Source organism: Takifugu rubripes, chromosome 21 (genome assembly GCF_901000725.2).
Source record: "Takifugu rubripes chromosome 21, fTakRub1.2, whole genome shotgun sequence".
NCBI classification, from domain to species: Eukaryota; Metazoa; Chordata; class Actinopteri; order Tetraodontiformes; family Tetraodontidae; genus Takifugu; species Takifugu rubripes.
The window spans coordinates 4,067,182-4,304,018 of record NC_042305.1 but is presented as its reverse complement, the minus strand read 5'-3'; the positions used below and the strand labels follow the sequence as shown (position 1 = coordinate 4,304,018).

At 42.2% G+C, this 236,837-nt stretch overlaps 8 protein-coding genes and 2 long non-coding RNA genes across 30 annotated transcripts in view; 3 read left to right on the top strand and 7 right to left on the bottom strand.

Annotated features, from left to right (window-relative positions):
* Positions 1 to 13,911: 13,911 nt before the first annotated feature.
* ep400 (E1A binding protein p400) lies at positions 13,912 to 41,946 on the bottom strand. 7 transcript variants are annotated; one of them, XM_029829418.1, is made up of 54 exons: positions 41,770 to 41,946; positions 39,590 to 40,939; positions 38,785 to 38,889; positions 38,611 to 38,695; positions 38,239 to 38,358; positions 36,237 to 36,628; positions 35,852 to 36,148; positions 35,520 to 35,705; positions 35,017 to 35,157; positions 34,864 to 34,936; positions 34,675 to 34,706; positions 34,542 to 34,599; positions 34,319 to 34,408; positions 33,566 to 33,679; positions 33,285 to 33,493; positions 33,034 to 33,211; positions 32,818 to 32,954; positions 32,548 to 32,717; positions 32,230 to 32,404; positions 31,993 to 32,129; positions 31,622 to 31,808; positions 31,276 to 31,445; positions 31,004 to 31,176; positions 28,705 to 28,953; positions 26,677 to 26,841; positions 25,820 to 25,969; positions 25,596 to 25,666; positions 25,200 to 25,489; positions 24,841 to 25,043; positions 24,269 to 24,438; positions 23,611 to 23,807; positions 23,386 to 23,497; positions 22,941 to 23,249; positions 22,782 to 22,856; positions 22,575 to 22,703; positions 22,443 to 22,487; positions 22,176 to 22,329; positions 21,797 to 22,032; positions 21,500 to 21,673; positions 21,378 to 21,425; positions 21,157 to 21,293; positions 20,904 to 20,960; positions 20,738 to 20,816; positions 20,428 to 20,604; positions 19,492 to 19,537; positions 19,307 to 19,413; positions 18,960 to 19,158; positions 18,054 to 18,202; positions 17,630 to 17,872; positions 16,815 to 16,989; positions 16,550 to 16,680; positions 16,310 to 16,474; positions 16,156 to 16,233; positions 13,912 to 14,185 (listed from the first exon to the last, which is right to left on the bottom strand). In XM_029829418.1, the coding sequence occupies exons 2-54, from the start codon at positions 40,904 to 40,906 to the stop codon at positions 14,165 to 14,167; spliced, it is 9,087 nt and encodes a 3,028-aa protein (XP_029685278.1). In that variant the 5' UTR covers positions 40,907 to 40,939; positions 41,770 to 41,946; the 3' UTR covers positions 13,912 to 14,164. The 7 variants fall into 7 exon arrangements, with proteins under 7 accessions (XP_029685278.1, XP_029685273.1, XP_029685276.1 ...); XM_029829413.1 differs by lacking the exon at positions 13,912 to 14,185 and adding an exon at positions 14,889 to 15,691; XM_029829416.1 differs by lacking the exon at positions 13,912 to 14,185 and adding an exon at positions 14,889 to 15,661.
* Positions 41,947 to 46,316: 4,370 nt separating this feature from the next.
* ulk1a (unc-51 like autophagy activating kinase 1a) lies at positions 46,317 to 63,049 on the bottom strand. Of its 3 annotated transcripts, none has more exons than XM_011615216.2 (27): positions 62,617 to 63,049; positions 62,435 to 62,527; positions 62,313 to 62,354; positions 61,363 to 61,395; positions 61,186 to 61,222; positions 55,910 to 56,083; positions 55,709 to 55,782; positions 55,528 to 55,629; positions 54,450 to 54,508; positions 53,414 to 53,496; positions 53,278 to 53,328; positions 53,103 to 53,182; positions 52,169 to 52,289; positions 52,026 to 52,086; positions 51,752 to 51,823; positions 51,532 to 51,636; positions 51,378 to 51,451; positions 51,081 to 51,181; positions 50,863 to 50,969; positions 50,325 to 50,434; positions 49,817 to 49,930; positions 49,365 to 49,489; positions 49,107 to 49,282; positions 48,580 to 48,698; positions 48,346 to 48,503; positions 48,132 to 48,267; positions 46,317 to 47,099 (listed from the first exon to the last, which is right to left on the bottom strand). In XM_011615216.2, the coding sequence occupies exons 1-27, from the start codon at positions 62,704 to 62,706 to the stop codon at positions 47,056 to 47,058; spliced, it is 2,541 nt and encodes an 846-aa protein (XP_011613518.2). In that variant the 5' UTR covers positions 62,707 to 63,049; the 3' UTR covers positions 46,317 to 47,055. The 3 variants fall into 3 exon arrangements, with proteins under 3 accessions (XP_011613518.2, XP_011613519.2, XP_003974558.3); XM_011615217.2 differs by having other exon boundaries at positions 49,107 to 49,279; XM_003974509.3 differs by having other exon boundaries at positions 50,863 to 50,966.
* A 453-nt stretch (positions 63,050 to 63,502) lies between these two features.
* Positions 63,503 to 88,694, bottom strand: adgrd1 (adhesion G protein-coupled receptor D1). 2 transcript variants are annotated; one of them, XM_029829786.1, is made up of 26 exons: positions 88,300 to 88,694; positions 88,172 to 88,208; positions 87,637 to 87,750; positions 87,156 to 87,254; positions 86,261 to 86,383; positions 86,011 to 86,187; positions 84,751 to 85,011; positions 83,700 to 83,767; positions 82,811 to 82,954; positions 82,677 to 82,727; positions 81,600 to 81,723; positions 81,248 to 81,355; positions 79,914 to 79,989; positions 78,712 to 78,853; positions 70,405 to 70,478; positions 70,160 to 70,283; positions 68,315 to 68,418; positions 68,129 to 68,240; positions 67,897 to 68,050; positions 66,295 to 66,361; positions 66,025 to 66,091; positions 65,847 to 65,938; positions 65,640 to 65,766; positions 65,521 to 65,562; positions 65,313 to 65,405; positions 63,503 to 65,239 (listed from the first exon to the last, which is right to left on the bottom strand). In XM_029829786.1, exons 1-26 carry the CDS (start codon positions 88,351 to 88,353, stop codon positions 65,144 to 65,146), a joined length of 2,730 nt encoding a protein of 909 aa, XP_029685646.1. In that variant the 5' UTR covers positions 88,354 to 88,694; the 3' UTR covers positions 63,503 to 65,143. The 2 variants fall into 2 exon arrangements, with proteins under 2 accessions (XP_029685646.1, XP_011613517.2); XM_011615215.2 differs by lacking the exon at positions 87,156 to 87,254.
* stx2b (syntaxin 2b) lies at positions 87,717 to 97,199 on the top strand. 4 transcript variants are annotated; one of them, XM_029829787.1, is made up of 12 exons: positions 87,717 to 87,769; positions 90,120 to 90,208; positions 90,279 to 90,356; positions 90,463 to 90,562; positions 92,546 to 92,620; positions 92,695 to 92,768; positions 92,942 to 93,050; positions 94,689 to 94,762; positions 94,848 to 94,985; positions 95,229 to 95,339; positions 95,426 to 95,524; positions 96,362 to 97,199. In XM_029829787.1, exons 2-11 carry the CDS (start codon positions 90,179 to 90,181, stop codon positions 95,519 to 95,521), a joined length of 885 nt encoding a protein of 294 aa, XP_029685647.1. In that variant the 5' UTR covers positions 87,717 to 87,769; positions 90,120 to 90,178; the 3' UTR covers positions 95,522 to 95,524; positions 96,362 to 97,199. The 4 variants fall into 4 exon arrangements, with proteins under 4 accessions (XP_029685647.1, XP_029685648.1, XP_003974556.1 ...); XM_029829788.1 differs by lacking the exon at positions 87,717 to 87,769 and adding an exon at positions 88,656 to 88,674; XM_003974507.3 differs by lacking the exon at positions 87,717 to 87,769 and having other exon boundaries at positions 89,724 to 90,208.
* A 7,433-nt stretch (positions 97,200 to 104,632) lies between these two features.
* Positions 104,633 to 163,501, top strand: rimbp2b (RIMS binding protein 2b). 9 transcript variants are annotated; one of them, XR_003886589.1, is made up of 26 exons: positions 104,633 to 104,702; positions 116,080 to 116,214; positions 130,927 to 131,010; positions 136,352 to 136,444; positions 139,505 to 139,621; positions 140,741 to 140,845; positions 142,784 to 142,834; positions 143,005 to 143,025; positions 145,483 to 145,687; positions 146,020 to 146,168; positions 147,439 to 147,518; positions 147,659 to 147,768; positions 148,104 to 148,976; positions 150,239 to 150,390; positions 150,787 to 151,446; positions 151,566 to 151,715; positions 152,383 to 152,559; positions 154,050 to 154,802; positions 156,973 to 157,081; positions 157,490 to 157,615; positions 160,239 to 160,420; positions 160,595 to 160,763; positions 161,070 to 161,132; positions 161,541 to 162,094; positions 162,543 to 162,614; positions 162,984 to 163,040. XR_003886589.1 is itself a non-coding variant. In XM_029829481.1 (26 exons), exons 1-26 carry the CDS (start codon positions 104,634 to 104,636, stop codon positions 163,140 to 163,142), a joined length of 4,965 nt encoding a protein of 1,654 aa, XP_029685341.1. In that variant the 5' UTR covers position 104,633; the 3' UTR covers positions 163,143 to 163,501. The 9 variants fall into 9 exon arrangements, 8 of the variants coding, with proteins under 8 accessions (XP_029685341.1, XP_029685340.1, XP_029685342.1 ...); XM_029829481.1 differs by having other exon boundaries at positions 152,386 to 152,559; positions 161,541 to 161,644; positions 162,984 to 163,501; XM_029829480.1 differs by having other exon boundaries at positions 161,541 to 161,644; positions 162,984 to 163,501.
* A 4,918-nt stretch (positions 163,502 to 168,419) lies between these two features.
* Positions 168,420 to 181,860, bottom strand: piwil1 (piwi-like RNA-mediated gene silencing 1). The gene is made up of 21 exons (XM_003974464.3): positions 181,740 to 181,860; positions 181,163 to 181,256; positions 179,781 to 179,883; positions 178,902 to 179,030; positions 178,600 to 178,811; positions 178,347 to 178,468; positions 178,186 to 178,266; positions 177,486 to 177,683; positions 176,844 to 176,952; positions 176,533 to 176,659; positions 176,054 to 176,171; positions 175,174 to 175,288; positions 174,875 to 175,062; positions 173,079 to 173,151; positions 171,477 to 171,677; positions 171,288 to 171,391; positions 171,139 to 171,209; positions 170,906 to 171,059; positions 169,157 to 169,282; positions 168,926 to 169,073; positions 168,420 to 168,844 (listed from the first exon to the last, which is right to left on the bottom strand). Exons 2-21 carry the CDS (start codon positions 181,229 to 181,231, stop codon positions 168,728 to 168,730), a joined length of 2,565 nt encoding a protein of 854 aa, XP_003974513.1. The 5' UTR covers positions 181,232 to 181,256; positions 181,740 to 181,860; the 3' UTR covers positions 168,420 to 168,727.
* A 5,071-nt stretch (positions 181,861 to 186,931) lies between these two features.
* On the bottom strand, positions 186,932 to 188,686 carry LOC115247593 (uncharacterized). Its single transcript, XR_003886640.1, has 3 exons — positions 188,157 to 188,686; positions 187,591 to 187,784; positions 186,932 to 187,050 (listed from the first exon to the last, which is right to left on the bottom strand). It is a non-coding gene; the product is annotated as an uncharacterized lncRNA (long non-coding RNA).
* An 11,982-nt stretch (positions 188,687 to 200,668) lies between these two features.
* Positions 200,669 to 204,567, bottom strand: fzd10 (frizzled class receptor 10). The gene has a single exon (XM_003974506.3). It carries the CDS (start codon positions 203,665 to 203,667, stop codon positions 201,916 to 201,918), a length of 1,752 nt encoding a protein of 583 aa, XP_003974555.1. The 5' UTR covers positions 203,668 to 204,567; the 3' UTR covers positions 200,669 to 201,915.
* A 4,836-nt stretch (positions 204,568 to 209,403) lies between these two features.
* LOC115247637 (uncharacterized) lies at positions 209,404 to 210,406 on the bottom strand. Its single transcript, XR_003886691.1, has 2 exons — positions 210,311 to 210,406; positions 209,404 to 209,667 (listed from the first exon to the last, which is right to left on the bottom strand). It is a non-coding gene; the product is annotated as an uncharacterized lncRNA (long non-coding RNA).
* Positions 210,407 to 231,838: 21,432 nt separating this feature from the next.
* LOC101075702 (transmembrane protein 132D) overlaps positions 231,839 to 236,837 on the top strand; it is a 27,641-nt gene continuing 22,642 nt past the window's right edge. The window contains exon 1 of the mRNA XM_011615209.2: positions 231,839 to 232,726. Coding sequence (XP_011613511.2) covers positions 232,654 to 232,726 — 73 coding nt within the window. The 5' untranslated portion in view covers positions 231,839 to 232,653. The remainder of the gene's footprint in view (positions 232,727 to 236,837) is intronic.

Here is a 236,837-nt window from a genome sequence, read left to right as displayed (position 1 = left end):
TGGCTCTATTGCATTTTCCTTGTTGTACCAGTGAGACTATTTCTCTTGTTCTCAAATGAAGGACTGTCTGACCTCCACTGACGAATTAGTCTTTGGGCCATGAATAAAGGAAAAGTTCCTGCCCTTCCTTAAAATCCAGACAGAGCGCTCCAATTGGGAAGAACCCCATAGACAGAAATGTGTGGGGAAGGTAGTGTTCTTGTTGTTCTGCAGATATGTGAGACCTCCAATGAACATGTGCAGAAATGTACATACTAAAGTAGCTGGACCTTGCTAACAGCTCAGACACACCCAACTAACTTCCGGACAGATTTCTTCCAGTTTGGAACTGGATGGTTGGAGCGGGTGCACCACTTTAATCAGTGATTCGCAAATGGTGGGTCGCAACCCAAAATCGGGCCGTGGCCCAGTTTGTGTGGGTCATGAATCTTTACACTTAAATAGGCGACGGTACAGAGCTAGATCTTGTGCTTTTCCACTGGTTCCTACTCAGCGTGACTGGACTCAACATGGTACACTTTGGACACTTTCCCACTAGGAACCACGACTGAGTGAATCCTTTTTTTTCTTCCGACTTAGCCAGTGTTCCAAGCATTCCAATCCAGACCACCATGTTTGTGCTGAACTGTTACTGCTCCGTTTGGCCTGAGGACGGACATCACTGATGGGTCAGGAGGGCCACCCGTTTCAGAGAACTCAAACCTGCCATTTAAAAAAAAAAAACCCAACAGCGACTGTGTATATCCCAGAAGTGTTCTGTATGTTCTTGGTGCTACAGGCTGAATATTACTACTGTTGAAATATCTCTGGTTCAAACTGCACCATCTTTTAATTAAATGACTTTCAGAGGTTGATAATCTTTAATGTTGATCGTGGTTCTAGAAGTCAGACCAGTTTAGAACCACGGAACTGAATAATAATACATTCTACACAACACTGCCAGAACATCTGAGGCAGTTTAACAATGAGGTCACGTAACTGTGCCAGTTTTGTTTTGTCTCATGAGTGTGGCCTAATACCCTGCATGTGGAAATTTTGCCTTTTTCCCTAGGATCAAGGCCAAGCACATCATTACAATTTTTTTTTGTTTCATGGGGAAATCTGCTTCATCTTGCAAACAAAGTTTTGGATGTAAGAATTTGTAAAACTGTGTTTTTAGGAATATTGTGTTTCGGCTGCAGCACTTCGAATGACATACCGGTAAATGTTCCTTTGAGGGGAAAAAAACAGACCATTATGACCGAATTCGGAATGATGTATCAGATTGGCAGAAATAGCTGTTTCCCAACACTGGAGTGAATGAGTTCTATTTGTTCATGGCAAAGTGTTTCCTGAACTGAAAGCAGATTTTCTCTATTGTGTGCTACCCAGAGGCTGCAAGTCCTAAATGTTAACTTGTTTACTGTCACATAACAGTGTGTAAATTTGGGCAAGCCTAAACTCCCAGGCTAAACCTCCAGGAACGCTTTCTTAATTCCAGGAACAGATATGTTCCACACAGAAGAGGATTTTAAGCACACTAAGTCTGTTAACATGCATTTAGTCATAAATGGAGACTTTTAAAAATAGTTGAAAAGAAACGAGGTAGGTCTTTTCTTTTTCAATCACCCTGACAACCAGATAGATTGTTATTTAAATGAAATCAAATTAATTTAGACCCCACAATCAGAAACATTGTTCCCTCCGAGGGGTTTACATTTTGACACCCAGCAGTTTACGCCTGTATAAAATTCAGATAGGGGCAAGTAAAGAACAATAATTGGAGATGATGGATCGTGAATATTCAAAAGTGTTAGGTAAGCCTGCACATATCAGGTCTAAACATGCTAAAGCAAATTGGATATGATCTGTACACACTAAAGAAAACAAAGAACAAGGACCTTAATTTGAGAACCACTGTCTGTGATAGCTCATGGAGCTAGCATTGCTTAAAACCTTTACCTTTCACGAAGCGGTTGTGCCGAATGACATCTAGCAACTTTTCAACTTACTGATGAGAATCCAGATGAATCCGTGTTGGGAAAAACTGGCAATACCTTTTAACAATATACTTTAATACTGTGTCATTAGTGTGGCTTTGTGCATCTACTCAGGATACTATCATACTATTAGCTGGGAAGGGTTGAGGTGGTGTGATGACTCTCACAGTTGTGTAATAATCTATCATTCCTGCAGTACTGGAGCTTCTCATCCTGAGCAGGGAGGATGGGTAAGATCCATGATAGTAAATCAATAAGTAACCAACCGTGCTTACTTATTATCCAGCGGCCTGTTAACTCTGTCGTTGTCCCAGCGCTAATGCCAGTTTCTACAAATGGAATTATTGTTCCCTGTGTTTGGCACACTCGTAATATTATCTATTTAAACCAGATGGAACTGGGATGCGATGATGCTCTTTAATAAATATCCCAAGAGCCTTTGAGCTGATAACTGAGTGGGTTTGGCTGCAGGTTAGTTAATTTAAGAGAAAACATCAACGACATCGGCACCGTGAAGAAGGATGATGAATATTACCTCCATATTGTTCATTTACCATCTCGTGTTTGTGTTCTAAAGCAGATTTTGACATTGATAATGATGGGTGCCCAATCAGGGAACAATAATGTGCCCATTCTGCAGCGCTTCCTATCCAGGGGTCAGGGGTGCCGGTGGATCAACACACAGGATATGACCTTTCACTTGCAGCTCCTCACGGCGTTTGTCTCGGCGAGCCGCCATTCAGCTCTGATAATAGCCCTTTAATTAATGATGTTCTTTGGAGGTGGCATAAGGCATCCCTGGAAGAGCTGGTTAACACTTTCCACATGTTCATCTTTACATATCAAAGGCAAGTTTTCTCGTTCTTTGACTTCCCCGAGTTGACAAATACCAATTTTTGAAGGATTTGAAGAAAGATGAATGCTGGCAAAATGTCAAAGCTTTGCTTTTTATAATGCTGCCGTATTATCTCTGCCTCCTCTCTGCTAGTTATCAATCACAAATTTACATTTGTTTGCCGCGATTCCCTGTGGATGAACAGAAAGATGGCAGATAAAGGTTGGTTGAAGCTGGATTCATATTGAGTGATATTAAAGAGATGTAAAGGCCACCGTTGTCACTGTAGAAGGATTTATGGACATGTGTGTGTGTGTGTGTGTGTGTGTGTGTGTGTGTGTGTGTTTGTGACGCCACCCATCTACCAAGTCCTTTCATTTCAATGACTTAGGTTTAAAGATTATTTATTAACTTCTTTTATGCCTCTTTGGTGGAAAAATATCCCTGAAATAACTCCACTCAATCATGTACATCACACTAGAAGCTTTAAAACATTGGGTGAATCATCTACTGATTCCTATTTCAATCTGAACACGTAAAAAATGTGAAATCTGCTTAAATATCCTGATATTTACAGCGGCTAGAAAGTTGTGGAGCCCATTATTTTATAAGTCAATTAAAATCTGAGCTTCCAATTGTGTCAGTGTTGTCGTGTGATGTACCGGGTATGATTTATAACACCAGTAATAACACCTTACAGCAGTATGCATTCCATGTAAATAGCAAATAAAGAAATAAGAATTATACACCAAATTGCGCAGCATGTTACTAATTTTAGAAACATATTGAATTGAATTTTTCCTACCTCTGTTAATGTGAGTTTTTGGGATCATTACTGTCTGATCACGTCATCAATAACTCTGTCTGGGAACAATTGATATGTAACGTTGATTCATGAAACATTTATTTCTACATGAACGAGCACAATTTAATGTCTGACAGTCTTTATAGCTGAAGATAATTCACAGCATTTACATAATTATGGGTTTTACATCAAACTTAACTAGTTTTCTAATAACGCTGTGAATGTGTGACCACCTGATCCTCAGGTCGTACCTCCTCTCTACACCTCCCTGATCCTGGGTCAGTTTTCCCTGCTGTCTCTCTACTTGCCTGTTGGCTGCAGAACATCAGCAGCTTTCTGCTCCAAGGCCTGGTTTCCAGCTGATGTTTGTGGTCAAGCAGAGGATCTGAAGGAACAACGAAGACCCGGGTTCATTTGGGGACTTTCTGAAGAACTGCAGCAGATGTTTTATCACTTTGGAATGAGTGGGTTGACAAGTTTACATTCCTTTTTTTACTGCCAGGTGAAGATCAGACTAGACTTAACTCTTTAATCCTTGATGGAGAACACAAGTGTGGCCTCATGATATGATAGAAATCTAGAAAGGCAGAATCCCCAGCAGATAAAATCATCTGCTAAATCCCTACATTTGATATAAACCTTCTTCACTCTTAATTTTGCTGTGAAAGAACGCTGCAGTGTTTGGTGTCACAATGATGACTTTAAATAAAAACTCAGTTAATCTGCAGTGCAAGCTTGCACTTTTCTGCATTAACAGTCACACATAACACATAACAAAAAGCCCAGCCAGAGTCACACACCCACACACACACACACACTCGTAACAACAAGATTGCGAGCGATATTCCATAAAAGACGCTAAAAGCACCATATTCTCCTCAATCTATTCTCATAGTGGAATGATGGTGAAGCCACTGCATCCACATTGTCATTGTTAAACAGAGTCCATTAACCTGAAGGGGCTAGAGATAATTAGCCAGTTTAAGTCTCCAGAATATTCTTTTATATGTTCAACCTATTTTGCCAGAATTCTGGAACTCCTGACTGCTTATTAGGAAGGGAAAAAAATCATATATGATTTTAGTTCATCAAAATAAATAAAGCATCAAAATAGATTATATAGGTTTGAAATCACAACAAAAGTAGGAGGAAGAAAACCTGGATCAACACCTACACAGAGAACAACAAGAACCTGCTAACTGTGCTGAGATGCCTCAGTAAGAATACTGAGAACTCTAATAAGTCACAGTAGTTGGTCTCCCCTCCCCCGCCTTCCTCACTTCCAGACCCTTCCAGCATTTCAAACCAGTGAGGCCCCCAGCCAGATACCGGATTCCACTACCTCATGACATAGCAGGACTGTGTATGTGTGTGTGTGTGTGTGTGTGTGTGTGTGTGTGTGTGTGTGTGTGTGTGTGTGATTAATGTGTCTTGTCCAAATCCTGAGGGAGTATGGAACCCCCTCCTCACTCCTCCTGCCAATCCTCCCCCACTCCCCCAACAAAGCTGTGTAAAAATGCTTATGAGAGGTTTGGGGGTGGTTCCCCTGAGAGGCAAATGGAATTAAGGAGGCAACGCGAGTCGCTGAAACTATGTCGTAGCTGCTCAGCTGACAGTAGAGCACACACCCAAGCCAGAGTGCACAAATCTGTATGTTTTTCCTGCTCGTGGCTGGAAAAACATGTACGTGTGTGTGTGTGTGTGTGTGTGTGTGTGTGTGTGTGTGTGTGTGTGTGTGTGTGTGCAAATGTGTTTCACACAAAGACTTCCTGATTCACAGATTTTCCAGTCGGGACCAAACCTTTCCAGACCATAGAATTTACTTTATAGAATCTGAATCTGTAAGATAAGTATTATTCATACATGTGCTGACTTAGGCAATAAGAGGTCCAACACACACACACACACACACGCACACACACACACACACACTCACACGCAGCATAACATGATAAGCGAATTTTCTAGTACTGATCTCACACATTTATTCTGGTCGGTCTACTTGCAGGCAGGAATCCACTGGGTCATCTCATGTTGCATTTCCACACTTCCACTTGTGCCGTGTGAGACTTAAGTAGGTTAGAGGCAGGCATGCACACTCCACTTTTGTCTCCATGCCCTCCAGGCAGTAAACGATTCTGTCAGAGAGGTTGCTGCTCGTTATCGACTTGCTCACAGACTGAAAGCAGCCTCTGACTCTGCCACACAGCAGCCATGAGTGATCATGGGCGTTATGGATCTGCTATAAATCTGAGCATGCACCATGCTCTAACCTCAAAGGGCACCTCCAGTGAAATGGCTTCATTGATTTGGGTGCAGAATGTGAAACACAAGAACCCACAGTCATCTGTCATTAACACCTGGGATAAGCATTAGCTGATCTAAGATGCAGCACACTAGCCCTCAGAACACGCGTTCATATTTTTAGCCATGTGTATCCAGATGTTTTCTGGAAAATTCTGGTGAGAAAATAAGTGCAGTCCCTTTAATCACCATTTGATGCTGGATGTTGTGGCAGAAGCTATAATTTACAATAGTGTCATTATAGCAGGAGTAAAGCTGGGTACAGCGGTGCTCACGAAATATGCTCTTGTTTAACCAGATTTATTTTATATATGTGTAAACAAATTACTGGTATTTTATCCTTACAATTATGATATAATTTTAATAGTCCACACCTACATAAAGAACATTAAAGAAGCAGTTAGTCTAATGAAACCTGTGCCGCTGATACTTATCCAAAGCACTTGTTTTACAGTGAGGTTAAAATGTGCAGGTCTCATATTTTCTGTTATGACTTAGTAAAGGTTTAAAACTCCTGTCATAATTATGATATACAGCTGAAAATGAAAAGGATTGGCGTTCTTGGGGCCCCACCCTGGAGCCAGGCATGGCGTTGGGGCTTGCAGGAGAGCACCTGGTGGCTGGGTCTTTGCCCACAGGACATGGCTAGTCTCAGCCCTAGATGGTGATATAGGCCCACCTTCCAGTAGGCTCACCACCCACAGGAAGGTCCATAAGCGACCAGTGCAATGTGGTTTGTGTGAGTCGTGGCCGGGGGCCTCAATGATCCAATCCTCAGACCAAAACTCTGACTATAGGGACATGGAATGTAAACTTGCTTAGGGGGAAGGAGCCTGAGCTTGTGTGGGAGGTTAAAAGATACTGGTTAAGAGATAGTCAGGCTCGCCTCGAAACACAGCATGGGCTCTGGTACCTCCACCACTCTGGAGTTGTCCAGTGTGAGTGACAGCAGGCTGGTGTGGGCTTAACTATAGCTCCCCAGCTCAGCTCCAAAGACACCTTAAATGTGGAAGTTTACCCTGGTGAGTGAGGGGGTCGTTTCCCTGCACCTTCGGGTAGGGGACAGGTCTCTTGCTGTTGTTTGTGTCTACGGGGTGCTAGTCACAGTTTGTCCTTAAAAAACACCATGTTCAAGCATTAGGGTGTCCATCCGTGCACATGGTACAAGGATCGACTTTGTTGTCATTTCACCTGATCTCCAACGTCCTGGACACTCAGGTAAAGAGATGGGATAAGTTATCAACAGACCACCAGAGACTTGGGCATACTTGGCATACCCAAATGTATTGTGAGGGTCTGTTGGGAACAGAGTCCGATTGAACAATGTTGACAGGCAGCGGCAGGCCGCAATTCCACCAATACGCCTCTCATTGAGGAAGTGGAGGTTGTGGACGCTGAGGTGGAATGTCCATCACGCAAGTCAATGAGAGAGTTAGCAAGTTGTGGGGCTGTCTTGGGTAACACACCTTTGCAGCATTCCATGATGGTCAGGGACGGTGCCTCTGCAGAGGTTATCTGGGGTGATGGTACCTCTTTTTAAAAAGGGGAACCAGAGAGTGTCTTCAAACTTACAGGGAGATAGCACCTCTCAGCCTCCCCAGGAATGTCTATGCCAAGAGGAGAATTGGGCCAAAGGTTGCACCCCAGATCCAGGAGGAAAAATGTGGTTTTCTTCCCTGGTGTGGAACTTTAGACCAACTCTACACACTCTACACAGGGTACTTAAGGGTTCATGGGAGTTTTTCCAACCAGTCAACATGTGTTTTGTGGACATGGAACATTCACCCTGGTCCCTCTTGTGGTGGGGTGCGCCACAAATATGGGTCCTGGGCCCTCGGCTAAGGGCTGGTCGGTCTTTGTTTGACCGGAGTAAGAGCTTGGTTCTCATTGCCAGCAGTAACTCAGACATGTTTCCAGTGCATGTTGGACTCTGGCAGGGCTGGCTTCTGTTCTGTTCATAACTTTTAGAGACAGAATTTTTTAGGTGTAGCCTGGGGCCAGGGGAGTCCAGCTTGGGAACCATGGCATCTCATCGCTGCTTTATCCAGATGTTGTCCTGTCAGCTTCATCAAGCCAGGATCTTCAGCATGTACCTGAGCGGTTTGCAGCTGAGTGTGAAGCAGCTGATTCTCAACTGGAAAAGCGTGGCTTACCCTCTATGGGTTGTTGGGAAGTTCCTGCCTCAAGAGGAGGAGTTCAAGTATCTCAGGGTTTTATATAGTGAGGGAAAAAATGGAGCGTGATGGCAAAAATCCACTGGACTCCGATCAGTTGCAGCTCAACTCCGGCATGGCAGCATTATCAGTCTAGTCGCTGTGTCACATCTCAGGTGTCCGAAACAAAAATGCCAAAATGCCAAATGCTGGAGCATAATGCAAGAATTCCACATGGAGCAAATCACGCAGGACAGGAAGTCATGCTTGGACAAAAAAATAAAACATTGCATGTATTTTCAAATAGTCTGTGTTCACGGCAGATTTATCACAGAAAAACTTCATGATCGACTGGAAGAGACCGGATCAAAAGTTTTATTCAGCAGGAGTCGAATTCCTTTTACTCCTCTGGATGGAGACAAGGGTTTTGGTCTTCTTTTTCGTCACTGTTAGCTGCTATTTTGCATGATTTGGATGGAGCTGGTGGGTGATGACGGATGGCACAACACGAAGTGGAGTCGTTCTGGATCCAGTGGAATTACAGCGTGAGATTGAAAGGTTGATTGGGGCAGCCTCCTCTGTTAGAGAGGTGGGTCGAAAAGCAAAGCTCTCGATTTTAACGGTCAATCTACGCTTCCATCCTCACCTATGGTCATGAATTTTGGGTAGTAACGTATACATGCAGCCAAAATTGCTTTTATTGGCAGGGTGGCTGAGCGCTCCCTTAGAGACAAGGGTGAAACGTTCACTCGGAGGGAGCTTGGAGCAGTGTTGCTCCTCAGAGAGGAGTCAGTTGAGGTGGCTCAGGCACCTGTTCGCAGATGTCCCCTTGACACCTCACTAGGAAGGTTTTCCAGACTTGTCCCACCAGGAGGAGGTCCCGAGGAAGACACAGGACATGAGATTATGTATTTTGTCTGGCCTGGTATCACCTCCGAATCCTCCCGGAAGAGCTGGAGGAAATATCTGGGGGTGAGGGAAGTCTGGGCATCTCACCTCCGTGACCTGGCCCCAGATAAGTAAATCAAGATGAGACAAAGCATCTCGAGAGTAGCTAAAACATGGCAACTGCTGGTGGAGCTCAAAGTAGACCACAGCTAGCTTGAAACAGTTATGACCACCGACTAAGCTCCAGCTGCAACAGTGCCTTGGAGGAGCAAGCTACAATTCGTGGATGCGAGAAGAGGAGAAGCACAGGCACAGTAATAACATCTGCTGCAGGCTGGAGGGGATCCCGTAGGCCGTGTGTTTTACATGTTGGAAATGTGCACTGTTTGTAGTGCTAAAAGATTCCATAGAGCGCCACCTGCTGGAGGGAGTGCAGCTGCAAACCTTCAAAAAGGAGAAAAAAGTAATAGTTGTTTCTCATGATTTGGCTTGGCCAGAATCTATCCTACAGGGAGAGGTTAGAGGACTGTCATGGTGTCTTAGTTTAAAAGAATATTTGCAGTTTCTGTGACATTAAACACTCATGGCAACACTCAAGCTGGACTGTAACTGGTTGTATCTTTTGTTATTTAAGTAATTATGGTAGGGGTGGTGTTGTGGGACTGAGATTTAAGGAGAAATGGGAGCAGACTCCGATAATCCAAGTGTTGAATGTGATGTGACAGTGAATCTTAGTAGCTTTCATCAAAGTCTTCTACTTCCTCTTCTGGGTGGAACAATCAATCACATTATGGTGAAACCTGTTTAGATGGAACGCAAAGCTCCTCACACTGCTCCTCTCTTCGCAAGGTCTTCTAACTCCCACTGTGAGCTCAACTTAACATGGGAATGTATCAACTGAAAAATGTCCGTCTTCTTCCAACACTAACACAGAATCCTCATTTGCTTTACATCTGGAATTGTGCTCAGTTGTAAATATACATGATTTAATTTTATGAACCTGCTAACAGATGACATTCTTCTGTCTGGGCCATTTCAGCACAGATGAAATATGAAGGTGATGTCGTCACCAGGGAATCAGCCATAACTATTCAATAACAAATTCACATCCTCCTTTTGAATGGGACATTTATATAGTTGTTTAGCAGTTCATCCATTCTAATCTAAAAATACAATTTTTGTCCGTCGAACAGCCCTAAGTGTCAAAATTGAATCATAAAGGCGCGTGAATATGACATTCAGCCGATTTTTGTCCGGCTGGAAGTCCACAGGTTGGTTTGCTGCAGAGCTCTGATTTTACTGTTAAACCTCCAGTGACAAGAAAAAGAATGGCAGGAATCATATGAAATGATGATGCTCTGAATGTATATGTTCATCTACACATCTGTGTATCTTCTAGCGTGTGTTCTTTTTAAAAAAAAGGAGAGACACCTATTCTCACTTCAGTTGCAGTGAATATTATATATTATAATATATTATAATATAAGCACAGGGAATTTACTAGACATTCACGGCCCTATGAGGATGACACAGACTGTTCAGAACGTGTTCCGACTCCTCCTTCAGAGCTCATTATCAATGTAAATGAAAAAAAGAACCCATTAACATGAAGGGTGCCTTTATATGGGCAGATATTGTGCAGATGCAACTGTCATGCAATCATCTAAATCCTTAACATGTCAAACTCTGGTGACGCCAAAGCACCTTCTCACTTTCTCTGCACCAGACCTTTAGATACACCTTTAATTAGAGACTAAAGGGCGGTGGGGGTGTGTGTGCAGAGCTGGGAGTGCAGGAGGCAGCAGGAGATTCAAAGCAGGCCAATAAATAACATCCTAGTGAGACAGCGACTGCCTCCTCCTCCTCCTCCACAGACACCATCCCCCCACCCATGGGCCCCTTGATTAGTGGCTTCAGAGAGGGGTGTGGGTGGCTGGAGGCCCCTGGCTGCACAATACTACTCTCATACAGGAGCCTCACTCACCTCCTGCCTCCATTTGTTGGACATTCATCTTTCAACATGTGTGTGGGTTTGTTTAGGGGGAGGTGCCTGACTGCAGAGATGGAAGAGGGTGGGTGGGACATGTATCCATCCCCCATTAAATACCAGTCCTATATTCTGTCCCTCCCATTCCCGTGAAACCAATGGTTGGCTGGTATAAACATTAACCCAGGTTTATGTTTACCAAGGGTTTTTTGTTTTTTTAAATCCCCCCAATAAAATTATTTTCAGCCCATCCCTCACCCACATGACAACAACATTAAACATAACTCCCCTAATCAGTATATACACACACAGCTCAACATGATGCAACACTGTTTGTTACAATCATTATTAGCCGTGGCATTATTGTTATCATTATCATTATAATTACTATTATTGCTGTTGTTGGATGTATATATGTAATCAATCCAAAATCTTATTTTATCTTCTATACCAGGGCCCGCATGCGCTCTTTAGCGCCCTCCTAGTGGCTCCCTGGAGCGTTTTCAAAGTATGGAAATGGAAAAAGATGGTGTGACTATATTTTTGTTTCAGTATAATTTCTGAAGGAGGAAAAACATGACAAACATTCTTAAAGTTTTCCAATGCTGAGAATGTGTAATAAATATTTAGTATCAAAATCTCATTATAATGGAAGTTAAACTTAGTGGTCACGTGATGCCTCATTCTCTCGAGGATGAGCTGCAGGGAAAATAAACATTTAATTATGAATGCTCATTATGTATTTGTAGCCTACTTGTCATTTTGAAAGTAGGCTCATATAGCTAATACAGACATTTACAGCATGTGTTGCCTTCATAATAAGACTTTTCATTTTCTGCAGCTCCAGACAGATTTGTTTTTTATTTTTTTGGTCTAATGTGGCTCTTTCAACATTTTGGGTTGCCTATACCTGTTCTGAACGTACTAAATAATTAGGCAACCAACTGCTTTTACAGTTGAAAGAGTGCACTTTAAAAAAACAAACAAACAAACAAACATGTGCTTTAATTTTCAACTCTTTGTGGCTTTTTTTTGTTTCAAAAGTGTCTTGCAGAAGGAGGGCAGGCTTGACAGTGAAACAATGATGACAGTGGGACTACGGGCCCTCTCTTATAGCACCGGGGTCCCTGGGGACGCCCCCCAGTTTGCAATAACCAGTTTAGTTTGAACACGACTGCAGCCCAGATGATATAAAAGTAAGTGTGCATGCAGCAATCTGTGTAGGATAACAACCCCCCACATACACACACATGTATGATGCATGCATACACAGGTACAAACACACACATGCACCTGCCTGCCTGCCGCCTACCCAGACGAGATGCTTGTTTGGAAGATGAAGCTCACCAGAGGGAGGTGGGCTGACAGAAAGTCAGCCTGGGGAGGCAGCAGGGTCTGCAGGACTGAGTGAAGGTATGTTCCCCAACTGCAACATGACACTTCCCATCAGCACACAGCGGGAAGTGGAGCGTGACAGCTCCCGTGCCAAGTCAGCCCAGACCCCAAGACCAGGCAGAGCAGTTCCAGCTGACATCATGCTGCTGCTCAGTGACATCACGGAGCTGTGGGCCTGTTCTGTTCGCACCTCAGGAGGACCAGCACAGCTATTTCGGGTTATTTCATCAGTACAAGAGAACATTCTCCATATCAGCTCACATTTCAGTAAGGCTGTGTAAGTATGTCTTTGTGTGTGTCTCAATTGAAATAAAATGGAACTTAACCTTACTTGGCTAAATTTTCTCATAAAACATGAACCAACAGAAATTTGTACCTGCTGTTCTGAAGGATTCATTGTTTTTATTGGTTAGGGTGTGAATTGCTTTATTATTGTGCACAAGTTCAGCCTCTTGGCCAGTTCTCCCTTACAAAAGATCTAATCTAAAGGAACAACCTGGTAAAATAAAAGATAAACCAATAAACTGAGATAATAGAGCCTAATCTGATGTGCAGCCTCAAACTTATTGTTTTTTGCTGTCATTGATCAGAATCTTGTTATGACCATAGTTTGATTTGGTCATTTTTCAAATATTTGAACAATTTACACCATCACTGAATTAAAGACCACAACCTCTCCTGTTATATAACAGAGGAGTATATTGGACCTGAATGGAAATCTGGTGTTTCCAGGGATGATGGTGGGGGTTTGTGGTTTCTGATAGGTCGTGATTACTTCACCAATGAACAAAAACGCCTCTCTTATTTTCATTTAACGAAACAGAAACGGGACCGCTGCACTGCGGTCTGTACCACATCAACCATTGTTCCAACAGCCCTGTGAGTTGCACTAAAGGGGTCGCGGTGGGTTGCCATGGCAACCTTTCAGTATGGATGGCCAGTTCCTTTTCCAATAGCAGTGATCATCTCTGTCATTAGCGGGCGACCTTGGGGGCTGCGTGAGCGGTACCTGATGTGGAACCCGTGGAGGGAAGGATAGTACCGACCTTTACATTCTGTCTGTTACCCAGAATCCTCCCCCGTCTTCACCCTGCCCCCACCCTTGCTCCTTCCTGCCCACCCCCCACCCCACCCCCCATGTGTTGGTGTCGCTGGCGTCGTCATATGAAGAACATGTAAAGGCTGAATATACAAAAAGATTGAAAAAGAAAGATAGGACAATGTGTGTGTGTGTGTGTGTGTGTGTGTGTGCAGTTTTTAAATTTCCAAAATCAGGGAAAAATCCATAAAACACTGAAATCTGACATTCAAGTCAGAAAACAGAATTGAATTTAAAAGATTTTGGAAGCTGGAATTTCAGAATTCCAGTTTGTGTCCCAATCCTGGTCAATACAGCTGTCTTAGCTTCAAATCCCTCAGTAGAAGGAAAATCCATCTGTTTCTCCGATTATAGGATGTGATGTGCAGAAAATTAAGGTCTTAAAATAAATATGGGGTAGTAAAAACACAATGTTGGCCAGTGACCGGTAGCTAAAATACTAAAGTACAGCTCGTTAAATATGCTTTGATAGTTGCGGTAAAGACGTAAAGGTATTTATTTACATGTTGTGTTCTAACAGGGACGAGTGTGTTTCAATCAGCTGAACACATGAATGCCAGATGGATGGATGGATGATGGAGGGAGAGTCACACAATAACATCTATCACACAGCCACATTTACAAACGTGTGAGGACTCGTGATGGGATGAATTAAAGCGAACGTGGCTCATGTACTCCTCGTATGCCACGATGACAGCTGCTCCTCCTCCAGCTTCATGTTACACACTCAGTCGATCTGCCTATAAAGACGACAGATGGAAGATGGAAAAACAAGAAAAGGTCAAAGTAAAACGGTCGAAAATAACGTATGAACATATACAGGATTTTTACAGGTTAATTATATGCCTGCATGTTTATAGTATATGAAGGACAGACTTGGATGACATAGCCGTTATGCAAGTGATTGAGAGCAAGAGTCTCATATTGACAAAATGTAGCATGATTAAATAATTTAAACATGCAAAACACATGCATACTATTATAGATATGTATAAATGGGATCTTTAAACTGCAGATAGGTTTGACCTCTGTCGTCTGCCTCTTCACATTAGCTCGACAGTGTCAGGCCAGAACTTTAGGTGGAGCCTCATGCTGGTTGTAAAACCGATCCCACAGCGCCCCCTGTGGACAAACATGGACCCGACTCCTGCTGCTGGTTTTATTGGGAGAAGTGATGATCGTAATGATTAAATTAACCCGTATGACCAGTTTCAGAAACAGATCCGACATTTATAATCTTACAAACCATTAGACATATAAATAACTAAAACTCTGCTATGCTCACTGAAGCAGAAGTGTGGATTTATTTTTTGAAAAAAGTCTAATATTGGTGTTGATGATCATCCTGATAACCACATAATTAATTTAACGTTTAATTTCGTCATTAGACACATCTGCCGTGCAGCTAATGTAAATGTCGTGAGAAAAAGAGGAAAAGATGCATCGGTGTATAAAAACAAACACTTTATTACAATTAGGCTGAAAAAATGAAAACACAACTACTTTACAAGTACAAATGCTTTTGATATTTACATTTTTTAACATCAATAAAAAGACAATTATGAGAAACAAAATACTAAAGTACATGTTTACAGTGTGTTTCTGTAATAATAAAAAAAAGACTAAAGGAACGTGCATTATTCTCCATTCAGAAGTTATAGACAAAAGACATAATAGACTAATTATGGATACATTTATTTGAATGGACAGCACATTAACCTACACGAGCATCTAGAACCATCACATTGAAGGCGTGTCTGTCCTGCCTGAGCTGTATCTGCAGGGAAACTAACAATGTGGTCATTTCAGAAACATTTTACACATTCAACAATACAAAAGTGAACTAACTCCATCGACTAAAGGGTGGGACCACAGTCGCATCATCAGCTCTGACGAGGGACGTCCATCAGAACACTGTCTCCACGGAGAACTCAGCTGCTCCCCCCGCTGGGCTTGACGGCGGTTTTTGCCTTGATGCTACTCTGGCGAGGTTGACCCTTGGTGGTCTGCTGCGGCTGGGTGGGCTGCTGAACCGGGGACTCGGTGGCAGACGATGGGGCGTTCTGCTGGGCGGGGCTGTGGGGAGGAGGAGTCTGGATCTGAGGTGACGTGGCTGCTGTCACCACCTGCTGCTGGAGGATCTTCTGCTGGACCACCTGCGCGGTCGCCGTCCCGGTGGGAATCATCTGTACCTGAGCGGGAGCCGCCGTGGTCGCCTGAGTCAGAGTCACAGTCTGAGCCTGGATCTTCAGAGAGACGCAGCGCAAGTTTCATTAGCTAAAGTCCACTGATGAACAGAATCAACCGCAGTATCGCCACTATGGTCAGAGCCCAACACAAGGTGTCATTTTCCCTCCTTATATACAGGTGCATCACAATAAATCAGACTATCAATTAAAAAGTTGATCTATTTTGTTATTTAATTTACATGATTAATGCTTCCAGCTAATGAACACTTGGACTTTTGTAGCTCAGAAGATTAGAATACTTGGGACAAGAACAAAATAGAGCACTCAACAGATCACAGCATCACCATAAAGCTGCTCAACAGTAGGCAGCATGAAGAGCCTTAAAGAGTAATGTGATGTAGGACTTGTTCTATTGGACCCATCTTACAAAAGTCTGGACAACAAACTTCGGTGCTGAAGAGAATGAAAAGTTTTGCACTTTTCTCCTCTGCAGCAGAGGCTACCACAGCGTTCCGTCCTACCTGTTGCGGCGAAGACACGATCTGCTGGATGTTGGCCACGGTCGGCTGCTGCTGAACTATTTGGGGGATCTTTGCCACCTGGTAATGGAGAAAAACATAAAAAGCTCATCACTCACCACTGACTTGTGTACAAATATCATCTCTGGGCACAGACCTGGATTTGTTGGGCACCAGTGGGTTTCTGGGACTGAGCGATGGATGCGGTGGTGAAAAACTGGGTCTTGATCCCTGGTTGGAGTTGAGTGGTGGCTGCATAGGTCACCTTCTGCTGCTGCTGTGCCGGCTGAGCTGCCTGCACTGTCACCTGTTGGGTTCCGATCTGAAAAAGACACTTCTGTTAATATTGATGCACTTGTTTTTAAAACAGGAACCAGAGTCTAAAGGTCTGCCTCACCTTTTGCTGAACTGTTGCCTGTCCCTGCTGTGGCTGTCCTGCTTTCTGTTGGGCCGCCTGCTGCTGTTTCTTAATCTGAAGTAGCTGCTGGACCTGCATCTGGGGGAAGGACGAAGTCAGGACCGGCCCACCTGAAAGATGGAAAAACAGCAGCTGTAGCCAAGGACTTTGAAAAAGAGCAAACAACAATTATCTTTTGAATACAGCCACTTTTATCATCACACAGATGATGGATGGAGTTTACGTATGCGTCCCTGTACCACACCTGTTTTCTGGGCCTGACCAATGGCCACGCTGATGCCTGCAACAGTGACGGGCAGGGTGGTAACTCCAGCAGAGGAGACCACAGCTGGGACTGAGACCACTGGAGGCTTGGTGAGGGTCACTTGGGCCGTTTGCCCTGCCTGGGCCTGAATCTGGCCCTGAGTGGGCACCCGGGTCTGTTACAGGAAACACAAAAATAGTACTTAGATTACTTAAGACACTACTTCTCCAAGAACTTTACATAGAAACTGATACAAACGTTAATCTAGCGTTACATATTCTGATGTGTTCCAATTTTTTATTTAGACCCTTTTCTCTATTTTTGCTCTTTGCTAAACATCAAAATGATGCATGCAGCGCATCAGCAGTAAAAACACACTTTCTTGATCACATTTGAGATGTTTCTACACCTCGAGTTGTGAATTCATCAAGCTGGACGTGGTTTAGAAAGAGGCCAAGCTCTTTAGAAAAGGTCTCACAGCTGACACGAGCAGAGTCAAACTCAAGCCACAGATTTAGAGGCGGTGACACAAATGTTTCGACTGTGCCTCAGGTTCCCACACACACATCAGCAACCAAGGAAAAGGTCTTGGTAAGAGACGTGACCGGGAACGAAATGGCAACTGTGGCTGGACACTCACTCATTCACTCACTGCAGAGCTGCACTAATCTGGGCTACATGGCAGAGAGAAGCTTCCAGGAAACGTTGCTCATCTGCCCAATACCGCCTGTGCAGCGGTGCCTGGTCACACCACACAGAACTCAGTTTTTCTACAGAGATTCTACAGTTTAAACTGTACAGAACAGGGGATTTACCAGTCTGGCCACCTGCAGGTTGGTGACAGTGGTGCCAGTCAGAACAGCTCCGGATCTGGGTGCTGCCACGGCCGTTAGCTGGGGGTTAGCTTGTGTAGCCGGTGCAGACTGCACCTGTGTGGCGGGCTGAGTCCCTGCAACCTGCTGATTCTGGACAGCTGCTGCTGCAACTGCTGCAGCAACCTGTTGCTGCTGCTGTTGCTGCTGAAGCTGCAGCTTATGTTTGTGCATCTTTAGGAGCTCCTGTAAATATACACAATACAAAAGAAACACATTCAGTTGGTATTGTCATAAAGAATGATCTAGCGCTAACGTAAAGAGCCGCGAGATCATTTTCATCTCCGAGGAGCTTCTACTTTTGAAAGCAGTAAATAATTAACCTGCATCAACTGAGGTTAACCAAAATGGGGAGGAGCTCTTGTACCTGTGGTTTTCCTACAGCTTTGATTTGTGGAGAGGTGGCCTGTTGTTGCTGCTGCTGCTGCTGTTGATGCTGCTGCAGCTGCTGCTGCCGGAGCATCTGCAGGTGGGCAGGTGTCAGAGGTTTCCCTTGCGGAATCTGCATACCTGCCGCTGGATGGAGGACAGGAAATTCAATGAAATCTCGTGTGAAAAAAGGCCACACCATAGTTTTTAGAAACGTTGAACGCCCAGGGTGATGTCCGCCTCGTGCTCGATGTCAACCAGGCTCCTGGTCCTGTTGCTCTACTAGATTGAGGCCGCATTCTGTTTATTTAAAGTTGGATCTTAGCGTCCATTCTTCAAAATGTTTTACCTCCTTAATAATTCATTTTCCATTCTCAAAGATCATAGTTTTGCTATTCATGTCCATTATGTGTTGCTGGGTTGTATTGCTATTTATATTTGGCTTTAAAGATACATTTTATCTCTTACTAGTTATGTGCTGGAGCTGTTGTTTTCATGCAGAACTATTTGTTGGCAGTAGTTTGTAAGGAAAATTCTTACTCTATTATGAATAAATAATTTTATTTGGGACCATCGTGTGGTGTCATAATAAAGGCTTCTGGTTTTCATACCACACCATATTATCTCATTCTATACGGCAAAGCACTAGTAAAAGGTGACTATACCAGTTGTAGTATCTAAAATGTTATTAAGCATCATATAACTAGATTTTAGTCATCAAAAAGTAGAAATTGCCAAAACCTTTAAGTCAAAATTCATTTTTTCCATTCCGACAGTGAACATTCCTGTGTTGTGGACACAATTGGCACTGAACTTCTGCCCCGGTATTTACAACGGGGGCAACTTTAGGAGCAGCTAAAAATATTCAGAATTTAAAATTTAGCACTTTTAATGACAAAGTTACCTGGTGTGACCTGAGTGACCATTGGCCGCGTCTGTGACTGAACTGGGCTCAGAGTGGTAGAAACCACTGCGGATGCTGTTACTGGTGTAACCGCTCGTACCCCTTGCCCTGCTGCTATGGCAACCACTTCGGCGGGGGCAGCAGCCGTCACGGCCCTTTGCTGTGCATGAACGACCTGGGCTCCGGTTGCACTTGCAGGCTAGACAAAATAGTAAAACCGTGAGCAGAATTCATGGCGATCACTCCGTCCATAAGCTGCAGCGTCTGCCAGAACATTACATTTCACCCAGTTAATGAGTAAAAGAGCCACTGAGTCAGATCAGGGATGATAAATGGCCATGACTCACAGACAGGGTGCCTGGTATGACTGGAGATGCCAGGCGTTTGTTAGCCTGGAAAGGACTTGGAGGAACTCCAGCTACTGTGTTCACGATCACATTCCCCCCGACGGTGGCTGAAAGACACAAAGAGAAACAAATTAACAACGGGGACAGAAACAGACCAGTCCTGCCAGCCATGTGTGCAAACTTACCAGCCTGGATGGTTGTACCCACGGTGGCATTTTTTATAGCACCAGCCTGTAAAAGATGAAACAACTCAATATAAAATGGTGCTCCCTATGTGTGTTGCAGTGCTTATTCTACTGTTTTGTCTTGTTTTTATGCCGTGTTAAAAGAGCAATAAGACCAAACATCATATATAGCAGCACGACCTTTATACAGTCGAAAGGGCAAAATAGGAGACTGATTTTAAACTCTATTGGTCCGGACGCTTCCCCTGAGCTACTTCTACCTGGAACAACAGACAAAACAAGCGATGTGGAAAGTGGATGGCAGTTGGCTTGGGGGACTTCGCTGTGAAACAAAGGGCAACTCAAAACCCTGACAGGCTACACCATCTTCAGGGCATCCTGTGATATTGCGAGTGATGAGCCACCCCGGTGAAGTGGTCCTGGTGCACCAACAGTAAGTGTAAGTGACAGGTTGATCTATGAAGCATTCGCTGCAGATCCCGAAAATAATGGAAAAACAAATGGACAAATACATATAAGATTAAAGTTTGACTTTTTGCAAGCACTTAAGAGAAAGACGCTCGCACGTGCAGCCTTCAATTGTACTCGGAAAATCCTTCAAATCGGACGGAATTTGAGATTCTGACTGGAGTACAATCAAACGCAGCAGTATGACGATGGTACTTGATGGCAAAACACAGCCACCAAGCACGGTGGGAGGGGGGTCGAAGAAGATGTCAAACACCTATATCTACTTCCTTGTAGAACAGGAATTTCTTATTACCACGGTGAAACCCAAGTGTGTCTGTATGTTGTGCCACCACCAACAACTCTGGAACGGCACCACAACACCAAACAGTCCAAAGTCCATTCTGCAAAGTCCATGAGTCACTCGGACTCAGAAAAAAGTTCCCATGTGCTTGAACTGTGGGTAAAGATGTGTAAACACTGTCTCACCAGAACTGCTGTGTTGGACACAGTGGCAGATCCAGCCCCAGCTGCTGCCTGAGGGACCTGAGCCTGAGCCTGGCCAGCAGCTGGAGCCTGCGCCTGGCCGGGGGCAGCCTGAACCTGTGGCGCACCACCCTGCTGCTGCTGGGCCAACTGCTGTGCTTTCTGCTGCTCTGCAAGAGCCTGGAAATAAAACAATGCACGAAATTCTCATTACAAAAGAGGTCGATTAGAAAGTAGCATCGGGAGGTTCCATTTAACATAACATTCCTGTTTGCCAAAGCTTACGGAAGTATTTCATTACAATGACATTCACCTTTTTCTCCTTGGCGATCCTTTCAGCCCGCTGAGAAGCCACCTGAATGGGGGGCAGGGGCTTGTCATAGTTGATCCCACTGAAATATTAAAATGAGAAGCAATGAGACCGTTGTGTCATTTCCAGATTTCACCTTTTTTGCTGACATGGATAACAACTACTGCACCTTTCTGCTAAAACTGAAGCATGTTTGGGATTCTTTTGGAAAGGATTCATGCCGAGCCTGTGAATGAATTTAAAAAGACGTTTGTTTGTTCCCAGTCATCATTCAACAACAACATTACAACCTTAAATTAGATTCATGCAGCTTAACAGATATTGTGTCAATCACAAATGGAAAATCCACAAAACAAAAACATTTTTATCAAATGATTGGCTCATTAACAACATGAATTTCCTGTTAACGTTTTAGCACATACAGTGGCTTGTTTGGTGGACTCCTCTTGCTGGCAATGATCTTCATGAGCTCAAATCGGTTGTTGTAGAGCTGAATTGTCATGGCATTGTCATCTTGTGTGTAGATCTGACAGGTCCTCAGAGGGCGACTGTTCTTAGACTAAATATGGACAGATCACAGTAGAAAGTGAGACCAGGAACTCACGAGTGTGTTTATTACGTTAAAATCGAGAGGGTTTATTACCTTGTAAATGCTCTTAGTTTTTTTCTTGGGATTGGCTTCATACACCAACTGAACAAAAAGAGACAGTATTAAACAAAATTCAGCACATTTATAAGAAATAAGATCGACTGTGTCATTGTTACCTTTCCCTCTTCTCTGGGAATGATCACATTTTCATAGCGGTTGCGACACTGTTTGGGCGAGCGGTAAATACGGCTGCAGGAGTTGACAACATCGCTCACTAGATCCCAGTTAGGAGTATGTGCAGGAGACACAATAGCCAGATTCAGAGGTAACTCCAGCAGCTGCTTCACAGCCTGTAAAATGTACAGCACAATGCTGAGACACACAACTTACATAAAGTTGTTTCAGTGCGTCAATTAAAGGTCTAAGCGATTATTTTTAACTGCAACCACTTATTAACAGATGAGAGTCAGTACCTGAAGTAGAGCCCAGTCCTCACTAATGAGCCACTCTGGGTTGTCCTGGCTAGCCTCCATGGCAGGTTTAACCAGTGAGGGCAAGGGTTTAGCAAAGGGCGCCTGCTGCTTCAGGGAGAAGTTCTTCTTCTGATCTTTTCCTTCTCTACGAACTTTCAACATGCTGGCTTTTTCGAAGAGGGAGCGTGGAGGAATAACCGACTCTCCATGGCCCTTCTTCTTCTTTCTGGCTGCTGCTGCGAACAAAAATACAATATTAAAAAAATGATCTATCTGGCTTTTCTTCTTCATAAAATCTACATATATGATAGGATTGCATTGAAATATCCTTTAAGATGTTATTGCGATTCATTTATATTAGAGAAAAATCTCGTTTTACCCGAAGGATCCATTTTCAGTCGCTTGTGCTCTTTGCGGATGTAGACAGGAGGCAGTTTGGACTCTGGAATGGGTGTGGTGTCGTACATCAGCATCATCACGGAGTCAATGTAAATGTCGTTGTCGTCCTGTGGGGGAGTGGGAGGAGTCCATACCTGTGTTGCAAAAATACAAGCCAGAATGCAATAAAGAAGATGATAAGAACCGGGAATACAAAGCTAGCAAGGAAAAGGTTGCACATGAGAGAGCATCAGGTCAAGTGACTTACAGGCATGATCTCTGTGTGACCATCCTCTCCTTCAAAGACATACTCCTGTATAAGTGTACACAGAATTAGCGTCCACAAAAGAAAGAGTAACCAGCTGTTATTTGACCTGCAGAGATTGCAGTAGTCACTCGCCATGTTGTAAGCATCCTCTCTGGTATAAGTGAAAAGTTCTTCATCTCTGTGCATGAACTGGTCGTCGTCCTCCTTCAGCTTTTGCAACTGTTGCAGCTCCCAGCCCCGCTTTGAGCATTCAAGCCGCTCCTGTTAAAAGGGTCAAACTCTTTAACACATCTGGACCATAACCAAAGAAAATAATCATTTGTGTATTTAACTCGATACCTTCAGGGCAGTTTCATCATCACTGACATGGAGGTATTCCAGGTAATGCAAGGCATATCTTTCAATTGGTGTGAGCTGTTGGGTAATAAGTTCAGGTTCATCTTTACCACAGGCGCATTCTGTTTATTTTCAAAAATTGAGAAAATAAAATAAAGCTACCTGTTCCATAACTGTATTCAGCTCCTCTTTATAAGCCGGTTCTTCTTTATCTTGACCATGTGTCTCCTCATCCCCTTCTGCCAACTCACTGCCTGTTATCTCCTCCTCTTCTCCTTTCTCCACCTCCTGCTGCTGCAGCTGTTTGTCCTCTTGGGAATCCAGGTTTATGCTGTGCAGAGCCTGGATGTAGGGGCGAGCAATTCTAGGAGAGATAGCTTCAGACGATGAAGGTTCTTGGTGCAACACAACAAATTCCTCCACTTTCTCCCCCGAGCCTGCTTCCACTTCAAACAGGTCCTGGATGGTTCGCTGGAAAAACACATCAACAATAAGATCCATGGTACAAAACTGGAAAATTTACTGATATATACTGTATGTGTAACAGATTCAAATTATAAACCATAACAGATTCGAGCAAGTCACAATATTAATTAATTCATTGTACCTGTGTCAGGAAAGCCAAGGTGTAGTCAGTGCCCTGAGCAGCTACTTCTCTGATTAAGTCCTTTGTGCCATTTTTTAGGAGCTTTTCTTCGACAGAGTTTCCACTTTCCAACCTGGATAACCCAAGAAATTATTTTTATAAAACTTAAAACCTCCTCCAGAATTGTATCTCTGATAGGTTAAGAACAGCAGCAACTTTAACATTTGTCTACATGGACAACATTACCTGTATATGTGGATGTCTTTGGAACGCCCTATTCTGTCACACCATTCCTGTGTACGTGCATCCATGCTGGGATTGAGGTCCGTGTCGTAGAAAACGATTGTATCTGCGTCAAACACTGTTCCAAACGTAGAGCAGCATCTGTTGGTCAGAATGCTGCAAAACACCTTCCTGTTCCTGTTAAACTTCTGCATACTCTCCTGTAGGAAACATACATAAAAATACACATGATTACCAACTTTAATAAAAATGCATTTCTTCACCTAGAACTCAATCCAATGACAATAAAATATTAAAAATACAAATGGAAAATATTTACAAACATCTTTGCATAGAATTTTATGCCCTAGAGGTGCCTAAAAACTCCAATTTCTTGACTGAGACATGCGATTATGTGAAAGAAGCTAAAATGTTTATCTACTCCATTGTCCTGAGGTACAACATGCTAACATTATTTGATTTTTGTTTTATTTTTAAATTTATTTTAGCCTTAAAGCACTCCTCTAGATCATAAAATGTTAGACCAATATTGACATTGTATTTCCACCAAGCTATGAGATTTGCTGTTTGCCTCCTTTCTCTGTGTTCAGAAAGATATGGAAGGTGTACACTTTTTAAGGTACTTTTGGGGTGGGGGAGCCTATTTGGAAGGGGATCATACCTGTCGTTCTTGAGGGGTAAAACCTTCATCAACACGAACATAAGAGAGCTTCCTGTGATCTAGAAAGGCCTCTAGAATGTCCAGCATCTTCACCATCTGGGTAAAGATGAGCACCCGGCGGCCATCTGATTTCAGCTTCTGCAGCAGGATAGCAAGGGCCTCAAGCTTACCTTTGAAAAAGAAAGGAAAACAGTGTTGATATGTTGTACTTGTACTTACTTAAGTATCTGGTATATATAGAATATATTTATGAATCACTTGCATTAAAGAACAAGGAAAAGGGTCCTGCTAACCTGCTTATTTAAATGATATTTGTTCTTTAAATTACCAGTAATTTTAATAAAGCCTGTCTATTCTCTATGACAAAATGAACTGAAGAAGCCTTCTAGATAGAAGGCGAAACATCTTCAAGAGAAGAAACCCAGTCCAGTTGACATAGAAAACTACCTTGCATAATAGCAATAATAATACTAATAACAATAGTAACACTACTACTGCTAATAACCTGTTGGTCTTTCAACTTTTTTGCTCATTACGTTTGCAATAGAAGAACAAATGATTGGTTAACTAACCAGAATCCATCTGCATTTGCTGCAGGTCAGGAAAATGAAAGAAATGCCTGGACGCTAAGTGGGCAACCTCAACAATGTTGGGAACAAAGAATTCCTGGAGACGATGGTGGAAAGACTTCCGTTCAAGGCTGTATGGAACTGGTGGGTTGGCTGCATACAGCTGAGAAGGTGGAGCAACAGCGGGAGGTACGACACATACTAGCCTGGAGAGGGGAAATAAATTTAACATGGAAAAATCTGGAACTGGCTCTAAGTAGTGCTGTTGATATTGACCATATTTGAAAATAGTTTGTGCTTTTATTTAGTTTAGCGAGAAAGATATATTAGATAGATAAATGATAGACTAATGCGCTAGATACCTTTTTGTAAGGTTTTTTGCACCCACAAGGCAGTCCTCTGTAGAGTGTAGAATGGACTGCAGAACAGAGGTGGAAGCCATGCAGGTTTGCTGAGCACTGAGGCAGCTCTCTCTGCCCACCCACCTCCAGCTACCGCCTGTCAGGCCTGCGTGTGAGCCTTCAGTGTTCAGAGTGCAAAACTGAAGCAAGTCTGCACCGTATAATACACTGCGGCTACAGTGTCGCTCATTTGCTTCAAAGAGGCGGGTCAAACGATTCTTCAGCTGCTGGGTCTTTTCTTCTGAAGACTCCTGAACATCATAGGGAGGAAATGTTTAAACAAATATATTCATCAAAGTCTCTACAACCAAATTGTGAGTCAGTCAATTACAAACACGATTCATCTAATATACTGACCTGAAAAATGGTATTAGCTGTGGTTGAGAGCTTTGTTGTACTTGATGTAGCATTTGTAGTGAAACTCATTGCTTTAAAAAAGAAGTGGGAAAAAAAACAAATAAAACAGAATCACAACTGATGTGAATGTCAACGATCATACAGGATATGCCCTCTGATGGGAGACGGGAAAATAACTGCCAAGATTAATGGAGACAATAACATGTTGACATTGCCTAAGTCACCTTGTTGGGTGGTTGGCAGCACAGGCTGAGGCGCACTTGTTGCCGAAGGGTTGGAAGCAGGAACAGCTTGTGGCACTGTTTGCATTACCATGGATCCCTGTGGCCTGATGATCTGCTGTCCTGGAGCCGATACGATCTGTAGAACATTGCCTAAATCCACCATAAATGCAACAAATATTTCAGTTAAAAATGACATTTTAATCTTAACGCCTATACCTCATCAATTGCATGCTAGGTCTCTGAATGTAATCAAAGCTCTCTGCCTCACATCGCTTATACAGTTCATTATGTCCAGAGAACAAATTTAACAAGCGATTCATACTTTAGAATTTATAACAGCAGATTATATGGTGTAATTACAATATGATAGATAAATGACATTCTTAGTCTTGAGATACGTTATTCAAGGAAAATGCAGATACTAAATTTAAAGGTCATATTTTCCAACTTCAAAACGTGTTTAACGTTTTTATTTATCAAAAACACATCTGCTCTTCTGTTTATAGTGTTATAAAAGGTATAATATGTTGAGATTATGCCAACTATGGACACTGTCAGAGCTGCAGGAGAAAAGATGAAATGTTGCAATCTGAACCACAAAAGGTAACAGGGAAGAAATTTGGACAGGCTTGATATTCCTACTAGTTTTGTATGATTTCATAAGAAATGAATGGTTCTAAAATGATGCTGTATAAGAGAATAAATGAATTTTGCTCTAAAAATAAGTAATACAATCTATACTAGACTGTTTTTTCCCCTCATTCAACATCACATAAAGCGGTCATATGGAAAAAATAAACAGTGTACTAACCATTAAAACATGTGTGTTACAATTAAATGCACACTACAACATGTACCTTGGAGATGCAAGGGCTGTCCAGTTGTCAGCTGGCGCAGCTGGCTCGGGGACAAAGTGAACTTGTTGCCCTGAAACTGCAGCGTAACAGGAGTCTCTGGCTGGGAGATACGATTATGACTACCAGCTATGTTAGCCAGCTGGGCGATCTTCACCACATCTCCACCTTTAATAGGAAAGAACATTTTTCAATATTCCAAGGTGACTGAAGCACAGAGCATTTGTCAGTTAGTCAAAGGGTGAAAAGTAAGAACATGCAGAACCAGGGTGGATTAATCAGAGGAACGAGCAAAGTCGCCCTCTGCAAATGAACCAAAGCAGCTCCAATAAATCCTTTAGGTGAAATATAAATCTATACAGGTAGTTTCTCAGCTGAAATAGACCAATTAAAGCTGTGGACATTTAAAATCTTTGAGCTCTTTCCCATACTTTAACTGCTCTTGATTGCCAAAGACCACATTCATTTTTTATTACATCATTTCTTCTTAGAACGACCATCCATAGATTCATGAACTTTGAGAGTTGTGCAATAACAAAATCTTATATTAGCCCAATATATTAAATTAGCCCAATTTTCACCAACATTTCCAGGAACTTTTAGTTCCAAATATTTATCTGTGTGGTTTGCATTGCATTGGCTGATGACATATGTGGAGGTGGTCACTACAACCTTTGTAGTCTTTTAGATTTTTATAATCTCACTTAAGATCATGTTGTTTGAACTTTCACAAATGTTCAGCGTGCGCCCTACATTCAGCTCCGACAGTTTGTCACCAACTATTAAATAGACTAGGTTGTTTATTAAAATTTCTTAAGTGGCAAATATGCTCAGAAGAGCCTGCATTCATTGCGCAATCCACCCACTACTCATAGCAACTCGTCTGTGGCTCAATTTTGTAAATGATCAATACACAAAGACACAGCGGTGAATTAAGGCCACATTCAATTAAAAATATATAAAAATCTGGTTAGTAAATTGGTAAGATTACTATCATTGAGATGTAAGCTACTCAGACTATGGGGTATTTCGCGACCGGGTATAAAATGACAGCAGATATGACTTGATATGACAAGATATGACAAAGTCATATGACTTGATATGACAAAGTCAAGATATGACCTTGACTTTGAGAATTACTGATTACTGGTGATGTGTTCTGCCACTCATTTCTTCAGCAAACAGCCTCTCTCCTCAATCATTCTAGGCACTCTTAGAACGGGGTACTCTTTCCAGAGAAGGTTTGGGGTTGGTGGGGAGTCTTTTTTTTTAAGGTATTTTTGCTGAAAAACATGGCTAGGTTTGTCAAAATCCCAGGTAGATGCTAAAAGTTCCTGCGGTGGAAAAGGGGCTATTAAGCTGGCAATTCCATCCCCCCAAATATATACTTTCTGGGTTAGAGTATTTGTAATCTTTACTTAAACAAACCCAGAAGGTTTCAGCGGTTAATTAAAAATTAAAACACAAAACCTACCAGCGCAACTTCATATACTTATTCTTATAATACTGAAATAGTTCTTTCGCTGTGTATGGTGGAAAAGGCTTGGCAACTTGTGGGACCGCTTCCACATGCTTTGCAGTAAATAGATTGAACTTATAAGAGTAGCAACAAAAAAAGCAACCAAAGCTATGGGATTTCCTTTGAAGCTGGACCGATAAAGAATATTAGTAAATTGGGGGGGAAAAATATTACAAGTGAAGGAGAGCATAAACATTTCAAAAGTTAAACAGTGTTGTGATATGTGGTATATCAGAGGTGGGTGTTCATAGTGTACATGCAGGTTTGGAGAAAGAAACTGGAGAATGGAGAGGCTGTGGAGAAGCTGCTGATATGGCTATTTATTGATTTGACACTCAAAGTGACCAAATATGAAAACAAGCAATGTTCTTTTTATGAATTAACTATTCCATTAATGTTTTTTGTTGCAGAAGACACATATCAGCAGTGACCCATGTACATGCCTCTCAAAAGCAGTGTATTCTGTTGTGCCATAAGGGGAGGGGAGATGCTCAAAAGGGGAGGCCACTTACTAGGCAACCTTGCCTGGGCCTGGGATGTAAGAACCAGCCTCTGTGACAATAAGCTGGGCTGGATGGCATGGTTGGGAGCAAGAGCAGGCCTGGGGACCTGTGCTACCCCAGGCTGACTGATGGGAGCTACAGGTCCCATAACTGTGCCCAGGGACAAAGAGGCAGCCCCTAGCACATGCTGCCCAAAGCCACTGTTCCCAGAAGAGACAGCAGTAGTAGTCTGGGCTCTCTGAGCAGCTGTTCCAACCACTGTAAAGCACAAGGCAATGGGGGTATGGGACTGGATGTTAGGGGTTACCCAGTATTTAAATAATAAGTAGGTTCACACAGTCTTTGCCACACATTCATTCTGCAGTGGTGGGCTAACACAAGAAGCAGTCTGGATTGCATTTAGATTAATTATAAATGTTAGCTTTGTAAATATTTTGAAGATTGCACAATATTGTCACCGTGCTTACATGAATGACCACAATAAGTTTTACAGTGTTAAAATTTTTAACAAAAGTATGGAAATATAGACACGTTCACAATCAAGAGGGTCATTTTTCTTATTAGTTTTGTACAACTGAAGCAGATAACTTGTCTCCAGTTGTTGTCAGGCGTTTAATTTAGCATTTGTCTATTGATATTGTCAATATGAAAAGACATAAATTAAGAAAAAGAGGTCATTATTAGATGTCCATGTAGGTTCTCATTTATCCAGGTCATGGTTATCCAAAGCCGATGTCAGTGAGCATCTGCACTCGATTACTACATTTTGCCTCTTCTCCAGAAGGCTACTCCAGTTCTCAAATAGCTGGATGCCGAGCTTGAAAAGATAGCTCTTGAAAACCAGCACTCAAAACGTGCAAAACGAATAATGGGCCTTCATCAAGAAGTCCAAGAAACCAGACCCCAACCAGTGTTGAATGGAAATATAAGCGTCACAGTATTTTTATACCTGTCTGGAAAATCTGAAAAGTCAGGAGGATCCTTCAAAAACATAGAATTCAGTATACGTCAAACCCACCAACATAATCAGACAAAAAATGGTAAACCCATTCTATAGTCTATGCAATACAATGCCAAGATCAATGCAGTGACAGTACAACACTCCCCCCATCAACCATCCAAACGTTCACACCGTTCAGAGAATTTTGTGACCCTGCAGGCAAGGGGGAAGCCCCCAAGCAGAACTAGGTCAATGACCTAGCTAACGATTTTCAGCTGATCTCCCAGATCATTAGCATGCTACTGGGGGATGGGGGGGGATGGGAGGGCATCCTTTCAAGATCTGGCTACAATCATTTCAGAACTGGAGCCTTTTGGAGAAGAGGAGAAAATTCTTTAAGAGCTTTCATCAAGTCCATCAGTTTTGGACAGGACATTATTAGGACGGAAATTTGCCCAAATCACCAATTTAGAACATTCTTTCAAAAAAATATATAATTTCTAGTGATGAATAAAAAACTATATACATGGTAAATCAACATCTAGAAAGTTATAGAGCAGGTAGGAGCATCAGCGTCAAACAAAGGGGCATAAAATTTAGGATAAAGTGTAGAAGGCGGCCAGATTATTTTTTGAACAAACTGTAACTTATCTCCCAAGTTCTGAATTCAGACTTGTTGGACAGATGAAATCTTGATTCACACTATCACATCAAGCTAAAGAATGAGAGGAGGTGTTGAGATGGAATGTTGCAGTTCTTGATGTAACCAGTAAATTAAACAGGCTCATTAAAACTAACTGCTGATGTGCGAGCTGAAGCAGCTAGATCTATTCTGATCTGTGCAGTTAAGACATCCCAAAGGCCACATGACGCTGCCCCGTGGAGAACTACCGGTAAGTTATAAGATTGGCTTGGGGCAAGCTCCAGTGAAGTTTGACTGAGCTGGAAGCCACCGAGATGCCCCTAAATCTTTCAGAGGTATACTCACACACCCATACAAACCTGTGACAGCAAATAAAGAGAATGAGTGAATGAGGAAAGGTAAATATTGATCTCATTCAAACAAATTGCCTCATCAAAACATGCAGTATACAAGTAACAATATGGTGAAAGTGCTATAGCAATCGAAAGGAAGCAAAAGGGTCAGCCCACCACTGTGCATCTGTGTCAGTAACCTTTCAGATAAATTTAAAACGTATCACAGACATGAAGCAAAATATTTACAACATTCCAGTTTCTTCTATAGATTGTGACGTTAATTAAAATGCATGAGTGGTTAAATTTGTCTTTTTAAATTCAATGTTAGATGGTACCAAAACAAGTTGTTATTTCTTAACCTTTTATCACCTTATTCTATGACAATCTTACCATGAGAGGAAGCTGTAGTTGTTGCTACAGTCTTGCCCCGAGTCTGGCTTGTGGTTGACACTGAGGTGGTCCCTGTAGAGGGACAGCTGGCTGGAGGACCCTGGCCAACTGGGCTTGCGATAGCAGCCAGACGTCCCTCTGGCTTTGTCCCATACTGCACCGGCTGGAGTAATCTTCAAAGAAAAGAAAAAAAAATACATAATAACTTCCTGTCCTTTTTTCAGGCATCTCCATTGAACTTGATATGTAATACAAGACTTAATTTTACTAACTTCATGGGTTTTATTGGACATGGTTTGGGTGGTGGGGGAGGATCCGGAGCAGAGTAGATCTCTTCTATAAGCTGCCGGGTGACCTTTAGTTTGGGTACTGCAACATCAGTCTGATAGCGGGTCAGTCTGTTCTCATTGTTGATCAGATCAAATATGGATATGTTTGTAATCTAGAAAGACAATTAAAAAAGAAAAAAAACGGGAGAAGCAAACTGATATAAATCAATTAAGAATCTTTGTTGACATATGTGTGTATACTGTACTCATGGACGACAATACTTCAAACTACTTTCCAACCATCTATTAATACATCTATTTCCACTCCAAGACAACAAACTTTGTCAACCTTTTCATTTTCCTCCTGAAGAGCTCCCAGTACCAGTGATGGAACACTGTACTGCAGAGAGGGGCAGAAATAGGAGCTAAAGTTCTCTCTCGGTGCCACCAGCTCGGGATGGTTACACACTCGCTGTAACTGCATCAACACCCGAAGCACACTGACAAAATGACCCGTCTTCAAAGCCTCCTGGGCACTGGGACACCCAGAAAAAAACAAAAACATTATAAATAAAAACTGTATTTGAGCTTAAAACCATATTGCTCTTAAGATTTAAAGACTGATGTCACATTTGTACATTATTAGCATTTTATATGACCTAATTATCATCACGTACTGTCAAACACTACTTATACATCAGAAAACTGCAAACATCTTACCCTGGTTGAGTAAGGATATCTTCATAAAGGCTCTTCTGTCTGGCTGAAAGTCGGCATTTCAAGATGTGTTCATACTTTTTGGGCAACTGTTTTTCTACATCCCTTTTGGAGCGCCTCAGGATGAAAGGTTGAATCACCTACAGTTCAGAGTGACGTGATATCACAGTGGCTTTAGAATTGTACGTTCAGGTACTGCAGGCTTAAAAAGCAGTAAAAATCACTAGGCTTTGTACGAACCCTATGAAGGCGGATAACCAGCTTGTGGCAGTAGTCCTGGTTCTGGTCAGTACCTGCCTTAACTGGAAAGTCAGAGTATGGCTTGGTGATTCCAGGTAGAAGGAAGTGGATCATAGTCCACAGCTCTTTCAGAGTATTTTGTAGAGGAGAACTGATGAGGAGAATCCTTTGTTCACTAGGAAAAAAATATTTTACTTAAAAACAAGTGTCAGGCACAATATTGAAAAATCACTAAACTTAAAATAAAAATCATTTGATTTTCTTATGTGACATGGCTCTACCCTAAACGATTAATTGGAGTGGTTGCCAAGCCCTCACCTTTGAAGAGCAAAGATAGTCTCCCAGTGTGTCTGCATCATATTTTTGATGAGCTGCACCTCATCCAGGACCAGGTGTCTCCACCTCCTCCTCAGAAAATGGCACTGGTCTTTCATCAACAGCTTGTAGGATGTCAGGCATACATGGAAGCTATTGGCTTCCCTCCACCACTGTGGATGACCCATCACAATGTTATCGACCAAAAGGTTATATTGTGGGGGAAAACACTAATAGAACCAAAGCACAAGTAAAAATAAAGCATATTTTTACCATTCTCATAGATCTGCGCTCCCTTTTGTTACCAAGGTACAGAAGAATCTTTAGACCGGGACACCAACGCTTAAACTCTACCTCCCAACTGAGCAGCTTGCATGTCCTTACTACGATGAGATGGGGTCCCCAGATCCCTGTGGCCAAAACAAAGACAACTAAAAAAAAAACCCACAACCAATAAAATTGAGATACAAAATTCTGAAAGAAACGTACCCTCTTGGCCAGCCAGGTGGGCCATATAAGCAACAGTCTGTACAGTTTTACCGAGACCAGTTTCGTCTGCGAGGATCCCATTGAGGCTTTTCTTATACAGACTTAGTAGCCAGTCCACACCAATTTGCTGATACTCTCTCAGCGAGCCATGTAAAAGAAAAGGAGCTGGGCTGCGGGTCTAATGAGAGAAAAAAAAATCAATGCATACCTGTATGTATGTCTATAGCTACCTGTCCATCTGTCTGCCTTACCGAAGAAGTGGTCCTGAAGCTGCCCTTTGGTAGGATGAGCTCTGTTGCAGCAGCTACTTCTGCTATGTCTCTTCCAGGTTTCCCATTAGAAGAATCAGAAGAAGCCGATTTATCAGAACCACAGTACTGGTCCACATTCAAGAGGGAGTCAATCGCCACTGCCTCAGGAGGGGTGCCATCAGGATCCACTTCTCGAAAATTATGAATAACTGTTATTGCCATGTTACATTATTCAGTAATTAATACAGGAGTTAATCCACAATTTGGTTTGCCACACACACCTTCAGAATCATCCATGTCATCATCATCACTTTGAAAGCCAGTTTGAGGCCACTCAAACCCTTCTGCATAGGCACCAGCATATTGCTTCTTCAACGCATCTAAGGGGATCTCAGCTAAAGTCCAAACACAATGGAATATGTGTAAGAATTAAAGAAACACAAACAGGTACACGTACAGTATTTCTAATCAGCCAGTTGCACAACATAAATCCTGCATTTAAAAAGAGTGTTTGAGTTTAATGGGATATAAAGTAGGAGTTTCCCAACAGTAAAAATAAACACTATACATTACAGCATCTTTCAATCATAATGGAACACTATTCATAACGTAAAATACAAATAATAAGCTTATCTTTGGGTTTGATGTGTTAAATTCAGAGCAGAAAAAAAAATTGTTTAAACCAGTCATTACACTTAAAACATTTAAATGAATGTCACAAAAATTCACACGCCTATATTTTAAGGTGTCAACAACAATTCCGTTCATGTCTAAGTATTCGCAATAAGTGTTTGAATAGGGATGTTACCTGTGATATTTAAGGTTCACTTTACTGTTTGTGGGGAGAGGAGGAGGGGACTTTTGTATTTGTGTGAATTTTCTCGAGGTTACGTCAAACATTGTGGGAGAATTGTGAGTTTAAAATGCACCCAAACACACAGTAAGGAGCAGCAGCGAGCTGTCGGCTAATGAGCTGTGCACACATGCCAGCCATGTCTCACACTGAAACTGAAATTGAGGGATTAAAAATATACCATCTTTGGTAAGGTCAACCAGTTCTGCTTTGTAATCTGCTTCCCCCTCCATGTTCTCCTGTTCCTCTATAGTTCTCTCTTCATCTGCAACTGAAGAAAAATAAGACAATGTTAACAAAACTACAACAAACCAACAAAATAATAATAAGCAAGAAAAGTTTTGGGGCATTTCAATAATACATTTCAATATAAAGAGACAAACTCTTATGCTTCATACACATACCATCTTCATTGAAAAGAGAGGATCTGGCTTTTCGTTTTCTCGCTGAAGCCACAATCTCCTACAACAACAAAATTAGACATTTGAGTAAAATACCAAGGTACATTTGCACATCTAATTATTTGAATGAACCGACCTCAACTTTTGCTCCCGTAGACTGTCCAGATACTGCAAAAACAGATATGTTGTTGAAAATATACAGCTTTATATTTGAAACCAAAAAGTTTGACATTAAAACCGAGACAGAATTTCAGAATTCAGGTTGGTAAACCGTTAAATTTAAGAGGTGGAAAACAATTTCTCAAAGTTAAACTGTAAAACATACCTTTGGTCTTCTGTATGCAAAGCGATTTAAGCCTTTTCTCATATATTTCAAACTGAAGTTTAATTTCAACAACCTGATGGAAAAAGCACAAAAAAAAAAAAAGGTGATTAAAGAGGCAATTGTGCAGACATGATAAAAATCAACAGCACACACCTGCTCAATGTTTGACCAGAAGAATTCCACTTCTCGTGCAATTGTGCTGGCTATGTGACGAAGCTGAATTTCCTTCTCTTGCTTTGATCTCTCTTCACTCCTCTTCTGTTCTTGATGATAACGAGCACACGTGCGAACAAGCTGTTGCCGATAATTAGACATACGTTACATATGTTTTTCTTATGCTGAGATGTAATGACAAACTTTCCTGGTATACAATAGTGAATGGACTGTTTTTATTTGGGGACTCTTTTTACATCTTTAACCACTCAAACAAACTACAATTCTTCACATTTGCACTCACATATATACTCATGGGCGCCATCAGCTGAAGAACTAACCTATTACACACTCATACACTGAACGCAAAGCTTTGGGAGCAATTTGGGGTTCAACCTCTTGCTCAGCCAACACTTCAACGTGTATACCAGGGGGAGCATGATTGAACTAATGATTTTGGCTTCACTACAGCAACTACTATATATAGATATGTCCGCTCATACCTTCTTTGCAGCAGCTTCCTTCCATCTTCTTTCCTGAGCAAAGTCAGCCGCCATCCACTGCATCTCTTCCAAGAGGTAGTCCCAATGAGACTTGGGACGGGAAGCATCCACAAGTTTAGGGAGCCTACTAGCAGACCACTGGCCCTCCTTTCTTAGCTCCAAGATCCGTTGATGAACCTGACTCTCCTTGGAAAATGAACATAAAAAGTATATCACATAGCAATGACCACTTCTGAAGCAAAATAAAATCAGCCTAATTACCTATGGAGCTCAATTTTAAAAGGTAAAAAAAAAGCAGTAAAAAAAACAATAAATACTCTCAGAAAACTCACCAACTTTGCCTGCTCAATTTGTTTATCTTGACAACCTTCTTGGGTGGCCTGCACAGGTGTATTCTGACTAAAACCACAGGTTTTAATAGTGGATAAGCCATTGCTTCCTGTTAATTTGGACTGGGTGCTAGGGTTGATGTTGGATACAGGCCGGAGAGGACTTGTAACGAGGGGGGTTGGAACAGAATTGGAGACCGAGATAGGACCAGGGGTCATTGTGGTCATAGGTATCGAGTTGGTTACAATTCTTTGAACTGGAGGGTTTGACTCAGCAGTGGGGCGAGCAAGTGCCACTGTCTGTAAATAGAGAGAGAAAGACTCACTTTAAAATGTGAATGACAAACACTTAAAAATGGAAAATATTGACAATTTTAGAAAGACTGACCGCTTGTCCACTCTGTAGTATTGCTGGGGGCTGTTGCTGCTGAGGCTGCAACTGGAGATGAAGAGCTGGCTGCATCTGCTGCTGTAGCTGGGCCTGGATCTGTGAGTGTGGGTTTACTGTGGCAAGTACAGAACCACCTGCAGCAACCTTCACCTGGGCCTGGAGTTGGCCACCAGGCTGAGCTGTCTCTACTAACTGTGCCTGTTGTGAAAGTGTCATTGGTAGGCCCGCTATAGGGAGGACACCTTGGGGCATCCTGCCTGGCAACTGGGGAGGAGGAGTGTGTAGACTTGCAGCATTCTGTACTGGAGGTCCTTTGGATGGGTCATACTGCTGCTGGTTCTGCTTCTGTCCTGCAATCTGGACCGCCTGAGGAGTAGGCGGCATCCCGCCTGTATACATAGTAATCACATTATTGCATAACCAATGGGATTGTACAGAAAGCAGCAGAAGAGAGAGACAGAAAAATGAAGTTGTAATTCTTACCATGTGATTTGTAAATGCCTTTTGTCAGTACAAATGTTTTACATGGTATTAAATAGTAGGTTCCTCTTATTTATATTTACATTTGAGGGACCATCATTTAAAAAGTTATAGCAGTGGGGAAAATATGATAAAAATAAAAATGTTAACTTTTTATAGTTTCAGCTATCAGTGCTTCTCCGTACCCCAGCTTAATGTACTACTGAAGATGTACTATATGATGATACAGTAAAATACTGTACATTCTGATGACTGGAGCAGAAACTACGGTAATGAAAGTCATACAGCAATGGTTACAGAAGAAATGAAATCAATATGAGTATCTAGATGTCTCTCAAATAAAATTCTATTTTGACTAATGCAAACTTAAAACATTGCATTTCAAATGGTGAGAGAATGTGGTCAAAACATTTGAAATTAGATGTGCAAGAAGAGTTTAGTTCAGGAGAAATAGAAACAAAAAGAACAAAAGAACAGCTGAAAACAAATAGGCGGGGAAGAAAGGGGGAAGGAAAAAAACACAGACTGGACACTCACAAAGACGTATGTTTAACATGCATGAAGCGATGTCATTCTAGCAGTCACCAAGGCATCTGGATGCCTCACAGAAAGGCAAAGCACAAAAGTGAGCAAAGAGACACACATGGGGTTTTGCAGACAGTAGGCCTGAGCAGAGCTGTGCACACTAAAGCAGCGCCTGCCTTACCTCCCTGCACGGACACCACCTTGCCTAGACGGCACCTGACACACCCACACCAGCACAATCGCAAAAACCTGTGTCGTGAACGCAACTCCTCCTCATGATTCCCCTCCTAATTAGACTGAGGGAAAGAAGCCAGGTGAGAACAAAATGCCATGACGTAACACGGAAGGAAACCAACTAAAGGTGACCATGAGATAAATAAAGAAGTCACTATGATGAATTGAAGGCAGATGATCCATTCCGATGATGCATGGACAGAAAATCGAAGAAAGTGATGAGTAAAGGATGGCGCTGTTCAATGGAAATCAACTGTGGCTTGGATCCATGAAATGGGAAAACAAGCAAAACCTGTTGGAAAGTGAGATCCTTTCCTACAGGGGGTCCCACTTTCTGTGATCCACCTCCAAACTGCATGAGAATCCACCGTGACGACAAACTCTCCAAATAAGGATGATTGAGAGGGGGGAAAAACTCCAGAAAAACAAAGATGAATAAAAGATGTTTAAAAATGAAGGATAATCATGAAACATGGCATCTTCCCAGTAAGTGGCTATGCTTCTTCCGACTTGATTGTCTTCTTCCCCATTTATCCTGATTCCTGACAGAGCCGGTGTTGGCACAGCTAAGCCTGAACTTCCTCTGGACTACTGAGAATTCCAGCAGATGATGATCTGTTTGTTGATGCTGCTTCAAGTTTGTTTACAAGAAGATGAATGTTGCGATTCACTTTTTAAAGAAGTCTCCGTAGTGTGAGGAAGGGAATTCGTCCAGCAGCATCGAACAGAACACAGAAGGGCCTGGTAGTAGCGCTCCTACCTTGGGCAGTCGGCATAAGCTGCTGGAGTGGAACGCCAGGTGATCCTAAAGGAGCTACACCAGGATGCTGGAAAATCAGCCCATGGCGACCAACTTCAATCCGGGATCTTTTAGCCTGATCTGGGATTTAAAACACACAATACCCTCAAAACGCAAAACAAAAGAACTCGACACAGAGCAATGACCTTCTGAGACCTTACAGGTCACCTCTCCTTCCTTGGGTTAAGACTTCAACACAGAGCGCTAGTAGAAGAAGCCAAATATCTAAAAGCAGAAGCAATTAGAGGGGAAAAAGAAAACCAACAAAAAACAAAGCAAATGGGGAGGAAACAAAGCCACATAAGAGAGAGGAGTGCATGAGCCCTGCCATACCTGCTTGCACCATTGCCTGTTGCCGCTTAAAAGCATCCATGTCTCCAGGGTTTGTAATTGTGCCGACTGTTGCTCCTTGGTGCCCCTGAACCCCCCCAAAGGAGTGTCAAAAAGATCCCAGAGAGCGATGATGACAATGTACTAAATGGATAAGTCAAGTGTTGTCTCCATTACCTGAAACTGTTGGACAGAGAAAGCTGCAGAAACATTGGCAGGAAGCTGTGTTGCTATAGCAACTGGTGTCACTGCTTGCCCATCTTTTCCAGTAACAACCTTTACCTGAAGAGACACACATTTTAGACAGAGAAAATGAGGCGTTCAAGTCAGAATTTTGTAGTTTGCTTTGTTGTGGGGTGTTTTTTTTTTTACCTGTTTAGTTATATCTTTACTGAGCAACTATACTTGCTCGAGCCATTTCTAATAATAACTATAACTGCAAAAGTGCCAGTTAACATTAGACTTGTTACTAGTCATGGGAATCAATAAATATCTTTTGGACTTCCTTTACAACCACTGATAAACATCTTCAAACGGAATCCACCAGGACAAGAGTGGCTACTCTAATTAAAAGAAATTGGTTGAGATGGAAGTAATTCTGTATAAAGTCACAGGGATCTAGAGTGGCTTAAATAGTCCTTGCAAGGAAAGAACATTGCCTTTAAAAGTGACTATTTTAAAACGGTGCTAAAATGCATTTTAACATAATTTAAGATCCATTATAAAGATTTATCTGCAATCCGATGATTCAATCCAGTCAATTCCGGTGGAAGGTTTGCAACTTTGAAAATGTCTCTACCAAAGATAAAGCAGTCTATATATATATATAAATGTGCACATCTGACCATTTTCAACCAATCACCATCTTCAAAGTGTCAAAATATCACCACTGAGATAAAGAGTACACTGTATTGCTCTATTACTGCTTGATTGAATGTACATTTTTGTTACTAATCACACAAATGGAAGTCTGGTGTAATACCTCATCGTTAATGACCTCAGACTGCTCTTCTTCTTCCTCTTCCTCTTCCAAGTCCAAGTCATTCTGCCTCAAATAAGTATACAAGGGAGCACAAGGTTTTTTCTTGAAAGCTAAGTAGTCCATCATATTCCCCTGAAGGTGCTGTAGAAAGAAAAGCTCAATAAGATATTCTTTAAACACTTCTTTTAAGCTCTCCATCCTCTTGGTGTGATGCTCCAAGCACTGTTTCCTCAGTTGTGCAATCTCTGGGGATGAGGGGGCAATTTCCTCTAATTTCTTGGGTACTTGCTTTTTCACAGTGCCCAGAGAAATGCTGGTGGGTGTGAGAGGATTGTTGGAAATTCCTTGTGTTGGGTTGATAAGTGATGGGCTTGAGGGTGAAATTGAAGAGGGTATACTGAAAGATGACGTGGACGTGGATCCCACACCAGCAACCACACCTTGTGACGGCTTCTCAAATATCACTGGGCGTGCCAGTTGCCCTTGAATGATACTGCTGATTTGAGGAGGTAGGTTGGAGGTGGTAATGTGACCGGGGCTGCCCAGCGTGGGTAGGGCAGTGCCGCTGGCCACAGGACTCTGAGGTCCCAGGTGGTGAATAGTGCCCCCAGTCTGTGAGTGAGGCTGAGAGAGCCGACGTTCCCTCACCGACCCTGGCGTTCCTGGAGAGGCCAGCTGCACCTGACCCCCTGTGGCTGGTGAAATTTGGGCAAGTCCTGTACTTTCCTGGTAAACAAAATGGCCACTTGGCGATGGACTGCCCAAACTGATTTTGAACATGCCAGCATCAACAAATCTTGTTGGGCTTTGGCCACACACACCCAGTGTGGCAGCAGGTGCTCCTGGCCTTGCCACACCTTGCAGTGGGACGGGACTATGCTGAGTGGGGCTTTGAGGCTGTATGGGCTGGGGCACAGGTGAGGTGACTTGAATATACGAAGATGGAGCATGTTCAAACCTCCACTGAGGTGTATGCTGGAACCCGGGCGAGGCAGGGTTCTGGATTGGAAGCGGGGTCAGGGTAATCTGCTGGTTACCAGTCACCATCTGGCCCACATTTTGCAAAGTGATGTTCATGTTCTGGCCAGTGACTGGACTGCGGCTCATGATTATCTGGTAATTAGGTGACTGTGGGGCGGAAGGGCTGGCAGCTGAGGAGAACGTGGTCACAGGAGACTGGGGATGATTAACTGTCGTTTGTGGCTGAGTAGCTGCCATGGTGGTTTGTTGATGCTGCTCCTCTGTCTCTGAACCACTGACAGACTTGGATCTCTGAATCTGCCGTTGCATATTCTGAGATTCACTTCCATGGTGCATCGCGTGACGCTGTTATGAAGTTCAACCACCTATCTGGGAAAATCAAAAATGTAGCATATTACATTTGGTTTGTATTTCAACCATCTCTTTGCCTTCATTACAATAACACATGATTACACACCAAGATTGGAATGATTGCTTAATCATGTTTACATGATTATATCAGGTTGTTGAATTTACAACATGACATTTTTATCTTTACCAACACATTTTTAGTTTAATTTGACTGCACTAGACACACGTGTGTATGTGACATGTATACCATGATAGCACAAAAACCATGAGAATGTTCTCATGAATTACACTGACAAATATAAGTAAATAAAACGAACACGCAAAAGGATAAAGCAAAAAAAGCAAAAAAAGACAGCTGGCATATTAAATATTACGTTTTTTTACAGTGATATTGCCACTTTTATCGTGTAGCTTTATCGCGTTTCACTTCAACAAACTAGTTGCGTTGCACCAAAGCTACTGTATACTTCATATTTTACCGCCCATAGTAAACAAATACTCTATTTTTTAAAAGATCCAAAATTGATTTGCACAATCAATAATGCTAAACATTTTAACTGTCAATCTGTACGCCCTCCCCCTTATATTTACGCTAAACATTAACGATTGAGTTGCAATTTTTAGAATATTATGCAAAGCGAGTGGTATTGTAAAACACAAGGAATGCGAATTTGCAATATATTACAATGGAGCATCTTAAGACACTAGATTTACCATTACACAAATTCGAAAAATACTTTCTATAAGGTGCGTGCTAATCAACACAAACGATGTTAGCTTGTTATTGCTAGCAGGCCGGCTACCGAGGTGTAAATACTTTTTTAATCATCTGCATAGGGGTTACTTACAATGAATAGAGCTTCTCTAGAAGTGTCGTAAAGCGTACGTCATGTTTACAGTAATACAGATAATGTAACGGGCGTTATTACGCAAAGAAAAACACAAGAAAATTGCGATGAAGCTGTTGACTGTTTTTCAGCCAGTTTCATTCAGCAACATGGAGTCAACCGAATGCGTGAACCGGATGTCGACCATATTTCCGGAAGTAAAAAGACGACGTCTTTTCTTCTTCGTTTGGATCTGTCAACAGTTGGCGTGTATTCCGTTGCATTACTGCCACCCTCTGGTAAATAAATCGCACTGCTCGATGCTTATATCCATTTTTCTAGACCAGAACGGGTCCGAAACTCTTTCATCCCACCCAGCTCAAAATGTCCTTCTCATCCACCATTCCCAGTTTCATCACGAGCTTCCTTCCCTTACTATACTGTCTGCATATTAAAAGCACATGTTCTGTTGTTTCCAGTCCGCAACAATGCTCACACAGCCCACTTGGATGTTTCCCCACAACAGAGGTGTCAAACTCAAATACCCAGTGGGCCAAAATTCAAAACTGGGATAAAGTCACGGGCCAACATTGATATTTATTGAAAAATTCTTCCTCCAGCTACAACAGGGAACCTTTTGATATGGACCCAAATTAGTTTTGCTCAACAACTGAACATGGAACAAACAAAGCTTAACACAATACAATAAATAAGTTATTACTGCACACATGCAAATTCAAATTAAAAAAAAAATCGCTGGCATTCATTTTTTCTCTTTTTATTTTCAGCCTTCTGAATTAAATTTCAAAAGTAATCTTTTGCCATTGTAAGTAACTTTTCATCTCTTCTACTTTCTGGCGCCTTTGAGTCATTTCCAGGTGCTTGTGCTTGTCTTGGTGTTGTGTTTTATAGTGTCATCTGTTGTTGTTCCCCTTGTGATGCACATTGGCTCCACATATAAGACAGACAGGTCCGTCTTTTACGATATTCTACCTCCTACCTGTTCAGAAAGGTCTATTTTCTGCCTTTCTTTTTACCATTTTTCAGAGGGGGTAGTGCGGTGCCAGAATTAGCATGAGCATATAAGGTCGCTTTGACTACTTCCTCTCTCTTGGTGGTTGGCAAGCCACAAATTGGTGCATTACCACCACCAACTGACGTAGAGTGTGGATTTTAATACAGGAGAGCATTCTGGTATTTGTAGCATTAGCACATGCACTTTAAGAGATAATACCGGCGGGCCAGCTCTAATAGTCAATTGGTATTGCTTCACGGGCCAAATATAATCACATTGCGGGCCAAATTTGGCCCACGGGCCAGGGTTTGACACCTATGCCCCACAATATATAGCCTACTGTTTAAGTTGCTTTAAGTGCCCAATTCTTAAAGTTGTTATTATATCCTGCTCTTTTCTGTTATTTCCCCTTCTCCTTGGTGAGTTGATCCTTCTTTGTATTGAAAAAATATACCTCCCAAAACTCCCCTTTTGTGTCCTCTGCTTCTCACAACTCCCTGACAGAACCCCCTTTATAGGATGGTCATCTCTCTGACCTCTTAAATTAATCCAGTAGTTAGCAGCCAACTGTTTCCTCCTCAGATACAGTGGCATTTCCTTTGCCTCTACCCGGGGAGGACACTGGTGAGGTTTTGACTGCTCAGCACAGTCCAGGTACAAAGTGCTTGTGCCTGGATTATGTCGGGTGCAGTTAGTGCCGACTTTGCTGCTGATCCATAAACTGTGCTCCCATTGTCTATATATTTCATTGACATGAAATCAGCTCCCCATTGCTGCCCCACAAGGTGTCTCATTACGATCACCACTTTTTTTTTTTTTACATTTATTTACTACCTGCCTGATATATCCCCTCCAGCTCAGCCTCTGACCAAAGTAAATACCAAAGAAGTAGAAACTCTCAACCTTTTCTAACACACTCCCATACATCTTTAGATTGCTCTCTTTGTCTTTTAAGATGAGAACTTAAGCCCCTATTTTTCAACTTTATTTATTCCCTTCTGCATCCTCTTTGCAATATATCTGGAATATTTGAAAATATATCATTTGTCATTATTGAAAAAAGAGTCGCGCTAACCAAACTCCCCTGCGGTGTAACAATGACGGTTGGTCATCTACGTTAGTTTTGACGGCAGCTGGCGTCCATGAAGTTTCAATAGTACTATTCTGAGGTCTGTGTAGATCCCCACCGCCAGCGCCATAGACACCATCCACAAGCACCTTCTATTGGACAAGAATCTTCCAGAAAGAACAACCTTAACACCGGCCCAAATCTGCACCATACTGGACCTGTGTTTGAACACCACCTATTTCCAATACAGAGAAGGCTTCTACAGGCAGAAACATGGCTGTGCCATGGGCTCACCAGTATCCCCCATAGTTGCCAATATATACATGGAGAAGGTGGAATCCCAGGCCCTGACATCCTTCACAGGAACTGCGCCAAGCCACTGGTTCAGGTATGTGGATGACACCTGGGTCAAAATTCAAACACAAGAGTTGGAAGCGTTCTCCGATCACCTCAACACAACAGACCAGTATATAAAATTCACCCGGGAAGATACAAAAGGAAACAGTCTGGCCTTTCTGGACTGCGCAGTCAAGATCACTGAGGACAGAAATCTCAACATCGAAGTCTACAGAAAACCTACACATACCGACCAGTACCTTCAGTTTGACTCTCACCACCCACTGGAACACAAGTTGGGAGTGATCAGAACTCTCCAACACCGGGCCAGAGAAATACCCACCACATCCCAAGGCAGAAAGAAGGAACAGGACCACATTAAGACAGCTCTCAAAACATGTGGCTACCCAGACTGGGCCTTCACCAAAACCTCAAGAAAGCGAGACCCCAGCAAAGGAGAGGAGGAGAGAAACAAACGCCGCAGCGTTTCCATCCCCTACCTGTCCAGAGTCTCTGAGAAGTTTAGGGGGATCCTCCAGAAACACGACATACCGGTTCATTTCAAACCCAGCAACACTTTCAGACAGAGGTTAGTACACCCAACGGACAAGACACCAAGACCCAAACAAAGTAATGTTGTTTATGCTATACAGTGCCAGGAGAAATGCAAGGAACTGTACATTGGGGAAACCAAACAACCTCTCCACAGAAGAATGGCACAACACAGACGCGCCACCTCTTCGGGTCAAGATTCAGCAGTCCACTTACACTTAAAGGAGAGTGGGCACTCCTTTGAGGACAGCCAAGTAAGGGTACTGGCCAGAGAAGACTGCTGGTTTGAAAGGGGGGTCAAGGAAGCCATCCATGTTAAATTGAAAAAACCATCCTTAAACAGAGGTGATGGCCTGAGGCACTTCCTATCACCCACGTACAATGCAGTCCTCCACTCCTTCCAACAGCAAAACAAACATTCACACCATTCCAGGAGACCCAGTTACTCACCACCATGTGATCCAGCAGACAAAGGGGAGACGCCTCAACTGAAACTAGGTGTACAACCCTACCAACAACCCTGCTAACGACTCTCAGGTGACCACCCAGATCATTAGCATGCAAATGGTCCACAGGGGCTATATTTTCAAGCTCGGTCCCCAGCGATTTCAGAACTGAAGAAGCTTTCTGGATAGAAGGCGAAACGTCTTCAAGAGAAGAAACAGTCCAGTTGACAGAGAAAACTACCTTGGATATTCTGAGGTCGACATTTTGGGATGATTTAGTTCATTTAATCAAAATAGTTTTAAAAAAATACATGTATGGCAGAGAAATAAGGTCTCTGGTGGTGGAAAAACAAAACAAAAAAACAGCTGAAGGAATAAATGGGGACGGTGCAGTTAAACATCACTAGTCTGTGAGATGTTAAATCAATCACATCATTTTAAATATCATATATTCATGTACTGCTTTTGGGAGAGTTGTAATCAGAATCATTGTGTATTCTTTATCATATTGCTTAAAAGGGCGTTGGCTGCAAAAACGAAACTGTTTGAAATTGGGAGTCATGGACATCTGAGAGAAATCAGACCAAATATGGAAAAGAGGTTGAACACAAAGTATTGTATCCATGGAAGGTAGTGCAACTACCGGTAATACGATGGGTGTACGATGATCGGGACGCTTCCTTATGAATTGTGGCACAGTGTCAGCACATTCGCCTCACAGTAAGGTTCCTGCTTCCGTGTGGAGTTTGCATGTTCTCCCCGTCTCTGCGTGGGTTCTCTCTGGCTTTATCCCAGTCCAAAGACATACATGTGGGGTTAGGTAAATGGGTGACTTTGAATTGCCCTTGTGAATCCAAGCATGAACATTTTTGTCTCCCTCAATGTACGTTAGCTCTGCAACTGCTACTACTACTGCACTGGTGATTTGTCCGGGGTGATCCGCCTCTCAGCTGGGATAAATTGCCCCCAGACCCATTAGGGAAAAGTGGTGGAAGGTGGATGATGAATGGAAAGTGGCATCTGTACCTTTCTTTTGGAAATGACCAGGTGTGCTCAAACTTTTGCACTCTAGCGTATTTATTTCCAGTTGTGGGATCTGTAATGGTGATAATAGCATGATGCCACCCACCTCATGCCCAAAGCAGTCAGAGAAGTTTCAACATCACTTTATTTTATTACTCTCTTTAACAACTACATTTTCAAACTTTATCAGCAGTCATAAAAAATACAACATAATCCATGAATTCACACAAAGCTGTCTTAATGTTAATTTTAAATAATTGCAATAAACTAGGTACAAGGCAACTTCCCCTAAAAAAAACACACATTTACATCACATTCAATTCTCATATTACACTCACTGCAGATGACTTACTGAGATAAATTTATCTATGACTGTAAGACAATTATGCTGCACAAAGTCACAAAACACTGTACTTTCATTGCGCGTCCACCGAATTTAAAAATACAGGCACAATTTAACCAGTACTGCTACATCTTTGGTCATTGAAAACATTCCATTGGCAAGTAAACGTGCTGTTTACGCAATAAAAACACCTCAAATATATAAACAATTTAATAGTTGCGTTTCAAGTCTATTTGAAATCATTTATTCATACGGAATTTCTATGTGCAAAACTCCCGAACCTATATGTGTGCAGCAACAAAAGGAATAGGTGGAACAATTCATCTGCTAAACAAGGTGCTAAAGTCAGGTCAAGTATTTAAAGGGTTCATACAACAATCATATTTTGAAAGCCATGCCTATGTAGAAGGGCTTCTGTCTCTGCAGGCACTGACATGAATCGCTCATTTTCCTGGCAAGGTGCTTGTGTGCGCCAGTCCAGGTGATGCAACTGTTGTCTTGCAGAGCTCATGGATGGATTCTTTCAAGATTGTAGAGCAGACAGTCGTCGCTCGATGCACTGTTTACCTTTGAAAAGTAGAGAAATGAAAGAAGTGATTAGAAACAAATAAGGCACACGTGTTGTCAGCAATTGCTTACACATTCAGAAATACACACACACGCACATTAAATGGACTTTTGATTGGTGGTATTGGGGATGCGTCATAATAATCAAGCCCCAGGTACCAGGACACAGCACACGTGCTGTGGTGCGATGAGATCAAATGGGAACTTTTTGACCAACATTTTGTATTGCCCTAAACACACCATCATTCAGAAACATGTGGATGCTTTTCTTCAGCAGCAACAGGGGATTCAGCACTTTCTAAGACATGAACATGCTCTGATCTAAACCATTGCTCTGGCTTAGATCAGAGCATGTTCATTTCTGAGAAAGTCCAGACTTAAACCATTTGTGATAATAGGAAAATGCTGTTCACAAACAGCCTCCATTTAATTTGAATGACCTTGAGCTATTTTGCAAAGAAGAATGAGTAACGCTGTCAGTCTCCAGAAGTGCAACGCTGGTATTTCCATAAACTTACAGTTGGAATTGCAGTGAATGATGGTGTGACAAAGTATTGACTTAGGGTTGAATACGTATAAATTTCCACACTTTCACATGATTCCACTAAAATATTTTTACAAGTATAACCACAAGTTTGTGCTTGTAATGTGAAAAACAAATTCATGGGGCACAAATACTTTTGCAAAGCAACGCATTGATATTTCAACATCATTTGGTATGTTCTTCTACTATTATATTATTTATTGCACATTTATGTCTGTTTTTCATGTCTATTCCAGTTATGGATAAATAGGCATTTATTATTTCCTATATCTATACTGAGAATTGTTGGACCTGCATTTGTGTTTCACATCCTCAGTACAGTAAAAACAATAGTAAAAAAATGACAACTAAATTTCAGACAGGTTATGTAGCACCCGTTGCTTACAACAGAGGTGCTCACAGGCTTCTAAGTACCCTGAATGTTTTCATCTAAGAATCCATAATACTGACTTTACAATAGCATTTTCAACATAGCGCGGTTTACTTACATTTATCTATACTGTCGATGTCCTTTTGTTCCGTCACGATTCGATACAGGCCCTCCATCAGCAGCAGTGCTTTATGGTAGCGCTGCAGCGAAGCTGAACCGCAATGAAACATTTCATCCAACGCTGCAGACTGCACCTAAACACACCAAGGATGCCCATCAGAGCTGAGTGCGAGCGAGCTGCACAGCAGCAGAATTGTGGGATGTGCACTCACCATGTGCACAGTGTGGTTGTACAGAAGCTTTTCTGCTGTCAGCCCACTGAAGCGGTCTATAAGCTTCTGTTTGTCAAGCAAGAACGTCTGCAGCCGACGGTTGAGGGAGTGACACTGTGTTACACAGGTCTTGTAAGATTCGTTCAGCTTCCGGATCACTGCACTCAGGAAACACAGCACTCAACCAACGCAACTTTAGACATCTTACACACATTTACCAGTCAGCGTGCTCACCCTGTTTGACTATGTTAGACGGCAGAAGTTGGCCTTTGTTGATGTTCTCTTTAGCGGTGTGTAGTGCAGCGGACAGGAACTCTTCAGCCTTCATGTACAACACCAGCTGCTCTGCATAGCTGAAACATAAAAGAGTGGAGTCACTGAGGATCTGTGACAGACTTAGAATAATCAACTAAGCTGCCACCTTATCTCATGGAAAAACTGCAATTACACTTATAGTCACCTGGTCTCAGCTATGTTTCTTCAGTGTTGCTACAGGGACTGTGATGAGTAATGTGTTGTTGCAGGGTTTATCTGAGGTTTACAGTGAAAGGTGAAACCTTAACCTTTGCCTAATTGCTACATCAACCTTAAAACCAGGTCCTAATCCTCAAACACACTTTTGAAGACGCAGGGACCAGCCAAAAGGTCCTCACTTTGCTAGTAGAATGTGAATTTTGATACGCCATATGTAACAAACACAAAATCACAAGCACACACATCAGCCATTTAAAGATGCGGAGACCAGCCAAAAACCAGCTCACCTCCATTCTTTGCTCAGTTGGCTGATCTGATCGGTCACCAAGCTCTGCTCTGGAGAGGAAACATCAGCAGGGCTGGCAGCACCCAGCTTTGGTTCCTTAGAAGAAGCCAACTCCATGACACAATGGGCAAAAGCTAAGGTGAAATGCAGGTCTGTCAGAGTGTCTGTATGAGCCTGCTGCGGGAAGAAACAGGGAGATTCCACAGGTTATAAACCATGTGACATCTCCACCCAACAGTTCCACACACTGTGACTGTACCTCCATCAGTGTATCCACAGGGAGCTCCGGAGGGTGAAAGAACAGACCGCTATTTGGAGTCGCAGCCATGCTTTCACTGTCGCCGAGTCTCTGACTGAGGGGACTGCTCAAGAGCCAGGATGAGTCTGTAACAGGTACAGCCTCTGGGTCAGACCTTTTGTGGTAGTAGTTACATCCAAAACCCTTATGACAAACCAGGCTGCATGAATTTATAAGCTTAAATATAATTTGAAAAACTGTTTTGAGGTATATAACCTTCTCAAATAACTCTTATAAGCAAAGAAAAAGTAAAATGATGAGAAAATACAATCAATAATGTCAATAATGATGGTAAATAATGATTACAGCCTGAAAACATTGTCAAATACATTCTCATACCGTTTAAAAAAAGTATTTTTTTAAAGAAGACAGATCAAAATGAACTTGCTTAAGTATTTAGGGATAACACCTACTTGAGAGGAGGAATCTCTGAGGACTGGTTCCTCTGGATGGAGAACCCATTTTGAAGAATGCGCGAGGTGGACTGTCAAAATGCTGCACGTTCCGATGAAGACCAACAGATGGCGCTGTATGGAGGACGCGAGTTTAAATGGTCAATATTTGCCAAGTCTTCTAGAGCTTTTCAAAATTTCCAACATAATGTTTTAAAAACCTATTCCTTTAAACCGCCTGATTTTTTTCTCTCGGGAAAATTCTACATTTATCTGCTACTCTGAAGTAATAGGAAAGAAGAACAGCAGGTACACTGTAAATAACAACTGTTCAAATGTTGCTAACATTAAAATAACTTAAATAATGTTTTTTTGGCACTTCAAACAACCTGAGCTTATTAAAGAAAACATTTGCGATTTTATCTGTGAAAAGTGCTATACTTAATTACTTATAGGAATAAACCCAGACTGGTTTGTTGATGTTTGACTGTTGAAAAGAAATGAGGGAATTTATAATGAATGTTTTTACCATCTAGGCTTTTCTCACAGTTGAAGCTCCCATCACTTCTATTTTCAAGGAGTTGAGCTCCAAAAGCCCCCTTCAAGACCATGTCAGACAGCCTGCTAGTGCTCAGAGATCTGGGAATTAAACACAGACACAAACACAACACTGAGCTAACTGGCTTAAAAAAGTACTATGAAGATTAGATTGTATCAATATTTGTTATGTTAAGTTAACAGAAGGCAAACCAGCAATTATTGGAGCAGAAAACTCATTAGGAGATTCAGTGCTACTTGGAAAAAAGGAATATTTGATTACGAGATACCAATTTCTGATGTTTTTCTTTGTTTTAATGGGTTGAACAAGAATTCTGATTTCAAAGTAATACCTTGGTCTGCATATGTGTTTTTGGTCGAAATTATTTTAAAACTGCAGTTAATAAATCAGCAAACGGAACACAATACACACCACACACCGGTACTCTCTCTCCTACTTTAACGGTGAGTCTTACAGGGATCCCCAGCTGTAATATCAGTATTCAGAAATGACTTCCTGCTGCTCTGACCTTTTAAAAGGACCCTTCTTGTTAGCAGAGATTGTGCCCAGGTTGGACTGGTTTGCAGCCAGTGACTGCAGGTCTACAGCAGAGCTGGATCGGTCTGGATACACCTGCTGGAAATACAGCAGATTAAGTGCAGAGGTATTATTTTGTGGGGAAAATGTCTGAAAATATGAAGGTGTAATATTTACTGAGCGTTCCCCTCTGAATGCAGAGAGACTGACCTTGATGCTGGAGGCGTCTTGCATGTCTGGAGAGGGACCCAGAAGACCAGTTCTTGTGCCGAGAGGAAGAGCCTGCTCTGGCGTCTTTGGTGTGGTTGCCACTAGATTGTAAATAAGATAAACCCATTAGGAGAAACATTGTGGAAACCTGGGACTGTATCAGAAACAGAATGAAAGAATGAGACATTTGGATTTTGGAATCATTGTTTTCCCTTCATCTGTGGTGTATTAAGCAATCAAAGTGTCCAAAATTTCCCAAAGTTCAGACGGGAGTCAAAAGTCAGCTGGAAAACTAACCTGCTGGGGATAACTGCTGCGGTCGGGCACATTTAGTTGCTGCATTGGAAGATTTAACACAACAGACCGGGCCCCTGTAAAAACAGAGATAGACTGAGGTAGAGGGATGATTAACCATGATCTGACGCCAATGCGGTGGAGCAGCTTCATGTACCTGGTGCAGCCAACAGGCTGGAGGTTCTGTTTCAGACGTTGGTAGTTTTGGATCTGAGTGGGTACAGGAACGGGCACAGTTTGGCAGCTTGTGAAACCAACAGGCCTGGTGCATGGATGAGAGAAGAATGTGCAATTAGGTGGATTTTTTGAATTTCCAGTATACTTGTATTTCAAAAGGTAAGTGCACATCATCAAGTAGCCCAACCATTAATTCTTACCTGGCAGGTTTGCTAGAGGGTGGAGGTATTTTTCCTCTACTTTCTGAGCCTCTCTCTGCCAGCAGGGAGCATCTTAAAAAAAGATCCATTAAGTCTAACGCAAAGCTTAGGTTAAAATTTAACAGTATGGGTGCGACTATTTAAACTTTTTTTGCTTGTCCCGATGTTATTTTGTTACGTATCCTCAAGATTAGTAAAGATTATAGAGTTTTCATTATCTATAAGTATGTGTATACCAATTTCATTGAATGAATACCATAATAGAAATACTTACCCACTGTATATCACGCAGCTTTCTATAGGTGATGCAGCCACCCCCTCACATGTGTACTCACCTATAAATCAGAGAAATAAAACCAGTCAGATCGCTGGTGCTCTGATGGTCAATGCAACCAGTTAACTACAGAGAGAGCTTACTGGGAAACTGAGCTGGGACCATGACATATTCCTCCAGATCAGAGGGGGTATCCCTGCCGTTGTCACACACCATGTCTGCTTCCTCTTTCAGCTGAATTTGGTTTAATTCTCCATCAGAATGCTGGGAGAGAATCAATAAAAAATTAAAAACCCACACAGTATGCTGTGAATGTCATACCATCAGCTAACTAGATAATAAAAGCTCCTATGTTTTGTTTTATTTATTAGGCCCTTAATTTAAGATGTGTTTATCTATAGCTGATCTATATTTCAAGTACATGTCTTTACTGTTAAAAGCAGAATCACATCCCTATCAAACAAAACTCTTCTGATGAGGTCGCACCAAATTAATTACTGATGTGAGAGACACAGCCGTCTCTTGCTGCTGAGCAAGGTTACTCTAATACACTGAATTTGGTCTGCATGTGTTTGTCGAGCCTATTATCAACTCATATCTGAAACTGTCACAGCAGTATTAACTGCAAGGTAAATCAAAACTAAATCTGTTTTATTATTTCTCATGATTTGTTGCCAAAGGTGTTACTGGAACCAAATTCAAATCATGTAGTGTTTCATTTAAACCTTCCTCGTGGTAATTTTATCTGTCCGATGATATCCGAACATATTGTCGGATAAATATAGGGATTGTGATGCAAATATCAAGATGTTATTTTGAAAATTAAAAAAAAAATCCACAGTATATGTATGAAATATTGCATAAAATCACTTACTATATGGCAAACCTTTAGATTAGACTAGATGTGTAGATCTTATCATTGTGCAGATGACAAAAAGAGAAGCAGTAAAAGGTACCACAAATACAAATGAACCAGATTATGAAGAGTAGCTATACAGCATGCTATAGTAAGACTAGTGTTGTAATGCACATAGTATGCATGTGAGGTTGTGTACAGTAATATCAATGAATACCCACCTGGGGGGAGGCCAGATGGGATGTGGAGGAACTACAAGAGGAACTTGCTGAAGCTGAACTTGGGTAAGAGAGCGTAGGAGCTAAAGAGAAAGAAGAAATCTGTGAGTTAGGATCCGAGCAGCAGCACTGTCACTGAATCTGAGCTGCTCTGAACGCAGCGCGCTATCATCCCTACATTTCTTTGTGGTTGAACTTGTCTCCAAGAATGGATGGTGAAAAAACTCTTCTGTGAATGCAAAAAAGATTTAGAAGTCAGACTCGGAAACAAATCTGCTCATAAATTCTGTAAAACCAAAAGGAAAGAGGTTTACCGAAGCTGATCCGCTCTTGGTGGTTTCTCTGAAGCAGCCCCAACAGAAGGTCTTTTAGGTCATGAGACGTCTCCTTTGGGACACTGACACAGAATAAAAAGTTTCCCCTTGAGATTAACTGCTTTTATTTGTCAGCACAACAGACACACTAGTGCATTTTGTGTTGCACATTATGGACTGATTGAAAAAAGGTAGCGAGCCAAATAACTGAGACCCTCACAGGCTCTAGTTTGAGTTTTTAGGGATTTATTTGCCAGATTGCTGTTAATGTAAATAAAAACAGGCTGTAGAACACACAAATTATGCAGCGTAATGAGGTGCATTACTGAACTATAGTTCAGATAGTAATAATCTGAACCCTTAAGTGTGTTTGGATTTTTCTGCTGTTAAAGAACTAACACAGTGTGTAGACCACTTGGGTCTCATGAGCTCAGAGAGGGCTGTAAAGTTTGTGTTTTTAGTCTAATTTATGACTTTGGTGTCAAACCACAGGCCACCGTGGCACTCATTTGAACAGCGTGTGTTTACATCTCAACACCGCTATGTAGGCCACGTGGAAAATGATAGCAGTGCAGGCTGTTTGTTGACGGAGCGCTGCAGGTTATATATAGAGTGACAAGAACACAACAAAAATTGCTCTCTGCCTTATCACTCCAAAAGATAAGCACTGCTCAGAGCCAAAACAGACTGACAAAGTGGAAAACAACCTATGTGGCCATTTTTCCAAGTCCAAGTTCTCTGTGCAAAAGCTCAGCTGGCAGAGGCATGGGGGTTTCACATTACACACACAGTAATGTGAAGCACAAAAACACACCAGAAGAGGACAGCAGATTTAGCAACATGCTAAGTCCAAATCATCGCCACCACGTGTCTGAATTAACGAGCAGGAACTGCACACAGGTCCGTGTTTAATATGCTATTGACAAGCATCTCTAATGTGAGTCAATGACAAAGTTCCTGTAATTTCCACCCGAGCTGCCTGTCAGTCTTCCTGTGTGTGTTATATACGATGCGAGTCATCCAGAGGAGCACCTACCTGGGCAAGAGGGTCCTGTTGCTTTCATAAAAGAGACGAAGCTCCTGTGGGGTGCTTGCCTGTAAACACATATGGCAGACATGGGATATGCTACACGGGCGCACTTAAAGAACACAAGCAAACATCAAATACAATACGTGAAACAATTCATTTTTACAACAACAGCCATGGTGCAATTCCTATTTTACCTTTATTTTATATAATGCATTTGTATTTTTTATTTTACTGAATTAATCTTTTCCTGGTAATAGTTCTGTCTGTATTTAAAAGTATTTAAAATTTCCTGTATGCTCATATTTTGCCTGATGGGATTTTGGGTTGCCTGTTTTCTCTGTTACTGTTTATGAGTGTCACAGTAAATTTGAACCCTAATCCAGATTTTAAAGTATTATGTCATATAGTTGAGCCTGATGATGATGGTAGAGGTGAGACAACCTAAGTAAATATGAGCAGCAGCCAACCTAGCAGCGAGTGATGCCCTGACCTTTAGACTCGCCTAAACTCGTCGACCTGCTTAGCAGAAATATGAGGTGAACATCTCTGTCACTTTCAGAGAAAACCCTTTAAAGTCAACTTTAATACATTTGTAAACAATGTCAGCAGACACCAAGTACCATTTCTGTGTCGACATAACAGCACACATTGTGACAAGCTTCACATAGGAGCACATATGAGCAGCCAAGTGAAAGCAATACCTTGTGTTTTTGCAATGTTTACTTTGTATTTGCAGGAATGGCTGGCAGCCATTTCCATGTGCCCCCTCTCCCCCACCTGCAGCCTATAAACAGGGCCCCTTTCCAACAAACACAAAGTCTGGCAGATATCAGATATCAGAGGATTTTCTCCCCAGCAGGAAGTCGATTTTCATCATTGGGAAACAAGCTGTTTATAATGATTTCACATGCCCTATTTTCTTGATGGTTGAAACACTGAATTCAGACTGAATGTGATAGTTTGCAAAACTAAAGGATTTGTTATTTTTTTCATAATCAGACCACTAAAACCTTGACACTAGCTATACATTTTATGATGTCACAGCAGCACTAAATGTATCTATGTCCTTCTTGGAGTTACTCACTCGAAATGGAGCCTTTCCGGTCAAACACTGGTACACTATAGTGCCGATGCTCCATAGATCGGCCTTGGCGTCATAGTGCTGGGACATGATGACCTCAGGAGCCTGCGTGCAGACAAACACACCTCAGAGGCATAGTGACTGGAGGGAGCCTGCACAGGTCAGCAGAGGTGCTAATACAGACCATATACATGGGTGAGCCGCACATGGTGGCAGCCATCGTGTTTGTCTGGAGGTGACGTGCAAACCCAAAATCAGCTGGACAGACACAAGAGAGGCAATGTGTGCATGGTGGGATTTAATTGGAAATGTCACCATTCAATTGTGTTAATGTAGATAAAAATATGTAAATATAGCTGTATATGAATTGAGGAGCCGCTGTTACCTATTTTAATGCAGGTATTAATGGGACTGGACCTGCGCCCCACTGGATGGCAGAGCAGAATGTTCTGGGGTTTAAGGTCTCTGTGGAGGATACCTTTGATTCTAAGGACCTCCATGGCCTGAGCAATCTGCTGCAGGAATATGCGGATGGTGTCCTCACTCAACGTGCCCTTAGCTGCAAGACAAAATGACTGTAATAAGATAAGCTGAGGTATCAGAGCAATATACAGCAGACACTTATTACTGACCTGTTTAAACCATGCAAAAGGCTGTAACAAAGAGTTTAAAAACTCATATCACAGCCAAGCAATTGTTTTCGTTTCCTTCTTTTGCTATATGATTTCACTTACCGGTACTAAGATCTGATTCTCATGCGTGTCTCTTGAGCGACCTCACCAAAAAGATAACATCAGGTTTGCATGAAAAGCAACCCGATTTAAATATGGTGGATTATATAGTTTAGGCTCTGGATCCAGGAGTTCTTCTTTCACATTTGGGTACTTATGGTGTTTGACTTAAAATATTGTAAATATTCAAAGTGCCGGCACAAATCCAGATCCTGCACATGTGTTTTGTGGGGTCTCTAACAAAACATTAACTATGGACCCACATTTCTAACTGTCCTCTACCGCTTATCCGGGGTCGGGTCGCGGGGGCCGCAGCCTAAGAAGAGAAGCCCAGACTTCCCTCTCCCCAGCTACTTCTTCCAGCTCATCCGGGGGAATCCCCAGGTGTTCCCAGGCCAGCCGAGAGACATAGTCTCTCCAACGTGTCCAGGGTCTTCCCAGGGGTCTCCTACCGGAGGGACATGCCCTGAACACCTCACCAGGGAGGCGTCCAGGGGGCATCCTAACTAGCTGCCCAAGCCACCTCATCTGGCTCCTCTCAATGCGGAGGAGCAGTGGCTCTACTCCGAGCTCCTCCCGGATGGCAGAGCTTCTCACCCTATCTCTAAGGGAGAGCCCAGCCACCCTACGGAGGAAGCTCATTTCAGCCGCTTGTACCCGTGATCTTGTTCTTTCAGTCATGACCGAAAGCTCATGACCATAGGTGAGGGTAGGAACGAGGATCGACCAGTAAATCGAGAGCTTCGCCTTTTGGCTCAGCTCTCTCTTCACCACAACGGATCTGCCTGTCGAACATGCGGCCGCAAATCCGATGATACGACCACAAAATCAATCATCGATCTGCGGCCTAAAGCGTCCTGGTGCCAAGTGTACATGTGGACGGCTTTATGCCTGAACAAGGTGTTTGTTATGGACAATCTGAGACGAGCACAGAAGTCAATAACAAAACACCATTCGGGTTCAGATCAGGGGGGCCGTTCTTCCCAATCACACCTCTCCAGGTCACACTGTCATTGCCAACGTAAGCATTCAAGTCACCCAGGAGGACGAGGGAGCCCCCAGAAGGAGCACTCTCCAGCACTCCCTCTAAGGACTCCAAAAAGGGTGGATACGCTGAACTGCTGTTTGGGCCATAGGCAGGCCAGGATCCGTTCCCCCACTGAAGGCGAAGGGAGGCTACCCTCTCATCCACCGGGGTAAACTAAATATACAGGCACTAAGCTGGGGAGCAACGAGGATTGCCACTCCTGCCCGTTGCCTCTCACCATCGGCAACTCCAGAGTGGTAGAGAGTCCAACCCCTCTCGAGAAGACTGGTTCCAGAGCCCTTGCCGTGCGTCGAGGTGAGGCCAACTATATCTAGTCGGAACTTCTCAACCTTGCGCACCAACTCAGGCTCCTTTCCCACCAGAGAGGTGACATTCCATGTCCCTAGAGCCAGTTTATGCAGACGGGGATCAGACCGCCAAGGTCCCTGCCTCTGGCTGCTACCCAAAACACAATGCACCCTACCCCCTTGGCCCCTCCTGCAGGTGCTGAGTCCACGGGAAGAGGGTCCCATGTTGCCTCTTTGGGCTGTGCTCCATGGGCAGAGGTCCGGCCACCAGGCGCTCGCCAACGTGCCCCTCCCCCAGGCCTGATTCAAGGAGGGGGCCCCAGTGACCCGCATCCGGGCAAGGGAAACTTGGCACCAATGTTGTTTATCATCATTAGGGGGTCATGGGCTACGCTTTGTCTGATCCCTCACCTAGGACCTGTTTACCATGGGTGGCCCTACCAGGGGCATAAAGCCCCAGACAACGGAGCTCCTAGGATCATTGGGACAAGCAAACCCCTCCACCACGATAAGGTGGTAGCTCAGGAGGGGACATTTCTAACTGCTCTTGTGAAATTTTAATTTTAAAAGCCCAACAGTTATTGTAATTAAAAGGTCACTGATGGCTATAAGTTAATTACTTGATCAAAATAACATCAGCAAACATTTTCTCCATTGAGCAACAATTTAAGTTGCTGGTCTGAGGTCTAAATATTTAATAATAATAATATTTTTAACAAATCCTATTATATTCAAGTCATTAGTTGAGAAATTGCTTTACAAACAGTGTCAATAATATCCAAGGTAGTTTTCTCTGTCAACTGGACTGGGTTTCTTCTCTTGAAGACGTTTCGCCTTCTATCCAGAAGGCTTCTTCAGTTCTGAAATCGCTGGGGAGAGAGCTTGAGAATATATAGCCCCTGGACCATTTGCATGCTAATGATCTGGGTGGTCACCTGAGAGTCGTTAGCAGGGTCGTTGGTCGGGTCGTTGACCTAGTTTCTGTTGAGATGTCTCCCCTTTGTCTGCTGGGTCACATGGTGATGAGTCACTGGGTCTCTTGGAATGGTGTGAATGTTTGTTTTGCTGTTGGAAGGAGTGGAGGACTGCATTGTATGTGGGTGATAGGAAGTGCCTCAGGCCACCACCCCTGTTTAAGGATGGTTTCTCCAATTTAACATGGATAGCTTCCTTGACCCCCCTTTCGAACCAGCGGTCTTCTCTGGCCAGTATCCGTACTTGGCTGTCCTCGAAGGAGTGCCCACTCTCCTTTAAGTGTAAGTGGACTGCTGAATCCTGACCCGAAGAGGTGGCACGTCTGTGTTGTGCCATTCTTCTGTGTAGAGGTTGTTTGGTTTCCCCAATGTACAGTTCCTTGCATTTCTCCTGGCACTGTACAGCATAAACAACATTACTTTGTTTGGGTCTTGGTGTCTTGTCCTTTGGGTGTACTAACCTCTGTCTGAGGGTGTTGCTGGGTTTGAAATGAACCGGTATGTCGTGTTTCTGGAGGATCCTCCTAAACTTCTCCGAGACTCCAGACAGGTAGGGGATGGAAACGCTGCGGCGTTTGTTTCTCTCCTCCTCTCCTTTGCTGAGGTCTTGCTTTCTTGAGGTTTTGGTGAAGGCCCAGTCTGGGTAGCCACATGTTTTGAGAGCTGTCTTAATGTGGTTCTGTTCCTTCTTTCTGCCTTGGGATGTGGTGGGTATTTCCCTGGCCCGGTGTTGGAGAGTTCTGATCACTCCCAACTTGTGTTCCAGTGGGTGGTGAGAGTCAAACTGGAGGTACTGGTCGGTATGTGTAGGTTTTCTGTAGACTTCGATGGTGAGATTTCTGTCCTCAGTGATCTTGACTGCGCAGTCCAGAAAGGCCAGACTGTTTCCTTTTACCTCTTCCCGGGTGAATTTTACATGCTCGTCTGTTTTGTTGAGGTGATTGGAGAACGCTTCCAATTCTTGTATTTGGAACACAAGTTGGGAGTGATCAGAACTCTCCAACACCGGGCCAGGGAAATACCCACCACATCCCAAGGCAGAAAGAAGGAACAGAACCACATTAAGACAGCTCTCAAAACATGTGGCTACCCAGACTGGGCCTTCACCAAAACCTCAAGAAAGCAAGACCTCAGCAAAGGAGAGGAGGAGAGAAACAAACGCCGCAGCGTTTCCATCCCCTACCTGTCTGGAGTCTCGGAGAAGTTTAGGAGGATCCTCCAGAAACACGACATACCGGTTCATTTCAAACCCAGCAACACCCTCAGACAGAGGTTAGTACACCCAAAGGACAAGACACCAAGACCCAAACAAAGTAATGTTGTTTATGCTGTACAGTGCCAGGAGAAATGCAAGGAACTGTACATTGGGGAAACCAAACAACCTCTACACAGAAGAATGGCACAACACAGACGTGCCACCTCTTCGGGTCAGGATTCAGCAGTCCACTTACACTTAAAGGAGAGTGGGCACTCCTTCGAGGACAGCCAAGTACGGATACTGGCCAGAGAAGACCGCTGGTTCGAAAGGGGGGGTCAAGGAAGCTATCCATGTTAAATTGGAGAAACCATCCTTAAACAGGGGTGGTGGCCTGAGGCACTTCCTATCACCCACATACAATGCAGTCCTCCACTCCTTCCAACAGCAAAACAAACATTCACACCATTCCAAGAGACCCAGTGACTCATCACCATGTGACCCAGCAGACAAAGGGGAGACATCTCAACAGAAACTAGGTCAACGACCCGACCAACGACCCTGCTAACGACTCTCAGGTGACCACCCAGATCATTAGCATGCAAATGGTCCAGGGGCTATATATTCTCAAGCTCTCTCCCCAGCGATTTCAGAACTGAAGAAGCCTTCTGGATAGAAGGCGAAACGTCTTCAAGAGAAGAAACCCAGTCCAGTTGACAGAGAAAACTACCTTGGATACAATGACCTGGATGACTGAGAATTTACACAGACAGTGTCAATAATAATAATTGACAATTCGAAATTCAACACAATTATGATAAAGTGTCGGTAGCTACCCCCTTCTGACACTCCCTCATGATGTAATGGGGGACATGTTGGTGTGTCACTGGTTGAAAGGAGAATTTTTTTTTATGATGGGAGTTGGTTCTGAAATTGACCCACCGCTCTCATCGCACAGGTGGTATTTTTAACTTCAAAGTATTTTTTCCCCATCAGATGAAGAGGATAAGTGAGCAACAGATGTGGGAGGTCATGTGAGCCCTCCCTGATTGTTGTATCCCCTTGCAGCATTGCAGAAAATAAGATAATACGATGCTGGAGGAGTGACAGAGTTAGCTGAGTGCACCAGATAGAAGCACTGGTCTTCCCGAGGAATCAACTCAGCTGCCTTGTATTTTCCCCTTTTATTCATGTCGATGACCTCCTAAGCTGATATTAGAGGAAGACTTTGTCTGCAAGTATGGGTAAGCAGTTTCTAACTCTGGCGTACATATTAGAAAATAAAACCTTCGTGTTTTGACAATATTCTTTCAAAACAGTCTGAAAGGAAAAGACGGGCCTCCTGTTACTTGCCAGATAATAAAAACTATTTGTGATGTTTCTGATCTGATAGAAAGTTTCTTTTCAGCAGAGCCAGAAAACTTACTGTGAAGATATTCTGCCAGGTCGCCTCCATTGCAGTACTGAAAAAATAAGAAAAGTTAAATGAGCTTTGGCCTTGTAGAATCAGGCCAGAGGAAGGACAATTAAATACTTTCCATTTTACACATCACCACAAGCAAAATATATGGAAACATTTTTAATAGTTCTGCCTGCAACCTACCTCCATGACAAGATATACACATCCTCCAATTTCCTGTTGGCAAAAATATGCAAGAAAATTAGTAAGAATGCCCCTATTCAACCTTAACATTTAACCGTCTTAATTCCTTAATAAAAAAGATAAGGGATCGACACATTTACATGTAAGGACTGTGTCATCAACCCATCATTTTTGAACATCTATATCCTGGTAACACCAGGTCATTTCCTATAGACTGGCATAGCCAGAGTTTTTATTACTGTAATGGCACCCCTGACAGAGGAAGCTCACTTATCATATAGAAAATCATTTAATTTCAGTTTCTCTCTACTGTCACTGAAAGACTCAAAAACTGGTAAAGTACTACAACAACAGTGAGAAATGAATTGTAATTCCTGAAACAAGGCAGGCGAGTCTCATTGTTAGTGTAACATAGCAGAGGAAGGCCCCACTTTAAAACCTTAATAAATAGAATTTCATGACTATGTCAATGTCATTAAGTTCTGGTTCTTTGTTTTCGACAGAGGTAACATCTTGGCTCATTCGCTGCATATTCTGCAACTGCTGTGAGGTAAAACTCGTCTGACAAGCTAATGTTTACAACCGCACCCTGCCATCTGTCTGGCAAAGTCACAGACCAGCGCACACCTGTCGGACAGGTATCTGTAAGATGATAATGAAACCATAAAAGCCCTGAAACACAGGTGACGTTCAGTGCACCAATTATGCTTAAAAGTGTAAAGAAATTTGGAATTATCCATTAAAGTCAGAGGATTTCACATTTATTGTTTTAGCAATTTGATAGAACAGAAAATAAAAAGACATTACTTGTAATATGTGGTCAACACCTTGCAGCCAAATATGCACAACACAGCGATTACAAATACCTGTAACATGAGGCTGCAAGGTCTGCAGCATTGCAAAAGTGTGTATTCCATCGAGAAAGTGATAGGAACACGAAGTATGTTTACCTGGTAGTCAAGTAGTCTGACAATGTTCTCATGTTTGAGTTCCTAGAAAGAGTGGGTAGAAATTATGAAAGGGTGCACTGACAGATGGACACAGGGTGTGTGGCAGTTCTGAAACACAATACCTTCAGTATTTTAATTTCTTTACCAAGCAGAGCCTGTGATTTGGCCAAGTTTTTCTTGCTGATGCACTTTACAGCAACTTGCCAGTCACGTTTCTACAATTAAAAAAAAAAATCATAAACATGAGTATAAATAAACCAAGGAAGGATGACGGGATGTTGCCCGTCGCGGAGCTATGATTTACCTCTTTATGTCTGCCTTTGAACACAACTGCAAAGGCGCCGTGACCAATCAGATCCTTCCTGCTGAACTCAAACTTCCCGACTGACTCCATGATCAACAGAAGGAAAATAAACACTACACCTTCAAGAATATAAGCTTCTAAATAAAACAAAGATGTCCCACCACATTCCTTCGTCCACAGGAAATTCCATTTCACATGTAAAAAATGTTAGAAGGGTCATTTGATAAAGAAAATGGCAATGACGAAGTTCCTAAAAAGAATAATGCACGTAACCAGAATATTATCATGCTGCAGTTAAAGTCTGAGTTATTTCCCCAACTTCTTTGGCATCCGGAACGAGCTAGCTATCTAAACGGAGACTGTTTCGGACACAGGGTCAAATAATATTGTCCTCGTCCCACATACGGCAGCTTTTCGTAATACATTTTGCGCATGCGCAGAAGGTAAGCAGCTGTTTGACGACGGTGCCTTCAGGGACGCCTCGAAAATACAACACTTGTTTAGGTTTCCACCAAAATACAGTAGGAGAACCTTTTCAGCCATTTTATTTAGTTGCTATGAAGAGTTTCCTCAATGTATTTAGAATTGCTTTTAAATTATTTTGCACTATACATCTATCTATCTATCAGTACATACGTGTAGTTTTGGAACCAGTTAGTAAAATTGATTTACGGTAGTTGAAGAAATAGTGCAATATTTTTTAGGGTTTTTGTGAGAGAAAGCATGTATTTTAGACCCCTATTAGACTGTAACATATTTATATACACTTTATCAGGCTGCAATGTTTGTTTCCATTCATATAAAGGAATGATAATGAAATCAAATAAACAATAATCATTATAGAGGTCCTAATCATGCCAAAAATTGAATAACAAAAAGCAATCTGTTTTCTTGTCAGAAATATTTTATGATATAGATCAACACAAACATAGTACCTTGAAAAAACAGCTATCAATTATCTTTACAGGCAAATAAGTATTGATCAAATTAACCATTAGTTGGACATAAACAATGAAGTGAATTACAGTAAGTCCTGCTTTAAAAGACTTAATATAGATACAGTGTAAAATCAATGGCATTTTAAAACCGTTTATATCTTTCCATTCTCACAGTATGTTAAAAAAGCAATAACTCAAGGCCTGTTATTGTATAAACTATACCATACTGTACTGTACTGTACAAACAATGTATGAAAAAATTGAGTGAGACAAAAGTGAGACAGCTCAGCTCTCGTTTGTCGTTGAAAGTTCATCAAAATGCAGCTTAAGCTTTTAAAAACAGAGAAACGACAAACAGAATTTGACATAAGAATAGGTGATAAATGATAACATTTTGCAGCTGACCTGAGTCAGTCCCAAAATAAATAAATACCTAAATTTCCTGTGAACTACATGGGTTGGAATTTGCTGTGATCTGTCCCTATGATTGAAGCTGTTTTAACCAATTAAAATCTTCATGAATTTCATACAGATTAACAAGAAAAATATATTTTGATGTAGGTCACTTAGTAGGCACATAACAGCTGATAAAATATTTATGACAATGGGATGATGACATAAACAAACCTCTGTGTTTGAGGAAAATACTCTCCAGAAATTATTACAAAATATATTGTAGTGATTAAATTAATAAGCCACTGACATTTAAGTTAACTAGTAAGGTCAAATCATAAGTATTAAGCTGTGTTATCACGGGAAGATAAGCTTGTTGTCTTTATAACAGAATGATCTCTTTAGCTCAAGAGATTCTGGTGAGAATTAAAACAACATGTCATACATACCGTTTCGTTTTTGAATAAATTAATGATAAATGTTCTGTTGGTTTGATATTTGACACTAACTTTTTCATTTTCTAAGCCACACTGACGGTAGCTTCAAAAATACTCAACACAAAAGACAAGAAAAGAAAAAAAATTGCATTTTTCTGATAAATAAACTATTGAGGATTAGAAAATTGACCATAACATCCAGGGGGATTCTGCAATGTTACACTTCATCATTCCTCAGAAGACCCCCTTTTGTTTTTAGGAACCCACTAAAGCATCAGGTTGTCTTTGTCTTTAGAGAAAACCGCCCCAAATCAAAGTTTATTTTCCTGTAAGCTGTACTGACATTATATCTATCTAATTAATCTTTTTGGCTAAGTTATTGAGTTGTGGGGATATGAAACATCACAACCTTCTTTAAAATAGAAAATGTACGAGTTAGCTGATCGACTCTAACCATAATCTGCCTGGTTATTCCGAGCATGTTCCTCCTATCCTATCTGTTCCCTTAGCGAGATGCATCTCCAAATGCAGCAACTTACATCAAAAGTTAAAAAAAAATAAAAATCCAGAAATAAAAATGATTCAGTTGTGAGGTAAATTGTCCCTTTAAAGGTGTGGCTCTGTAATACTTCCTTTGGTATCATTTTCACTTGAATGCATCAGATATAGAGGAAGAGTTTCTGGCCAGTGTTTGGAATTCCACGATGACGGGAACCATAGTTCACCTTTCAGCCACAGCAGAAGAGGTGTTCTTCAGCTCTACACGGCGGAGAGGTCGATGCGATTAGCTGAGTTGGTGCTTTTGTCCCACGTGTTCATTTTAGTGGGGGTCCCGCCCTCCTTGTTGCCGTTCATCTGGAAATCAGGAAGGAAACTATGAGGGACAGTTTATTTCTACTTAGGTAACCTTTAGCTAATCAGCTCTTACAATGTCAGAGTTAAACGGTTTCACATTGATGTTCCGGATGGAGCTGCTGGTAAGAGTCCACACTTTGGTTTTGTGTTTGAAAGCAGCTCTAACCTTAAAAAAAAGGTGAAACAGCAACTGTTAAACAGGCAAACAATAGAAGGAAACCTTTGTCTGCTAGAATAAACACTCTACAACCCAAATATAAAAGTAGATTTTAGAGGAATACCTCAGAGTTTAGGAGGCAGTGAAACAAGAAGACAAAGAATCCCTGAAAAGGAAAACAGAAGGTTTGGTTTTAAGCTCTTTTGATTTTGCACGCAACTTTTCCTGCACATGAAGACCTACTTGTAATGAGTTGAATATAGCAAAAATATACAGGAACACCAAAGAGTGTGTGTTGACTGCAAGGATGCCAAAGATCCAGGAAATGCCAAGTATGGGCAGGAGGACCGCCACCGCCTTTGCCGTCAACCTTGACACAAATCAAGACAAAAGCACATTTACACTTTTCACTTTTAACAAAAACTTGGTGCCGTTCGGTAACAAACTCACTTGACTGTGTTGGTGTCTCCGTGAACCTTGTAGCTCTCTCCGCCGATCCGTGATATAATCCTGGTGACCGATATGAGGATGCCAATGTTCACCTGTAAATCAGTGAGAGGGTTAGAAAGACTCGTGACAGAGACTGTGGGAAACAATCTGAGATGCCAAATTCCTGCAAGATCCTCACCACAATGACAAACATGGCCGGTGCCACAAAGGCCCAGATGGCTCCATTCTTCAGTGACAGCCAGCAACTGAGACAGACAGAGAGAGAGAGAGAGAGAGAGAGAGAGAGAGAGAGAGAGAGAGAGAGAACAAGTTTGTTGTAAATGTAAAAGGACACATCTAACAGAGTTTTTCAACATAGCCTGAACGCAGGCGGTTAGCATTTCATCCACAGCTGATGTCATTCTTATGTAATACCTCTGAGCTTCGGCGCAGCCCAGGTCAAACTTACTTGTCCACTTCGCCATAGCTGTGCAGCGCTGATGTCATAGAGACCACACAAATCAGCAACGGAGAGCCTGCACATGAACACAGCACATGAGCTGATTGGTTAAAACCAGAGTTTATTGTTGCAGCTTGTAGAGTGTAGCTTGTTGGAAATGTTGGCTGTGATGTGATGTTGATGTTTACACAGCTTTTCCTGTTTTGGTACTTCTTCTTTTACTTTTGTTTAAGATAGTAATTTAAAAAAGTAATAATTAGCATTATAATGAGAATAAAAATAAGTCTAACTCCAAAATGTGACATTCAAGTGTAAATTTTCAAGCTGAAAGTCAGAATTTATCTTTCAGTCTCTCCTACAAATGTACCTCCATCATGCTATCATCTTTTTAAAGATGAAGCAAAACACTAAGAACTTTGTCTAAGACTGCAGAACAGACAGAATTAGGTCAAACTGGTTCAAATTCATATGGTATTTTAACATCCTGCAGCAGATCTGGGTCCCTACAAATATTGCAAAACCTCAGGTTTTTTAATATGTGTAAAACACATATTAAAAATAAGTGGTTTAATGTCACAGGAATAATTACCCTTTTTAATATCTTAAAGTTTTCAGCACATCTAATTACAAGGAGAGATTTTTTTGTGGCATTTTTAATAAAATAAGATTATTAACAGCTGTACTTGAACCTGTCAAAATGTCCAACATATAACTGGAAAATTGCCAGTAAAAATACTCTGTCCAGAAGAGAGGAAGTAATAAAAAAAATGATTTTTTTCTCCAGTAATGGCTTCAGCGTGTGAAGCAGATGCTGCATTCCTCTGCAGCCAATCCCAACACACTGATGTTCCAGATTGTTCTTATCTGTCATCAACCATGGAGATCAGGAGAGGATCAGCAGAGGATCAGCAGAGGATCAGTCATTACTGCACCGGACTGTAACTCACAACTGCTTTACTGAACTGGATCAGTCGTTTAAGCAGTTTCATAGCTTAGCAGGTGTGGGGTTGACAGGCATGCTTAAAGGCTGAAAGGCAGCTCGTTAAAAGAAAAATAATTGCATAAATGAATGTGACATAAATTAGGCTTATTTGATTGATTATGGGCACATTTGCACATTTTTAACCTCTGAGACAAAGACAAAACCACAAATTCTTATTCTTATTTTTATTGCTAGTAGTAAAAAAAGTAATGATTCTGCCTTTCAACCGAGATTTTTTATTACTATATTTGTGAGGACCCAGCTCTGCTGCTAGATGTAAAAACCACCACATGAATTTCAAACAGTTTGACCTAATTCTGACTGTTCTGCAGTCTTGGCCAAAGTTCTTAGTGTTCTGCTTTTTGGGTGTTCTTGTTGACCTTTTTGTCATGACAAAAGATAACAGAAGGAATAGGGGTTACATCTATAGACAGAGATAAGTTTGAACGATAAATTCTGACTTTCTGTTCAAAAAAATCTGAACTCAAATGTCACATTTCAGAAAGCAGGCCAGCCAGATGATGATGATGATGGTAATAATGATGATGATTATTGCTAGTAGTAGTCATTTCTGATTAAAACAAACAAAAAAGAATGATTTGGGACCAAAGACCTCCGCGCAGACTTACCCCAGCCAATACCGTAGTAATAGAAGTGCTTGCTTCCTTCAGAGCCAAACACCTTTACCACCATACTGTAGAGGTGGAGACCCTCCACCAACATCCAGGCGAAGGCGCTCAGGAAGAAGAAATGAAGCAGGATGGCCATGATCTTACAGGGAAGCTGATGGGACAACATTAATCAGTAAACATTACAACAACAACAGCATCGGCCAGATCTGCCTGTGTCAACTGTGCCCACCGTTCCGGGGTCAAAGCGCGCACTGATGAGCAGCAAGATCTCTGCCACCAGGATGGCGAAGGAGAGGTTGGCATGGATGTGGTATCTCTGGTTACGGATGGTGCTCACGGAGCTGAAGAGTGGCAGGAAAGCAGCATGTACCATCAACACTGTGCAATGAAATGAGGATGAGGTGAGGATACTCACGACAAGACAGCGAAGGTGACCAGAGTGATGGCGAGGCAGAAGATGGAGATGGAGCAGCCAACATAACCAATGGCTGTCAGTGCCACCTGGTGGCCGGTAGTGAGCTATGCAGACGGACACATGCACAGCAACGTTTGTTCAGCCTGTTTCATTCGATTCAAATGTCCCACATTGATTCATAACGAAGACCGCAGCGATATTAGTACAGTGTGAACTTGTTTTTACTCTTCAGAAAATTCCAGGGGGGTGGTGTCATTATTATAAAAGAACATGTAAATATAGATTTTTTTTAATCATAATTCCCACATTCACTGGCTTATCGTCACTTTAATTTACTAAAGGGGCTCATACACCTCACATACAGTTTATTAGTGTGATTTTTCAAAAATAATGGCCGGCTGTGAATTTTATGTCCACATGCCCATATATAGAATAATTCACCACTGGGTTTTATAGTTCACTGGCTTTCTGTTGGTTGCAACTGTCTGTAAACAGCATGAATTCTTTACCCGAAATATTTTCATTGATGTATTCTGAAAGGCAACATATGTATCTGATTGTCCTAAAACCTCCATGAAAGCTCTAAAATTCCTACACTGAACACGCTTCCCACCACTGTCAGCAAATTTGTACTTTGTCCTATAAACTAAACGATGACAGAGATGTTTATGTCTCTTCATATGTGCATGTTAGTGGGATAAAGCCTGTTTTCTTGGAGTTCAGGCTATTTTGAGGGTCTGGGCACCATTAACGGTCTTTACATCCACCTTGTCATTACCAAGGCGAAGGAGTCTCAGCCTACCAGAAAAAGGATACGTGGGTTTTCCCCTGCCCACTAATTAAAGACTGGGTACTGCAAAGTATAGCATCAAATACACTGGTACACCTTAAATACAGCAGCTCCTGTTTTCTACCCAAGCTTTCTATCCTGCAGAGCAGAGACACATATTGTTTGAATTCTTTGGCTACAACACAGACCAAGTTGCAATCATTTCAATCATGTTAAAAATAGAGAATATGTAGCATATGTAGAGAAACGGGAACGGTGTCGTTCATCTCCAGTTTTATCTGTGGTCCACTGGAACTGGACCACTGACCCAGAGGAACTCAGCTCAGTCTCGGTCTTCCCAAAATCTGTTGTACAAAACCACAAGTGACCGTATGGGTCTGTTCACAACTGAGTGTCCAGCGGTCACACTATGGTTTCCAGTTGGAGAGTTTCTGTGCGGTACACCGTTGCTTCCGGTTCAGTTATATTTCTGCAAATATACTTATTTCATATCAGCCTTTGGTGTATATAGAAGAGAGAACTCACTGGCCTGCTGTCAATTGTTTGTTTCAGCCTGTTTTTAACACAAGTCACACACACACACAGACACACATCTACAGCACGCAACAAACATCTTTGAAAGAACCTACTTTCTAATCTTATGCTGAAATTGTGAGGTGCATTAGATGTTTTGGAGCCACATGTGCTTAAATATTCTGTCCTCAGCCAGTATTACAGTCCATAGTGCAGCGAAGCCACTGCTGTTGTGCAACTCTCGACACAGAAAAGCTACCACAGTCGTGCAGGGTTTTAAAATTGGACAATAATTTGCAGCAGCTGGAACAAAATAAGCACATTTTCAAAGGTGTTTGTTTTTGAAGGAATATGTAATCACCGTGTTCACCAGCTGGTAGTTAACACCGTTTTTTTACAGGCCAGCACAAAACAATATCAACACTGTTTTGCACTTCCCTGAAGGTTTACTGGTGCAGAGCTGAAAACAACTGGCTGCCGGGATCCATTTAAACATGAACACTTGGGACAGCAAGTAACAAAAGTGCAGCCAAAACTCGTACCTTTAAAGGCACCACTTGCATGAGAATGGCGAAATTGGTAAGATGATTGCACAAGCACACAGAATACGTCATGTTTCCTTCAGAGCGTACGCAACCTTCATTGGACCAGATGCCGTCATTGGAGCTGAAAAGACACATTCGATCATTATATACGTATAAACGAGAGGGTGGGCAATCAATTGAAAAGAAATGTGAAATGATCAAACGTGCAATGGAGTGAGTGAGTATTTGAAATGGGAGCTTACCTGTAGTCCAGGAAGCCACAGTAGAGGAAGACCTTATTGCTCTGATTAAGTAATTGATCTTGTTGTTCTTTATTCTGAAATATGAAATATGGAAAAAAGGGAGGAGCCCTGAATCACCAGTGTGATACTGCCAAACATTTGAATTTAATTTCTATATGGTTAAACTTTATAAAAGGTCCCATTTTCCTCATATCATTGGTTACAATTCAGAAACACATTCGATTTTGCAAATCTCAAAATAACAATATATAAATAACAAAAAATAAATAAATAAAGCCTTGTTACATTTGGAGTTGGAATTTCCATCAGTGTTTCTTACACTGGATTCCGTAATCAACAAAAACCCTCACAGGAAATTCTTCTAGGAGTTCTGTGACCTTGACAAGGATTTTTTTCTTTGATTTGATGCAACATACAGATGCAGCACAGGTGAATAAATGACCGTGAAGGAAAACTTGAGCTCCAGACAAGTGAGTCCACACTGCAGGTCAGACCGGACACTCACTAACGGTGATCATTACACAAAGTGAGAAACCCTTCTGTCCTCCGGAATCTGATTGGATTAGAACTCACTTTTTCCATGTCTTTCTTCAGCATGTGCTTTGGAGTCTCCGGAGATGGTGAGCTAACCACTCCAGCCAAAGTGCTCTGCCTGCTTGGGCGTGCAGCGCACGGCTGCACACCTCTCCACGTTTCTTACAGCCTCGCGGACTGAAGGAGGATATGATTAGATGATCTGCAGCCTTTTTCCTTCAGGAAAATGTGAGAGCGAGTGAAGCTGACAGTCAGGCTCTCTGTTTCCTGGCCCAGAGGTGCAGTGATTCATATTACAGAGCGTGGCACAATCTTGCACATTTGTGTCTCTTTGAGACTAAATCACTGCTCTCATTCTGTCTCCCACACACACACACGCAGCTTATTCATCATTATTAGGGCCTAGGAGATAATAGATATACATAGAGTTCATTAATGCAGGTTGGATCCAAGTTCCAGGAGTGTGTTGCCATGTTGCCATACGCCCTCTTTGATGGGCAACACTGTGGCATTTTAGTGCTCCTCAGTGGGCTCCTCACTCACATTTCAAATTGGGTCTAAATGGAAGCAGATGGATGAGAGACAAGCTGTAATTTGCACACTACAAGGTTGTCCTTCACATGTTCACTTTGTTCTCTGCAATGACTGAACCACGAATGAAGGAAGCCTAATTATCCACATTAAACATAAAATGCAAACACCAGCCCCAGAGGAGAGAGGCCTTATTTGCACCAGACTTGCTCAGACATATGCATTATTATGCTATTGCCAGCAGTGAGATGTAAACCACTCAGGAAAGAACAGTTTTAAAGCTGCTCACTTTGTTTTTTATTTCTGCTCTTTTACAGATTTCTACAGTGTGGAGTAAGCCTTGACTTTAATATCAACTGATGAATCAGCCATTTTTTTTGTGATTTTCATTTTATGCTACTATTTTATGTACAAACTTATAACAATAGTGCCTAGAGAGAGCGGGAAAGATGTTTACAGTCAATGCTCCCTATTACTGGTTACTTCTATAGTTGTATAAATATCATTATCTTTGGTAAGATAATGAATAAAATCAAAATTCTTCTGAAATATTGTTGTAATTGACAACTAACTGTGCTCAGGACTGGAAGATGGGTCTCTGGACAGCAGATTAAGGATGTGCTTCCGCGACTTGTTGATTACTGTGCACGTTGGCTGATTGCGCAAAACACTCTGATGGCAAATGACATCACCGACACAAGATGGCAGCGCTGATGTTCTGGACACATTCTAGTCTCAATTCAGTCCAGTAAGAAAGAAGCGACACTTGATCCATCGTTTTATGGGAGTGAAAACAATTTAGGTTTTAATCAGGAAGCATCTGTAGTCACCTATGGTGTATTCTGATGACAACACACCCAAGAAAGCCACAATCAGTCATCATTAATAAAAGGTTTGCCATCTGTTGTGTGCATCCCTCTCAAGATCCTCCTGTTGCACTTTAATAACTGCTTTCAGACTGCTGCCTAAAATGATGGAGGATAAGAATAAATACTCATCTGCAATTCACAGCAGTCTTAGATGACACACAGTACCCAGTAATTTTTTAAAACTGCAAGCCTCTCTTTCCTCTCTGGTGACTTCAGGCCTCCCTTGAATGGCAGAGCTGGAAGCCTGAGACAAGCTGTGGTCGCGCGATCTTCAGCAGATGCTGACAGAGAAATCCACACACATCAGGAAACTCCATGCCAATTTAAATATTAACTCCTGACAGCCAGTTATTACAGCAGCAGCCTGAAGGAGAGTTGCGGAGGATTACTTGGCAGATAAAAAGCAGCACAAATCCTCCTTTACAGCCTTTATATATATATATATATACATCAACAATAACACAACAACTAAAGAAAGACAGCTAAAACTGGGACATTTGCAGTCCACATGGAGTCTCCACGAGTGGAGACGCTTTGTCCACAGCGATATCTAGAAGATAAAGGAATGGATTACAGTAGTACCTAAAGTATGATATTTAATTACTCTCTCAGGAGAATATTCTACATTTGCATAGATGTACAAGCATTATTATTAGCTATTTACTGGTCATTTAATCTCATTTTATATCCTACATTCTTAAAGTTTGATCAGTTGTTTGAGTTCAACTTTGACTTTGTGAGCAAGATTAATGCTCCAGAAAAGCTGAGTGAGCGAGGGACACACTCCTCCACGTCGCACCAAACACTGGCAGATCGCCATTAGCGTGCAGCCACGGGCGCAACGGAGCGGAGAGCTTGAAAAAGGGGCTCCGGCTGGGCTAAATTTAAAAAGCAGTGAAAGTGAAACGGCGGCATGAGCGAGTGACTGAGCAATCTTCCACTTTTCTATTCAAATTTCCCAAATAGTTGAGAGCCGAGAGAGCCAGAGCGTAACTCGTACACCGCTGCCAGCATTCGCTTCAGATGAATATTCGTCTGCCAGCAGCCCACATCACTGGAACTTTCACCATCATCTGCTGTTTCAGTGGAGTGGGACGTCTTCACCCTGAGAGTAAAAAAAGGCTTTCTGAGGTGCAGCCTGGTAGCATACACATTGCAGCGAAGAGGCCAGGCCCGCATTTCTTCGAAGGTAAACTAACTGCAGTTAAATTTAGGCAGGGAAGGAAATGCTTTGCTGCAGCATGTCTGGGAAAGACAATTCAGGGCAGGTTGCAGCTTTACTGCACCGGCTGACAGAGACCAAGCACAGCATGAGGAAAAGCTGCCCGTGGAGCCTCCTTCAAGTCGATACATTAAAGTATCACGCTGGGTCTCTGATGGAGTGCAGATGTTCTTACAGCGCTTTTCACTGAAGAGGTCAATGCTAAGTTGATCCGCATTCAGTGTGTGTAGTAACAATATGAGGCCATGCAGCAAAACACACTGGCCGTGGATGAGATCATGGCACCAGGGGAATGGAATAAGATGTGCAGCTGTGGTGTCCGCTCAAGCTCTGAGGCGGACACAGAAAACAGACAGATGCGTTGACAGGCGAGGCGTGAAGAAACCTGGGGACAATTAAGTCCCCACAATTGACAAAATGTCATTTGCAGACATTACTGTACTGGGGGACTACAAAAGCACAATTTTTTCCATTTTAGAACAAAACTCAAATGACTCCAGGAGATGTTGTTCATAAATACTTTATATGTGTTCAAGTCCCGCTGGACACTGTAAGCTTTCCCTTGTATTTGGCTTCATTTTGTGGAAACATAAATGAATTCATAAACTGCAACAGAGTTCTGATGGGGGCATATGTGGACTGAATTAGGAAAGCCATCTGAAGTAAACTACTTAAACTTGTAATGCTACAGTACCCAGCATAAATCTATGGAACAACCTCAGTGTTTATGGTAGCAGCATGCCTGGCAGGGTACGGCTCAGCCGCCCTTTTGTTCCATTTTCAAAGAAAATAAGATGTCCTCGGCAGCATCCTGCATACCCCCACCCTGGTTTATCCTTGCATCAAACATGTCATCCAAATCTCTAAACAACACTGGGAGTTATTGCTGCTGAAGTTCCTTAAAACAATCCAGAAAGTTGACCCCAAAGCTGGTGGTTGGCCAAAATGTTTAAAAGTTTAAAACATTTTGAGCAAAGATGATAGAAAGTCCTATTTTAACGATTAACGATGCCTTTTGCTTTTCAGCAAAGAAAAGTCCAGTCCAGCAGTATGACTGGACCTGGCACGAGGGAAGAAGGCGTTTCTGGAGAGTTTTCTTGAATTTTCCCGAATGAACAAATCTCTAAACCAACGGAGCTACATGATGCATAACCATCTGACTATATTATACTGATACAGTATCTTCACAGCTGTCTTGTTTCCACAGCGTCCAAGTTCAGGAACCAGGTCTTCCTAAAAAATCACTATAGTTAAACTAAACTGAATTTTAAGACTGTCCTGTCATACCTAATGAGCTTCTGTTCTGCACCGCAGCCTCCGAAAAGATCATCAAGCTGCTTTAATGCCAGTTTTTGGCCAGTATCAGTGTGGTCCTCAAACTGAAATGTAACCAACATACATTTTGATAAATAAAAAAGGGGTGATATTTCTCATTGGCTTTTTTCTGCAACGCTGGATCCCCACAGATCTTACAGGGCTGAGCAGCTCCCGGCGCAATTTGAAAAGATTGTGCGATCTGTTGCTTTAAGCGCCGTTGTGTTGAGAATGTGGTCAGCTGTGGTGGTCGCGAGCTTGGAGGGGAGCTCGATGGGAGGAGCTGAAAAGAGAGACGCTAACTATTTTTGCACGAACGGAATAACAATAGCCAGACCTCCATCTGTGATTGATCATCGTTCTGGCCAACCCCGCCTGTGTGTGTCCGCCTGTTGGCATATGAGTGGGTGTGGGACTCTAAGCAAGGAAAACACAGGAGAGCTGTTGCCCTCAGCAGCAACACTGGGTGTGTGCTGTGAGTTATAAAAAGACTGCTCATAAAGAGTGATTACTATTGTGGCAGAAAGGACTGATACAGCACAGAGATTAGGGTCTCAAAGAGCGAATCAGAAAGTGTTACACAACCTTTGTTTATTGTTAGCCCTGCTGAACAATTCGCTCAAGCTTTTACAGTCATTTAGGAAGTGGGACCCAAACAACAGTTGAGAATTCATGTGAAAAAAAAAAAGCCACCCGTCCTTTGTATCACCAGTGCCCTCCTCGTTTCCCACCCATGCAGCTCTTTCCCATGCTCTTCCGAGATTAGCAGACACAACAAGCCTCTTTCCTAAGGGTGATTGTGATTGATTGATTCATTAAGTCTGTTGGTTTAAGCTAAAAACCTTAAAAACTTGAAATTATTGGCCAAAGCCTTTAGACTTGAAACACAAACAACTTGAGGACTTTCATCAACTCCTATTTTCACTGCAGTGTCCACCCAGATATGACGCAATTCCATAACATGAGGAAAAACTCTGGCTAATTTCAACAATGAATTGCTATAACAACATCAAATAATGAGAATAATTATATTATTTCTTTCTATTTATGTAAGCACAGTGTTGCCATAGTAATGTGTATTTTTGTCACATTTTTTTTGTTTGTTTTTCTATTCCATCCAGAATGTGGCATCTGTCTGTCTGAATCAATCTGAATTTAGCATTTACAAAGATGCTTTTCATCAATTCAGGGAAGTCCTACATCCATTTTTTTTTTACTTGATTTAATTGAAGCCATGTATGACCGCAGAACTTCCATGTTAATTTGATGCGAACTAAATAATAAGAGTGAATCAGCCCTGCACAGATTATGCTGGCTTCACAAATCATTTTACAAGTTTTTACCATTGGTGCACACAACTTTCACACATTAAAGGTGACGCAAAAGCTTCAAACTTTCCAGCAGCATTTTGTCAGAAAGTTCACATTTTAGTGAACCTACAGCTCTTGCTTTATCCAGCTTTCAGTCTTTATACAACACTTTTAATAGACTCAAATCCTCTAAAAACTGTATTTAGCAGCACTGAACTTAAGAAATGATGATGCTGATGGAATAGCTCTGTCTAGGAACTGAGGTGAGGAGTCTCATATTTCCTTTTTCTATTGTTTAACTCAAGACTCTGCGGACCTCCTACTGTTCTGTTCTTCTATTCTCCATTCACAACTCTAAATCCGAGCTAAATAACCACAGCCAGCATCCGATCAACACCTGATGCGAGCGGTGTGAGAAGCATGCACAATCTTTGTGGTCATGGACCTGCAGGAACAGCAGAGACCCTTGAAATAAACCTTTCTGATGTCAGCTATGGCCTTTTTTTTGTCTTGCGGCTTCAAAAAGGCTGTTTTTAAAAAAAAAGAATTAATAATGAAAAAGGAATTAAACTAAAAAAAAGTGGAAGAAAGAACTTGCATCCAGAAAATAACTAATAAATGCCGTACTTGTTGTACCGGAGAGACATTTAATTGACATTCCTCAACGGAAGGGTTATTTTGAAGCCTCAGGTGCTGCAGCGGGGCCTCTTTGTGCTGTTCTTTCCCCTGGTAGTGCAACATGCTTTGGTGGCTCTCTACTCCGATTGAGTTTGTTGGGAATGACCTCAACAAGCGGTTTCAGTCAGCATCAATCAAGGCGGTAAGGTCACTCACACAATCACATGACCTCCACAGACTCTTCGCTGCGCCACACAACGTTCCATCAGTCCATCATACAAAGCATTTAATCACAGTAGGTGTCCGATAGTGAAAATGGATGACACATGGGATGGAGGTGTGACTGTGACTGAGTGTGACTGTTTGGACAGTGCATGGGATGGCACACAGACCCTGCTGTAACCATGACAGCAGGAAAAAGACAGAAAACAGACACCCCCCCCCCCACCCCCCCACCTCCAACATTTAAATGAAGTCACAGCCGGCTTGTCTGCTCTCTGAGGAAAGTCACAAATCACCTACAATGAACCAGTGCCATTCCAGGACATCTTTGAAATTTAACTTGAGCAGACAGTACAGAGCAACATAAACAGTAATGGGAAAGGTCTTCCACATCGTCATGGGGGAGGTGCGTGTTCAGCCTTACAGCAAAGAAGGTGATAAGTATGCAGCAGCTGCCAAACACGTTATAAACTCCAAAAATAGGCACTTTATGACTTGATCCAGTTACGGCTTTAGAAAAACATTTAGAAAACCATTTCTCTCGGCGCGGCCGCAGAGCCAAAAGCAGCTCTTAAATATAAATCATCATCTGACACATGTGGCCAAAGTGAAGTTGAAAAGTGCTGTTCCACTGTGCTCCAAGCAGGATGTGCATGTTTGAATAAGAGCTTATTTACAATGGCAGAGGTGAAAGAATTTACAGAAAGATGATTTATTCTTACATCAGAGGTGAAGTCAATCAGAATAAAATAGAAACTCTTAGCTGAATAGACAAGAATGCTGGTGAGCATCTCTCATGTGGTGCGTGTTTAAACAAACAACAGGCCCCAAGTCAGGGGATGGCTGCATCAACACTTGTGAGTGTTTACTGTGAGGACACACGTGACGAAATCCAGTGAACGTGCAATAAAAGTGCCTTTTCCTGTTTCAGGATCGACCAAATAGACTCAGATTTCTTGCCCTTTTATACACTCTGTTTCTTGATATTATTATTACTATTGACAGTTTTTAAAAAAGCAGCCATACATAATCAATAAATAAATTGGAAAAAATACGAATAGACCTTTCTGAGTGAATCTCAATTTAGTGCCCAGATAAAGCTAAATGGGATCTCTGAATTATTATAAAAAACACATAAAACATTATGCCAATCATTTCCCGAATGTACAATGTATTTGGTAGGATCCAAAATAAACTTGATGTCAACATCTTTCACACGAATGTGATGGGGCACTTCTATGACCTCACAGGGGAACAAGGTAAAGCCGGGCACATTTTTCACTTAATTTCCATAATGAGTTTCGTCTGCACTTCGAGTGGAAAACTGGCTTACAAGAAAGTTACTGAGCCGACAGTTGGTTTTGTTTCTGGTGGCCACATGTGCCATAAGGCTAACCAAAGCAAGCTGCTGCATGAGGCTCTGTGCGAGACAGAGGCTCATCTTACATAAGATGGTGCCAAAAATAGAGCTAATGGAGTTCAATAATGGGGTTGTGTTACCATGGTGGCACTCAAACTGTGGACCTCTGTCTTCTGATAAGGTAGGTGTCCCACACCCAACAATCACAACTGGGAGCAGGAAGAGCGCTTACATTTCCCGGAATGCCTCACTCACAAAAAGCAAATAACCTCAAAAAAGCATGAGTCAAAGGAAAGGAAAGTGGGACATTTCGTGGGTAAGTCTTACCAGCATGTGGGTGAGGACAATTTTGATTAGCGGTCCTCCGAGGAGGTTGCTTGACAAGGCTGGTGAGGGCTCCACCTTCAGAGAGATAAGACAACTTGCTACCTGGATCTTATGGTCCTTGAAGTCTGCAGCTTCATTAATTCTGACAGAAAAGAGACAGAAATATGAGGGAAACCCTCTCCAACTGTACATTTCAGTCATTATCTAAATTGTCCTTCAATGCAAATCATCACACTAACTGACAGGATCACATTAACATAGTTTCAAGGCTCTGATACGCAACTGGGATGAAAGCATCGCATCTCCGTCATTGTGCAGGGAAAGCTGGCAAAAACAATCATCAAATGCATATTTCCTATTTTCTGCTCAAATAAAATAAAGTTGTCATCAGGGTTTGCTGACCTACACCACAGGATACATTTGGTTCCAGTGATCAGACATGTAACAAGATGTAGCACTTATAGCAGGGAGTTTTAGTCAGTGGAGGCTGAGCTGTGAGACAAGCGATAAGCCCCAAGACAGATAAGACTCTGGCTTCAGGCTCAAGGCTCCAGCCCCTGGCTGTTCCCAGCTTCAGGAAGTGTCTCAAATGGATGTGTCACCGCACAGGAAGTACAAACAGGCACAAGATTACCCTGATTTTTTTTTTCTATTTTGAAATTATCTTTGATTACTAGAAAAAAAAAAGCAACAACGTTTCAGGCCCTCTTCCAAAGCCAAATACACATGAAGAAAGCTGAGTCTGTAATAAACATCTCTGTATGAATGTTAAATAGCTGTCAGAAGCATTTCTGTCCCAAGCTACTGTGGGTTCTTTTTTCTAACTGGGCTAAGACGTGAATGAATATCTATCCATGATCAGCATTGTCATAATTCATGATTAAAAGAATAAATAACTACATATGATTAGATGTCATAATGTAGTTTAAGAAATAATGTTTTTGAATCCTGGTTGTATTTTACGGGGAGCTTGTTTGTTGAATTGGTTGCACTGTTCTGTGTCCAATATTTGCATGCTAGATGAAGACTAGCAGCTTAAAGGAAATAGCCACTTGACTTCCAGGTCACTCTTTTAATCAGATACGTTAGATCTACTAGATTGCTCATGAGATCAAATGCCTGGATGATACTAGGAAAGAAAGGACTTGAGTTTGTCTGGATAGGAACAGCGTGCAGAGCAATGCTTTATTTTGTTCTCTTACCTCGTCTTGACTGGGCTTATCTGTTTGTAGTAGCTGTGCATGTTATGGTAGAACAGGCCAACGATGGTGGTTTGAGCTGTGGGGAAATAGACACCGTATTTGAACATGAACAGCATGGGTGGAGGCTTGGGAATGTAATACATGGCTGTTAAAATCCTCAAAATGACTGAAATCTAATTAGCACTCTCTCGCAGCCATACACTGGCAGCAGTAAGCTAATGGATCAGCCACAAAGTCACAAAAAGGTGAGAGGGAGAGAAAGGGTCAGGTAGATGCCAAGAAGTCCTGGGACAACAGGAGGTCAAGTAGACTCCCCTCCCCTCCTTCCCCTTAATCTGACATATCATCCAGCCTGGTCCCACCTCAGCACGGCAAGATAAACAATGAAATTGGAGGAAATCCTTAATGGACTTGTTCCTCCGATCAAAGACCCCCTCCGCCCTGTCACTGCTGATTTTGTCTACAAAAGCTTGTGAATGTCAACTCCGCAGTGTATGCTGGGGAAGTTTGAACTTTCCACAAAGTACTTTGAACCAAATGGCTCCACGGGGTGTCCCAAGAGAATTACAAGAGATTAATGAAAAACTGGTGCAGGTGGAAGTGCAACTTCTCTTTTGGGGGAGTTTAGTACAGACAGAATCTCAGATAACTTGGTCCTCGCTGGTAACGTATTCCCCGACCGACCTCCTTTATTGGGTTAGCCTGGGTTTTGTTTTTAGAGCTGCCTTTATTCCTCATAATCAGTTCAACAAGGTGCTGAAACATTCCTCACAGATTTCCTTCCATATTAGGACCTTTCACATCAGTCTAACGACTCCAGAATTCTTAGAAGTATTTGCTGTAGGTGAAGACTTCAAGGTGTTCTCGCTCTGCAGGCACTAGCAGCAGTAGTGATTGGATGGACATCACTTTGACTGATTTAGCTGAACACGAACAAGTTCCATGCTGGAACGATAAACATCTCCTGGTCAATGTCACCGAATATACGACTCCATTTTTTTTCAGAGATTGAGTAAAACAGAGTGCTGTCTTTCACAGGCATGTGTTCTTCTTAAATAACAAGGTAGCTGCCAACAGTAAAGTCATAGCTGGATTTCTATGGCACACACACAGTCAAGCAAAGGTGTTCACGGCGCTCCTCTCCTACGCTGTGTTAGTGCCCTCATGCTTGAGCATAATAAATTTTCTTCCAATAACAAGAGCCGCCCAGCCAGACAATTTTGCCTTGGCAGACTCAGAGCACAACTTATGTGCACTCAGACAATCGACCTCAAGAAGCTACTGCTTTTAATTCAAAGAGTCCTCTCAGTAATAACTCAAGGAGCGTCACTTACACTTCATTGCGAGGGCCTCTCCAGGCACAGAGATGTAGTTCTTGCCCTCTGTGGGGAAGCGGTAATGCGGCAGGTTGTATTTCTGTGGGAATTTCATCAGTGAGTAATCTGTGGAGGAGGTCAAAGGTCACGAATAAGAGCTAACCATGAAATGAACAAGCAAGAGAAACAAGGCCAGAGACCTGCGGATAGATAGAAAGACACAGGCGGAGAAACAAAACAATGCATAAGGAGGGTTGGATCATCTGACCTACCTTTGTCCTCTGAATGAGAAAAAGATGGACCTCGGCGTGTTTTTCTATTCTACACACAAACGACCAACAGTGAGTGAGTCACCTCATGAAGAGCTGACCTGCAACGAAAGATGTTCCGCCCAAGGAGATGAGCGAGTCGGGGCTGGGCTCCAGGTTCCTCACCATGTGTTCCATCACTATGTCCACAGTCGCAATCAGACCACTGGCCACCACTGTGGACTTCTGCTCAACACAAACGCAATCAAGCTTCAGGCTGCGTCTCAGTTTAGAACCAGCAATTGGGGTGGCATTGTGCAAGTGTGTTGACGTGCAACAGCACTGTGCAAGAGCAACTGATTACATCAAACCCGAACATTCCAGTTATCAAATGTCCAGTTATTTGTCGAATATCACGATGGCAAATTAACCTTTTGAATATTTGAAAATAATATAGATGTCAAGTTAATGAAACAATTATAGCGGAAACGCAACAAGACAGCGTTAGCTTGAAACTAAACCTGGACGCTTCCTAAACTGGATGTTTGTTACACATTAAATCAACTTTGTATTTGTAAGTTCAGGAATGTTTCATTTATCTTCCTTTTATATTTTTCTAATTCATCTTCCCCAAATGCATCATATTTGTATCCCAGTACTATCAAGATAATAAAATTGATATCAATAAAATGATACAACTTGATTAACAGTCCATAAATTAAGAGTAATTTGTCACGACGGACAGTGAATTTGAGCTGAACGTTTACCATGATTAACGGCTCGGTTAGCTTCTCCACTGTGGGAGTTAAAGAGGGTTGCGTTTATCTACTGTTCACATTCTGCATCCTGATACTTGAACATCTGTTTCAGCTCGTGCTTTCAAAAACACATGTTTGTTCTGCAATTGCACACCCGGTCAGAACGTCTTTCTTCTGGTAACATTGTATTTGTATCAAAGAGATTAGTGGGATCAGACTGTACTTTTACGTTCAATGCAGAAAGAAACGGTCATTTCCACTGCGTCTGATGGAGCACATCAGTCCTGTGTGGGCACACTGTCTCCCTGGAACTGCTTGTACTTGTTGTACACAACTTGGAGCTGTGTCAAAATCTCATGGATCTCGTAAGCGTCAGGCCAATTGCATATTTTGCATTGTGTCATATTTGGGGTTGCTCAAGAGCAGCAGGAACTCATTTACCTCCGGCAAGACTGGAGAGGACATTGCTTCTTCCACACTTCTGAGAAAAACCTGGGTACAAGGAAACGGGCAACGTGAGTCTGTTGTTTCGCCTACTTTCCTTCCTGTGTGTGTTTTAAACTCTGCTCCAAGACCTGTGTGAGATTGTCGGCATTGTTGTAAGAAATGGTCTTGTTGGGCAGCTCCGTCAAGAAGCCAAACACCGATCGAGGGTTCTGGAAGCTCAGGCCCTCCTCGGGCTGACTGTGGACACCAGGAGGACTCATCTCTGTGGACCTCTGCACAAACATCACATCATATAGCAGATGGTGCTGCGTGTCAGATGGCTACGAGCTCCAGAATAAACAGGGAGTTTAGTCAAACACGCTCGATCACGCCTACTTCATTTACTACCCCAAAACTCCCAAAAAGTGGTAAAACAAACATTATATCACTATCTGCTATGACCTCATATCAAACTTAAATTTAATTGGATTCTTATAAATCATCGCCCCTGAGGTTTTCAGGTCAATAAAGTTTATACTCGGACAGAGATAATCCACACAAAGACTAAATAAAGCTTTAAATGATTTAAATACTGAATATAATAGGAATAAAGGCGTTCAACACTTATTGACTCTATATGACAAAGTAGTTGAATAAATACCATTAATAATCAGGCTAAATCTTACTAATTATATCATTTTTAAAAAGGCAAAAGTGCCTCAATGGCAAAGTATTACCAGACATAAATATATTACTAGGCTTTGTTTTAGATTGATGAGTCAAAAGTAGAATATTTGGAAAACATAAATCTAGTTCTCACTCTGATTGTCCAGATAACCTGACATCAATAATTGAACAATAGTTTCTGCTCTCTATACAAAAGGTCTTCAAGAATTTTAGTTTTGGTGAAATAAAGCTCAAATTAAGATGGAATATCCAAGTAAAGATCCTATATCCTATAAGGAAGGTTCATGGACTTTTAGAAATCATATGTGGTGACAAAAAAGTGGATTTATGGTGACCTTTTTGGTGACTTACAAATGTCGGAGTCGTTGACGTGACTTCATTTGAGACTGCAGCCGTCGTGGTGGAATACACCGTCTGGCCTAGAGAAAGTACAATAAAAGATAATAAATTAGAGGCGGCATATATAAAATAGTTTATAGAGGTTTTAATCTTTTGTTTGGAATTCGAGAAGCATCCCTGTCACTTTTTTGGGTCCCCCATAGAAGTCGTGACGCGGTTGTAATGTCACTGGATTTTATCAACACACAGTCTGGAGTTTACGAGGTTGGTCCATGCCAAGTCACGGAGGCAGACGGATTATAAGCTGCACAGGAACTGGGACAATAAGCCACATACCAGTCTGCCACTGTCTTCTGTGCAATGCTAAGATTCATTTTATGCCTTTGTTGTCATTTCATAAAAACAGCACTAACTAGCTACCAGAAAATGTCCATAAATGGACAGACATCAGAGGTATCAGTCTGAAGCATCCCTCATCTTGCGTAACCATAACAGTAAGGCCCCCTTGCATCTGGTGACAGTCTGTGGAATATGTTGCTTTTAGGTAATGACTTAAGAGAAGAAATCAAGGCAGACATCACCAGCTGATGATCTATACATTATTATCTATGTCAAAGACACAGTGAAGGAAACTAATGTGTCTCGCAAAGATCTAATAATACATAAGTTGAACCAGGCCTCTCAGACTACTAATTTGAGTTTTCAGTTTTTCATACAAAGTATTGTCCTCCAGAATTTGACCTGCTCCCGTCCATCTATGGCTTTTTACTGTCCGAATGGAGTAAACAGTGAGAACCGAAGCAGTCAAGAGTCTGCCTGTTGCAACATGTCACATTAAATCAAAGTGATCTGGCCCCTGTGACCCCCGCATGCATCTACGCTTATAAGGCAGAACTATGTGGACATCGCACTTACATCACCAAAACGTTTCATGAAAGAATTTGCAGTTTTAAGATCCCGCTGTTACTCGCGGCTACTCTACACAGGTTGAAGATGCTGTGGAACGTTGTTTTTAGAAGTTTTTCCTCACAGCAAGAATTATGGGGGGGTGTTGTTCTTGTACCTGTGGCTGCACTGTAGTACAGGAAGATCTCCTTGGGAGAAAGAGCCCGTTCCCAAATGACGAACTCATCAAAGGCCCCCGTCACATAATGACCGTACGCCTTGTTGTTGCCTGTCCCAATGAGAAGGTCGGGGTAAGGGTCACCGTAGATCTCAGAGCCGTTGCTGCCGGTGGCGTCCCCAGTGGTGAAGGTTCCATTGATATAGACCTTCAGACCATCAGCTTTAGTCCACGTGAAGAGAATATGAGTCCAGTAGGGCCCTGAATGAGGGGAGATACACTGGTCATCCACTATATAACATATTACATTATAACCCCTGAGAGCCATCCCAACATATTTCCCAAGACATTAAACTTTCTGATGACCTTGTACCCCACACAAATGAAATGAGCGTCTGTCTTGACAGGTAAGAACTCTGCTCGGATCTTGGACCCTTGAGTCATGCACAAGGGCTTCTCAGTTGCATTTGATTCGGGAGAATATTAGCCCCACACCAACGTGAACAAATCCAGCTGCAGGACTAGGAACAGTTTTGATTTTTCATCTTTGTGTGGGATTAATAGAAGGGACTTTTTCTGCATGTTTGCAGTAATTCCATCAATCCGCAAACAAACTTTGTACAATGGAAACAAACTAGTTCAGTAGTAATACTGTCGAATTTAGTAGGTGTGATGTGTTCACTGTCACACTTTAGCGCATAATGAAATACATGATAACAATCAAAAACTGGCTGGGTAAATCACTAATTAAAGCTGATTGTGTAAGTTGGACAGAAACAAGAAGGCATTCTTTTTGATCTAATCATGTTTAAAATGACTAAAACAAAAACATTTTAAGTGGTGGGGGAAAAAATAAGTCATAATGCATACATTTCAATCTAAAAGGTGTGACTTCAATCCCAGAAGACAACACTGTAACTGTGAACGCACAACTGCCAGAAGAGCAAAAACATGCATATCACATTATAGAATCTAAACCATATGTGTTATTGGATATGGACTCATTTGTTACTCAATGTGCTCCCTCCCCTGAAGATTTTGCTCACACACCAGAGAGGATGTTGTGATCATGGAGACATGTCACCTTCAGGTCACACATGGGATATTAATGGCTTGGAGTGTGTAACATTGTGCTCGATTCAAATGGCATTTCCTCATGTACGTGTCAAAAATTGATGGGGGGAAAAAGGTATGAAAGCAGTTTAAGAAGAAAAGACTGCTGTAGAAGTATCCCATTTGATGTGGATGAAATGATGAAACCTGGAACTTTGATGTTGGCCTTCCATCTGTGGTTGTTGCCTCGAGTATAAAACTCCACGTATCCTCTGGAGGGAGTGGTGTAGACAGAGAAGCCGTTGGAGATGACCTTCCTCCCAGAAGCTACGGCAAAACGAGACTCCATCTCGTTGTTTTTCCAAAAGAAGGAGAAGGTAATTCCTGAGGAGGAAGGGACTGTCACTCACAAAGAGATGGAAAATCATTATCATCTGCATAACAACAGCTCTCTCACCCTCAGGACCACACAAGGTCGGGTCGCTGATGCAGGAGTTCTGGTAGTTTCCAAAGTGAAGAAAGGTTCCACCGTTATATCCATCAAGATATATACCCTTGCTAACCATTCCTTCAACAATATCTACAGACACACACACACACACACACACAAGCTTTAATTTACATGAGAAAACCAGTGGTGTGGAAGTCAGAGTGTATAAAGGCGTAAACAAAAAAGGTTATTCATGATTTCTCATGACGCCAAGCTGAGAAACACCATCTTCACAGAGACTTGGAGCCTTTCTGAGCTCGGCTACAGTACAACCGTGCAGTTGTTTGGCAGAAAGCTCCAGGAATTTTAATTTTAAGTGTTTGGTGGGCTAAAAGTCTTCCCTTGCAGCAGAGCCAGATTAAGTAATGCTGGATTTATATATTTAAGGGAAAACATTTCTTTGACTTTGTCCCTTAAATGATGAATGTAATTATGTAAATTCACAACTTAACGACATGCTCGCAGTTCTTGGTCTGTCCTTTTACTCTAGCTGTTACTTAAAATTCACTCCCCTACGTGTCAGACGTGTACATTTGATTCAATGCATGTTTGTGATGTCCCAGAAAAAGCCAACTCTTAGCAACATTGACATTCTATTTGTTCTAACAGCATGGCAATTACTTAAAAAGTATAAATTATATGGTCTTTGTCTCATTTCAGCAATTCATGGATTTTAAAGTGACATCACTCTCAAATATGAGTTCTTTATGCTTTTATCACAGTCATAGTAATGAATACAGCATCAACACAAACACAGTGAGTAGTCGAGTGTATTGATAAGACGCCTTCAGCTGCGACCCACTCGACTCAAACTGTTTGTACAACAGCAAGAGCAGAAGCCGGGCAGAGACTGAATGCTCACCTACTGTCGCAGAAATGTTAGTGTAGGCAGAGTCATTGGTATACACATAGGAAGAGTTATGGGAGGAAGGGAGCACAGTGTGGTTGTGGATTCTGACAGCTGGACAACAGACAGTGGAGAAAAAACAAGAGTGATTCACACCTATGTGGACACATAACAGAGGACACGGTGAAAGGAAGACAACAAGAGGGACGTGGTCTGCAGGTATGAGACAGAATGATGCTGAGCTGAGCGCACGGTTCATGCCCGAGTGACTCCGCACATCAAGTCACGTCTATACCTGATCCCCCTTCAACTCATAAAAAAACATTTACAGTGTTGTTCTCATCTTTCAAAATGCTTCACAGTGTAGATCTTTTGCATATAAAACAGCATTAATGCTCAAAACGCATAAATAGCGATCATAGATCATGCAGCAGGCAGGCAGACATGTAAGTGGTGCATGCCCAAGAGTACGCGGGCTGCCTGTGTGTGCACATACTTATGGTGCCGTTAACATAACCTGGTCTGTTTCCAATCTGTTCCCACAGTTCGTGGATTCCGTCCACCACATCCAGAGGCCAATAATGTGAGGCCGTGCCCAAGACCTGCAGACCTGGATGGAGAGTTTGCGGGTAAGCACGCATCCAGAAGGGGATTTCCCCCCAAAGCTTCTCAAAATTAGCACACAAGTTTTCTTATTTGAAGGAGATCCACTTTAATGGTAATGAATATTATCAAACATTAATGACATCACTGAACACTCAATAAATAGTAACCTGATTTCTTAATCTTTGCTCATTGTCTTGCCTATTTTCCAGCCTGAACGAACTAAGAGTTCTTCATGTCACGAAATGCAAAAAAGATCCTGGAATATAAACTAATTCTGATATTTCAAAACTTGGAACCACCAGGTAGTGAAAGATTCAGTGTCCACTTAGTGGTAAAATGTCTGCCAACAAACGTTTTTGATAGCTTTAATCCAAGCGTGTCAAACCTAAACCAGTATGGAAAAAAAAACATTCAGTCAGGACTACCTGGATGTTTTGCAGATTGCACCACTTCTGAATAAACCTGTATGGGGAAAAAAATCGAATATGCACATAAAGGCTGTGAAATGATAATGTCACATGCTCTTGGGTCAAATATGTTCCAATAATCTTACCTTAATACACGAGACAAAAACTGTGAAAATGTAAATCTGCAGTGAAAATTCCATAACTTTTGGAAGATCTACCCTATGATTTTTTTTTTCTTTTAAAGGCTCTTAGGTTCTCAAACAAATCCAGAAGGAGACGATCATGGTTCTCTTGTACAACGTGGAAACTTTTGAATCTTAGTCCATGTGTCCAAAACATGTAGATAAACACTGAAGCGAGGCGTTAATGTCCTGGCACGGGACAGACAAGCTTCACAACTGGTTTTCTCATGATAAATGACTTATGATTCCACGCACAGTTCGGTGATCTCAGTTCCTGCACTGATCGTTCCTCGAGTTCCTGCGCCAGCATCTACAAACTGTGAGGACGAGGGCAGCCGGGTAGGGGAGGACTGGTCTGCTGGGCTGGACGTGTGATGTCATGTTTTGAATGTTCAGAGGAGAGGTGTTTGTGGAGCTGTGCGTAACTGCTAATACGCGGGCGCAATTTGGTAATTGCGCGAACCTTTGCGCAGTCAGAGCTCGCCGTAGTTGAGGCTATTTGCTTATTTGGGTAAAAGCACCATAGGAAAGTGTTCTAATGTTACATTGGGTTACATGTTATTACATAAAGACAATTCATGTTCTCGCATCAATAGATTTAATGACACTGCATTACAATTTAGTTACAATAGGATTCACTCAAATTGTGGATTATTAGGGTTCGCGAAACTCTGCCCAGCCGTTCTTGTTCTTTCTTGAAAAAAATCAAGTACGATTTTCTCCTGTATGTTTCTACTTCATCTATTTTTAATAAAAGGCCCTTGCCTAAAAAAAAAATCAAGATAAATTAAATGTCAAGAGTATTAATATGGACAAGCTGCCCTTGAACTAAATTAAACTAAATTCGCATCTGTACTTTCACTCAAGTAGCCCGCATGTTTTGACTACTTTTAAAAAAGATTATTAACTAAAAGCCACGTATTTTCCTGCACTTTTACTGAACACAGGCGTCGCTGCGTGCTGAGGTTGGTGGTTCTATAACAGGGTCAACAGCGCCCTAATGTGGCGGAACTATTGACACTTCTTTTTGATTCCACTTCTGCAAAAGGAGTCGCTCATTTGGCTCCCAAGTTATTCCACGTCAGACGTTTTTCTATAGATGACATTATTATCGATATTACGAATTATTGTTCAAAAACATACAACTATTAGCCAAAGAAATATCCACCTCCAAATTCGAAGCAATGACATTTCTATTTTATATATTTTCTTTTACCTGTATTTTTGCTGACAGTTAACCATCTTACATTGAGCTGTGGCGAATTTGTTTTAGATTATTTTGTCACCCCGATGATAAAGTATTAAATAATTAAGCTTTTGTATTAGACAATTTGTCTCTGTACTTCAAAGAGCCGGCTCATCCGATTGCCCCATCTCTGTATTATTTATTCATCCTTCAACTTTATTGTCAAACTGAAATGGAGCGTTTTAAAATGTCGATAATCAGGCCAAACGAGGCGTAAAAGCTTTTCTTTTAAGCGGGATGGTATTTCCACAAGAGGATCATATTTTATTTTATCACAATGCTGCGGGGTCGAATGAAAGTAACGCTGGACTAGTTTTTGCCCCCTGGGGCGGAGGAATAGGGAGAGGTGGCAGAGGTGAGAGGAAAGGCGTATCCGGCAGTCATCACTGGAGCTGAAACTTCACCGGAGACTTTTGTCAAAATTCATGATTTTCTTATCTAGTCGTTGGTAGAATATGAAAATTTAGACCTGCTTGTTTATATTTATGAATTGATCTCTGTCTAATATGGTGGTCGTTGTACACATGAGGACCTCCAGGATGATCCAGCGGATGTTTTACTAGAGTTACCGGGACAGGAGGCGATCTGATCGGTGTAATGAAGGATCGACTGGCTGAACTGGCCACGGTAAGTGTCTAAAATCTCAACGCACAAATGGATCTAAACATTAGAGACACACGATTTATTTTCTGCACAGACTAGAACACAAGTGGAGGAGGATGACTCCGTCCCACTGGACTGTCCCGATGGCTTCATGGAGAGCTTCTTCAGAAGGGTACGCTTCAGATGTAGCCTATACATTCACTGTTTTGTGTGTGTGTGTGTGTGTGTGTGTGTGTGTGTAAGTCTGTGAATGCTAATGATGAGCTGGTCTTTGACAGGTGGAAGAGGTTCGTGGTCTCATTGACAAAATATCCCACCAAGTTGATGAAGTGAAGAAGATCCACAGTATGATCCTTTCTGCACCCAACACAAACAACAGTAAGTGTGTGTGCGCGCGCATGTGTGTGTGTGTCGGATTGTGTGTCGAGATAACTTTACCAACAGATGGCGTTTTGACACAACTTGTTATTTTTTTTAAATTTCTTGACCACTGCATCCCTGTCAGGGTCACGGCGAGGCTGCTGGGGCCGATCCCAGCTGCATATGGGCGAAGGCAGGTTCCCCCCCTGAGAGAGTTGTTATTCATCGCAGGGCCCTATGTGAGCACGGTACCTTGCTCAAAGGGGTGTCAGTCTATATTCATAATATTCTATTTTGTAGCAGTTATAGTGCTAAACATCCACAGTAATGCAAACTATATACAGAAGATGCTCTCAGTGGAGTAAAGAACAAGGACTGCCTGTGACTTTAATGACAACCTTAAGAATAGCCTTATCACATTATTAGAGTCAATTAGTAGTCAGTTAAAGCAACTCTTAGTTTTAAACACATTAAATCTGGCCATATGAGGTTGAACATATCAGAGTTCCCTCAGAAACTGCTTCTGTTACATCATCCTTTTATTATATTTGGATTCATAATTATGGATTCTACCTACTGAAAGGACAGTTTTATTACAGAAGATGCCTGTTTTTATACTGTCACCCCCTGAGAAGGGAGATAGTCAGTCAGAGGAATCTCGTCCTTGGTCTAATTCACAGATCAGGACCCTCAAAAAGAAAGTTCAAAAATTACAAAGGAAGTGGTTTTCTCCCAAAATAGAATAGTAACCCATCCTGACACACTTAACGAGGGGCATTTTGCCCTTTATTAGCAGCTCTGTTCTTCCCCATATTATCTGTTCTTTAGCAACAGGTTATGAAACCCTGGTTTACAAAAACACAGCAATCGGACCATGATTGATCAAGCACCACTTGATCCAGCTACGTTAGCAAACTGTAGGCCTACATCTAAACTTCCGTTATCTTTAAAGTTCTTCAGAGGGTCGTGGAGATTCAACTACAGTATGTGACCACCTACTGAGGATCAGTATGGTTAAGATGTTTCAGTCAGGTTTCAGAGGTCATCACAGCACAGAAACAGCATGTGTTAAAGTTACTATGATAGCGTCAGATTGGACTGGCTTCTATACTGGGTCTGCTGGACCTCAGTACTGGCTTTGCAAAAGATTATCAGGGCCTTCTGCCATGGTTTAGAGAACAGACTGCTTTAGATCATATTTATCAGAAAAATTAGAAGGGCAGAAATAGAGGTGTGGGTCCTGGAATTCCACCTGGCTTTGTACTTGGACCAATCTTTTTCACCTTGACGCTTCCTTTATAAAACTGTATTCAGCAGCTTGGAATAATTTCCCTTGCTAGGCTGAGGACACTATTTATCCATGAAACCTGTCTTTATGCTTTAACAGAACACCTAGAAAAATCACCTCAATTAAGAGGACTGAAAATGGGAGTCACTGGGTTTGTTCTAAACTCGTCAGGAGGAGAGAACGTCGGCCCTCCGGGTGGCATTTCTTTAGCCTCTTGTTTGACTATAATAATCGTGGAGTCACCAATGATCCTCATCTGTCCTATAACTCCCATATAAAAATGCTCTCTTTTGGTCTGTGCAATGCATTCTGGGAAAATATGTTAAATGGGTTGTTGTCAAGCTTAGAAGAAGAAGAACGGTGATCAGCATTTAATGCTTAAAGCAGCAATGGTAAAAACAAAAAAGGTAGAGGTGATAAGAACAGGTACATTTTATTTCATTGTTACATGATTTGACTAAAAAGTTACAAAGTGTGCCAAAATACACCAGCTGAAGAACATCGTTAGTAATGTGATTTTTTTTAGGGCAGTAACAAAAATAGTGAAATTATCTGCTCCATTTTGCCTCAGTTGGCACCGATTTGACCAATTTTGTGTCTCATTCACAAATCCCAACTACTCTCTGATATACTTTCTTTAGCCATTTCCTGCCTTTGCCTCATTTGTAATGTTCAGTGTCACTCTGAAGATTTATCCATGTGTTTTTTTGAAGGCACAAAGGAGCGGCTGGACACCCTGACCAGCGATATCAAAGGGAATGCCAACGTGGTTCGGACCAAACTGAAATGTGAGTCAACCCACCCTGATGTGATACATTTATACTGTATATTCTTGCAGTATAACATAAAAGTGTCCCTGCAGCCATGGAACAAAGTATGCCCAGAGATGATGCTGTCAGCAGAGCCTCAGTGGACTTCAGGATCCAGAAAACTCAGGTCAGAATCAGCCCAGAATCAGGAAATGCCTGTGTCACATTTAACATGAAGCGGATGTTTAACGACGGAAACGAACCCTGTTGATCAGATTTTTGCTCAGTGGTATGCCTGCCTTTGTTGTTTGCTTCTGTATGCTAACACCTTTGACTTCTGCTTCTGTCTTTTTTTCCCAGCACACAGTTCTGTCCAGGAAGTTTGTTGATGTCATGACGCAGTACAATGAGACTCAAGTGTCCTTTCGGGAAAGAAGCAAAGGAAGGATCCAGCGACAACTGGAGATCAGTGAGTGACCAATAAGAGACCCTGAGATCAGAGAGACTGCGAGAGCAGGAAAAAGGTCTTTGACAGTCCAAACATGCTGCACATTTTTCTTCATAGGCTTTGGATTTGATAGCAAATTAATCCTTTGGCAAAAATTCAACCTTAAAGTTCCAGGAAACAGACCACACCGGTTTCCTGTCTGCCTCTGTCTGACTGTTGACCTCCAGACATGGGCTGCAGGATTATTAGAATTTTCTGGAAGGCTTCTGTTCAGAAAAAGTCCATCAGAGGTGTTTTTGTGTTTTGCTTTGTATTCCACTGCAAAGACAGCCTGTATCAGGTGTGTTTGCATGATCCACGTATGAGTAACAATAGAGAATAGAAAAAAAAAAAAGCTGGTGTCCCAGAGTCCCTGCGGCTGGCCTTAATGAGAGGCTCCAGTTCAGGTGGAGGAGCCTGATATTGGAGACGGCTGGCTGTGTTTCTATCACCACGGAAACGGGCTACGCAACAGCAGTTCATCTGCCTTAGCTGTGAACCCCGACCTCTGCTGCTGCACCAGGAAATGGCATTAAGGAAGAATGAAGAGTCTTAATAGCATTTCCATATGTTAGAATGATTAGGATTTGTGTGTTTGCGTATCTGTGTGTTGCTGTGTGCGACTCTCAGAGGAGCCAAGAGGTAATATACAGTCAGGGTCTCGCGGGAAGCTGTTGCACAACAGCAGAAAACCTTTCTCAGATCCTCTTCTTCCTCAAACTCCTCTAAATCAAACCCATCTGATTAAAGCAAAAGAAGTCAAAAAAGGAAGTATATACGGCCATCCATCAACATAATTTAAATTAGCAGCCCGCTGGTACAGCTTTAATGCTAGGAAAACACTTAGCTTTTAATCTATTTACGGTAATAACAAATCTTTGTGGTCAACTACAACAGAGCTTATACAGCCTTTGTTAGTTTGCTCAGCAGTATATTTCTGACTTCCTGGGGGAACTTTGGCCTCCTGGTTACCCAGAGTGATTGTTTATCTGTTAAACCTGTAGTCAGGGTTCTTAACTGGGATTTAGCGCAGGAGTTTGCACAGCACTGTCAGACAAAGGTGTCATACTGGGATTAATAACACAACAGTATAGAGTGAGAGGGCTCAGCGTGGATATTTACTATCGTTGTTGACATAAATGAAAGACTGGAGCTTCAACTGTGTACAGGGAAAGCCCAGTCCACCGGCCCCGCTTTAATGCCAGCTCAAAGCAGAAGTGTGAGGAGAGATGATAGCATGAACTCACTTGTATGTGTGTGCAGTGCAGGAAGTGCCATGCTTTCACCAGGCTTGTGTAGGCATTGTGCTAAAGCTCAAAATACTCTCAGTGGTTCAGTCTTTTGGTAAATCAGACATTTTGTTCTGGATGTTGATGGTGTTATGCGCCCAGAATAACCAATCCCCTCACTGTTTCCCACCAGTTAGTGCTGCATAATCATCACTCAGTCACCTTACAGATACTCATCTACTGATGTTTCATGTAACATTAAAGCAAGCATAAGGATCCTCTTGCTCTCAAACTGTCTTAAAATATATATTGTGTATACATGTTGAGCTTTTTTTGTGATATGATGATGACAGCTTAATCATTTTGGATTGTCTGTTATTTATTGTTTTAGCTGGGAGAGTGACCACAAACGAGGAACTAGAGGACATGTTAGAGAGTGGGAATCCATCCCTTTTCACGTCTGACGTAAGGCCTCAGGTTTTACCTGCTGCTGCCACCTAGTGGTAGAGGGGAAGCACGTCACACTGAGCTGCAACCTTTCTCCTTTCAGATTATTTCAGATTCTCAGATCACACGTCAGGCCCTGAACGAGATAGAGTCAAGGCACCAGGACATCATCCGCCTGGAGTCAAGCATCCGGGAGCTCCACGCTATGTTCATGGACATGGCAATGCTAGTAGAAACTCAGGTAGCCTCTGAATTTCATATTTAACATCTACGCTGTATCAGCTCCTGTAAATTGAAACCAATTCTATTCTGGCAAAATCAACACACATCATCACTTTTAGTTTGCCTACATATTTTTGCCTGTTTCCTCTTGTGATTTTGTTCTACTTAAGTGTTCTATTGGGTTCCTTTCGTATGTGTCATTGTCAGTACTAAGTAAAGACTGTACACACAAAAACACTCAGCCTGCTTCTTATATCTCCAGGGAGAAATGGTGAACAACATTGAGAATAATGTGTCCAATGCCGCTGAATACATCAGCAGTGCAAAGGAAGAGACCAAAAAGGCGGTGAGGTGGCAGAAGAAGTCGCGCAGGGTGTGTATTTCTTTTACTGATGCTTAAAGTGTTAAACACATCAACTGTTAATGCTTTAAAAATACTGTTAACCATCGTCTTCACAGAAATACATTATTCTTGCCTTGGCTCTCTTGATCCTGCTGGCTGTCATTGCACTAATTGTGGGCCTGTCTGTTGGACTAATTAAGCGTCCTGTCTAAGAGGTAATGCTTCCTCTGCATTAACCCTTTCCTCTTTTATCACGCACTCAGCTCATTAATGGTCTGTTTCTTCATCTCTCTGTCTGTTTTTGTTTGCAATAGTCAAACACACTTTTGAAAATGATTTTTGAATTTGAATACCTTCCATGTTTTGCCAACACTGGGACTTGGAACCAGGAACCCTCTGCCTCTCAGGCCAGTCCCCTACCGACTGAGCTACCACCACCACCCTCCATAATAGATTTATGATTCAAATCTGTGAATGACTCTTATAGAATTGCTGCATTCTGCTGAATCAACCCGCTCAGAATGTAGCTAATTTTTGTTCAGTGGCCTGCAAAAGTCTGTTAATGTGAACACTTAAGAAGAAGATGATCTCCAAAATGGATCAGGTTAAACATGAAACACTATTTTCAGTGTTCTAAACAATATCAGTGAATTATATTTGTTTGTACAGTTTCAGAGGGAAATTAGGAGAGCAGCACTTTGAGCTCTCAGAAAACTTTGACAGGGGTATCAGATCTTATTCGGCCTTTTAGGATCACGTCTTGTTTACAGTCACCATTAGGAAAGATCAGGTGACGCAAGTCTCAAAGCTTAATAAACACCCACACACCTTTAATCTTGGCCCGAATATCAATAGTCATGCTGCCTAGTACTCTTAAAAAAAGATCATGAATGCCCACAAAGCACATATATTACATTTGTGTATTCTTTAATTTGGCTGTATACTTTCAGCCACAGGTAAAGTATTGTGAATGCATCACCTTTTTATATTCATGTGAATTTTTCTGCTAAATTTTAAAAGGAATGACTCGGCTGCTGTTGTGATTTTGACAGAAACGCCTCTGCATTGCCACCTGTGGAGTTGCCATTTTCCTCCTTTTACTCATCATAGTAGTTGGTGTGTTTGAGTGACGGCGTCCATCCTGGCACCAAAAGCTGTCGTCAGCTCCTGTAGCTGTGAAGTGCTTCATATCAGCAACATAAAGGACCGTTTTCGGACCACCCAGATGTTATTTTACAATACTACACCTCAAGATACAATTAAGACACCTTTGTGATGTGTTCTGTGGTCTTAACAATTTTATTGAGAATGACACAACACAAAATTTCTCCAAAATCTGTTCGGTTAGCTTAGCATAAAGTGATGATACAGATATAAGCACAGGTAAATTCCGAAGCTAATATCACCAATGTTGTTTTTGTTATTTTTGTTGTTAACTATGTCAGTCATCATGGTGACTGGTATTGAGCCACACGATATAATTTCTTTGTGTGCAGCAGAATAAGAAGACAGAATATAGTTCTTCACACTAAATCCAGCCAGCCAGTTCCTCCCCCTCTGTTCTGAGTCAGTAGCCACAGTGATTATTGTACTTGTTCATATTTAAGTTTTTAGCTATGTTTTTTCCCAGTTATGGTTATATTCCATATGTTCTTGTCACTTTGTAAAAGTAATTCAGATGAAGTGATAGCAAAACTGAATGTAAATCTACACCTAAGGAATAGATTTAAAATATACATACTATAAAAAATATTATAAAGACTCCAAATCAACTTTGTTTGAGATAAAATAAGAAAAAGCCTGCAACCATTGGATGATTTATAGGTTATTAAATTCACCCATTTCCCTTTTGATATGTGCATTTTCAAATTAAAAACTAAGAAAAAAGAATGTTTGTGTATATCTGTACTGAGGAATAACTTACTGAGAGTGACAGGCCTACTGGATCTTATCTGAGCAGTCACTGGGAGGGAGGCACGATTACACAAATAATCCATATTAATAATCATGTTGAGTCTGGCTATTTTTCCAGCTTTAAAACTTTCCCAAACACTACAGAAAAAACACTATGAAAGCAGGGATGATGTTTACTGCAGCACTAATAACATATTACAGGAAGTGCTGCAGGTCTGCATAATCAACCCAACAAGATTAGCTAAGAAAGCAAAGAACTGTAGCTCCCGGAGGGAAAATTCTTTTTTCTCTTCAAATCACATCAAAGCAAATGTGCACTTAAAGGGAAATACCAAGGAATGACCTGAACGTGTGCAGGAGCTGGAGGTGCTTTCAGGTCAGCGAGCAACACAGCGAGCAACACAACAGACATACGTGCTAAAGTAATAAATCTTGATTACCAACACATCTCACGCTTTTCTCCGGTTTCCTCAAAGTTCCTGCCAGCTGAAACAATCTGACACTACATAGGATGATAGATCGGTCTGGATTGGTGTGTTGGGTTTTACAGCATCCCTTTCATTACACCAAGTGGTGAAGTGACACAGTCGTCTCAAACACACCGCAAGCATTCTTACACTCACACATAGACACTAGATTTATATGCACAGATGCAGTACACACTAAGGAACACTCCTCTTTTGTTTGAGCCATCATCAGATTGTTATCAATATTTTGTTGAATGAATTTCTTTGTTGGACCCTCGCTTTTCTTTTCCTGTTACTGTTATAATGGGTTACTGATTTTTAGTCCTATGCTAGTATATAACCTCCTATTAAAAGTGGATGTGCCAAAGGTAAAACAAAGTTTACTTTGCTAGCGCATTCGGGAAAAATGAGCTGCAGTTTCACAAATTAAAGAACAAAAACCAAAAAGAACTCTTTGAAAGAGAGACACTCTGCGTAAAGATTTGGTCACTTAAAGTAATGAGAAGCAGTCTGAGTCAGTACAGTTTGGCCAAAAATGGACTCTGTGGAATTATTTCCTGTTGTGCTGTAGGTGCAAGGACAAGAAATGGAGACACGAGGCACCAGAAGAGGCCCTCTCTCATCAACCAGGGGAGAACAAGAGCACGTCACCTCCTACCAGTACCACCACCCAACCACCATGGCCCACCCAAGTCCTCCAAGGGATAAACCCAGGCCACCCTGTGATCACAGCCACAGTCCTGCAGCAGGGTCAAACCATCCCAGTCCCACTGGGTTATGGAAGACACAATTGGATATATAAATCTGATCTTTCTGCATCCGTGTCAGTGATATCTGGGTCACCAAGCACACACAGTGTGGCAGAAGCCATTATAGCCATTCTAGGTCTGGAACAGGTCTGAAAGGGCTCCAAACTTCCCGTGACAGAACACATTGGTGAGTGGGGAGTTTGGTCAGGCCTGATTGATAGATCTACCTCCAATTTAGTGGATATGGCAGGGAGAGAGATACATTTCATGATTGGAGTTAATCCATTTTAAAATATGCTGGATTCTGTTGGCGAGAAACTAAAACTAACTTCTTGGAAAGACCACCGTCCTTATCGTGACAATTCGCCACAACTGTATGGGTTTGAGAAGAGGGCAGAAATTCCGCCTCGATAAGTCTGACAACCTGGAGGAAATATTGATTACAAGATATTTATTGTTTCCTGGTAAAAGTGGTATAAATGCCAGGTTGGGATTGGTAAATTAAGGGTTTAAACCAGTTAACTGAGTAAGGCGAAGTAACTCTACCTTAGAAAGTGAGGAGTGCCAAAGAAAAATCAATACATCATCTGTATAAAGAATAACATCATGGGTTTTTGTTTTGATTCCTTTTATATCTATATGTTATTGGATATATGCTGCAAATACTTCTATGAGGATTCCAGGTGCAGATTAAATCTTGGTGAAATTTGATCATTTGTTCTCACTGATGCACTTGGGGAGCTGGATAGCATTCCGCTCCATCCATGAAGGAGTTTCCAAATCCAAACTTTTGAAGGAGCCCAAAGAGAAATTCCCAATTCTCTCTGTCAAATGTCTTTGCTGCATCTAAGGATAAGCAGGAATGGCAGCAATCTTGGAGGCATTCCCAGCATTAAAAGTTAATACGCTGTCTGTGACACTAAAAAGTATTATTGACATTTAGGAAGAAATCATTCTCATTGTCGGTTTCAGTGTCCTGCATCTGCTGTTCTGTGTGTTCTTTAACTCCCGGTGATCAAGGTCTTCAATCCTTTGTAAAATGTGGTTAGCTGTGGGATGAGTGCACTTCCAGAACTTCTTACCTTCACCTCTGTTTCTCTCCCTGGGCGATTCCGCAATCACAAAGAAATCCTGGTTGTTTCTTGCCGTTGTTTCCGGTTTCCTTTCCTTGCATAAGTGCTGTGACAATGGCTCAGTCACCTGCACAATCATCTGGCTTCACCTCTGTTTGTCCCTTTGGTGCCATTGTTTGTACTGCCTTATTCTTTTCTTATTTCTTGATAGAAGCAGAACCTTTCAGAAACCTTGGCTAGCTAATTTTAGCTCCTGCTAAATCTCCTCACATTAATTTTCACTTGGAGTAGCGGTCCAGTAATGTTATTACTTACTACTTTAAACCTTTAATACCCTCCATTGTTCATTTTTTAAACTCAAATCAAATCAAATCAATCTTTATTTATATAGCATCTTTTACAATCAAAATTGTTTCAAGGCGCTTTCCAGAATCCCAGGGCCTAACCCCAGACAAGCAACGGTGGGGGGGAGCAGAAAAACTACTACACAAGAATCAGCATAACTAGTCTACTTGATGAGGAGGAGGAGGAGGAGGAGAGGAGAGGAGAGGAGAGGAGAGGAGAGGAGAGGAGAGGAGAGGAGAGGAGAGGAGAGGAGAGGAGAGGAGAGGAGAGGAGAGGAGAGGAGAGGAGAGGAGAGGAGAGGAGAGGAGAGGAGAGGAAACCATGACCCAGTGGGGTGACAGAGGCCTGTCAAGTGATCATGTTTCTGGACCCCGGCAGCCTTGGCCTATAACAGCATAGCTAAGATGTTAACCTAATAATTAGACGACCCCCTAAGTATGATAATTTGTCTATCTATGATAGTAACTGGAACTGCAGAATTAGTAACAATAAGCTTTTTCAAGGTTTCAAGTCTGATCTTAAAAGTAGAGATGGAGTCAGCCTCCCGTACCTGGACAGGGAGCTGGTTCCATAGCAGGGGGGCCTGGTAGCTAAATGCTCGGCCCCCCATTCCGGTCTATTGGGCTGGTAAGGTATCACGAGCTCCTCCAGGTAGGATGGAGCTAGGCCTCTGAAGACCTTGTAGGTCAAAAGAAGGGTTTTAAAAATTATTCTAAATTTAACAGGCAGCCAATGAAGAGACGCTATTACAGGAGTTATGTGATCTCTTTTGTCAATACCTGTCAGAACTCTGGCTGCAGCATTTTTGATCAGCTGGTGGCTTCTTAAAGAGTTGTTTTGACACCCTGATAATAAAGAATTACAATAGTCCAGCCTGGAAGTAACAAATGCATGGACTAACTTTTCAGCATCATGCTGTGTCAGTAGCTTCCTGATCTTTGTGATGTTCCTCAGGTGAAAAAAGGCACTTCTAGAGACTGTTTTAATGTGTGAACATTGTGTAAACAATGAAAAAGACACTAAAAGCGGACGGGCTATATGAAATAAGACCTGTTTCATTAATTAGTCAACCTTAATAATTAGTGCATCAAGTTTTCATTATTAATATGGCTTTGTGTTCACAGTTTAAGAAGAATAAGAAGGCAAATTGTACATTAAAATGTGGGGTAAAATGTATTTTGATTTTAAGTAGAACTGAATTGAAAATATGTAAAGACATAAAGAGATGTGGCAAACTGCCTTTTAATGTGCGCTAATGTTAGCTTTCTTGGACGATTAGGCATTAATTTGGACCATAATTGAAAATTCTTCAGATATTCAGATATCCAATGTCTGGAGAGAATGCTGGTGTTTGTTTTAATCACTTCTCCTCAAAACAAGGAATAAAACCATTTTTAAGCCAGCCTAATGCCAAAACAATATGACTTAAGCGGGGTTCACACATAAGGATTTTTAAAATTTTAAGAGATTTTTTAATCCGTTAGAGACCTCACACATGAAAATAAAAGAAGGCATTGAAGAGTTTTGATCATACCGTGTGGTCTGCACCGATAATCTCAGAGCAGCCCATCACACACAAAAAGATTCTGTCCCATTGACCATTGAGAGTCTCTCTCCTCCAAACAAGAAACATGGTGTACTTACACATAAGACTAAATGAATAAGAAGAAACAAAGCAAAAAAGAGAAAACACAACATAGAACATAGGACATAGGACAGATCTTGGGCTAAATAACTGTAGACAAACTCCTAAAGGCAGCACAAACATGCTTTGACTTACACTTGCTTCCTTGTTCCTAATTCATTACAATTCACAGAGTCCTGACCTGGGAGACTATGGCTTTTCCCACACATGAAGATTTTTGATCGTAAATATTGAACTAGTTTAACATTTAAGACTGAAACCAGTCAAGGTCGACAATCAAAGCATATTCTGGAAAAAAGGATTGATTTTTTTAAATTAAAATGTGGAACAAGCCAGGGAACCAGTTTCTGCTGAAGGAAGCCTTCCCCCTGGTTACAGCTACATGCAGGATGGGATCAAGGTGGTGGTCTACTCATTCTTTACTGGGTTGAACTCTCTTTTCACTCTTTTCTCACATCCATGGAGTGTTTAGCTTTCAAATGGAAACCTCCAAACTCCATTTGGACAGTTCTTCTCATATTCCAACCCTCTAAGCCAAATCACTCATTCTGAAATATTTGTTCGTCTCCCAAGACCTGCAAAGCATCAGTCAATATTGTCCTCATCAGAACAGAATACACAGCCACAGACATCCAATACATCACATGTCTATCCTCTGCAACCATGATGACCTAATAGAACCCAATAATATGTTCCTGAGCAGTGCTCGGGACCTCCATGTGAGGTCAATTTCATGTCTCTTGCACCCTGAAACGCTGGGCTCACCATTCATAAACTGGCCTTTTGGGAGCATCAAGGTTTAAATTTTATTCCATCTTAATCAATATAAATACTTGCAACTCCAAGAAGCTTTTTTCTATAATAAATCATCTCTGAAGCCACATCCACCTAGTAACAGAAGAGCACTGTAACAACTTCATTGACCGCGTGATCTCTAATGCCAGTGATGCAGGATCACCAGCACTCCTCATTTTCCTGAATCTGACTGCAGCATTTGTATAGTCCCACTCTCCTCTGATGGTCAGATCATCCCTCCTCCTCAGCCACAAGTGCGGGACTTTTGTTTGACCCTTATTTGACCATTGATGACCGCTCTACGCACCTGTACAAGCGCTCATTCCACCACCTCTGCAACATTTCCTAGCCACTTCCATCCTCCTGCCTCTTACTGAAAAGCCGGACAGCGGCTCCAGGGTCCTCACTGCACTGGCTCCTTATCCCATTCTGAATCAACTACAAATTCTGGTGCTCACCCATAAATGCCTCAATATCCACACACAAACCTCCTTCTTCAGGAACTTATCACTCCAGAGTCCTCCATCTTTATTCTCAGGAGTACAGGCAGCCTCCTCCTACGTGTTCCTAGCACCAAACTTCCTAGCACCAACTGAGGCGTCTGCTCCACTGTTCCTCACCTATGGGACAGCCTCCCCATCCATCTCAGGGCTTCTGAAAGCCTGGACTCTTTTAAAGTTGAACTAAAACCCTTTTGTATTCAAAATGGACTTTGACTGCTGATTAAGCATAATAAAATTGCTATATCAGCAACTTTAGATGAAAAGTGCATTACAAATAAAATGTATTGTTATTCTCTTTTGAACTTTTTATTGATTTTATCTTGTGTGGCTAATTATTCAAGCCTTTGATCGCATGTTTGTGAATGCTGTTGGCATATCATGCACGATTTTTCATTTGCTATATGAAAATTTGTGCTCGGTTTTAGCTTTTTTCTTCCTATTCAAAAGTCACTGCTTATTCATATATCCAAACAGAATAATGCTAATCTGTGGCTGAATCTGAGTTTGTTTTCACAGCGGCGTGCATTTCTATTTGCATATGTAGCACTTGAAGCCATCATGAACTATTGCCTTGCAAAAAAAAAAAAAATACAAATGACTATTTGGAATGAATTTACAAGCACCAATCATTAATTCCAGGATTAAGAATTAAAGGGAATCTCATTTAGAGTCTTCCACTCTGATGCTTCCCATCATTTGGCCTGCAGAGGAGCAGCAACAGTATTTTTTTTGTTTGTGCTGCATCAGCTGTGTCTCAGGTTGATTGGACTTGACAGGGATAGAAAGGTCTTGTTATGAGTGTGCATTTCTGGATGATACAGTGGTAACTGGGTTGGAACTGATGACGACTGGACCTCTGGATGTTTCACTGCAGCCTCATTTACACTGCACTCAAATATATTCTCCATCTGAGCTAGGTGGCTGTAACGTTTCAAATATTAATATTTGGTTCAGCCAAGCAGGTCATTTCCCCCCATATTATGACTTACACCTGCACTAGTATAGACAATATATAGGCAGTAGTAATACAAGGTTACATAACTTAGGCTGCTTTACATTTAGAACCCCTTGGTTTTGATCTTTGGAAGATCAATGTTCAAAGTCCCTCCGGAATCAGAACATCACCACAAATTAATGACATCTTCTGCCATTGTCAACGTTTCCTGAAAATGTTATTAAAATCCATTCAATTTTTGAGGTATTTTGATAAAATAAAGACAGACGGAAGGCAGACAGATAGACACATAATCTCCTTAAGGGTTAAATCTCCTTAACTGTTAAAATATACAGTATTTTCTAGTATTATAGCAGTAGTATACCTCTAAATAGCATCATACACCAGCTATATATAATTGTATACACTTGGCATTCATTTGAAAAAAAAAAAGAAAAAATATTTTCATGATTCTAATTGCACATCAAATTTATAATATAGTAAAGTAAATACTGTAAAATTCTACTTCATTATACGTTTAATGGGTTTTCTTGTCTTCTTTGTTTTTGCGTGGCAGCTGCTGCCTTTTCTGTCTGCCTCTACTGACAATAATCCAACATCCATTATTATGTAACTCTGCTGAATACGGATATTTATAATCTGAACATGCTGGAGTTATGACATCACCCGGCTCTGCTGAGCATGACAGGCATTTGGGGAAGCATGTAAACTGTTCTGTCATGGTACGTTACTGCTTGTTCCAAACAGGAAATGAGATGTAATGCGACCGATGCGGGGCCTTACTTGATATCTGTTTTCATATCGGTGTCCAGCAGGAGAACATGGGCTGTCGCAAGACTTGCAAGGTGGACAAGCTCCTGAGGCAGTCTCAGAGGGACATGGTCTGTGGCCAGCGACACAGGTTACCCACAGCAAAGAAGAGCAACCAGATTAGAGGCAGAGATAAGGTGAGCCTGTCATGTGTAAAGATATGAGTGAACATGCAGGATGAATCAGCAGTCTCCAAGGCTACAGTCTTAAATGTGTGTGTATTTTGACATTTTCACATGTGCTTTGCTCATTCAAAGAAAACTGGATACTTTTTCAGCCTTTTCAAAAACAATATATCTACCAAACTATGTGTTTTAAATGGGATGGCTTTCAAATTCTCATGGGGCTTTATGCTCATATTTGATTAATTTTGTATTCTATTTTTTTTAAAAGCATATTTAGATAAGATGCAGATGAACTTAACTGATGCTAAAAGTCCAAGGTATCTAATGTCACAGATGTCATCACAGAAGCATAATATTACCTGTTGGATAATTTCTCTCCAAACAATCACCAAAGTCACCAATAACTGCTGGAATCATAGAATTATTGCCCTTAATAGCACAGGAAATACATTATATACGGATAGGATTAAAACTAGACAAGAAATACAATCTCCTCCATTTCCAGGTGACTGCTTTCTCCTATTTAAATGATCCAACAGGAAAAACTTTGTCCATATTTTGATTTGTTGCATATATGGTGAAGCACAGTTTGTAAAATATATTTGAAAAAAGAACACATGGTCAAAATTCAAGAAAACCATCAAATACACTGATAGATGTGCAAATAAAGCATCTTCCTAGAGGAAAAAATGCTATTTGAGCATCTTGGGGCAGATAATATCAACTGGCTGATTTAGTAAGTAGCTTAAGTCATTTAGATCAACGTACATGTGCAAACGAATAGTTGGTTTGTCCTCATAAACCCCCTCGATGGTGTGCATTTGCGTGTAACAATCTTGTGTGTAACAATGTGCTCAGAGAACGGAACACTGCAAATCACAGTAAGCTTGGCCGAATTAAACTCGTTGAACTTAAGTGAACTTAGATATTGAACCTCATTCCACCATTTACACATGCTCTCTTCCCTCGTGGATGCTTGTTGAAGATGTAGAACTAAGCATTTGGTGTGTTATAGAGGGGAAAATGCTCTGTATATGCTATAGTCATATAGGGAGGACTGACATGTCCCGCTCGGAGCTGCCATTACATCCTAAAACCTTATGAGTGAGGATAATTAATGCCATCTGTAAATAGGATCTAAGGATTCTTGGAATTTTATTGCAGTAATAAATACAGATTACAGATTGTATATACAGCTTCAATTCAAACCCTGAATATGCAAGAATAGGTAACATACAGTATACAGAAAACTGTATTTGTCTCATTGTGGCATCAACTGCATCCTTCAGCTTTGTTCATAGTGGGTTAACTCATGCAGTACTGGTTAAGGTGCAGAAGCCTTCATTGAAGTAAACGTCAAAAACCTCATTTGTACTTTCCAACGTGTCAGGGGCAAGTTAAGGTGGACCTGGAGCCACTGGTTTGCATTCTGACATCCTTTGACAGCTGTCTGAACAGGTTTGCTTCCCATTAACATTCCAAGGTAGGCTGGCATCCAGTGAATCATTAAATGTAAAGCAGGCTGCTAATTTGCTGATGAGTGCAGCTCTTAAATGAAGTAGAGAAAGTTTTCACATCTCATTAATGTGTTTGTTAAAGGTCTACAGTGGTGATTACCTCTGTATGCCTGTTTGGGACTTAAAAAACAGAACTGAACACAAGCTAATAAATGAAAGTCACTGAGCCCATGAGCCTTGAAAGCAGATTTACGGAGACAGAAACGTTGTAAAAATAATCAGAATCTCACTGATCATCTCCTCTGCTCTGCTGCACCGCAACCTGGTGATCAACTGCCTGTTCTTGTTGGGCGTCGCTGAACCAAGTCCAGGCTGTTTGATATGCACACTGTAGTATTGGTGTTTGCTTTCGCAAATTAGAGAAGTGATGCATCAGCAAAAGAATGTCTTTAATATAAATAGTATTTCTGTTGAGGGATGCCCAGTAATTTACAATGCAATACAAATGTCACTTACAACTATTTTTCTCATATTAAGCTAAATGAAGCCAATCATTTTCTCACATTTGGCTAAATATTATATGTACTAATACTGGATAAATGTTAAATATCGATTTTAAATATCGCTGAGTGCCCACAGCCCCGCCCACTGCCGACTCTGGATCGGTGGGAGGGAAAACTGAAGTGAAATGGATCAAACTCTGTTGCCACATTGAATTTTTGCCACCGCTTCTTTTACCTTAGTGGGGTCAACATCTATCATGTACTTATTCCCCCTATGTTTTTTAACCAAGTCAGGTGTAGGCGGGCTGTGTGAGGTCTTTAGGTCAGCGTGACTGAGTGAAAATTGGCACTGTGGGCGGGGCTGTGCCTTGGTTGAGGCGGAGCTTTAATTTAATTTTTACATTTAGATCTTCTAATATTTAGATTTGCATTTAGCATTTATAGTACTTAAACTTCACATTTACTCCAACACTTCTTGTTACATTTGCTAAAATGTGAGAAAATTCGTATTTTCTTTTTGGCGCCTGCATGATACATTGATATTAGCGCCACCTCCTGGCATAGAAGGCTCATGCATGTGCACAACATTTTCCAATGTGAAGAAGAACATGAAAACACACATGAACATGCAGCTGGTGCATGCATGGACACACACACACACACACACACACACACACACACACACACACACACACACACATCATTAGGTTGATGCGGTACGTTGATACATCAATCGAATCCAATGCACAATGTCTTAAACAGCCCTCAGTTGGGAATGCAGTGAGGGTCCCGCTGGAGGGGGATGGAAGGCTCTCATCAGAGGCAAGGAACTGCTGTGGTTGCTAGGCATCCATGCTGAGGAAAGCAAATCTCCTCCTCCTTTCACGTTGAAGTGCAGATTGCAACTCCAGTATTAACCACAGAGGGCAGCAACACTACATGTGAGGCAAAAAAAAACCAATAAAAAAAAAAACCAGGATGGCCCAAATAATCCCCTTTAATACCCCTCTGCACTTGATTTCTTGATCTGTGATTGGACAGTAATGGCATTGCTGCCATTTGTGATAGTTGATTGGTCTGGGCTTGGTGCGCAGAAACCAGTTTGTCCAGAAGATCCTTTCAGGTATCCACTGTGGGGTAATGACCCATGACAAGGTGAGACAGAACCGGTGAGCACTGCAAACCCAGTCTAAGGAGAGGAACCTCCCATGACCTTGCCATCTTTGATAATTGCTGCTGGTCAGTGGTGTTGAGGTCACCAGATGATGCTCCGGAACATGTGAAGATTATTGACTAAATTGTCAGTGACTGCTGAGGATAATATGGAGAGTGACCAGTTTCTTTTAAGGAAGACCAAAGGCATCCAGAAGAGGGAGCACTACTGCACACTGCACTTCCTCTACACTACTCTGTGTGTGTATGAGAGAGAGAGAGAGAGATACAAGAAAGAGAGAGACAGAGACAGAGCGTGTGTGTGAACAAACCAGAGCAAGGGGGCGTGTTGATGTGAATGCCACGGTTGTGTGAGCTGAGAGATGCTCGCTCTCCCTCTCCCCCTGTGCTGCTCGGTTGTGCCTCTCTCTGCTGAGCGTTGAACCATTTTATGCTTCAGAGCTGCCATAGCCGTTGGACCACTGCTGCTTCTGGCTTTTTTCTGTCAATCTATCGTGGGAGGAGACATTTGCCACTGCAAATGTCCTTTAACCACCAGTGCTAAGGTACCATTCTGAGCTGTTGAGCCCTGTATTTTTCTGAGTCTCTGCTGCAGGATCCCTGAGCTGCTGCTATAGGGACACGGATAGTCAGAACATGCCTTTGACTCTGATAATTGCATTTCTATTTGTGTAGCACACTCTACTCCTAATCTTGCATGTATTGGTTAGCATTGTGAGCTGTCATGCCACTAAGAAGATCCAAAGGACGTTATCCATCATTTGCATGCGGTCCATATGCACTGTCATGTTTATCACGAGTTTACCTGAAAACATCCTGCAATGTGCTTCATCCAACACTTCAGCCAGCTTAGCAGAAGCCCTGGGATATTAGCATCTGCATGATATAATACGATGTCTAGATTTAGTGTGCCTTCCGAAGAGGCTTTGGGAGTTTACAGTTAACACATCCAAATGGTAAATGGAGTTGTGTTAATACGGTAAATATGCTGAATGAATTCTGACTGATGCAAAGCTGTCATGCTATATTGATGAAACTGACTATCTGGTTAATGGACTTTGGAATGTTTGAACAAATGTCCATCTGCGGCATTTTATCAATAGCTGAGTGTCCTTGAGCGTGTTTTTGTGGGTCTCACTGTAGGAATGGGTGTGTGGATGCAACTGTGCATCAGTAATAGATGCTGTAGGTTTCTTGCAGGCAGTCACGGGTATGTAAAGTGTTTCTGTATGTTATGTCATCAGGTACCAGTCTCCGTTTACAGCCAGATAAACTCCTATAGGTGGCGGTCGTGAGGAGCAGAGGGGAATAAACAGCAAAAGCTGACCTGGGATTTTTCGCCGTGTGAAAATATCGTTGTGTGTTTGCAGATGTGGACGTTGCAACCACATCCCAAGGTCACTCACAAAGAGCTCCACTAATTAAAAACCTGCCAGCCTCAACCTGAGGCGTGAGAGAATACTCTGACAACAATCTCCCATTCATACCGTAGCCCGTCCTGCCCACCTTGATGATCAGACACAGCCATTCATCATTTCACCGCCTCTCCCTGAGCTGCTTCTAGCAATCTTTACTCTACACAGGAGATTCCCGCTTTTAACACACCTTGGTTGGTCAGAAAGAAGGGAAGATGTTGTATCGATGGAATGATGCAATGTAATTAAAATACATTTTGAATTTGAATATACATGGTTGCGTAATTACATTATGAAGGCAAATGTTGTTCTGGAGTTTTTCTACACTGACTTTAGGTTGTTTTCAGATTACTTTGCAGTCATGTTATATCAAAACTAAATCGACATGATTGAAAGTAATAAAGGGCCCTGTTACCTAACAACTTAATTTAGATATCAATATCTGGCACCATAAAAATTCATACAAATGTTGAATAATCTAGTGGCACTTTTATTGTGTCTTTGGCCATATGTAGCAAGATATTAAACAGACATATGTAGCATAAAATGTGTAATGAACATTTGACCAGTCACAGCTGTTTCATCCTAAATCAGCTTACATAGTTCAGTGGTCTAAGCATCATGCGTGGTGAAGCTCTACGCATGGTATAAGTTCAAATAAGAACTGCAAGTTCACCAATTGAGGGTAACCAGCCAGAACATGATGTGACTTTGACAATTTCTGCTTTTTCCCACTCTACATTGCAGGACCACTGTTTTGGATCCATGACTAAAGACAGTACTTGTTATTTTTAGTCTGGGAAAAATTCCCAGATAGAGCATATTGTGAAATTGCTTGGTTTTCCACAAGGCTGTCAAAAATGCCTGGATTGCTCCTTCCCTTGATGTTACATTTTGTTGCCTCTATAGAATTGGAATACATTCAAGGCAGTTTATCCACACAGGTGAGAACAGCTACTTCCTGTATCCGAAATGAAACTAATAAGTAAGAGTTTTAATGTAGCTGTTGGGTGCTTAAACATGCTCATTTGAGATAAAAATGATTAGATTTATCGCTATCAATGACACATTTTATGTACACATACAAAGATAGCAACACAGGCCAAGATAACAATATCAGACTACAGCAGATAAAGTAGTACTTAGTATAAAGTAGGTAATAAGATGCCCCTTTCATCTAAAGTCTTTTATGTATACAAGATTGATTGATTGATTGATTGATTGATTGATTGATTGATTGATTGATTGATTGATTGATTGATTGATTGATTGATCGATCGATCAAGGCAACTGTGTGGTATCCACAAGGAGCAGTTCAAACCTGTGTAAGAGACTAAAAGACCAAGCTACATTTGCATGCTTCTTTGCTAATGAAAGTGTCAACCCTCCCCATGCATGCACACTCATATTTAGCCTGGAATGAACTATTTACATTACATTAAACTCAGGGTGATTCAGCCATTATAAATGTATATAACACAGATGGGCGCACAACAATTCCAGCTGTCGCAGATAGAAAATCGACCGGGAGCGTATTTGTAGATAAAGATAACAAGGATAATATTTTTCTTATAAATATTTCTTATAAATCCACCTGCCCTCCTTGGCACAAATTGATATTTAAGTAGAATCTTTCATTTGAAATAAAAAACGCTTTGCTTCAACTTTGTTGATGTTGCTTGAAAGCTCGTTGCCATCTAGTTCTGGTGGCCTGACACATAGTCAATCATTATGTCAAATGTTTCGCTGATGTTCGGAGCGGGTGCTGTTTAGTTCTGTCAAAACTCATAAAAGGAACAACATGACTGTGCTCAAGAGCGTTAAGGAGCGCTGAACATGGCTGCTCAGCAGTGTGAGAGGAACATGGCTTAGACTCTCCCAACAGACTGAAAGTACAGGCCGCTGTAACAGCTGGGCTACTGCTATGGCTGCTGGCGCCTGGATAGAGCCTGGCTAAAGCACGTGATTCCCACCACAGTGTACAGCATTAGTGATATGAACAGCAGGGTCCGTGGCAGCTGTTACGTAACGCTGTCTTTGGCATGGAAATCTCTGTATAGATGGCTCTGGGAAGCGCAGCGACAGCAGAGAAAAAAGTGCATTATCATTGTCAGCAAGCCGGCCTTTTTAACTGATTGTTGGGAGGTCTTGTGCATGATTATCCAAGCGTGCGTCTCTTGCATGTCCACGGGGTGGTCGGATGAACAGGCTGAATGAAGACGTCTTTGGAGTCCAAACAGGCGACCGCTACATATTACATATGTGATATGAATATAAATATGTAGTCCCGGTGACTCAGTGTTGGCCGTTTGACTGGCCTTTTGTGGCAGTCAACTTCAGTGGAGGTCAGAGGGCAGTAGCCAGTACCGTAATCACATCGGGGATCCAACTCCATGCATAATTGATTGTTCTTGGAGTTAATCAGGTCAGTCCACTCGAAAGGTTGGAGAATATTGAACCCCACCCGGTTTGTTGATTGGGCAGATGCTTATAAGGAATAAAATATACAACATACAGTAATAGTTTGATTTTAGAGAAAGGGGATGATCATGTTATGTAACTTTGCGTTGCTATATGAAGAGATCCCTCTTGTCAAGCTTGGGTTGGAGGCATCAGAGCCAATGGGCTCTGCTCAGTATCTTTGATTATTGCTACTCTGCACGCTGGACAGAGACCTCAGATGTCGTTCCTGGAATCTGCTAAAGCCACTTTTCAGTTTGGGGTCTTCAACTTTTCCCTCACTGCTCCTTTAACCTTCGATCTTTGTTCTTATGTTCGGTCCTCCTGAAGGTGCTGGTACGTACTGCTGCCTTTTCCTGCCATTTATCGACAATCACAATGTCAGGCTGATTAGCTACCGCCATTCTTTTAACTTGGTGGAACACTCAAAGGTGTTTTAAGCTTTCAGTCTGCAGTCATACTGTTCCCGAATTACTAGCTACTTGGTAATGGTGTTCCTTGTTTTCTGTGGGATTCTATTAGAAACAGCAGATTATATACTTCAAATAATCATGTTGTCCCTAGTTTTGGGTCAGGGTGCTGATACGGATGGCAGTCTGGATCCCTTCTCAAAGGTGGACCATCACGCCAGCAGGTGGGGATGCGGATGATTATGTGAATCGTTACAAAATCCACAGGCAGTGATGATTATTTGTCAGGATTTGCTTTGTAATAGAAAAGCTTATCTCCTACGTTCCAGTCTCGATTCTAAGGTAATAGGTTTTTACTTTGGCCCTGGCCACACTGAGCTCATTTTCTTCAGAAAGGAACATCATGTTTACTAACTCACAACCTGCTACATCAAGCATGCCTACAGCAGGATAATGGATTATTACGTTCCTCTGGCAAATGTACCAGTCAAGAGAAATTTCAGATGAAATTAGCGCTGGACAGTAGGTGCAGCAGTACAGTAATTAAGTTTAGTTTACTGTACGAGAAGGAAAACACAGCAGTCTATGTGCCAGACTCACTCGGCCTGATGTCCACTGCACTGCCTTCATTCTGCCAATCAATGAACAAGGTCTCAGGTTAATTGTGTGAAGATGCTGTAATGAGGTGGATTGCATTAACTTTGTCCTGACCAAAAAGAAGTTTCTTTCATGACATAAAGACACTCAAGCTGACTCATTGTGCTGGTTCAACAACAACGTATGATCTTTTCTGACCTTTGAGGGCTACAGCACAATATGACTGTATGCTAGAAATAGTGGCTCAATGGCGTTTCGCTAGGAATAAGCATCATGAGAAGAAGTGATGCCTTCATGTGGATGCAAATACCTCCAACTCTGACAATGAGCTCATTACATTACATTACTCACTGCTCTGCAATGTTATACAGCCAGATTAAATGTTCATCTGACAGGGCCAGTTACGCAACGTTAGTTTTTGTCTCCAGAAAAACGCAACCAACTCAAACCTATTCGGACCTTTTGGAAAATCGGGAAATCCTTGAATAGTTTTGAGTTTGGATTTGAAGTTGTGGTTGTTTACTGCCATTTGTTTTAGCAGCATAGCTAACGACGACACTGAGGAGAGCCAGGCCCTCAGGGACTGTGCCCTATCTGCTAATCTTTCCATGCTTGTTGATAAATTCCTGAATTCATCCTGTTATTGTGGACGTATCGACAAAACAGATGTGATGGAACTATCTGCAGCTACATCAGCTGGCTGTAATCATTGATTGCGATGAGGTTAGCATAGCTGTTCCGTAAACAGTTGTGTTCATAGTGTAAATTCAGCAGCTACTTTGTGACACAAACTTTGTGAGTTTATGATGTGTATTTACAGGAACCTGTTATTGTCTTCCAGAGGTGTTTTGCAATAAATACCAGGTGTGTGTGAAAGACATTTGAATGACATTCTGAATTCTGCATCATCATCATCGTGTTCTTCACTACAGCGCTACAACCAAAACTGGTGATGTATGGTGTATGATGTATGTGAGACAAATGTTATAGGCCATATTATAGGCCAGAAACAATTACAAAAATGACCAATAGGGCTTCTCAGCACCTTTAAACCTGTGTGGACAGCAAGAGGGCTTCAGAACGCCTTTTGTCCATGGGTTTGGTTGGATTGTTGAGGTTCTGACACTAGTTTTGCCCACTGGCCACAGCGATACAGCTGCAGACATGTGGTTAAATATAGTTCTGCTTTTAGGCACGAGTGGCATGTACACAGAACCGTTGTATTAGTCTTCTCTACTAAACCATGGCGTGAGCAAAAAGGTCATCTTCTGGCCACAATCACAAACGTCAGGGTGGGGTACCTCCACCCAGTGGAAGAACTGCAGGCAACACCTGAGGCTCTGGTCCATATTTGGACCAGTCAACTAAAGCATTGTCCTCCATGTCCACACTTTGTTGTAAAATTCATGAAAGCAGCCGGGATAGTCGCCCCCCCATCCTTTTTATTTATGGCCTGGCAGTGTCCTGTGCATGTTCCATCAAGTTTATACTTTTATGCAGCGACAGTCTTTGCATTCTTGAGTCAAGTTACAGCCCCCCTCCTCCGTGACACAAAGGCAGCATCTGGTTCCACCTAACTGGGCCATGAATAATTGAATAGGTGACAATATTATTTCCAGCAAACTCCAATAGCGTGCCGATAAAAAGCAGTTTGGGCGGTGCTGTCAGCCTCGCTGGCTGAGAGGGAGAACCTGGCTGGTGGATGCCATCCTAAACTGGTGTTGGCTGAATGGTGTTTGTCACTTGGTTCACATGTCGATTGGTGGTTTGGAAGGTGAGTTGGGAGACACACTTTGATGTGTGACTGGGATCAGATAATTTGAGCTCATATTCCATTTCAAAGGGTCAGCGCCTGTATGACAAATGTGGAATCTTTCGAAACTCCACTTTCGAATGTTAGAAAGTGGAGTTTCTACTTTATTTTGATAACGTCCTGGAGCACCGTTACAGGAAACAGAAATCAGAACACATACACCCAGACTTTGATCAAAGTGAAATGTGGTCTGCATGGGCCCTCAGGAAATTTGGCTAAACAATGAACCTAACAACAATGAACCCATGTGGACAGGATCACAGCGTGTCTCGATGGATCTTTTCTCAGCTTGAACGTCAGTAAAATCAAAGCAATATTGTTGTCAAAAGTAATTTGTAATGTCACAATTTATATAAAAAACGAGAGGATCAATATTGTCCCTAAATTTAGATATTTTCATTTGAGGTGGGCAGAGGCAGCTCAGGCTGTTGGGGGCTGGGCTGAGAAACAAAGGGTTTTGAGTTTAAGCCCCAGTGCAGACAAAACATGGAAGCTGTTCTAGTAGTAGGGGAAGCTGCCAGAACACCTTCAGAGCACTGCCAAGGTACCCTTGAGCAAGGCGCTGAACCCACATAGGTCCCTTCGATGAAGTGGTGACTCATGTTGGGTTGGACCCCGCCTTCGCCCGTTGTGTAGCCTCCCAATGAGCCCAAAAGGGCTAAAACATTAAAGAAGATGAGATGAGACGAGAGATTTAAGGTGTTTTTCCAGATGCAAATCTCAATTTCAAGCAACATGTTCCAACCATTGAATACAATTTGGCAAATCTACCTTTCAACTTGATGCGGATTTTCCATACTCACTACAATCTTTGCCATCATATCTTACTTCCTCACATTTTGGGGGTCAGGCAGGAGAATTATCAGCCATTAATCCAGTAGCGTCATTTAAGCAAAATGCAAGTCTTTGACTTGTTATGATCAAGGGCATGAGAAAAAGCTCAGACTTTAGAGTTTTCATTGCTTTAAACTGTTCTTAAATGAATCTCTCATGCCTAAAATTCTAAAGGATTTGCTCCTGCATGCTTCTGCACATTCAGAGGTCTGTAAGCTCCACCAGGAGAGCCTCACTTCAGGACTGTTTGGTACCTCTGTGTCACTTTTCTTTTGCACCGTCTGCAACGTTAGATTAGACTCAAAACAAAACATTTTCGACAAACATGTTAAACACTGCAGCAATATGTGCATTGTTTGGACCTGAATACCTTATTTGCATCATGAGTGTGTGTGTTTGCATATGCACATTTGTGAACATGCTTGAAGCTCCATGTACTTTGCCTTCATGTTTAATGTTTCTCTCTGTTATGTCTTACATCGTTTCAGTTGTTAACCTGTCACCTGTTAGCGGACTGCACTTGCTAATTAGCTTGTTCAAAACCAAGCACCCCCTCCCACACACACACACACACACATACACACACACACGCTACCTTGTAGATACTGAAATTTGAAGTGCTACAATTAATTAAGGGTTGCGTTGCTTATCCAAAATGGCAAAGAACGCCTGAGCAATGTCAATATTAATGAAGACAATATTCTGTTTTCTTACCACCCCCTGACAGATAAATGAAGTTCTTCCTATCCACATCTCAGCTGTGCAGTGTTTGGACAGCTTCCATATTTTGGAAGACAGAAACCAAATTTTGAAGCTCGGCCCAGAGACCCTGAGCCACCAACGGCTACAGCAGAAGTTACTGGTGAGTTGCACTCTATTTACTGAAGAAAAGGGGATTGTGGGTGCTGGGAGGGGGTCGGACCACCCGAATCAGATAAAAACTGCTGCGGAGGCTTTTGCTGTCAGCGCTCATGTTTGCCTCTAATAGTTCTTTCCCTCTGTCGGCGGCTGAACTTGTGAACCATAAATTATTTTTCCGGAAGTTGTTGGTAAAGTGCTGAAATGAGCCGTGCCTGTTTTTGACCGCGCTCATGTTGAGGAGCTGCTGAGAGCAATCAGCAGTGGCGTTTTCAACAAGAGTCACAGACCAGTTGAAAAGACAGCAGATGACAGAACTGCAAACTTCAAAAACATCTGTGAGGAGCGGAAATTAAGAGGCAAGAGCCTCGTCATTAGTGCAGCAGTGATTAATACATGCGATACCAGCTGCACTGTGCAGGGGTGTGAGCTTAGCACTGCTGACGGCAATTGTTTGCATAATGAGGGTGGTGTGAACTTTATTTATAAAACTGTCTGCCCGCCTATGACAGAGCTCCTTATTAATGAGCGTGTCAACGTATCTTAAGGGGTCGTTTGCCATTTCAGAGGGGTGCTGAACCATTCTCAAAGTAGCCAATTCTATCGTTCTGTTCAAAATGGCAACAGGAAGAAGCTTGATCATCTGACTTTGGCTGCGTAGGTTTTCATCGTTTAAGAGAATAAAGGTTTCACATCTCTGTCAGAGACCTGGTCGCTCAGAATCTGGTTCCTTGTACCTGAGATGAGGGTGCAGAAATAAATGCCTGTCGGTGGTGTTTGAGGAGGATGAATCATGCAGAATGACCAGCAGGAAATAGCCCTGTATATAAAAAAACAACAGCCACAACAAATAAGAACTTGAAATGGCTATTTATATTTAACTCTTGTTCTCTGTGGACCCCCTGGGACAAGCATTGAGTGGAACCACCTTTTTTAATCAAATTTGGAAAAGGTGACAGTTGGGTAGACCAGATGTCCTCATAGATACCCACTAGAATCTAGTGGGTATCTACGAGGCTAGCTGGTCTGTCTTTCCACATGTGGAAAGACACGCAGAATGAGTTTGATAACCTTTGAGCTGCAGGAAGAAGCTTTTTCACGACTCACTGTGATGTTTTCTTCTTTCTTCACCTCTATTATGCTGGTTTTTTCTTTCTTTGGTCCATATAGACTTACTGACCGTCCGACGTCGGAGATCGACTCAAACATGTCTTTGACAGTTAATTCTGGTTGTTAGCGTCCACTTTTTTGTTTAAGGAGATTTTGTTTTAAAAGTGAATTGTTCATTTCCAGAGGTTCGTCAGGTGTTGGGAGCACGTCAGGAGCACGTCCAGACACTGTCAGGAGTTCTCAACAAATTATACCCTGTGATTAACAGAGATTTTCAAATCGATCATACATTGAGATCTTGCAGTTAATCGTTCCGTTTATTTTTTTCTCAAATGTCAGTTGTCATATGACACATTTAAGAAGTTGGCTGGCGTGTTGGTGATTTTCAGCCTTTATTTCTGTTTGCTGAGTGATTTTTAATGTTGAACTCAAACACTTTTGCTCGCAAAGTTGCTCTTCTGTCCGCTAGTGTTGCTGGAAGGGTTTATTTTTCATATTTCTCATGCAGTTCACCTGTAGGGATTTGCTTTTTAATTGATTTTTTTAAAGTTTTAATTTAATTTTTATATGTTTTTGTCACACGGTTGAGGTCTCTTCTCATATATCGCCCTCTCATCCATGCTACTTTGCTGCAGGGCTAATCTTGAGGTAAACTGGCAGTCATTCCATGATGTCTAAAAATAAATCAGGCGCATCTGTCCGAGTGAGGATTGAGCTTGTTTCAAATTTGATAGATGTGAGTTAAAGCAACACACGTAACATCGGAAGCAGTCGAGATTCCCCGATTTCATGCACCGCTTGGATGTTCTAGGTTTTCGACAAAGACCTGTCTTCCTGGAAATCATGTAAAATAATTTTTGTGTAAATTCATCCAGCTATGACTGACCTACCAGCGTAATGAAAAACAAAGGACGTGACCTAGCATTCATCTGTCTCTTAGCTGAAGTGGTCAGGGGTAGTTTTCCCTGCCCTCATAACTATTCATCAGCAGAAGCGGGCCTCCAGTCAGGCCTGTGGGTTTACTGGGATGACCAAGTGAATCATCAGGCCAAAGCACATTAAATATTCATCATGCAGATTATAAACTTCACACATGCTCTGCAGTATAGCAGATAATGTGCTTATTCATTCTGTTCATCACTAATTAATCTTAAAATGTTCCTCCGTGTGAAATGAATGTGTCAACCGCTTTGCCCGCTTCAACAGTGAAGTTTCACCACACCTCAGTCTTTATCAAAATTTTCAAATATGCAGACACGATGCACAGAAAGAGTGGATATTATTTACTGCGAATAAATAATGCTACTAAATGCGCTACTGTTTCTTTTGGTTTACCTTATTGTGTTCAAGCTTGCTCCCTTGAACTTTGACCTCTTGCCCAGCTTTGTGCTGTGGCATCCCCATATGTGAAATAACAGTGATTTTCAGTTGGTTATTTTTAATAAGTCATGTCTTATATGTTCTAATGTCGGTGGGGGGGGGGGCTCATGCTGAGGGCCAGCTCCCCTCAGTATGTTTACATCCCTCATAATGAAATTAGAGCCGTGTGGTGCCCACACCCCAGGCCTCCACTGATCCCCTAATTCAATTGCCCCTCTTATTAACGCTCAGATGATGCTGGCTGATCCCCTCCCCTTCCTATTCCACATTCTTTACTCTGCAGCCCCTTCTGTTCCTGCTCCTCCTGTCCTTTTTTTCTGCGTACAGCTCGTCCACGCTCTCATTTTGACACCACTGTGTCCGTCTGTCCGCTGCATATGCCAAGAGCACCTGGCCAGTACCAGACAGTTGATCTTTGTATTTAAGAGACGTTCAGACATCAGGACACACATGTTACAAGTAGTTATTACAGCATTAATGAATCCACTGAAAAAATAAAATCATTCACACTGTTATAACCTCATGAACATATTTTTAAGGTTGAAATTCAAACACTTAACGAAATACTGCTCTTATTTGCATAGTTCTGGATGGATGCCTGCCACAACCTCAGTGACAGACACACACTCACAGACACACACCGGGCAAACTACAAACACAAACACAGCCCTCAAATGTTGCCTGTTGAGAGAAATATCCTCTGTCGTAGAGACAGATGAGAGGAAGAAATTCTTTCTGTCTTCTCCAGGGTCGACTACAGTTTCCATGTTCAAGATAAAATGGGAATCAAAATTGCCTTTGAAGAATTTTCATGGTTACATCCAAAGAAATGAATATAGACTAATATAAATTCAAGCAGGTTGGGCTGAGAAATGACGGGTTCTCAGTTTGAGCCCCAGACAACACCTTCAAAACACTGCCGAGGTGCCCTTGAGCAAGGCACCAAACCCAAAAATGCCCAACTTAAGGCCCTCCAATGAAGCGGCGACTCATCCAGGGGTGGACCCTGCCCATCTTGTACCCTCCCCGTGACCCCTAAAGGGATAAAGCAGTTAAGAAGATGAGACGAGATAAATCCAAGAAAGTCACATTAAACCAAATTAACAACAATTATTTCAATGACAACAACAACAACAATAATAATCAGACATTGAGACCGTATCAAAACGTGGGGCAAAGCTGAAATGTTCTGCACTTGCGTGGGAATATTTTTAAAATATGATAATATCATCCTATTATATTATGTTACTACGTTAATGAAAGTAAAACTCCATGGCTTTATAAAGATTAAAACACTGGGGGGGGTATCTGATGTTAAGCCGGTTAACAGATTTATCACAGGTTTTCAGAATCCCATCTCCTGACCAGCATGCATGATTTTCAGGATGCCAAAGCTAAATCTCCGCCAAAGTTTCTTAATCTCCCACCATTATTAAAATTTCAATCCACTACAGGCTCTCGTTCTCGTAGGATGAATCTGCCCTTTTAATAATGTGACTGGTTTAACAAGATAGTAAAGTGTTCATTTAATGTTCATAAGCCCTATTAGGACAGTGATCATTTTAATGTGATGGCAGGAGTCGCTTGAGCAGCCTCTCATTTTACGAAGGAAGAGCGGATTTTTCTCTCTTCCTCACATACAAACTTTGATGCAGGATGTCGATGATTTGGACTGGTCGTCTGCTAACTCCTCTAACTCCTCTCATCACTCTCCAGCTCCTCTGATTCATCTGTAACACACCTCAGGTACACAGCTCATAACACAACCTCTGCGGATGAGCGTCTGCCACAGGCGGCGTCTGTAATCCATTTACAGCTGATGAGCCCTCTCTCGCTTTGTGTATGCAGTTAAATGCAGTTAGTAGTTCATTAATGGCGCCGCTGGCTGAAACTTTAGTTCTGGCTTTTCTTCTGTGCATCAGTGCACCAGGCACAAGCATCTTCATCATTGGCTGAGCCTGTTTTTGAGCTATGTGTTGCTGAGTTGTGCAGAACGGAGCAGCTGCTGGTAAAGATGAGCTGAGCTCACGCTTTGTGGGACATTTAGGAAACTTTTTAGGAAAATCCCACAGGCTTTTGCGATTTTCTTGGTTTTCCATATTTCTTCTTTTGACAGATGTCCTCTTTATGGACAGAAAACAATCAGGACAGAAGACTTACTGTCGCTGTGTGTGATTTAGAGAACACACGCATCGAAAGAAAATGGGGCAGATTCTGAATAATCTTCCGTGAACGCATCTGTGGTTTCCAACGCCATTTTAATAATAATGAACGTCAAATATAATTTTAAATAATGAATAAGAGGTGTCATTTCAGCTGCTGTTGGATTTACAGCTTAAAACCTGTTGCTGCCTAATTGTGAGAGACTTTTCCACAGATGATGAGTAAGAAGCAGAAACTATTGTGCAGTATTTCGCTTTTAATATAGATTGTTCTTAGTTTTAATGCACTCAAAAACAAAAATAAAACTGAGATCAAAGATAACCTGAAGTACAGTATGTATCTCATAGGTCTTTTTTCAACCTAAATGTGCTTATGACCTGGCAGCAGCTTAATGAGGTCGCTCCTATAATGTGGTGGCTAATTATAATGTCTGTCATGAACGTCCCCTCGCTACACTGTAGGACCGCTTTAAAGGGACAGTTCACACCTGAGTGCTGAAGTCTTTTCAGTGTGATGCTGGAAAATGACCAAAAAGGGCCTAAATGAATCAATTCAGTTCCAGTCTACTGTTAAGTCCTGAGGTTTCGATCATGTGTGCAGCTTCCCGTGGATGGCGTGCGCATTATGCCTGTTCTGATTTCAATTTTACATGTTAAAGCCTCACATGCGTGGACCGTGTTATCCACTTTGTTCAACACTTGTGCTCAGCGTGTGCCTCTTAATTAGATGGGTGCCTGTGCAGAGTGAAAGGCCAACGATGGCTGGCAGCATTTCTCATGCAGACAGAGAAGCTGACTGATAAGCTGGCGTCTCACAGTGTCACAAGCGTTGTGATGAGCTGTTTCTGGGGTTTTGCCATTGTGTCCCGCTGTAACCCTCCCGCTTGCTGTTTGTCTCAGTTGGAAAAGCTTTTTCATCCAAACGGTTATTCGATGGTTAGGCTTTTTGCTTTTGTCCTCTGTACTTATTGTTGGCTTTTCAGCCTAGATTGCCTCTCACTGCCTCAGAAATATGCTGTCATCTGTCTGGCTTTGTCATTAGAAGGTGCCTTGGGATGAGTGTATGAGGCAAATGGTTCAAATGCTACCCTGATGTTTTTGTCCATTGGGTCATTAAAAAAAAAAAGATTATTTTTCAGGAGAATTTTGAACCTGCTGTGTGTATTCTATTCATTTATTGTATCAAACACTGTGGTGGTTGGCAGACTGGAACCACCGAGTGTGCAGTAATGTGATCAGCAGGCTTGAATAGCCTCGTGGACCTGAGATGAAGTTCTGGATCAGGTTGCTGCAGTTCCCTCTGGAGAGGGGTCATCGCTCATCTCTTAGCTACAGTCTGCACACACCTGTGGAGACTGCTGGGTTACCTGTTTGTCTGGACATGAGGGAATTGGTCTTTAAGGCTTGCACCATCTCTGTTTGGGAGGAGGTAAGGCTGAAACGGGTGAAAAGGAAGCTTTTGTATGATGGGGTGTACTGGAATGAATGAATGAATGATTCATCTCCTGGATTGATTCGTTTGTCAGCGTATTGGCCACTTGCCTGTCCTGCAGTGTCGCTCTTTTGATATTTGCAATAAATTTAAGCTGCATTCCTGATTCCATTTGCATTAATAAATACAACAAAACAACAATTTTACTGTCAACATAATCAGAAACAAATATCCTTTCTCAAATTTATGTTACAATCAGAACAGCTTTCTAACCTTCAGTTTTACACCATTTGACCACTATTATCATTTCAGTAACACGACCACAGTCAAAAGTCTCTTATTAGTCAGACGCTGAACTGAGTCCGTGCACCAGCCTGACGCTCTCTGAGCCTCTGATTCCTTCATGTCTAGCCTTGTTCTGACCTGTAGTTTCATATCAGAGATAAGCTAAATGAGAACTCTCCAGGAGTCCTTTACCTGCTTTGTGAAACTTTCGATTTCTAGCCTATTAGCAAGGGAATCCATGTGGAGTTTCCTTGCTGCAATGCTGCCATGAGCATCGCCTTCATCTTAAAGAATGCCTCTCCCCTCCTTTTTTCTCAGCTGATGACTCACACTCCAGCACATCCTGCAGAAATCTCCTCACATGCACCAAAGAGAGGGAGGGTGGTGTTATGGTGCCATATGTGCTCAGCTACCTGCTCTGTTTACACAGAACCTGTGCTCTTCAGCATTCCTGTGCTTTCCATCAGCCTGGAAATGCAGCTACTTATTTGTTTATTTATTTTGCTAGACCCTGACTTAATTATGCATTTATTCAGGCAAATGGTTCCGCTATCAGCAAGCACAGGCTTCAGGAGAGCATTTCAACAGATGCATCTTATTCCGTCAAGTGCATTTGAGGTCATTATTTCTCATCATTTTCAAGTAAAGCGCGCGCCAAATGAGAACTGGAAAGACTTTGAAAAGGTGCCATTTGTAGAACATTCTCCTCTCCTGGTCTCCTCCCCAGCAGTGAGCATGCTCACATTGTGTGACATTTGCAGTTATGCTGAAATTCACTGTGCCCGTGCTGCAGTGCTGTAGGTCTGCTGCCCTCTGGCCCTAGCTTCCGTGGATATAGAAAAGAGTCCAAGCGTGATTAATAGCTGTATATGTGCAGCAGGAAACACAACAGCCATGTGTGCTGCCATTTTTTTTAATACACATCCCCACAGGCTGAGTATTACATAACGGATCTCTGAAGTTGCTTGTGCTGATTTTTAATTGCTTTAGTTCATTTATGGCACGTTTGGTAGCCGTGTGGCCCTGCATTATGTCATAGGTGGGATGACACACGGTGGGTGTGTTTCATTTTCATTCAACATTCTGATGGTCAAATCAGTATTTCATTTCTCAGGACAAGCAGAAATTTTACACCAATCCAATTCCACTTTAAATCCGACTGGCACTCCCCCCCCCCCACCACAAATGGGCTATTTTAGGCCCTTTGTGTCAAAACAGGAATGTCTTATTCTTGGTGCATATGGAATCATTGCACTGGCATCATTTTTTTTCCCTCCAGGAGCCATTTTCAGTTGGTTTCACCTGCCCTTTGCCCTTTTGCTACATGTGTATATTTTGCTAATGTAAACTACATGCAAAATCATACTTGCTGTTACACCAAGAGACCCTAGTGGTGCAAGCTCTTTCACTTATATTTTGGTTGATTCTTTGAGTGAGTAAAGGTACAAAGAATGCATATTTGATTTCCAACAGTCCGAAGCTGCTCAGAATGTGTGCAGATTTTCTGGCAGTGGAAGGATGGGATTTCATTGGGAGTTGACTCATCTTAATGCAAAGCTCAAGCGAGGACTTACTCTGCCGCTTAAATAATCTTTCCCTGTTAGTCTCACAAATTGAATCAAGTTTCATAGCTTGACGCTTTTAAGCCGGACATCATTGAACGTGTACGGTCAAGTTGTATGCACTTGAACATGCTGTAGACAGAGCAGCGCAATTCAGTTAAATATTTTATGTAAAAGACGACATTAGTGGTAAATCAGACTGCTACTATAAAAGTAGCAGGTCAGAAATTTCCATAATGCAGTTTTAATAGTAAATCACAAGTTGTTTACCTCGATTGCTTCCATTTAGATGGATATGTAAACACTAGGGCGTTTAGGGCCCTGCCTCAGGGCTCCTCGGCAGCACTCTGAAGGTATCCTGGCACCTCAATCTACTATCAGAACACCTTTCCTGCTTTGACAATAGAAGGTCTTCAGGCAAGAATCCTCCGCTTCTCCAACCAGATCCCTACACACTGAACTCCCGCTGTCCCCATACAGGAAGTAGGATTCCATATAGATTTTTTAGGATCTGCATGTTTAGGATTATTTTTCTTCTTCAGAAACCAATGGTGTCTATGATGGAAACATAGATTTGGTTTTTGTTATGGGGTAACTGACCCTCCCCTGTTACTGAATTTCCTATTTAAGGTCAGAAATGTGGCGTTAACTGTCTCTCATGCAGCCACACTGACAACAATAAGACCATTTAAAGACAGCGAAGGCCACACGTAAGGCTTGCAAAGCCCACAGTGAATCTATTCGCTGTGTATTGTAACATTCTCAATTTTCTACCAGCCTGCTGAACTGATGGTATTTTATGTGGAAACTAATTGTAACGAGGCCTTGCTGAGCTCTGAACCAGTAAAACCCGACTGTGTTCCCTCAAAAACCAACATTACCCAGTTCCTGCTGAGTCCAGCCAGCAGAAATCAATGGTGGAGTCGATTTTATTTGTGTGGCCGGCCCGTTCTGTGTGCAACACGCTATTCCATTAAGCAGGAAAATAGGCAACACAAAACAATCATTAGGCTCCAGTTGGGTTGTGCTTCACACACATCTTGACATGTTTCTGGCATGACAGACAGGGACAATAAATATTAATCTAACCTTAATTATTAGAGTGTTAATACAGATGTGATCAACGTAGCAAACTCTATTTGTGAAGACCGTGAAGTAAACTGTGACACTCGCTCGACCTCTCATAATTCCAGTGGGGACGACTAAAGTCACCCTCTATTACACAAGAAAAATACATAAATAGAAAAAAAAAAAAACAGTGAAAGTGTTGTTTACTACCAAGCATGGGCGGTTTGGGGCAACACACAACTTCACTGCACCACTAATATACTCAATCTGGGTCAAATTGTGTCCACCACATAATGTTGCATGAAAGGGAACCAAACTGACAACCGCTAAGTGCTCCAGTGTTCTTACAGTATTATTTAATGCTTTGTATTTGTGAACCCCTTCCTGTCTCCTATTTACAGTTTTGAGTAAAAGAAAATAAATCTGAAGGCTCAAATTTAAGTTGATCGGGTTATAATTGGAAAAGGTGGCAGTCATCGTTGGGGTTCCACCTTTTCCTGCTGTTGAAACTCCTTCCTGTCCCGGAGAATCAGTTGAGACAGCTGATTTATGGATGGGGTGAGATTATTGATAACGGAGGAGATTGCAGCTGCATCCGTCTCCTTCAGGACGAAATGATGTTTGGTAGTTTTGTGCTCACTCCTACAGGACTGAATCGTTCTGGCCTCGAGGACGCAGCCTCAAAGTATTTAAGGCTCTGAAGGCCAAAATGTCACTTTTTAGTGCAGTTAAATTCAGTCTAGATGCAGATAGTTAACTGATGTAAATCAATTTTATTGTGTGGTCCAAGAAATAAATAAGAAACAATGAAACAAGATTATGCTTTTGGTTTATAATTTTACCGTATTTTGAGTGTTATTCACTTTTCTTGGGCTGCTGCGGAAGCTGCTTTATGTTAATTGCAAGGCTAATTTGGTTTGTGGCAAAGTATAAAGATTTGAAGCCAACGTCTGTTTCACAAAAGTCAATGTGAAGACCAGGTTGTTGTTTCTGATCTGTCTGTATGTCTCTAATGTGTTTTAATCTGAATTCTGGTGGGAAAACAACAACTACAATAGTAAAGGGCTGAATAAAAGGTGCATGTTTAAATTGATTAGTCACATTGTCAATATGGAGTGTTGGCTGTGGTAATTACTGGTAATTGAGTGCTTTGTAAACTGGCATTTATGGATTCCAGACTGGGAGCCGAGATGCCTGTTTTTGGCTCTTGTTCCTGTTGGGTCGGAGCCTCCCTCTTTATCTCCTCCTGGGCACCACCTGTCTCTCTTTACTGAGCACAGGAGCTCTTCACCCACATCCTAATGAGGGAAACCTATCAAATCCTTATCTGTCTTGTTCTGCGAAGGCCAAAAGCCAAATCTGGCACTTTAATAATAATCAGCTCACAGATGGCCTTTTACCTCACATCTTATAACATGAAACACTCTGGCGCCAAAACTCAGCCAACACTAACTTTTTGATCTTTGACATCGCCACAAAAAGTCAAGGTACATTCATTAAATTAGGCTTTGCCAGCTGGTGGAAAAGACAAGTAGCGTTGCCTGTATCCAGAACTGCTCCTCCCTACAGGGTGGAACAGCATATGTCTGTGGACCTGGCACACGATCAAAGCAGGAGGCGATCCGCAGCGACAGCCTTTCCCTTTAATGTCCATCGTTTGTGGCAGGAAGACGGTTGAATTACAGCTGGTGTAGACGCACATGTCCTCATCACACTCATCTGAGGTGAGCCTGAGCTGAAGAAATAGGCACCTTGGGTCTGTGTGTATGGTCAATGCCAATGACCTTCGGAATTACAATGAAAGAACATCAGAGCAGGTGCAAAGAGCAAAATCTATTTCTAGAATATTTGTCATGGTTAATGGCAAACCGTGTCCTGAAGGCAGTAGCCGTCAGAACACCTCCCACTGTAATGATCTGTTTTGGTCTATCTTGACATTTCACGGGTCAGCGATTTCTGCATTACCAGAGACGTCGGGTGTGAGTTGTCGGATCAGAATGAATAGGACAGCATGTAATGTTTTGTGTGGTAATCAGCTTATCTGATTGAGGGCCAAGTGTGAGGACAAACAGGCCGACCACTTCGATGTGCGCTAATTTGAGTGCGACAGGTTGCTCAGTTGGCTTTTGAGTGATAAAAGCTCAGATGTATTTGCACAATATACTGTTAAGAAGGGGTTAAAACAGCCTATGCTGCTTTTTATTATGTAAAAAAGCCTTTAGATTTATATCATGCATATGCAGATCTTCTGCTCTGAATTCTGAATGCAGTTTTTTAATTCACCCGAACAGATACAAACCCATTGAGGTCAGGTTCTCTTTCAGAAGGGTGACCTGGCCAAGAGGTCAGCAGTAAAAAACAGTGCCAAGGGAGCTGGAACACAACAATTCAAAATTTGATACACAGGCACTGCTCAGCCGTGGAGAAGGAGGAAGGAATTAAGCCTAAAAGAGCCTCAGAAATTAGGGTCAGGCAATGTGCATATCTGCGTGCACTCAAAGAAGGCGAGTTCGAAGTTTCATATCCAACTCACCGTGGTGGGAGAGGACAACATCTCAGTGGCGAATGCTATGTGAACGTCCTGAATGGTGGCAATTCCGTGACGTGCAGATCTGGACCGGTGCTTCACTGGCTCACATTATGGAGACTCTTGTTCTGACATGACTGCCTGAGGAGTGAACGCTCTCCAAATGTCTTTGGAGACATCACGCCACGGCACATCTACCTGTACGGCAACTGTCCTTGTTAATTAGACCGGCATCACCTGTGATTTGTGAATCCGAGCCAAAATGATTCCTCTGCTGGAATGTTTTCAGAAAATTGCAATTTCCTCGTTCGTTCCGAAACAGCAATTTTTCCCTTGTGACATGTTTGTTCCTTTTTGAGGCATTAATCTTGTGAATTAAGGCCATTTTAACATTTAAACCACGCAAATTGGAGAGACGTGACGCTCTCGTTTCAGCTATATGCTTTCTGTAATCGGTTTTAAAGTGTTATTTGTGGAAAAATGGTTGTTTTTCTTGACAAATTGATGATTCCTGCCCGCAGAATAAGTGCTTGATCTCAAAGCTGTGCTCCACAGCTGCTCTGTGGGAGGAAAATGAGCTGGTATGTGGCAGTGACGATGTGTCTGAATCTTGATTGGCGCTCAGCTGTCTGTTAAGAATAAATGACTCTCTGCAGCCTTTGATATTTCATTACATTACATTAAATTTGACAAGGATCCCGAAGAATCACATCACATCAGCAAGACTACCTCGGGAGAAGCCATCTCTTTGTAAGTTTTTGTGAAGTACTGGATTAGATGTTAGCATATGTATGTCACTTCCTCCCCTGTTATTGCTTCTGGCATTTAGAGCAATTGTATAGTCTGCCAAGTCTGTGTTTTGAACCAGATTTCCCAATCTCAAGGTCAACACTGACCATAAAACCAGTGGGCTGTTAACCTAAATGATGTCTTGAATATACTAACTGGCTAAAAAAAAGTCACCACCAAATCAAAAAAGCTATATTCATACTACGGTATACTGCGTTTAGCTCATACCTGCATTGCTTCTTCCACTGTTGTTTTGTCCAAATTTCACCAAATGTTTAAGGGATTACCAGTCATGATCATTGCGGATTTGTTTTCCAACCACATTTCTTCCTCAAAGACGATCATTCCCCACTATCCTGGTTTTCATTTTGGATAGTTCTGAAACCAATTCTAGCAGTTTCTGCAATCTCCTGAGATGTTTTCTCTACTTGATGCTAATGTGACCCTTCTCAAACTGACAGCATTTCCATGAATTCCATGTGTGTGTGTGTGTGTGTGTGTGTGTGTGTGTGTGGTGTGTCTCTGTGTGTGTAGTGTTGAACCAGTAGTGGCCATTTTCCTCGATATTCAATCCTTCTCCAGTAACCAGTCCATTTAATCTCAGTCCTCTCAAAACTTAACAAAAGAGTGAGTTTTCACGCTGTTTTATTGTACCCCGCATGTTGATGTTGATGTTGAATTTAGTCTCCATCAGAGTACCCAAAGCAACATTGACAGTTCAGAAGTTAGCAAGAGTTAGCTTTTGAGATGAATGACAGTCTGCTGAATCCCAGCCAATGACTCTAGCCGGGGATGAGTAAGCCTCTGTGTCTGAGTGGGCAGCAGTGGTGGGCCTGGTTGCAGCAGTAATCATTATAACGTCTCTGCGGACTTTTAGTCAGCGCATAATAGTTTTAGCTGACAATAAAATGCAGAAGTCAAAGCTGCCTTTGTGTTCATGCAGTGGAATTGTCAGATTTTCTGGAGGCACATTGAACACACACATTGAAATGATTAATCTATATTAGTGTTATTACAGAGCCTCTTTTCTCTGCTCTGGTCCTGTAACAACCCCTCCATTAGTCTGTTTAGCACACAGGCCTGTAATTGCGTCAGAATTGTTGCCATTTGTTTTTCTGCCTTTTGTTAGTCATTTCCTCTGCCTTTCCCATGGTGCTCATCCATTCCTGTCTTGTCCTCCTCCTCATCCCTGTGTGCTCCTCAGTAGTGATGTGTCAAACCGAGCAGCAGCCATGTAGTCTTGTGTCGGGGGCTCTCTGTCAGGCCGCTGCTGCCGGTGAAGAGAGAAAGAAACTTCAGACGAAGGTGATCATCACCGCCGCTGCATAATGGACAACGGCGAGAGTCAGATGTAAATCCAGCCTTCAGCAGGAATTTAACCTTTCACCTACAGTTTCCATCAGCTTTCTTTTGTGAGGTTGTTTCCTCTCCTTTACTCCTGGTGTTGCTGTCTGTGGCTCCGCGTGCACGTTGACTTTGATGCTTCTGTGATTCCCAAGTCATGCTTGCGTGTCTGCACTTACGTACATGCACATGCATACTCTGTTGTAGGCAGTTGGAGGGTACAGTATTAGTGGAGCGCAAGCATCTGTGTCGGTGTGCAGACTTAAGCTCTTGTTTATGTAACTTGCTCTGCCATTTCAAAAGAAGTGCAAATCTACACCCGATTGCAATGTGTCTTGAAGGGCAGTGAGTACCGTGTATTCATATATACTGTCAATGAAATTGGTTTGGTCAGTTTGGAACACGCATTTAGGACTGGTAGGCTTGTCTGAGACTTCCCAGCATCCTTACCTGGGAAAAGAAGAGTAAATTGGGGAAATATGTGATTATGAAAGAGGAAAGTATGTCTGGGATAGCACTACTGGCATTTCTAGATGCTAGAATAAGATTAAAGCTTGGCCCCAATAAAGCCTAAATAATTTTTAATCACAGTGAAAACATCTATCTATCTATCTATCTATCTATCTATCTATCTATCTATCTATCTATCTGTCTGTCTGTCTGTCTGTCTGTCTGTCTGTCTGTCCGTCCGTCCGTCCGTCCGTCCGTCCGTCCGTCCGTCCGTCCGTCCGTCCGTCCGTCCGTCCGTCCGCCCGCCTGACTCATTCTCTGAACTCATTCCATTCGTGTGTGTGTGTGTGTGTGTTTGTAAATAACAGTCCTATGCTCTTCATGCATTTTCATCCCTGGGGGCTTCAGCCCTGGGGGTATCTTGCAGCTAAAACGTTCTGTAATCTAGTAGATCATCTATGTAAGACTCTGTTGTATGTGTATGCACTCTCTCTTTCTCTCAAACACACACACACCGCACCAGCTCCATGCTGGCTTTGATGGAGTTCACTGAGGTAGCTTGTGTTCCTGACAAATTGTAGCAGTTGTCCTTTGCTTTTCTCTCCAGGAGACAGAGATCAGCACCAGGCGAAAGGAGTGTGAAGCACTTGAAGCAGAGGTGAAGAGAAAGAATCAAACATGTCAGACTTTGGTAAGTGCTCCCAAAATACACCCCCGGCCTTTGAGTGAAAGGACCGAGGCTGAAATTGATTTCTACCTGATAGTCTTGTCTGCCGTCATCACACATAAAGATCCCCTGAGATCCCCGGCTGTAACGATACCTTGTTCTTAAGCGATGATGACTGAAATTTGGAACCTGGAGCAGTTAAATAACAGGTGAAATCTGTGCACCTTGATAACACAGGGTGAAAAGAAAACATTAATAAATTAGCTGGATCTTTGGAAACAGCAAAAAACTCCCAAAAGTGAGCGCTGCTGTCTTTTATTCACACAGGACAACGTATTTATTTTAAACCACATCATTATGCTTTTCATGACGGTGACCTCGGTAAAAGGTCAGACACGTGTGATACAAATCTGGGGTCTTTATGGAGTGTTTGTTGGCATTCTCCTCACAGTGACCCAGAAATGTCATTCTGCCTGCTGCAGTGGCCCCTGAGAACCGGGGACAGAATCCACAGAAATCAAATCTACGAGGTGGTGGAGATAACCTACGGAGAATTCAACAAAAGGACTATATCTTCTCCTGATTGGTTCAAGGAAGCGTTTTTGAACTGTGCAAAATCAAATAATCAAATATTCATTCTTTTTAACATTAGCAATTTAGTTTTTATGGAACTCTTGTTACAGTTTTGTGGAAATAGTATCGAATTAATGGTTCAGGACAGTAATTAATTGATCAATAATTGAAATCATCACCACATTAAAGGTGTGGAAGTTTAACTGGTGCTGTATTAGTCTACATTTGCAGCTGTAGGCTGGCAGATTAGCTGACAGGAACAGCACCGCTGTGGTGCACCTGGGTTATAAATCATAACACGCACAGTCATCAGCACTGGGAGGCTTTACGATGAGGGGCCGGAGAGCCTTGCTGCCCTTCTCGTGATGTTTGTTCACAGAGAGTTTGGCATTTATTGACAGTATTGATTGTCAACGGTGACTTCCTGCAGATGGTCTGTGTAATCCCATTAGGATTTCATTCAGTGCGGACCTTTGTTAATCTGGGGTCTTTGCTTTGAAATTTAAAGATAAAGTTAATTTTTTACGATGAAACACTTAAACAGCAATGTGTGGCCTGGAGTGGACACCTTCAAATGGAGAGATTAAGCTTTTATTTAAATTGAAATGTTTGTGTTCCCCTGTGACCATGGGGCATTTTCTGATGAAGCGTCTTTGGGTCTTTTTGCCCCACATAAAAACACTCCATTAGTCCTGTTTCTTTGCTGCCCAGCACTCACATTCTCTGCTCACAGCGGCACATCGTGTCCTCGACCACTGTCAGCACACTGACTCCTGGGTAAGCTGCTCAAAGGACAAACTGTCCCTCAGTATTCAGCACAAATGGCATCCTGGTCCCCACAGAGTGCAGCACAGTTCTTATCGTCTCCTTTGATAAGTTCTAAGAACAGAGGCATAAATGCAGAAAAGAACCAGCCAACAGAATGGCGAGCTGGAGAAGGATGACAGTTGTGTCACTTAGTCGGACTCGCCTGTCCGTCTCTCTTCCACTTGTCTCTTTGCAAAGTTCAAAACAAAACTGCACCTATGGAGTAAGGGCTAGCTATTATTTAGCAGTATCTATGACACAATTTTTTATGATAACTGTTCCAGTTCCTTCTTTATCCCTCTGTTGTGATATCTGTAACACTTCTAACACTGCAATAAACACAGCAAATAAATAGTAAATCTTACATTTCTGCACCTGCAGGCTGCAGGGATTGGTTCCATTATATCTGGCCATCCCATCCGCTGCCTGTTTTATTGGTCCATTCGGATACTGTTGTTGTAGAAGTCCTCAGACATAAAGTCTGCAGCTTATTTCAGTCTTAATTCAGTGACTGTGGTGATGTGTGACAGCATCACATGGACATTTCACCAAGGTCAGAAACTGCGGCCTTTGACGAGGTCTGAGCGTAAAGAGTTCTTCTGAGTTTAAAGACGGCCGGAGCCATCTGGAATCTCCCATCTTCTCTACGCAAAACTACAGTTTATTCAGAGAAGCATGACTTCACTGGCATTTAGAATATGTTGCCATGGTAACACAATTGCCCAAATATGCAACTCACTTAATTTGTTGCTGGGGAAAATGACACAAGTCACATTAGTGTGCTGGCCTTTTTTACACATATTAAAGTGTTTTATGCATAACTGATTTGGTAGATGCACAGTCCCAGTAAAAGAAGTTCACTATTTATAGAAGTATGTCCATTTTCTTGTTACAATATTGGCATCATGTCACGCACACAGTCGAGCACTGTGGCTACTTTTATCATGTTGATGAATGTGATTAGTTCAAGAATGAATATGAAAACACTGCTGGTATAATTTAAGTGAATAAAACAGCACAAACGTAGCTCCCAAAGTTCAGTAGGCATTCAAATGAAGGTTTCTGTGCTCCACCATCTACAGAAATCCGGAAAAGTCTAATCATCTGTTGGCTTGAATGAGCTATAAGATCTGGTTTCCAAAGTGTGGGGAATGAGGTGCTAATGGTTGACATTAGCTGGTCTTTGGAGAGTCAGAACGCTGAGTTTCATGCAGTGTTCATAACCGGCGAAATATCAGACCTTCAGATAATGATGAGGTGTTATATTTAGGTTTATATGATGAAAAAAAGCTTTAGGCTTCTGAGCCATCCCTAAGCTCACAGGCCCACCATAGCAAAGGGATCATGACACACACTGATTTGTATAAAGCATTACCATGGTGACACTAAAGGACAAAGAAACAGCTGATTATCTGTTTCCAAAACAATTTGATTTGCAACGATACAGTACAGGAAAGATTGTTAAATGAGGTTAAAAAGCCATGTTGAAATGCTTAAATTAACCAGAGGCTTAAATCTTAAATGGTCATGCATTTATTGTGTTAATGGTGTACAGACAGTGGGATTTGAGCTGTATTTTTCCTTCAGAAGAACACCCAGAGGCTCAGCCAGCCCATATTAGTTCTGAAGTGAGGGATCAATGGATATGAATAAGAATGCCAATGCAATCTGCTTCTTGTGCAGGGAGCATTAAAACTGACTGCACATAACTGATGCTGGTTGAAATGCCAATATTTTGGGGGAACCCAACAGAAATGGAATTACTGGAACAGCAGCAGATCTCAGACTGGTACTGTTCTTGTTCACTCCTGTCCTGGACAAAATGTACCCTCAAATGCTAAATGCATTATGTGTTAGTGCTGCACAATGTCAGAAGCTTTAAGAAGATTTTAAAAACAAAACAACAAAAAAAAAAACCACTGTTTGTTATAATGATGTCAATGATGTGAATAGATGCAGTCACAATGGTGTTGCAGTGTCCTATATTATCTTCCATCATTAGGCAGATTCAGGATAAGCTGAGCAACTTTGCTTTGGTTTGTTTAAATCCTAATACATCCTCCTTTTGTACAATAGAAGAATTTACATCTTTGTACTCCGCTTGGATCTTGAATAATAACAATCACCCTGATCAATAAAAGAAATTAGTCATAAACTGTCACCGTTTAGTTCTGTCATGTAGCATTAACAACCCCGAGACATCATAATAGAATCTGACTATCATCAATGTGGGTTGCCATAATTAAACAATTAGTTAATACTAATATTTTTACAGTAACACTTTGCTTTAACATACTTTGCCCATCATGATCAGGGGATTTTATTATCCAAAAAGAAGCTTTTAGGCTTTCCAGGCAATTTTCTCTTTTCCAACCTGCTCAAAAACTTTAATTGTTCTGGACAGAGACAGGACAGTAGTGTAGCTGGCCCTGAGTGTCACACCAATCGTGGGGTAAAACCTTGTTCGTCGCCTGACACCAGTTACACGACCCTCTGTCGAGGAGCACTAGGTTTGAATTCTGTTGCAACGTTGTTCACCTAACATGATTTGTTAATATCAATATCGTTTGGAAACACTAAGAAGATCATAACAGGCTCAAGACACATTTGATAAGCTAACATAAGAAATGTAATGTGCCTTAAATTGTACTGGTGCAAAGTACAAATGAATGTAAAAGTGATCAAAAATTGCTCTAAAATTTGTTACAGGCATGTTAACAATCAGCACCAACTCCAGCCAACAGGGGGCGCTGCTTAACCCCCTTCAACTCAACTCTGTTCTAGATTGAGGGTTATTGTGGCTGGACACCCACTTGTTGGTAGCTACAGACCTAAAGTGTCTCCATTTGTAGATTTTAGATTGGCCTGCTGGATTTCTAAAGTCTTTAAATCGCTGTAAGCCAGGAGTGCCCATAATCCTACCCATGTGGGCCATAGTCCTTCTGGGTTTCTGTGCCATCAGCCCGAAAACAGGTGAAAGCGTTATGTGCCTTGTAGGACATAAATCCTGGCTCGGCTGTTGCCTTCAAGGACTCGATTTGGGCGGCCCTGTTATAAACTTTTCCAGTTTCGTGTAAATAAATCATAAATAAATTATAAATCAGTGACTGCAGAATTTTTATTTGGGGGGTAGGTTCAAAGTAGCTCTAGTTTACCTCCAAGCTCATTTTCTTTATTACACTGCAGGTATGCTAAACCCCTTCAGCTGTTTGGAAGTCATTAACTCAAGGGGTTACTTACTTTTCCCACTAGCATGATGAGGTTTTTACGGTTGTTCACAATAAAGATATTAAAGCTCAAAATGCTTATTGTGCTGTTATTTAGACACATTACATGTGTCAACACCTTTTGACTGACCACATTAAAGAAGAAAACCCATTTACATTTTTTTCTTCATGTCTGCATTTAACCTTAGTCATCTTTTATAAGTAAAACATAAATCAACAGGAGCACCCCCTCCATCTCTGGCCATTAAGAAGCACTGCATTGTATGTGATACATTACTGTACATGTATCATGCATGAGCTCATGGCTTCCTCGGCTCCTCAAAAGAACAACATTTGGCCTACATCATGCTGAAGCTGCAGTTAGCTCTATATCTCAGAAGGCTCCAGCTGACACTGCAAATAGCATCCATCCCAAACTACTGATGACGGATTGGTATTAAGGTTTTCTCCTCTGCAGTTATAGGCTGTATTATTTACCCTTTATAGAAGATAGCAGGGGAAGGTGATTGTTGGCATGCGTGCAGCATTGCAGCCTATTATTGATGGAAATGTTCCTGGTTTTCATCTCTGCAGGTAGGCATTTATACTGTAGGTTATTATTGTGACAGGAGTGGCAGCTTCTCTCACTCATGTCTCCTAAAACATACAAGAAAACCTTAGTGGATTACTGATGAATAATACATTGGCTAAAGCTGAGTTCGGCCAGCCTAGACTAATTATTGTCCTAAACACTTGTCTTTCTGCCTCCACTTTTCCAGGAGAATGAGTTGCAAGATTTCCTGGAGGAGAAAAACCATTTAAACCTGAAATTGTTCAGCAGCAGCAGCCACAAGGCATCCGAGTATGCGAAGGTAAGAGGAAAACATGTCATATATTAAAGTCTAACGGAGGAGGGGAAGGTGCAGGTTGTAGCAAGGAGCAGTACTGAAGAAGAATCCCTCACATTATCAACACTTTAAATCAGATCCGAGCCACATTTGTCTATCCAAGAGCCTTAGTGAAATAAAATACTGAACTTTAAAGGAGTGGATTGTCAAAATCTACAGATATAAGGAGACATAGTCAGATACTGCTAGGGTGCAGTTCATCACATTTACTCAGGACACCTTCAAAGCACTGCTGAGGTGCCCATGAGCAATCACCCAAACGCTCACATAGGGCCCTGCTACAGAGAGTGCAGAATTATTAGGCAAGTTGCATTTTTGAGGATTAATTTTATTATTGAACAACAACCATGTTCTTAATGAACCCAAAAGACTCATTAATATCAAAACTGAATATTTTTGGGAGTTGGAGTGGGGCTTTTTTGGTTTAAGCTATTTTAGGAGGATATCTGTGTTCAGGTGACTATTACTGTGCATAATTATTAGGCAACTTAAATATATACCCATTTAAATTATTTATTTTCACCAGGGAAACCACTATAACAGCTCAACATTCACAAATATACATTTCTGACATTCAAAAACAAATCAGTGACCAATATAGCCACCTTTCTTTGCAAGAACACTCAAAAGCCTGCCATCCATGGATTCTGTCAGTGTTTTGATCAACATTGCGTGCAGCAGCAACCACAGCCTACCAGACACTGTTTTCCCTCCTTGTAAATCTCACATTTGATGAGGGACCACAGGTTCTCTAAGGGGTTCAGATCAGGTGAACAAAGAGGCCATGTCATTAGTTTTTCTTCTTTTAGGCCCTTTCTTGCCAGCCACTCTGGAGTACTTGGATGTGTGTGATGGAGCATTGTCCTGCATGAAAGTCATGTTTTTCTTGAAGGATGCGGACTTCTTCCTGTACCACTGCTTGAAGGTGTCTTCCAGAAACTGGCAGTAGGACTGGGAGTTGAGCTTGACTCCATCCTCAACCCGAAAAGGCCCCACAAGCTCATCTTTGATGATACCAGCCCATACCAGTACCCCACCTCCACCTTGCTGGCGTCTGAGTCGGACTGGAGCTCTCTGCCCTTTACCGATCCAGCCACGGGCCCATCCATCTGGCCCATCAAGACTCACTCTCATTTCATCAGTCCATAAAACCTTAGAAAAATCAGTCTTGAGATATTTCTTGGCCCAGTCTTGACGTTTCAGCTTGTGTGTCTTGTTCAGTGGTGGTCATTTTCAGCCTTTCTTACCTTGGCCATGTCTCTGAATATTGCACACCTTGTGCTTTTGGGCACTCCAGTGATGTTGCAGCTCTGAAATATGGCAAAACTGGTGGCAAGTGGCATCTTGGCAGCTGCACGCTTGACTTTTCTCAGCTCATGGGCAGTTATTTTGCGCCTTCGTTTTTCCACACGCTTCTTGCGACCCTGTTGACTATTTTGAATGAAACGCTTGATTGTTCGATGATTACGCTTCAGAAGCTTGGCAATTTTAAGAGTGCTGCATCCCTCTGAAAGATATCTCACTATTTTTGACTTTTCAGAGCCTGTCAAGTCCCTTTTCTGACCCATTTTGCCAAAGGAAAGGAAGTTGCCTAATAATTATGCACACCTAATATAGGGTGTTGATGTCATTGGACCACACCCCTTCTTATTACAGAGATGCACATCACCTGAAATGCTTAATTGGTAGTGGGCTTTCGAGCCTATACAGCTAGGAGTAAGACAACGTGCATAAAGAGGATGATGTGGTCAAAATACTCATTTGCCTAATAATTCTGCACTCCCTGTAAGAGCTGGTGAGCTGGAGCCTTCACTCTCATGCATCTAGGACAGGCTCCAACACCCTCCCCATGACCCCCCAAGGGAAAACAGCAATAAATGAAAAGTTCATTTTCATATTTTCTCCCAAGTTTATTCATCTCAGTCATATAAGAGAAAGAAAAACAGTTCTATAGTTTCTCCCCTTCAGTCTGTTAACGATACTAGAAACTAACTAGGGTCGTGTTGATGCTACACACACACACACACACACACACACACACACACACACACACACACACACACACCATTTAGTATCAACTAGGGGAAATTGCTGTTTCTGCCGAGTGTCGTTGGACCGAGAAGTCTGATGTGTAAGATTTTGTGATGGTATGTCAGTAGGCTGATTATTGGACAGATTGATGACATTCACATTTCCACCTCCATAAGTTGAGGTGGTGCTGGATATCATCATTTATCTATGAAAATGTCCATCATTCACAGCAAACCCTGTAGTGCTGGAGCAAAGAAAGTGCTGTCAGAACAATGGACCGTCTCTGTAGACGAGCCTGATTGGCAGGTTATTGCTTTTGGAGTGTATAAAGGTAATATGCAGTTATTAGTGTCTGTTCTGGGCACAGGTTGCACATGGAGCAGCAGAACTCTTTAAGAAATGAGCAGATATTAGCTCTCCGTGGTCCAGGACAGGTTCCCCCCCTCCCTCCCGGCTCATAATAGACTATTGACCTGCTTATGGTGAATACAGTAGTGTTTGATCTGTCTGCATTAGGTGTAACGTCAGGGCAGAAGAAATGATTTGCTCACTTCTTCACCGTTGTGGTCTCTCTTCCAGGTGTTCAGGAGTCATTACTGGTCCCTCTAAAGCCAGGATAAAAATCAAAACACTATTGATCTGTTGGAAAATAAGGTCTAATTATGATACAGATTTTATTAGAGAGTTGAAGTTGAGCTTGTTGAAGCATTTTTTGCGAGGGGGGGGGGGGGGGGTTATTGGTTTGATGAAGATGCAGGTTTTAATGGTTGTGCAGGCTAATCACGTGGCAATTTTGCACCAAATAACAAAACTAAAATTAGAAAAGAGCCACAGTCTTGTCCCAACAGCCACCCAGAAAGGTGAGCCTCAATTGCCTTCATGCTCTACTGTACATTCACCCTCAGGCTGAAGAAGTTAGACAAATAATGACATCATCATGCTCAAATGCTATTCAAATCTATTTCCTCTCTTTTTTTGTTTTTGTGGGTAAAGTCTGAATATGTCAACCTCAAGGAGACCCTTGGTGCTGTGACAAAGGAGAGAGATTTAGCTCTGTTGGAGAGAAACCAGCTCCAAGGCAAACTGGAGAACCTAGAGCAGGTGCTCAAGGTGAGGAACACAGTTCTTATAGTCTGCCAGTATGGTTCAGCTATGTTGCCTTCCAGTGTCCTGTGTGGAGGTCTGACCAAGAGCTGTGAAGGTGTAGATGCTCGGCGCAGTCTGCACCCTCCTCATCTGTCTCTTCCCTTCTCTTCTAGCTTTACCGTGTAAGGTATCTGAGCATTCCTGCTTTCTTTTCCCACTTTGAATGCTTTCTGTCCACCTTCTTCTGCCCAACAGCACTGTGAAATGTGGTTACTTTGCTTGGGAAAGGACCCAGACTTTGATTTCATGAGAATGGGTCAATAAGTAATGGAGGATATTTGACTTATTTGAATAATATGTATGGATTTGAAATGCTGTCTTGCATTCATGAATTGAGATGAAGAATTTGATTTTCGGCTTCGATTTGAGGAGATTGAGACAACTTTGGAAATTTAACCAGTCCTCCCTGATTCATTTCAAATCCAAGAGGGTCAGGCTAATCGAGCATTGCCCAGATTCTTTGTTAAAGCCAAAATACCGATTGGATGTTGCAGCCATATTTATGGAGGGTTCTTGTTCTGTCTGGCTTCATTTGTCGTTATGACCGGCCATAGATACGTGAGCATGCTGCAGACTTTGCTCACCCTTTCATGTAACTTAAAACCTTTTATTGATCATGCAAAACCAATCTGGCTGAGCTCTTCCAATAGTCTTAGTGAACTGACCTGTGACAGGTGTTGTGTTACCTAAAGGGCCAGCAAACCTGGCGGTGCACTGGTGTACATCCACCAAAGCATTGCAAGCCCACGTCCGTGAGCCCCTTTGGTTAAAAAAGCAAGAGAAACGTAAAAACACATCTTTATCCTATTACCTGTAGTGGTTTATTGCACTACAAGGAGAGATTTAGAGCTACAGCTAAGAGGAAAAAGATGTTGTGAGTTTTAATTTTAAATCGTGAGTATGCTCTTTACCAGCCTCTGTTTGTGTGCACATATAACACCTGGGATGTGTATGAATTCACCGTTGCACCTGGTACTGGAATCTGGTCGACCTGTTTGAATTGTAGTTCTGTTTCCAGCAGCCCTGTCCTTCCTCCCACCCCCCCAACGGCTCTCTAACCCTGCGCTCTCTCCCTGTGGACAGCATATGCGTGAGGCTGCGGAGCGGAGGCAGCAGTTAGAGTTGGAACATGAGCAGGCCTTGGCTGTCCTCAATGCAAAGCAGCAGGAGATTGACCTTCTTCAGAAGGTAGGAGGACTCTCGGCGCAGGTTCGGACTCACTCACATGTCCGGTCAGGGGCTGTGTCAAAACCAACAACTCCTTTATGGAACACTGGCCACCCAGACAGCACGGAAATGACCTCAGAGGCAGGAAAAAACAGCAAATATTGAATCTCGGTGATAGTGCGACCCTGTTGATTGTGTTGATGTGTGTATTACCTGCCTGTTTCCTGCCTGTTACCTGCCTGTTTCCTGCCTGCTAGACTTTACAGACTAGTACAATTTAATTTCTGTGTGACTGAAGCTGGAGGGCTAAACAGTAGTCAAGCCCTTTGTCCACTGAAATTTAGAGGAGCCAAAAGTTGCCTCTTTTATATTTTAAGCCGTTTTTTAAGATAATGTCTATTTTGTCCTTATTCTTGTCCTACAAAGCAAAAAATATAGACTTTATTCAAAGCAGGAGTCATGCTTCCAGCTCTGATATTGAAGCCAATGAATCCTTTTAAAACAATAGAAATGCCATGGGATGCCATTTTATAGCAGCTTGGATTCCTTCACATTTTCCAAATTATTTATCTGTTAAAGAACAAGGAAAGATGCAACATGTGCCATATTTTTTACCCCTGTGATTTTATTGTGCTTCATTTAAACTGTTAATGGATGTTGTTGTGTTTTGAGCTGTTTGGTTGAACAAATGAGCCGAACAACATGACGTTTGGAGTAAAATCATTTTCGGTGCACAAGTGACTCTGTTTTAAGCAAAAGGGGTCCAGGTCATGTTTGCTCAGGCTGTTTCTGTCTGTGCTGAAGCAGACAGTAACACCAGACCAGTGTTTGACTGCTGATACTCAGGTTGTGTTTGGACATGTTCTCCAGATGGCCTGACCTCCTCCCAGTCAGTTTCCTACAGTTTCCTAAATCACTGCTTGTGATTTATAAAATATCCACCCTCCAGATTCCTTATATGTATTTTAACTGTGTGTTTTTAGCTTCTCAAATAAGATGACATTTATGATGAGAAATTGTACATCTTAACATCCTTATTATATAAAATAATCCCAAATTAAGAGGTACTTTATCATTTTAATTTGCATTGGTTTTAGCTTGTTACCTGTTAAACCAGCCAGACGACAGCTCCATAATCTATCTAACAATATTTGCAGCGTTCACATCAGAATCAACAGTATTGTCATGTTTTTTTTTTAATCAACGCGTCAGTTTGTGTTTGTAATTACAACTGACTTTCATCAGACGCCAATCTGACTCCATCTGTCTCATCGTCAGAACGATTTTGCTCGGAGGAGAGAAGTTAGTGGACTGTTTTTCCACGCTAACCCTGTGTGCTCACCCTGCTTCTGTTACCCCGCGATGCCTTCACTGTCCTTCGTGTAAAAGCAAAAGCTCATATGAATTCTGATGGTTTCACTTGATTTATGACCCATACATGCAGATTTAATCGGGAAAAAAGATCCCTGTTCCTATTTTCAGTGGCTAATTATTGTGCTACTAAAATAAGTTATCTCTGAAGTTTAAAAAAAAAATCCTTTATAAAATTAAAATAATAAAAATTACTAATTAATTTACCTGCAAACCATAGCTGCGAGGACATAACAGCACAAAAATGGATGATGTAAAAAAAAGATGAACACCTTTATATTTGAATCTATGCTCTATAATCTAAACCCCTGATTACTGAGTCGGGTTATCAGCAGCGGAAATTGACTGTTGTGATCGTCTCAATTGTTTGACCTGGAGGAGAAGTGAACATCTTCTCTTCTGAAACTGTCTGTGTCCAAACTAAAATGATCCCTTCTGTTGAAAAAAAACATGTCTTTACTTGCTGTAAAGACAAGCGCATGTGGGGTGACTCTCCTTTTTGAATGAAGCGTTTGTATGCTAATGTGTTTTCAATCGAAATAACATAAATAACGGTGAACTCAATAAGATGCCCCCTGTGTTTCCCAGGCTCAGGTTGAGGCTAAAAAGGAACATGAAGGCGCTGTCCATCTGTTAGAGGTGAGCGTTGGATGGGGTAAAATCTGGTTGCTCGTCTTCTTTGCAGAACTGAACTGAACTGTGTAAATGTTCTTTCACAGTATTGTTGGATTTTTAGCTTGTGTGAATACTTCACGGCTTTATTCTGCTTCGTTTCTTGACTGAATGGGTGTGTGTTTATGCTTATACAGAACCACTTGGACAGCATGCAGGTATTTCAGCAGTTTTTTTTAATTTACTTCTCTTTTAAGCCATGTCATCAGAAAGATGACGCCACTGTACTCACGGATGTTTAGACCGATTTATGGTCATTTAATATATAACTACAAGCAAACTGCTTCTCATCTAGAACGTAACAGCAGGATGGAAGTTATTTCATGTGAAATTTGAGCTGCTTTGTTAAAATATAAATAAATAAATGCAATTTTTGCCAACTCGGCTGTCTCCATTTCCAATCAAAGCAAGTTCAGAGGTGGCGTGGGGGAGGGGGGGGACTTTCTGCTTCAATGCGAAAAAATAAATAAATTAAAAAGATGTTAAAACCTGATTCAAAGATTCAAAAATACAGAATATGGACGTACTTCAAATAAGCACGAGTGTCTGGTGTGTCACTGAATCACAGCCCATCTGCACATTCCAGGCAGACAAGTTTACTTTACACATTTCTGTGTCTCCATTTCAAAATTGTTTTGCGAATTTTCTGCTCACTTCCAAAATCCCAAAAGGTTGTAGGATTCAGGGATCCAGCTGAGCTTGGAGAAAATGTGATTGGTACATTGACGCGACATATGTAGCCTCATATACTCGCTCTGCATCATGCCTGCTGTAAATTATGTCTTAAATCAGGCTCTGCAGCGGCTTTCGGCTGTAAGGGAACATGGATTGAATACGCAGGAATGGCTTCATATTTGGAGAATTGTCCATATTCCCACCATCCTGCAGTGGTGGACTGTGATTTATGGGCGGATACAGTTCTTTTCTTCGCAGTTCAAGTGTTTCAGTGTTCTTGTCTGTGTAGCTGCTGAGGCAGCAAGAACATCAGTTTATTGATGTTCAGGACGGCTGTTTGAAGCAGATCGAGACAAAAGAAAATCAAACGCTGTAATTTCATAATAATATATAATGCTGCGATGGAATATTCAGCCGGAATACTTAATGTTTTTCCTCATAAGATCACATATAATCTAAAATAATTAAAAATCGAATAAACTCTGCATTTACCTAACCTAGTGGTGTGGTATGCTCGCCATTGTCAAAGACAATGTGACTCCGTGTGTGGTGTCATTGCATGTCTGGTCTCACACACTCGTGTAAAGCTGTGAACCTGCCATACAGCTGAGAACTGTATGACGCTGTTCCATCGAATGCCTTCTAATTCACCGTTTCTACCTTCTAGAGGAGTGTCTTTGGTGTGATAACAGCATGTTCTGCCCAGAAATAGCCAGTCTGCATGATGTGGAAACCTAACAGTCTTAGCAACAGTCTCATTGTGTGTTGGGGGGTACGAAAAAAATTCCACGGTGGCTCGTTGCCATTCACAGCAACTGGTTCCCACTGATACCAGTTTGTATCTAAAAAAGACCACTAACTATGAATAAAAGAGCTTAAACAATGAAAATAGACATTAAGTAATGATTCTGGAGCACCTGGAATTTTCTGTATGCTCGCCCATTCGTTCAACTCATCCACGTTGGTTTCCAGTTTTCAGCTTTTTCACTTTTAGTTTTCAGTGTTTCTGTATCAAATCCCATGAAAAGACCATAACGTGGAATATTGTCTATTATGTCAGCCTTCAAGTGCAAAATTGGCACATACAGTCATGGGGAAAAATGAGGACACCCGACAAAAACTTTGCATGTGTGTGTTTCTATATATGTTGGGAGGTAAACATGCAATAAACCCCTCTGAAAGTGTGGAGGAGGGGGGTCAACCTGGAGGCAGACGTGTGTGGCGGACTGGGCAATGTTTCAAGAAGCATCTCACAGAAGGGGCGGGGGGGGGGGGGGGGGGGGGGGAATAATAGCCACTATTAGCATAGAGGCTGGGCTAAACGTTCCTATGTTAGAAGCCAAAGTTCTGTTGAGGTCCTCTCTTATCTTCTCCATAAATCAACAAAACCAGATTAGACATTGATCAGTGAACATTTTTAAAATAAGTGACTAAATATTTAACACGGTGTCCTAGTTTTGCCACATGACTCTACGTCTACCGTTACCTGCCTCAAAGATTAAAGTTTGATACGCTTGTCAAGGACAAACCTGTGATGCTGGTTGATCTAATGAAATTTAAATTTTTGTGCGTTTGGTCTTTTTTAAAGGATTACTTAATGTGAGAGGAAGGTTTGAGTGTCGTCAGCCTGCCCGACTCTCTGTAGTTGAATCTACCTGAAATTGTGTGTAATATACTCAGTATTGTCAGTTCTGGTAGCTGTGCATGTGACTGGTATGTGGACCCTGACGTGGTAGCAGTTGGAACAACTGCTGCTATGGGCATCAACCCTCGCTCGATGGCGTTTGCCTCTTTCTTACCATGTATACAAGTGTCTGTGTGCTCAGATGTTCAGCCAGGCTTGATTTTCTTCATTGCTTTCCTGCCCATTTCCCCATTTTTCTCCTCATGTCTATCTTCCTTCCTGCCTGATGATCCCCCCCCCCCCCCCCCCCCCCCAGGCCAAAGTTCGCGAGCTGGAGGAAAAATGTCGGACTCAGAGTGAGCAGTTCAACCTGCTGTCCAAAGAGCTGGAGAAGTTCCGACTCCACGCTGGAAAGTTTGATATCCTCAGCACTGAGCCCTTAACTGTATGTGAATCTCCCGGCTCACCCAATAAATCTCTCTCACAGCTCCTAAATGGACTGGCTGCCCCCACAGGGAAAGGTAGGATCATCCAGCCTTCTTACAAACCTTCATCTTCAACCCTGCGTCCTTATTTCAAGGCTGCAGTGTGACTATTGGATCATGACTTATTGGCAAATAAAAATAATTTGAAACAATAATAATAATAGCAATACATTTTCTGTCTAATTGTATTCTTTCCATATATGTTTATTTTCAAGGATGTTACAAAATACTGATTCAAGTTGCTTGTTGGGTTTTCTACAACGTTTTCTCCTGAAACCTCCATGAAAAGTGACACGAGACATGATTGAAGAGCTGAAGTCCAGCTATTGTGATGGAGGATCTAATGGAAGGTTCTGTTTACTTCACAGGCAATGAGGCGCCCATGAGTAGATCTTTGATATCAGAGTTCATTCGGCCGCTCCAGATCAGTGGAGACAAGCCGGAACTCCTCTCTGTCAAGCCAACATTCCTGACTCGCAGCCGAGCTGGGAGCCCAGCACGGGCGTTCCTCTCTGAGGTAGCTAACAGTGTTTGCTTGCATCCCACATGGATTTGGCTTTATTTACGCTTCTCTTTTTTACAAATTTATGGACACAGAAACAAATGAGCTTAGTGCTGCTGCACAAAGGCTGAGTCCAAATATTCTGACTGGAGCTGGAGCTGTGGTGGAGAAGAAGCCTCGGTAATTTGCATAGTTTCTCCCAGTTTAGACAAATCAAATCCTGTAGTCAGCAACAGCAGGAATGGCTTAAATAAATAATCCTGCAGTCTTTGATCTGGGATTTATCTGAATATGTCAAGTGATCATAACAAATATGTGTGGTGTGCTCTGAGGGTTTGTAGGTGGTCTTAAATGTTGGCATTGAGCGATGACAACAGGACACAGAAGTGTTTGCTCATCGCCAAAAGTATTGGGACACCCCTCCAGTTAATTGAACTCAGGTGTTCCAGTCACTTCCCTGCGCACAGGTGTATAAAAGACACATACCACGTTTCAGAGCACGATCAACGGATGATGAGGAGGGTGCAGAAATCACCAACGGGCCTTTTAAGTTTGTGTGGCTTTCAGAATGAACAAAGATCTCCATGGAATGGGTGTTCATGGCCGAGCTGTAAAGTAAAGCATGCTGTTTTGGGGCTCTAGAACAGTGGAAACGTGTTCTTTGCGGCGACTAATCAAGGTTTTTTTTACTTGATGGGACAATTTCATGTTCCCTACAGCTGCACAAAAGAAACAAAACAACAATCACATTAAGAAAGCCTTCTCAGAATAGTTAAGCCTGTTAATGCTGCAAAGGGCCAAGTTCATATTGAACCCTGCAAATGAAGAATGGCATGTCATTAAATTTCAGAAGGCAGAAGCCCCAGTACTTTTGGTGAGAAAGGGTTATCTGACGATCTGTAATATTATGAATTCTTTACTTTTGCTTTGTGTGGGGCAGAAGGGGAGCTTTATTGTCAGTGATTTAAAGCATTTTCTGTTGACTTCGGATTTCAATAAAAGCACATTTTTTGCCATCTCTCCATTACTGATCAATTAATTGGATCAGGAGTTCACGTGCTTCCATGCTGATAACGTAACATACCTCATGCTCTGTTGTTATCTTATACTGCAACTTCCTTTTGTGCGTAAAGAAGTTCCAGATGTTTGGGTTATACTGTGTTGTTGTCACATGCCAACCAGGGTGTTAAATTATTGTAATTTTTTTAGACATTTGCCTGACATAACACAGCACATTAAATTTAAAAATATGATATGATCTGTCTTTTCCTTTATCTTCATCTAGATGGACAAAAATCTCAGTTCATCTACAAGGTCCAAACCCAGGTTCACAGGGAAGGTTCGCCTGTGTGTTGCCCGATATAGGTGTGTGTGTGTGTGTGTGTGTGTCTGTGTGTCTGTGAGTGTGTCTGTGTGTGTGTGTGTACACACATATGTGTGTAAACAAAACAGTAATTTTATAATAATAATATTTCTGTCATGTTTTTTTTTAACTTCTCTGGTAGTTACAACCCTTATGATGGGCCAAATGAGCATCCTGAAGCAGAGCTCCCCCTGGTGGCTGGAAAGTACCTCTACGTTTATGGGACAATGGATGAAGACGGCTTTTATGAAGGTCTGGCCTGTTTTGATATTTCTAACCCTAAATTTCAACCAGATCCAACTTTAAGCCATGATTATGCTGCAGTTTTTATTTGAATTTCATGTGCTCTCGGTATCTACTGGTCATGTTTGTGGTTTAGAATAAGCTGATACATTTTCATATTATAGTTTTTGTGGGATGTTCCTGTGTGGTCCAGATCAAAGTAGCTTCTCCATGTTAAAGTGTGCCTTGTATTCTGGCATGGAAGTAACTGACACTGTTGTGCGGCCACCACAACAATTGAATCTGGGGGTAATTTGGAGTTAGTGTCATTGTTCACAATCAAATCTGTCCTTTTGGGTTCTCAGGGGAGCTGCTGGATGGACAGCGGGGACTTGTCCCATCCAATTTTGTGGATTTTGTCCAAGATGAGGAGAAGCCCTCTGTCCAACAAAGAGACACGTTAACTAAAGAGCCTGGCTACCTCAATCATAGTAGCCTGGGACCTCAGAAACTGGGAGCAAGCACAGCAACCCCCACAAGCATCAGCAGCCTGCTGTCTGACAGTAAACTAGAGTGTCTTACATCCAGCAGTTTGGGCATGGACCTGCTGGGCTCCACCAGCAATGGAACAGGAACCTTGGATGTGAACATCGATGAAGTTGGTGAAGACATCGTGCCTTATCCCCGACGCATCAACTTGATTAAACAACTTGCCAAGAGCGTGATCATTGGCTGGGATCCGCCTGTGGTGCCACCGGGTTGGGGCTCAATCAGTGGCTATCATGTCCTGGTGGACAGTGAAATACGCATGATTGTTCCCTATGGAGGTAGAACAAAGTCTCTTATTGAGAAGCTGAATCTTGCAACCAACACCTACCGTATCTCAGTACAGAGCATTACGGACCGAGGGCTGTCGGATAAGTTGCGGTGCACTATGCTAGTGGGAAAGGATGTGGTAGTAGCACCTTACTACCTGCGGGTGGATAGCATCACGCAGAGCTCTGCTGAGCTCTCCTGGATGCCCAGCAACAGCAACTATAGTCACACTATTTTCCTCAATGGGGCGGAGTATGACATGATCAAAGCAGGGGGCTACAATTACAAATTCTTGAACTTAAAGCCAATGACAGTTTACAAGGTGAAGGTTGTGGCGTCGCCACATCAGGTGCCTTGGCAGCTTCCAATGGATCAAAGGGACAAAAGGGAAATTTCTGTGGAGTTCTGCACTCAGCCTTCAGGTTAGTGGTCTTTGTCTACCTCATCTCTACGTTACAGCACCTTTTCACAGTTTGCTGTGTTTAGCATAGCATAGGACAGCTGTGGCGTGCCCGCAATTGCCTAACCCTCACGTTGGTCGGGTTAAGAGGGCGTGTCAGGCTGATGCATTGTCAATCTACTTAGGAGGATGAAATGGTGACAATATAATCTTATTTAGCATTACACTGAGACAATCATGAAAACAGGGTTCAAGGAGGTGGCAAAAACTTGGTCAAACATAACAGAGGGTTAGAGAAGTGTAGCTGAAATTTGAATATATTCTAAAGACAATTGGGCTGTATTAAGTTATGGCACCTGAAATAATGGTTTGTGGAGGCACTGGATCATGCTGACTTTATTTCTGTGTTTTCTCTATGTCCACTAGAAGAAGAAGAAGCTGATTGATTGCATTCTTTGGTATCAAATAAATTAGTTATTATGGCTATTAATGGTGTTAAAAAAAATATTGTGTCTACTTCAGAAATCGAAACCATCCACATAATAAAATGTCAAATTCTTTGTTTCAAGTAAAGCTTTAATAGTTTGTATCTATTGTATCAACATTGAGCAGCACATAAAAAGTTTCATGTCATAATTTGAAGTTAAGAAAATAATCCAAAATGCACATGTTTGTTTGAGGTGCACTTTTCCCCCAAATGACAAGAGAAAGGAAATAATCAAATATCTCCTGTTGTATAAGAGGTGCAGTTTTCCATAGAACATCGTCTGTTTAAACATCAAGTTTAAACAGACACAACCACCAGCGTGTTTTACCCTTTGACTTCATCTGGCCGTTCTCTCTGACTGCAGGGAAGCAGCAGTCGTGCACAGATGGGTATGTGGTTTAGTATGCAGGCAGCCTGCACAGACCGTGAAAGTGGCATACTGTGTATTTTTGGTGCTTCATATAGCACAGCGTTGTTGCCCTACAGCAAATGTCTGCTAGTTTTTCACCCATCTGATACGTACACACAGGGAGGCTGCTTAAACTGGGCCGGAGATGCCCCACCTTTTGATTTCCTTTCCCCTACGCTTTGGATATTTAACATAATGCGAGACACAGAACGGTTCTGTGGCAGGAAAAGTTCCCTGTCATTCTGCTATGAAGAGTTATTGAATATGTGCAGCTGAGACTGCTGAGATCTTTCTATTCTTTAGTTTATTCCATAGTCTGAAATGTCTGAATCATTATTAAGCTTTCTTCTTTACTTCATTTTTATGCAATGTATATGTTGGTCCCCAGGGCCCCCTCTCCCTCCCCAGGAGGTGCAGGTCCAATGTGGTCAGTCGCCAGGGTTCCTGCAGGTCAGATGGAAGCCACCACTTTTGACATCTTCAGGAACCTCAAATGGTGCCAGTGTGATTGGCTACGCTGTGTGTACAAAGGGACAAAAGGTACAACAGGACATTTCATTATGTCCTACACGAGAGCTGCTCTTTGCGTTCGTTCAATCCAGGAATAGCACTCTACTGCCATCTGCTGGACGAATGATATAACCAGAAATCCAAGTAAAGAAATGCTGCGTTATTTACGATTAAATAGAGCTGTGACCGGCTTTATTCTGAATATAGATGGAATGTACATATGAATGTATGGTCTGTCTGTACAAAAGAAACCATCCATACTTGCATGATACAACTGTTCACAACTTCACACAATGAAAAAGTGGTCATCAGGCTACATAATATACTATTTACTTGAATTTTAAGTTGAATTTTACTCTGGATACGCTGCTATACTGTATACCAGTGGAAATGCTTGTGTTTTGACTACTCCCTTTATGAATGCAGATAGCAGAGGTCTTATACCCCACGGCCGACTGTGTGACCGTGGAGATAAACAGGATTCAGTGCCTGGAGGCCAGAGAAGTCATTGTAAGGACGTTGTCAACGCAAGGAGAGTCCCAGGACTCATCTGTAGCTTTCATCCCTCATAACCTCATAGGCTCTCCCCAACTGTCTCACAGAACTACTGCACCTCCCCACCCTGCCCCCCAGGCATCGCCCCACCCCGTACACACACAAACCCACCCTCCCTACCCATCCACATATCCACCAACTCACCCTCAGCCCCAGATGCAACCCGGACCTCGAGCCCAGCGCCACACACTGCCCCACACGCAGTCAGGCCATCATCCACCTCCTCCAGCCTCATCGCAGCCTCATTTCCTGCGCCATTCCATGCCCAAATCCAAACCGTTACTAAGTGCCAGAGAGTCAGAAACCAAAGAACATGATGCAGGACTGCGATCGGCCCAGCCCTGGGAGCGATGCCCCTCACCACTGCCTCCTATGTGCGGGCACAACCTGGAGCCACCACACTTTACAGCAAGGCGATCACCCTCCCCTCAGAGGATCCTGCCACAGCCTCAGGGAGTCCCTATTCCCAACACAATCGCCAAAGCCATGGCCAGGGAAGCTGCTCAGAGAGTGTTTGCTGAGGGTAACAGAGTGAGTGGCTACCTATGCTACCTGTGTGTGTGCCCTGTTGCTATTAATCCAAGAGCAAATCTAATGCTGATGTTAAATATTAATATTTCTAAGACAAAATATGGAACTTTTTTTGCCAGGCTGAGAAAAGGAATATCTTCAGTGAGCGGGGTGACACACTGCAGCCTCTCAACTCTGACGAGGAGGAGGACGGCTACGACTCCCCACACGCGAGAAGGAGAGGAGCCTCTGTAGACGAATTCCTCCGAGGCTCTGAGCTGGGCAGACAGGTACAGAACACACAGAACGCTCCATGATTGAAACAACTAAAGGTCCCATTTCTCTATTACTAGTAGTCCGACTGAGCTAACTGTCCTCAACTCAGCTGTGGTTGGAGAAGATCCCTCTATCGTTCCTGCTGATCCACTGTCAGTGTAACGGGGATACGTAAACATCCTTTTAGGAGCCAAGGACAGGACAGGACAGGACAGGACAGGACAGGACAGGACAGGACAGGACAGGACAGGACAGGACAGGACAGGACAGGAGAGGAGAGGAGAGGAGAGGAGAGGAGAGGAGAGGAGAGGAGAGGAGAGGAGAGGAGAGGAGAGGAGAGGAGAGGAGAGGAGAGGATCATGTTTCTGGACCCCAGCAGCCTCGCCCAGCAGCATAACTAAGATGTTAACTTAATAGTTAGTCTGTCTAGAATAATAGCTGGAACTACACAGTTACCGTACTATATGCTGTGAATTATATACTTTACTGTATTGTACATGTTGGTGCTGCTTATCTTGGTGAACTAAACACTAATACAGTATTTCAATTAAATCTGTGGATGGAAATGCCAGAACTTTGAAGGCTGCAGCGCCCTCTAGAGGCACGCCTGAGAGAGTAGAATACCAGGACTTTTGTCCAGCATCCATCATAAAGTGAACAAAACTCTGAACTGTTCCACAGCAGCATCATCATCCACATCATCATCATCACTACAGCTACAGTGAAGAGTACCACACAGAGAGCAGCCGGGGTTCGGACCTGTCTGACATCATGGAGGAGGATGAGGAAGAGCTCTACTCTGAGATGCAACTGGAGGAGGGCCGCAGGCGCAGTATTAACTCTCACAACACTCTTAAGGTACATGTCCCTCACTTTCAGTGGAAGGGCAAGATAGCGGTGGTAAAGAAAGTTTATTGAAGGAGGGCTTTTACCGTTAGGAGGGGTAGCTGCTCACAGGCGCTACGTTCAGGCCCACAGTGGCTTTGCGTGTCTGAGCGCGTCCCCGGCATCACCAGCCTCAGGCTGCTGGCACCAGCATCGCTTCTTCACCTCGCCCCTCCGGCACTGCTTTATCATTCAAGGCTGAGCTCATTGGAATGGCTTAACATAAATACAGATACAGCAGGAGAGGCAGAATGAGAAAAGATGCCAGTCACATTTTGAGATTTTGCTTTTAAAACGTGTTTTGCATTTTGTACTTTTGTAATCTTTCGTCTCAAAGTCGAATGCAATTTTCCAGTGTGAACTTGGTGTCATGTGAAACGGTTATAGAGCGCAAAAGACATGTGGGAATCTCATTTAAGTGAGTACTTAAATGGAAATATACATTTTGGTTATGTCTCTCATGTCTTACTTCTTTTGGATGGTCAGCGTGAAGCATTCTATCATTCTCGTGTCTTCATTTCAGTGGGCATGTGTAGATGTTCTGCCACCTTATCTCAGGTACCTGTTAATGTATTTACCATCCCCTGCAAAACTGTATATTTCCTTTCTTACAACACCAAAAAGTTAGGGCAAACTTTGCTCCCTTAGAGTTTTTAAGCCTTTTAAAACAGATTTCATGAACAATTTGCATGTAGAAACTTTCTACTGAGCCACAGCAGACAGAAATCACTCGTAGATGAGCATATTTATTGCTTCCCTGTTCTATAGATTTAAAAAAAAAAAAAAAGAAATACATATAACATATGGTTTTGTTCTATTTTTAGGTGAATGAAATTCTAACTTTAAGTGAATGGGTTTGGTTATTTTTTTGGAATCTGCAATTTTGAAATGTATTTAAAAACCAAATATTTCATTCCAACATAATTTCATGACGTCAACTCCTCCACAACCCACTCTGGCCCAACAGTTCCTAAATATAGTGATCATTAAAAGCTTGTTAGAATGTTATGGTGTTGATGCTGGGTCTTTTTGTCCACCTGATCTTGTTCGATCACTGACTTGACCATCGTCTACATGTTTTCAGCTGTTTCTCACATGTGATGCCGCTGAGAATATTTCCGATTTCTGACAGCAGTATTTTCTTTTTCTCCATTTTTATTTCCACATATTCATGGTTGTTTCACTCCATCCCACACGTGAGCCTTCACAGATTCCTGGTCAGAGCATGTCATTTCTTCTCATGGGATTAAAAATGCATGTATTACTACATTGGCACAAATAACTAATTCTGTCTTTATTTTGTCTTCCCCCATTTGTTTTATTCACATCTGTGTTGTTTCCTGCCTGTTCTAAAACCTACAAAACCGTTTCCACCCCTCTATTCACAAAAATGTAAACCGATGCTTTCGACTTGAACTTAACGCTGATTCTGTGGACCTTTGGCTCGTGCTTTGCGACTGAAGGCGTACTACAAGCGGCAAGATTTAGCTGAGGAACGGGTCTGCTGGGACCTCCAGAGGGAGGTGGTGAAGCAGAAGTCCATGCGCAGCAAGCGTCTCCACAGCATCCCCGAGGTGGCTGAGGAGGACCTGGATGGTGTGGATGGCATGGGCCAGCACCTTTGTTCTGAAGATAGAGGGCATCCCAGAGCACCACACGCTCAGCGGAGGCTGTTTCCCAGCAACACCAACAGGAATTACCGCCATCTGCAGCGGCAGCGCTCCTCCCCTCGCTTCAGTAACAGCCGCTTCTGCTACAACCCTGAGGAGTGGAGTCTGGGACATCCTGACCGCCAGAACACCAAGAGTCCCGACAGTGGTTTGGACTGTGGCAGCGAAGAAGAAGGCTCTTTAGGACGGGGTCACCGCGGGTATTACATCCATGGGAGCCATATGCGGGGACCCGTGCACATCATCCACTGTGAAGGGCCAGTAGAAAGGCGTGCACTGGCTATGGGTCGGAAAAGAACATTGATGCGGCAGTGCAGTGTGGAGGAAGAACTCTCTGATTCACCAGCAACCACAGCCAAGGTGGTGCACATGGGGGACTTAAGGAACAGGGACCAGTTTTGGCCTGGTCGGGAAGCTGGGTCAAGAAACTACTCCAGGGACGGAGAACTAATTGAGGGCAGGCTGAGCAAACTGCACAGGGTCTGTTACAGCCCCCACAGGGAGGCTAGGGCCCAGTCTATGTCCAGGGACCTGGACCACCATCTGGTGTGTGATCCACACTTTCTGCTGTACTTTCCATCAAGCCACAACCATCTCCTTAATGTTACTTTTTTTGCCACAAACCCACACCTTCTTTTCTTTGGCATTTTCCATCTTTTCTCATGCACTTATGGTCAGTATTATTTATTTTGCGTGATTTTGCTTGTACTCAGAATTTCAGGTGATGTCGAATGTTGATGTGAAGCTTTCAGTTACCTAAAGGCCATTTAACCAAGTTTTGCCTTCTCCTGTTTTGTGCGGAAAGGAAATGTCTCCGTGCGGTGCATGGGGACCCTCTGCTTCATGTGTTGCTGTCTGTGGGCTGGAGGCACATCGCTCCACCATACGCTTAAAGCTTTGACTCAACATCTATCGCTTCACTTTGCTTTTCATAAAGACAGAAGTCAAAATCATGACTTGAATCTTTCAGCCCGCTTTTCATTTCATACACCTCATCGCTCCATGGGTTCATCTGTGTCAGCAGATATGGCTTCAATTCATTGCCAAATGAAACCACAATGGTCACATACGGTGGTGTTTGAAATCTGTAAATGTAGTCCTTGTGACTCCACAACTTGATTTGATTTCGAAATGTTGATAAAACTGGCAGATATTTGTTCTGAGCACATTAATATCTAACATAGATGATGCGTGCCACTGTCTTTATCCACTTTTAGCTTAGATATTTAGTGTTCCCACCCTCTACAGCAGTTACTGCAGCTCTTTTCTCAACAGTGTCATAACATTTACTGAGAACTTTCACTCAAACCTGGAGGTGCACTCCAGCCACCCTAAATTTGCTGGGTTGTGTTGAGGTCCAGTGGTTCGAACTGTGTGGGGTTTGCATGTCCTCCTCTTACCCCCTTGGGTTCTATTCAGGTACTCTGACTTACTCCCACAGACATGCATTGTGGGCCTATGGCTATTTTAAATTAACAACATATGAATGGTTGTTTGTCTTTATTTGTTGGCTCTTTAATGAGCTGGTAACTTAGTGTACCCCTCTCAGCTGGCCTGGGCTCCCCTGAAACCCCCCATGGACAGACAGATGGATGGATGGATGGATGGATGGATGGATGGATGGATGGATGGATGGATGATGGATGGATGGATGGATGGATGGATGGATGGATGGATGGATGGATGGATGGATGGATGGATGATGGATGGATGATGGATGGATGGATGGATGGATGGATGGATGGATGGATGGATGGATGGATGGATGGACGGACAGACGGACAGATGGATGGATGGATGAACAGATGGATGGATGGATGGACAGACGCGCAGATGGAAGGATAGATGGATGATGGATGGCCGGACAGATGGACGGATGGCTGGATGGACAGATCGATGATGGATGGACAGATGAATGAATGGATGGATGGATGGATGGATGGATGCATGGATGGATGGATGGATGGATGGATGGATGGATGGATGGATGGATGGACAGATGAATGAATGGATGGATGGATGGATGGATGCACAGACAGGCGGATAGATTTGATGATGGATGGCCGGACAGATTGAATGGACGGACGGACGGATGGATGGATAAGCTGGGGTCCTGTGTATGAGATGAGCATGATAAAGACTCCCTTAAGTCTTTGAATTTTAATTCTATGTTAACGTGCCTTGGCTGAGACTATGGATAAAACAGCCGGCCGTGAGGGTGGTCAAGATACTTTGCCTTTAAAACCTCTTGACAAGGGAGCCTTTACGATGTCTAACGATGGCCTGAGGCCTGAAGCCTTAAGGGTCATTTGGTTACATTGTGACTGATTTATAATCACTCCTCTGCTTCCACAACTCTCTTCATCCTTCATTCTCCACCATCTTTGCAATTTAATTTGCTTTTCTCTCATTGAGCTTCTGACCTGCGCAGAACAAAACAGATCAAATAAATGGTCTTTAGCTATTTATCTTCCTGTTAACCCCGAGTTCATGTTGTCGTGTCGGGGTTGATGTTTTGATTTTTTTGTTTCTTGGTTTTTGTTGTTTTGTGTCTATTTTCTTTCTCCCTAAGGACAAATGGAAGTAACATCATTTGCTCTTATGGTTTATTCTTGTCATTATAGCAATTTTATGTACTTGTTGACATTGTTTTATAATTTGCCCTAATGAAATGCTCTGCTCTGACCTCTCACTTGTTGGTTTTTCCACACTAAAGATCATCGGAAACTCGCCATCACATGGAAGCGTGGATCATCCGGAGCACTCAGGAAGACGGATGGGTCACATCGGCACCACCCGTCAGCAGAGGCCCATCCCATCCATTGGTCAGTGAGGGCTTTAACATGAGGAGACACCTCATCCTGCAGGGCTACTGATGCTTGTGCTGTTGATATCATATGTTTCCCCCATGTGAGCTGAGATGTTCATCACACCCTAGAAGCTTAAAGACCCATGTAGCTCTTCATCTTGTGGCCTGTTGCAGTTTACAGTCACAAGCTGTCTTTGCTGAATGCTTTATGCAGTTTTGGAAAGAAAAAAAAAGATGCAAACCAGAGTTTTCTTTGTAAAACATGCTAACATTGCTGTTTTACACGCAGTGCCTCCAGAGTAAAAATGGTTGTACTCCCCTCTGACCTCCATCTCAGGGAAAACGCAGCATGTGTGACTGGGGCAGGGACGAGTGTGTGCACGAGGCTCTCTGACTTTAATGCTGTGATTGGTGTCTTCTGTAGAGATCACCATGGACAGTAACAGTGAGGGGAGTGAGGGGAACCTCTCACCCAACAAGGACGATGTTTACTATGGCAGTGTAGCTCGACGCAGGATATGGCGATCAGTGTCCTCAGAGGATCAATATGGTATGTGGTGCAGCTTCCTATCAAGAAGACTACTCACCTTGACACGGCCAGAATGGGCAGAGTTCTTTAACACATGTGCAGTGGTTTTTCTTCTGTTGGACAGCGAGCATCTTCTAACTTCTCTTGAACCTAGCATAAATCGGAAGGAGGACAAGAATGTCCACTTTTTCTTGTTGCTTGAGAATGAAAAGCACTTCCCTCCTCTGTCCCACTAGACCACAAATCCCACGATACCCCCAACTCACCCCACCCTAGTCTTGTTTATAGCTAACCCTAAGCCTAGACTGCCAGCTTCTCTTTACACCCCACCCCCCTACACTATTTGGCTTCTTATATTTTTGCATGAGTCTTCAGTGGTGCATTGCCAAGAAAACAATGGATGAGTTGCATTGCTGGTGTCACTCTGTTGCAAGAACATACACTGCTGTGGGACATTTTGCATCTTCCAGAAAGCATCTTCCAGTTTTTCAGTTGGTTGTACTAATCTGCCATCAAATGAATGACCTGACTGATAGAGTATTACCGGTTGGGGTATTGAGTCGGCGCACCTCTCATCACGGTGTGTCACCTTTTGCATCCTTTCCAGCCTATAAGCATCAAAACAGTCCCTTCAGGATTTTGTGGAACAACAGGTCTCTAATCTTTGCCATCAGCTTTTCGATTTCTCCAGACTCTCTGACATGTGGCAGCATAGTTTGAAATCTTGCAAAGACGAATCTACAAACAATGAAAGCCGAAGAGGGGTATGAATTGGTGATGCATGAATTGAAAAATAAAGGAGTATGCATAATGCATGAGTGGTTATTTTGCATTAATTAATATAGCACAACACTGTGCATTCCTGGAGGGACTGTAAAATAATTAAGTACAGCTGATGGGTAGGACAGCTGCCTTCTTTGTGTTGAGTTGCATGTTAAACAGTCTCTGTGAGATAAGGCAGTGAAACAGCAATGAACAGCTAGTGCGATCTTTCCCCAAAGTGTTACTTGGGCCTCCTGTCTGTGCTGTGTTTGCAATGTGTTCTGGGACTGTCACTTCAGTGAACAGAGGTTTGTGAATAAAGAGCCAGGCTGAGCCTTTGACAATGCAAATACTAAAAATCCTGAGAAGATTTGAAAATAAAAGAAATCAAGACTAAATGTAAAATGCCACCACTCACACTGGGTCTTTCTTCACACATGGATTCCGTCTCTGTGTCCACTGTCGATGACAAAAGCCTCTTTCACACATGCACTCCAGAAGACCTTCAGAGAATCAGGAGCGTTTCCAGATTTATCTGCTCACACCCACAGTAGAAAGCAAAGCTTGTGTACCCCAGTCAAAACATCTGTGAGTGTAAGATAAAATGATCTCCAAAAGAAAAAATGATAAACATGGAATACTCTTCTCAATACTAGATTTGAGCTCCCAGAGAGCCTCGACCGGGGTATCAAACCCGATTATCCTGAGCAGGTCATGGCTGGTTTATCATTATCGTGAGGAAGGTCAGGCGATGCAAATTTTAAAGCTTTATAAACATCCAGATTCCTCTAATCTTGTTACAACAATCAGGAGCCATGGGTCTCTCCAAACAGTTGCCTAGTAAATAAAAATTGATTAATGCTCACAAAGAAGGAAAAGATTGTAAGATGGGTTTTCAAGTCTATATTTCCTCAGATAAGAATAGAATCAAACAAAGGCATTTAAGAACTGCCCAGGACTGTCCAGCTACTCCTGCAGAAACACAAAAGAAAACCTGTCCTGTGTCCTCAACACAATTCTCAACAACAGACATTAGCAAAAGAACATCTTGACAAGCCTGATGCATGTTGGGAACCAGTCCTGTGGTTAAAATACAACTCGGATCCATCATGCTTTGCATTTGTGTCGCAGCCAATAGGAACGTTTCACAGGCAGAGGGAAGAATGGATTCAATTTACATCCAACAAACTCCGGAAGCAAACACAAGATCACAAGAAGAAAAAAAAAACATTGAAAAGAACATTGAAAAGAGGTTGGCTCCTAGAAATGGATAATGATCATATGATCAACGTACCACAAAATCCTTAAGATGACCTCGAGAGGCACCAGCTGAAGGTTTTCCTGTGGCCCTCAAAGTATCCTGACAAACTCTGTGGATAAACCTCAAAAGAGTTTGTTTAAAGTACAAAAGGAATGTGTCATTATGGCTTTTGGAGATCATCCGCTTGATGAACTGTTCACACAAACAGACATTTTGACAAGGGAGGCCCAAACTTCAGCATGCTGTTGTACAACGCACCAGGTCCTCCACCTTTACAAGAATACATGAGTTGTCTATCAGTTCAAACCTCCTGAGGCCTTCTCCTTTTCATCTCCACGGACATCTTTTTGTGTAAATATCCCTTTTCTGTTTCGCTCTCAGGCATTGATGTTTCTTCATTTAAGTGTCAGAAACCAGCACACTCAGTGTTTTCCTCACACATGAGACTCTCCCTGCGTTAAGATTTGGAAAAAGGGAAAAAATCCAGGAAAAACTGCAGATTTTTCCTGAAGACAGAAGTCCAGTGCATGTGTGGAAGGGGAATATTTTAATATCACTGAGTCTCCAGCCTGCATCAGTGTAGAAGGTCAATAGTAGCAGCAGAAGCCTCCTCTCTTTCAGATGGCCACGGTGGGCGCAGGCAGGGGCGGGGAAGACGATCCCTGGATGACTATGACGAATCGGAGCCAGAGGAACTGACCCGCGTGTTTGTGGCTCTCTTTGATTACGACCCCATGTCAATGTCACCCAACCCTGACGCTGCCGATGAGGAGCTGCCTTTCAAGGAAGGCCAGATCATCAAGGTGGAGGAGTCATTCTTAGCTGTTACACTCCATTTTCCTTTTCCTATAAGTCCTGAATGCTGTGGACATTAACAAAAAATGTTGTCACCTGTCTTCCACAAAATTACTAATTACGTAAGCCATTATAGGATTTTATTATATATTGTACGTACAATTCTGTTCCCTATCCTTCAGGTGTTTGGAAATAAAGATACAGATGGCTTCTACAGGGCAGAGATCAGAGACCGGGTGGGTCTGATCCCCTGTAACATGGTCTCAGAAATCCAAACAGAAGATGATGACATGATGGGGCAGCTCCTCAAACAGGGCTTCTTGCCTCTCAACACACCTGTGGAGAAGTTAGGTGAGGCTCACCTGGAATAAAATCTCTGAGAGGATGTTCAAGTTTTTTAGCCAACTATCGGCCATCTTGGATACAGAGGAAATGTACTTGCAGTTTCAATGACTGGCCACTGAATTGTACTCTATGGAGGGGGGCAGTAGAGAGTGACCGAAAGGCAGGATTGCCATAGAAACCAATGCATTTAGGAGAAAATTAGGGGTCAGTGCAGTGACCACTATGCATCGGAGTGTTAATACACCAAATTTGATTATTTTTTCTGTGTCAAACTCTCCAAAACTTATTCTGCTTTTCTGTATTCCTTTAAAGTAAACTGTGATCGTTTCAAAGACGGACGGCCAGTAAATCGCAGGTCCAGAAAGTCCAAGAGAGGTCTGTGTTTTATGGGATGCTCTTCTGCTCTGCTTGTCTTTCCTACAATCTCACACTTTCACCATGTTTGGCACCAAAACCTAGAAAGATTTAAATTGACTTTGGAATTGGAAGAAACAATCTTTTAACCTTTTAAACCAAATAATCAATTTCAATTCTGTCCTCAATCAGTCTGACACAAATTAACATTTCATGGTTTTCTGCACATCTAGTAGTCCACAGACATGATCCAGGCTAAACATCTGGGTCAGAAGGAACTTTAGATCGCCATCTCTGAAACTAAAGCCATGGGATTTAGTGGCATCGTCGTTAAAGTCGAAATTCAGAAGACAGGATGACATCATCACATCCATCACTGAACGTCATTCACAGAGCTGATGCTTTTAATTCTAATTTTTTAATCCACAGAGAGGAACAGACGAGGTGTGTGTCAGTATCCAACGTCCACGCGGAGAATGGTGGCGCTGTACGACTACGATCCCAGGGAGAGTTCTCCAAATCTTGACGTAGAGGTACTGGCCTGTGGGTCCAGCTGCCCGCAAGCTTCTCTTTGAAATATTCTCTGGCTTCTAACTGATGCATTATTCTAGAAAATGTGTTTATTCCTCCTGCTGTGGCAAATTACACGGGTGGTCTTTTTCAGTGACCCCAGGTTTTGGGGTCAGTTTAAAAGTACAATGAGGACAAAGTGGTCTGTCTTGGTCCGTTTCAAGCCATCATCATCCTCACTATTTCTCCTGCTGACGCTGGTTTAAATATATCTTTGTTTTGTTCTTAATGGAAGAGAGATTCTGGAATCCATGTGTGCTGTTTGAGTGAGGGCAAAGGGACAAAGCGAGGGTTTGTTAGATTCACCTGTTCTCCCATGCTTTTTTTTTTGCCCCTATCTCCATTCACTTACTCTCACCTTTCTATTGGCCCAACCACCGACACAGTATGAGGGCAGCAGGCTGAATGAGGAGGTGAGTGGGGGTGAGGAGGGAACCGTCTGCTCTCTGTGTGTTTCTTTCCTTCCTTTTTGGCACGCAAACAAGTAGGCGGGTTTCAGACGTGGGGCCACTGCGCCACCCCTGCTGGCCATGACTTTCAGTCCCTGTTTTGCTGGGATAAGCCTCCCAAACCACCACCCCTGACCCACCCCAGCCCCATCCCCCGGTCTGGTCCCTGTGTCGATGTGTCTGTTTTTGATGCCACGTTTGGTTTGTGTGTTGGAGCTTTCCACCCTTCGATGCATTCTCCGTCTGTGTGCTGACCCTTCTGGTCAGGATGCATCGATTTGGGGAAAAATGCAGCATCGGACAATCCCCAGTCGAATTGGTGTGTCGGAAAGTCTAAACTAAGTTGAACCTGCAACATACGAGACGATCCGAGCAGGCCTCACATGTCTCATGACCGCTTTCGTCCCAACAGGCTGAACTAACCTTCTGTGCCGGTGATGTCATCATAGTTTTTGGCCAAATCGACGAAGACGGCTTTTATTACGTAAGTGCCAAATGTTTTGCACGTCTGCGGCCTGTTTGTCTTTCTTCAGAATGCTTTTCTACACGTACGACTGCTGCCATGCTGGACTCATCTGAGGGAAAAGGAAAATGGCTGTTGAGCTCCGGACGTTTGATTCTATGTGTGCATAACGGCGACTGTGGGGACGAGTCCGGATCAAATGTATAAATATTCACATCAATACTTATGTGAATGCATTAAAATGCTTCCCTCCATCTTATTTGGCACCCTCAACCCTCTGCTGTAACAAAAGGTGTAGAAGAGCCTCCAGCATGGTGCAGAATTCAGTGTCACATGCTCCCCTCACAAATGGACTAGTGTGGATTATTTGCTGTTGTGTGTCCTCGGCAGGGTGAGCTAAACGGACACAAGGGACTCGTTCCTTCCAACTTTCTTGAAGAAGTGCCTGATGATGTAGACGTTTATCTCACTGACTCACCATCCCGCTATGTCCAGGACACTCCGGCACGGATAAAGACCAAAAGGGTACATGCTCCCTCGCAGTACTAGCCCTCTGTCATCCATTTACTCTTTTCAGTTCCCTCCTTTAGTTTTGTGTTTGTGTATGTGTGTCTCATTGAAGTACAATGGGATTTCTAATTTATACTGACTTCCAATTGTAAAAATAAATAAATAAATAAAAAATGTATGGATGTATGTATGAAAAAAAAGAACTTTAGGGTTAAAAAGTTAGAGGCACTTTTATTTTTCCTTCATTAAGGTGTACAAAGGGGGACGTTGTGCATTGTAAATCCAAAGGAATATTGTATTCATAAAGCATTCTCAATGAGGTTAAATGGGAGGGGGGGATGTTGCCTTTTTACCTGTTCTGTCTTGTAAAATAAAACAAAACCTTGGCATCCTAAAAATGCTTTATGAATATATTGTGTGTTTGATTTTAAATAATTTCCAAGTTCTGATGTACTAAGAGATAAAGCATATAGACCATAGCATGTTATTACGAGCAGGCGCATGAAATCAGAATTTTATATGGAGATAAAATCGGGTGTAGTTTGACTTTTGTATCTGCTCAAAAACTCCTTGTTTTGTACAGTTTACTGCTTTTTTTTGTAAAATAGCTCGCAAAGGTCATCTAACCTGTGTTGCCATCAGAGAATCATCAGAGATATTTATGATATGTAAATGTGATGTTATTTTTGTGCATAACAGCTGATGCAATGGTCGAAATATGAGCAGCTTTCATCAGATGTTTCCTCTGTTCTGATTTGTCCTTGTCATAGTGCAAATGATTGAAATGCCGTCACCATATTTTGTTTTATTTCTTTTCCTCACCTGCTTGGCAAAACAGAAGAAGAGTGTTCATTTCACACCTTAAAGGCTCTGTTTCCGTCACGTAAGTGAGCAACTGAGGATACCCCGATAATGCTCCCCTCGTCTAATGCAGATGACATGGGTACCTTTAGTGTCTGGTATGCTACTGGTATCATTCTTATGACATTCCTTTTGTGTTGCTCTACCTTTTAGGTTAATTTAGGAACCTTTGTCTCACCAAATCACTGTTGCTAGGAGACGGTAACCCTAGCCAATGCATTAGACAAGATGTACGGTATCTTCAGTTGTTTCTCTGAGTGTTGTACATGATAATGTCTCCGTCTCCTGCAATAAGCCTCCCGCTGTAACTCATGGTGAGCTAAAAGGCAACTCCTTCATTTGGAGATGTTTCTCTTTAAAATAATTCCAACAGCAACTTAAACTGTCATTTAAGTCTCTCAATTTTATTTATTTCGACAATACAATCTGGTCAGCTAAGATATAATTAAAAAAAAACAAAAACATATCCAAATACTTATCTTGGCTTCCACATCTGGGCACTGTACTTTCAGGTTAAAGCTGGATCAGACAGGAACAGTTTGGCCTTTGCCCTCTGACCCCACCAACCTTGACCAAAATCCATTTCCCTCTAGTTTCGTACTGTTCTTACTGCCTGAATCCCTTTACTGACCTGGGATTCTCTATATTTTACTATAACTATGTCACCTTTCCAAACCTTCCTGTGCCCTCCCAGCATGATGCTGCCATCACCTTAACCTTCCCCCCTTGACTTTAACCCCCAGGGGGTCTCCACAGTGAGTCCATCTCCTCCATGAATTCCCCCTGTCCTCTGCATCCGACCAACTTCACCTCATCCTTCACAACATCCGGATATCTCCTCTCTGGTCGTCCTCTAGGTCTCTACCTGGCAGTTCCATCCTCAGCATCCTTCTACCGACATGCTTACTCCCCCTCTGTTCAAACCATCTCAATCTGGCTTCTCTGGCTTTAGCTCCAAAACCTTCCACATCTGCTGCCCCTCTGATGTTCTCAGTTCCCATCCTGTCTGTAGCTGTTACTCCCAAATGGAACCTCAGCATCTTCATCAGTGCCTCTTGTCTTCTCACTGTCTCGACACTAAACAGCATGTCTGGTGTCTCCACCAGCTTGTACACCCTTCTCACCCTTTCCTCATCTCATTCTTCTCTTGCAGCAGACCTCTTCTGTAGTAGGTGTAGATGTAGAGGTCCACCCACGTGCTGCTACCTCTGCTCTTGTATGTCACCATACGTTCCTGTCTCTTCAGAATGAAAGTATTTCCTTTAATATTTCCGGGGAGGCCCAACATTTGGATGATATTCCCAACTCGTCCGTGCAAACGCAACACAGATTACTTCAATGATGCTCAGTAAAATGATGGTACCCCATCCGGAGTGTCCGAGGAGTTTGGATGCTCTGAAAAGATAAGAATAAATCTTAATTTTACAGAATTTCCAATTCTATTTACAAGTTGCATTTACAAAAACACAGGCGTAAACATTTGTCCCTCTTTCTTTCTCAGCTTCGTTTGAATGAAGCCTTTTAGACCATGATTACAGAAGTGGAGTAGTGATTTGTAGTTTCACTGTAACCCAGCTGTATCAGTAAATTATATCTGAGAAGAAGTAAAGTGAATGTGATATAAATGTCCCACTTGTCCCAAGATGTATATGTGTGAGAGAATCTGCTGCCTTTGATGTTGAATGCACAGAAATGTCACCTCACATTGATTGATTAGACATCTGCTGTAAGTCTTTGTCAAGTCCTAGAAAGAGGCAGATAGGAATGGCTACTCTGCTGAGACAGGAAGGACTTTAGGAGGAGGAGGAAGTAGTGGCTGAGGTGACATTTAGGGATTTTTAACACCCTCAAACTGTCCCTTACGGGTCTTCCGTTACCGTAGGTCCCATTGGAAAAATTGGGCCCAACCAGAAGAGCAGCCTCTCCCGGAGTGCGTCCACACATCCCTGGCTCTGGGCAAGCCAACGTGGGGCCCAGCACTTCCACCAGGGCCCCACTGCATATGTCCTCCAAAAAGAAAAAGGGGACTGTTCTCCAAAGGGAAGAAAATTTTACAAAGACTTGGCGCTGTAAAATAACTTCTCAGTGTGCTCCTCTTTCTATAGATACATGTTAAACAAACAAAAAAAACCCACAAACCTCAGTGAACAGGTGGTTTTTATGAGCCAATATTCTTGTACAGCTGTTATATAGAATATTTGTATTTTTGTTAACCACATATTTTCAATAACTTGTTTCATATTTTGGTCCCAAGACCTCATGGTGCTGGCCGATGTAGATCTTTTCTTTTCTTTTTTTTTTCTTTTTTTTTTTACCTTGGACTGTCTGGCTAATAAAGATGTCCTATAGAGACGGCCCAGGGTTATTGTCCATTTTGCACTCGATCAAGTCTGACGACACTTTATATTTGGATCCATTTTGAGAAGAAATGAAGACTGAGCGGAAGCTCGGTGGCTTAAACTTGTTGCGCAGCCAGTCTCCTAAAATGAATTCCGCATGCTTCACTTGAGCACATTCCCTGCTTGAGCGTCCAGAGGACGTGGTGGGCTGAGCTTGGAACGTCAGGTACTGGCTGACTTGTGTACACTGTGACAGATCAGTCGACCCCAACATTAGACAGGAAACAAGCACATGCTCCACCAACAGGGTCTCCTAGCCCGGATGCAACGCCTCATAGATCCAACCTCCATGTACTGTATTTGCCTTATAATTGCACAATGCTTCGTAGGATTTTTATTTGTTGTTTTTCCCAGAGTGTGCAATGATCATGCCTGTTCATATGTGTTCATCCTGACTTGTGATGTGTAGGATTATCAATCGACTGGTGACCCCACAGAGGACCAGAACTTGACTGCACCCATCTGAAATCCCTGCAAAACATCTAAACACACCTTGTAAAAAGGTTTGCAGAGTCAAAATTACAGAGTGATTTTGACTGTTCAGCGAGACACAAGGCTACCTCTGCGCTTCCCGCCACTCGAAAATCTACTAAATCTGACGTATGTTTACTCAAGATGATCTGTGACCCATCGTTTTTCCGTGTGTCTCCAACTGCTGGTGCAGATATCTACAGAAATGCTATATCGGCACTTTTACAACGAGTACTGAATGTATGATGAAATGAAAGCTAATGTATTTCCCTGGCTGCCCAAATAGAGGGTGTTCACCTGTTAGCGCGTGGAATTGAATCAGTCCAATTCAGTTTTGCATTTCATTTTCATGCATCCTGAAATTAACTCTTATCTATTTATGGATCGGAAAAAGTCAAAACTGTATGCAAAGTGTTTTGTAACAATGTATGGATGTCAGCCTATAGCCATGTAAAACCTGAACTTGACCCTTTTCTCTTACAGACCATCATACGTTGCTTCGATTCTTCTTGAGTGACTTTTTTAGTACAGTTGTCCATTTGTAAAAGTGTTTTTTTTATGTATTTACTTGATTTTCAAACTGCCTTTTGGTACATTTATCTTAATAATCAAACAGTGCAAGCTTTTCCCATGGTGTCTTGATGACCATAGTGTTAAGTTTGCAGTCGTGTGCTAGCTTTATGCTAAAAAAAATGATCTGCCTATATTGATGGTTACCAATTATGTGGGTGTGCATGTGCAACATTTTTTAAGTTTAAATAAATTTGCTATTTTGTAAATGTTGTGTTTCCTAGAAGCACCAGAAATATACAACCCAGGTTGCACAGATCTGAGAGGGGGAGAATCAGAGAGGCCATTTTTCTCTTTTTGGGAGGAGCAACATGAATACTAACATAACATGAGCAAAAACTACAACACTGAAAAAGCAATTGACTGCAAGTCCACACAATAGATTGCACCCATATCCTGGCTCCAGAAGGATCTGCAAAGTATTTGGACCCTGACAACACTGCTGCTGCTGAGACCCCCGACGGGGCTATAAAGGGTCTGAATGCTGAACCACAATAATGCTGCCTAGTCCCATCAACAGTACCAGTAGTTTAAACTGGGTCTTTGATAGCACCAACAGACCTTACATTCTCTTTATATAAATTTCCCTGTTATTGTGAAACCTACATTTGTTTTGAACAATCGTAGCCTAAACACAGAAGAGGAAGCTGGTAGATTTTATGAGCTTAGAAAAATAAAAGGTCATGTAATTAAATGCCTTTTACTAAACATACAGGTAAAATATGTAATAATACTGTTCAAACCGGTAAAGTCTGTGATTGAATTGGCAAATGGGAAGGCATTTAGAGGCCAGTTAGGGCCATTCTGGCAGGAGCCTGGACACTGGAGCAGAATATTAAATCACTGGGCAGCCCAAAACACATGCACTCATGCTCCCACACGACAGAATTAGGGTCGTGTTACTTGTATATTGTCGACATTTTGGCCTTGAACAGTTTTCTAGACATTTATAATATAAGAGTGGTGCAAGAGAACATTTCACGCCTTTAGAAAACAACCCCCACCAGACAAACGGTACTGTGAAAATGTTTATTCACATCATTTTTAATGATTATGATGGCTTCAACAACTAGATTTAGAGCTTTCAAATGTAATAACATGAAAAACAAATGGATTCCATATTTGGGTTTTATTCAGGGAAGGATTTTATCAAAACCTTTAATAAAGGACAGGAAATTTAACAGCTAAGTTTCAACCATCTGGTGTTTAACGTAACAGATGAATCTAAAAAGCAAAACCAAAACCTTCCAGCGTGTAGACTAAACTGATGAAAACTCACATGGAACAAAAAAACGCCAAGCAAACGGCTTGTTATCTTTTTCTTTAAAGATAGAAGAGAAGGTTGTCCAGCTGCATGTTGGGCTCCTTGTGGATGCTCTGGCCAACAAGGAAAGCCAGTTTGTGGGCATACTGGCAGGGGGCGGGCACTCTGATAACCCCCTGTGGCAGACAATATATACAATGTTAACAAATGCTTTATTAAAGAGGTTAGCGCTGCAAAAGTATTAGCGGGGTCGCTACCTGCCAGTTGTAGTACATGTGGCACAGCTTGTACGTAAGTCTCTGCATGTGATCTGGCTTCAGACCACTACTGTCATGGATGACGTTGTAGTGAGTCGGCGAGACGCTTCCAGAGCGAACGGCCTGGCTCACAATGTAGAAATCATACCTGGTACAAAATGAGAGCAGGATTTTACGTATACATGTAGCAGATAATGACTACCTGACAGAAGCAACGTGGCCGACACCCACCACTCTGGACGAGTGACCTCTGTGTCAATGACAGTTCCTGGAAGTGGGTTGGACATCTTCCCACCGATGACGCTAAAGAACCTGCTGGCAATGCGCTTCTTCACCACCACCACACTCAGCTTGGGCCTATGATGAACAGGACGTAGGAACAGGCAAATAATAGTATTCATAAGTACTTCACTGAGCATCAACTGGCAAAAGCAAATCAATCTTGATTTATACAGCGTCTTTTACAATCAAAAATTGTTTCAAGGCGCTTTCCAGAATCCCAGGGCCTGACCCCAGACAAGCAACAGTGACAAGGAAAAACTCTCGACTATTGAATATTGAATAAGCTGCCAGTTGAGTGGGTCAGCGGGGTTGGAGGTCATCATGCAGCTCTGAAGGCGGCAGTACCTGTAAATCAGGGGTGCTCATTACGTCGATCGCGATCTACCGGTCGATCGCGGCGTGGCATTAAAAAATATCAGCCTATCATTCATCCCGTCACTTGATTGACATACAGGGCAACCAGTCAGAAGCGCTAAGCTATTCAGGGAATTACCGGTACCTCTGAATTTAGGCCATCGCTAAAGCTTATGGTCATCAAAATGAATGAGGGAGCGGGACCAAGTAAGAAGACAAAAACATATCACTTTCATACGGAATGGGAGGTGGACTTTTTTTCACGATGTCATTTTCCAAGTGCGTTGAAGATTATTAAGTATATGAAGATTATTAAGTATATGTAGATTATTAAGTCCAAATTCGTTTCCACCATGACTGATGAACATTTGGAAGTGTGCTTGAGAGTGGCTGTCAGCAGCTACTGTCCGGACTGTGCGTCCCTGGCTGATTCAATTCAGTGCAAGTCATCAAAGTGAACTCAGGCAATTACAAAAAAAATGTTAATAGTTAATTATTATGTGTTTTTCAAAATTGGCTCATTCGGTTATTCAAGGTACATCAACATACATTGTACGTACAAAGAATCCTCAATACATTTGAAAATGAGATGTTTTGCATTTTTGTGGGGGGTAGATCACTTTGACTTGGTCATTTTGTAAGTAGCTCGCATGCGGAAAAAATGTGAGCACCCCTGCTGTAAATGAATACAGAAGGGGGGGGGGGGGGGGGGGGGGGGGGGGGGGGGGGGGGGGGGGGGGGCAGAAAAACTACACAAGAAATAGCATCGCTAGTCTTAAGTATGATCATTTGTCTGTCTATGACAGGGGTCGGCAACCCAAAATGTTGAAAGAGCCACATTGGACCAAAAAAACCAAAAACCAAATCTGTCTGGAGCCGCAATAAATTAAAGCCTTATAAAAACTTTATTATGAAGTCAACACATGCTGTAAGTGTCTATATTAGCCCATTAAAAAAAAAAAAAATCAGTAGGCTACAAATACATAATGAGCAATCATGATTAAATGTTTATTTTCCCTGCAGCATCCTGGAGAGAATGACGCACCACGTGACCACTCTGCTGCACGATGGTGCTTTAACTTCCATTATAATGAGATCTTGAAATTAAATACTTATTATACACATTTTTGCAGCATTGGAAAACTTGTAGAATGTTTGTTGTGTTTTTCCTCCTACAGAAATTATATCAAAACAAAACATATATTCACACATCTTTTTACATTTTTATATTTTTGAAAAAGCTCCAGGGAGCCACTAGGGCGGCGCTAAAGAGCCACACGCGGCTCCAGAGCCGCGGGTTGCCGACCCCTGGTCTATGATAATAACTGCAAGACAAGCACTCACGCGTAGTCTGCCCCCAGTGACTTAATGGACTCTAGAATCTGGGCCACTTCAAAGGTGGCCACGCTCAGCAGCTGGCCGTCTCCCACCCCATCTCGGTACACAATAATGCGCGAAGGCAGGCAGTTGTTGCACTTCAGGTACTCTTTAAGTGCCGCTGTAAGACAAAGAGCTCTCATGTTGAAATTTCTCCTGCTGAAATTCCTTCAGTTGCAAATATAGAAAATGACCTTTACCAATAAAGGGACTCTTCAGGCCGTCCATGATTTCCTGACCTTTGTGCTGTAGTACACATCTAGAGAACCACCTTTGAAAAGAAATAGAACTTGCAGTACAGCAAAAACACAGATGCACAAGCCCCGCGCAGTGTTTTGTAGATACCAACCTGCTCATTCTCTGGTTCAAGCTTGCCACAAGGGCCCCAATGGACCTTTTCCCAGCAGAGGTGTCGTGATAGCAGTCGATGCCAACAATCATCAGATGCTTTAGCTATGGAAAGTTTGAGGAGGCAGAATTAATCTCATTTACCACAAATATGTCTATTCATTTCTAAAGTCTTGTGTGCGTGACATACTGGGATTTCGACACTCCACAGCTCTCCTCCCATTTTACAAGCCATCTGAAGCGCAATCTTTGTGGCCACAGTCATGAGGGCCTTTGGACGGCTCAGAGTGCGGGAGACCACACACTGGCTGGGGACGGGACAGTCCACACACAGATACTTCTTAATATTGTCGTACTTGTCCTTCCTGCTGCTGGGAAGGACCACCACCACCTAACAAACAGACATGTGCATCAAATCACTCCTAAAAAGCAGGCACCTGGATAGCCTGTATATGGCTCGGGAAGAACAGTCACTCCGTTTCATTAGGATATAGAAACATCATGGATACACAACTGGATCCATTTCATATGTATGAGCACCAAACTGTCATTAAATACAAAACCAAGAGATGCTAGTGACAGTGAGATGAACCTTCACAAAGCTTTCCAGAAATTCAGATCAGAAATAACCACTTCTCAACAAAACATCTAAATCCCGACTGCAACACAACGCTGTGATTTCAATGTGATCCGTGCTACCCATTAGTAACAGAATTATCCATGGAGGGCTGCACAGATCTTAGTCACAGCCCAAAACCTCAGGGCCAATGTGTCCTGGTGAAGGTCTAGTACATCCTGTGGGTAAGCCCCATCCAGCATAAACTTCAATTAAGTCTATTTATATAGCACTTGGCAATAAAGTAGAATAAAACTAATAAATAAAAACAGATATAAAATGCTGTCTGTATTAGCTGTCAAAAGCCAGTCCAGTGGGGCTCCGAGTTCAGATTTAATAGGGCGCAGATCTTCAAGGGAGCATAGAGGATCATCTGAGGGGGAGAGGTCATTAATTATAATAAAGACCTATTAGATGAGTGACGCAAACTCTGAAATTAGCACATCCAGGCTGGAGTTTCTAATGCGGGTTGACCTGCCTTTGTTCAGCATTTTCACATTGCCAGCAGCCGAGAAGTGTTTGACTGTCATTTTCCAGAATATTTCATGAAGAATTAAGACTTATATATTTTTTTTTTTATAATTTTTTGTTTAGCAAAAAGCCTCTGCGTCCATGTTGTCATTACGAGGCACCAGTGTTGTAATATTTCCAGTCAGTGGTGAGCAGTGGGACAGAAATGTACCGTAGCTCGTTCGACATCGTCAGCAGGGTTTGACAACCTTGGGGGAGGGGCTGGAGATGCTCAGGTTTAGGCAGTGCCGAGTGGTCGTTTATTGCCAAGTTCATAATAAGGCCACTTAGTATGTCTGAGGCTGGCAATATTGCCATAAATAACTGTGTCTTGTTTAGAGCTCAAAATCTGCAGTGGAATCTCTTCTGAGCAGCTGGTGGATATCGTGGTCTTTTTTTATACCTACACAAGCTTTAGCTGTATAATGGTTCTAAAACGTCGGGATTTTCCAGGCATGAGACACTTCCTGAATGTGCTTCCATTATCGAATGTGTAGATATTTGATTTGTTTAGTGAAAAAAATGAGGGGAAGTCTCAGTCCAGCAGAGCTCAGTCTCCAGGCTGTCCAATGGCAAAACCAGAACATGTCAGTCAGGTACAGCAATGAAAAGGGCTTCAGAGAGAAGAGCCAAACTGTCTTACAGTTCATCACGCGTGTCACTAACCATCTGAGTGCGGGGCCCAACATTCTGCTTCATGGCTTTAAGAAGACTATCCTGTTGATCCTCATATTCAATCCTAAATAAATGAAAGAGCAGACACCACAAGGACGAGTGTGAAACAGTCAAACTGTGAAACTGAGCCAAACTTCTTCATGCAAATTACAATTTGTAAAAAAAAGTTTTAATAGTTAATATACCGTAATTTCTGGACAATAAGCCGCTACTTTTTTCTGCACTTTAAACACTGCAGCTTATTCTACGGTGCGGCTTATTTATGTTTTTTTCGTGGCGCACTATCACAACTATTGTGAATCAGTCATTTTTACTAACCCTCATCAACGTGGAAAATACTAGAAGAAAAGTATATGATGCGACTTTTAGTTAAAAGTGATCACTCTGGCAGTTGAAGAAGGAAAATCGAGCTGCCGCGCGTAATCTTGGCGTACATTACGGTAATCAATGGCGAGAAGGTGGAGACTCCCGCCTGAAGAACTGATCAAAAGCAAAAAGACGACAAAAGCTTTTAGACGTAAACATCGCAGGTGGACTGAGCTTGAAAACGTTCTGGAAGACTGGGTCAACACACAGAGAGCAGGCGGCTGCGGTGTTTCCGCTGTACAAATCAGACGGAAGGCAAAAGCAATCGCCACCGCGGTGAAAATAGAAGATTTTAGAGGTGGGCCATCGGGTTTTTAGATTGTTCATTGTTTGAGTAAAAAAGCATAAACAACGTAATTTGTGTGTAGCTGATACAAACGTATATTTCAAGGTAGCTGCATTACACACACTGTGAGAAAAAACCGGTACAGTGATCCCTCGCTATATCGCGGTTCATCTTTCGCGGCTTCGCGGATTTTTTTTGCGAGTCGTTCATTGCAGTTCTCAAATATAATCGAAGGTGGCATATCCGTTTATAAAAATCTTCTTGCTCAGAAAAAGAAAGAGCGCCAACAACTACCCATAACAATGTTCTTCTCTCGGAGAAAGACTCCTGCGCCTTCAGTAGAAACAGACGCTCCAGCGGAGCGGAGTCAGGACGAAAAGGCACAGCTGGGACTGGGAAATACGCGAGTGACAATGTTTCCAATCTTGTACAGTATTACTATATTAAAATTATTGTTTTAAACAAAGTTTGGTCTTTAAAACAGGTTTTGATGTTTGGTTTCATTCTACTGTTCAGTATTGCATTGTAAAATAATAAAAAAAAATAAAGTTGCTACTTCGCGGATTTCACTTTTCGCGTGTTACTTTTGGAACGTAACTCCCGCGATAAACGAGGGATCACTGTACAATATATTTATGGTGCTAAACGGATTAAATTAAAAGAAAAGTTAAAAAATCCTGACGTGATAAAAATTGGATTTAAGGTCTCTGTATAAACATACAAGTGAAAAGAGTGGCTGTTGTTTCTTACCTGTCTGTTTGTCACTCGTCAGTGACTCGTCTCTTACGGTAATAAAAACATATACCGGTACTGAATGTTTTCGATCTAATTTTTCATATTACTACGTGGGATACCTGCGGCTTAAAATACGGTGCAGCTTGTATAAGTACAAAATTGATTTTCTTTCTAAAATTAGATTATGCGGCTTTTAATCAGGTGCGCTCTATAGTCCGGAAATTACGGTAATCTACTTTCAATGCCTAATTTCCCCAGAAACATAAAAGGTGACTTTTTAGTAATAACTTCCTCCTTTGTGAAACATTTTTATCAAAACGCAACTTTACACTACAGGATCGAGATGACTTGATTTATAGTTAAATTAATTTTGGGTATTTAAAAATCAAAACAAACTTACATTTTTGCCCTCTGGAGAGTGATACCAAGTGGACCTGCGACCTTGTGGAGGTTCTGCAGGAGGTTCTGTGCTTCATTGGTGTTGCGGCGGGTGTAAAACAGCAACCAGTTTTCCAGTGGAGGAGCACTGATCACGTTCACTCCACGCATCTCTCTTGTCCAGTCAGCAACCACGGGGTCATATTCATACTAGACCACAGGGGTGGGGAATCTCTTCATTAGGATTAGATAATGCCTCTTGCATTGTGTACAATCTATTAATTTCAAATAAGGCAAATTTGAAAAGGACAAGAATTGTACCGATGCTGAGCCCTGCAAAATCTTCTCTCCTGGAAGGAGTCTTCCATTTAAATTGAGCAGCTTCCTTTCAAAGTTCAGTCCCCACTTCTCCAACTCTGCCCTGGCATCAGCGTTCCTAGACAATAATTTGCGTTATGTAAATCAAAGCCAAAGTTAACACTGCCTCGTGACAAAAGGAAAAGGTCATATTTATAGCATGTCTTAACAAGCACCAGTATAATATTGCCAAAAAGGTGATGTGCAATACCAGCCACAACCAAAGAATGAGGCCATAATGATAATTATCGATGACCTTTCGGATCTAAAACGGTTTGGTAGAACAGATTTTAATTTAAGCTGTAGCCAATGCAACTGAAATAAATCAATGAAGAGACTGACTTAGATGATGCTAGATGCTGATGTTGGACAATTTCAACACCATTCTAACATTCAATGAACTTCCTCTGTCAGTGTTACAGCTGGACATGTGTCAAAAGACAGGTGACAATCTAATGGTGTCTGTACCCATTTGGGACAACCTCCCACTACACAGGTAACAATGGAATATATCCAAATCCATTTCTCTTGTGTCTACAAGAGAGCAGAACCTGGAAAACCTGCTGCAGTTGTGACATCATCACTTCTTCCAATTGATATGGTTGTAGTCCACATGACTTTTGGATAAACAACATTTCCACATTAGGATACCAAAGGAATTTGATTTAAAATGCATTTACTCTACATGCACAATAACAGGATCAACCTAAACTGAAAACCAAAACGGAGTGAGTGCTACTCAGGCAAGTGAAGTTAAACCAAAATAAGATTATTGGGGTCAATAGCATCTCATCTCTCTGTAAAACATTCATGGCAGGCCTTCAAAAATCTGTTAATCACCTACCTCTGTATGTTTGACATAAATCTGTTGAGCCGTTGCTCCCTCTGCTCTGGTGTCAGTCTGGTATGCACACTCAAGTCTCTCATGATATTGAAGTCAGAACGCATCTTGTCAGTCAAACCTGTCAAATAGGACATCTTAATTTCTAGAAGTTTTACTGAATGCATGCCGTTTCTTTGGAGAGAAGAACATGCTGCAATCAATCTGTTCTAAAAAATCAAGGCCCAGCTAAAGTATTTTCAGAAGCTCTGTAGGATTCACACATTTTAGGTGAGATGTTCACTAAAGAGACCAAGATGTGAACATTTCAAGACTGTCAAGTCAGATAGATCAATCTGAAAATCTAGTTTACTGATTTTATATTTATGAAAACACCAAGAGGACTGTGCCTTTTTTTTTTTTTTTTAAACTTCATGAGCCTAAATGAATTACTGCTCTTCAACACCACCCCGATGGCCTCTCACACAGACTTGGACAATAACCTGTGAGGTAGCACAGCTCAGGTAGTAACATAGCTGGTCCACGAGGAGGACTACCACTGGGACCCAACCTCTTCACATGGCTGACCAGCAGGGCCTGGTTCCCATCAGTGATTTCCACCCCATATTGCTAAGAACACAAGGTGTAAACATTTACAACAAAAATGTTTGGTGAGGTGACCAAGTTGCTCTACATCTGAGAAACAAATTGTAAAATCCACAAACAAAATGTAAGACACATTTTAGGGAACAAGTGTGTGATATTCTTAATCCCGACTATTAATCATTGCAACACACGTTATCAGCGCACATACATTCTTGTAGTAGTCCCTGAAAGAAATGTTTGTCTCTCCTCTTGTGAAAGTATTGCTTGGAGTGTGGTCCCATGCAATATCATCAATCCTGTAAGTTTTGTTGTTGTACCTACAAAAACACAGGAGCGTTAGTGTTTGATACAATTACTGGAGGAGCGTTTTCAATTCACAGGTCTTCCCCTACCTACAAGCATTAACATATATAAAATGCTAATATACAAAATGCCTGCATGATGGGGAGTATTTAAGTTGGTTAAAGGCATTAGTTTTTTCATTTTCTTGATCACTTCTTGCCCTTCAGGGTCACAGGGAGGATGCTAGAGCCTATCCCAGCTGCAAATGGTGAAGGCAGGGTGTTCATTGCAGGGCCTTATGTGAGCAAGTGTGGGTTTGGTACCTTGCTCAGGGGTACCCTGGCATTGCTCTGAAGGTGTTTTGGCACCTCCCCCTACTACCAGAACACCTCACATGTTTTGTCTACACTGGGTGTGGAACTGAGATCCCTCCACTTCTCAGCACAGTCCTCAACAGACTGACCCCCCACCCCCACACAACACCCCCAAACCCCTATGGAGCTTCAAAACCTTCTCATGATTTTGCTTTAGAAAGTTGCTAGAATGCAGGGATCTGTGTATTTCTTACTTGGTGAGGATTATAAGTCCAATGAGCTCCTTGGTGCAGATGTCTATGAAATTATGTGATCCACATTGTTGTCTTAAATTTATCATGAAATCAAGAACAGTCTCACTGCGAAGGACCCTGTGGCTGACATCAGTACACATCATGATGGCTGACTCGTAAGGCAAGATGGTCGAGGTGTAGCCAGACCATATAGTCAGCCTAGGAGAGAGAAAAAGGGGATAAATTTATGTTCATGGATGTTTCCATTAACTGCCACCTGTGTGTTAAAATACCTATTTATGGAAAAGTAGCTGATCCGAGATACATTTGAGACGCAAATAAAATTTACCTTATAAAATGTTTCATATAGACGCAGATTTAAAAGAATGACAGTTTGTCATTTTGTTGCTGTACAAGTCTTAATTGGGGACGATGCACCACCGCAAAAACAGATATATAAATTGTTTGTTTCTCCAAATGCAGCTGACCCTATAATTGCTCATGAAGAAACCTACACTGGATTGCACTTGGAACAAATCCTGTAAAACAAATTTATGCTCACAACTCAAATTCTGTGCTGGCAAATATTGTTCAAAGATGATTGGTATAAATTGGTGACATGACAGTTATTATATTGATCAATTGTGAATGAAAATATTTATAAAAATGTGTTTAATGCTAACCTGAACTGTACAAAAAACAATGAAGCAAAATAATCTACCTGTGCTGTGGGATGTCGAGTGGATCATTGGGGTTGTAAAAGTTGCGCCCGATCTGCTGCATATTTAGAATTTTCAGGATCCTGCATTAAAACACAAAAACAATTAAATCTGTTAGACACTTGCTAATTCCAATGTACACTTTTATTAAAGGAACGCTTACCTTCTAAATATGATGTTGTAAAGCTGAATGCACATTGGAGATGATGGTGGCAGCTCATTTGTCAGGGTGACTGTTATCTGAATCTTCTCTCCATTGCGGGTCTCACTGTGCAGCACAGTCGCCTAAAACACGGTTGATAAATTGCAGCACATTTTGACACACGAACAAAGCAAATGCATGCACACATCAAAGACAATAAAACAGCAACCTGCCCAACAAGGACAATCATCGAATGTTGGAATAATCAGATCACCTTGTCCGGAAGTCTATGAGGTAGGAAAAGGAGAGCTCCATCAAAGGTTCGTGCTATACCCAATACTTCATGCTGAAAGAGCAGAGCAGTTCGCAAACGCCGCGACTCGATTGGCGGTTGATAGTCCACGTGATACTGATACAGAACCCACTGAGGGCGGGACACAATACGAAAGAAGTTTGCTATCAATGGAACGACAGAGCCACTTGATCCTGGAGAAAGAAAAACAAAACACACAGAACGTCAGCACTAATATCATAACATACAAGGTATAATGTGCAAAAAGTTTGATTTCAACAAACCACTCTTCGACTCCTTTACATGCTCTATAAACTGTCTGGTGTTGACCCCTGTATCATTGAAATCCCGGCGGCGTCCACCTCTTTCTCCTAGTTTTACTTGTTGAAATCCAACTGACATCTCAACAACAGCTATTAAAAACAAAGAAATGGACATTAAGTACTTCACAATGTAAATATTAAAATTAGTCCAAATCCATGCTGGTGCTAAATACAAGAAGCAACATGGAGTGAATATCAAATGATATATCACAGATCAAGCCATTAAACTACAGTTTAAACTAGACGGTAAAGGTGCTGTGTAGAAACATCTGAACTAATGTCTGCACTGCGGCCCAGCAGTTCATGTGTGGTTGTATATGTGCAGCCACCAAAATGACTTTCGCTGGGTTTCCCTGATACGCGGAAGCGTCACGGAGAGCAGCGCAATGAAAATTGTACTCAATCCACGGTTCACACCAGAAGCAAATTTACCATTTATCATACCAGTGTTGTGTAGTTGTATCCTGTAGATAATATGAAATGTATGAAATACTAAAATCTTAAATGTTTATGTAATCTTTATTGTCCATTTATCTTCCAGTTTTCCCAAGCAGTCTCTGGTCTATGTGCGTCTCGTATTCTTTTTTAATACTGACAACTTTATAAATGCCCACAAAAAATGAAATTGCAGTGTCGATTTGCAGTGTTTTATTGAACTCGATTCGCTCGTGACTAGTGCACAAAATAGAGCAGACGTTGAACAATGGCTGCACGTTGCGTGCCAATCGCAGCCATTCAAGCCACAGAAATACCTCCGCTTTCAAGCGCTTCCACCTTCAGTGTGAACCCAGTGTTAGAGTGAAACAGCCCCCATAAGAATCCAAAATGACTTGTTCATACTTTTTTGAGCAAGTTGTCCTGGGACACCTTTCTGTCTGCCCCTACCAACCAGATCTCCTTCGGCTTCTGGAGCAGCACTAGTCGCTGTAGCAGGCTCTCGAGTCTGGCTCCAAGGAAGACAACAGAAAATGCATTAATAAGGCTTCTTTTTTCAAAATTAAATAACATTTTCTTCTGCCCCCACATTCTTTCAGTTTTCTGTCCTACAAGTTCATATAATTATCAAACAATGAACCTTTTAAAATGTCCTCGGGTTACCTGAAAAGTCTCATTGTCATGACTTAGGTACTCGGTTATGCCATCAAGCACCATTTTAACTATGACAGTCCTTAAGACTTTTCAACAGTTACTAAAGTTTAACTGGGGACAAAAGTGAAACCCTAATCTAAGTAAAACAGTTTAATTCCTTCTTTAGTCAAAGTTGTTACAACTTTAAATCTTGAATTTGGATAATTGCACCTACCATATGCACAAAGCATCAAATTAGTGACAACCTTTAAAGTAAATACATTTATTAAACTGAGACTAAGTTGATTTTTAAAAATAATTTTCATAAATAAATGACTATAATTTAGAGATCAAGTGGCATCAAATAAACAGAATGAATGAGGTCTAAATGTGTTGTTCATGGGTTATCGGTGGGTATAATGGCTGCCGATCATTATCAGCCAATATGGACCTGAAACAGCTTGAGGGTGGGCTCCAAAAAAGCCAATTGCATTATTATTCATAGTAAATTAACTACTCAAATGGCTAGTTTTCCCTCTCTTTGTGGAAGAGAGGTTGGCAGGATGAGTTCTCCCGTCTGGGATCCTGAAAAAGACGTAAAATTCACTGCTTGCCATGCATGTGACACTGAATTCCTTGTTCCTTGGGAAGATGCCAAACAACAGAACACACCAAGTATGAGAAACAAATCCGGGATTCAAACAAAAAAAAAAAAAAAAAAAAGCTGCCACTCAGCTGACTGGAAGTGAATCTTTTGTCTGGATCTCAAAAGGAGGGACAGTAAAAGGTGGGAGGATATGGAGTTCATTGGCCTTGAGGAGCAGCCTCTTTCTGTGGTTGAAAACATGGGGTTCCAACGAATGACATGGAGCTATGTCTCTCCTCAGTATAAATACTTAATGCATTTTCCTGCAACTTTACGGGACGTACACATTTATCAATTTTAGTACAAATGTTTTACCCCTTTAAGTGGTCCACCAATCTAGATTGTAATTACGGGATGTGGAGGATTATTATTCTCCATAAATTCTGGGATTGGTACTGGTGGATTTATGATTCCTGTAATAGAACAGGCCCCCAAAAATGCTGATGGAGCAACCTAGTCATTAGTGCAAAGGTAAGAGTCCGTATACAGGAAGTGACGAAACGCTTACGGCTCCAGGAGCTGCGGTCTCCGTGCCACGAGCCCTGCCGCGTGATCTTGCACGTGCTCGCCCAGTCATCGTAAGGCACTTCCCGGCGGCTTACCTGCATAAAAAGATTAAAACGCTGACATTTAAGTCGTAAACTGACTTTTCCCTTAACTAAATACATTATGATCCAAACTACAGTGGATGCAAGTGGAAAACACTGAAATGCAGCCTAATAATTTATAAAAATGTAACGTTCACAAAACCGTAAAATGTGCCATTTAAGGCCCTGTTACGGGGCTAGCAAACATTATCGTCAAATAAAATACTACCACTAAGTAAAAACGATATTAATTCTGGAGTGGTAAGATAAGACAATTTCAATCTGTCAAACGTTTTCCGATCAGAAGTTTGGTCATCCATTAGCCTAGCTTAATGATATTAGCGAGAATAATTGGCGGAGTTTATTTCAAGAACAAGTGACGAACAGCAGTAGAAAAAAATGTTTCAAATGTTTCATATTGACATTTTATAAATTAAAATAACAGTGATAGGTTTTGAAATTCCCCGCCATAATCAGAAATCATATCGATATACTTACTATACGTACGAAGCGACAACGTGCTCAGCACAAATGCTTCAACGGCGGAGTGGCGCATCAACACATGCGGCTGTCATTCGCCTTTTCAAGTCAATTATACATTTCCTTTATACTCACATTCAAAATGCGTACCTTAAGGTACGTGTCTACATTACTATCTTTAGAAACGAATGACTTTAATAAAACGTTTCATATTTAAAGTCTTAATTTATTTTGAATCCAAGAACTAGTTTTAGGCGCAATGATCTCTGTTGTACGACTCGTTTTGGGGGTTTGCCACCTCATTTGTGACCACTAGATGGCAGCAAAGTCTATTTTACGTTAAACTATCTGCTGAATAATGTTGATATAGTGTTTGTTGTCAACGCCAGACCTGATTCAGGCCCTTTGTTGCTGAAACACTTTGAAAAGGACATTTTTGTTAAGTAGTGATGACCTTTGAAAGCTAATCAGACGACATTTTTTATAATGTGAAGGGGAGTTTGTGGGAAAATTTAGTGATTCAAGTCGGCTAACTGGCTTCAGGCACATTTCAGAAGTAAAGAGAGAGTTGAACCTTGAGTTCAATTCTGATTGTGGTGGAGACAGAAACCAGTTTACTTGAAAGAGTCTATATGAACATTGGAAAAGATACAGGTAGAAAATATACAACTGTGGTTAAATGCAACTGAGACCTTTTTAAGGTTTCATAAATTATTTACATGTTCTGTGAATTTTGGTTGATTAACTAATTCATAGTATGTGGCGATAGTATTTCTTCAGAGCTAACCTTGGGCTTTTGTGACTGTACTGTATTTTAAAAAATACAACAGAAGCAAACATAAGCTTCTCATTAGGTTTTCAGACTTATAGTTCATTGTTTTTGTCAGGATGTAAAGGACCTTTCTTCCTATACATTATTTACTGACAATGTCTTTGAAAAGGTGACTTTTCAAGGCTTTTACCAAAGACTTTAATTCCAAATTAATAATAATTTCTATTTAGGTTTATTAGAATATTAGGTTATTGGGCTTTGTTCTTTTTTATGCTGTAATCTAGTCTTTTAAGCAAATACTTAAACTTATACAATAAATGTCTATAGTCCAGCAATCCAAATGCATTAGTGAAAATGAACAAAGGCCTCTGAGAAACACAAAATTGTTATTTTTTGTTTAAAAAAAAAATCCTTTGAGGGGCTACAGGAAGTGCACTGAAAATGTTGCAGCCAGCTGGGACATAAATAAAACTGCTTAATACAACAAACTCATCCTGCAGCCTCCATTTGCATGAAACCCAACATGCATGATCTGTTGAAATAAACCCATTTATTGGGTATTTTGTCTTAGTCAGTATCACAGTTGAGGGTGCCCTCTTCCCCGTCCCTACATTGGAAACACCTCCTGGTGCGCAGTGTTATTCAAATGCATGCCTCTCAATAAAAGCTTTGATTTATGACATGTTGAAAGCTTCAGTTCACCACTGCATTTTTATTCAACTGATTATTGCAAAACTAGAACAAGAGGGGATTTTGAATAATGCTGCACTATGATACCAGTAAGTGGGTTTAGAAAATTAGATTAGTCTCTTGCCTGCTGTGGAACCCATAATCTGCTTTGCATCAGTGTGCTTTGCTTTAAAGACACACACGCACACACGCACACACACACACACACACACACACACACACACACACACACACACACACACACACACACTCATACACGCACGCACACACACACACACACAAAGATATGATAGCAACACTAACCAAAAAGTCAGTGGGAGACATATTTAAGATTTTAAAATATAGAATTCTACTATTGTTGCTACTTATAATTTCTGTGGATAATTTAAGGATCTACAAATACATGAAAAAGTCCATTTGCACTTCATTTTAGCTTTCTGAACAGCTCTTTTAAACAGGCACCGACAGCCAACTACGTATGTGGGATCAAAAAAAAATTCTGCACTGTTATGAACCACATTACTTTCTTTCTCAGCTGCAATTAGTGGAATTCTGAAATGAATGCCTAGCATATCTGAAAATTTACTTTTCTTGAACGTTTTGAGTTGATTTATTGCCATAAAGGTACCAATGGTTTCATTCAGTTAATAATGTTTACTCAAGTTTGAGTCTTTGGTACAGTTTACAGCTGCACTATAAATGTGCTTTTACGGAGATGGAAATCAGGCAACATGCTGATCAGCAGAGTCCTGCAGAGACAGGGGCCCCCTTCAGAGCTCGATTCGGTGACGGGGCCATGTGATCTTTGAAAAGTCAACCAGGGTTGGTCTACAGCTGGACTACTAGAGAACAGATGCGTAGCAACAGCCTCCTGCTGTGCGGAGATGCAGCACTTGCAGGTTGATCAGGAATCTACTGTATATTTCTTCCTCTGATAAAACCACCCCAACTCACTTTTTCATCATTCTTCATTTTAGAGCTCATTTCTAACTTCCATACATGATTCTATGAAGTCCTGCAGGTGGAATCTCAAACAGAAAACATCAGCGCCCCCCCTCCATCAAGCAAAACTCATAATCCATCTCTTCTGTGCGAGGCGGTCTCTCCACAACAGGAGCAGTGAAGATTTAATTTCCACAAAAGATTAAGCTGTCTTCTGCATCACTTGAACTTTGTGGGAGTTTGAATTTGAAATCTTTGCAGGTTTTTCCCCTCTCTTTGTCCTAAGCATCAGTTTGAAGAAAGGTGCAGTGAAGCATCAGCAGCAATGAATCTAATAAGCACATTGTGGGAATGAAGCAGAGGGAGAGAGCTTCAAAGGCAGCAAGGCACAGCATGATGGGCATCGGCGTGAACTCCCAACCTAGGACACTCAGCATGCTCTTAAGCAACCACCCCCTTTAGACTAGTCATGGGCAGTAATTAAAACCATCATTCCCACTGCCTCACTGTCTCATTAGCCACAGGACCCCCAGCTTTCATCCCACCACGTCCAAAAATATCACAACACCACACCAGTAAAAATGATCCCGGCACTAGTAAATGTCTGACACCTCTGACAGATCTAAATATCACCCAGAGACCGGTGGAAGGCTGCAACCCCCCCCCCCCCCCCCCCCCCCCCCCCATATATTCTCGTTTGTGCAGTAATGAGAAAACTACCGTCTAATGTCAGATGAATACATTCAGATATGAAAGAGCTAAATCTTCCAGACTTTACATCTAAGTCTATATAAAAATAGAAATAGGACAAAATCACACATTTCATGCTCCCACGTTTGCAATCAAAGGTGGGATTTGAAGCGTGTAGGCATCAGTTGCAGTGGTCACTTTAATTCTTGGCTGTAGATAAAAAGAAACTGTTTCTCCCATGTTTAATTCACTGTGAGCCATGACTAACCCATGTACTACACCTGCCAACTGACTGTCTCTTTGCTTGCTTCGCATACAAAACTGTATTTGGACAATGATGAACATCAGCAGAGGGATCGAGGTCAGGAAAATGTGTCTTTGGATGATTTTATTTAATTCCCTGATATATTTCCTGCTGAGTAGCAGCATGCAAGACAGAGCTTTGCTAAAACCTCAATCCTCTGCATGTCATTAACCTACTTGGCATCACTGTCAACCTATTTTTATGTTTTCATATGGTACCAAGAGAGGTTGGAACTTTTTAAAAATAAAATTATGTTTGAGAGAATAATGCTGTTCCTATCATTTTAGTTATCCATTATATTATCCTTTTGTTATTAATATTATAACCCATTATCTATTGATTTAAAAATACAGACTTTAAATGTTGTCAATGACTAATTCTAAATTTAGTTTAAAATCAAATTTATTTAGAGCCCAAAAGCACAAGCATCGTTGCCTCTGAGGGCTTTACAAGCTGTATATTTGTACCCTCGGTCCTTGGACTCTCAAACCAGGTCAGGAAAATCTTAAAGAAAAAACCCTTTTAGAAAGGAAGAAAAAATCCCAAGATGAGGGACGCTTGGAAGGGACAGATGTGCATTAGATGACCAGTAGAGAACCTGAACAATAACATCACTAATATATCCATGTTCATTATAAATAGAGGTATAGGAGTTTGAGTAGAATCGGTTCCGGAAACAAAGGTATTAATGGTAATAGAAATGGTCAATATGACAAATTATCAACTGTTTCTCATTCTGTGTGTGCGGGTGGGTGCATGTTGTCTATGTCTGGCACGGATGGTCCTCTTCAGGGTCATGAGAAGCCTCTGATCTTCAGTAAAACAAAGACTTGTGCTGATCAGCTCTCAGCCTGTCAGACTGCTCTGAATCATCAGCCTCTTCTGTGACGTAATTGTTTATGTGAGCATTTTCCTAAACAGACCCTGATGCCACAAATACCATTACTATGTTCCCATTTTGTCCTCGGTGCCATTGTGAGTCAGTCGAAATTATCAGCCAACCACAAGCTGCTTCTCAGCCAAATTCAGCTAACTGAGCCTCTCCCACTCTGTTTCTTTGAGAAGCCTTTGATGTCAGCGGGGGGCTTTTGCACTCGCAGTGATTGTAATGAATGATACTTTAAGCGATTCTTTTTTATCCACGAGCTTAATGAAAGATTAATGGGTTTGATATTTTCCCTTGTTTATGTTTTATTTAAAAAGTAATCTGTGGCCCTTGGAACCTGCTTAAAGGTTTTTGTTAATGTTTTTTTGATAACTGGAGGTATTTAAGCCTTACAATTCTAAACACAATAAGAAATGTTGAACTCTTTACATAATGACCTTGAGTGCTGTGCCTCTGTCTTTGTCAGAGAGAATATCTTATAGCTGTGGGAAAGATAATTTACATTTCAGCAAGCAGCAGACTGCCATGGCAAAAACGAAATGAGTCAGTGGGATTTGTGTGTATGTGTGTGGGTTTCCCCACCATCAATGTTTACTGCTTGTTAAACAGTCGGAACTATAAAATCTGATAGTTGAGAGGAAATTTGTGGCTGATCATAAATAACTAGTTCTTTAATGTTCTTTGTTAACAGCCTACTGTGATATTCAAATATAATTTTCACATATGACAACAGCAAAGATCTGAAGTACATTTAAGTCTCCTGAGGTTTTCCTCTTTTTATTTGCACCTATGAAGAACGAATATGCATTAATCAAACAGTTCTTTCAACTTTATTCACAGTATTGGCAGTTTTACTGTTTTTATGGGGTATATTGTTCAGGCTTAGTTTGATCAGGATGCGAATGGAGACGGGAACCAGCCAACTAGGTCTCACAAAAGGGTTTATTGAAACCAAAAGAAGCCTCGAACGTAGTAGGGAAAAGCATGCTTGGCATGGTGAAAAAATCCAGCTTGTTCCTATTCCAAAGGAGGGAGGCATGGTGACCTTGAGCAGAGAACAAAAAATATTATAACTCCTGAATCTCATACAAGAGGGCAAATAACTGACGATCAGACACTGGTGAACATGAGCCCAGGGCCTAAATAGCCAGTTGAATAGCAATAGGCAGCCGGTGCGACTGTCACCAGCGACAGCTGTAGGAAAGTGGCGCAAGTGTGACCAGGGGTGCCGACGGGTGTCTAGCAGATTGAGAAGGCCAGCAGGAGGTTGGTGGGAGGACGTTCTAGGGGCACAAACTGGACCAGATTCTCAAAGTGGCCCAAGGGCGTGTTAAACGCCATCTTCCATTCATCACATTGATGTAGTCAAACCAGATGGTAAGCATTGCAAAGGTCCAGCTTAGAAAAGATCTGAGCCTTGTGGAGAGGACCAAACGCCGCATCGAGCAGGGGCACTTGATTCTGGAAGTGATGTAATTCAGAGCTCGATAATCTCTATAGGGTTTATGGGAGCCATTTTTCTTACGAACAAAAAAGAACCCCACTCTCACAGGGAAAGAGGAAGGGCGGATCAGACCGGACTCACCAATGTACGTTTCCATAGCTTCCTGCTCTGGCCAGGAGCGGTTGTATAGCTGACTCAAAGGCAGAGAAGCTCCTGGGAGTAGGTCGATGAGGTGGCAGAGAGAGCACGCTGCTTACTAAAGACTGCTCCCAAGTCGTGATATTCTGCAGGTACAATGGAGAGGTCGGGAACCTCCGCGGATGGATCTGGGGTTACTGAAGAGGGGGAGAGTGCAGAGCAAAGACAGTTAGTGTGGCAGGAGACACTCCAACTAGTAAGCCTACCAGACAACCAGTCGAACTGTGGGTTATGGCGGGCTAACCAGGGCGCACCAAGGATGCCAGGTGAGGAGGACGGGGGAATAAGAAAAAGCTGAATCTGTTCCCTGTGGTTACCTGAGATGATGAGTGCGGTTCAATGAGTTATTTCGGCCAGGATTTCCCCGTTTAAACTGAGGATGGTCTTGTGCTCGCACAGAACCTCAGTGAGGAATACTGGCCTGAGTGACTAGATCCTGAAACTGTCATCTGCACTGGAATCGACAAGGAAAGACAAAGAGATGGTGTAATTAGGCCAAAGAAGCATACCTGGCAGCATCAAATGGGCCAGAGAGAAACACGGAGAAGCTCCGCCCGTTAACGCTCCTGCATGCGCTGGCGAGCTTAATCTTTTGGCCGAGCCGGACACGCAGCAATGAAATGGTCTGGTTGACCGCAGTACAGGCAGACCTTGGTGGTTACCCTTCTCTGCCTTTCAGAATGGGAGAGTTTGGTTCGTCCCAGCTGTGTGGGCTCAGAAGCTGCGACTTCAGAAGGAGGGACATGGCTTCATGTTGGTGGTTCAGCCGCAGCGTCACTCAACCTGGCAGAGGCCATTGGAGAAACCTCATGATGCAACCTGACCCTCTTTCTCCCTCTCTCCCTGAGGTGATTGTCCAATTGAATGGTGAGGTTGAATAACTTCTCTAAATTTGGCATCTCCTCTTGAGCTGCCAACTCGTCTTTTAGTTCCTCCACCAGCCCCTGAACATAAATTCCCCTGAGGGTGGTGTCATTCCAACGACTGTTGGGAGCAAGGATCCGGAAATGGATGGAATAATCAGCCATGGCACTAGCCACCTGGCGCAGAGACAGTAGTTTTGATGCTGTCTCACTGTTGTGGACTGGGTGGCCGTACACACATCTGAGCTCCGTGGAGAAGGAAGAGTAATGAGGGATTTTCAATTATGGCAGTAGCCCATTGTGCCGCCCTTCCGGATAACAAGTTGACAATAAAGGCAATTTTAGATTTCTCACGGGTACATTAGAGGTTGAACAATAAACTACTGCACCTGCCCGCCTCAGCAGAATAACGCTCGGGAATGTGGACATGAGGCTCACACGGTGCAGCAGCAGAGGGAGGAATGGAGGCCAGCTGAGTGTCAACTCCTGGAGCTGCTGAGGTCGAAGGGGCTGGAGACTGGCCCGGATAACCTTGGGTGAGACGTTTAGCCACGGTGGTAGTGAGATCCTGAGATCCTGCCATAAGCCTCCAAGGTCTTGCAAACTGAGTCGCTGTCTGCAGGGTCCATACTGGTCTGATTGTTCAGTTAAGGTTTAGTTTGATCAGGACTCAAATGCAGAAAGGAACCAGCCAACTAGGTCTCACAAAAGGGTTTACTGAAAACAAAAGAAGCCCCGAACACAGTGGGGAAAAACACGCTCGGCACGGGGAAAAGGTCTTGCTCATTCCTTTTCTAAAGGAGGGAGGCATATTGACCTTGAGCAGAGAACAAAAACGATTATAAATCCCGAATCTCATACAAGAGGGCAAATACCCAGGTCCATGTTTATCACATCACTGACAAAGTGATAAGATGCTGGTCAACAGGAGCCCAGGGCCTAAACAACTAGTTGATTAGCAATAGGCAGCCGGTGTGACTGGCACCAGCGACAGCTGTGGGAAAGTAGCTCCACCACGCCCCTGGAAAAAGAACAGAGCAGGAAGAGGGCAAATAACCAACAAAGAACACCAAACAACACCCAGGACCCTGACATATATTCAACATTTCCTCCCTTGTGAGTGAAGACAGTGAAAGACTTGTACCCATGCTTTAATGAAAGTGGTGTACACAAAATGCCTCAGAGTGGAATAATACAGAATATTATGTAGTAGTTATGAACCTCTGCCATTCAAATGTAGAAGCTCATTTATTTTCAGTGCACTCATTTTTCTCCGTTGGGGGACACTGCACAAATCAGCACCACCACTTGCTTCAGGAAAGGACTTAAAATCAGGCAGATACACAAATTACTTTTACTTAACATGCTGATTTATATATTTTCTTATTTTTTCATCTCTATCCAGATTTCCATGGTTTCTTTATCATCAGGTAATCTCAGGTCAAATTCTCCCCTACTTTTCACACCTCTTACAGACAGATTAAAATGACCAATGACTGGAAAGTGACACCACTGGTACAGATTTTTGAATAAATCCCTCGCTGTCCTTTGATGCTATGTGCTATGGATCATTTCATCTGAGTATAAAAGTCAGTAATAAAATATAAATTTGTATAAATTAGTATTATATTAGATAACCCTGCATGGTAGATTCAGTGATGACTGGCCAAATCAACAACAAGAATTTATTTTATGTAAAATGTGTGTGTGAACGTTCTACATGTCATATATAAACATAAATATCATAATTTCACAATAAAACAGCTGCCTGCTCGTTTCTGGGGAGCAGCAGGGGCGACAGAAAAATTGCCCTGCCAACGAATCTGACGCCTGAAGCGTGATGAAGATTATCACCCCAGATTAGAATGAAAGGGTAGGGGATGTGATAATGTCCTCAAGGGGGCGCTGCAGCAACAATCAACAGCTCCACGTGTGTAAACCTGAGTATTATTCTAGTCTAACGTTGTGTTGCGTAGCATGCTTTATTTATATTTTTATAAAAATATCTCAAATTATTATTTTGCCATTATATAGTGTAAATTTCACAGATCACAATTGCCCAACGTTTAATAAATAAAAGAAATACAATAATAAAAGAAAAACAGTAAAACCCCTCTTAAATCGACATAGGATGCATATATGTCTGCTGTAGACATTACTGAAAATGTGCTTTTTTGTTTCACCATGCCGAGCATGCTTTTCCCCACTAACACTCAAATTTATATTATAATATTTGTAAGTCTGTCTTGATAGAAATAAAGAGTAAAACTTTAGCCTTTGATGTGCACACTTTGTGGCCCTTAATGAGAAGAATCTAAAATTTCCTCCAAGAAGGATGAAGGGCCCAAAGTAAAGCACCCACTGAATTTTAGATGCAGCAGCCATGGGGGTAAAGGTTCTTTTAAGCTGACAAGTTTTGCCAAATGGAAGAATAAAGAAGACTGAGGGAACAGGATGTTTTAAGTTTCAGGGCCTCTTTGGGACCTATACTACTTTCTCTCTCTCACATCTCTGTCTGTGGATGGTGATTTATGATTAATCTCTGTAATTACCGAGCCAACTACAGTAGCCCTCAGGGTCAGGTGCAGCCCACCCATCACCTATGACCAACTCTCCTGTTAAATATAACTACTGATTTCTTTAGAGGTGATGCTGGGGAAAGTTTTGAGTGACAATCAGATATGGGAACGCCAGACATCAGTCAGTTGTTTTCCATTAGGAGACATGGGGAAGTTATGAGGGAAATGGGAACCTGATTAATGTGTGATGAGTGATGTTTGCTCTTGTCAACCAGCTTCCCGTTTATCTTATGGTTAAATGGACTAGCGTGAGGATGTGCTATTGCAGAAAGTAATAAAGATGTGGCAGTTGATCAAGGTTATCTGATCAGGATGAAAAATGGTTGCCCAATTGGCCTGACGTGTCCTTGTAAATGCTTTTCTCACACAGCTTTTCTATATGTTTCTCTGCAATATATATACTACGCTGCATTGTAATATACTAGGGACCATTACACTACAATATACTAGAATAGACTATACTAGACAAAACTAGACTATATATTTTTGTGCTTATGAATATTTTCTAATTCTGTTTATAGTCAATATGATGTATTTGTGAAGGAAAATTACAACTTCTCTCGAGATTCTAAATCGTACTGCAGAATCAACCGTTACTCTCATTTAATTTCATGTCCCAAAGGAGCTTCTGTGATCTCAGCGACCACGTCTTGTTTTCCATTCTATCCAGAGACAAAGCAATGCTGCAGAGACAAACAGGCTTGATGATACTGTTGTATCCAAGGTATGTATGGGATTGGTGGCACTGTATACAGTTGGCACAAACCAATAACCTTCCATTTGCCTTATATTCCTCTTAGTATGGAATTGGTGTTGGCACTGCATGAATGTGAACTGTTGATATTTTGGAATCACTTCTGATCAGTAAACTTCGTTTCAACACACTTCATTAGTTCCACAACTTGCAGAATTTCCGCAACAGCCTTGGTTCCATTTCCAGGAATGTCCATCAAGTACCAGGTGTCATAAAGAATGCAGGAAAGTCTCTTTTGAAGCCATTTGGGTGAAGCATGATGGAGACACAGGCTTAAAAAAGAGAGAAAAAAGGAAAGAATGTGCCCACATGAGTGTGACATAGTGGTACTGGACTGATTTGATCACCATGACAACGGAGTGGAGTTGGGTAGGAGGGCCGGGGAACCCCCTGGCTTTTCGACCCGGCATAATCTGTAGAGGCCCGGCTGTCTTAACCTCAGTGACATCCCTGTTGTCAGTGGGTCAAATCCTTGAATATCAATGAACTGACTGTGTGCCCCTAGCAGAGCTCCTCTGTCTGCCTCCTATGAGAAGCTGTAGCCGTCCACGCTGGCTCATTCTGACCCACTTCCAACCTCTCGGGGCTTTCAGAGCAATGGGGTTAAACAACAACCAGATCAGCCCACAGATATTTCTGCATCCACATTAAACCCAGTTAAACTGCTGTTTTTCATTCAGAGACTTTTGTAACTGCGGAATCATTTCAATGGGGAAATTAAAACATTGTGTGTATAAATAATTCAATCGTCAATCATATAAATAAATAATGACCTCATTTACAATGCTAAAAGCCTCCTTCAATATGTGTTCTTTGCTGCTTCTTTAAAAATAAACCATAAGGAAATCTGTTTTAACAAACATAAATATGGGATTTAACTTCTAAATTCAACTCAACAAAACATACAAGCAAAAGTACTTTACTGTGTTGATCTTCAACTGGAATTGGACCAGGCTGCTCCAGAACACTCTTCTGATTGTGTTCACATGCAGAGTTTGGCATCCACCATTCACCATCAGCCCAAAGAACCATCTTCCACCAAATTTGAGATTGATATTTTAGGGGAATAGTGGGAAAGACATGTAAATTCCTTCAGGATCATCATTAACATAATTTAGGCCTGCATTAATCTTCTTGGATGGTAACAGTTGTCAGGCATAGCTACATATTTATGTAAGAAAAAAAACAACAAAAATCAATCAGAGGGAAGGGAATACGCTTCATATCCACTGCAGAGGGGGACATAGTGGTGCAGTCCCAAACAGAGCGGCTACATAAGAAGGGTTCTGCTTTGACTTCTCTGATATTTCTTTTTGGACTTTACATGTCTTCCCTTTTCTCCTTGTAATCTTCACACAGTTCAAAACCATGCGCATTTCAGTGCCTGACCCTGAGTCACCCTTGAGTGTGAGTTGAATAAAAGCTGATTAATTCTGAATTTGAAAGGCCCGACTGGAACCACATAAACTGTTGATATAGTTTACATTGGTGGTTCATGTTAGAATTCAGTGTCTAAGAAACCAATTTCAGATAAAGCATATTGTGAAAATCTCAACCATGCATGATATTGCTAATCACTAACTTAAATATGGATGTAAAGTCTGGTGAGAGACCAGCTGTCGCTGCCATTGCTTTGATTTTTCATCAGTGATTCATTTACAGGCTTTCTGGAAAAATGTCCTTTTTCTTAGCACACCCAAAATGCTCCAAATTCTTGCATCATTTCTTTGTCGGGTAGGTTCCAACAGAGCAGGATCAGATCATTTAGATCAAAATTCAGTTCAAAAGGCTTTGGATAAAAATAATAATAAACAAATAATAATAAAATATTATCAAATTTAAGCCGAAAGGAAAATGTAGCCAGCCTGTAAGTGAACTCCTTGTGTTAGCTCCTTCAGCGGCACCACCCACTACCTCATTCCATCTACATCAAGTCATATGTTTCCTTCTTAACAGAACATTTTGTTGTCTGCAGCGCGCCTCCACTCTCTGCTTTGAAGAGTGACAACAGATTTTTGTCTTCATGTTCCTTTGCAAACAGTCGTGTTGGCTGAAAGTGCTGTCCCTAACCCCGGGCGGTGTTCGAACAGGCTGATAAATTTAGCTCTTCTTTTCATGCTGTTCATATTAAACTGCAATATTAATATTCATGAGCACTGCAGGCAGGTGTTGTGCAGCAACTATCTGGACACACATCCCACATGCTTCTGTGGAACTACCATTACATTAGGGGGTCTTGGCCTTGCGTGCTAAAACATATTTGCCACAAAAAGTCTTGACATGTTTACAATACAGCAATACAATGCATATATAGCATTATGATGCAAATATAGTGAGTGTGAAGAATTCACAAAGGCCGAAAGTTAATCGGCCACTTTGTCAGAACGACGTTTTCAGTGCAAATGGGTTTCAGTTGGGTTTTAATGCTGCAGTTTCAGATTGGACATGATTTTATGGATAAGTGAACTCTTGTTTGTAGATTAGCTTCTGCTTCCATCACTTTCATCACTACTATCAGGACCAGACATCAGGCCTGAACACTCAGTTCTTCTTGATTACTCAAGGAACATAATCAAGGAGCAACTCTATCTGACACCATTGCATATTAAGTACCGGTATCAGATACCTGCAATACCATCGATTGAGACATAAATAATCTCCTTCACTCTTTCTTGATACAGGCTTGATATGCATCAAGTCCCGTTCGACACGAAGGGAACTTGGAACAAAGTAGGTGAAGCTCTGGACTTTCTCTGTGGGGCAACATATGTAACATTTTGTCCAAAGCAAAGCTTATAAAAGGGATATTTTTGCCCCTTGCTGTGAGGTTTCTTGCTAAACCCCCATTATTTAATACGTGGCCCCCGATGCCAGTTCTGAATGTTAGTGTCACATCTGAAAGTGTTGCTGTACGCCTGTATAGGAGGCAAATAACAAAACTTAGTTTGTGATGAGCCCACACTGTTTGGTTAAATGTGAGTTGAAATATTTCCTCCCATCTTCAAACAGACTTCTGGTAAAATTTTCACTTCCAGTAGTTTGCAGAGTGAAGAAATAAGGGGACTGGACATTTGTGGCCAGAGCCCCATGGCTCTGAGGAGGCTTACAGACTCACCAACATTTGTTAAAATGCATACTTCCAAAAGTCTCTAATCAACCTCAGTACTCGGCCACATTAGCTAAAACATTTTTCAGTGGGTAGCACAAATAAATTTTGCAGAAGTGCAGAATATTCTTTCAAAACTGCGTCTCATTAAACGAAGGTCAGTGGATTACTTTTAAGTTTGGCCATTTTGGACTGTTTTTTTGTTCAGTGTTTATCATTCAATTTTTCCGCTCAGCAGATTGGTTCACAGAAGGGTTCTATTGGGTTTCACAGAAACAGTCAGGCTTTTGTTCCTGCTCTTTTTCCTGTTTTACTTTAGCTTCTACTGTGTCGACTACTTCAGTTTTACTCCTTTGTCTTCTAAGTTAATGTACAGGCATGTATCTGTTTAAATGTTTAGCTTAAACTGAGTTGTATTTTTCTTCTTACTGCTGTGCAACATGGTTTTAACCATCATAAAATGTAGTTTAGCCCAACAGATCAGATACATAAGCTACAACAATTTGTTGGCATTTATTATTTGATCAACAGTTTAGAGAACACTAATTCTGACTTTAGAATATTTAGGCATGCCAGATACCTAAAACTATAACGTAACTCCCTAAATTAACTAGAAGGTCTTCCTGTTGGGGGAGGTTTTTAGAGGAACTTAGATATGCATTTGTAGAACTGTTGTATATCAGATCTAAAACCACATCAAACAACAAAACATGTCGTCTCTTGCCATACTGAGATCTGCTCCATTTCCACTGACAGATACCTAAATGGCTATGTTGGAAGAACTAGCAGAACACCAGAAGTAAGAATGCACTGGTCAACAATGATGTGTTCAGAAAAGATGGGGGAAAAGAAACTGTAAGTTTTTGGAGCAAAAGAGGGGAAACATTCAACCAAAATATTCAAGCAAACGCACACATATACTTGTACATAAGCACCACTACACACAGACATGCAGACACACGTGCACAAACACACACATGAGAGAGAGAGAGTGCAAGAGAGACTCCTGTCATGCCTCTGGCTCTCTGTACTCTGTCTCCAATCCTGTCATCTGCTTCACAGCATCTCTGACAAACACAACTTCCATATGATAAACAGAAGTACAGTTTTACACACGCACGCACGCACGCACGCACGCACGCACGCACGCACGCACGCACGCACGCACGCACGCACACAAATAATATCTGATGTTCAAGCTTGTGTACTTTGTCCATTTTAAAAGGAAACCATCTAAACTGGGCATATTGTTCTGTAATTCTGCTCTGTTATAAAATGATTTCTGCTCGTTGCAGTGTGGATTAGGAAGGTGACAGATTACAGTCGGCCGCTACACCATCGTTAGGAAAACATTGCTTCCGGCTGACACCGAAAGACTTACATCCCTCTCACCAAGCGATCAGCCCCATTAATGCGCATAATACTTCATCCTTACTTCTGACAGCTTCGTGTTGAGTGTAATTTATCCATCACGTAATAAGTTCTTCCTGTTGTTTTCAATTTTAATAAATTTGAATGCAATTTTAACTCTCTAGTTTAATTTTTCCCTAACGTATAAATGTAAATGGCTCCATCTCATAAAACGCTGATGGAAAACGTTGAATGTTCTGAGCTCCGATTCAATGTTGTCTGGAATATACATTAAGCACTGAATAATAAACACAACAACACTCATGGAAGCCGCTGTCTGTCTGCTTTTCCTCTTGACTGGTCGTGAGATTCATGTTACAGTCAGTGTCAAATTTCTTTGTGTGTAACAGACACAAACCTGCTCAACTATCCTATGTGAATGGTAATTTACGTTTTCATTAGGCTTTCATTCAGCTTTTCGGGATTTTTTAAGAATTTCAAATTTAGATTTAAAATCTGGGAACCCTTCTCGTGACCACGAAGGGGATAAACCGGTTAAGAAGAGGAGAAGGTGAGATTTAAAAGTAAATAATTGGGTGGAACCTCAAACTGGCAGTAGTCCCAGATGTATAAAAAAAATATAACAATAACATCATTAAGAGCGATTACGTAATTTGTTAATTGGTAACTTAAGTAGATACATAAATACAACCACTATACAGTGTACAATTGATACATTAGTGATCTTATCAAGTACCTCATTGTCAAAATTGGATACATGTTTATAATTAACAGTAAATACATTATTTTCTATGTAATTAAAGGCAGATATGGCTGCTTAAAGCATTTGAAATATATTTCACATAAGCTACAAGAAGATGTCTAATTTGATGAATCCTGAATTCTGATGGGCTGTTACAAGACTCTTAAATACTCTTCTTGTACATTGACTGTTTTGTTGTGTTGCTGAGAGTTTTGAACTAAAACCTTCCGAAAATACATTTGATCAGTCAGCATGAAAGTCCTCAAAGCCAAAATGTGTGAAAGTCAATTAAAGAAGTTGTGAGGGAGGAAAAATATAGAGAAAGGAAGGGGTTGTGAGGGCCTGTTAGTCGACCCAGTCCTCTCTGGAAGTGGCCTACTTGTGTGCAGGGGGAATGACTGTTTGCACAAGTCAGTTAACACTAATCTGTCTGATCTTCACCTCAAAGTAACTCACTTCTCCACATGCAAATAAGTATATTCAGTTACCTTCTCCAACCAGAGCGACTATCAAACACCTATTTGATCAGCAGAAGCCTTTCAGCCCCTTTATTATGCATTTTAAAGCGGCCTACACACATCTGACAGGCAGGGGGCTCTTTGTCAAGTTTTTTTTTATGTAATTACTCTCACTTTCAGCAGGATGCATGGAGAACAACTGCCCCCACGAGTGATTCTGTGTGTGAGAAAGAGAGAAGGACTTGTTGTTGTTTTTTTTGCAGATTAAGGATGTGTACTGTAGTCTTACATTGCCCTAGATTCTTAACCATATAGATTGATTGCAAACATGAAACCCACCCACACCTCCTCCAACCACGAGTCTCTGAAGAGTGGATTTATGTAGCAGGGAAAAAAAAAACTTGAGGGATGAAAGAGTGCTTTCATTGCATTCTCTGATAAGGCTTTGGTCTGGGAAACTTTTGCTCTCTGTAAAGTTTCTCTTCACAGAGCCTCCATCTTTACCAAGAAAACAAAGTTTCAGTTGTCATGATGGTCGTGATGATTTCTCTCTGGTACAGACGAAAGGCAAAACTCTACAAAAGCGCAACCGATTTAGATTTCCAGCAGCTGTCTAATCAGAGTGCCAAAAAATCAGAATGGGTCTAACATATTAAGAGCATACAGTACACTTTGGAAGGAACCCAGCCACCCCGAAGCACAAGACAAATTCTTTTCTGTATGAGTGTGTTGTCAGTGTGTGTCATGTATGAATTTGACAGGCTAAGCAGCGCTTTCCACAAAGACAGGCCTGAACTGGTAAACAGGTGCTGCTGGAGCAGCTGAGGATGAGGACATGGGGTGTCTCCACAAACCTGATCAAAGAGTCTGCCTCTGCCGCCAGTCAGCCCCCAAACGTGATTTATGTCACTGTGTCACACAACTTTATGACTGCCTGCAAACAGAGAGCTAAAGGTAAACAGCTTTCTCTACTACAGCAGCCCTCAAGGTCAACCCACCATGGCTTTCACACAAGAAAGAACAACGTTCCCCGAAAGCAGCAGAAAAGTCATTTAAAAAACGTGATTATTAAAAAGAACAAAAGTTTGAAAGGCTTAAAAAAATCAGTCACTGCACTGAAAACCACTGAGATCACTAGTTTTTGACAAAAGAAGATATGAGAACACTTTAAAATAAACATCTAGATTAAAAGATCTAAGATAATATGCAAACTCACAAAAAACAATGTGTACTCCAGCTGTGTTATGTGAAATGTTGTTGTGCGTTTGACTTTTAGGACCACTGTACTGAACATCACACAGAGAAAAACACAGTGCAGACAGATAGTTGGCTTCTTAAGAAGCATTAAGGTTTTCCTCAGCGATGACGTTTCCTCTCTTTGAACTCATATTCAAGCATAACTGTTCTGCCATTTCAACTTCCTGTTAAACTCAAACTGCTCCGTTCCACAAAGACACTTAAACATCAAACACAGGGTGTGAAATGCTGAAAATCCTGGCTCGTTAGCAAACTGGTCAGATTAAATGAAATCATGTAATGAGGAAGGGTTTGAAGACGCTTTAGCAATGCAGATCACAAGAAGAAGCTCTTTTTTGCCGACTCGTGCAGAATGAGAAACAGGAAGCCAAAGTGTTTTGGTGATGACTGTGCTGGTGGAGTTAAGGCACACGTGAGAGCCTTTTGGCCTTCCTCACGGGAATGTGATGGGATTCCCTGCTTCGCACAAGGAGAAACTTTTCATGATCAGAAGCAGGCAAAACATTTTGGCTGGAAGACATTCGTGTTTACTAAGCTGCAATTGGATGGAATGTTTTTAAAGGCGTGAATGCAGTCCTAGGTTACTCGGTGACACTACATGGTTGCGAGCCTCACTGTATTCTTGCTCTAAGCTAAAATCAGCGCCGAAGTGACGACTGTTTGGCTGAAGAAACCCTGGGGTGGGGGGTGGTAACTGTCATTTATATTTACAGCCTTCCTCGACACCTCGGGGGCTGTTATCCAGGTGGCCTCTGTGGAAGCTCTCTGAAGCACACACACCTTTTTTCTCAACTCTGAGTATCAACAGACACTGGCTGACTTTGATACAGCCACATAAAGGTTGTGAGTCATGTGCTCTTTGACTGTTAAAACGGGTTTGGTAGTCGCTGGAACTTGAATGCCCTCCGGGATAAAGCATTACTACACTTTTGAAACTTTATTACACCAGAGAAGACTCTGCACAGGGACTGAACTTTCAAGAATAAAAAAACACTTGAAAAGTAAAGAAAATAAAGGTAGAAAAGGTGTCAATGCTGTTTTAGAAAGCACCAAATCAAACTTGAGCAAAGATTATCTTGTTGAAATACTATTTTCTCCAACAGCACAAGTCACTAATGTGAATACTCTTTGATATTAAAGATCATATTTTCGCAGCACTGAAATTTTAAAGAAACCCATAAAGGTATTACGTGTCTTCATTTGCATGCGCTACACCGGCTGCGTCCTGCTGCGTAGATGATTCCAATGCAGGAGATATAGTATATTCATTAATACGAAATGGGATTGTACGGACTTTGTAAAAACAAGTATGAAAGCTGTCTAAATATAACTCTAACTATAATTCATGATGTCACATTACTTGATGGCCCAAACCTGCGCTGTGGTAATCTATTAATGCCACCATGTGTGTTGGAGATGCGTGACACACTTTTGCATGATATCACCACTTTTAAACATCCATTAGTTTCACCGCTGCTCTGACAGGATTGTCAGGACAACCGCCGTTGTTCAGATTCAAGACGAGACTTGCGGCCCTCACAACGCGCACCTTAGAAACTGTTGATGGTGTGAGGATCATTTAACGCGTGCAAACAATGTGTTCAGTTTGCTCGTGCTCCAGTGATCCGCCTCTCTCAATATGTAGCTACTTCAAAACCAGACCAGATGTGTCTTTAGAATTGGCAGCGATAAGAGATGACAGATATTCTGCCTTTTCAAAGTGAAGCCCTTCAAATGCTCTAATCCTGTCCTGAATGAGAGCTGGATTATTGTATAACCAGCTTTACTGCCGTACACCAACACCTGCAACACAGTGAGAGAGAGAAAATGTAGATCCACTGAAAGTGCACAGCATGAAGGCTGAGGAACACGAAAAAGGAATTATTAACATGCTGCTGACTTCACCATGTTTAGTCAAATGATATCGATTCCAACTTACACTTCACTGGACAAAATGTTTCATATGGGGGGAAAAGGAAATTATACCAGCGTCATATCAAACATTTACAAATCCAGCTGTCAATAAAGAAAAACATGTCACTCACTCAGCGAGTATGTGCTTAGATTACTATAATAATTATAATATTATGAATAATAGAAATAATAATAGATCTGAAGAGAAAATGAAAGAACATTTATAGCATAAAATATTTCTGATATATGTTCAAGTAAAGAGAACAAATTGCTTCATTTTTCAATGCAAACAGTATTTTATGAGTTGATCTGGTGGTAAAGCTTCTCCATACGTTCATGGTTATTATGGTTATTATTATGGTTAAAGCTATTCTAGATGCTGCCATGTTACTATAACCTAAATCTACAATACCGTGAAATGATTTGATTTAGAATTTTTTTTACACAACATTGAATAGGTTTGCAGATGATTAGCCACGGTGAAAAGTGCTGCAGGTAACAACAACAACAACTTCCCCAGAAGAACAACACAGATAAAATTATTTAAAACTAGATCTTGTTTTTTTATTAGTTTTTGTATAATGTATTTTTTAGAAATATATATTTAATATATATTTACAAATGTTCCCTTGTGCTATAAAACAGCAAAAAGAAAAGACAATCCAACCACATGTACAAATGACTTGTTTTTCAATAACGATTGCTTGATTAAATTAGGACAAGAATCAGCCTCACAGTGGGCAGTCTGTAAGGTCTGAAGTGTTTGTCCATAGATGCAGTTCAGACATACAGAATATGACAGTGTCCATTTCCATAAAAAAAAGCTGAAAACAAACTGAGCTCTCTGAGCATTGGCCTGCATTGTTCTGTGGGGTCCTTCACATTGTCTCTCAGCTGACACGCTCACAGCACAAGTGTGTATTTAATGTGGACAAGAAAAAACATGTATTGCACATTATTTAAATAACCCTACGGTACATCCGAGTGGTATATTCCCAATCTTTTTGTCCTGGAGAAGAATAAGAATGTCTTCTACGCCACGACCCTGGAAAAGACGCGTAGATCCAGGAATACTGTGTGAGATAGTTCGAGTTGTGGCCTGAGATTGACCTTGATTGCTGCCTGTCCAACGTATGACGCCATTTAATTACAACGTCTTTGATAATTACAAAGTCTGTGATAAGGGCTTTACACGTGTTTTGGGGTTATTCAAAGATAGCCGGGTCATACGCATGTTGGTGGCGGCCGTGTGGGCTCGTACTTGGTGCCGTGGCCTTTGAGTGATGGGGAAGGTTTGATGTAGGGCCTGGTGCTGGTGAACACACTGGCAGCCTTCCTCCTCGTCCTCTTCTTCAGCTTCCTGCTGAACACATTCTGCCATGACTGCAGTGTCTTTGAGGTCCAGATCCACATGCCGCTTGTGATGCCCACCACCAGCAGCATAAACACCTTTACCATGAAGATCTCCACAGCGGGGATGGAGGACTTCAGTACACACTCGTTTGAATCCGACCCGCTGCCGTCCACGCATTTCTGCTCTTCCGCAACGATGTGCCAGTAGTCCATGTTGAGCCTCTCGTAGAAGTAGCAGGCGATGACACAGGTGGCGGGAACAGTGTAAAGCACAGAGAAGACACCAATGCGGACCATCAGCTTCTCCAGTTTATCGGTGTTCTCGCCTTCTGTTTTCATGATCTTTCGGATGTGAAAGAGAGCCACAAATCCGGACAACAGGAACGAAGTGCCGATGATCAAATAACAAGAGAGGGGGATAAGTACAAAGCCCGTCAGAGCTTTGACGTCCATGCTGCCCACATAGCAGATCCCTGTCAGCTCATCTCCTGCCACCTTCCGCATCACCAAGATCATGATGGTTTTCACGGCTGGGATGGCCCACGCCGCCAGGTGGAAGTAGCTGCTGTTGGCTTCTATGGCCTCGTGACCCCACTTCTTCCCTGCAGCCAGGAACCATGTAAGCGTCAGGATAACCCACCAGAGGGAACTAGCCATGCCAAAATAATACAAAATGAGGAACACAATTGTGCAGCCGGTGCTTTCCAGGCCCTCCTGGATAATGTACTGTACCCCATTGTCTCTGTCGCATGCTATGCCCTCGGCCCCCACAAACAGTCGAATGAGGTAACCTACGGAATAAACGCAGTAGGACATAGATAGAAAGATGATTGGTCGCTCTGGGTATTTAAACCGCTGTGGGTCAATAAGAAAAGTGAGCACAGTGAAAGCACTGGAGACGAAGCAGAGGATCGACCAGATGGCTATCCACACGAGAGAGAACTGCTTGTCTCCCTGGCTCCAGTACACGTCCACTCTGGGGTAACATTTTGGAGCGCAGGATTCACTTTTCTCCACAAAATGGAACTTGGATGGATTTGGGCATGTCTGCTTCCCACCACTGTCCTTCAGCTGCAGGTCCTGCCCACCAAGAGGCCGCTGAGGCCTGAAATCTGGAGGCTGGGTTTGGGACATTTTGGGGGGTTCATCAGAGCCGTTATTCGGCGCCTCCATGCAGAGGTTGTTGGGGACGTTCTTGGTCGGCAGTCGGGAGCAGTCCAGAGATTCGGGCCAGGGGAAGTTAAACTGCTCCAAGATAGGAGAGCATTTAAGCTTGACCTGCTCGCACATAACCCGACATGCTGGAATGGGGTTGGATACTTGCTCTGTGCACATGGGAGCATACAGTGAACACAGGAAAAATTTAAGGCGACTGTGGCATCCAAACTGTATAAGTGTTGCAAACTCTTGCAGCTTTATTGCGGCTTCTTTTTGGTCATCGTGGCCCATAAGATTTGGCATACGCGTCATATTATAGCCAATGTCTTTACACTGGGGGATGTTGATCTGCTGGCATCTCCCCTCCCCGGACCATTCTGGGTCCATTGAGCTAATGGCTGAACCCCCAGTGCTGTACAGGACCAGTAGCACGCAGATGAGTCGCAGTTGAACAATCAAATGCATTCTATCCCCTTTTATTTAGAGAAAATATGTCAAACCGAACGGCACATTCATTAATAAGTCACCAATGCAACCTGCCTGGGATGACGGTGGAGGTAAAACATGCAGTTATGTGGTGCAGGGCCACCGGTTCCTCATGTTAAGTCTGGAGTGTTCAATAAAGGCGTAAATCCCACAGTGGTGCCAAAATGTTGTATTTTGTGGAGAAGCGCGCGTCCAGGTCCATGCTGCCAGCGCTTTTCTAAAATGTTTGCTGTGACTCCAACAGCTTCAGCAACAACAGAAGGGTTGCGTGTTCCGATCCGCTCACGGCTTCTTTCCAAACAGCGCAGCCGTCGCGTCCCGACGTTTCGTGTCACTTTTCCCGGAGTGCAGCTGCGCGATCTCCGTCCTGGTGCCAAAAACAACGGAAAGACCAAAATAAAAGTCCTAACAAGGCAACGAAGCAATTAGTCCGACAGCAAAGAGACGAGATAGAGATCCTGTCCCAGAAACGCGGGATTACGCTCCTCCCGGAGGCGGCCGGTGAGACGGGTCTGGTGGCAGCGCTCAGTCTGAGCCGGTTGGAGCTTCCGTCCCGGTCTAACCTGCCAAAAGATCCGCCTTCAAAGACAGCTACTTTGCATAAGAAAGATGACACTGACACGCGGATTATTTTCAAATCGTGCGGAACAGCTTGTTCATTACTGCGCTTTCAAAGGCTCACAGCAAACTTCCTTCTGTGTTTGCCTGCGCTCGGCGCACAAACTTGGACTACGACGCCACACAAACACGTTTTATCAGATTCCCGACCATGTTGCGCAACGAGGCAGCGCAGCAGCGCCCCAGAGATGCGCCACAAAAACATGTCTAATGATAAAACGGAGCACCTCATGTTAAAATGACACCTTCTTTGCGTTGCAGCTGAACTCTCCCAAAGTATGAAGTGCTTACTTTAGACACAGCCGTCTTTAGAACAGCAGGTACGCTATCGGGGAAAGACTTTGGGTATCTTACTGATGTTATTACTTTTATTTAGATTGTAATTTAATGGCCATAAAACGTCTTTTATAGATTTTTATTCTAATCAATCTCACCTCTACAATATTCACATTTAAGTAAAGCCACCAAATGTCAAATATATGGACAAATTGAAATGGAATGTATGATCAAGTATAGTGTAAATACGTAACAAAATCTAATGCACAGATGCAGCTCAAGATGAATAAATCCAAAAATAACAGAAGTGATGGTGTATCTTTTAACAGCTTGGCGACGAATACTTTCATTATAGAATAAAGTTATGAGAGTGTTGTGTATGATTTTCTGAGCACTTCTTTTTTTTTTAAAAGGAAACTTTTTGGTCTTTTTTTAAGGGTGCTACTGCTTCCACAGTCAGTTATATCAGAGCCAGCAAGCTGACTGATAGATGACTACTGAAGAAAAGATGAAAATTCATGAAGACGCCTGTAAATTGGACCTCACAGCAGTGGGGGAGAGCACAGTTAATAAAGCTCCAACACGTGAATATTTTAGCCTCGTCACAAAACTAGTATAATTTATCGCATTAGGCTATTTTCATTCATCTTTTGTCACAATTACCTTAAATTTAATGTTCCAAAATGGATTCATTTCTACATTTAGTTTCTTACTGGATCACATCCAGGGTCTCAAACCGCACCTCAAGAAGATCTACAGCTGAGGGTTTTGCATACATGTTGCATTGTTTCTCATTAACTTTTGGGTGACCCTGCAGAAGTCCATAAATAAATAAATAAACCCGACACATGCACGTCCATCACTGACTCATTAGGATTCTTCCTGTTCCCATCTGACTGTGCATCATTTGGATCATGTGACTGTATCCTGTCTCCTGCAGGCGCTGGCCCCCTGTGACCCCAGACAGGATAAGTAGTTCAGAGAATGAATGGATGGATGGCCGTTTATTAGCCCGTTAACGTGAAACAATTCTCGGCTTCATGAGACACAGTCGGTTTTCATTTAATGAACGCCCCAAGTGAACCCGAGTCACGCATTGTTGTTACGCTGTTACGTCTTGTGTCTGCTCATGTGTGATGTTCTCCAGACTTCACAAACGTCCCTCTGTAAAAAGTTTGTTGGTGGTGAGATTTACTCTCTGGCCTCGCCCCGCTTTCCATCAAGGGAGAATTACTGATCGCAAATAAACAGCAGTACGTTTTTACAGGACTCACTAAAGTGCATTAAAAGTATTACAGCAATGTGTCCAAGCGAGATGAGAAGCCCGGCACCGGCGTGGCTAAAGGGTTTAGGCACAGAATATCTCGGTGGTGGCATTTTAGCTGTTAGCGCTCAGCACACAGAGCTGCAGCTGCTTAAGTCCTAATGTATGAAGACAATAATGAACGCACTTCGCTTAAGTGCAGCGCATGGGCGTCTCAGATATCCCCAGCTATTAATAATTGAGATGGAAATTAGTTCACTTTTGACTTAAAGGGAATACAGAAATGTTCCTCTTCATACCGACCGTCCACTCGAATGGTGGCACGCGGTAGCACTTTGTGACAAGAAGCCCAGATGGAGAAGCAGGAGTGTCCATTTTCTAAATTCTGACCTCTCACAAAAGACAAGGACAACAGCTGACACATCTGCGCCATCCCTCCCTCCACTAGACCTTTATTGTGCAGTTGATGTATCGGAGAAGAGAAGGAAATGACAGCTTTAATATGAAGCACAATCGTGTCATTTCCGAACGCTCTCAGAGCCACTCTCCGTTTTGCTCCTGAGGAAACGTCTTTGGATATTTTAAAGCAAATATCTGCCCCTATTATCACTGCCTTTAATGTAAGGCATCTAACAAGATAATACTGTCGCATAGTCTAATAGGGAAGCACAGTCGACTGGTTTGTTGTAATTGCTCGCCTTTGTTCTTTTCACCGCTCTTGCCTCACTCTCTTTCATGGCTGTTTTGCTGCTTGTGATGATATGTCTTTGAAAATTAGACCAAAAACTGGGGGAGGCATCAGGCCCTTTCACTTTTCAGCATCTGTAGCCTCTGCCGTTTCTTCTCCCTTTCATGTTTTTCCTCCCTCTCCTTTGCCACACCCTGTTTTAGACATGTAGCCCACTGCAGCTCGTGTCTGCACACACGTGCAGCATGCACGCGCGCGCACACACACACACACATGCACACAAAGACACACACACTCGCGCATGAAGAAACTTTATCTCATCTTTGCAACTGTGCAAGAAAGAAAAGCAGCACAGCTCCATCTCTGAGAAATCAGCAACTGTGAGATAATTCTGTAACTAATAAAGTGAGTGGGGTGGGGTTGGGGGGTGAGGGGGGGTGTAGCCCTTTGATGGCTCAAGCTGAAAAGATATTTTATTATTTTTTTTCCTTTTTTTGTGTGTGTGGGATTTGCGATGTGCGATTCTATGGAGCAGGCTCGCTCCCCTGCTGCTAGGCTCTGGCTGGAAGCTGGCCCCCCTCTGGCTAATGTTATGGAGAATCGCAGGAATTTTATGGCTGTCTTTTCCTTTAGCCCCCTTCTTTCTTTTGTTCCCCTTTGAAGAATGACTTTAGACATTTTATTTACATATTTAACCACGGATGAAAGAGATGAAGGGTGAGGAACCAAAGCTCTGCAGGCTCTTCAGGGAATTCTGATCAGAAAAAAATAAATTGAAGCTAATGCATTTCTGTTTGCACAGTTTTTAAAATATATTGTGTCAAACACGCCACTGTGATGGTGACTCGTCAACAGTCAGTCAGTCTGGTTGCTGAATGGGAAATCTGATCTCCTGGAACACACTCAAAATCAGCGAGACTATTCAATTCATTGCTCTTAATTGCTGCACTGAGATAACTGGCATGCTGTCCCAACATGTGAGGTATGCTATGGGGAAAAACTGGGGGATGTTTTAGACATGTTTGGCATTGTTGCTGGCGTTGAAAGGGCATGTTGATTAAATGTACGGGTGGGGTAGGGCTATAATCTTCTTAACCAAGGCCCTCCTCTTCTCTTTCAGAAAGCACAATGAGAAGAAACAACACACTCAGTTGGAGGTGAGACTATTTGTCCACATGCCCCGCACATTGTCCGAAGATCCTGTTCCCCCTCTTGATTGCACACACTAGCCATTTAGGTCAGGATGATCCTATTTATCAACATAATCTGTCATTTTCATTCTCAACACCACTCTGTAAAATGTGAAGAGTTTGTATATAAGTGTACCTAAAAGACAGGAGTAAAAATATAAAAGCTGCTCTTTGATTACGCGCATTATTTGTCATTTCGCTTTCTTTGGTAACGGCTTCAAGCTTTAACGTCAAGCCAATTATTTAGCTCTGATATTCATGCCCCTCCACATTTTTTCATTGTAAAATCACTCTGAAAGTGGCTGAAAGAGGACTGCAGCAACCCAGCAGTGTTAAAATTCAAACCTAATCTTATTTAATGATAGAATATAATAGAAAAAAGATGTAGCCTAATGTAAAATAACGATTCCCAAGAATCCCAACCCAGCTCTGCCCTTTATCAGAGACTGGAGCATTACTTCTTTTGTTGTGACCCAAATTCATTCGTAAAAAAAAACAGCATCAAGGCACAATGATTAGATTGGATCAGATAAGGTTTGCATCCCAAATGTTTAAATGTCCCCTATCTGTGGACGAATCAACTGATAGATCCCAGGGGTTGACTTTAAACCAAGTTCTGGCATACTGTATTTGGGTGCCTATGCATACAAGTGGGCTGGGGGATGGAAGAATACTAGCTAGATCAACACTCGATCATTGTGTGAATAGAAATATGTCATATGACACAGGGTGATTTACCACTTTATTCTGTCATCATTAATTTTAGGGTGGTTGGATCCAATGGCTTTGAGCCAAACTAAAACGCTAAGAGAAAGACTGAGATGTTGAAGTATTACTGTTTGATTGACTGAAATGACTGATTGACTGCTTTAAAATACCTATACAATGCAGCAACACATTTTCAGTACCTTTAAACCACATACAGATATTGAGAACCCTTTACCTCATTTCACCTGTTTTGTGGTTGACAAGAGGAAGAAAATGAGCCTTTGTAAACTTTCCTGCGTTTAATGTCTAGGTGAGTGTAATTAATAACATCTGAAATCTAAAATGCAGCAGCATCTGGGATGAGGTGTCTTGGGCAGAAATCTTACATCATACTCTTTCATGTACGCTCATGTAAGAGCATGGAGAAGGACAGCGATGGACGAGGAGGAGGAGGAGGAGGAGAAGGGATGTTACTGGAGTTCAGCAGCATCAGCCGATCCTTGCCTTTACAGTCAGCTGTTTTTGGGGTTTCTTTTGTGAGGATGTGTAACTGTTGGACCGTATGGGGGGGGTTTCGGACGACGTACGTCGCTCTCATTCTGACATCACTTATCTGCACGCTCTCTCTAGTTTTTTTGTGTTGCAGCAGAGATATGCAAATGTTGATGACTCAATTTTTGCTTTTATTCAAATTAATTAGTGGCAGTTTTCGTGTTGTTCGCTTCTTTATGAATGAGGGATCGTGTTCCCTGGTACGTGTTCTAGTTACTCTCATTAAACGGAACTTAAGAAGACCCCCTGTGTAATTGCAGGTGTGTTTTTGGATCTTTCTTGGACCTACACACAACCAAGAACTGTTACAGATGCATGCAGAAAAAGCCCACACATGAGACATGAAGTTGATTCAGAGATGGCTTATAGATGAAGAAAGACTTGGGGAGAAGACAAAAAGTCAAAGGGGGGGGGGGGGGGGGGGGGGGTAAACATTTTAGTTCCTGTATCTAATGCTGGTGAAGGACACTGATGGCAATATTATTAACTGAGGTCCTCGTGGGGCCACTTGAGTGTGAATTGCTAATCAGGCCAGCCTTCTTCTGGTCTAATCCCTCTTTGAGTGGCCAGCCTAGAACAGCGCGTCTGGGGAGACTCCCCACTGCTTCTGGCTCCGGAGGCTCCATTCAAGTGCACAGCCATCCTGTCCGATTCCCACAGTCCCCTCACACTGTGCATTTCAGCTGGACACACAGAGAGAGAGAGGGGAAGAGAGGGAGAGAGAGAGCAAGAGAGAGGGAGTGAGAGAGAGAGAGAGAGAGTGAGATCCCCATCTAACCAAATTAGATTAGACCCTCTCTTTCTCCCCCTGCAAGGCGCTAGTCTTTTCTCTGCCTGGTCATTTATCCTACCCTTTTGTCTCTTCTTCATGAAAGAGAAACACATTCCCAAACAACCCTGCTCCTAAGAATGCACGTATTTTGAAAAGCAAAGGGATGAGGCAGCCATGTTCAGCAGACCTGAGGTGATGCTGTAATATCTGTCTTTGGTGTGTCAGAACTAATGATCTGCTGGGAGAGATCCGCGGCGTGCTGGTGTGGTTGTCAGTGTGGTGAGAACAGATCCAGCTGTGCATCTCGTCAACCGGATACCTAACAACAACAGAGCTGCTCCCGAGGTTCTCTTTATTGTGGCAGCTTGCTAACACTATTCCACATTTGCTTTGTGTAGACATAAATCCTCCCTGACTAGAATGGAGAAAATGTGGAGTGGAGTTTCGGTTGTACACTAGTGCGGGCGGCGAGGTTCTATCTTCAGCCATGTTGGCTCTAACTGTGTTATTGTATTTATCCAGAAAGTGAACTCAGAAGACACAACCTTTTCTACCTTAACCTTGGTGGTACATCAGTCAAGGTGCTCTGGAGAAGAAAATCATCACATTCGAAGGCAGGGAGGATAGATAAATTCCTCAAGTAGTCGTGGACACAGGCACATTTAGGCAAATTATAGGCCCGTGTTGAAAGGGTCTTTTGTAAGAAAACCCCAGTGAAAGCTTATTTCTCCTGGTTAAATGAGCAGCCGAGCTCTCCCAAAAGCAGCAAATTGAGATCAAAGAAAAATTAAAGCTGACGCGTTCAAAGCGAGATAAAAATGTGTGAGCCTGCAGCAATATTTTCTCCATTGATTTCCTCCTTTTTTGCACTCCCTGGGACTGTGCTGTGCTCAGCTACAGCATTGGAGACGCTGAGGCTGTGGGGGGAGAGAGAGGAAATGACACAATCGATGCAGACAGAAAAACACCGTCACAATAACGATCGGGAAGAAACAGATTTCACAGCCTGGAAGAGATCTAAGTGATTCGGTCACTTTTCATCGTTGCCCTAATCTGTTTTTCACTTTGCACTCTGTGAACTTTTGTGACAGTAGCATATAAAATGAGCTTGGTCTTGAGTTATCTGCTTAATTCTCTGAAAAGAAGAGGCCAAATTATTAAAGGTCCGGCCATGTTTAAGGAAACGTGGATGCAGCTGAACACCGATGGCCACCTTCACTCCAGCACAGCACAGATGACGTTACGTTCTAAGCAGAAAGCTGCACATTGGAAGTGTTGAGATGAGGCTCCCTTGAATGTGAAGTTACAGCTGCGACACGAGAGCAAACAGAAACGTCTTTGTTTTGTCATGCTCAAATCTCAGTAATTATGTGTAATTACCATTGCTGCAGGTTTTCACGAAGGTGTAAAGAGGTGAGAAAAGGTCTGGTTGAAGAATTCAGTGCTGTTTGAAGTGCGTGACAGATTGACAAGGTTCACGCTGAAACCTGAGCAGGTACGAACACATCCGACCCCAAAGACCAGGAGTGCTTGTCCCATTCTGATGTCTCTTTCTGCTCAGGAACAGTGAAAAAAAACACGACAGTTTCTGAAGAACTGTGAGTCAGCAGTTCGAAAGCAGACGAAAAGGTGAACTCTTTGCGCTCCTCCCGAACACAAGCAAGAGTGCATTTGCACAGCGTTCATGCTCGCTCCAGCTTTCCGTCGTGAGATGTAACGCCTGGGTGAGCTTAAAGCAACGCAAATCAAGCCAAGGAAAGTGTCTTTTAATGCGTTTCAGATATTGTTTCATAGCTGTGAGCAGTCTTACCTCATCTTTGACGGTTCCTCTTCACACACAGGGATCACTGTATCTGCAGGAATTCCTGAGGCTCAAATATCAAAATAGCGCTAAACAGCTCGTCAGTCCCCACCAAAAGACAGACGCCATTGTGTGATTGATGTCATTGGTAGTTTAAAAGAAGAAAAAATATACTCTGCAATGGTGCAGCTGCTTGATTTGGGCTTATGCTGTCCCCCTGAATCAGTCACAGTCATAACCAATTAAAATTCATGAACAAAGATGTGTCAGTGAATGAGAAAATGATTAAAAATGTTATATATTAAGCCTGCACGCTCCAAACAGACACATGACCGGAATGAGACACGAACCATAAAAAAACCAAACAGTACCTTGTGAATAGCTGGAACGCAGAGGAAAGAATGCAAATAAACACTGTTTTCAGAGTAGAAAAGCTGAAAGAATCACGGTAAAGCATCTTCTGTGTACTTTTATTATTATTTATATCCTCTCTTGTGTTCAGGGAGCTCGACTTAAATTCTACTGTTGCGCGTTTGCTCTAATGTTTTTAGGCTTTTTTTTTTGTTTTGGCGTTGAAAATTGCTGCAAATTTGGTTGGATAATAGATGGGATTCAAAAACTATACTGTAGAACAAAATGAGGCCTTAAAGAATCAAATTGGTGAGTTTTGGTTGGTCTGAGGGCGGCGGTAAAACTATGTTTTCACAAACTTCAGCCCTTGTCAAAGAGACGGTAACCCAGTTATCGACTGTGCCTGTGGGCTTTTTTTTCCCTCGCCTCACACTGAGCAAGTGCAATAGCTGTTTGACTCCTACGTGTTTGGTGTTCAAGAAATGTCCCAGACATTGATGTCAAACTTCCTGCCAAGTGATTCCACATCAGGGCCTCCTGTGTCATCGAACTGGGAGCTGTGAGGTATCCAGCATTGTTGGAAAACACAACCACTCTGACAGTCGGTGCTCTGGTTTGGAACTGTTTGAAATGCTTATGCGTCCTGCCTGGTACACTCCTGTTGAAGCCCTACAACCCTCACACGTGTCGTTTTGGAAAAGTGTTGTTTTTCTTATTAATCACCACCCAAAACACTTCATCTCCAGCAAACACGTTTCTTTTTTTCCTCAGTTAAGACAGTTGCTGCCTCCTGTCGCTCCACATGATGTTGCCGTAGATGGTTTAGTGAAGCGTCAATGCTTAAAAATACCGGTGCAAAGATAAAAGAATCCTTTTTTTTACAGTACAAAATATCTTTTCATTTCAGATCATTCTGATCAAACTTCTGACATCACTTTTCCGATTTTAATGACATCAAGTGGCAGAAAAAAACATTTTACTTGATTACTGTGACATGGTAGGTAACTGTGGCTAAATTCAAAGACTAGAGAGGGGAAATCCTAAAGAATAAGGATAAGAGATGACTACACTGATTACTATTGTGTTTTTTGTAATTTTTTCAAAAATGTGACATAGTGAATGTCTCAATCTCCTGATCAAACATTCTACTTTACTATGTTTGTAGGGTCTTAGGAAAAACAACATCCTCTTTCCTGTTTTGTGTAAATAATCCATTCCTCTGAAGGAGCCTCCATTGAAAGAATGAGCTGTCTTTGCTGTTGAGCGCTGTTGACAGTTGTCTAAGGTTCAAAGTGTGTCATGTGTTAGCAGTGTAAACAGGTTGATGTTGAATACACGGCACACTGCGGTTCAAAGAGGTCACCAGGAGTGAAAGACAACTCCAGCTCAGCTCCCCATGTTTCCTGTAGGACCCGGCTGGTGCGCCATCACATCTCTCTTCCCTATTTCAGATTGTCCTTTAGGCTTTAAGGCTTGGCTCACACTGCCAACTTGCCCTGTGTTGTGCAGATGTTCCTCACACGCTGGTGGCCATGACGGCTTCACTGGTGTCTGCTCATCTGGAGAAATAAATCTCGCACACTCGTGCACAGTCCCATTGATTTTAATATATATACCATGTACCTGTCTGCAGTCAACAACATGCATATCCAAAGTGGACTTTGTGGGGTAACAGTGTTTGGACACGGAACACAGGGAGAAATAAAAATACACCCAGCCCCAAAAGCCCAGCTCAGCTTTGTTGCTTGGTCATCAAAAGAATGACCTGATTGTCAAGACTTGAGCAATTGCTTAAAGCTGCCTCACTCGTTGAAAGAAACACACTGCAATGACATCTCTAATTATCGATTTTAGGAGACGACTTCTTCTACAAAACTTAAGCACTTGCTTAAATTAGCTACTCAATATAAACAGGAAGTGTCCATTCTATTTAACCTGCCTTCACGCGTTACAACATGTGGGGAATTACAGGGATTTGTTTCCTGGCCTGCGTCACACTATTAAAATGAGTAATCTAGTTCTCATCACATACTGAGCAATACACTTCTGTTGGTGGGGCAAACAGTTATTGGCATCCTGTTTATTTGAAGAGAGTCTACTGGTTTGTTCCCATTTTCCTCATGGGAGGAAGTTATGTCTCTGGTGCAGATGCTGTTTGTCAGAAGTCAGGATGGTAAAACTTTGAGCTGGCGTGCAACAGAGGAGTTTCATCCAAATTGGATTACAACAATGGCTTGCGCAAGCCTTTATTTCATTTCATGAGGAACAATGCATCGTTGGTGGCATTTTTCCCACAAACACACAAAAGGCAACGCTGTGTTTCTAGAGCCATATGCTTTTCACATTTTGTGATATTTTTGTTTAATCTTGATTGATGTATGTTCAGAGAACGATGAGTCACTGCAGGGCATTAAAATAATGTAACCATTGTAAAGAACTCATAATGTGGATGGAATCATCTTGAACAGTCGTCCTTTCATCTCGAACAGTCGTCGTTGTTTTTATCTTCTGCATCTCAGGCCTCTTCTATGCTTTCAAACAAAATGATGATTTTACAGACGATTCTCATAATTTTTATCATATGAGAGTGAAAAACAGCCGCAGACTTGATGGTTTAGTAGAATAGTGGGGTCGTGTAACCCCTCAAACACATTGTAATAGGTTCGATTGGTTATCATTCCTGTTGTTTGGTCTCAGATGTTTGTAGAGAAGTGCAGCCCTAGAGAAGAGCCTACTGAAGTTCTAGAACAATAACAGTGACTCTGTTTCCAAGGAAGAAAACAGGGGGTATGTGTCCTAGCAAATATATCACCCATAAACTTAGCAATGGCTCCTGGTGCGGAATATTTCGCAATAATGTAGTCACAATTTCTATATTCTTATTTAGTTATTCTAGTTGTAATACAACCAAAATGACTCCGTGTGACTAGAAACCAGCTGACTGAAATCAGCTAACGGCCGTTAGTAGCCTAATCAAGAAACAGCCTGTTTTGCTTCGTAGCAGCAGAGGAAGTTCTATCATCAGCGGTACTCTTTTCGATCTCGACGGTCTCGCTGGTTTTTGAAGCACAGCTTTCTCATCACGACTCTTTTTAAATGTGGTTCTTTAAGTTGGATTAATATCCCATATATTGAAAACTACTGTAAGAGACAGATGAAGCTGAATGACCTCTGAGAGTTCCTAAGACCCTGCAAATGGACTTTGGGAGCTCTGATTTCCTCACATAGAACCATTTTCTTTGTATTGATCCCACATGAGTTGAGACACATTTGATTTTATTTATTGTAGTTCTAAATGATTGGTTCAAAAACTGACTTCAGGAAAAGAGCAGTGGGCAGTTGGGCAGATATTCAAGAGCAGCAACACAGAAGGAATTCTTCCCCCCATCAAACCTTTTATAAAGACCCGCCAAGAATGCTTCAACCAAGAATCAAACAAAGATTTAAAGGCAGGTAAAGGTAGTAACTGTTTACAAAAGAGAACCTCCAATATCGTGGGGGGAATGTGGTTTCCTGATCCTGTCAATCCCGGGAACCCCACACACTGTCCGCAGGACATGACTATCGCTTCCACTCCCCTCTTAGTCAGTTGTTGGGGCGAGAGGGCCACCCTTGTCTTGCTGTCTTTCTGCAAAAGTTAAGAGATGTGAATGAGCCAATCCTGTGTGTGCCCTGGCAAGACAGAGCAGGTGAAGAGGGGTGGAAGGTGGTTTTCAGGTAAGATGGCTTCAGAACAAATATAGTCTTACACCAGTAAACAGTGACAGAAAAGGGAAAAGGAAAGACACACGGAGGCAGGGGGAGGGGGGGTAGAACTGCTCTGTAATAACAACATGGTCTTAAAAAGCAAATACCAAGCCCTAGCAACCTCAGCCGAGATACAGAGAAAAGGGAGGGGGGCAGAGAGGAGGGGCTACAAAAAATAGGCAAAGGGGAGTTGAGAAGCACCACAGAGAGCGACCCCGCAGTGACCTCGGCTATCCAACAATCGTCCCCTGCCAGCTGGAGCCAGGGTTAGAGGCGAGAGCGAGGGGCCGGGCAGGTTCCTCTCCGATTTATGACTGACTATAAGGCCTCTGAAAGAAACCCAATCACCCAGGATTCCTGCGCAGCATGACTCTGGCAGGAGAGAATAGATATCCCAGGAGTGTGGGATGAGGGCTTGGGCAGTAGAGCCAACAGCTTATACACAGAGGGCCACTTTACCACAGTGAGGACCACTGGGCATTGGCTCTATTATCTGCTGTTGAGAATGATATCATTGCACTAGACCGACTCTACCCGCGGTGTCTCCATTCAACGGCTGGCCAACATCGTCCTCTGAACTCCTCTCCCACATATTTCACAACTTAGATTTTACTTGCACCAGGCTAATTGCACTCTCTGTCTAATTAGCAGAACATTTAATGGTTATTACATTTTCAACATGCTATCAGAAGAGAGTGGAAAAAGGAAAGGCAGGCTGAGAGTAGGGCATGAAAAGAAAGGGAAGGCAGCTGTCTTTTAAAGCAGGGTAAGCCACGCTTGGAGCTACCCCGCTGATCCATTAGCATATCTGAATGATCCTGTTCCTGCACAGCCACCACCACGCTGCAAGGTGGCACATCTGAAGAACGCACCCTTTGAATACGCTCGGAAGCTGGAGAAACTCTTATTTTTCATCCCGTTTGAAAATCCGGAGACAAGTTGATGCTCGAGAAGCCAACAAAAATAAAAAAAAAATAGAAAGGGGGGGAAGGGAAAGAAAAAGTTTGAGATTTCGAAGAGGACAGAATTTTACAAGCTTTTTGAAGTTGAGATGCTCAATAATTCACTTGATGTTACAAGCAGCAGTGAGGCAGTGTGGGGGAATACAACAGATTTCTCCTCTTTTTTTCTTTTATCAATAAAAGTGTGCCACAAGCCTGAATACACACAGTGCAAATGTAACATCTTGTCTAAAAAAACACACTCACACTCAAGCAACTGCGAATGAAAATCATTTTCAATCATAACTCTTCGAAAATTAACTTGTGGATCTATTTTTAACAATGATAATGCCACCTCAATATGCATCGAGTTCATTATCTTATGCATAGGTTTAATCAAATCACAAACCTCAAACCATTTGATTCAAGAATCAAACAAAGATTTAAAGACAGGTAAAGCTGGATGCACCCCATCTGGGAGACACACCCAACATCCTCTACACAGCAAACAAATAGGGAGTTTTGCGCAGATGTCTATTTTCTAACATAATCTTATTTGTAAAATGTCTCTGTGCATAGCTCTCTCTCTCTCTTTTTCCCTCCCTCTTTTTGATTAGCCTTGAAGTTGGTCTCCCCTCGGTCACAAAGCGCACTTCTATTGACTGGTTCCAGCGAGGGTATTGATGGTTCCATAATTTGGGCACAGAAACACAAAAAGGCTGACCCCCGCTGCGCTCAGCACGACAGCCCAGTCAGCAGGGATGCTTGCATTTATTAGCCTGGGAGAGGAGCTCCTGCAGAATTAAAGCACATTTACCCACCCATTGATCTCTGTCATGAAAACAATACTCGCCTCCCTCTCTGGCAGCAAGCTAGGCGCTGCATGCTCTGAGGTAATTCAGCAGCCACAGAAAATATAATGGCGCGCACCCTCAGGCTCCTAGCAAACTATTTGAAAAGTGAGAGAAATAGGATAAAACAAAAACTCTGAGCCACAGTGGATCATCAATCCACCTGTCCAATTGTAATGTGCCACGAATGTGAATTGCGCGTGTAATGGTTGTGCGTGTGTGTTCAGGTAAACCGCTGTTATTTCTGACCGTGTTGTGACATGTTCAACACCGCTTTCTGTCCCTCCAGAGGATCCTGCTCTGCTCTTTGTGCTGAAAAGCTGCCTGTGGATGGGAGCGAGTCCACGGGCTCAAGCTGCCGATCCTGGACTCCATGTCTGGCTACTCGGATGAGAGATGCGGGGAATTCTTGCATTGCTTCAGTCTCTCTAAGAAACTTATCTGCCGGCTGCTGGACAGATTGAAATGGAGAGATACAGGCAATGAAATGAGAGAAGTACGTTCCTAAGCACCCTCCTCTTTCTGGAAATCTGCACGTAATAGCCTTTATCACTTCCAAAAAAATACCAGAGAGCCGGTCACAAGGTGGAGCATGCTTGCCTCTATCTTTTTTATCTTTCCGTATCTATCTGATCAGGTGTGCATGTTCATCATTGTTTCCCCAATGGTTGACTGCTTTGAACTGGATAAAGATGAGTTTAAGAAGGGGGGAAGAATTTTGTCTCTTCTAATCTTTGGTTTAAGATGACGTTCTTTTATCTTCTTCTCTGGGTTGGTTGTTCTTACAGGAGCATAAAGTTGCCATCAACTTGAATCAGGCCTTTACATGTGGAGGCTAATCTCTGTTCCTCTTCATCTGTAATAAATCCAAAGATGGCTTAGCAAAGCAGTGAGATTAAACAGATACAGGAATGGAAGGAGAAGTACCTGAAGGGAGAGAAAAAGAGTGATTGATTTTATACCTTCAAAACATTGCTTTGTGATGTTTCAAATTATTTTGAGCTGTAATTTGTGTTTGTGTAGCAAAAAACCCAAAGCTCACATTCCAATGCGTTTTAGCAATGGCTCGATATTCTCCCACATATTCTGTCCACAGTAGAAGACACAGAAAGTGCGCCTTTTGACTTTTCCCAGGCGCCGGACATGCACAAGCTAATGTAAACAGGAAAATGGGTGTTGTTTTATCTGGATACAGGTCACATGTCGAGCTCTCGGTGAACCAGCAAAAACTGCATCAAAGAACATTAACATGGCAGCCGCTATAAAGTTGTGGTGTATAACCACCATCTGTAATGTTGCTGCTCTCGGATGAGACTCGCTTAGAAAAGCTCACTTATTAAAGTTTCTTGTGGAAAAAGGGACAAAAGAGATTACACCTACACATCAATTTTTTTGACCAGCAATTCTGATCCTGGTACAGAGGAAACTGTGGAACTTAACCTACATTATCATCAGAGGATGAGTTGCCTGGCAGACCTTCTGCAACACACAAGAAAGAGTCTCGAGGAAGCTGTAAGTTGGCGGAGGACTTCATAGAAACTGTTCTCCCTTTGAATCGGTTGTGTGTTTATGTGCGTGTGTGTACACAGGCCTGACTGTTGACCCAAGGAACCAGCAGAGCTTTGATGCTGCCCTGAACAGCTAGTGTCCCATAAGCAGGGAGGGGGAAGTCTGTCTGGAGCGGCTGGTCAACTCTTTACACACAGGTCGAAGTGTTGACACGTGACACAAGAAGACAGAGAATGTCACACTTCACACACAGTTGAAAGGAGCGTATCTCATTATGGCACCTCGAGCCGCTTTTGTCAGCTGGGGTTTGATGTGCAGAGAGGAAGGGCTGGGGGAGACGGCGTGGCCTGTATGGCCTGCCGTCACCATGTTTGAAGTGACTGTTGGGACAAGGGCTTTCATATTTACAGAAAGAGATGAAAACTCCAGCCATGACAGTGATTGGCACTCTGTTTGGCCAGTGTGATAAATGGCTTGAGCTCATCACCATTTGCACACACCCCGTTCATCAACCCTGCTGCATCCCCGGGGCTTTTAAAAACACTGCTTTGCAGGCACTTTTTTGAATCCTCAAGCATGAAACTTCCTTTAATCTATTCTTACTCAAAAAGCCATTCAAACATCTTACATAAATTATGCTCTTAGCATTAGAATCAAAGGCAATCATCTCTCCTCGTGCTGTCAGTGAACCTTTGAGAGACACATACATTCAGCCTTGTGTTGTAGCATATTGTACCCCCAAAAGGGACTTTGAAACATGGCTGGTGCTCAACATAAGACAAATGTAATGTCTCATAACCCCAACATGTATAGGGAAAACCTCTGCTGTGAAACAAACTACATCGGCTCCACCCAAATGTTTGCACTGTGGCTGCTAATAACACATTGTGGGTTGGTTCAGAGCTCTTTTTCATGGATGAAGCTTCACTGGTTCTTTCCAAGCCGAGATCCAAACCCATCTTCTACTGGTTGTGCAATTTGGAGCAGGAATATTGACAAAAGCAACCAGTCACACCGGTAGAACCAGAGCAAATAATGATGACAAAAAAGACACGTGAATCACAGGAATCGTTCAAAGATCTTTTCAAGAGAACTTTCAGTTTTTGTACTTCCAGGCTCCAGGTCCAAATGCCAAATCTTCTGAGAAAACACAGCAAGCTTGAATGTCTCTCCCTGGATTTCATTTGATTGTTCAAATAACAAGAAGCGCATAATGAGTCAGTTTGTGTTGTAAATATTCCTCCCTTCCTGTCTGTCTTTATAGATGAAGTCATTTCATGTGGCCTGTTTCTAGTGTGTAACAGGAAGGGTATCTCCCCACAACAGCAAATATGCTTTGAATTATCATCTTTTGTCCTTCCTCTGCTTTACAAATGGCAGAAAGACTTTGTTGTAAAGACGAACACGCATCCAACTGCCACAGAAGGTCGTGGACAGGATCCTACTTTGTAATAAACACAAGGCTCTTTCATAAGCGTTAGAAATAAAATAAAGGTTGTGTGTCAGAGATAAGTAGATGGTGGATGTAAATAGACTCTGGTCATATCTTTCTTCAAATAGTGGGAAAGGAAAAGTCAGGAAACACACAAAAGGGACCAAAGGGAGTGGAAACAAAGCGAGAGCTGCAAGATAATGGCAAGGTCAAGTGTTCCCTCAAAGGCCCATTTCAGTCACAGAATGATAAGGCCCAGCTGCTGACAAGGTGTGTGTGTGTGCGTGCGTGCGTGCGTGCGTGCGTGTGTGTGTGTGTGATCATTTCTGCGTCTTTCAGCTCTCTAGCACCTCCTGTTGGAAACAATGGCATATAAAAGTAAATTCAGTTGCCCAACAGCCTCTTTTCCACCTCCAATCAATCTTTTTCAGCATTTTGTGCTCATATTTGTCACATTTACGTAGTTTAAAAAAAAAAATAATTGTGGGGTCCTGAACTTCCCAGGGAATTTTCAGATCTTTATTACATTTTTCACATGTTCAGCTGCAAATACAGGAAATACTGTAAATACAGGAAATACTGTAAACAGAGAAAAGTCCTTAAAAAGCAAATACAGGTTTACAATAGTGCATTATAAAAAAAAAAACATAGAATGATAAGGGACCATATCATATTGTCCTGTGAATAAATATGACCATGAAATATCAAAAATCATTGAATATATATTATTATTCTTTCAGTTCCTTTAAAGAGATATTTTCTACTGACTTGGATATAAATCAGAGATGTAAATGTCGAGGACGGTCAGGATTCAAGGTAAAAATAAAACATCGCCACAAAGATCTTGTTTCCTGAGGCAGCAGCAAACAGGCCACATCTGTGTAAATAGGGAAGGTCTATTTACATTAGCTTTAAAAGATGAAGTAGAGTTGATAAATGTGGTGCTACTCTTGCTGAATCACATTTTTAGAAGGTTGCTGTGATGGATGGATGGATGGATGGATGGATGGATGGATGGATGGATGGATGGATGGATGGATGGATGGATGGATGGATGGATGAAAGGGTGGATGGATGAATGGATGAAAGGGTGGATGGATGAAAGGGTGGATCAATGAATGGTGGATGGATGGATGGATGGATGGATGGATGGATGGATGGATGGATGGATAGATGGATGGATGGATGGATGGGTGGATGGATGAAAGGGTGGATGGATGGATGAAAGGGTGGGTGGATGAAAGGGTGGATGGATGAATGGTGGATGGATGAATGGTGGATGGATGGATGGATGGATGGATGATGAATGGTGGATGGATGCATGGATGGATTGATGAAGGGGTGGAGGGATGGATGAAGGGGTGGATGGATGGAGGAAGGGATTGATGGATGAATGAGGTGCTGTGTGGATTTACAGATGGATGGATGGATGGATGGATGGATGGATGGGTGAATGGATGGATGGATGGATGGATGGATGGATGGATGCATGGATGGATGGATGGATGGAAGGAAGAGAGGGTGAAAAGAGGAGAAGAACATTCCACATCGTCCTCCTGTCCAGACAGGTGTCTGTTTTCTCTCCTTTGGGGCCAGTTTGGGGATATTTCAATCTAAATTTGACCCCAGAGCCTGAAAACAACATCCCGATGAAGGACCCAGGAATTCCTCATCAGACTTTCAAGTCTCCTCTGCCGCTAAGAGCCGGATCACAGACTGAGGGAAATTTGAGCAGGCAGCCAGCCTCCATCTGAGGTCAAGCATGACATTAACTATGATTTCAAACGACGACAAATGTAGTGTGAAAGGGCTACAGGCTCCTGAGAGTCTGTCACACAGCATAAAGGATGGGATTAAGTGGAGACTATCTCTGATGTGTCGCTCATGCAGGAGAAGAAGATGGAGGACACGAGATGAAGAGTCTTTCTACAAGTGCACTGGAGAGACGTGTTTCAGATGTCCATCCACAGACCCTCATCATTGCCTGGAATTCTGATTTTCTACCTGCTTAGAGACACAAAAGCTGTGGGGGAGGATTTGGGCTAAACGGGAGGGTGTGGATGATCCAGAGAGGTGGGCAGGATCAGTGAGACGTGATGCAGGCAGCACTTTGACCAGAGTCGTCTTTGAAGATGCCCAGCACAGAACATCGGGGGGCAGCTGGTGACTGCTTGATATTGATGATGCAGAGATCTTAAAGTTTGTGTTTGTGACTTTAAATCAGTTGGGAATTCACTACACCATTTTCCCGCTGCATTTGGGCAAATTCTGCTTCTGCGTCAGTGTCAAGTTTGGACCCACTGAATTATTATAGAAATGGCATTTTTGTCATGTAAAATTTTATTAGTTGACACCAATTTGGGGGCTCAATGTACAGTCAAATCAACTGGCTTGTTACTCAAGGTCCATAGTGTGTCACCTGTTTTAATTTATAGTATAATAAAGTTCCTTCTGTCATTTTTCAGATTTCCTAACTTCATTTAGAGATTACTTTCATATTTTTCAGTGTTGTCCTCCCAGTTGGAGCCAACATGTAGCATTGTGATGTTTTCTTTATTCAATCACATACTAAAATATTGTCTTGAGGGCAAATCAAGGATAGATGTGCTTAATTCATCTGACAGGTTTTCATCTTCAGCTTGATCAATCTGATATGATAAAACACACTGAAACTCGAGTTTAAATGCTAAATATGTTCGAATTTAACCCCACATAAGGACACAATGAACACGATGGATGGTGTTTTTTATCATTTTGTTGGTGCAACATTACAAATGTCCAGGACATGTAAATTCACTAAATTGTAACGGAAAAAAGGTATTGAATCAAATAAAGCAGGCATTGCCATCTAGTGGTCATAATGATGTACTGTTTACATCGGGATTCAAATGTTAATAGTCGTTCGTAAATTTGATAGGAGTGTCCAATTTAGCAAATACATATTGAGGTTCAAATTACTTAAAATACTTTACTTACTTAATAAAATCCATTAACATTAATTGTACTTAGTCTTTTGATTAATAACAACAATAATAATCACCAGAAGTACAGTTCACGTTAGATATTTTGGTAATATGATGTAATTCAAAGCAACTGGAACATGATGTCTTAAGTTAAAATAATAATCTTTGGATGTTCCCAAAGAACTTGTAGATGAAGGTTTTGCTTACTAAATTTAATTATGTTATATTATCTTTTCTAACAACCAAGTTATGATCAAACCAATATATGAAATAATCCCAGTGCTTTCAGATAACTAAATATCTCCCACAGGGAAGAAGAGAGGAGATCTTCTGGGAATAGACAGTCTTTAATCCTCCATGACAGCATGACCAAACGCATGCTTCCAACCAAATGTCTGCCATATCTCTTGTTTGGTCCGCGTGCCTTTAATTGGACGTCTGAGAGAGGGTGTAGGAGACACCACCCACCCCGACTCTCTGTCAATCTTACCACTCTGCTTCAACCCAGGCCAATTTGACCTGCCAAGACCTGGGCCACATCGAAGGTGTGGAGATAAATCAGGGAGGACAGAGTTACCTTCACGTCAACTCTGCTGAATCCACCGTCTCTGCTGCTGCCGGAGGAGGAGTGTGTCCAGGGGGAAACACTCTAATCACACAGGAGCTCCATCTGCACACGCTTTTATCATTACACATTTTAGCATTTGGGTTTTTAAACCTTCACTTCTGCATCAAGAACACATCTTTGGTGGAACTTTGATCTTGAAGTTAGCGTTATTACTGTTGTCATCTGAATGTTTAGAGAGACCTTCTGCAAAATGTCTCCCTGAGCTTTGCTTTCTGTTCGAATAGTCTGACATTTATAAAATCGCTAGTTTAAAAAATTATTAAAGTACATCTTGTAACTGTACAAGATTTAGGGAATGAATACTGTAGTTTGAGGAATAAAATATTGCCACAAGTTCCTGGTAACTGTGTATAAAATCTGAGCAGTAACAAAGACAGACTCTGAATCCCGTCATTTGGAATGCTTGACTTTCCTCTTCGGTCCCTCGGTAGCCCTCCTGCAGCTCACCGAGTGTTCACAACATGAGCGATGGTGTCACAGGAGAGATCGTTCAAAATCTCACTTATGCTTGTGTCCTCTCCTCCTCTCAGCTGGCTGACAAGATGAAACCACACACCAGCCATCCAGGATGTTCCCGTGTTTGGAGGTCATGCATTGCTCCTCGAGTGATGAATGGCTCCATCCTGGTGGGCTTCAGCCAGGCAGCACAGTTGAGAGCAGCAGAACAACAGCTGGACAACAACACAACTCCAGCTGACATCTGTATCACCTCCACAGCGGAAAGAATTGAATCATGAAAGCTGCTCAGTGGAGCGACCCTTTTATTCGTGCTGCCATTCCTGCTGAGGATGTTTGCATTAAGGAACACTTAACATTTTTTGTAAGATCTGACCTCTGGTACCATTTTAAAATTGCCTTTTGCAGTATTGTGAGTGTCCAGGGGTCCGCGCTGTCACAGCGAGATGGTGCCGGCTTCAACGGAAGGGGATGAAAGACTGAAAACTGATGTAAACACATTTAAACCAACGACCAATTTTCTGTCCAGCACTTCTCCACTTTGACCACTAGATAGCAGCAAAGTTTCCGACCTGCGCTACATTACGCATGTGGTTCGTTTGTTTGCCAAACCTGATTACATCCCGTCATATCAGCCAGTTCACCTGAGCACAGACTGACATGCTGCCCGTGTGTGTATATTCCACCATCCCAAAATAAAAAAAAATCTAATAACATGGCTGACTGAGTGCTCAGGCGGCATGTCTTGCGGTTGTGAGCTTGGATGAAAAAGAAATATACATAAATTAAACTTGAGCATCAACTCATTGACTGTTTGAGACACTACGCTGTGGGTGTCGGGAGGGAGGGGGGGGGGATAGTCTGCAGGATGAGAATATTCCTGTTTATCTTCTGGACCAGGTATTTCCTGGAATTTGGCACTCTATCAGAGGCAGGGAAGGTGGGATTAAGATGTGGAGCCCCTCCGGCCGTGCAGAGCATCTTTAAGTATGTTTGAGCTTTACTGTCTCAATACTGCTGAAACTGTGTGAACCAAAACTTTCAAATTCCATAAATCCCTGCACGAATACAGCTGTTTATGGTGTGGCGGTGGATGCAATGGCGTGGTGTTGATGTATACACGGTTATCTGTCTCTGAGAATACTGCCTGTCATGATTCACTGAGCTGTGAACCTCAGAGTGTGAGAGAGAAAGCTTATCATCTGTCTTCTCATTTCATGCCTTGCAGCTGGCAGCTTTCGGCAACACACCTGAAGATGTAGCTGTCATCGGGGGCCAAACTTAACGGCACACAGAAGCAGAACAGAATGCAGGCTCCTGACCCACAAGCTTCTTTTTCTGCTTTTTAGATGCAATATTTTCACCAAAGTGCAGCTTTTCTGCAGCAGCTTTTCAGGGCTGTGGCGCGTGCGCTGCCGCCAAAGACTGTCGCCCTAAGCTGCGATCACCTCTTCAATATCTGCGACTGATGAGACAGAAAAAGGCGGCGGAAAAGACAAGACACCATCGTTTCAGCTTCGTGGGTTCGAGGCGTGTGCCAGAGAATCCTTATCAGAGGTCAGATACAATGTGATGGGTTGACCAATTTGCAGCACTATTTCTGACATTTGGAGGCGGTCTGGAAACACGCTGGGGTGAATGTGCTGTTGGCTCACAGGGGAAATATGTTTGGGCTTCCTGGAGTTGAACTGTGGAGCCACTTTTAGTCCTGGTGAGAAGATTGCTCTCATGTTTTATTGAACACTGCCCCCAGCACCCTTCATCCCTGACGATCTAATTCCGCCAAGGTCGACCCCGTGACCTTAACGTTCCGCTCATCAGGTGTGCCGGCGCAGTCTGGCCCCAGCCCTCCATCAGCCTCATCATAATCTGGTCCTTTGGACCGCAGTTACGAGTTGCCGGGAAAGTAGATCAATGTCTGCGCATCCTGTATTATACTTAACCATCCTTTCAATAAATGTGTCACATTAGATTTGTTTTATTCCACTTTACTTTTATCGGATTGGGCTATCCAGATGTTACATTTAGGGCAGCTGAACAAACACTTTCTGACATCTTTGTCTGGCTTTTAAAATGGTCAAAAATGTACTGAGTTAGAGTTTTTGCAACTGTGTTCCAGCAGAAATACACAATTGGGCTATTTCTATTTGACATTACGCACTTTATGGTGCCGCTGATCTCAGTTGGTGCTAATAATGACCTATTGCTCAAATTCCAACCAATATTCTTCATAGATGTCTGAGTTCCAAGATTTCAGAGCTGAATGAAGGCAACATGTGCATGTCATGGATGAGTGGCTGCTGCGCACAGAAAGCTCAGTGACACAGCAACTGAACTACTGCAGTTGCTTTTGTTTTGCAGAGCGTGATGGGTAGGCATGAGCAAAGTCGTGTATCCACAGAAATCCGTGCGTGAAACGTTAGAATTCAAAACAACTTTAAATAAAAGAAATAAACCCGATTCGAAGCCAGGGCAGAAATGAAAATTCGGCATTGGCTGCGCTGACTCGGCACAGTCACATCACCGCTGGCATCTGGAAAATGAACTTCTGCAGCAGTAACACTGTTTGCTTCTATGGATGAGATTAGAAAATATGGGGATTTTTCATTTACGTGGATAAAAACATGCCCACAGTCGGGCTGAGTATTTTCCATGTGTTAGAACCATCTTACATGATATTAGGTGGCTTACAGTGTGAATCTTCTGACCCATTTTCAGCTCATCTTCATCTAAAAATCAAATTGAGTGAATAAATGTAATACATTCTGCGAGTTATCGCTGCTTAATTATGGCCTGAAAACCTAAAAACACTGATTTCTTACCGAGTTTACCGAAACATAATGAGGTGATTGTTAAAACATGGAAATACTGGGTGGAAACTGTTGGTAGGAGACGAGGTGACTGTTTGATAATTGCCTGAGAGAACTATTCTTTTCTTCTTCAGACACAAAAGAAAACATGTCTTCAGATGTTGAGACATTATCGCTTTTTGTTTCACTGTTGTAAACATAGTTCTTGTATAACTGTCAAGACAGGAGTCTTTCTGCAGACATATTTGTGTCTGGGAAACGTCTCAACCACCTCATTAGACCAAAAAAAGAGAGAAAGAAAAAAAGCATAAAAAAGAGCAGTGTAGTACACATTTCTCACATTTATTTATTATTTTTATTCTTATTTTACCACATTTGGCTCACACAGTCACACTCCGGGTGAGGTGACATCATCGCTAAATTAAAAAAGAGCATATTCAGAAGTCTAATTTAGTTCTCTTGGTTTTGCCTCCTCTGTAAAAACTGAGCCATAGTTGGATAATTAGCAATTCCTTCAGAAAGGAGCCTGAAATGTATGTACTTAATTTATAATATATAGCCTTTTACACATGTCCCTATAAATATGCATGGAAATGTGCACAAAACCATTTCCCACCAATTGTTGCCTCAGTATGTGATCATCTTTTCTTAGAAACATGCTTTTGTTTCCCCCCTCCCATGAAATCAGAAAACACTCCTGCTGCTTCGGGTGTTTGAGCTATTTGCCAGGATGTGTAAACATCAATTCAGCCATCAATCATCAGAGCCAATTTTCATGGAAAGTGGCTGCGATCACCGAGTGTTTGCGTGCCGGCTGCAGCGGCTGTGCTGCTCTGTCCTGCCTCTCTGTGTCTGACTCCTCTGTTGTGCTGCTGGGATTACCCTGGGGATTAGCGGGATACTGGCAGCACCCGTCGATGGGACAGAGATGACAGTTCTCATCATGCACCCTCCCGCTTTAACCCCTTGTGACTTCTGTGACTTAAAGTGGCACAAACGGGAGATTACATGGGTGCGACAGTAGGGGAAGAAGTCACACATCACACAGTGCAGATTAGGCTGAACCATCTCTCCCTGGGCCGTGTGGGGGTTTTCAACCCAAACATGGAGATCTGTCTCTCCCGACCCAGTTTGGGCTGGATTCGGAGGCTGAAACAGCAGTTTGGAAGAGCTCAGAAACATCTGTTGATTAACTGTTCAAACAACGGAGGAACTAGCAATTGTTACAGTTATCTTGACAAGATGTGTGTGTGTTTGAATATTGAGAAGATGTTTTTACTTCTCCAGATTGGCTTTCAGATGTAGTTGAGAGGCTTGTGCACGTGTCACAGGAGGATGCTGACCTATAGCACGAACCTGGTCACCGTTGTGAGAGAACCTCATTTATATGTAGCTGCACGCAGCCTGACTACCAGCAAAGCTCGGTTCCTCCCTGAGAAGAAAGTCACCCGGGAAAACTTCACTGTAACGATTCACTGATTTGTTCAGATTTCAGGTTCCATTGTAGCCAGAAGGCTGCTTCATCTTTCTATCAAAGCCAGGATCTCTAACAGAAGCATTCAGAGGGAACATTGTGGTAAAAACAGGCGTTCTGAACTTTCTGATGCAACCGCAACAGACAGGAAGTGACACGTCTGAGATCCGCCTGGAACGCCAACGACGACCGTGTTCGCCACAGACGTCAGGAGCCTCTCGCACGCTTCGCCTGACGGGTGAAAAGGTCGTCACCTGCAACCTGCACCTGGGGGATGACGGGCGCTGATCACGTGCGTTGCAAAGCCAGATCAAGTCAGGCTCATCACAGCTGGCTCCTGGACTCTTCACTGTTGTGCCATGTGCTAAAATTGCTCATTTATATGTAAATGTTTGATTTTCTATGTGAAAAGCCCCTGGAGCTCACAAGAATAGTTAAATAACAAAGATAATGAAGCTGATTCTGACTCCTGAATGTTGCCTCCTAATTTGGAAATGATATAAATGTTCCCCATTTATTAGGAAGGCGTCTAAATCTCGTCTCAACCTGCAGATACCAGAAACAAACACTTTCCGCCGTGCTGCTGACAGCTTGTTAACCTTTGAAAGCCGAGCAATGGAAACGCTTTAAAGTGCCGCGGGTGAAAATGTACACCCCTGGAATGCCTACTGCAAGCCGAAATGTTCCTTTAATTGCGCGCACTGACATAATGAATGTGCTTGATCCGAACATTTCATGAAAGTTTGACAGGTTTGTCATTTTCGGCACTTATTTTATGCAATTAATGTCATTTTTGTCCCTGTTTCCTATCAAGCAGGAACGCCCTGTTAATGTCCAACAAAACAAAGTCTTTTTTTTTTTGTCTTGCTTTAGCTTGCATGATAGCTTGCTGGATCTAAACAAAAGCAAGGAAATTGGTTTGACCACAGATCCTGGCTGATGCCATCTAAACAAGTTTCTTTTAAAGTGGAATCATCAAACTCCTTCTTCCTCATGGCGTGAAAGTCGGGTGAAAACATGCTGTTCCCTCTCAACGAAAACACAGACATGTGACACGTTAACACACAAACCCCTGAAGTCTTCTTGACACATCTGGTTTGATTTTGTCACCTAGCCCCCCCCCCCCACCCCCCCGCCACCACACACACACACACACACACACACACACACACACACACACACACACACACACATTTCCCTCTTGCAATAATTTCTAATGTGTCAGTTTACACACTTTCACCTGATAAAAAGAGAGGAGCGCCAGAGGAGCCCCAGCTTTAGCATCGTATCCAGAAATGCTGCAGTCTATAATTCCAAAACGAATCGGCAGAAAAAAATTAAACTCTTAAATTCCCGATTTTACGTTGTCGTCGTGGGCAGAGTTTGGATTAATGAGAGAATTGATTTCATTTGAGTGTGCACTGACAAGCATTTAAAAGCTTGTTGCGCGTGCTTAAATGCACCATCGCAGAAGCTTCCTCTGTCTGTCAGACGGTGGGATGATGTACAATCAAAGCACATTTCCCTTCCTGTGGCGCCCACATTCATCACCCGTTTATGGCCACTCGCTGCAGCACATCTCTGCTGTGACAGTCATCCATTTTAGCATCCTGGTGTGCACATCCTCAGGCCCGCTGCTCTCTTGCTGTCCTTCAGCTTCAGGTTCCTAAATCTGTTTCCTCTGATTCCTGACAGGAAAGTCCTCAAATATCATTTAAATTTCCTCTTTTTGCACAGAAACTGTAAATATATGGGTGAAGGACTTCTCACCTTGGGATTTTCCTTATGTTCCACAGCACCTCTTCGGCTTTTATGAAGACTTATTTTTACGGCGCTGCTCAAATGTTAAACCTTTACATTTTTGTAATAAAGACAAATGAGGGTTTCTTTTATGATAAAGCATTTGTATTCCAACAGCAGAGCGCACAGAGTCATTTTTAAGGTCCATTTCTTAAAGAGGTTTCTGTGCTCATTACACACGTCGCAGCACTTAATTATATGCTTATATATTATTTCTTTTTTAGACACATTATATTAAAAAACATTAATCTTTCCTATCACTTCTTCTCTTTGAAGCACCCCTTTTAGTACTGGAGCAGCGTTCTAGATGAGTCCGCATAGCTGTTTATCTGATCTGTTTATTATTATTATCTGTTTATTATCCTTTGAATACTAACTCATGTCCTGTAACACATCACTACTGTGGCTCACAAACGTAAAGTAAGGCTACTTTAACACTTGTGACACCACTGCCACTCCTATAAGGCATCAGAAATCTTTATATGACCCTGAATGTATAGAATTGGCTGTTTATAGACGATGGAAGCACCACTGGAGGTACAGAAGCGCCACAACTCCGGCAGCCATGGGGTTGTCTTGCCTCTTTAATTTGTTGCATTTTCAGTGCAAATGTGTAGCAGGTAAAGAGGAAACGGATCTAAATGATCCCCTGGCAACACTACAGCCACACAACACACAGCCGGAGCTACAGTATGTGCTGCTTATCACAGCGCAGCAGAGTTAGAAGCACAAATAAGCTCAGAGCAATATTCTGTGGCAGACTCCTCCTGTGTGAAGCACACACATACACACGCACATGCACACACACACAGACAGACACACACACACACACACACACACACACACACACACACACATACACACAGCCACATACAAACACACACACGCTGCCATGATAGACTCTTTTTTGGTTAATAAGCAGCACTCATACAACAATAACTCTGCTAACTTGTTCAGCTGGGTGATGGATAGATGTGATGTTCATCATTAATCTCACCTAACTTAAATCACATCTTAGCATAATTCATACATATGATACAGTGATGACGCGTGCATGAACGCAAATGAGATTTCCAGGGGTTTCTGTTGACAAATTGAGCTGAAAAGTGTTTAAAAACCCCTAAAGCCTGATGCAGCTGGGTCCCAGGCTAGCCACCTTTGTTTTAATGACAGAGAACCACTCCTTAACCATCAGAGGGCAGTAAAACCCCTGTAATACTCTCAATCATGACTTTAATCAAATCAAACAAGAACGAAGAAGGGGTGGAACAGGATTTTCGAGAAAATATGTATGAACTGTGAAGAAGATCAAGAAACACGACAGGGAACTGAGTGGACAATAAACTGATGTATAGAGTTACATGATCTACAGGGAAGCATCCGCATTAATAGGAAAAATGGGAAATAATGAATAGACTTTCAAGAGGTTTTTATTTTTTACAATCCAGGGTTTGCTTTTATAACCTTTATTTTACATTGAATGATACTTTCAGCAAACTTTAAATGCGCAAGATAGCCTGCGCTCAATCCTGACTCCAGGTTCTCTGAGCGCGCTCTCAGTGCGTCTTCTCAGTGTTCTCCTTGTTGTCGGTGTTCTCCCAACACAGGCAGAGCCAACCAGTCAACACAGAAAAGAGCAGAGACCAAATGCATCGCGTTTGATCGTTTCTTCTGAGCTGACATTGGAACCGAGGCGGGGTTAATCCTCCCCGGCTGTGCACTGGACCTGGCTTCCTGAGCGGATGAACGCTGACAGATGATGCGTGTAGCGCCCGGAGGATTGCGCAGAAGACAGGCAATGATCTGCTAACTGTCGTGGAGCGACGAGTCCCGAGTCCCCGCAGCCAGCCGCGCAGGCAGACCGGGACACCCGGCTGGATCTGGAATGCGCTGAGGACACCAATTATTCAAAGATAGCTCTCCAGGGACGCTGCGCACAACTTTTACTCGCAAACTGTCGACGCAAGGAGCTGCAGTGCGGATGGCTACCTTTCCTACTCCCACAGGTGTGATTATATCACGCGTGCCAACCGCTGAAATGGATGGAGCCGTGCGCTCCGCGCTGCGCTGAGACGCTGCCCGGACAGGGACGCTGGGAATTTCCCTTGAGCGGCCATTCGCACCGGGTGCCAAAATGAGCCTTGACCACTTGAGCTGGAGGGCCTTCCAGATACTCTTTGCAACAGTTACGACCGTTCTTACTCAAGGTTAGTCTCCTGGGGGGTAATGCTGTTATTCCTTACTACATCATCCTAAGTAGATGATGATGAATTAATCTGAATCCGTTTGAGACACGGAGAATTCCACCAAGATATTAAAGGTGAGTGTTCCTCGTCCTCATTTTAATGACGGGAGAGCCGCCTAAGTACACAAGCTTTTGGATTTCACCCTAAAGCAGACGTTTCCGTGAACTTTCTGTGGTGTCTGAGGGAGACGAGATGCAAGTTCGAAGGGCTGAAATTGCCAAGGAGCAGAGCAAGTTCTCATCAATTCTTTATGTCACTATAGATTTTAAAAAGAGGACAGACGTCTGCTGTAACCGGGTTATCCTTTTGTTTCTGGAATGAATGAGACACTCTACTGTTAATAATGAAGAAGATAGGGAGACACCACCAAGACTTTGCCTGTTAAAGCCTGTAACTGCCTCAAATAAGGTTGTTTTAGAAAGTGCAGACTGATTTATAAGGATAAAACGATGACAAAATTGGGAATTCTGATAAAACTGATTTTGAAAAAGCAGCTTAAGAGTCTCACTGGACTCAGCAATCCCTTCTAATCAGAGGAGAAGCTTAGTCCCTGCCAGTAATCAACTTTGTTCTAAATGTTTGTCTTTTTAGGGTTTTCTAAACCATGTATGATGAGAATAGTTTTGGTAAAATTGCTCTGAATCCATTGTGAGACTTGCCTGATAAGGTGCACTGTAAAGCATCTTCTAGTGAGTGTTCTGTGTGTGTGTGTGTGTGTGTGTGTGAGCAGCAGTAGCAGCAACATCATCAGCAGCACATATTTCACCGCAGCATCCAAAAGTAGCAGCCTTTTCATGGCTCAGATGTATCAGCCTGAGCCTTTGAGTCTCAAATATGCGACAAACTGGGGTTCAGTCAGTGAACTAAAAAACCTTTTCAAAACTTTTCATTTAATTGGAGCCACTTTAGTTCAGTTAGAAGCCATATCTAGGTCATATGTGTGATCCCAGTTTATCATACATCCAGCACTCTGTTGATGACTTTTTATAAGTACACATAAGAGTTTAGTTGCCAGAGAATAAAAAAAAAAAGCCCCCTTCAAGTCAGATTGGCCACAACATTTCCCTCAAAAACAGAAAGGCGATCAGTTACACCTCATTAGTTCTTCTACACATATATAAGTCTTTTCTTTAAACTCCCTTAAAGACAATCTGGTGTGTTTTTCCCATGTAAGTGTGTGTTTAGAGTCTCTGCCACCTCTGATTCAGATCCAAATTGTGACCACAAACTAATTCATCCTCTCTGACAGAAGACTCTGCCAGAATGATCAGATTTTTTTTTAAATTCTGGAGCTGCACATGCACATCCAGAGCAGGCTCAGGCCTTTCAGATGGAGAGCAGGGGGCTGTTCTTTGTAGCTTCCTGCTGTTAGAGCTGCTCGGGCTGCCGGAACGTTTGGAAACAGATCATTTGTTTTATGTAAGACAGCAAGACAAACCTCTCAGATTGCTATAGATTTAACGGAATCAGTGACTCATTTTTATTAGTTCTTAAACTACAAGATGCTCTAACTTATGTCTTTTTTTCCCCAAAAAGAATCTGACATCATTCTCAAAAAGATAAAGATATTTTACAGAAGGAAAAAATGACTTTTTTGATTACATTAACACAATTTAATCTATTTATAAAAACATGCTGTGAGAAGCACGTCCCTTATTGCTTCAGTTCTATACATTGTTTCTCAGCCTCGGGACATATTAAATCCATCTTTTTTTTTTTTACAGTAAATCTGTTTGATGCCTGTTTGTCGGAGCTGCTTCAGAAAGTCATCCTGAAAGTCATTTTCCAAACAGAAGGCAGAAGGCTGCTCTTGATCATCAAATGTCTGTGTAGATAAGTCGATTTTAGCGTTACCTATATAGTGGGACCTCTACTTACAAAATTAATTGGTTCTGGAAGTTGTTTGGTAACCTTAGAATTACGTAGAGACGCGTTTCCCATGTAAATGCCCTAATCCGTTCCAAGCCCCCAAAAATTCGGACATAATGCATCAAAACATGTAACAAATACATGTTACAATTAGATTACCGCACAATAAATGTGGGAATTCAGTGCAAGGCTTCTCCAGGAACAAAATGAAGTTTAGTACAGGCTAATCTTACATTAGCCGTCATTACTAGCAACGTACTGTATGTTAACACTTGTGGTAACACCACCATCTAATGGACAAACATTCGAACACCCACAATAAATCCCGTGCCGATCGTCGATGTATTACGGCCATATTCTTTGGCGAGATCAACCAAACGCATCCCTTTTTCATGCTTTTCTATTATTTCTTGCTTCGTTTGTATGGACAAAACAAAGCTCTCTTCATCTTCTTTTCTTCTTTTTCACTTTTCTCCATCACTTTCCTGGGGTCCATAGCGAATAAAAGTTAAACGAAGACGACGCTGGAATACACACATACCTGTACATATTGACGTCCCTCCTAGCCAATGGGATGACAGGAAGATGCTAGGCGATAGCCAATGGCAGAGCAGCCTGAAATTTATTTCATAACAAGAGGAAATATTTTCCCGTTGAGGCGTGTCGTAACCTGAAAATTCCGCATGTAGAGATGTTCGTAAGTAGAGGTCCCACTGTATGTCAGTATGTTATTGTACGTTTATATATGGTATGGAAGTGGGTATATGCTCAACTGCAACTTTTTAGCCCAAAAAACAGCCGGTTTCAGAAAGAGTAACCAGTAAAATGGCTATAATTTCTGCTGCTTGATCTCAGGCAGGAAGGATTATAAAATTGCTAATTCAATACTGGCCCATAGACTGGTGAGAGATAGCTATGCATTTTGAATTAACCTCTCCAAATTAGTAATAATAATAACTCTGGATGGATGAAGGAATAAAAAAGGCAAGTACTCTCTTCCACCGAGTCAGTAGTTTCCTTTGTAAACTGTCTGTTGGACCAGCTGATTTCGGCCACCATAGTGTGCCACTATTATAAAATCTCCCTGGCTTGATCAGGAGCAGTTTGTAGGTATTACTGGTCACACAAGCACCCTGCATGAATGTGAAATACAGTATTTTCATCATGAGACAAACTGTGTTTCAGTTAAGTTCATCAGGATCTCCTCATCCTCTCCAGGCACTAGGGTTTGAAGGGGCAGAGCAAGCGTGACCAGCCTTTGCACGCCAGGGAAATGGACGTGAACTCTGCACATCTCAGTTACTGATGCACATGCAAACATCCCTTGTTGTCTGTTTTGCTACTGGGATTTGCCTTATTTCCGCAAGCTGTTGGGCACATATGGTGAAAGTCATTAGTGCACATTAGAATTCTGAACGGCTGCTCTGGATTCCTGTGTTTCGACACAATAACATAGAGGATGGATTACACCTTAAGAAATTATAGGATAAGTGAGCTGACATCTCAAAATATTGTTATCCAAAGTCTTAGAAGACAAGTTGAAGGGTAAAATGCGGCTCATTAGACACAGTGTTGCTATTGTGAAGCTCTCTAAAAAAACTTCACATCGGATCAAGTTTCTGCGGCATCCTATGGATTTACACTGTCTTTTATAATATACACATTCTGGCTACCTATTTCACACAATGTAATATCTAAATAAAAAGTCTGCTGCATAGTTTTTTTCATTAATGTACATAGTTACATAATTAATGAATGATGCCAGAGTATGTGCATGTGACTGTCAGTGTTTGAATAGGGAAGAACACGGAAAAGCATAAAATGAACATGCAAAGTTAATTAAAGTCTGCACTGTTGCTTCCGTGAAAATCACTTATAAAAAAAAAACAATGAGCATGTTGAGTGTGTAGGAGTCGGAGCGATGTGGCTTTTAGATGCAGCCGTGTTTCTGCATGGTAACAGTGATGCTTTCTGACTGAGCCGAGGAGGAGGAAAAGCTGGTGGTCTTCAGGACGAGTGATTTGAGAGGCCGTAACAGCTGGTAGAGTGGATTTCCTGGTGTTTATCAGCTCAGGGCAGCGCTCTCATCAGGATGAGAATATCACACAGCTTTGGGACCATGTGAACCCTCTGAAGGACTGGAAATGTCATTTCCGCACTTGCCAGAAAACCTGAACAAGCGGCTCATGCTGAACTCTGCCAC

Excerpts from the sequence above, each read along its gene's own strand:
- ulk1a (XM_011615216.2), bottom strand. The coding sequence starts at position 62,706 with ATGGAGTCAGTCGGGAAGTTTGAGTTCAGCAGGAAGGATCTGATTGGT. Across the intron at positions 53,329-53,413 it reads CCAAGAGCGGATCAGCTTCG|AAGAGTTTTTTCACCATCCA; the intron begins GTAAACCTCTTT and ends TTGCATTCACAG. Across the intron at positions 52,087-52,168 it reads GGTCCCAGCTCAGTTTCCCA|GTGAGTACACATGTGAGGGG; the intron begins GTAAGCTCTCTC and ends TCTGATTTATAG.
- stx2b (XM_029829787.1), top strand. The coding sequence starts at position 90,179 with ATGAAGGATCGACTGGCTGAACTGGCCACG. Across the intron at positions 92,621-92,694 it reads GGTTCGGACCAAACTGAAAT|CCATGGAACAAAGTATGCCC; the intron begins GTGAGTCAACCC and ends GTGTCCCTGCAG. Across the intron at positions 93,051-94,688 it reads CCAGCGACAACTGGAGATCA|CTGGGAGAGTGACCACAAAC; the intron begins GTGAGTGACCAA and ends TTATTGTTTTAG.
- adgrd1 (XM_029829786.1), bottom strand. The coding sequence starts at position 88,353 with ATGGAATTTTCACTGCAGATTTACATTTTCACAGTTTTTGTCTCGTGT. Across the intron at positions 86,188-86,260 it reads GACCTTGTGTGGTCCTGAGG|GAATTACCTTCTCCTTCTTT; the intron begins GTGAGAGAGCTG and ends CTTCCTCCTCAG. Across the intron at positions 79,990-81,247 it reads AGAGGCCCTCGCAATGAAGT|CTCAAACCACCATCGTTGGC; the intron begins GTAAGTGACGCT and ends ATTTCCCCACAG.
- ep400 (XM_029829413.1), bottom strand. The coding sequence starts at position 40,906 with ATGCACCATGGAAGTGAATCTCAGAATATGCAACGGCAGATTCAGAGA. Across the intron at positions 25,490-25,595 it reads CAGCTAATACCATTTTTCAG|GAGTCTTCAGAAGAAAAGAC; the intron begins GTCAGTATATTA and ends TATGATGTTCAG. Across the intron at positions 19,538-20,427 it reads TGTCCAACACAGCAGTTCTG|GCTGGTGCTATAAAAAATGC; the intron begins GTGAGACAGTGT and ends CATCTTTTACAG.
- piwil1 (XM_003974464.3), bottom strand. The coding sequence starts at position 181,231 with ATGACTGGGCGAGCACGTGCAAGATCACGCGGCAGGGCTCGTGGCACG. Across the intron at positions 179,884-181,162 it reads AGACCGCAGCTCCTGGAGCC|ACTCGAGAGCCTGCTACAGC; the intron begins GTAAGCGTTTCG and ends CCTTGGAGCCAG. Across the intron at positions 168,845-168,925 it reads ACATGTACTACAACTGGCAG|GGGGTTATCAGAGTGCCCGC; the intron begins GTAGCGACCCCG and ends TGTCTGCCACAG.
- fzd10 (XM_003974506.3), bottom strand. The coding sequence starts at position 203,667 with ATGCATTTGATTGTTCAACTGCGACTCATCTGCGTGCTACTGGTCCTG.
- rimbp2b (XM_029829480.1), top strand. The coding sequence starts at position 104,634 with ATGGTCTGTGGCCAGCGACACAGGTTACCCACAGCAAAGAAGAGCAAC. Across the intron at positions 152,560-154,049 it reads ACTCTCACAACACTCTTAAG|GCGTACTACAAGCGGCAAGA; the intron begins GTACATGTCCCT and ends TTGCGACTGAAG. Across the intron at positions 157,616-160,238 it reads GTCCTCAGAGGATCAATATG|ATGGCCACGGTGGGCGCAGG; the intron begins GTATGTGGTGCA and ends CCTCTCTTTCAG.